Source organism: Natrix helvetica (assembly GCF_964273705.1).
Source record: "Natrix helvetica genome assembly, chromosome: 1".
Lineage (NCBI taxonomy): Eukaryota > Metazoa > Chordata > Lepidosauria > Squamata > Natricidae > Natrix > Natrix helvetica.
Window position 1 is genome coordinate 355,761,484 of NC_138548.1, and position 288,358 is coordinate 356,049,841.

The 288,358-nt window shown below is 44.3% G+C and overlaps 5 protein-coding genes and 2 long non-coding RNA genes across 43 annotated transcripts in view; 5 read left to right on the forward strand and 2 right to left on the reverse strand.

The window, feature by feature from the left end:
* Nucleotides 1–13,401, forward strand: part of LOC309384258 (uncharacterized protein) — an 18,144-nt gene extending 4,743 nt beyond the window's left edge. The window contains exons 2-3 of one of the 2 annotated variants that reach the window (XR_014173989.1): nt 6,747–10,198; nt 13,226–13,401. Coding sequence is in view for 1 of the 2 variants with exons in the window: in XM_081937529.1 (XP_081793655.1) it covers nt 7,904–9,676 (1,773 nt within the window). In the remaining variant the exon portion in view is untranslated. Of the gene's footprint in view, nt 1–6,746 lie in introns of both variants that reach the window. The other variant, XM_081937529.1, reaches the window with a different exon arrangement.
* A 39,255-nt stretch (nt 13,402–52,656) lies between these two features.
* LOC309384268 (uncharacterized protein) lies at nt 52,657–213,031 on the forward strand. 9 transcript variants are annotated; one of them, XM_081937556.1, is made up of 4 exons: nt 170,962–171,069; nt 176,922–177,050; nt 207,846–209,379; nt 210,962–213,031. In XM_081937556.1, the coding sequence occupies exons 3-4, from the start codon at nt 208,123–208,125 to the stop codon at nt 210,995–210,997; spliced, it is 1,293 nt and encodes a 430-aa protein (XP_081793682.1). In that variant the 5' UTR covers nt 170,962–171,069; nt 176,922–177,050; nt 207,846–208,122; the 3' UTR covers nt 210,998–213,031. The 9 variants fall into 9 exon arrangements, 8 of the variants coding, with proteins under 8 accessions (XP_081793683.1, XP_081793686.1, XP_081793684.1 ...); XM_081937555.1 differs by having other exon boundaries at nt 176,922–177,004; XM_081937553.1 differs by lacking the exons at nt 170,962–171,069; nt 176,922–177,050 and adding exons at nt 200,061–200,205; nt 204,183–205,539 and having other exon boundaries at nt 208,337–209,379.
* Nucleotides 74,032–223,539, forward strand: LOC309384248 (uncharacterized protein). 2 transcript variants are annotated; one of them, XR_014173984.1, is made up of 3 exons: nt 214,395–214,547; nt 218,505–220,121; nt 221,714–223,539. XR_014173984.1 is itself a non-coding variant. In XM_081937500.1 (2 exons), exon 2 carries the CDS (start codon nt 99,078–99,080, stop codon nt 100,116–100,118), a length of 1,041 nt encoding a protein of 346 aa, XP_081793626.1. In that variant the 5' UTR covers nt 74,032–74,202; nt 98,763–99,077; the 3' UTR covers nt 100,119–102,085. The 2 variants fall into 2 exon arrangements, 1 of the variants encoding a protein (XP_081793626.1); XM_081937500.1 differs by lacking the exons at nt 214,395–214,547; nt 218,505–220,121; nt 221,714–223,539 and adding exons at nt 74,032–74,202; nt 98,763–102,085.
* LOC309384298 lies at nt 152,888–156,663 on the reverse strand. Its single transcript, XR_014174030.1, has 2 exons — nt 156,546–156,663; nt 152,888–153,152 (listed from the first exon to the last, which is right to left on the reverse strand). It is a non-coding gene; the product is annotated as an uncharacterized lncRNA (long non-coding RNA).
* On the forward strand, nt 153,830–197,780 carry LOC309384282 (uncharacterized protein). Of its 3 annotated transcripts, none has more exons than XR_014174021.1 (2): nt 153,830–154,276; nt 156,566–156,655. XR_014174021.1 is itself a non-coding variant. In XM_081937594.1 (2 exons), the coding sequence occupies exon 2, from the start codon at nt 194,420–194,422 to the stop codon at nt 195,695–195,697; it is 1,278 nt and encodes a 425-aa protein (XP_081793720.1). In that variant the 5' UTR covers nt 153,830–154,276; nt 193,703–194,419; the 3' UTR covers nt 195,698–197,780. The 3 variants fall into 3 exon arrangements, 2 of the variants coding, with proteins under 2 accessions (XP_081793720.1, XP_081793721.1); XM_081937594.1 differs by lacking the exon at nt 156,566–156,655 and adding an exon at nt 193,703–197,780; XM_081937595.1 differs by lacking the exons at nt 153,830–154,276; nt 156,566–156,655 and adding exons at nt 189,687–189,725; nt 193,703–197,780.
* Nucleotides 223,540–225,839: 2,300 nt separating the features above from the next.
* LOC309384296 lies at nt 225,840–231,858 on the forward strand. The gene is made up of 2 exons (XR_014174028.1): nt 225,840–228,389; nt 230,355–231,858. It is a non-coding gene; the product is annotated as an uncharacterized lncRNA (long non-coding RNA).
* Nucleotides 231,859–244,801: 12,943 nt separating this feature from the next.
* LOC309384270 (uncharacterized protein) overlaps nt 244,802–288,358 on the reverse strand; it is a 122,040-nt gene continuing 78,483 nt past the window's right edge. For 4 of the 25 annotated variants that reach the window (XR_014174002.1, XR_014174003.1, XR_014174004.1 and 1 more), the window contains one exon: nt 274,994–276,193. Coding sequence is in view for 11 of the 25 variants with exons in the window: in XM_081937568.1 (XP_081793694.1) it covers nt 276,921–278,456 (1,536 nt within the window). In the remaining 14 variants the exon portion in view is untranslated. The other 21 variants (XR_014173998.1, XM_081937568.1, XM_081937569.1 and 18 more) reach the window with 21 other exon arrangements.

Consider the following 288,358-nt stretch of genomic DNA (forward strand, 5'->3'; position numbering starts at 1 on the left):
AAGCCAACCACCTGCCAGGTTTATTAGCGTTAGCAAAGGTGTTATGTTTAGCAAATTGTAAGTTAGTTGCTGTTTGTTCTGCTATAAGCATTTGAAATTGATCTTTCAACAGCTTTAGCGCCATCTGGAGCGCCTCGTCTTTCGGGTTTGCTATAAGCAGCTGTTCCTTGCTTTTTATTTCATCTTCCAATTCCATTCTCCTTTTCTGTCTAATTTGTTTATGTTTAAAATTCATATGTATCAGGACCCCACGCATATAAGCTTTACTTGCCTCCCAAACTGTTTCAATGGGAGTACCCTTATTCATGTTAAAACTGAAAAATTCCTTCATATGTTTTTTAAGTTCATCAACATTTTTTTCGTATCTAAATAAATTTTCATTTACTCTCCAGGACCTTCTTGGCCTCTTCCCTAACTCAATTTGTAACCACACCGGGCTATGGTCAGTAAGTGTCCTGGAGAATATCTTGGATTTCTTAGCTTTAGGAAGTAGATCCGGTGTTAACAAAAAGAAATCAATCCTTGAAAAGGATTTATGTCTATCTGAGTAGAAAGAAAAATCCATCTCATTTGGATGTTGTGTCCTCCAAACATCTTTTAATTTCAGGTCGTCTTGTAAGTCAAAAAAAGCCTTGGGTAATTTGATAGTGAATTTAGTCTTTGTACTCTTATCTATCCTTGGAGAAATCACTCCATTCCAATCTTCCATTATTAGAATACTCTTAAAATTACAATCTAAAATTTTTAAATGAAGCATCTTATAAAAGCTTTCTTGGCGTTGGTTAGGTGCATATATTCCTAGCACCAAAATAGGACCAAAGTCTGTATCAAGTTCAATTGCTATATATCTACCAGTGTCATCCGCCTCTGTAACTTTAGTTGAAAATCTTTTATTTATATATATCACCACACCATTTTTATTTACCAAATCAGAGGCAGCATAAGATGTTCCCAGTTTTGAATTCACTAAATACTTCTGGTCTTGCAACCTAATATGAGTCTCTTGAAGGCAAACAACGTCATTATTAAATTGCTTCAAATAATAAAATATTTTTTCCTTTTTTGTGGGGAGTTCAATCCATTCACGTTCCAAGATAATAGCTTAAGCATCTTTGGGTCTGATCTGGAGTGTTGAAAGCATTTGCTGAAGATCTCTCTCCACAAGACTAATCTTTGGCCCTGCTCCTCCCATGGCTCCGGTTTGCTTCTTAACTTCTTTCTTAGCACATTGTGTTTGGGGGTCCACCCACTTGTGAGATTCTAGCATTTGTCTAGTCGTGGATCTAGTAATACGTTGTTCGACAGGTTTAAGTATCGGCATTTCAATGAGAGTCTTAGACGGTCCTTCTTCCAAGAAGGAGCTCAACAGAGATCCGGAGGGGTCCACTCGAGATCCACCTACAGCACCCTGCACCTCCTTCTCTTTTTGTGTCTGCTTTCTTTGTTCTTCTGTCTCTTTCTCAAACATCCTCTGCTCTAAGACATCCAAATCTACTGGTGTTGGTGTGGATGTACGTGGGGGGGGGGGGGTGTCACATTTTTCTTGAGTATTCCATAATAAAAGTCTCTGGCTTTGTCTATTGTATTCAAACGGTACCTCACCCCTTCGTATCTGAGTATAACACCAATTGGAACATCCCATCTATACTGTATCTCTCAATTCCGCTACCAAAAATCCAAAATCCCTTCTGAGCTTTAACATCGCTGGTGGTAACTCTTTAAAAACTCCAATCATGTTTCCAACTATTTGAAGACAAGCATAATAAGACCTCTGCAAAATATCATTTCTAAAATTTCTCTCAGTAAAGTATATCACAACATCCCTTGGTAGTTGCCTTTGTGATGCTATATGTGAATTTACTCTGTAAATTTTATCAATCTTAGCAGAAATCTCACAAGAATCCTCCATTTTTAATAACGTGGCCAAAGCATCAGCACAAACTTTTCTTAAATCCTCTCTAGGGTTTTCTCTGATACCCCTCAGTCTAACAGCGTACTCCATAGATCTGAATTGCATCATGATAATCTCATTATCCATCCTTTGCATATTCCCCTCCATTTCAACAAATTTCAAATCCGTTTCCTTCATTTTGGTTTCCAAATCCAAAGCCAGTTGCTCAACTTTACTGTCCACCTTAAGAACAACTTCTGACAGACCTGCGGCTAGATTTTTATCGAGCTGGTCATGCTTTTTAATGGTATCCTGAACCATTTCTTTAACCTCTTTAATTTCTTTACCTAAAAAAGCATTTTCTTCCCTTATGAAGTCCTTCAAATCCTGGAAATTTATTGTAGCACCTGGGGAAGCCACCTTTTGTTCCGTTGCCATGTTTAACAAAAAACACAACTTTCTCACAAGATACTCCTCCAAATAGATCAAATTGTATAAACTAACTTTAAAGTTGTTAATAATTCTTTCAGCCGCCTCTAGCTGTCACCATTCAATTAACTTTCGTTTTCTTTGGGTATTCAGCTGTAAATTAACGCCATTTTGAAGCCTTGTTCTGAATCCTTTGTTCTAAACCCACACCTTTCAAGTTGAATAATAGCGTTCTTTAACAAAGTTTTTCAAACTTAAGACTTAAAATACTTGCAAATGTTTCCTTCTGAGTTGCTCGGAGTTAAAACATTGTTATTTACGGCGTCTTGCTCCGCCGCTTGGCAGAGGATTCCACCAGACCGGAGCTTGAAGCGTCTGCAAAGGGGGGCTCTACTCGCCCACACCCCAGAGGCTATATATCCTTCTGGGGAGCTACAAGAGGTCAACCCCGCAGCGCTAATCTCTCTCCTAGATTCCTAAGAATTTCGGAGTTTCCAAGGTGTTTATGATCTTTAAAAAATGCCTCTACGGTCTAGTGGGTCGACAAGCTCAGAAAAAGCCTGCCCTCGACGTCCGCGCCTGCGCTCTTCCAATACCCCATTAAGGAATACACTTTGAGTGCGGTTTGTCAGCCAGTTATGAATCCATCTGTGTGGAAGGATGTACCTATCCCACATTTTTCTAATTTACCAAGAAGTAGGTTATGGTCTACTTTGTCAACTGCCTTACTGAAATCCAATTATACAATGTATTAGATTAGATTAGATTTATTCAATTTATAAACCGCTCCCTCTCCCCGAAGGGACTCGGGGCGGTGTACAGTCAAAGTTAAAACACCATATACATATACATATACATAGAGGAGGCATCAAAACCCTTAAAAGCAAATTACACAAAAACTGTACAATAATAATGAAATTAAAACAACGTTAAAATCTACCCCAAAAATTTAAAATAACTGCCAGGAGGATTAAAGAATAAAACTATAATTGGGCCAAGCCGGCTAATTGGAACAGGTGGGTCTTGAGTTTCTTGCAGAAGGAGCGGAGATCAGTGGTGGTTCTAATATCGGGGGGGGGGGGGTTCCGCTAATTTTGTCACTTTGTATAAGAATGAAATAACATGTTGACTTCCCATGTCGACTTCTATTTATATATTTGCTTGCTTCTAGGTATTTGCAGATCTTTTGTTTCATTATTTTTTCCAAGATCTTCCCAGGTAGTGATGTCAGGCTAATTGGCCTGTAGTTTTATGGAACCATTTTTCTCCCCCTTTTTGAAGATGAAAACTACATCCGGTCTTTTCCAACCCACCGGTAGTTCTTTGGTGCGTGAAGATCTTTGAAAGATATAGTTGAATGGTTCTTAGATCACGTCTGCTGGCTCCTTTAGAACTCTGGGATGTAATCAATCTGGTCCCGATGATTAGAACTCATCTAGAATAGACAGGTGTTCTCTTACCATTTTCTTGCTTGTTTTAATTTGTATTTCTAGTCTGCCTTTTACAGTTCTGTTTTGGTAGGTTTGGCTATTTTTTATTTTTGCCTGAAGACAGATGCAAATAATGAATTAAGTAGCTCTGCTGTGTCTCTACTGCCCATCAGTCTCTTGCCATCATCTCCCATTAGTGCACTGACTGTTTCCCTGACTTATTTCTTGTTTTATACATGTTTTAAAATGATTTTTGATATTTTTGCAAGTTTTAGTTCATTCTCACCATGACCTTGATTTCGTCTTTGCAGATTCGGGCTATATGCTACTATTCTGCCTTAGTTATGTGTCCTCTTTCCATTTTTTATACTGATCCTTTTTTTCATTCAGTTTATCAGAGAAATCTTTATGCAACCATACTGGATTGTTCTTGGATATCTTGTTTTCCCTTTTCAGTAACATTGTGTTGGGCTGGGCTTATATGATCATACTAGTAAGTTGGATACCCGTGCTTGGCTACAGAAATGGACCAGCAATAGGTAGCATTCTTTACCATCATCCTCCATTATCCTATATCTGTAAAAGGCAGCAGCAGACACGGTCTTCTTGAGAGGAACTTTGTTGTTTGGTTCACACTGAGGTATATTGATGTAATAGCCATCTTCTCCATGGCAGAACATCAGAGGATACTGGAGAGCTTCAAAGGGACGATGCATCTCACTGATTTGTAACAACCAGTTTTCTCTGCTGTGGAGAACGATATTTCTTTTCTCAAAATCCTGGGCGACAATGAGAACAGCCACTTCTCTAGTCATGGGGGCATTGAAACGACATCGGTGCCCTCCAGAAGACTTCCTATCAGCATTAACCACCACTTGGAAGTCCTTGGAAGTATGGCTGAAGGGGAGAGAGGTGCACCACCACTGTAGCACATCCTGGGACCCTCAACCTGCTATTCCGAAACACAGCATGGCTGCCTGCTCAAGGCAGCAAATCAACATAGCTTGTGGCTTGGCTAGGACCGTTGTGAGCATGCGTGGGCAGTAGGTGGAGTCACGGGAAGGTTTAAATGGTGGAGGGGAGCGCTGGGCTTCAGCCTTGACTTCATCTCACTATATCTTATCACTGGGTGTTTCATGGACCATGCCGAAATGTGGAAGATAAAGCAATACTGAGAATTGTGTAGTTTATTGTTTATTTCTGAGTTTCAAATTTAAAACTAGAGAAATACGTATTAGTCCAAGGCATTGATCTCATTTGTGACTGATTAGCATAGGGGTTATTAGATGTATACTTTTTTACAGCCTTTCTACTGACTTGGGGATGAATTTGACGATACTTGTGTGCAGCTTCCCTTACTTGTTTTTTCCTAATCGCATCTGTAAATCTTTTTCTGCATTTTTGCCTCTTTTTCCTATAACTGGCATTACACTAGAAGGAACAGATTTATCTGAACTGGGGAGTAAAATAAGGGGGAGGGATCTGCCTCTGCCTACCAGCATCCATTAGTATTCATCTGTCTAGCGTCCTGTCAGTGTGTGAGAGAGTTGAGGGGTGTTTGGAAACTCAAACAGTCTTTGCTGTGTGAGCAAGCAGGAGACAGGAAGGAACCTGGATGTGGCTTTGCTCAACTGTTCTGTAGTAAAGCTGCTTGCTGCTGTGAAAGTGAAACTCCTTTTTTTATTAAAAAGTTTTAATAGGTTTTACAAATGTTTCCCCTTCCCTCCCTCCACCCCCAACCCTACCCCCCCCTCCAACCCTCCCTACCCCCAATCTCTCAGAGCAAAATACAGGGTATAAACATTTAACAATCATATGCTAACATAAGCTAACTAACTTTAGCATCCTACCTCCTCTTGTACTTTAACTTCCCTGTTATTAAACTAACTTTAGATAAATTGTAACATTCCTTGTGCCTTCACTCATAAGCTAATTGGAATTTCTTAGTCTGATATTTATTTTAAATATAGTCAATCCATCTTCTCCATTCCAACTTATATTTCTCATCTGAATGGTCCTTCAAATATGCTGAGATTTTGGCCATTTCTGCTAAGTTTACTACTTTTATGTCCATTCTTGAGTAGTAGGCAACTTGAACTGTCCTCGCAGTTGCTTCTCTTATCTTCTTGTCGTTTGGATTAGATATTAATGCCTGCTCCTTCTTTTTTATTTCTTCTTCTAATTCCCTTCGTTTTCCCCCTGTCTACGCCTATATAAGTTATTCAGATCTATTAAGACACCTCTCATGTAAGCTTTGCTTGCGTCCCAAACCATTTCCATCGATGTCCCCTTATGCATGTTAAAAACAAAATATTATTTCAATAGTTTTTTACATTCTATAACGTTTCTCTCATATCTAAATAAATTCTCATTTAACCTCCAAGATATCCTAGATCCCTCTATATTCCAATTCCATCCAAACCGGATTATGATCTGTTAGAGTTCTCGAGCATATCTTCGTCTTCTTCACCCTAGAAAGTAAATCATTTGTAATTAGTATAAAATCAATTCTGGAAAAGGATTGATGCCTATCGGAGAAAAATGTGAAGGCCCGTTCTTTAACATTCACATTGAACTGATTAATTTCTTCCACTCTATCCTCCAGTGATGTTACGTAACCAAGCAACCCCTTAAATGCATCCACTATATCTTCCCTTATTTGCTGATTGCAAGTTTGGATTAAGTCCTTAATTTCAGACATTTCGTTAGACACATCTTTAAGGGCATTGGTAATTTTACCTTCCAGAACAGAGGCTTGTTCGTTTAAGGCACTTTGGAGGCCACTTTGGAGGGCTTCGAGTGTTAATGCTTCCGCTGGGGGTAGTAAAGATTGCAATTTGTGTGTCTGGGCTGGAGAGCTTCCAGCGCTCTTAGAGGCAGTTAATTTAGTTTGCTTTGAAGCCATTTCCAAATATTCAAATCAAACTTTTCAGCGGCCAAATTGCTTATCCAACCGTTTTATAAACAAAGTTACATTTTTTCTTTGAATCTTACAGATGAACAGGATGGCAATAAGAGCACTCTGGACAACTGTAAATAACAATCAGTGTTGAAAAGGGAAGAAAATCAAGCCAGAAATCAAAATATTTTCCATTTCCTGCAGAAAACCATACAAATCTGCTCCTCCTCCATCAGCTGTTTGACAAAAGAGAGAAAATTAAGAAAGAATAAGCAGATTATGCAGAACTCAAGGATAAATTAAATGAGGGGAAGGAAGATTATTTATCATTCAGCAAAAGAGGGAAATATCTGGAAGTCTGTATGGGAGGAAAAGATCAAAAGTAAAGCCATGTAGAAGAGACAGTAATGCGGGCCTCTCCCTGTGAGGAAGAAGACGGCTTGAATGAAAGCACCCTTAAACAAGGCATTGTCCATATTTTTTACCTCCTCAAGAATATCAGTGGTGCAAAAGCTTCATAAATTTGCCTATTGTGGGAAAAGCACAGATTGCAAATCACAGCTGATTATGCACAAGAGGAGACGGAAAGCCATACAAATTACATGAATTTGGCAAAAACTATGGTCACAAAAGCTCCCTTGTTCATGGAACCACCTCCACAAAAGAGGGAAGCCACAAAAGTTCTCCCAATGCGGTAAATGCTTTATGACTATGCAGATTGTGTGAAGGTTTCATTAGAAATTCTCAGGTCATGAGACACAAAGGATGCACACAAAGGAATAAAAGCATTTGAACATCCTTTCAGTGAGAAAAGATTCCTTCCTGGTAAAGCATCTGAGGACTCCCACAAAAGAGAACCCTTTGAATGTCCTGATTGTGGAAAAATACAGTCACAATTTAGGTCTGGTGATACATCAGTAGATTGACTCCAGGGAGAAACTCTATGAGTATCTAGATTTGGGGGAAAACGCCATTAGAAATTTCCATCTCAAGAGACATCAGAAAACTCACACAGAAGAAAAACCCTTTCAATGTCCTGATTATGGGAAAGTCACAATTCTGGTGATACACCAGAAGACTCCCATAGGAGGGAAATGCTTTGAATGTCCTGATTGTTGGAAAACTTTAAGTTATGATTTCATCTTGGTGATACACCAGAGGAATCATAAAGGAGAAAAACCCATTCAATGTCTTGACTCTTGGAGAAGTTTCAGTCGCAATTCCCGCCTGGTAACACATCAGAGGATTCACTCCATGGAGAAACCTTGTAAGTGTAAAGATTGTGGGAAAAGTTTCATTAGAAATTCCCACCTCTTGAGACATAAGAGGTGTCTCTTTGAATGTCCCGAATGTGGGAAATGTTTTAGTCAGAATTCCCAGCTGGTGATACACCAGAGGACCCACACAGGAGAAAAACCCTTTGAATGTCCTATTTGTGGAAAAGCTTTTAGTAGTAATTCCAACCTGGTGAAACACCAGATGACTCACACAGGAGAGAAACCCTTTGATTGTCCTGATTGTGGGAGAGGTTTCAGTGAGAATTCCCAGCTAGTGAGACATCAGAGGACTCACACAGGGGAGAAACCCTTTGAATGTCCTGATTGTGGGAAACGTTTCAGTCAGAATTCCAGTCTGGTGGTACACCAGAGAACTCACACAGGAGAGAAACCCTTTGAATGTCCTATCTGTGGGAAAAGTTTCAGGGATAATTCCAGCCTGGTGATACACCAGAGGACTCACACAGGAGAGAAACCCTTTGAATGTCCTATCTGTGGGAAAACTTTCAGTGATAATTCCAGCCTGGTGAAACATAAGAGGACTCACACAGGAGAGAAACCCTTTGAATGTCCTGATTGTGGGAAAAGTTTCAGTGTTAATTGCAGCCTGGTGAAACATAAGAGGACTCACACAGGAGAGAAACCCTTTGAATGTCCTGATTGTGGGAGAGGTTTCAGTCGCAAGCCTCACTTGGTGGTACACCAGAGGACTCACACAGGAGAGAAACCCTTTGAATGTCCTGTTTGTGGGAAAGGTTTTAGTTATAATTCTAATCTGGTGAAACACCAGAGGACTCACACAGGAGAGAAACCCTTTGAATGTCCTGTTTGTGGGAAAGGTTTTAGTGATAATTCTTATCTGTTGATACACCAGAGGACTCACACAGGAGAGAAACCCTTTCAATGTTCTGATTGTGGGAAAAGTTTCAGTCACAATTCCCCGCTGTTGAGACACCAGAGGACTCACACAGGAGAGAAACCCTTTGAATGTCCTGATTGTGGGAAATGTTTTAGTCGGAATGCCAACCTGGTGAGACACCAGAGGACTCACACAGGAGAGAAACCCTTTGAATATCCTATCTGTGGAAAAAGCTTTAATAATAATTCCAATATAGTGGCACACCAGAGGACTCACACAGGGGAGAAACCCTTTGAATGTCCTGATTGTGGGAAACGTTTCAGTCAGAATTCCAGCCTGGTGGTACACCAGAGAACTCACACAGGAGAGAAACCCTTTGAATGTCCTATCTGTGGGAAATGTTTTAGTCAGAATGCCAACCTGGTGAAACATAAGAGGACTCACACAGGAGAGAAACCCTTTGAATGTCCTATCTGTGGGAAATGTTTTAGTCAGAATGCCAACCTGGTGATACACCAGAGGACTCACACAGGAGAGAAACCCTTTGAATGTCCTATCTGTGGGAAAAGTTTCAGGGATAATTCCAGCCTGGTGATACACCAGAGGACTCACACAGGAGAGAAACCCTTTGAATGTCCTATCTGTGGGAAAAGTTTCAGGGATAATTCCAGCCTGGTGAAACATAAGAGGACTCACACAGGAGAGAAACCCTTTGAATGTCCTGATTGTGGGAAAAGTTTCAGTGTTAATTCCAGCCTGGTGAAACATAAGAGGACTCACACAGGAGAGAAACCCTTTGAATGTCCTGATTGTGGGAGAGATTTCAGTCGCAAGCCTCACTTGTCTGTTGACTATGGAATTCCCACATGTGGAGTTTCACAGCCCACATAAAAGTAGTCCTCAAGTTATAACTATTATAGGCCTCTAATTACGGTTGCATGTTCCAATGGCTGTTAAGTGAATTTGCTTTCCTTAACTACCCGAATCCTCTTGCTCTCCCTGATGCAGCCATTAATCAAATGTACGAGTCGCTAGGCAGAACACTGTCTTCTCAGAGCTAGGGAAAAGTCTTGGAGGCCTAGCGCAGGGCCAGGTTTGCCTGCCATAGGCATCTGTACGCCTCCCCCACCCTCCAAGACACCCTTGTGCTCTGTATCCTAATCCTTGAGTCCCCTTGGCCATTCACACCCCCATTACATCTGACTCCCACCCCACCCGACTTCACACCCTTCTCCTTTTTACCTTTGAAGATCTCTGAACCTCATGTTGGGTGTGGGGTTAATTGATTAATCAGTAGTTGGCAAACCACGTTGATTAAATCCACATTCCTTCCTCTAATCCTTTTGCTTACAAGAAAGATACTAGACATCACGTTCCATGCAGCAAAATATTAACTAAGTAGAGAGTCATGAAGTGTCCATGAGGTGTCCATGAGGAAAGCATGCATCTGTAAACCAATCAATAGTTGCCAAGTGTATTTTCTGTCCAATGAGCTTTTGCTATTCTGAGAAGTTTGACAATAAAAGGGAGCCCCGAACAATGCTCTGTGTGGGTGACCTTCAGGGTGCCTTCCATCGGGTGGCCTTCCCATACAACCATACTCCTGTCTGCGTCTGCTTTTCTACGTTACCAATATCTGGTGACCCCAACGTGATACCCTCCTACTCATTCGGCCAATCGAGCCCAGGTGCACCTCAGCGAACTTTGCTCCCAATTTTTCATGAGTATGGGGAGGGGGAACTGTCAGGTCTGCAGAAGGTTCATGCACAAGAGCTGCAGAAATTACTTAAATGTAATGAAATAACAGGAGTTAGTCTACGTAATTTAGAAAATTTAGTAGGTGAAATAGGTTGTCAATGTCCCTGGTATCCTGAGGCAGGAACTTGGGAATTAGGGTACTGGATAAAAATTGGAAAACAATTGCGTACTGAGCCGTGTGCTCCTATTCAACAGTTATTGTTCTGGAAACAATGCAGGGATATAATAGAGAAGATGAGGAATCATAAATTCGAATTCAAGGCACCCTCCTCTTCGCTCTCTTCCCTCCCAGAGAAGGAATTTGCTCCCCCTCCTTATTTTCAACTAGCTTTACCGGCCGCAAATACATTGAGGCCATTAGAACATAGTTCCCTTATTGCTCCAATATTAATTGTCTCTACAAAGGAGCCAATTGGAGCAGTTCGAGCAGGATTTCTAGAAGAACAGAAAAAAGGAAATCTCACAGGACAAGAACTTGCAGAAGGGCTTCAAGCCTTCCTAGTGGTACAAACAGTTTCTAATGGTTATCAGTTGATCCCACAAGGAAACAATTCAGGTGGGCAGTTCATACCAGATCAAATATATGGAGTTGGAAATTTTTCTATACAAAACAGGCACTTTGGCAAGCCGAAAGGAAATTGTGCCTATAGAGGCAATGGGCCAGGAGAGGGGGGGCAAGGTGCTAAACCCAAAAACAGTTTGTCCTAAGTGCAAAAAAGGATATCACTGGGCAAACCAATGTAGAGGTAGAATCAGTGATCAGGGAAACTAGATTTTGGGCTCACGGCAAGCCCCAGCCAAATTGCCGCCTCTACAGTTAATAATTACAAAGGAGCCACAAGCGGCAGTGCGGGAATTGATTTAATTAATCAGGAAGACAACTATATCTCTTCCAGGAGTTGTTATCTTGATGCCATCTCAATTGAAAGGTCCCTTGCCTGCTAACACCGTAGGGCTTGTGCTCCCTCACTCCTCCGCTGGTAAAAAGGGAATTTTTGTAATCCCGGGAGTTGTAGATTATGAGCCTGCCCTCTACTTTAAAAACAGATAATGGTCCAGCATATTGTAGTAAACTCTTTGCTGAATTTTGTGAGAAATGGCAAGTTAAACACATTTTTGGCATTCCCTATACTGCCACAGGGCAGGCTATTTTAGAACGAGCTAATCATACCCTAAAATCAGCTTTGGAAAAACATAAACAAACAGGGGGAAATCCCGTAGGCCTTCTTGGGAAACAGGAATGGCTGAACAAAGTTCTATTCACACTAAATCATCTTAATATAAAAAAATTATCTACTCCAGTGGATAATCACTTTGGCCATAGAACAAGTCATCCTCAGCCACAAGTAATGTATAGATTGTTACCTAACCCTGAATGGCATGGTCCGGTTCTTCTGTTAACATGGGAACGAGGATATGTTGCTGTGCTTGCTCCAACAGGACCCGTGTGGATTCCAGTGCGGTGTTTAAAACCTTGGAAGAATTGAAAAATCCAATACCCAACTTCTCCCTCAGCCTGCAGAATCCTCAAACGGATCGAGACCGAGCATCTCGGAAGAAACATAAGCCAACTTGGGGACAAATTAAGGCTTTGTCTGCTCAAGCCAGTCAGCTCTTGCAAGATCAAAATTTGGAGCCAACACCAGAGAACTTTTTAGTGGCTGCTTTTTCTTGTTTAAATTCAAATTCTCTCACTATTGTGTTGTGCATACTTTTTACATGTCTTTTCCCTCCAACTTTGGCAACGATATCCCCACAGGAAGGTATTCCACAACAAGGACTTTGGGACCAAAATCGCTTTCTGTGGGATGTTCAAAATATTTCAAAAATGATTAACAGAACTGACTGTTGGATTTGTATGCATGTTCCTACACACACAAAAGTAGGATTCATGGTACATGCAGTGCCTTTTAACAAAACTGGCTGGATACAACATCCTTGGATAAGATGGAATACTGGAAAAAGAACATACTAGCTATACAACTTTAGCAATTGGAAGTAGAATTCAGGAGAAGGCAGCATATTGTTGGGAATATACTAATACCACTAGCAATAAGAATACTTTATATGTAGGAAAATATCCATATTGGGACAAAACATTTGTGCTGAACAACCCCATATCAAACCTTTGTTGAATATCTTACAAATTATACTGAATTTGGCTATGCAAATCAAATCACGGGAGGTTGTCCGATCGCACAGGAGTGTCCTACTATATTACAAAGCATCGAAACAGATGCTGTACAACTATGTCATTCAGTAAGAGCTATGTGGAAGAAGAGCGTATTAACGTATTCCTGCATGATGGTCTGGTCAATGTATTATAATAACAGATCGTCCACCAAAGGGAAGACTGAGAAATCGCAGAGAATCATGTTAATTTGTTGCTGTTGCTGCAATCAATGTGTACTTACATTAATAACGATGTTTCGGCCCAGAATTTGACCTCATAGACGCGACGTAATGTATGCGTGCAAATTGTTAAAACAAAATGAATTAAAATAAAAGAAAGGAGGAAATGTGGGGTTAATTGGTTAATCAGTAGTTGGCAAACCACGTTGATTAAATCAGTCAAAATCCACATTCCTTCCTCTAATCCTTTTGCTTACAAGAAAGACACTAGACATCAGATTCCATGCAGCAAAATATTAACTAAGTAGAGAGTCATGAAGTGCCCATGAGGTGTCCATGAGGAAAGCATGCATCTGTAAACCAATCAATAGTTACCAAGTGTATTTTCTGTCCAATGAGCTTTTGCTATTCTGAGAAGTTTGACAATAAAAAGGAGCCCCGAACAATGCTCTGTGTGGGTGCCCTTCAGGGTGCCTTCCATCGGATGGCCTTCCCATACAACCTTACTCCTGTCTGCGTCTGCTTTTCTACGTTACCAACATTGGGGATGAGGAAAGGACATATAGTAATGATGGCTAACATTTTTTGGATCGTGTGCCAAAAGCAGGGAGGAGAGCAGGTGGGGCGTGCTCAGGCATGCCCACAACCATAATGCTATGTCTGCGACCTCAGCGTGCATGTGTGTATGACCAGCAATCCCCCCACTTTTGGCATGCTTTTTTTGCCCTCCCCATGCTCCAGACGCTTTCTAGGAGCCTGGGGAGGTGGAAGACAGCCTACACCATCCACCTGGAGGCTTCAGGAGCTTCCCTGATGCCTCCCAAGAGCAAAAAACGGCCCTACAGGCAACCTGGAAGTTCGGGAATGGTGACTACACTCCATCCAACAAGGAATTGAGAGTATTTTTGATGTCCTTGAGAATGCAATAATGTCAGTGGTGGAAAATATCCACAAATCTGTCTATTGTGCAAAAGCAAAGATTGTAGAATTATGCTTGAGAGGATCCACACTAGAGAAAAGCCATACCAGTGTCCCAATGTTGCAAAAGCTATAGCAAGCAGGACAAGCTGATAATACACCAGACAACTCACACAAGAGAGAAACGATATGAATATCCAGATTGCAAGAAATATTTCAGTCGAAATTCCAGTTTAGCAATACACCCGATGGTTCACACAGGAGAGAAGCCTTTTGAATGTCCTGACTTTGAGAAAAGGAATGGTATTTGGGAGTGGTTGGCACAACAAGTCAATATTCCTTTTATGTGTGAAGGTTTTGCTCTAGGGTTGTTGTTTTTTTAATGGGGGCAGAATTTGGCAATGTCTGGGGAAGGAAAGGCATGCTTTTCCTGTACACCGCTTGGAGAGTCCAAGCAATGGGTTAATTCAGTCTGCTTGCCCTTAGGACTGAGGAACTATTTTTCCTTTAGCCACACCTCCTCCTGGTGTGCTCAATCCCCCAGAATTCTTCCTCAGTCAGCCCGTTTGGACGTAATTAGTTAGAGCTCTGAGCTAAATTAATCCTTTTTTTGGCTTGGACTCTCTATTTGCGTTTTATTTCTATTTCCTAACATTCCCCAACCTTGTGAGACGTTTTTCTCTTCATTGCTGCGCTTCTCTCCAGCAGAAATTGCATTTGAAGGCCAGGAGGTAAGCTGGAAGGTGGTGGGGGGTGCCCCTCAGCCGATCCTCATGGGACGGCTTCAGAGGCCTGCCGCTTGTCGTTTAAAACGGCGCGGCTGCAGCGGCGAGGCTCCTACGTCCCCAGGCCCCCCGTTTGTTGTTTTAAACGAAGTATTTTTCATCCCCGGCCTGCTAGAGGACCTCTGCCGCAGGGAGGAGTGGGCGATCGTCGCCATTCAAGGCGCGTTCACTCCTCGCTCTCCCTTAGCCCCACGCTGTTGCGGCGGCCATTTTAGGCGCGAAAATAAGCGCGCCCAGCCATGGCCGCCATTTTGCATCAGCTTCGTTATCAGGAGACCACTGGAGGTGGCAGGGCCTAGCAAGGGTTTCTCAGGCTAGGATCGCCACCTTCGCCTTTTGTCTATTTTTGCGAGCGGCGCTGGTTCCTGTGCCATTCCAACGGTCATCATACCGGCTCAGGGAGGAGGCCTAAGTAAGCGCAGGCCAAAGCTTTTTTATAGTCATTCTCCTCCCTGCTTCTCCTGCGGAGCCTTGCACCTCGGTGCAGGCCCCAATCCTACCCCTGGGCCTCCGACTGGTATTAAGCATGGGATAATTTCATACGTATTGATTCAATTACTGTGCATATGGCAATTTTAACGAATCCTTTCGTTTTGTTTCCCCTTGCAGCAACCAGTCTCTCTATCTCCTTCTGCCTTATCATAGCCTTGCTCCATCTTGTGTGGTCATTGACTATGGACCTGCCCAGTCCCCCCGATTCCCAAGATACTAGGCCGAGCCTCTCGCAGGCCCCTAGCAAGGGTTCCTCCTCATCGGGGAGTGGGGGTGCGGGCAAGAGTGGTGGGGGTAGCTCTGGGAAACAGCGTTCCAGAACCCCTTCTGTGGCTGAGGCCAAGGATGCTGAAAGGCGCCAGCGGGCCCTTGACAAGCAGTTTGAGAAGGCCAGACGCCAGGCAGACAGGGAGCAGTCCCTCTCAGGAATCCCTCCTTCCCGGGAGGATCTCCAGATGGTCCTCGCCGAGGAGGTGGAGTCCCAGGACCTATCCCCAAATAGGTCATTTGTAGAGCCGGCTTCCCCGGCACCCTCTTGGGCCTGTGAGCAGGCCCCTCTCCCTAGGGATGCTAGCATAGATGATATGCAGGGGGCTTCACCCCCCCTAGAGGAGGGCTTGGATCCTGATTCTGACTCTGAGGAGTTATCTCCCCGCATGCAGGAATTAATGGCCCATGCCATTGCCAAGGGCATCACGGAGGCCATGAAATTTAAGAGTCCCACTGCAGTGGCCCCTAGGGGTCCCAAACCCGATCAGGTAGTTCCCCCTCCAAGCAAGCGTGCTCGCCATCCTTCCCTGGAATCCTCGGTGGTCAGCGAGGCCTCTGCCATTTTTTTTTTTTCAAAAAGTTTTATTGGTTTTTTTAAAAACATTTATGCGGAAAAGGGTAAGTGGAATAATTACAAATTTTGGCAGTTGCAAGTGTGGCAGACGCACCCTCCCTCCAGACTCCTAGGTTACATCAAAATATCAAACCTTAATACATAATCATAAAGAATCAGCATATTAATTCTAGAAAAGATAATTTTCAATCAATTTATATAATTATAATATATAGTCTAGTTATAAATTCATTATTACTTTCGGTCTGTTTATAACATTGTGGTTTTCTTATTTATTTTTGTGATCTGAGCTTTCTTGGTGTTGACCCTTCACCCCCCGCTGGCAGAGCTCCGGCCCCTCCCGTGTCCTGTATGACCGTTGTAGTGTCTTCTGTTTTTTCTAGGTTCGCTTTATTTTTTTCCATAAAGGCCTGTGCCTCTATGGGTGTGTTAATTCTAATTCTTGTCTCCTCCCAGAATATCAACATACCTTCAGGCATCAACCATCTAAACCACACCCCCTTCTGGTATAATTTATTCGCCAATTGCGAATAGCTTTTCCTTTTTTCCCTAATTTTTTTGGGAATCTGCTTTAGAATGGTTATCTCCCTGTCGTGGTATGTCAGTGTTTGCCCCCTTTGTACACCCAGAATTTCATCTCTTGTGGTTTTCCTAAGGAATTTAATGTGAACCTCCCTGGGTACATTATGTGTTCTGGCATATGCTGAATTCACTCTATAGGCTAGGTCTATCTCCCATTCCATCTGGTGTTTATCTTTGTGTATGTATTCAGCTAAGATATTAGTCATAATGTCCCTTATGTTTTCCCCATCTGCTTCTATTACATTTTGAAATCTAAGATAAAAGGACATTCTCTCAAACTCTATTTTCATTTGTTGGATGTCGAGTTCTTTGTTCCCCTTCTGTAAAGCCTCTACCCCCCCCTCGCCTCCGCCACCCCACCCTCCACAAGGTCCAGTCTCTGTGAGTTCTTAAAGATTTGGGCTTGATTCTGTTTAATTTCATCTTTCATTTCCCTTAACTGTTTCTTAATTTCCTCCTGGCCCTGTAGAATTTGTTGAAGCATTTGTTGAAAGTCTATCTCTGTAGTCTTGGGTTGCATCAGTTCTGTTATCTTTGACTGTGTAGCTGGACTGGACGTTGCAGACGTTGGGGCAGAAGTAGCAAAACCAGGCTTTCCAGGAGGTGGTCTTTTTGGAGACATGGTTTATGAAGCAAGGAGATCAGTCAGAGTAGAAACTGGGCAGCTGGAGAAGTAGAGCAGGCAGGCGAATTCAGAAGGCAGAGGATCCAAACAGATGGGGGTTTCTTTAGTCACTCTAGCAATAGATGAAAGTTTTTTCTCCAGAGAGTTCAGAAAAGAACAATCCACAAGAGATTCCTCTGGGTGACTCGGAGACAAAGACCGGAAGCCTGAATTTTAAAGGTGGAGTCAGGTTTCACAGTTCATGAAGACAACGGAAGTGTGCCATCTTGCCCTGCCAGCTTTGGGCTCAGAGGCATAATAAAATTTTAAAAGTTCAGAAAGTCCTCAGTTCACCCATAAGTTCTGGAGCTAAGTCCAATGAAAGTCACTTTTATGAGGGTGAGGCATCATTAGTTGGCTCTCCCCCCTCCTCCTTCCCCTGGGGGCGAAAGCAAAATCTTCTCAAGCCGCTTGTCCAAGGGAGGGGGGGAAATCCCCCTCCCTCTAGCCGCACCTCTAGCAGAAATCCGAAAGTTTAACTTTTTTTAAAATGCTGAAAAGTCCATAAATTCAAGACAGAGGGAATGAAGAAGGGAAGCCTCTCACCATACTGCCGCTGCTTCGTTCAAGAGTGCGTTCTCCGATCGGCATGGGGCGAGGCGCGCGCACACGGGCGCCCTCCGATACTGCTCCCCGGTGCCTAGAACGAAGCGGAGAAGCCCCCGCCAGCCGCCGCCGACGCCAGGACCCTCCGCGAGCCGTTCCCTCGGCAGGACGCCTCTCCGGGGCGTCCTGTGCCCCCCCAGAAGCGGGGGAAGCCCACCGGGAGAGCGGGAGCAGGCAAAGGCTTGCCTGTCGCCGTAGCCGCCGGAACCGGAAGTCCGAGGCCTCTGCCATTGAGGACCCTGACCCGGAGGTGCTAGGTCTCTCGGACGACGAGGACCTTCCCCCTGAAGCGCCCGCCTTTGCGGGTCTGTTCAAGCCCAGCCTTTTCAAATCTGTCCTTCACAAGGTCAAGGCTGCCACCAGGGTGGGGATCAAGCCCAAACCAGCCGCGCCGGCGGCAGATGCCACTCCGGCTAATCCCAATGCGGTCATGTTTGATGTCCCAGCACCCCAACAAGAGCTGGTTCCGGTCCCGGGGCTGTTTCTCGACCTAATCCAGCGCCAGTGGGCTCAGCCAGCCACGCAGTCCTCTCCCAGTGGGGTAGATAGGAAGCTTTATACTATGGAGCCAGTGCTGGAGGACCTTCTGGCCCTTCCCACTGTCGACCCGCCCATCGCTGCGCTCACCTCCAACTTCTCCCTACCGGCCGACCTCCTGGAAGGCCTTAAGGCGGAGGACAAGAAGGCGGAAAGGGCGTGCCACAAAACCCACCTGGCGGCTGCCTGGGCCATCAGGGCCGCTTCATCTGCCTCCTTTTTCAATAGGGCCTCTGTGATCTGGCTGCGCGAGCTCCTAACCAAGCTCCCGGCGGGAGACGTCCGCCTCCACCAGGACGTGTCTAAAATAATCGCGGCCTCCCAGTATGCCGCTGATGCATCCCTTAATGCCACTAAATTTGCCTCCAGGGCACTCGGCTCTAATATAACTTCTCGCCGGCTGATCTGGCTCCGACATTGGCAAGCGGACCAGAAAAACAAGTGGAAACTGGCTTCCGCCCCCTTTAAGGGGTCCAAATTATTTGGCGAGTCCCTGGATCCTCTCCTCATCGAGTCCAAGGACAAGAGGAAGATCCTCCCTTCTCTAAACAAAAAGCAGGAACGTAAGACCGCTCCCTATTCTAGGAGGCAGTCCTTTCGTGCCTCCGAGCCTTCCACCTCTGCCTCTTCCTTCTCTCCCTCCAATAGGTCCTTCGGTCAGCAGGGCGACAGATCCCAGGAGAGGGCGCCCTTTCGGGACAGAGGCAGGCAGCAGTTCGGCTTCCGCAAGTATAACCGCGGTGGGGCCTCCAACAGGCCGTTCCGTAATTCAAAGTGACTGCCCGGGCTCGGCGCCCATCGGGGGTCGCCTCCAGCTGTTTGCCTCCCATTGGGCCCAGAACACCGAGGACGCTTGGGTTCTGCAGATAGTCAGGGAAGGCCTCTCTCTGGAGTTCCTGTCCCTCCCCCCCCGGACCTTCATCCGGTGCCCTGTCCCATCCTGCCCCCAAAAGAGGGAGCGTATGGACCAGGAAGTCAGTCATCTCCTAGACATCAGGGCCGTGGAACCAGTTCCCCAGGGCGAAGAGGGGAGGGGGTTTTACTCCATCCTCTTCCTGGTGCCAAAGAACTCGGGGGGGTGGAGAGCCATCTTGGACCTCAAAAACCTCAACAGGCATATCGCCTACCAGAGGTTCAAGATGCAGTCACTGCAGACCATTCTGGCGGGGATTCGACAGGGAGATCTACTCACATCTATAGATCTCAAAGAGGCATACCTCCACATCCCCATCCGTCCTCAGCACAGAAAGTTCCTGCGCTTCTATTATGCAGGTCGCCACTTCCAATACAAAGCTCTCCCATTCGGCCTCTCGTCCGCTCCTCGGACGTTTACCAAAGTGCTGGCGGTAGTGGCGGCCCAGCTAAGACGCAGGCCCATAAGGCTCCAGTGCTACCTGGACGACATCCTTATCCAGTCGTCGTCCAGGCAGCAGGCCCTGCGGGATCTCCAAACCACTATGAGATCCCTCAGAAATCACGGCTTCACTCTAAACATAGAGAAGAGCCATCTCACTCCAACAAACAGACTTGTACACCTGGGGTCGGTGATAGATACCAACTTGTGCAGGGTTTTCCTCTCCCGAGACAGGTTGGCCGGTCTAAGGTCCATGACCCACAAGGTGATGAGCTTGAGGCAGGCTCCAGTGGTCCTTCTGTCGCAGCTGCTGGGAAAAATGATCTCCTGCATTTCCATCGTGCCGTGGGCCCGCCTGCATTCCAGGGCTCTTCAGTGGCTGCTGCTGCCGCACCAGAGGGCATCCAGGAGCAACTCTACCAGGCCGATTCGAGTTACGCCGGACGTGAAGAGGTCTCTCCGCTGGTGGGTGTCTCCGGCCATCCTCGAGGGCCACCTATTCAAGGAGCCCGAGAGGTTGATCATCACCACAGACGCCAGCCTCTCCGGCTGGGGAGCCCACATGGAGTCCCTGGTTGTCCAGGGCAAGTGGTCCCAAGTGGAAACCAGCTACAGCATCAACCTGCTGGAACTGAGAGCTGCTCGCCTGGCCCTGCGCCATTTCAGCCGGTCCATCCATCGTCAACATGTGCTTCTGATGACGGACAATGTGGCCACCAAGGCCCACATCAACTGCCAGGGCGGCACCAGATCCAGAGCACTGATGAGAGAGGCGGAGTCCCTGGGCCGCTGGGCGGAGCGCCATCTGGAATCCCTCCGCTCCGACCATATCTCCGGAGTGGACAACACACAGGCAGACTGGTTGAGCAGGACAACCATAGATCCTGCGGAGTGGAAACTGGACCCTCGCCTGTTCCACCAGATGTCCGACAGATTCGGGACTCCGGCCGTAGACCTGTTTGCGTCCAGGGACAACAAGCAGCTCGACCGCTTCTACTCCCGGTTCTTCACCCTGGGGGCGGAGAGGACAGATGCACTGCGTTGCAAGTGGCCCCGCGAGCTACTGTATGCCTTCCCTCCCCTGCCTCTCCTTCCTCAATTCATCTCCAAAGTCATCGCAGAGGGAGCGGAGGTCCTCCTCGTGGCCCCGCATTGGCCCCGCAGGTCGTGGTTCGCCGACCTTGTCCACCTGTCGGTGTCTCCTCCGTGGCGCATTCCTCCGGACCAGATCTCCCTCAGCCAGGGGGCCGTGATTCATCCAGAGCCCCAGTGGCTCCAGTTGGCCGTCTGGCACTTGAGGGGGACCAACTAAAAGGCCAAGGCCTGTCGGAGGAGGTAGTGAACACCATTCAGGCGGCGAGACGCCCTTCAACCACCAGGATTTATGATGCGTCCTGGGCCGCCTTCGCCAAGTGGTGTGAGGAGCTGCTCATCGAGCCGACGACCACGCCTGTTTCCAGAGTACTTGACTTCCTTCAAGCGGGGCTCAACAAAGGCCTGGCCCTGAACACCCTTCGACGCCAAGTGGCGGCCTTGTCCACCGTCTGGTCGGGCGACCACCTTTTGCCTCTCAGCAAAATCCCGAAGGTGCGCCTTTTCCTCAAGGGCGCCTCTAACCTTCGCCCTCCCACCGTTCATCGCTACCCCACTTGGCAGCTGTCCGTGGTCCTGCAGGCCCTCTCTGGCCCTCCATTCGAGCCTCTACGCACTACTTCTCTTCGATTCCTGACGCTGAAGACGGCCTTCTTGATTGCCATCACGTCAGCTCGCCGGATTTCGGAGCTGGCGGCTCTTTCTGTTCGCCAGGATCTGTGCGTCATCCACCCTGACAGGGTCATTTTGAGGCTGGACCCGACCTTTACCCCCAAAGTAAACTCATGGTTCCATAGAGCGCAAGACATTGTGTTGCCAAATTTTTGTCCTCATCCGTCGCATCCCAGAGAGCGATCCTGGCACAATCTTGATGTCAGGAGGGCCCTGAAGGTCTACATCGCTCGTACTGCGGAATTCAGGAAGTCAGAGGCTCTTTTCCTCTCCTTCCAGCCTGGTTCCCTAGGGAAGAAGGTCTCTTCCTCCACGATTGGCAGGTGGCTTCGTGCCTGCATTGCGAATGCCTGTGAAAGTCAATCCAAGGCCGTTCCGCGCGGCATCACTGCACACTCCACACGAAGTGCTGCTACCTCCGCGGCCTGGGCCACCCAGGCCTCGATCCTGGACATCTGCAGGGCCGCTACGTGGTCCTCTCCTTCTCCATTTGTGCGACACTATAAATTGGACATTTTCGCCTCGGCTGAGGCGTCCTTCGGCAGGCGTGTGCTCCAGGCGGTTGTGTCAGAGACCGAATCCCGGGAGCCTTCTTCTGCCCGCCCAGATGGACAATAACTTGGGTATGTCCCATTGCTTGGACTCTCCAAGCGGTGTACAGGAAAATGACCATTGGCTTACCTGAGGGGTCCTTTTCTGTACACCGCGGGAGAGTCCAACCCACCCTGGCTCTCAAGGCCGGGATTCGGGTTCTTCGTGTCAACAGTACATCATCTTGGACGCTTCGCTCCGTCCGCACGAACTGACTCTTTCTAAGAATTCTGGGGGATTGAGCACACCAGGAGGAGGTGTGGCTAAAGGAAAAATAGTTCCTCAGTCCTAAGGGCAAGCAGACTGAATTAACCCATTGCTTGGACTCTCCCGCGGTGTACAGAAAAGGACCCCTCAGGTAAGCCAATGGTCATTTCCACAAAGCAAAGGCTGGTTATGGAAACAGGGCGGCCTAAAATCATTGGGCTGGAGATGTTAACCGTGCTCAAAACATTGGCTGGGCTTCTCATACTTATTGCAGCAGCCACAATGCGAGGAGCTGCTTTTTTGGTACACGCCCTGCAATTGTCAGCAGCTGCGCTGCTTTCTTCGGGGAAGCAACTACATCCTGAGCGCTTCCTTTCGCAGCCCCTTCACAGGTCACCCGCTTGTGTTGTCCCCTGCCAATCACCACCCCCCTGCCTCACCCACCTCCAGGGCTTGTGTCAGGGTGGCCAGGCCCATCATGCCAGTGGTGCCAAACATGCTGATTTTTTTTCCAGGCTCTGGTGGCTGAGTCTCCAGTCATGGGGCTTCCCTTCATGCTGTTGTCATTGCCTCCTTGCCGCTCCAGCCCAGGGCCAAAGCAAGCCCTTCTGCCTGGAGCTCTACCGAAAAGCAATCAAAGCTTGTCTCCTCCACTGGCACGCCTGCCTCCCCTCCCCCGGTTCTCAGAAAAGCTGCTTGTTGTGCCTGGGCACCCAAGAGAAGTGCTGGGTGGTCATTTTGAAAGCAGCGGGAGCAGTTTATGCGGTGGGCAAGCCACGAGCTACAGTCTGAGCTTCCTCCCTGGGAATTGCTGCACGGCCTGGGTGTTTGGGCAAACAAGACACTGTGGAAAGCAGAAGGGAAGAGGAGGAACGGACTTACCCAGAGACCATATGGCAGATAAAAGCTGCAAGGCTCTGCCATAGTCTTTTCAGGTGAGATGTCCCTGCCAAGCTCCCTGGCCCCTCCCCAAACTGGCCCGGAAGCAGTGTGTGATCCCCACGTGCTCCCCTCGCAGGCCATACCGGCTTCAGGAAACACCCCAGAAGGGCTCTGATGCCACATTCTCCCACCTGCTCCCTTACTACATGTCAGTAAGCCCACTGCCAGTATCACCCATCTGCCAGCTCACCCTCCCAAACCCACCCTCCGGCCCATGCTCTTCGTCGTTACCTTTATGAACAGCGATGAACAGAAGTACACAGCTGAGCTGCTAGATTCTGCAAGGTATATATAAGGCCAATGGCTGGAGGAGGGATTGTAAGGCTGGTGGGAAAAGCCAGCCATACAAGGAGTGGCTGTAAATTGAGGGGCAGGGCTTAATCCTACCACTATGCATGCTTGATACATCATGTTGGCAGGCCATATCCAGACCGCAAGCTGTAGTTTGAGGACTCCTGACCTAAAGCTTCCCCTGGTTGGTTTTTGTTCTCTGGCACTAAGGCTCAATAGTCTCCTAATTCCATGGAGAGGGGACACCCCCCTTAGTCAATTTCCTCACTGAAGAGATAGCAGAAAAGAGGTGTCCAAACCCCAACTTCTGATTGTGACTCACAAATGATGGTGCTCAGTTGCCCAATGAAGCAGAATATGTTGCACTGGTTTTCCACTGCATTAGTAGGAGTTCCAGGACTCCTTGTGCGCAACTTCAAAAATATGCATAGTCTAGCTTGTATACTGGTTAATCTAAATTTGGCCTCACAAATCCTGGATGCAATAAACTAAGGCAGGTTCAGGAAGCAATCATTGGAAATGGGCCGTCTTTGATTATCTACTAAGGTACATTCATGGATGCAAACAATTTTGGTAAATGTGCTTGCTTCAAACCTGACTGAAAGCTCATAGAAAATGACCCATCTAAAAGAATTGGCACAGAAAATTGCACGCTATACATTTCTATTTAACAGAACTTCTGTCCTGGCTGCTAGACCTTCATGGCTTGAAAACTCTCCTTTTTGGGGCCACTGCCATAATCATCATGAGTGTGCTGCCTCCACCAGTGTACTTCCCCTTGTCCCAATGGCCTGCAAAATTACCTCCCATTTTAATAGACCCCAAATAAGGATGCCAGGCAAATATCCCTTGTGGTGTGCCAGGCATACAGAAAGTACACAGACCATTCTAATATTGTGTAGGTTGACCAATATATGTAAATACATATATCCCAAAAGGGGGGAATTGTGGGGAAGCCCCCCCCCCCCCCGAGAATGAGATATTTTGGGGAATGTTAAAAAGGGTAGAAAAGGAGAAACATGTTCTTAGAGGCAGAAAGCAGCCCCCAATCTTCCCTAATAACCTACAGCAGATGCTCATAAAGAAATCCTGGGCCAGCCTATTCACAAAGAAAATACCTTTATCTCCAGATGATGGGATTTAGGACAGGACATGACTTTAACCCAGGGGCCCTGAAACTTTTTAAATTGGGCCAATTTATGGTCCCTCAGACTGTTGGGAGGGCTGGACTGGCTGGGTGGGCATGACTAGGTGGTCATGTGACTAGATGGGCATGGCCAATTCAAAGTCCTTTGAACAATGCACAGAAATTAAACTTTTAATTTGTTTTGTTCCTGGGGGTGTTTTATTTGCTTTTGTTTGCATGTTGCTCTTTCTGTTGCCTTTTCTTTTTACTAGATCATTTTTCAGTTGTTTAGGAGTCTAGTGGTCCATTTCAGGAAACTCAGTTTTGCAGCAATTCTTTTCCGCCCCAAGGAATTTACAACCAACAACTCTCTCTCTCTCTCTCTCTCTCTCTCTCTCTCTCTCTCTCTCCCTCTCCCTCTCCCTCTCTCCCTCTCTCCCTCTCTCCCTCTCTCCCTCTGTCTCTCTCTTTCTTCCTCTCTCTAATTCTCTCTCTCTCTTTCTAAGTTTTTTTCAATCAAAATATCAAATCAATCTGTGAAGTGTGGCACCTGTCATACATTCTAATATAAATAAAACTAATCAAGTTAAACATAACCCTAGCATTCAATGCACTTATATATCTCTAACAATAATGCATAATTATCTTAATTTATAGTCTCATCATTCAATTTGTCCACGTTTTCTCTTGTTATTTTGTTTTGTTATATAAAAGATCTACAATAATATTCTCTATTTTCTTGTTTCTATCACTCTTTTCTCCCTCTCTTTTTTAAAAGAAAGTTTTTATTTTTAGACAGACATAGACAAAACATAAAACATAAAGCCATCTTCAATTACATACAGTGTGTCGATTGGTTACAAGTGTTGGAAGAAATGTCCTTCTGTAAGGTGACCAACCGTCCTCCTTTAGGGAGGACAGTCCTTCTTTTGTAAGTTCTGTCCTCCCTTGAAAAGTGTCCTCCTACATGTCCTCCTTTTCGATATTTGAAGACTAATCTGTTGTGCATTATGTGACGTATTTGTATTTGACATGACAATTCGTCAAGACTCGGTATAGTGCGGTATAAGACGCGATTATGAGACGCATGCGCTCCGCACGGGAGACCTTGAGAGAGAGCGCCGCGTGCAAGTGGCTTTGTCGTCTAAAATAGACGACAATTGTCTCTTTGAAGAAATCAGAAGACTGAATGTATATTTAAATTCTGAAAAATTAATACAATGGGAAATCAACATGTTGAAATTGATAAAAGATGGGTGGATATTTTCAGCCATTTCAAAAATGAACATATTCCATGTGAACATTTATTTATACTTGTTCAATTTACGTTGTGCTGCCCTGGAACTAATGCAGCAGTTGAAAGAGTTTTTTTCAATTGCCAATGATTTTTCGACAAATGAGAAATCGAGATTGAATGTTGATACTCTAGCTGCAGCACTTGCCGTAAAATTCCATATGAAGGATATTTCTTGTTCAGATATTTCCAGTATATTGTTAGAAGATGATACATTGACAAAAAACATTAATTTAATGGAAAAGTACTCATTTAAATAATAATGAACAGGCATGTAAGCATAATTACAATATAAAATGTTGCAAATGTTTTTATTATGCATATATCATATTTTAGTGTATTGTTGCAATGAATAAAATATTTCTTTTATTTACGATATATTTTTTCCAATTTATTTGTCCTCCTTTTCATTATAAAAAAGTTGGTCACCTTAGCATTTTGGACAATAGAACGTGTTTTGTCCTCCTTTTCATTGTAAAAAAGTTGGTCACCTTACCTTCTGGGTTCGGCTCCAAGTGGGGAAAAAGACACTGGAGACATGGAGGCTGCTTGGAAAGATGGTTTTAATGGTGGACAGGATGACATGGCTTGAGTTCTGAACAGAAAAGGTGATCACATGCTTCAATGTTGGTGGAGAAGAAGAGAAGGGAAGAGAAGAGCAGAGGAGAGAGCAGGGGTGAAGAAGGGCTTGCAGGGATTTTTATAATCTGTTCTGCCCCACCTATCTGTTTCCTGTTCCTGTGTAAGAAATGTATTCTGATTGGTTGCCAGACTCCCATGGGCCCGTGCAAGGGCAACCCTCTAGGGTGAGTTTTGAATTCAGGTTTGATTGAGTTTAGATGCTATGTGGTCAGTTGAGTAAAAGGCAATATTATCCTGCCTTAATCCCATCACAGCTGAAGAGGAGAACTCTTTATTATGTAAAGTGGACTAGCTTGGCCTTCTTAATGGCCCATTGACAAAGTGGGGATGGGCTGGAAGCTGTAGGAATTTACTTTGTGTTTAAAATGTGTTTCTCCCTTTTTTCACATCCAGGAAAATATAATATTCTGCCTTTTCAATATTTCCTAGGATATTTCATTTTTCTGGGAGAGGGCTAGGTGATAACTTCCTACAATCCCTCCTTTTTTTTTTCAAAACATGTGAGTGGAATGCACATGTTCTTGACAAAAGACAAAAATTGGTCAGATCAGGGAAACTTAATTTTTCTGATGGAAAGGCATTGAGACAGCAGAAGGATCCCTTCATTGGTTCCCAGAGAGCTTTCAACCATGAAGGTCTAGCAACCAGGGCACAATTGCTGGAAAGAAATTTACAATATCCAATTTACTATGCCAATTAATATCAGATATCACTTTCTGTGAGCTTCCAGGTTACAAGCAAGCAGAAGTCCAAAAAAACCTTCACAGCCTTTTAAAGAAGTACAGGCTGCCCATTTCCAAGGGATTTCTTTAACCTGCCCTAGCTCCTGTTTTAGTGAGGCCAAATTGAGTTTAGCTAGTGTGCAATACAAGCTATTTAGTATTTTTTTTTTAAAGTTACACACAATGAGCCCAGGGACTCCTATCAGAGACCACCAGTTCAACATGTCCTGCATTACTGGGCAACTGGGCAGCATCACTTTTTTTTTGAGTCACAGGGTTTGAGTTTTGAAGATCCTTTCTGCTACTCTTCAAGTGGGGGAATTGCCTGAGGGGAACTGACCCTCCCCCATGGGATTAAAAGGGAGATATCACCGTTTAGGCTTTTGTGCAAAGACAAAAATCAACCTAGGAAATGCTTTGTGGAGTTAAGTCAAGGAGATAGTTTCAATCTAATTCTGAATGGAGCCTCCCTCTCTCTCTCTCTCTCTCTCTCTCTCTCTCTCTCTCTCTCTCTCTCTCTCTCTCTCTCTCTCTCTCTCTCTCTTTGTGTGTGTGTGTGTGTGTGTGTGTGTGTGTAGCTGCTTCTACAATACAGAAAATACAGACATTTTGGACAAAATTTCCCTCCCACCAGCCAGAAATCTAAGGTGTTCGGAACTTGCTGTGCTAGCCATTCTCAAATACAATTCTTACATGAATACATTAAACTGATTACAATATAAATGAGACAGGAAAGAAGACCTTACAATTTCTGTGAAGGAGGCAAAGAAACAAAACTTTACAATCAGTTTCCACCCTCCCCCATAGTCTTTACAGCTATCTTCTGGGGATAGAAGAGAGTCTTTTGGTCTTTACTTCTTCATCTCCTTCAGGGTTCCTTCATGTCTGCTAGGGTGGCATGCTTGAGTTGGTGGTAAGGCTGGTGGGTTAGGCTTCACTCTGATTGCTGCACATTCAGTGGAGGACTAGATCCAAACCCAAGTCCTGGCTCAAATGGATGGAGGGTCTCCTCTAGAGGCATCTGGATTCATGTGCTCTGCTCATTGTGCAGGGCTGAAAGACATGAGAACAAGGTCCCCTCCCCCACAGAAAAGGCATTGTTGGAGGATTAGAGGTAAAGTTGGGGGGGGCAGATAGCTTGCAGGCAGAGTTTGAAAAATAAAACCATCAGTTTCTCAGCAGATAAACAGATAAACATTATGGGGATATCACAGATGAGAAATGGGGTCTGGATTCACATGCTTCAGGAAAGAAATGAACAGGTAAAATCATTTAAGCACACAATAAATGCAAGGATGAAACTTTTCTTGCAAACATTTCCTGGGTTGTTACTTTAAGGTATAGGCAAGGAAGGAAGAAAAAAAATATCTTTACTCTGTTTCTGCTGGCCAAAACAGATGCAAAGTAAAGACCCCTCCCAGTTTCAGTTAGTTTTCTAGGCCCAACAAACTGAGCAAAGGCAATTTCTGCCAGTTTACTCCTTTCTTTCTTTGAACACTTTAAAATTCTTGTCTTTTGGATTGGAGACATCTTAGTTACAATTACCTTGAGGGTGCACAAAGACTTAGACATACACACACACAGACAAAGAGGGAAAAACAAAATCATTCCCACCATGAATTTCAGTTAAATTGGGGAAGGCACAAATCTTAAGAAACAAAAACCACATGGTTATATAGAAGACAGAGAAAGAGACAGACAAGAAAAAAAAAAAGAAACCCCACCATTTTCTTTTAAGTACCTTTTCAGCCAAATTAGTTTTTCCTGTATCATCTTTCAGCAAAGCCCATTTTCTACAATCTGTTTTGCTCTTCATTTTCTTCATTCCGGCCAGGACAGGCATCTGCCTTTTCGTCCCAGGCCCCCAACAGCTCCCCTAGGGGGGTTTCCGTGGCTACCCTCGAGCTACCGCTTCCCATGATCCCGTTTAGATGTGGGCTCACTTCGTCCTAGCCGGGTTTGCCACTTTGTATTTCCCCGCTTTACTTTCGCGTCCTTAGAGGACCTTTCGCGCCCTTTTGAAGGGACTTTTCTGTTTGCCCTTCGGAGGGTCTATGGGTGCCCTTCGGAGGGACTTTTCGGGGGGGTGCCCTTCGGAGGGACTTTTGTCGCGTTCCTCACTGCGGGAACCTTCTCTCGATTCACGCCCTTTCACGCAGGGACTTTTCTTACAGTTTCAAGTCTTGGGGATAGAGACCCGGAGGACCAGCCGCACAGTGACCCAGGAGGGGTGCTGTCGGAGCGAGTATGCGTACCTCCCTTTTTCTCTCTAACTTCCTTATGGGATTTAGCTTTTTTCTCTCACAGGACAAAAACAGCAGCAACAACAAAAAATAAAAAATCCATTCACTTTTCCATCCATTTTCACACACACTAGTCACACACAGGCAGGCATACACACATTTCCCATGCTTTAAAATTAAATTTTAGAGAATTAAAATTTAGAGGTACTCACCTTCTTTCCAGGCAGCCTTTGAGCTCAAACTCAAAACCCTTTTAAAGCCTAGATCCAAATGGCTAAGGCCAAGATAAAGTCCACCCACAGACTCAATGGGGTCTGTGCCGGCATGGGAGGGTTACCTGGGCCATATCCATTTGTTAGGCTAGCTTGGAGTCCCATCTGAGGTGCCAATTGTTGGAAGAAATGTCCTTCTGGGTTCGGCTCCAATCATTCTGTTCTTCTTGCATTTATAAGATTCTCTAACATCTTTCATTTCCATGTTTTTTTATCTAACCACTGATAAAATAGATCCCGTATCTCATAAAATTGTTTATCTTCCTGTTCTCTCATTTCAAATGTCAATTTACTCATTTCAGCACATTCTATTGTTTTGTGAATAACTTCCTCCTGCGTTGGTATTTATTCATTTTTCCAATTTTTAGCAAATGCAATTCTAGCTGCTGTTAACACATTTACAGTCAAATATTTCAATTATCTATTGTATGTTTCCGGTATGATTCCCAATAAAAAGATCTCTGGTTTAAAGTCTACATGTTTTTGTATCATTTTTTCCAACCAAGTGTGGATTTTAGCCCAATATCTTTTAGCTTCTATGCACATCCACCATATATGGTAATATGAACCCGGTGTCTGATGACATTTCCAACACTTTTCCGATTTATTCTTGAACATTCTTGCTATTCTCGTCGGGGATAGGTGCCACCTGTAAAACATCTTATACAAATTTTCATATATATGCTGTTGACATAGTCATTTTATAATTTTGAGACCACAATTTCTGCCAATTCTCTAAGTCAATCCCACGTCCAAATCCCCCCCCCAAGCAATAATAGATTCTTTAACTTGTTTTTCTAACTTAACCTCTAATAAGTATCTATACAGTTTTTTAATCACCTTTTCATCAGTACCTATCAAAAGTTTATCCAACTCAGTCATTTTATCATTGAAACCTTCCATTTTAAGATCTTTATCATATCTAGAATGTATTTGCACATATGAAAACCAGTTCATCTTTATGCCTTGCTGTTCCAGTTCTTGCATAGATTTAACTTCACCCTTTGCATTCAATATTTCACCATATCTAACTGTTTGTTCCTTTTTGTATGTTATTGGATATGAAAATGCTTCAATAGTTGATAACCCGACTGGAATTTTTAGATAATGCTGCCTTTTAATCTTCTCCCAATTTAATAGCAAAGCCTCATGTATGTAATGTCTTCTAAAATGCCCCTGCATTTTAGTTCCCTTGCACCATATGAAAGTGTGCCATGCCAACAGCAAATCATGTTCTTCTACAGTCAATAATCTAGAATTTCTTAATGTTATCCATTCCTTAATCCACATCAAACTTGTTGCCTGATTATATAACTCCCAGTTAGGTAGACCAAATCCTCCTCTTATACTAGCATCTTGTAACAATTTTAATTTCATTCTCGCTTTCTTTCCCTGTCAAATATATTTCAACACTATTTTGTTAAATTGTCAAAATAATATTTCCCTAATCTAATTGGAATTGTCTGGAACAAATATAAAATCCTGGGTAGTATATTCATCTTGATTGTTGATATTCTCTCTATTATTGATAGTTGTAAATTTTCCCATTTTGGCAAATCTGTCGCAATCTCTTGCTTGAGTTTATGGTAATTGTTCTCTTTAAGAGTACTACATCTTGCTGTCAAATATATCCCCAAATACTTGACCTTATTCGTGACTTGGATCTTCAAAACTTCCTCAAATTCTTCCTTTTGTCTTAATAACATGTTATTTGTCAAAATCTTCATTTTGTCTTTATTTTCAAACCTGCTATTTTTCCACATTACTCTATTTTTTTCTATCAATTTAGGTGCAGTTTCTAGTGGGTCCTCTAAGATGAAGACCAGGTCATCTGCAGATGCCTGCAATTTGTATTCTTCCTTTTTAATTTTCATTCCTTTTATGTCTTTTTCTTCTCTAATGTTTCTATTTAGGACTTCTAATGTTAAGTTTAAGTTTTAAGTTTAAGTTTTATTTGATTTATAGACCGCCCCCTCTCCCCGAAGGGACTCGGGGCGGTGTACAGACATCTCATTAAAAACCGTATACAAAAATAAATACCCTTAAATTCCCCTAAAATCGAATTAAACAATAGGCTGTACAAAGTGATAAAAATTAAAAACAACCTAAAACCCACCCCTAAAAATTTAAAATACAGACTTGAGGGACTAAGCTGGGATTAGGCCAAGCCGGCTAAATTAAACAGGTGGGTTTTAAACTTCTTACGGAAGGAGCAGAGATCGGTGGTTTTTCTGATATCGGGGGGGAGGTCATTCCAGAGGGTCGGGCCCATCACAGAGAAGGCCCAGCTCCTGGGCGTCGCCCGCTGGCACTGCCTAGTGGACGGCACCCGGAGGAGTCCCTCTCTGTGAGAGCGGATTTGCCGAAGGGATGTATGGGGCAGGAAGCGATCCCGCAAATACCTAGGTCCTGTGCCATGGAGCGCTTTAAAGATGATAGTCAGCACCTTGAAACGCACCCGAAAAGCCACAGGTAGCCAGTGATAGCCAGTTAAGGCGAACAACAGAGGCGATAGTGGACAACCTTGTCTCGTCCCTTTCTTTATTTCAATAGAGTCTGTCAGTTCTCCATTTATCATTATCTTTGCTGTTTGTTTGTGGTATGTAGTTTGTATGGCTTGGGTGAATTTCTTACCAAAGCCCATCTGTTTCCAGCTGTAACAACATAAATCGCCAGTTCACATTGTCAAAGGCTTTCTATGCATCTAAGAACATCAAAGCCATTTCTTTTTCAGGATGTGCCTCATAATATTCCAAAGTGTCCAGAATTATTCTCATGTTATCTTTGATTTATCTCTTTGGTAGAAACCCATTTTGATCAGGGTGAATAAAATTGTTTAAATATTTTTGAGTCGTTCTGCCAATATTGAAACCAATATTTTATAGTCTGAGTTTAGCAGAGAAATAGGTCTATAATTCTTAATTTGAAATGGGTCGGCCTCCTCTTTTAGCACAAGTGTAATATATGCTTCTGACCACGATTTGAGTATCCTCATCTTTGACATAACCTCATTCATAACTTCTAGTAATGGAAGATGCAACGATTCCTGCAACTTCTTATAAAATTCCACTGGCAGTCCATCGGGACCTGGAGCCTTTCCATTGTTTTGTTTTTTAAGTGCTTCAGTTAACTCCATCATCATTATATTGCCTTCTACCATCATTTTGATTTCTTTTGGTATCTGGGGTAGATTCACTTTCTGCAAATATTGTTTGGCTCCTCCCTCTTCTATATTCTCTTGTTCATACAATTTTCCATAGTAATCTTGTATAATTTTTGTCTTCTCTTCATTTCTGTAACAAATTTCCCCTTGATCATCTATTAATTGCATTATTTTTCCTGATTCTCTCTCTTTTTCAATTTATATGCTAACCATCTGCCTGGTTTATTTGCATTTTCAAAGTAATTCTGTTTAGCACCTCTAATTTTTTGTGCTAATTCCTCCTTTTCCAATTCACCCCATTTTGTTTGATTATGTCCATTTTTATTTTACTCTCCTTTTTTGTGGAGATTTCTGTAACTCTTTATTTTAAAGGCTTGTTTTTTCTTTATTTCTTTTCCTTGTATAGTCTATTCTATTATGAAACATTTTCCTTCTTTTAATAGCTGAATTAAGTCCATTTATATTAATTGTAATCATTTTTTTCTCTTCATATTTATACTTCATAAGAAGGATTTACTGTCCTAGTAGATCTCACTTCTCGTTGTTCTCTAAGGTCAATGCCGCCTACCACACTTTCTTCTTTCTCAGTCACAACTATGCACTCCTTTTGGAGTTCAATTAGTGATTCTTCTTTTCCTGTCTCCTCATCTTTCCCTCTCAGATGTTCTGCATAGAATAGTTCTGCTTTCTCAGTTGAATCTATTCTGTATCTTTGCACTTGCCATACAAACATGAGACCTTCTGGTATCAGCCATCTATAATTAACACCTTTTTAAAGTAAAATTTTAGTCCAAAATTGGTATTCTCGTCTCTCTCTCACTCTTCTTGGTACTTGTTTCAAAACTACAAACTCCTTTTCTTTATATTCCAGTCTTTTGTCTCTTGCCTTCTATAATATTTGTGTCTTAATTGCTTTCTTAGTAAATCTTATATGAACTTCTCTTGGGAGATTGTTTCTCGCTGCATATCTTGTATAGACTCAAAACACCTCATCTATAACATCCATCATCTTCTCTTTGGTTATCACCAAGACGTCTGCCAGAATTTCTATCATTATTTCTGCCAGATTTTCTCCCTTTTCTTCTTCTACGTTTTGAAATCTAAGATAAAATTCTGATCTATCGATCTCCTATCCCAGAATTCCACTGTTATCTTTTCCAACCACGCTCAATCTGCTATAAATAACTCCAATTTCCTTGTCACTGCTCATCTTTTTCTTCAATTTTTTGAAGTCTGTCCTCATATTTCATCATCATTTGGTGAATGTTCTCAATTTTTTCATCTGTTTTCCCTATTTTTTGTTCGATGTGCTCTGTTTTTTTCTATATTCGCTATTCTCTTTTCAATCTTCTCTGTTCTCTTTTCTATATTCTCTGTTCCTACTTGTATTTTTTGTATTCCTTGCATAATCATCTGCACTGTCACATCCTTGCCTTTTTCCTGTTGCAACATCGTGTGTATTGATCTTTGTCCTCCAGATGGTGAAGAAGAGGAAGTTGGTATTGCAGAGCCAACGGCTGTTATCTTTTTACTCATTTCAAAATAGTTGATATACTATATGGTAGTTGAGAAATACAAAATCTTCAGGTTCTTCGATACCTTAATCCACTTATCTGGAAGACAATGGCCCTAAAATAAGAAGAGAGAAAAAAAGGAATGGAAAAAAGGGAAAAATTGGAAAAGGAAAAAAGAAAAAAATCGGACCGGACGGATTACACCCCAAGGTTCTGAAGGAACTGGCAGATGAGATCTCAGAACCACTGAACTATATCTTTCAGCGATCCTGGAGCACCAGGGAACTACCAGAGGACTGGAAAAGAGCTGATGATGTTCCCATCTTCAAAAAAGGAGAAAAAAAAATAGGTCCAGGAAACTATAGACCTATCAGCCTGACCTCAATACCAGGAAAGATTCTGGAAAAGATAATCAAGCAACAAATTAGCAAACATCTAGAAGCAAACAAAGTAATAGCCAAAAACCAACATGGGTTTGTCAAAAATGGATCATGTCAGACTAATCCTATTGCATTCTTTGACAAAGTGACAAAATTAGTGGACCAGGGGAATGCCGTCAATATAGTTTACTTGGACTTCAGCAAGGCATTTGATAAGGTACACCATAACCTACTACTAGATAAAGTAGAAGAATGTGGGTTGGACAGCATCACTACCAGATGGATTCTTAACTAGCCGACCAACTGCACTCAACACCACCAGATGGATTCTTAACTAGCTGACCAACTGCACTCAACGTGTAGTCCTCAATGGAACTGCATCTACATGGAGGGAAGTATGCAGTAGAATACCCCAAGGCTCTGTTTTAGGCCCAGTACTCTTCAACATCTTCATCAATGATTTGGTTGAGGGAATAAATGGGGAACTCATCAAATTTGCAGATGATACCAAGCTGGCAGGAATAGCCAACACTCCAGAAGACAGGCTAAAGATACAGAAGGATGTTAACAAACTTGAACATTGGGCACTATCTAATAAAATGAAATTCAATGATGAAAAGAGTAAGGTTCTACATTTAGGCAAGAAAAACAAAATGCACAGGTACAGTATAGGTGCTACCTTGTTCAATAATAGTAACTGTGAGAGGGATCTTGGAGTCCTAGTGGACAACCATTTAAATATGAGCCAGCAGTGTGCAGCAGTTTCCAAAAGCCATCACAGTTCTAGGCTACATAAACAGAGGGATAGAATCAAGATCACGAGAAGTGTTAATACCATTTTAGAACTTAGAACTGAGGAGAAATTTCCTGACAGTTAGAACAATTAATCAGTGGAACAGCTTGCCTCCAGAAGTTGTGAATGCCCCAACACTGGAAGTCTTTAAGAAGATGTTGGATAGCTATTTGTCTGGAACGGTATAGGGTTTCCTGCCTAGGCAGGGGGTTGGACTAACAGACCTCCACAGTCCCTTCCAACTCTACTATTGTATTGTATAGATAGGTAGGGAGAGAAAAAGAGAGTAGGTAGGTAGGTAAATAAAGGGATATAGAGAGAGAGATATAGAGAGAGAAAGAGAGAAATACGGTAGGTAGGGAGAGAGTGTATAGGTAGGTAGGTAGGTAGGTAGGTAGGTAGGTAGGTAGGTAGGTAGGTAGGTAGAGGGAGAGAGAGAGAGAAATAGAGAGAGAGAGAAATACAGTAGATAGGTAGGTGTTTCTGCTGGCACAACACCTGTAATTCTCATCAATCAGTTAAAGAGCTTTCCAAAAGGAAAAAAGTTTTAGCATTCTGCCAACCTCCCCAAAACAGCCCTTTTTTCATGAAAACGGGCCTGTTTATTATTTTTTTAAAAGAGGCATGAACAGTCTTGGTGGGGCTTGCAGAGTGCTTTGGGGGGGTCAAAAACAAGCAAAAACCCGCCCATTTTTACTCATTTCTGTCCTCCCCAGCCCCCACGAGCTCTCTCAAAACCTCCATAAGGGTATGCACAGCCATTTTGGTGAAGGGGTGGGGCTTTAGGATGCAAGAAATGCTGTATTCAGCTGGGCTTAGTCACAGCCTGATTGGTCCAGAGACTGAGGGAATTTTCTTAAAATATCCTTCCTTCCCTATTGGCTCCCAGTTTTCCTCTCAGTCTCTTGGTCCAAGTGCTAGCTTTGGCTCCTTTGAGGTACTGATTCTTGTATTTAATTCGATATTTGGGCACTTTAAATTCTCGGACTGCTTGCCATAGAGTCTGCCTAGTCAATCTCATAAGGAGGCAGAGTTGTCCTGGTCCCTGCCTCTGGGCCTGGGGGGTTCAGCCCAATCCCTGGGTGTGCAGGGGTAATGGGCCCCCATTGCAGCTGACATTTATAGAGGCTTCAGGGCGTTAACACTAGTCTTGGCGCTGCTTGAAGCAAATTTATTATCGGCGATTGCGAATGCCTCACCACAGCTGAACTAGCCTTGCCGCTCTCAAAGTACCGCCGTGGTTTTTAACAACTTATTTGCCGCGCCGCCAAGAAGCCTCCCTGCGGTTTTAATACAACCGGGGCTTCAAAGCCTCACACGATGACATGAAGCTCCCTGAGGCTCAGTCCCCTGCTGAGCTGAACAGGGGTTCCCGTCGATACCACAGAGAGACCGGCGTGACTTTCATTTCCTGGTGTGGAAGATTAAATCTGTCTCTGGCCAGCGCCTTGGTTGCTCAAGTACTTGAGTCCCTTCAACATGGCCTAGACCAGGGACTTTCCCATAATACCTTACGGAGACAGGTGGCGGCTCTCTCCTCGGTCCTGGCGGGGAACAGATGCTTCTCCTTGCCCCAAGTCCCATTGGTCAAACAATTCCTTAAAGGGGCGGCAAACCTACATCCTCCAGTCCATCGGTTCCCAATGTGGGACCTGGCTCAGGTCCTTAGAGCGCTCACGGGGCCTCCTTTAAGCCTCTGAGGACCATTCACCTCAGATTTTTGACCCTAAAGGTGACCTTTCTCATCGCTGTTACCTCGGCTTGCCGTATCTTTGAGCTAGGGGTATTGTCTTCCAAGGATGACCTATGTCAGTTACACCAGGATAGGGTTGTCCTTAGACTAGATCTGACCTTTCTCCTGAAGGTCAATTCCCTCTTCCACAGGTCGCAGGAAGTCATTCTCCCTAACTTCTGTTTCTCTTCTTCACACGAAAGGGAACACCTGTGGCACCGTCTAGATGTCCGCCGTGCTCTGCGCATTTATCTCAGGTGAACTCTGCCCTTCCGCAGATCAGAGGCTCTCTTTCTGTCCTTTCAGCCCAGTACCCTGGGGGCTAGGGTCTCTTCTGCTACCATAGGCAGGTGGTTAAGACAGGCCATCACGGAAGCTTCTGTAGCTTCAGGTGAAGATCCTCCTCAGGGGATCATGCCCATTCCACTCAAAGTGCCACAATGACGGCCGTGTGGGCCACGAGGGCCCCTCTAGAAGACATCTGTAGGGTGGCCACCTGGACTTCCCCAACGCCCTTTATTAGACACTATCAATTGGATCTTTTCGCTTCGGTGGACGCATCCTTTGGATGTAGGGTTCTCCAACAGGTGGTGACCTCCCCTCCCCCGGGGCCCATTTCCTGCCCTGGGACTTAGCTTGGGTATGTCCCAGCAGTAGCCCCTCCCGCCATATCTACAGGAAAAAGAACGTTGGTCCTTACCTGAATGTTTCTTTTCTGTAGATGTGGCGGGAGGGGCTACATCTTGCCCTAGTCATCATAGTTAGGCGAGGTGAGGGGCAGTTGGGGTGTTGGTTTGTTGGTTGCCTGCATTATATTTTTGCAGCTTTTCCATTCGACCTGGAGGAAACTGGGTGCCAATAGGGAAGGAAGGATATTTTAAGAACATTCCCTCAGTCTCTGGATCAATCAGGCTATGACTAAACCCAGCTGTAGCCCCTCCTGCCTCATCTACAGAAAAGAAACATTCAGGAAAGGACCAACGTTCTTTTCAGCCTCTTTTTTGAGGAAAAAAGGTGCGTCTTATACTCCGAAAAATACAACATAAATGAGACAAGAAAGAAAACTTTATAATAATGAATAATTAAGACATGGAAGAAGAAATAAAAATAATCTCATTAAACATAAATGGACTAAATTGGAGCATAAAAAGAAAGAGGACATTTAATAAATTAATGAAATTGAAATTAGATATAATATGCCTGCAAGAAGTACATATTAAAGAACAACACAAGAAATATTTGGACTATCCAAAATTAGGGAAGTTGTATATGACACTTACCGATCAAAGCAAAAGAGGTGTGGCACAAAACTCCACAAAAAGATAATAGAATATGAATATGAAGAATGCCTAAAACATTATTTACAATGATGGAAGAATTAAGTCTACAAGATGTATGGAGAAGAAAAACAACATACATTTTACTCAAATAGACACATGTCATGGTCAAGAATGATTTGGACAACAATAGATCTAATGGCTAAAACACAAAAGATTGATATAGAAACATGTATATGGGCAGACTACAATCCAATAATAATGACATGGAAAGGTCAGAGGAAAAAAATGGATATTAAATCAAAATCTATTAAATGAAAAAGAATTTCAGCAATATATGGAAAAAGAATTGAACTCTTTTTTAAAGAAAATAAGAAGGAGGACACATCCTTACAGAATGTGTGGGATACCAGCAAGGCATATGCTAGAGGACTAGTAATGTCTTGTTTAGGTAAAAGAAATAAAAATTTGATGGACGTAGAAAAACATAAATTGAATTTAATGGAAAACGAAGAAGTGGCAAAAAAAGCAAAAGCCATAAGACGAAGAAGGCACTAGAAGAGAGAATAACAATGATGGAAGTAACAGAACCAATAAAAAGACAAAAAAAAGGGGGGGGGAGAACACCAGGTCCAGATGGATTACCAGCAGAATTCTACAAAACACTACAAGATGTGCTAAGCAACATCATGATAGAAGTATTCAATAAGCTGTTACTGAAAGCAAAAATACCAGATTATTGGTCGGAGGCTTATATAACTCTTCAGCAAATAAAAAACTATAGACCAATCTCTTTATTAAACGTGGTTTATATAAAATCTTTGCATTGATGATGGCGGAAAGACTTAAAATACTGTTAAGTGAATTTATACACTCAGGTCAAATTGGCTTTTTATCCAAGAGACAAATTAGAGATAATATGCGAATTATATTGAATACATTAGAATATTACGAGGGTGTATGAGTACACCCTGGGAACCAAATGGTATTGTTATTTTTGGATGCACAGAAAGCATTTGATAATGTAAATTGGCAATTTATGATAATGCAACTGCAAATGATGGATTTTGGGGAGGGATTCAAAAATATGGTTAAAACTATTTACAAAGAACAACAGGCTAAAGTGATGGTAAATGAAAATATGACAGCAAAAGTGCCGATTAGAAAAGGGACCAGGCAAGGGTGTTCTGACCCCCCTCCGTCCGATAATTAAACAGTGATACAAGCTTAGCTTTGCCACTCTTTATTAACAGTACTTCTAATCTTGTTGGCTGAAAGCCCCAAACATGACTCACAGGCAAGAACGTTGGCAGCAACCTAGACTCCCACAGACACAAGCACGGAGTTGTCCAGGCTATTGCAAACAGTTGTGTCCTGCAAAACCTTCTCCCAAAATCACGTCTTATATACACTCTCGGGGAGGTGCCGAGCCACAACCACCTGAGCTAATTATCTCTTCGGAGCTTCGCTTCGGCACAGTTGTTGCCTTCGTTTCTCCACCCTTCTTAATCTGGCATCAGGGACAAACTCCCTTAGCTCCTCCCCACTGCTCCATGCCTCAGGCGCCTCTCTGGTCCCTGCTCTGAGTCTGAAGTCTGCCCAGGGTCCTCCATCTCTTCCATAGCTGACTCATAAGGTTTGCCGCTATCTGAGTCCCTCAGCATCTCCAACGGATCCTGCTGGGCCATAACACAAGGGTGTCCACTATCTCCACTATTATTCATATTGACACTAGAAGTTTCGAACAGAAAGATAAGGCAAGATAAAGATATCAAAGGAATGAAAGTTAAAAAGGAAGAATATAAATTGCAAGCATTTGCAGATGACTTGATATTTATTATTGAAGATCTAATAGAAACCGGTCCAAAACTACTAGAACAAATAGAAGAGTATGGAGGAGTGGCAGGATTGAAAATTAATAAAGATAAAACAAAAATTTTAGTGATAAATATAGTAGAAAAACAGAAAAGAGAAATAATGGAGAAATTAGATATTCAAATAGTAAAAAAAGTGAAATATTTGGGAATACAGTTGACTTTGAGATGCGTAACTATTAAGGAAGATAATTATTATAAACAAAGAAATCAAATTGAAATGGATATAGAGAAATGGAAAAACTTACAGCTATCACTAACGGGAAGAATAGCAGCTATTAAGATGAATATATTACTGAGACTTCCGGAGGTGATGTCACATTGGAGCAGCTACAGGGGAACGAATCCATTCTCCCTGTCTGATTTTTCGTGTCTGGAGGCTGTTAACAGCAAAGTTGAGCCTTGGAGAGGACAGCTTTAAAGAGGGGAAAATCCAGCGGTGAAGGCGAAAAAGGCGATCTCCTATTCCGAAGGGTGAAATCCCTGAAATCCGACACAGAAGAGTCCAGCTGTCATGACTTGGTTACGGCCTGGTCCGGAGATGTGACAGCCTGATTAATGGTGGAAGGAGTAAAAAGTGAAAAACAGCAGAATCTACCGGCAGACAGTGTTAAAAAATTTGATACTCCGATTTCTGAGACTGGATTTATGGTGATATAAATTGAGAGTTTTGTGTGGGTTGTGAATGGATTGTGAAAGAAGGAAAGAACACCTCCCTTTGCAGTAGAAGAGATAAATGTGGAAGAAAGAAAGAGAAAGGGACTATGACTGTGCAATTTTGAGTACAGGAGTCATTTTGAAAGCACAGAGAACAGAGAAATTGCAAGGGAGTACAGAGATTGAGGAAAAAGAACTGTTGTGTTCCCAACGTAGGACTTTGGATTGGACTCATTTATAACCAGCTTTGTGTACTTCTGATATCTCTACATTATTTATGGTATTTAAATATTGTTATATTTACCACGGTGATCTTTAGATCAAAGAATGTAATATTTTATACGCTATACATTTTATATATTCTATATAGCTATACTCCACATATATTTAATGTAGATTTAAGTATATTTAAAACAGGATAGAATTTATAGTCATTTCCTTTATTACTGCATATTAGAAAATTTACCTAGCTTTGGGGAGAGAACTAAGGCTGACTTGCCACTTGAATTAACTATGTGATAAAGATCGAAATCACAGTTGCAAGAGGGGATTGCTGAGCTGTTTTCTTAAAGAATGGAAACTTTTGCTCTTCTCCCTGCGAAAGGAGGAGTCAAGATGGCTCCCCCCTTCTTCGTTTTTGTACTTATAAAATAACTCTGCCTTTTGAAACTACCTTTGGGAAAAAAATTAAATCTCTGGTATTGTCTTAAAACCCCTCCTGAAGGTGCTCTGGACCTCTCCTATTATGTGATCTTTCTGGATTTTAATTATTTGACTTTCCCCTTTTGGGGGTATTTCTGTGCCTTGGAACAGTGAAGGAGAACTAATTTCTCACTTTTGGATTTGCCTGTCACCTTGGATCGGCCCGGCTGCGTGCTCCGCTGACGCCATTTTCTTTGTAAAAGACTTATCATCTCTGAATTCAGACAAATGGAACCAAAAAAGCCACCAACGGGCAAGTCATTCTCGGCTCCTGCCTCGGCAACCTCCAGTCCAAGCATGCAGCAGACCAAAATCACTTCAATGTTACAAAAAGAAGGGGCTGGAGAGAGCTCAAAAGAATTATCTGTCAAACAAATGTTTCAGGAAATGACGGGTCAAAACGAGCTGAAGAAGGAGATGGCAGATCTTAAAGACGAACTCAGAGGGGTACAACATCATATTACAGAAAATAAACATAGAATTGTGGTGTTGGAGGAGGGGGCGGCTGGGCTGGAAAAGGAGGTTAAGGCAGTCCGGAAGGGAAATTTAGAATTAGATAACTTTATGGCAAAAATAGAACTTGAAAGAATGTCTTTTTTTCTTAGATTCCAGAACCTACCAGAAACAGAGAATGAAAATCTTAAAGATATCATGAGTACAATTTTAGCAGAATTTATCAAGACAAATAAAGAACAGTTGTGGTGGGATATGGATCTGGTCTATAGGATCAATTCAGCATATGCTAGAACCCATAACGTTCCAAGGGAGGTACATGTTAAATTTCTTAGGAGGACCACGAGGGATGAGGTGCTAGGGGCCCAAAGGGAGGGACCATTAAAATACCAAGATAAAGAAATTACCATTCTTAAGCAAATTCCGAAAAAAATTAGAGAAAGAAGGAGGAAGTATTCCTCCTTATCAAAGAAATTATACAATAAAGGAGTTTGGTTCAGATGTTTATTGCCAGAGGGAATGCTGATTTTCTGGGTGGGAAACAGAATTAGAATTAACACAGTGGAAGAGGCTGAAGCCTTCACTAAAAAACATTTTTCTCTCCTAGAGGATGAAAATAAGGGAGGTGGTGAAACATGCAGTAATGTACGGGATATGGGGGAGGAGGGGCGTGGCTGCATCTGGGGACAGGGAGAAGGGAGCAATATTGAAAAGGCTCAGATCACAAAAATAAATGTATTTGAAATATTATTGTAATTGTTGATATACTAGAAAGTGACAAAGAACGAGATGATTGAACACATGATTGATATAATGTAAGAACTCTGTTTATGCTTATCTTTTATACGTTGTTTTCAAATTGAAAAAATTGTGAGATTTGGGAGGATTTCTACCACTAGCATGGGAGCTGCCAAAATTTTCTATGTACCTTTGTACCCTTTCCCCATAAATGTTTTAAAAAACCAATAAAATCTTTAATACAAAAAGAAAAAGAAAATTTACCTAGCTTTAAAACAGGAATTGTTGATTAACAATAACATTTAATTAATTTAATTGATTGCATATACTGATTTATATATTTATGAACTTTTAGCAAATTTATTATATAGCGAAAAAATGTAATAGATTATTTAACAATCTTATAGATATTATAAATATTTATTTATTTCTATCCTTTGCTCCCTCTTCCCCTTTAATACAGTTAAGTTAGAACAATCCATAATAATTAACTACAAATATAATAACCTATAATTGTAATTCAATTTGTAGTTGTTTATATAATTGTCTATAGAAAATTGATATTAAGGGTTGGGTTTAATCAGTGAATTATATAACTTTACTATTGTTAACTATCAGATTTTAAAAAAAGAGAGTGAGATAGGAGAAGGGACACTACTTATGGAAAGTAAGTACTTGGGGAGGGCAGAAATGAGTAAAAAATGGGCGGTTTTTTGCCCCCTCAGCCCCCAGGAGCACTTTATAAGCCTCCATAAGGCTATGTATGCAATTTGTTCGACAAAAAACGGGCCCGTTTTCGTGAAAAACAGGCCGTTTTTTGCTCTTTTTGCCCCCACCCCCACCCCTCAGGAGCACTCTGCATGCCCCCCCAAGGCTATTCATGCTTTTTATTTGAAAAAGATGGGCCCGTTTTTGCAAAAAAATTGGCTGTTTTGGGGGGTTTGCAGAGTGCAAAAACTTTTCCCCCCTTTGGAAAGCACTTTAGTTAGAGTGATTGATGAGAATTACATTGATCAAGTGTTGTGCCAGCAGAAACAAGTCTTAGGTGCTGCAGGTTGTCAGCGATTTCCTTCTCTCTCCCTACCTACCTACTGTATGTATGTATGTATGTATGTATGTATGTATGTATGTATGTATGTATGTATGTATTTGTGTTACAACCCCTGGTATGACTTATTTATCAGTACAATTACAACACAAATATATATATAGGACACAAAATCAACTTTGAAGGAGCCAGGTTAATCTCCAAAACAGAACACCTCCACAAGAGAATAATCATGGAAGCCATCGAAATAGAGAAACACCCCCACAGCATGAACAAACGTGATGATACCTCCCGCCTACCAAACATCTGGAAACCAGCCCTAGCCAACAAACAAACACCACCCACCACCCAAGCCGTTAAAATACAAAACAACAATGCACACACAACCTGCACCAATCAGCACCAATCTACCAATCATGATACAACCACACAACCAATCATTCCACTTACTGAAACAAAGCCAGCACCCCATCCCCTCCCACCAAGACTTACAGAAAGACGGCAGCTCCGATCACATTTTAAGCCCACAGCTTGAAGATGGCAGGTGTGATCCTGCCGAAACGTTGCAAAGACAATCTCAACCTTGCACGGGAAAAGACCCGAATACAACAAAACCAGCATATATATATATATATATATATATATATATATATATATATATATATATATATATATATATATATATATATATATATATATATATATATATATATATATATATATATATATATATATATATATATACACATACACATACACATACACATACACATACACATACACATACACATACACATACACATACACATACACATACACATACACATACACATACATACATACATACATACATACATATATATATCCCCTCCCCCCTTTATCTACTTACCTACCTGTTGCAGAAAATCAGGAATCAGGAAAATCAGGAGAAATAGCTTTATTTGGCCAAATGGTTCAGATAGAGATAACAATTTTTTAACATCTGAGCAACGTTCTAATGCAAACACACATTTTAATATTGTATTCAAAGCATCAAAAAACACGGAAATGTGCTAAATTATTTCTATTGGCTAAATTCCTTATTTCTAGGCAGAAAAGCATGCAGGAAACACTGAATACATACTGGCTTTTGTGGTTAAGCTATATGCCTGACTCGTAGGTGAGACCTCTAACTGAGTTGGCCTCCTTAGAACAGATGTTGTGGTCTGACAGAGTTCCAGAGTTCAAGTTTCTGGTACAAGACTCAGTAAATGTATAACAAAATAGAAGGGATAGACGGGGCCCCCAGGAGGTCTGTTTCATGTTATGTCCAAATCTCGCTTTATGTCCTACCTTATACCTACCTACTCTCTCTCTCTCTCCCTACCTACCTACTGTATTTCTCTCTCTCTCTATCCCTCTCCCTCCTTCCCTCCCTCCCTCCCTACTCTCTCTCTCCCCCTACCTACCTACTGTATTTCTCTCTCTCCCCCTCTCTCTTCTTCTATCTACCTACCTAGCTGTTTTAAAAAATTGCCTCTTCAAAATCTTGTGCATCTTATATTCCAGTGCATCTTATACTCCGAAAAATACGGTATGTTCTGTGGGGTTTTTTTTTTTTTTTTCCCCTTGTGTCTTCTTCACTGTTTTTAAAGATTAAAACATTCAATAAAAATTATATTTAAAAAATAAGATGAATATCTTACCAAGAATATTATTTTCATTGTAAACAATATCGATAAAACTGGATAAAAGTACTTTGAAAAATTAAATAAAATAATAGGAAATATTTGGCAAGGAAAGAAGATGGTGTCCTGTTGCGTTTGAGGAGAGCTTCGAGGAGATGATTGTCCTTCTTGGGGCTTGCAGGGGGTACCCTTTCCTATCGTTGGTTCCAGGTCCAGCTATGAGAACTTCCTGGGACCTTGGGGATACCTTTGAGCTGCGATGTCCTGCCTTGTAGCCAGAACGTCGTGAGTGAAATGGGGCAGTTGGCGGTGAAAGGAGAATGGAGAGCGTTGGCGGCTGCCAGTGTGGGTGTGGTCAGCGGCTGCGGCGGGACGCCCGGCCTGGGGTCTCTGCAGCCGGCGTGGGTGTGGTCATCGGCATTGGTGGGACGACTGGCTTGGGGTCTCTGCAGCCAGTGTGGGAGTGGTCGGTGGCAGCGACGGCGGGACAACTGGCCTGGGGTCTCTGCAGCTGCCACTCCCCACGCCGTGGTGTTATCCTAGTTGCTCCCCCCCTCCACCTTGCTTATGGACATGATAGATTGGATCAGCGGGGAGTGACTGAGGCAGCTGGCATGGATATTGATGCCAGAGGAAGATGGCTTCAGTAGTTGGTGTGGGCGCCGACGGGTCTACCAGGATCTGCGCCGACTATAAGTTGACCATCAACCTTGGCTTCCAGTCCCTGTGGTGCAGCACCTGCTCCATTCCTTGGGGCGGAGCTGCATCTTTGCCAAACTGGATATGGCGCAAGCCTACCAGCAGCTCCCGGTGGATGACGATGCGGCAGCAGTTGGGGTTTTCGTTGTCTCTGCCTCCAATTCGGCGTCTGTGTTGCCCCGGGGATCTTCCAGAGCCTCATGGAGCGGCTGCTCCATGGGCTCCCTGGCATCGTCCTTTACTTCGATGATGTCCTGATCGCTGCAAACAGCCACTCAGGGGTCATCGAAGTATTACGGAAGGTCCTCGACCGTTTTAGGGGCGTGGGCTTAAAATTAAAGCGCAGCAAATGCTCATTTGCTGTGCCTAGGCTGGAATTCCTGGGTTTCTTAATAGATGCCCATGGCATCCACCCTACCCCCTCCAAAGTAGCGGCCATAAGGAACGCCCCCTGCACCTGCCTCTAAGGTGGAGCTACAGGCGTTCCTCGTCCTTTTAGGTTTCTACGCGCCATTCTTACTGCACAAGGCATCACTAGCCAAGCCACTGCATCGGTTGCTCGACCAATCTGCGGCCGGGCGCTGGGGCAGCCGCGAAGCGCATGCGTTCGCAGCTGTCAAAGCCATGCTTATGTCAGCGGCTGTCCTAGTCCAATATAGTGACAGGCTGCCGCTGACTCTGGCATGTGACGCCTCCCCCATTGGTCTGGAGGCTGTCCTGAGCCATGTCCTCCCCAATGGCTCGGAAGCCCCCATAGCTTTTTATTCCCGGACACTCTCTCCGGCGGAGAGGAACTACAGCCAGATCGACAAGGAGGCTCTGGCTGCCGTGTCCGGGATTAAAAAGTTCCATGATTAACAGGCATTTCACACTGTTCACCGATCACAATCCTCTCCTTGGACTTCTGGCTGGTGACCGTCCAACCCCTCCCATCCTCTCCCCCCGCATGACCCGCTGGACGGAGTTCCTAGCAGCGTACTCGTACACACTGAGGTACTGTCCAGGCAAACAGCTAGGGCATGCTGATGCCCTCAGCCGTTGCCCCCTTCCCTGCACTGACCCACACCCAGTGCCTTGCCTCTCAGTCCTGTCTATCGCTTCCTTGGACCTGCCCCTGACAACCACTGACATGGCGGCCCACACCAGAGCCGACCCTGTCCTGTCTCAGGTCATGGCTTGGGTCCTCCGGGGCTGGCCTACTGGTGGGGTTGTGGAGGGCTTCCTTCCTTTCAAGACCTGCCAGTTGGAGCTGTCTCTGCACTGGGGGGGGTCTGCTGGGGGGGACAGGATCATTATTCCCCTGGCCCTCCGCCATCAGGTGCTTACACGCCTCCATGGGGACCACCAGGGCGTAGCACGATCAAGGCCTTGCCAAGAGCTATGTCTGGTGGCCCCATCTGGACAACGAGATAGCTGCCTGGGTGGCCAGATGCTCCCCATGCCAGCTGTCCCACCCTGCCCTACTGTCTGCCACCCCCCGGGAGTGGGAGGTGCCCAGGGGACCCTGGTCGCGGCTGCACCTGGACTTTGCAGGACCATTCTACGGCCAGGTATTCCTGGTGGTCGTGGATGTGTACTCTCGCTGGGTGGAACTATTCCAAATGTCCACCACACCCAAGAGCATGGTGCGGGTCTTGCGGCGCCTATTCGCCACCCATGGCTTGCCGAACATTGTCATGTCCGACAACAGCCCGCAATTCGCATCCACAACATTCCCGGAGTTCCTGGCCGCACAGGGCATCCGCCATGCATCAGTCGCCCCTTACCATCTGGCCAGAAATGGCAGGGCGGAGTGAGCGGTCCGCTCGGCCAAAGAGGCTTTGGCCAGGATGGACCGGGGCGACTGGCCGGCAAGGGTGGCTGCTTACCTCTTGGGTCAGCATTCCACCCCTTGCACTCTCACATGCAAAAGCCCTGCAGAACTGCTGATGGGCCGGCGCCAGCGGACTACCCTAGATAGATTACACCCTCTCTATTCTGGGGAACAGCCTGGGAACCCGCCCCCCCCTCCCGGCACCTTCAGGGATGGGGACCTTGTATGGGCCAGGAATTATTCCGGGGATCCGAGGTGGGTGCCTGCCACCGTCACCACAATAACTGGTCCCTGTTCTTACAGGGTTCACCTTCCAGATGGTACCGAGTGGCAGCGCCATGTGGATCAATTAAGGTGCCGCCACCTACCCGAGACATCCGCTCAAACCGACCCGTCAAGCCTGGCCACCGTTGCCCAGCAGCCGGCCTCAATACCGTCGCGGCTGGCAAACACAACCCCTTGTGAGACCTTCCCCCAGTCAGGCCTCGCCTACCCAGACCGCCGTTCCATTTGATGACTCCTTCCGTTCTCGCCCCTCCTGGTTTACCCCACCCAGGGGCTCTTCCCCAGTCAGGCCTCGCCTACCCAGATGCCGCCTACTGGCAGTTGTTCTCAAACCCACCTCCAACAGACGCACCCCCTCGCCCCGTCTTACCTGTGCCTTCGGATACGCCCTCCGGCACAGGCCTGAATGATGTCACCTGGAGCTACACTCCCTTCGGGGAGGAGCTGCAACAGGGACATCTTATCTCTCCGATGCCACTTCCTGAACTGAGGCGCTCCGGGCGTGTCTGTTGCAGACCTGCCTACCTTAACAAGTATGCATGCGTACCATTTCCGCATGCGCCCTCGCTAGGGGGGGAAGAAGTGTTGAGTCCTCAACCTGCGACCGGTTCTAAAGTCCTTGACTTACGACCGGTCGCAGGTCCTCAACTTACGAGTGACAGCCAGCAACAGCCAAGCTGCGCCTGATTGGCTAAGATGCAGCTGGCTGAGCACGGGCTGTCAGAAGCAGTCCTATTGGGCGCCCTGCTTGACAGCTCCATATAAATAGCTGTCAAGCAGGGCGAGCTGTCAGATTGTAGCCTGCCTGCATATAGTTCTACTCTGTTCAAATAAAGCTGTTTCCAACTTACCTCAGAACGCCTCACGCCTCGTCCTTCCTTTGGACTTTTACAAATAGTAGGCAGTTTAAGGTTAAAGTTATGGGGATTTGAAGATGTAACAAATTTGGTTTGGTTTGGTTTGGTTTATTTGGATTTATATGCCGCCCTTCTCCAGAAGGACTCAGGGCGGCGTACAACATTAAAAAACACACATCCCAAAAGTTAAAGAAGATTAAATCCATATCCAAAAAAACAAACCGAATTTAAAAAAAAACAATACATTTAAAATAAGTTAAAATTAAAATTAACAGGCCAGGCCAGCTTGCTGGAAAAGCCAACTTTTAGGGCGCGTCAGAAGGACCGGAGGTCAGAGATTATGCAAAGCTCTGGGGGCAGCTCATTCCAGAGGGAAGGCGCTCCCACAGAGAAGGCTCTCCCCCTGGGGGTCACCAGCCGACACTGCCTGGCCGACAGCACCCTAAGGAGCCCAACTCTGTGGGATCGTACTGGACGGTGGGAGCTATTGGTGGCAGTAGGTGGTCTCGCAGGTACCCTGGGCCTAAGCCATGGAGTGCTTTAAAGGTCATAATTAATACCTTGAATCGCACCCAGAAAACAACCGGCAACCAGTGCATGCCGCCTAAAAGGGGTGTAATATGGGAGCACCTAGGTACCCCCATGACAACCCGCGTGGCCGCATTCTGGACCAGCTGAAGCCTCCGGGTGCTCTTCAAGGGCAGCCCCATGTAGAGAGCATTGCAGTAGTCCAGGCGAGAAAGGATGAGGGCATGAGTGACTGTGCACAGAGCATCCCGATCCAGGAAGGGGCACAACTGACGTACCAGGCGAACCTGGTAAAAGGCCCCCCTGGTCACGGCTGTCAGGTGTTCTTCTAAATTAAGCCACATATCCAGAGAACCAACCCCTGGGACACCCCACAAGTGACGCGCCTGGGGGTCGATCTCTGCCCTCCAGTCAACACAAACTGCGACCGATCCGACAGGTAGGAGGAGAACCACTGTAAAACGGTGCCCCCCACTCCCAACCCCCCGAGTCATCACAGTAGGATACCATGGTCGATGGTATCGAAAGCCGCCGAGAGGTCCAATAGGACCAGGACAGAGGAACAGCCCCTGCCCCGGGCCCGCCAGAGATCATCGACCAACGCGACCAATGCCGCCTCCGTGCTGTACCCAGGCCTGAAACCCGACTGAAACGGATCCAGGTAGACAGCTTCATCCAGGTACTGGGGAAGCTGACGTGCTACCACACTCTCGACAACCTTTGCTTTGGAGACCGGACGATAGTTGGCTAAAGAAACTGGGTCCAGGGAAGGCTTCTTGAGGAGGGGCCTCACCAGCGCCTCCTTCAAGGCGGTGGGAAAGAACCCCTCTCTCAATGAAGCGTTGGTAATAACCTGGAGCCAGCCTCGTGTCACCTCCCGGGAAGCCGAAACTAACCAAGAGGGACACGGGTCCAGCACACAAGTGGCAGCACTGAGTCTCCCCATAATCCTGTCCATGCCTTCGGGGGTCACAGGGTCAAACCCATCCCAGATTGTCTCCTCAAGATTCATCCCCGTCGGCTCGCCCAAATCTGTCCAGTCAGAGTCCAAGCCTGTCCGGATCTGAGCGATTTTATCTTGCAGATACTGAACAAATTCTTCAGCCCTACCCTGCAAGGGGTCTTTCCCAGTTCCTTGGTTAAGTAAGGAGCGGGTCACCCTAAACAGGGCGGCTGGGCGGTTATCTGCGGACGCGATAAGAGCGGAAAAATATTGCTGTTTTGCCGCTTCTATCGCCACTAAGTAGGATGTAATACGAATTCTTATTAGTGTTCGATCAGATTCGGACCGGCTGGCCCTCCAGCCATTCTCTAGGTGTCTTTTCCGGCGTTTCATCTCCCGGAGCTCCTCGGTAAACCAGGGAGCGATCCGGGATCGACACCTGGTCAGAGGCCGCAAAGGCACAACACGATCCAAAGCCCCAGCGGCAGCCCTATCCCAGGCTTCCACTAGGGCTTCGGTCGACTTGTGAGCAAGGGATTCAGGAAAAGTCCCAAGCTCCATCAGGAACCTTTCGGGGTCCATCAGGTGCCTGGGGCGGAACCATCTAGTCGGTTTGCAGCGTATAAGAGGCATCTTGGTGCTGCTACCACCAGGGTAACAAGCAGGCACCTCCAAGAAGACAAGATCACAGCAGGGGTTGTTCGTGAACCTAAGAACCCAGGACTCAAAACCACAATGCTTTTTCTTCTTGAGCTACAACCTCTGTGCATATTTTTTTTACCATGTATTTTTCAGCAACTTACTGGGGCCACTCAGAAACTCGGCTTATGACTCACAGATATTTTGTGCAAAGTAGATGCTGGCTAGGAAATTCTGGCCTCAAAATCTGGAAGACTTTCAGAATGCAGAAGGATAAAACTGAACATTGTGTTTCTCTAAGACACATTAAAATTAATATGAGGGAAATAGCAGAATATATAAAAAACAACCCTCTATACAATAAAAAGATAGACATTGGGGGAGGGGGAAATTTCTTCTACCATATATAGGCAATCATGCCATCTTTTTAGGCTCCTTTTTCTAGGCCCTGCTGCATGTTTCTCTGTGTGACCTAATGGGAGACTTCAGTGCAAGCAAATTTACAGAATTTACACCTGGCATTCAGCAGATATAAAATTTCCTCCTCCAAAAATGGAGCTTGGTGGTTGATGCTCTTGGATGCAGCCCTGGCCAGCAGGAGTGAAGCTCCTTCCCCTGGAGGGTCTGGCCTGATGCTGCTGCCATGCCCTAAAATCCTGGGAGCCACAGGAAATCAGTCATAAAGTTTTGGCATGTAGAGAGGTTTTGATCTCCACTGAGAATCACCCCTAAGAAAGCTGATTGTGTAATTCTGTAAAACCTTCATGAACTTTTAGGGCTTGGCACATAGCTAATCTTCACAAGGTTAAGTAACATCACATTTCACTATTTCACTAGGCTCAGCTGCAAAGTCAGTTGCTAGAAGTCAAAAACGAATTGATAGCATTTAATCAGTGGAAACATTTTGCAAACGCCTTAGGTAGAAACTGGAGAAGGATGTTTTTTTCCTGCCTCCTATCTGGAGATGGTCAAACAGGCAACACCTGTGCCTAGAAAGCGGATAATACTGTGGTTGAGCTTAAAGGAGTTAAAACCATCGAGTACTGTGTTGCTAGAAAGGCTGGAAAGCAACGGGAAGAGTAGAAGAAAGAAAATCCCGTTGCCTTTTGAAAAAAGCACCGTTGGGACAGCTGAACTTCCTGTTCCGGATCACTCATGGGAGGAGAGTGGTGTGCAGAGCGGCTTTTGTGCTCTTCCCATGGTCGAAGCAGCAGCTGGACGGTGAGTTGAGGGCAGGTGGGAGGAGAGTCCTGGAAGCAGAGAAGCAACTGGGCTGAAGCATCTCAGCTGCTGCTGCTGCAGGTTCCTTCCCTCCCCGAATTTAAGCCCACTGGTGCTGCAGGCTGTGAAACTGGTGGCTGCAATTTTCCTCCTGGTGGGAAGATTGGAAAAGTCTCTTCCAAGTGAAGGTGGATTCTTTGGGAATGGCTTCCCTCCAGAGGTTGTGGGTGCTCCCATCACTGGAGGGTTTGTGACAGAGCTGGGAGGGACCTTGCAGGTCTTCTATACAGACGCTCTGATCAAGCAGGAGACCCAATATCATTTCAGACAAATGGCTGCCCTGTCTCTGATTAAAAGCCACCAGGGATGGAGCTCCCACAACCTCTGAAGGGAAACCCTTCCACTGGTTCACTGTTCTCAGTGTCAGGAAATTTCTCCTTAGTTTGAAGTTGCTTCTCTCCTTGATTAGTTTCCATCCAGTTCCTTGTCCTGCCTTCAGGGGCTTTGGAGAATAGGTTGACACCCCTCCCTCTTTTGTGGCAACTCCTCAAGTATTGGAAGATGGCTATTATGTCTCCCCTAGTCCTTCCTTTCACTAGACTAGACATACCCAATTCCTGCAACCCTTCTTTTTATTTTAGCCTCCAGGCCCCTAATCCTCTTTGTTGCTCTTTTTCTGCATTCTTTCCAGAGTCTCAACACCTTTTTTATGATATGGTGACCAAACTGTCTGCAATTTTCTAAGTGTGGTCTTACTCTTTATAAAGTGGTACTAGTACTTCACATGATCTTGATTCTATCTCTCTGTTCATGCAGCCTAGTATTGTATTGGCTTTTTTTTTGGCCACTGCAATACACAGCTGGCCCATATCTAAATATTGTCCACTAGGACTTCAAGGTTCCTCTCATAGTTATTACTTGAGCCAAGTGCTACCTATTCTGTACCAGTACATTTGGTTTTTCTTGAATAAGTGTGAAACTTTTTTTCCCCTTTATTGAAGTTCATTTTGTTAGATAGGGCCAAATCTATCGAGATTCTCTATCTTGAGTTTATTTTCTGAGGTGTTAACTATTCCTGGCAACTTGGTGTCATTTACAAATTGTTGTGTTCCAGTTGGACTCCCTCATCGAAGGCATTTACGAAGATATTAAAAGAGTACTAAAGCAGAACCTTGGGGTACCCACTGCTTACTTCTCTCCATATAGATATAGTCCCATTCAGGAATACACTTTGAGTGTGGTTTGTCAGCCAGTTAAGAATCCATCTGTGTGGAAAGATGTACCTATCCCACACTTTCCTAATTTACCAAGAAGTAGGTTATGGTCTACTTTGTCAACTGCCCTACTGAAATCCAATTATACAATGTATTAGATTGGTCCGCTAATTTTGTCACTTTGTGTAAGAATGAAATAACATGTTGACTTCCTATGTTGACTTCTGGTTATATATTTGCTTGCTTCTAGGTGTTTGCAGATCTTTTGTTTCATTATCTTTTCCAAGATCTTCCCAGGTAATGATGTCAGGCTAATTGGCCTTCAGTTTTATGGATCCATTTTTCTCCCCTTTTTTGAAGATGGGAACTACATCCGGTCTTTTCCAATCCACCGGTAGTTCCTTGGTGCGTGAAGATCTTTGAAAGATATGGTTGAATGGTTCTTAGATCACGTCTGCCGGTTCCTTCAGAACTCTGGGATGTAATCAATCTGGTCCAGATGATTAGAACTCATCTAGAATAGACAGGTGTTCTCTTACCATTTTCTTGTCTGTTTTAATTTGTATTCCTAGTCTGCCTTTTACAGTTCTGTTTTGGTAGGTTTGGCTATTTTTTCTTTTTGCCTGAAGATAGATGCAAATAATGAATTAATTAGCTCTGCTGTGTCTCTACTGCCTATCACTTCCTTGCCATCATCTCTCATTAGTGCACTGACTGTTTCCCTGACTTTTTTCTTGTTTTATACATGTTTTAAAATGATTTTTGATATTTGTTGCAAGTTTTAGTTAATTCTCACCATGACCTTGATTTCATCTTTCCCGATTCAGGCTATATGCTACTATTCTGCCTTAGTTATGTGTCCTCTTTCCATTTTTTATACTGATCCTTTTTTTCATTCAGTTTATCAGAGAAATCTTTATGCAACCATGCTGGATTGTTCTTGGATATCTGGTTTTCCCTTTACAGTAATATTGTGTTGGGCTGGGCTTATATGATCATACTAGTAAGTTGGATACCAGTGCTGCGCTACATAAATGGAACAGCAATGGGCAGCATTCTTTACCATCACCCTCCATTATCCTGTAGCTGTAAAAGGCAGCAGAAGACACGGTCTTCTTGAGAGGAACTTTGGTGTTTGGTTCACACTGAGGTATATTGATGTAATAGCCATCTTCTCCATGGCAGAACATCAGAGGGTACTTCCTATCAGCAATAATCACCCCTTGGAAGTCCTTGGAAGTATGGCTGAAGGGGAGAGAGGTGCACCACCACTGTAGCACATCCCGGGACTCTCAACCTGCCATTCCAAAACACAGCACGGCTGCCTGCGCAAGGCAGCAAACCAACATAGCTTTTGGCTTGGCTAGGACCGTTGTGAGCATGCGTGGGCAGTGGGTGGAGTCGCGGGAAGGTTGAGTTTGATGATACTTGTGTTCAGCTTCCCTTACTTGTGTTTTCCTAATTACATCTGTAAATCTTTTTCTGCATTTTTGCCTCTTTTCCCTATAACTGGCGTTACACTAGAACAGTGATGGCGAACCTATGGCACGCGTGCCACAGGTGTCACACAGAGCCATTTGTCAGGGCACGCGAGTTCACCCTTTTTAAAGCCATTTTTCACCCTCCCCAGGCTCCAACGGCTTTATAGGAGCCTGGGGAGGGCGAAAAGAGCCTCCCCCACCTGCCCCAGAGGCCCTCCGGAGGCTTCATGAGCTTCCCTGAAGCCTCCGGAGCTCAAAAACCGGCCGTACGGGCAAATCAGAAGTTCGGGAACAGACTTCCGATTTGCTCGGAGGGTCGTTTTGACTGCTCTGGAGGCTTCAGGGAAGCTTCCTGAAGGTCCCTGAAGCCTTCGGAGCGCTCAAAATGACCCTCTGAGCAAACCAGAAGTGACTTCTGGTTTGCTCGGAGTGTCATTTTGATTGCTACGAAGGCTTCAGGGAAGCCTTCTGAAGGTCCCTGAAGCCTTTGGAGCACTTAAAACGATGCTCCGAGCAAACAGGAAGTGACTCTGGTTTGCTAGGAGGGTCGTTTTAACTGCTTCGGAGGCTTCAGGGAAGCCTTCTGAAGGTCCCTGAAGCCTCCGGAGCGCTCAAAACGGCCCTCCAAGCAAACCGGAAGTGACTCCAGTTTGCTCGGAGGGTCGTTTTGGCTTCAGGGAAGCCTTCTGAAGGTTCCTGAAGGAGGGAATTTAACCATCACTCCCCTGTCATGGTCAGATCACTCACTCCTCCGACTTGACTTCCCTGGTGCTACCCCTCGCTGCGGGGAGGCGGAACCGGAAAACACTAGATGGTTCCGCCCCAGGCGCCTGATGGAACCAGATAGGTTCCAGATGGAGCTTGGGCCACCTCCTGTAGCCCTGACCCGCCCCTGGGTAGAGGACCTGGTGGTTGCGTGGAATAATGCGACTACCGGGGCCTTGAACCAGGTGGCGCCTTTGCGGCCTCTCCGGCGGCAACGATCCACCCTGGCCCCTTGGTTTACCGAGGAGCTAAGGGTGATGAAGCGCCGCAAGAGATGCCTAGAGAGTCGTTGGAGATCCTCCCGTTCCGAATTTGACCAAACACAGGTACGAACCCATTTAAGGACGTACCTTGTGGCATTGAGAGCGGCCAAACGTCAATATTGTGCCGCTCTCATTGCATCCGCAGAGAACTGCCCTGCCGCCCTGTTTCGGGTGTCCCGCTCCCTCCTTTTTCAGAGGCCGCGGGAGGCCCCTTTACAGGGTAGGGCAGAGGAATTTGGGAAATATCTGCAGGATAAAATCGCTCAAATCCGGAAGGATTGGGTCCCTTTCAGTGGTCTAGTGGAGACGTCCGCGGCGAGTCTTGAGAGACCAGTCTGGGAGGAGTTTGACTTGGTTGCCATCGAGGATTTGGACAGAATGCGTGGACGACTGCGACCTACCACATGTTTACTGGACCCGTGCCCCTCCTGGCTTGTACTGGCATCCTGGGAGGTTACACGTGACTGGCTCCTGGGCCTAGTGAACGCTTCGTTGGGTGAGGGGTCTCTTCCGGCCGCCATGAAAGAGGCGGTGGTGAGACCCTTGCTCAAGAAGCCTTCCCTGGACCCTACGGAGCTGGCCAATTACCGTCCTGTCTCCAACCTTCCCTTTTTGGCGAAGGTTGTAGAGAGTGTGGTGGCTTATCAGTTTCCACGACATCTGGAGGAAAATGATTATCTAGACCCGCGCCAGTCCGGCTTTCGCCCCGGGCACAGCATGGAGACAGCCTTGGTCACGTTGGTGGATGATCTCTGGAGGGCCAGAGATAGGGGTTGTTCCTCTATCCTGGTCCTATTAGACCTCTCGGCGGCTTTTGATACCATCGACCATGGTATCCTGTTGCACCGACTGGAGGGGTTGGGGGTTCGGGGCACCGTTTTGCGGTGGTTCGGCTCCTACCTTTCCGGCCGGACGCAACGTGTGTTGGCAGGGGAGCAGAGGTCGACCCTAAGCCCCCTTACTTGTGGGGTGCCACAGGGGTCGGTCCTCTCGCCACTCCTGTTCAACACATATATGAAGCCGCTGGGTGAGATCATTCGTGGTTTCGGGATGGGATATCATCTGTACGCTGATGATACTCAGCTGTACATTTCCACCCCGAACCACCCCAACGAGGCCGTCGAAGTGATGTCCCGGTGTGTGGAAGCCGTAAGGGTCTGGATGGATGACAACCGACTCAAGCTCAACCCCTCCAAGACAGAGTGGCTGTGGGTTCCGGCCCCCCGGTTCAACCAGTTAATTCCATCTCTGGCCATCGGGGGCGTACAACTGGCCCCCGTGGAGCGGGCGCGCAATTTGGGCGTCCTCCTGGATGCCCGGCTGTCCATGGATGATCATGTGACAGCCGTGGCAAGGGGGGCGTTCCACCAGGTTCGCCTGGTGCGCCAATTGCGCCCCCTATTGGACCGGGATGCCTTACGCACAGTCACTCATGCGCTGGTGACGTCTCGCCTCGACTACTGCAACGCTCTCTACATGGGGCTTCCCTTGAAATGCACCCGGAGACTACAGTTGGTCCAGTATGCGGCCGCGCAGGTGATTATGGGGAGTACAAGGTACTCCCATGTGACACCTCTCCTGCGCGAGCTGCACTGGCTTCCTGTGGTCTATCGGGTGCGTTTCAAGGTTCTGATAACGATCTTCAAAGCGCTCCATGGCACAGGACCTAGCTACTTGCGGGATCGTATCCTGCCCCATACATCCCTGCGGCCAATCCGCTCGCACAGAGAGGGCCTTCTCCAGGTGCCGTCCACCAGACAGTGTCGGGGGGCGGCGCCTAGGAGCAGAGCCTTCTCTGTGGCGGGGCCAGCCTTGTGGAATGACCTCCCCCCGGATATCAGGACTACCTCCGACCTCCGCTCCTTCCGTGAAAAGCTCAAGACCCACCTTTTCCAAGTAGCTGGCCTGGCTCAACCATAGTTTGATCATATCGCTCCTGACGGGTTTTTAATCTTGTAATTTTATCTAGGGGATTTTAAATTCAATTTTGACTCTATCTCCACTTATCTGTCTACCTCCTCCACGTATACGTCTATACGTATGTGTATGTATTGTCTATTTTTGTATTTTATGTTTATTTATTTATTATTTATTTCTTAGCGCTTATAGACCGCCCCCTCTCCCGAAAGGGACTCGGGGCGGTATACAGTCCATAGAGAAATACATCATAAATAGCTATAAAATTAGAGAATTAAAATTATTAAGTAAATAGATAAATAAATACATAAGAGGAGGATAAAAAGATTTACAGAACTGTACTGCTAAGTAAATAATTTAAAGTTGAGAAATTTAAAACCCCAACAATTATCCTATAAAATTAAATTTAAAAGAACAATCCCCCTAAAAAACCAGTAAAAAATATGTTTGCCAGGAGGTAGACGTTATAATTATGCCAGGCCAGCCAGTCGGAACAGGTGTGTCTTCAATTTCTGTCGGAAGGAGCGGAAGTCGGTGGTGGTTCTAATGTCGGGGGGGAGGTCATTCCAGAGGGACCCTGTGTTTTTTATTGTACGCCGCTCCGAGTCCTTCGGGAGAGGGTGCGGCTAATCAAATAAATATTATTATTATTATTATTATTATTATTATTATTATTATTATTATTATTATTATTATTATTATTATTATTATTATTATTATTATTATTATTATTATTATTATTATTATTATTATTATTATCCGGAGGGCTTCCTGGGGGGTGGGGGAGGCTGTTTTTGCCCTCCCCGGGCTCCTGTAAAGGCTCTGGAGCCTGGGGAGGGCAAAAAAAAGCATGCAAAAAATGGGGGGAGCACCTGTAGTGCACGCATGTGCTCTAGGGAGCTCGCACATTGCATTATGGGTGCGGCACGCTCGCACACTCCCGCCCCTGCGCTCCCCCCACTTACGGCACGCAAGCCAAAAAAGGTGCGCCATCGCTGCACTAGAAGGAACAGATTGAACTGGGGAGTAAAATAAAACGGGGGGGGGGGGAATCTGCCTCTACCTACCAGCATCCATTAGTTTTCATCTGGCTAGCGTCCTGTCAGTGTGAGAGAGAGTTGAGGGGTGTTTGGAAACTCAAACAGTATTTGCTGTGTGAGCAAGAAGGAGACAGGAAGGATCCTGGACATGGCTTAGCTCAACTGTTCTGTAGTAAAGCTGCTTGCTGCTGTGAAAGTGAAACTCCTCTTTTGGGGTGGGGAGGGGGAGTAGAACTTCTTAGCATCAGAGCTTGGAACTGATTTCTTTTCAGGTGGGGAGGGAGAATAGAACTCTAGTATCAGAGCGCTAGTTTGAAAGTGAAACAGTATTTGCTGTGTGACTAAGGAGACAGGAAGGAGCCTGGCTATTGGTTAGCTTAACTGTTCTGTAGTAAAACTGCTTCCTGCTGTGAAAGTAAAACCGAAACTGAATCTCCTCTCCTCTCCTTGTGTTTTGAATTTGGAACAGATTTCTTTTCTGATTAGGGGAGAGAGTAGAACTAGTTAGCATGATACCCTGTTAATAATAATATACGAAATGCTAATGCTCTGATGGTCATTTCAAAAAATCTTTTCTTAGTGAGCACCTAGAAGCCGAGAGGAACATACCTGGAAAATTTGAGGTTTGTAGGATTTAAGGTTCTGGAGATTTTGTAATAATGCATGAGTGGTATTTTGCTTTTATATATAAATAGATTTTCCAGTATTTCCCACACTCCTTGCATTGTTTTCTCCTTTAGGATTTTTATCCATGAAATTTTGCTTAGACTCTGAATTTCTTAAAATCAGCTCTTCTAAAGTTTAAGACACTTGTTGGATTTTATTCTATTGCTTGTGTTTGCATTATATTGAATTCCAGTAAGACATGGTCACCCTTCCAAGGTTCCAGCAACTTCAACTCCTTCTATCGCTTTTCTGTTAGTAAGAATTAGGTTGAGTATAGTTTTTCCTCTTGTTCCCTCCTCTACTTTTTGGATAACAAAGTTATCAGCTAAATTGGTTAGGAATCTATTCAATCTTGTGCTTGCTGTAGACTTTGTCTCCCAGTTGATATCAGGGTAGTTAAAGTCTCTGATTATATCTTGAGGTTTCCCTCTTGATATAGTTTGAAATCCACACGTGTATTGAAAATGACAGAAGAATAAAATTTACAAGTTTTTTTACTTCCATGTCTTGCCAATAAGTTTTGTATTTCCTGTCCCATCCATGTATTAACCAGGTTCAGTTGTGCTTAATCCATCTTTGGTTGCACAGGGAGTCCTCACTTACCACTTCTTCCCTGAGCCTTCAGAGTTACTATGGCACAGTAGAAGCAGACGTCCACCTGGTCCACAAAATTTGTGTTAATCCCAACACTTGTTCCATGAATGCATGTCAGCAGTGACTGTGGTTTTGAAGGTGCAGTTAAAGGAGTTGCACCAATTCGGGTTCTGCCAATAGTTGCACATTTATGATGGTGGTGGCATCCCACACTCATGATCCCCATTTGTGACCTTCCCAGCTAGCTTCAGACAAGCAAAATCAGTGGATATACTGGCAGGAAATTGCAAGTCACGGTTATATGAAATTGCCTTTAACAACCCACAGTAATTAGCTTAAAAACTACAGAGGAACTGATGTAAGTTGGCACTGTCATGTGACATGATGCTTAATTATTGAGCTGCTTAGTGATGCAAATATCAATTCCAATTATGGTAGGTTAAGTGAGGACTACTTGAACAAGGATGTCACCAGAGAGGTTGTAGACAGTATTTTTTGCCCTTATTTGCAGCTGAGGACTTTCATGAGCAAAAGTGGTGTATACTTTTCTCCTTTTTTCACCACATCTCTAACCATTTTATAAACAATTAAAGTTAAATTTTTCTTTGCATCTTACAGATGAACAGGATGGCAATCAGAGCACTCTGAACAACTGTAAATAACAATCAGTGTTGAAAAGGGAAGAAAATCAAGCCAGAAATCAAAATATTTTCCATTTCCTGCAGAAAACCATACAAATCTGCTCCTCCTCCAGTAGCTGTTTGACAAAAGAGAGAAAATTAAGAAAGAATAAACAGATTATGCAGAACTCAAGGATAAATTAAATGAGAGGGGAAGGGAGACGGCTTGAATGAAAGCACCCTTAAACAAGGCATTGTCCATATTTTTACCTCCTCAAGAATATCAGTGGTGCAAAAGCTTATAAATTTGCCTATTGTGGAAAAAGCACAGATTGCAAATCACAGCTGATGATGCACAAGAGGAGACGGAAAGCCATACAAATTACCTGAATGTGGCAAAAATTATGGTCACAAAAGCTCCCTTGTTGTTCATGGAAGCACCTCCTCAAAAGAGGGAAGCCACAGAAGTACTCCCAATGCGGTAAATGCTTTAGTGAGCATGGCAACATGGTGTTACATGAGATAACTCACAGGAGGGAGAAAACATGACTGTGCAGATTGTGTGAAAGTCTCATTAGAAATTCCCAGGACTTGAGACACAAAGGATGCACACAAAGGAATAAAACCATTTGAACATCCTTTCTGTGGGAAATGTTTCAGTGAATTCCTTCCTAGTGAAGCACCTGAGGACTCCCACAAAAGAGAAACCCTTTGAATGTCCTGATTGTGGAAAAAAAATTAGTCACAATTTAGATCGGGTGATGCAACAGTAGATTGACTCCAGGGAGAAACTGTATGAGTATCTAGATTTTGGGGAAAACGCCATTAGAAATTTCCATCTCAAAAGACACCAGAAAACTCACACAGGAGAAAAACCCTTTGAATGTCCTGATTATGGGAAAATCACAATTCTGGTGATACACCAGAAGACTCCCATAGGAAGGAAATGCTTTGAATGTCCTGATTGTTGGAAAACTTTCAGTTATGATTTCATCTTGGTGATACACCAGAGGAATCATAAAGGAGAAAAACCCATTCAATGTCCTGACTCTTGGAGAAGTTTCAATTGTAATTCCCGCCTGGTAACACATCAGAGGATTCACTCCATGGAGAAACCTTATAAGTGTAGAGATTGTGGGAAATATTTCATTAGAAATTCCCATCTCTTGAGACATAAGACCACGCACACAGGAGAGAAACCTTTTGAATGTCCTATTTGTGGGAGAGGTTTCAGTCAGAATTCCCAGCTGGTGATACACCAGAGGACTCACACAGGAGAGAAACCCTTTGAATGTCCTGATTGTGGGAGAGATTTCAGTCAGAATTCCCAGCTGGTGACACACCAGAGGACTCACACAGGAGAGAAACCCTTTGAATGTCCTGATTGTGGGAGAGGTTTCAGTCAGAATTCCCAGCTGGTGATACACCAGAGAACTCACACAGGAGAGAAACCCTTTGAATGTCCTTATTGTGGGAAATGTTTTAGTCGGAGTTCCAGCCTGGTGACACACCAGACGACTCACACAGGAGAGAAACCCTTTGAATGTTCTGATTGTGGGAAAGGTTTTAGATGGAGTTCCACCCTGGTGACACACCAGAGTATTCACACAGGGGAGAAACGCTTTGAATGTCCTATCTGTGGGAAAGGTTTCAGTCATAATTCCAGGTTGGTTAACCACCAAAGAGTTCACACAGGAGAGAAAACCTTTGAATGTCCTATCTGTGGGAAAAGCTTTAGTTATAATTCTAATCTGTTGAGACACAAGAGGACTCACACAGGAGAGAAACCATTTGAATGTCCTGATTGTGGGAAAGGCTTTAGTCGGAGTTCCAGCCTGGTGACACACCAGAGGACTCACACAGGAGAGAAACCCTTTGAATGTCCTGATTGTGGGAAAGGTTTTAGAGGGAGTTCCACCCTTGTGACACACCAGAGGACTCACACAGGAGAGAAACCCTTTGAATGTCCTATATGTGGGAAAAGTTTCAGTCAGAATTCCAGGTTGGTTAACCACCAAAGGGTTCACACAGGAGAGAAACCCTTTGAATGTCCTGATTGTGGGAAATGTTTTAGTTATAATTCTAATCTGTTGAGACACAAGAGGACTCACACAGGAGAGAAACCCTTTGAATGTCCTGATTGAGGGAGAGGTTTCAGTCAGAATTCCCAGCTGATGATACACCAGAAGACTCACACAGGAGAGAAACCCTTTGCTCAGGGTGCCGTCGGCCAGACAGTGTCGGCTGGTGACCCCCAGGGGGAGAGCCTTCTCTGTGGGAGCGCCTTCCCTCTGGAATGAGCTGCCCCCGGAGCTTCGCATAATCCCTGACTTCCGGTCCTTCCGACGCGCCCTAAAAACTTGGCTTTTCCAGCAAGCTTGTTAATTTTAACTTATTTTAAATGTATTGTCTTTTAAATTCTGTTGTTTTTTTGGATATGTATATTTTTTTTAACTTTGGGATGTGTGTTTTTTTAATGTTGTACGCCGCCCTGAGTCCTTTTGGAGAAGGGCGGCATATAAATCCAAATAAACAGAAACAGAAACAGAGAACTCACACAGGAGAGAAACCCTTTGAATGTCCTGATTGAGGGAAATGTTTTAGTCAGAGTTCCAGCCTGGTGACACACCAGAGGACTCACACAGGAGAGAAACCCTTTGAATGTCCTGTCTGTGGGAAAAGCTTTAGTTATAATTCTAATCTGTTGAGACACAAGAGGACTCACACAGGAGAGAAGCCCTTTGAATGTCCTGATTGAGGGAGAGGTTTCAGTCAGAATTCCCAGCTGATGATACACCAGAGAACTCACACAGGAGAGAAACTGTTTGAATGTCCTGATTGTGGGAAATGTTTTAGTAGGAGTTCCAGCCTGGTGACACACCATAGTACTCACACAGGAGAGAAACGCTTTGAATGTCCTATCTGTGGGAAAGGTTTCAGAATTCCAGGTTGGTTAACCACCAAAGAGTTCACACAGGAGAGAAACCCTTTGAATGTACTGATTGAGGGAGAGGTTTTAGTCAGAATTCCCAGCTGGTGATACCCCAGAGGATTCACACAGGAGAGAAACCCTATGAATGTCTTGATTGTGGGAAAAGTTTTAGTCTGTGTTCCACCCTGGTGAAAAACCAGGGGACTCACACCATGGAAAAATATTTTAAATGTCCTGTCTGCGGACATTGCTTCAAGCATGAATCATCCCATATTGCACACAAGGTAATCCATATGATGACAGGTTGTTGAGTTTAGAGAATGCTTGAATTTCATTTGTGATCTCCCATTGAAAGTGTAGGTGAGAAATTGATTGTTTGAATTTTGGCCTGATTCATTTTGCTCAATAATTTCTCAGGATTAAATTTGTAAGTGGAGTGAAAAGTAAATTGGAAAATGGTTAACTACTAGTTGCTGGTTATCAGCAGAGCGTTCTGAATATTTCCTTTTCTGGAAGTAATGGAATTCCTCAAAAAGGAACTTTGGATTGAGCTTTTGTCTGTTGATTATGGAATTCCCACATGTGGAGTTTCAGTCTTCTACCTTGGTTTCACCCGATTTTCAGCCCCAGAATTCCACATCCCGCATAAAAGTAGTCCTCAAGATATAACTATTATGGGCCTTGAATTACGGTTGCATGTTCCAATGGCTGTTAAGTGAAATTGCTTTCCTTAACTACCTGAATCCTCCTCCTCTCCCTGATGCAGCCATTAATCAAATGTGCGAGTCGCTATGCAGAACACTGTCTACTCAGAGCTGGGAAAAAGGCTTGGAAGCCTAGCGCTGGACCAGGCTGGTCTATATGCCTTCCCCATCCTCCAAGACACCCTTGTGCTCTGTATCCTAATCCTTGAGTCCCCTTGGCCATTCACTCCCCCGTTACATCTGACTCCCACCCCATCCAACTTCACACCCTCCTCCTTCTTACCTTTGAAGATCTCTGAACCTCATGTTGGGGAGAGAGGGAAGGACATATATCAGTGGTGGCTAACATTTTTTGGATCGTGTGCCAAAAGCGGGGAGGAGAGCAGGTAGGGCGTGCTTGGGCGTGCCACACCCATAATACTATGCGCATGACCCCAGCGGGAGGTGTGTGCGACCAGCTTTCTAGGTACCCGGGGAGGGTGAGAACAGCCTACACCAATCGCCTGGAGGCTTCAGGAGCTTCTCTGAAGCCTCCGGAGAGCAAAAAATGGCCCTATGGGCAACCTGGAAGTTCGGGAATGGTGACTATGCTCCATCCAAAAGGAATTGAGAATATTTTTGATGTCCTTGAGAATGCAATAATGTCAGTGATGGAAAAGATCCACAAATCTTGTCTATTGTGGCAAAAGCAAAGATTGTAGAATTATGCTCGAGAGGATCCACACTGGAGAAAAGCCATACCAGTTTCCCAATGCAGCGAATGCTTTAGTCAGAATGGCTTCCCAGTTGTTCATGGAAAATCTCACACCAGAGAAAAGCCCTACCAGTTGCCCCAATGTGGCAAAAGCTATAGCAAGCAGGACCACCAGAGAACTCACACAAGAGAGAAATGATATGAATGTCCAGATTGCAAGAAATAATAGTGTGTAGGTTGACCAATATATGTAAATGGAAATAGCCTAAAAAGGAGGAATTATAAATAATAATAATAATAAATTTGAATTTATTAGCCGCTCCCTCTCCAGACAGGACTCGGGGCGGCATACAATAAAACATATAAAACATAAAACATGTACAAACACATAAACATCCAAATACACACATATACAAAGACATACATGCACGGAGGAGGTAACAAATTACATCACATTTAGACAGTTAAAAATCACCATTAAAATACCCCATTAGTAATAACACAATTTAAAAATTTAAAAGGACTGTCAGGAGGAATAAGAAAAAATTTACGGTTGAGCCAGGCCAGATAATTGAAAGAGGTGGGTCTTCAGCTGTACACGGAAGGAGCGGAGATCGGAAGTAATCCTGATGTCACGGGGGAGGTCATTCCACAGGGCTGGGCCCATCACAGAGAAGGCTCTGCTCCTGGGTGTCGCCCCCCGACACTGTTTAGCGGACGGCACCCGAAGAAGTCCCTCTCTGTGTGAGCGGATTGGTCGTAGGGATGTATGGGGCAGGATGCGATCCTGCATGTAACTAGGTCCTGTGCCATGAAGCGCTTTAAAGATCATAATCAAAACCTTGAAACGCACTCGGTAGACTACAGGAAGCCAGTGCAGCTCGCGCAGGAGAGGTGTTACAGGGGAGTATCTAGTCCTCTAATCACCCGCGCGGCCGCGTTCTGGACCAACTGCAGTCTCCGAGTGCATCTCAAGGGAAGCCCCATGTAGAGAGCATTGCAGTAGTCCAGGCGAGACGTCACTAGCGCATGGGTGACTGTGCGTAGGGCATCCCGGTCCAATAAGGGGCGCAACTGGCGCATCAGGCGAACCTGATGGAACGCACCCCTTGCCACGGCTGTTACATGGTCATCCATGGACAGCCGGGCATCCAGGAGGATGCCCAAATTGCGCACCCGTTCCATGGGGGCCAGTTGCTCGCCCCCAATGGCCAGAGATGGAAGCAACTGGTTGAACCGGGAGGCCGGAAGCCACAGCCACTCCGTCTTGGAAGGGTTGAGTTTTAGTCGGTTGCCATCCATCCAGACCCGTACGGCCTCCAAACACCGGGACATCATTTCAACGGCCTCGTTGGGGTGGTTCGGGGTGGAAATGTATAGCTGAGTATCATCAGCATACAGATGATATCCCACCCCAAAACCACGGATGATCTCGCCCAGCGGTTTCATGTATGTGTTGAACAGGAGAGGCGAGAGCACCGACCCCTGTGGCACCCCACATGTGAGGGGGCTCCGGGTCGATCTCTGCTCCCCTGCCAACACACGTTGCGTCCGGCCAGAGAGGTAGGAGCCAAACCACCGTAAAACGGTGCCCCTGACTCCCAGCCCCTCTAGCCGGTGCAACAGGATACCATGGTCGATGGTATCGAACGCCGCCGAGAGATCTAATAGGACCAGGATAGAGGAACAACCCCTATCTCTGGCCCTCCAGAGATCATCAACCAACGCGACCAAGGCCGTCTCCATGCTGTGCCCGGGTCGGAAGCCGGACTGGCGCGGGTCTAGATAATCATTCTCCTCCAGGTGACGTGGAAACTATTGTGCCACCACACTCTCTACAACCTTCGCTAAAAAAAGGAAGGTTGGAGACTGGACGATAATTGACTAGATCAGTTGGGTCCAGGGAAGGCTTCTTGAGCAGGGGCCTCACAACCGCCTCTTTCAAGGCGGCCGGCAGAAACCCCTCACCCAACGAAGCGTTCACTAGGCCCAGGAGCCAGTCGCGCGTAACCTCCCAGGATGCCAGTACAAGCCAGGAGGGACACGGGTCCAATAAACATGTGGTAGGTCGCAGACGTCCACGCAACCTGTCCAAATCCTCGATGGCAACCGAGTCAAACTCCTCCCAGAACGGTCCCTCAAGACTCGTCTCGGGCGTCTCAACTGGACCACTGAAAGGGGCCCATCCCATCCGGATTTGAGCGACTTTGTCCTGTAGATATTTCCCAAACTCCTCTGCTCTGCCCTGTAAAGGGGCTTCCCGCGGTCTCTCAAACAAGAGGGAGCGAGTCACCCGAAACAGGGCAGCAGGGCGGTTATCTGCGGACGCAATAAGAGCGGCACAATGTTGACGTTTGGCCGCTCTTATTGCCACAAGGTACGTCCTCAAATAGGCTCGTGCCTGTGCTCGGTCAAATTCGGAACGGGAGGATCTCCAACGACTCTCTAGGCGTCTCTTGTGGCGTTTCATCACCCCTAGCTCCTCGGTAAACCAAGGGGCCAGGGTGGTTCATCGCCGCAGGAGAGGCCGCAAAGGCGCCACCCGGTCTAGGGCCCCGGTAGTCGCACTATTCCATGCGTCCACCAGGTCCTCCACTCGGGGGCGGGTCAGGTCCACAGGAGGTGGCCCAAGCTCCGTCTGGAACCTATCTGGTTCCATCAGGCGCTTGGGGCGGAACCATCTAATACCTTCTGGTTCCGCCTCCCCGCAGCGGGGGGGTAGCACCGGGGAAGTCAAGCCGGAGAAGTGAGTGATCTGACCATGACAGGGGAATAATAGTTGAATCCCCTATTCCCAGATCACTCGTCCACTGACCAGAGACAAAGACAAGTTCCAGCGTTTGGCCTCCCTCGTGAGTAGGGCCCTGAATTAATTGGGTCAGGTCCATGGCTGTCATGGAAGCCATGAACTCCCGAACCCCCTCAGACGCTTCTCCCATCGACGGCAGGTTAAAATCCCCCATCACTAAAAGTTTGGGGGTCTCAACCGCCACCGATGAGATCAGCTCGAGAAGTTCAGGCAGGGCCGCTGATGTATAGCGAGGAGCCAGGTATACTATCAGCAGGCCCAACTGCCTCCCTGGGCCCCATCTCACGACAAGGGACTCACACCCGGATGTCTACGGCACAGTGAACTCTCTCGGCTCCAAGTCTTCCCAGATAATCACTGCTACCCCACCGCCCCTTCCCTGGGCCCGAGGCTGGTGAAATGCTCGATAACCTGGCGGGCACATTTCCACGAGGGGTAAGCCTCCCTCGTGGCCCAACCAGGTCTCAGTTATTGTGGGAAACACCCCCCCCCCCCGAGAATGAAATATGTTGGGGAATATTTAAAAAGGTAGAAAAGGAAAAACACATTCTTAGAGGCAGAAAGCAGCCCCCGATCTTCCCTAATAGCCTACAGCAGATGCTCATTAAGAAATCCTGGGCCAGCCTATTCACAAAGAAAATACCTTCACTTCCAGGTGATGGGATTAAGACAGAACATGACCTTAACCCAAGGGCCCTGAAACTTTTTAAATGGGGCCAATTTATGGTCCCTCAGATTGTTGGGAGAGCTGGACTGGCTGGGTGGGCGTGACTAGATGGTCATGTGACTAGATGGGCATGGCCAATTCAAAGTCCTTTGAACAATGCACAGAAATTAAACTTTTAATTTGTTTTGTTCCTGGGGGTGATTTATTTGCTTTTGTTTGCATGTTGCTCTTTCTGTTGCCTTTTCTTTTTACTAGATCATTTTTCAGTTGTTCAGGAGTCTAGTGGTCCACTTCAGGAAACTCAGTTTTGCAGCAATTCTTCTCCTCCCCAAGGAATTTACAACCAACAACTCTCTCTCTTTCTCTCTCTCTCTCTCCCTCTATATCTGTGTGTCTCTCTTTCCTCTCTTTTTCTCTCTCTCTTCTCTCTCGCCCTTTCTCTCTTTCTTCCTCTCTCTTATTAAGTTTTAATTTTTTTAAAAAAAATCAAATCAATGCGTGAACAGTGTGGCACCTGTCACATTCTAATACGAATAAAACTAATCAAGTTAAACATAACCCTAGCATTCAATGCGTTTATATATTTCTAACAATAATGCATAGTCATATTAATTTATAGTCTCATTATTCAATTTGCCCACATTTTCTCTTGTTATTACTTTTATTTTGTTATATAAAAGGTCTACAATAATATTCTCCATTTTCTTGTTTCTATCACTCTTATCTCCCTCTCTTTTTTTATACGAAAGTTTTTATTTTTAGACAGACATAGACAAACAAAACATAAAACATGAAGCCATCTTCAATTACATACAGTGTGTCTGTTGGTTACAAGGATTTTGTGCATCCTTTCCATAGTCATCACTTACAATTTATATGAAATCACATATTATCAAATCAAATATATTTGTATACATTATTATCATTGTGCCTCATTTATTTGACTATCACTATTATTCCTTCATTTTAAATGAGATATTCTAGGTATTGGATTCATTTATATTATAACAATTCATTACATCATTTTAAATCTATCCCATAATAATATATATTTATGTTATATTCTGTATCATTCTGTTATTCTTGCATTTATAACATTCTCTAACATCTTTCATTTCCATGTTTTTTTATCTAACTACTGATAAAATAGATCCTGTATCTCATAAAATTGTTTATCTTCCTGTTCTCTCATTTCAAATGTCAATTTACTCATTTCAGCACATTCCATTATTTTGTGAATAACTACCTCCTGTTTTGGTATTTTCTCGTTTTTCCAATTTTTAGCAAATACAATTCTAGCTGCTGTTAACACATTTACAATCAAATATTTCAATTCTCTATTGTATGTTTCCAGTATGATTCCTAATAAAAAGATCTCAGGTTTAAAGTCTATATGTTTTTGTATCATTTTCTCCAAGTGTGGATTTTAGTCCAATATCTTTTAGCTTCTATGCACGTCTACCACATATGGTAATATGAACCCGGTATCTGATGACATTTCCAACACTTTTCCGATTTATTCTTGAACATTCTTGCTATTCTCATCGGGGATAGGTGCCACTTGTAAAACATCTTATACAAATTTTCTTTATATGCTGTTGACATTGTCATTTTATAATTTTGAGACCACAATTTCTGCCAATTCTCTAAGTCAATCCCACATCAAAAATTTTCCCCCAAGCAATAATAGATTCTTTAACTTCTTCTTCTAACTTAACTTCTAATAAGTATCGATTCCACTTCCGGTTTCTATGGACGACGGACATGTTGTCCGCCGCTCGCCATCCTTGTGGGCTCCCCCTGACTCAGGGGGGGGCACAGGGTGCCTTGTAGGGGCGTCCTGCCGAAGGGGCGGCTTGCTGGAGCCCCCTGGAGTGGCGGCGGCCGCAGGGGGGCTGCCAGCTTTGCCCTAGGCACCGGGAGGCATTTGGGGGGTGCACATGCCACGCGCGCCTTTGTCCTGAGATCGGAAGAAAATGTTCTACGTGAAGGCAACAGCCGAAATGCGGTGAGAGGGGAGTTCCCCCGGGGTCTTTTTCTTGCTTTCTTGAACAACTAAGTAAATAAGGATTAGCAGTTTTTTTAAGACTCTTTGATCTTGGTAAAGTGTTAAGATTGGAGAGGGGGGTTCCTCTCCCCCCCCTCTCGGAAAAGCGGCTTTACACGATCTCACTCTCAGAGGAGAGAGAGAGAATTGGGAAAAAAACTCTTTTGATATTCACTTCTTTCAATTCTCTCTCTCTCCTCCGAGAGTGAGATTGTGTAAAGTCGATTTTCCGAGAGTCTTAGGAAAGTCATTACTGAATCAGGGGGAGCCCACCAGGATGGCGAACGGCGGACAGCAGAAACCGGAAGTAGAATCAGGAGATTTTATTTTTCTAGGAGATGGGTGGGGGCTAACTTCTTACAAGTTGAAATATTTAAAAAAGCAAGAGATGATGGATAGATATTGAATACTTAAGATAGCAATTGCTTCATTAAAGATTAGAAAACAGGTAGAAAGTAGAAATTTTGAATAGTATGTATATTGATACACAACAGAATACATTAACATGACTATATATACATAAATGTTAGAGGTGGAAAGGTATTATTATGTATACCTAAACAATATTATTACTAGTATTGTGTATAAAGTGCATTGACTCAGACAATATACTGTTCACCAAGCAGTTATAAAAAAATAACTGTAAATAAAATTATTTTTAAAAAGAATCTATCCCACTTGAGACAAATTATATTTATCAAGCATGGATTTGTGATTTTGGGAGGGAATAAAGTGGGACAGTAAGACAGGGAACAGAAGAACTTGGAAGAACTTATGGCTTTGCTGGCTACTGCAAGTATTCATTGCAAAGAATGTGACTTCTTTTTGTTTTCTCTTGGAGATGTCTGATGCATAGAACCAAAGCCCCAGAAGGCAAGAAAGAGCAATGGGTGTGGTTCAGAGTATAAAAATAATAATAGTTTATATCACGATGAAAGATTAAGTGCAGATTCGAAATAAATATTAATTGTATTTCAATATACAAAAAGGGGATATTAAAACAAACACGAGGGAAATAGCAGAACATCCAACCAAAAAACCCTCTTTCACAGCAGTGTGGACAATACCTGATTTTTCATTCACAAAAGCTACTTAATGCCTTTTTTTAGAAATGCAATGTTTTCCACCATATAATGTCTTTTTCACAGCTCCAACACCAAGGCAGTTTATTTTTTTATTTGTTTGATTGTTTGATTTGTCAATCATTTACAAGATAATAGGTATAAGAATAAACATGAGCATGATTGAAATGGTTACGAATAAATGGGGACAGTAGGACAGGGACGATGGGTTTAAGGTTAAAGTTATGGGGATTTGAAGATGTAACAAATTTGGAACAAATAAGAGGCATCTTGGTGCTGCTACCAACAGGGTAACAAGCAGCACCTCCAAGAAGACAAGATCACAGCAGGGGTTGTTCATGAACCTAAGAACCCAGGACTCAAAACCACAATGCTTTTTCTTCTTGAGCTACAACCTCTGTGCATATATTTTTTTACCATGTATTTTTTAGAAGCTTCAGAAACTTACTGGGGCCACTCAGAAACTCTGCTTATGGCTCACAGATATTTTGTGCAAAAGATATACTGCTGGGAAATTCTGGCTTCAAAATCTGGAAGACATTCAGGATGCAGAATGATGTAACTGAATGTTGCAGAGAGGAGTAACAAAGATGATGAGGGGACTGGAGACTAAAACATATGAATGACAGTTGCAGGAACTGGGTATGTTTAGCTTAAGAGAAAGAAGGACTAGGGGAGACATGATAGCAGTGTTCCAATATCTCAGGGGTTGCCACAAAGAAGAGGGAGTCAAACTATTTTCCAAGGTCCCTCATGGTAGAACAAGAAGCAATGGGTGGAAACTAATCAAGGAGAGAAGCAACTTAGAACTGAGGAGAAATTTCCTGACAATTAGAACAATTGATCAGTGGAACAGCTTGCCTCCAGAAGTTGTGAATGCCCCAACACTGGAAGTCTTTAAGATGATGTTGGATAGCCATTTGTCTGAAACAGTATAGGGTTTCCTGCCTAGGCAGGGGGTTGGACTAGAAGACCTCCAAGGTCCCTTCCAACTCTGCTATTGTATTGTATTGTTGTGTTTCTCTAAGACACATTAAAATTAACATGAGGGTAATAGCAGAATATATAAAAAACAACCCTCTATACAATAAAAAGATAAATAGACATTGGGGAAAGGGGGAAAATTTCTTCTACCATATATAGGCAATCATGCCATCTTTCTTGGGCTCCATTTTCTAGCCCCTGCTGCATATGTTTCTCTGTGTGACCTAATGGGAGACTTCAGTGCAAGCAAATTTACAGAATTTACACCTGGCATTCAGCAGATATAAAATTTCCTCCTCCAAGAATGAAGCTTGGTGGTTGATGCTCTTGGATGCAGCCCTGGCCAGCAGGAGTGAAGCTCCTTCCCCTGGAGTGTTTGGCCTGATGCTGCTGCCAGGCTCTAAAATCCTGGGAGCGTCAAGAGTCATAAAGTTTTGGCATGTAGAGCGGTTTTGATCTCCACTGAAAATCACCCCTAAGAAAGCTGATTGTGTAATTCTGTAAAACATTCATAAACTTTTAGGACTGGGCACATAGCTAATCTTCACAAGGTTAAGTAACATCACATTTTACTATTTCACTTGGCGAAGTTGCAAAGGTTGGTTGCTAGAAGTCAAAAACGGCTTGATAGCATTTAATCAGTGGAAACATTTTGCAAACGCCTTAGGTAGAAACTGGAGGAGGATGTTTTTTTAATGCCTCCTATCTGGAGATGGTGCTCAAACAGGCAACACCTGTGCCTAGAAAGCGGATAATACCTGTGGTTGAGCTTAAAGGAGTTAAAACCATCGAGTACTGTGTTGCTAGAAAGGCTGGAAAGCGACTGGAAGAGTAGAAGAAAGTCCAGTTGCCTTTTGAAAAAAGCACCTTTCGTACAGCTAAACTTCCTCTTCCGGATCACTCATGGGAGGAGAGTGGTGTGCAGAGCGGCTTTTCTGTTCTTCCCATGGTCGAAGCAGCAGCTGGAAGGTGAGTTGAGTGCGGGTGGGAGGAGAGTCCTGGAAGCAGAGAAGCAACTGGGCTGAAGCATCTCAGCTGCTGCTGCTGCAGGTTCCTTCCCTCCCCGAATTTAAGCCCACTGGTGCTGCAGGCTGTGAAACTGGTGGCTGCAATTCTCCTCCTGGTGGGAAGATTGGAAAAGTCTCTTCCAAGTGAAGGTGGGTTCTTTGGGAATGGCTTCCTTCCAGAGGTTGTGGGTGCTCCCATCACTGGAGGGTTTGTGACAGAGCTGGGAGGGACCTTGCAGGTCTTCTATACAGACGCCCTGATCAAGCAGGAGACCCAATATCATTTCAGACAAATGGCTGCTCTGTCTCTGATTAAAAGCCACCAGGGATGGAGCTCCCACAACCTCTGAGGGGAAACCCTTCCACTGGTTCACTGTTCTCAGTGTCAGGAAGTTTCTCCTTAGTTTGAAGTTGTTTCTCTCCTTGATTAGTTTCCATCCAGTTCCTTGTCCTGCCTTCAGGGGCTTTGGAGAATAGGTTGACACCCCTCCCTCTTTTGTGGCAACTCCTCAAGTATTGGAAGATGGCTATCATGTGTCCCCTAGTCCTTCCTTTCACTAGACTAGACATACCCAATTCCTGCAACCCTTCTTTTTATTTTAGCCTCCAGCCCCCTAATCCTCTTTGTTGCTCTTTCTGCATTCTTTCCAGAGTCTCAACATCTTTTTTAATGATAGGGTGACCAAACTGTCTGCAATTATCTAAGTGTGGTCTTACTCTTTATAAAGTGGTACTAGTACTTCACGTGATCTTGATTCTATCTCTCTGTTAATGCAGCTTAGTATTTATTGCCTTTTTTTTGGCCACTGCAATACACAGCTGGCCCATATCTAAATGATTGTCCACTAGGACTTCAAGGTTCCTCTCATAGTTATTACTTGAGGTTTGGCTATTTTTTATTTTTGCCTGAAGATAGATGCAAATAATGAATTAAGTAGCTCTGCTGTGTCTCTACTGCCCATCACTTCCTTGCCATCATCTCCCATTAGTGCACTGACTGTTTCCTTGACTTTTTTTCTTGTTTTATGCATGTTTTTAAAATTATTATTTTTTATTAAAAGAGTTTTATACAAACAAATTTTCCCCTTTTCACCCCCCCGCCATACAATGTAAATCTCATACAGATGCTATGCCCCCACCCCCCAAAATATTTTCTCATTCAAATATTATACTAAACACTTTACCCCCTCCCCTCCCCCATCTTAAAATAGATTACTCTTTCACATATTATACCCCCTCACCTCCCAACAAACATAATATAAGTTTCTCTTAAAGTAACAATAGCCCATTGATCCCATCTTCAAAGTTAGTTGAACATATATAAATCATAATATAAATTTCTCTTAAAATAACAATATTTCATTAATCCCATCTTCTAGTTTAATTATGCATATATATTAGCCCACCCTCCACCCTAACCCACCCCCACCTCCCACTCAAGCCCCCCCCCCCCCTGGCTTCCACTATACACCACTCTAACAATTCCAAGCAGCCCATGTATTATTTACTCGAATCATCTATCAGTCTAAACATTCTTACCTAAATGCTACATAATAACTCCTAGTCTGGTATTTATTCTGTATATAATCAATCCATTTTACCCATTCCTGTGTATAATCCTCCTGCTTCTGAGCTTTTAAGAAAGCTGAAATTTTTGCCATTTCGGCGAACCCCGCCACCTTCTGAATCCATTGATCAATTGTCAGTAAAAAATCTTTTTTCCAATGTTGCGCAATCAACAACCTAGCTGCTGTGACCATATGCAAGACCAATTTTGTTTCCCCTTTGGTAAAATCCTTAGCTATACCCAATAAAAACATTTGCGGAGTGAATTGTATTCTTTTCTTAAATACATTCTGCATAACCCACCATATTTTTATCCAAAAAGCTTTAACCTTGTTGCAAGTCCACCATACATGAAAAAGGTAGCATCTAGGCACCCGCATCTCCAACATTTTGGTTGAACATTTGGGTACATGCATGATAATTTTTTAGGATCTAAATACCATCTGTAAAACATTTTATAAAAGTTCTCCCTTAAATTCTGTGACTGTAAATTTAACATTCTGAACCCATATTTTTTCCCACGTTTCCAACATAACCACTTCACCAAAATTCTGAGCCCATTTAATCATACAATCCTTAACCAATTCACTTTCTGAGTCTCTTTCTAACAGTACATTATATATTCTTTTAACTTGTTTTGGGCCAGTCTCTTTTATCTGCTTGATCAGTTCCACTTCTTTATCCATAAAACCGACCCTACGATCTTCTTCCCATCTCTTCTGTAGCTGTATGTAATGTAACCAATTTAAAGTAATTCCTTCTTCCAACAGTTGTTCCAAAGTTTTTAACTTCCATTCGTCCCCATCAGCGATAAGCACATCTTTATATAAACAACCCCCGAGTGACTTAATATTCATAATCCCCATGGTGTCTGCAAGATCCAACCAAAGCGGTATTTTATAATCCCAATTGGACCGGTGCTTCTTCCATATTCTCATCAAGGCACTTCGGAGAACATGATTGTTAAACACTTTATCCACCCTATCTTCATAAAAAAGATATGCATGCCATCCCAGAACAAGATCATGGCCTTCTATATTCAGCAAATCCATTTTTGTTTTCCCAAACCAATCTGTTACATGCGATAGTACCGCAGCTTCATAGTACAATCGAAGGTTTGGGAGTCTAAGGCCGCCTCTTTCACGAGTATCTTGCATAATCTTCATCTTTACTCTCGGTTTTTTCTCCTTCCAAACAAATTTATTTAATGTTGCTTGCCAGTTTAACAAAGTTTTATCTGATTTAAGCACCGGTATCATCTGGAATAAAAAGATAAATCTAGGTAGAATGTTCATTTTAATTGCTGAGATCCTTCCAAGCAAAGACAATTGTAACTTTTTCCACACTTCAAGATCTTTCTGTATCTTTTGCCACAACACTTCATAATTATTTAAGAAAAGTTTTGTATTTGATTCTGTTATTTGTATTCCTAAATATTTGACTTTGGAGACTATTTCAAAACCTGCTAAACTTACAAGTCTCTTTCTTTGAGTCTCTGTCATGTTTTTAACCATCATTTTTGTTTTGTTTTGATTTAGTCTAAACCCAGACACCATGCCAAATTCTACTATGATATTTTTCATCTGGATTATTGATTTCAAAGGATGTGAAAGGGTAACAACCAGCTCATCGGCAAATGCTCTAGTTCTGTATTCCTTTTGCCTGATAGCTATGCCATCTAAGGATTTTGAGTCCCGAATTGCGTTCAACAAGACTTCCAAAGTTAAAATAAATAACAATGGGGATAATGGGCAACCTTGTCTTGTGCCTTTTTGTATCTCGAAAGTTGTTGACAAATTTCCATTAATAATAAGTTGTGCATTTTGTTGCTGATAAATTGCTCCAATCGCCTGCCGAAATCGTGGTCCCATATCCATCTTTTCCAAAGTCTTGGTTAGAAAATTCCAATTCACTCGATCGAAGGCCTTTAATTTAATTTAATTTAATTTAATTTAATGCTTCTAGACCGCCCCCTCTCCCGAAAGGGACTCGGGGCGGTGTACAGTTCATACAAAATATATCAGATACAATAAAATTAAGTATGTACAATTGACAGTTGACATGGAGGAGGTAAGAATGACATTAAAAGAACTGTACAAAGCAGATTAAAATAAGTTCAAACCCTTAAAAACAAATACAGTGAATTAAAAAACCCCTAAAATAACCAGATATAGTGCGTTTGCCAGGAGGGACAGTTGAATTATGCCAGGCCTGCTAATCGGAACAGGTGGGTCTTCAGTTTTTGCCGGAAGGAGCGGAGGTCAGAAGTGGTTCTAATGTCGGGGGGGAGGTCATTCCAGAGGGTTGGGCCCATCACAGAGAAGGCCCTACTCCTCGGTGTCGCCCGCCGGCATTGTCCAGTGGATGGCACCAGGAGAAGTCCCTCCCTGTGTGAGCGTATTGGCCGCAGGGATGTATGTGGGAGGATGCGATCCCGCAAGTAACTAGGTCCCGTGCCATGGAGCGCTTTAAAGATGGTAATCAGCACCTTGAAACGCACCCGGAAAACCACAGGTAGCCAATGCAGCTCGCGCAGGAGAGGTGTTACGTGGGAGTACCTCGTACTCCCCATCACAGCCCGCGCGGCTGCATTCTGAACTAACTGCAGTCTCCGGGCGCGTCCCAAGGGCAGCCCCATGTAGAGAGCGTTGCAGTAATCCAGGCGGGACGTCACCAGCGCATGAGTGACCGTGCGTAGGGCATCCCGGTCCAGTAGGGGGCGGAATTGGCGCACCAGGCGAACCTGGTGGAACGCCCCCCTTGCCACGGCCGCCACATGGTCATCCATTGACAGCCGGGCATCAAGGAGGACGCCCAAATTGCGCGCCCGTTCCACAGGGGGCAACTGCTCGCCCCCTATGGCCAGCGATGGAATCAGCTGGCTGAATCGAGGTGCCGGTAGCCACAGCCACTCAGTCTTGGAGGGGTTGAGTTTAAGTCTGTTGTCCTCCATCCAGACCCCGACGGCCTCCAAACACCGGGACATTACTTCGACAGCCTCGTTGGGGTGGTTTGGAGTTGAAATATACAGCTGAGTATCATCAGCGTAGAGGTGATACTCAACCCCAAAACCACGGATGATCTCACCCAGCGGCTTTACATATGTGTTGAACAGGAGAGGCGAGAGGACCGACCCCTGTGGCACCCCACAAGTGAGTGGCCTCGGGGTCGACCTCTGTCCCCCTGTCAACACACATTGCCTCCGGTCGGAGAGGTAGGAGCCGAACCACCGCAAAACGGTACCTCCGACTCCCATCCCCTCCAACCGGCGCAATAGGATACCATGGTCGATGGTATCAAAAGCCGCCGAGAGGTCTAATAGGACCAGGATAGAGGAGCAACCTCTATCTCTGGCCCTCCAGAGATCATCAACCAACGCGACCAAGGCTGTCTCTGTGCTGTGCCCAGGTCGGAAGCCGGACTGGCGTGAGTCTAGATACTCGGATTCGTCAAGGTGTCGTGGAAACTGCTGGGCCACCACATTCTCAACAACCTTCGCTAGAAACGGAAGGTTGGAGACTGGACGATAGTTAGCTAGCTCCATTGGGTCGAGTGAGGGCCTCTTAAGTAAGGCCTCACCACCGCCTCTTTCAAGGCGGTTGGTAAGGATCCCTCACCCAATGAGGCATTCACCAGGCCCAGAAGCCAGCCTCGTGTCACCTCCCAAGATGCCAGTACCAACCAGGAGGGACACGGGTCCATTAAACATGTGGTGGGTCGCAGCCGTCCACGCAACCTATCTAAATCCTCGGGGGCAACAGAATCAAACTCCTCCCAGGATGGTCTCACAAGACTCGCTGTTGGCGGCTCGTCTGGTCCACTGAGTGGGGCCCATCCGCTCCGGATCTGAGCGACTTTGTCCTGCAGATATTCCCCAAATTCCTCTGCTCTGCCCTGTAAAGGTGCCCCCTGCGTCCCCTGTGACAAGAGGGAGCGGGTCACCCTAAACAGGGCAGCAGGGCGGTTATCCGCGGACGCAATAAGGGTGGCACAATATCTACGTTTGGCCGCCCTTAATGCCACCAGGTAGGTCCGCAAGTAGGATCTTACCTGTGTTCGATCAGATTCGGAGCGTGAGGACCTCCACCTGCTCTCTAGACGTCTCCTGTGACGCTTCATCACCCCCAGCTCCTCGGTATACCAAGGAGCCCGGGTGAGTCGCTGCCGCAGGAGAGGTCGCAAAGGCGCAATCCGGTCCAAGGCCCCAGCCGCCGCCCTATTCCAGGCGGCCGCTAGGTCCTCCGACCGAGCGCGGGTCAGGGCTACAGGTAATGGCCCAAGCTCCGTCTGGAACCTATCCGGCTCCATCAGGCGCTTGGGGCGGTACCAGCGTGGACCGTCTGGTCCCGCCTCCTCGCGGTGGGGGGTAGCGCCAGGGAAGTTAAGCCGGAGACATGAGTGATCTGACCATGACAGGGGTGTAACAGTAAAATCCCCTCTACCCAGATCACTCGTCCACTGCTCAGATACAAAGACAAGGTCCAATGTGTGGCCTCCTTCGTGTGTGGGGCCCTGAATTAACTGGGTCAGGCCCATGGCTGTCATGGAAGCCATGAACTCCCGAGCTACCTCAGATGCTGCTCCCGTCGACGGCAGGTTGAAATCTCCCATGACCATAAGCCTGGGGATCTCAACCGCCGTCTCCGAGATCAGCTCGAGGAGCTCGGGCAGGGCTGCTGATGTATAGCGAGGAGCCAAGTATACAATCAGCAAACCCAACTGCCTCCGTGGGCCCCATTTCACACCAAGGGACTCACACCCGGATATCTGAGGAACAGTGAACTCCCTCGGCTCTAGACCTTCCCGTATAACTACCGCCACCCCACCACCCTTACCCAGGGCCCGAGGCTGATGGAATGCACGGAAACCTGGTGGGCACATTTCCACGAGGGGTAAACCACCCTCGTGGCCCAACCAGGTTTCCGTTATCCCTGCAAGGTCTAGCTCCCCCTCAGAGATCAACTCATTAATGAGGGGGGCCTTGTTGGTTACGGACCTTGCATTGCAAAGCATCAGCCGTAGGCCCGGGCTCTGTAGTTCCTGGCCACCTAGGTTGCGGGGGTTGGTACAGACGACCGGGCATAGCCAACAACCACGGTCTCCCAACCGACCTTGAGATCTTCTCTTGTCCTCGCATCCCCCCCTCCCCGCGACCGTTGTAATCAAACAACCCTCTATTGGAATCTCTTGTTCCCTCTCCCCCCCCGCTCCGCTCACTTCCTTCCCAGACTCACCTGTCCGTCCAGCACTGGCACTGGCGCCTCTCCCGGCCTGGTTATCACACCCCCCCTCCCTGGAACCCCTTAATAACAATAAAAAACTTTTGGATAAAAAGCCCCTCAGCCTCCGTTTCTTCCACCTCTCGGGGTTCACAAACCCGTCATCAAGGCAGGCCCTTGAGAGAGCCAAGGGCCATACCTGCGAGAGCGGGGCCTCCCGCAGGCGGAGCAGGTCTAGCCTTGAGTAAATTGATGAAGTATTAAAACCCAATTGGGTAAGGGTGCAGATGGTAAAAATTAATAGTTAATAGCCGGAGGCTGAGATGTTACTGGGGAGCTGGAGGGGAAAATGTTCCAAATATTTCCGGGACGTGAAGGTGAAGCAGGTGGAGATATCATAAAATGAGGTGACAGTCCAAGGTGGATTGAAAATAAATGTAGTACAGATGTGGGTTCCTTAGTAAATGAGGGGTGGCCTTCTAAGCCCAGCTGTTTTTGGTCTTAGTCTGGGCAGTCAGTTGGGCTCATCCATGGCCCTAACACGGGTCTTCAGTGACCTCTAAGGTTCCAGGTCATCCCCAACCATTATTTAGGTCTTCTTCTTTCTACTGGTTCCCCAACATCCTCACCTTGACCCCCCCATCCGGCGTCTCAGTTCTCAGTTCTCTTAACATTTGCAGCAATTTGGGAAAAGCTTCCAAAATTATCAGGATTCTCAAGACACCAGAGCAAGTTCCTAGGAGCATGGGGGCAGCCAGGATATGGCCAGCTGTTATGGGGGAGTCCCTGGGAGTCCCTGGCTGCGGTTCTTTCCACACACCCAATACCGCAGCCATCTCCCAGTGCCGCTCCCTGTTGCCTCCCCATTCTGCTCACCACTCGATGTCCTCTGGTGTTTTTTAGCGTTGTAGGGCGGCTCCAGAGGTTCCATTGTCTCCCCATCCTCTCTGGTGCCGCTGGCTTGCCTTTCCTGGTGCTGTCTTGCCTTTTCCCCTTTCCACTTTCAAATTTCGCGCCGCGCTTCCGCCGTCGCCGCCGCGCTGCCGCCGCCGCCGCCGCCATTGCCTCACAGCTTCCTTTCTCGGCTGCTCAGCTCCGCTCCGCTCCGCTCCGCTCTTGTTTGCCTCCAAGCTTCTCCGACCACCCCTGGTGGACTAAAATAAGCCCCAAACATGCCAGGGTGGTCGGGCTATCCAAGTCTCAGCTCCCCGTTGCCATGGGGGCTGGCGGCAACCTCCTACCCCTATCGGGCGCTCCACGGTGAACTAGGAGCTCAAACAGGCGACCGCCATCGCCGGAAGCTCCTCCTCCTCCGCCTTCTCTGCATCCAAGAAGACCAGCCCTGCAGAGATCTGCTTATTCTTATCAAGATAGTCAATTAAATCTATGAGTTGCCTTACATTCTCCTTCATGTGTCTGCCTTCAATAAATCCTGCTTGATCATGATGAATAATCTCTTGAATAACCGGCATCAATCTGTTGGCTAGTACCTTAGCAAATATTTTATAATCTGTGTTCAGAAGAGATATCGGCCTATAATCCTCTGGTTTCTTAGGGCCCTCTTTGTCTTTAGGTATCAATGAGATAAAAGCCGCTTTCCATGAGGAGGGTATTTTACCTCCTTGCTGTATATTACAAAATAGTTGTGTAAGATATTCAATCATTTCCAGTTGTAAAGTTTTATAGTACATTGCAGTGAAACCATCAGTCCCTGGAGCCTTAGCTAATTTAAGTTGATTTATAGCTAAAGTGATCTCATCAGCAGTTATCAGACGTTCCAAATTTGCCTTTTGAAGCACAGAAATTTTAGCAACCCTTTTTCCTTCCAAAAAATCATCTACTGACTTGTTCTGTATATTATCCTGTACATATAGCTTAGCATAATAGTCCACAAATGATTTCTTAATCAAATCTTGTTGATATACCGTTTTCCCTCCATACTCAATTCTATCAATAATTCTGTCATTTGTTGTTTTTAAAATTATTTTTGACATTTGTTGCAAGTTTTAGTTCATTCTCACCATGAGCTTGATTTCATCTTTGCCGATTTGGGCTATATATGCTCCTATTCCGCCTTAGATAATTGATTCCTGCATTCTTGGAGCCACGATGAATCTGAGGAATTCATAGTGGTGGCCTATCATTAACTTTACCAACTCGGTAATTTTTGTTGCTGCCCCCCCCCCAAAAAAAATCAGTGTTCCATCCACTTGCTCAAACCAAATGAGATGGTTTTGGGGTCTTTTGCGTATGCCTAGCTGCTCCACAATCAACATGCTGATTAAGCATCCGGCGCAGCCGGTGTCCACAATTCCCCCAACTTCTCCCTCCACTCCCATTTCTGGCACTTAGAGGTTGCATTTTACAGTAAAGGAGCGGATGGGTGCACTTCACCATTGGGTCATCTTCAGCATTTCTCTCCTCTGAGGTCTCCCCCCGGTCAGGCCTGCAGCCAGTTACTTTTAGGATCTTTGGCCTGCCACACTCACTCTTATTTTACTGTGCTGTTTCCTTAGTGGGGAATTGGGAGGGGGAATATTAAGGAGTAGAATGTGTTGTTGTCAAAATTAAAAAAATCCTTTCTAGAAGCCCAAGGTCATCTTTTGTCTCTGCACCTCTGAGCCTGACCGGAACTGGATGGGTGGAACTGCCAGTATGGCAGTCGAAGATTGGACCATGTGATGGACTTGTGGGTGTGGGGGCAAGATCATGAACTTTCAACTAGGTGGAAAACCCAGGAGCTTTCAGATTCGGGTTAATGTCAGCGTTCCAAATATCATCCAAAATTAAATCAGAGTCCAAGGCAGACCTTTCCTCAAACTTCCAATTTATTAAGAGAGACATGTTGGCACATCTGTGGAAAACCCGAATCTGAAAGCTTCCTGGGTTTTTCCACCCAGTTGAAAGTTCATGATCTTAGAATAGTGAGGAGTATATACAAATTAAAGGGTTACGAGTTAAAGCTCAGGAATTTAAAGTTCAGGCTTTCGCTGACGACCTTGTTTTTATTTTAGAGGATCCTATGGTTTCTGGGATACAGCTTTTACGAAAAATGGAGGAGTACGGTATGATAGCGGGGTTATGTATAAATAAAGAGAAGACAAAACTGTTAATCAAGAATATGACTTTTAACCAGAAAAGGGGAGTACAAAGCCTGTTAGGGATCAACATAGCCCATAAAGTACAATACTCAGGAATTTGGCTTACGGAGAGATGTTCCTCTATCAAAGTAGATAATTATATAAAACTATTATAACAGGTATCTAAAGATATGATAAATTAGAGTGGTAAACAACTGTCTTTGATGGGCAAGATTGCGACAGTTAAGACACATGTACTATCGAAATTTCTGTTTTTGTTTCAAACGGCACCAACTAAATTGAACAAAAAATTTTTTAGATCCTTGGAGATAACAGTGGCCCAATTTACATGGCAAGGCAAGAAAGCACGAATAAAAGCCCAAATGTTGCAAAAACGTAAAGAATTGGGAGGCTTCGGAATGCAGCAATTATGACATGGGTGAAGGATTGGGTGACGTTGAGTAGAAGGCGCCTATTGGCTATAGAGGGACATGACCTCCCACAGGGATGGCATGCCTCCCTCTGGCAAGAAAAAGATACCCCCCACAGGTATTTTATGGGACATTATATTTGGAAGATTTTGATGGGGGTGTGGGAAAAGGTGAGGAAAAAGTATTATCTTAAGGTTCCGTGCTGGTTGGCACCATTGTAGCTCTTAACGCATCCCAGTGTATTTAACTGGGCAAGAAATATAATATATACAGATATTATGACAGAAGATGGCAACATGAAAACAAAGGTGGAATTACAGCAGCAGGGTAGGAATCTGGAATGGTGGGAATATTTACAGATTAGAAATAGGCTTAAAAGCAATACGGAACGGTTTGGAATCTACACAAACCTCAGGAGCTAGATAAGATTTTGTTCGGCGGAGATAAGAAATTGTTGTCGAAGATCTATCAATTTTTGACCTGTCAAGGTGTTAAAGAAGAGATGGATAAAGGCCCTTTAATAGCATGGGAGAGAAATTTTGGCCATGAGATTGAAATGGGTAAATGGTGGGATCTATGGAGTAAGACTATTAAACTCACGATATCTACAGCGTTTATTTATTTATTTATTTATTTCTTAGCGCTTATAGACCGCCCCCTCTCCCGAAAGGGACTCGGGACGGTGTACAGTCCATATCAAAATACATCATAAATGACTATAAAATCTAAACAATTAAAATATTAAGTGGATAAATACATAAATAAGAGGAGGATAAAAAGATATACAGAACTGTACTGCTAAGTAAATAATTTAAAATGTACAGCATTTAAAACCCCAATATCCTATAAAATTAAGTTTAAAAGAGTAATCCCCCTAAAAAACCAGTAAGAAATATGTATGCCAGGAGGTAGACGTTAAAATTATGCCAGGCCAGCCAGTCGGAACAGGTGTGTCTTCAATTTCTGTCGGAAGGAGCGGAAGTCAGTGGTGGTTCTAATGTCGGGGGGGAGGTCATTCCAGAGGGTTGGGCCCATCACAGAGAAGGCCCTACTCCTTGGTGTGGCCCGTTGGCATTGCCTAGTGGACGGCACCAGGAGAAGCCCCTCCCTGTGAGAGCGAATTGGCCGCAGGGATATGTGTGGGAGGATGCGATCCCGCAGGTAGCTAGGCCCTATGCCATGGAGCGCTTTAAAGATGGTGGTCAGAACCTTGAAACGCACCCGAAAGACCACAGGTAGCCAGTGCAGCTCGCGCAGGAGTGGTGGTACGTGGGAGTACCTGGTACTCCCCATGACTGCCCGCGCGGCTGCGTTCTGGACTAGCTGCAGTCTTCGGGCGCGTCCCAGGGGAAGCCCCATGTAGAGAGCGTTACAGTAGTCCAGGCGAGACGTCACCAGTGCATGAGTGACCGTGCGTAGGGCATCCCGGTCCAGAAGGGGGCACAATTGGCGCACCAGGCGAACCTGGTGGAACGCCCCCCTTGCCACGGCTGCCACATGGTCGTCCATTGACCGCCGGGCATCTAGGAGGACGCCCAAATTGCGCGCCCATTCCACAGGGGGCAGTTGTTCGCCCCCTATGGCCAGCGTTGGAGTCAGCTGACTGAACCGAGGTGCCGGTAGCCACAGCCACTCAGTCTTGGAGGGATTGAGTTTGAGTCTGTTGTCCCCCATCCAGACCCCGACGGCTTCCAAACACCGGGACATCACTTCGACAGCCTCGCTGGGGTGGTTTAGGGTTGAAACGTACAGCTGAGTGTCATCAGCGTACAGATGGTATTCAACCCCAAAACCACGGATGATCTCCCCCAGTGGCTTCACATATGCGTTGAACAGGAGGGGCGACAGGACCGACCCCTGCGGGTATATATATAAGATGGCTTATAGATGGCACTTTCCCCCAACAAGGTTACCCAAAATGTTTCCCGGGTTATCCCCACTGTGCTGGAAATGTGGAAGAAGGGATGGCACATTCTATCACATTTGGTGGTCCTGTATTGAGGCCACAAAATACTGGAGAAAGATTCAAAATTGGCTAAGAGGTTACCGGGGCAAGTATGGAATGGAAACCCGAGACTTTTTTTACTAAGCATAAAACCAGAAAACATGAGTAAATCTATATGGCATTTGAGCCTACATATAATTGTGGCCGCAAGAATAACCTATGTGCAATTTTGGAAATCTACTACCTTACCATCGGAAGATGTTATAATTAAAAAGATTTATGAATGTGTAGAAATGGACAGAATGACGGGTTGGCTGAGGGACAAAGGAGAAACGGAACATTATCTTAGCTGGAACTTATGGTATATGTGGGCGACAAAGAGAACAACAGGGACTTAAAACTGGAAAAGTTAAATAGCAGCTGTTAACAATGGGTACTAAAAGTGAACGTGGCTATTGTAACAGATCCCTGAACTTTGTAACAAGAAGATGCTGGTTAGAAACTAAAAAAATGAGGAGGAAAAGAATGTGGGGCTGTGAATGACTGTCACCGGGGGGGGGGGGGGGTTTGCATGTTTAAAGTTGTATTTGTATGCCTTATTAAAAAGAAAATGTAAAACCAATAAAGATTACTATTTTAAAAAAAAGGAAAGTTCATGGTCTTGCCCCCACACCCACAAGTCCATCACATGGTCCAATCTTCCACTGTCACGCTGGCAGTTCCACCCATCCAGTTCCGGTCAGGCTCAGAGGTGCAGAGACAAAAGATGACCTTGGGCTTCTAGAAATGATTTTTTTTATTTTGACAACACATTCTACTCCTTACTATTCCCCCTCCCAATTCCCCACTAATGAAACAGCATAGCAAAATAAGAGTGTGGCAGGCCAAAGATCCTAAAAGGAACTGGCTGCGGGCCTGGCGCCGATTTTGATTGAATGGATATTTGAACATGGATCTTAGTAGAGTGTCATATGAATCATCAATAATGTAAGTGATTATTCTTGGATTGGAGCATGTTTCTTTTTTCATTGTAATATATACGTTCTTTTTTTTTCTTTTTTTCATATCATTAAACATTTTATAAACAATTAAAGTTACACTTTTCTTTGAATCTTACAGACAAACAGGATGGCAATAAGAGCACTCTGGACAACTATAAACAACGAGCAACGTTGAAAAGGGAAGAAAATCAAGCCAGAAATCAAAATATTTTCCATTTCCTGCAGAAAACCATACAATGATCCTCCTCCTCCTCCAGCAACTGTTAGATAAAAGAGAGAATATCAAGAAAGAATAAGCAGATTATGCAGAACTGAAGGATACATTGCATGAAAAGTCAAGGGACATTATTTTTCATTCAGCAAAAGAGGGAAACATCTGGAAGTTTGTTGGGAGGAAAAGGTCAATAGTAAAGACTCGTAGAACAGACAGGAATGCAGGCCACTCCTTGTGAGGAAGAAGACGGCTTGAATGAAAGCACCCTTAAACAAAGCATTGTCCATCTTTTTGACCTCAAGAATATCAGCTGTGGAAAAGCTCCATAGATTTGCCTATTGTGGAAAAAACACAGATTGCAAATCACAGCTGATTATACACAAGAGGAGCCAGAAAGGAGAAAAGCCATACAAATTACCTGAATGTGGCAAAAGCTTTGGTCACCACAGCTCCCTTATAGTTCATGGAAGCACCTCCACACAAGAGGGAAGCCACAAAAGTGCTCCCAATGTGGTAAATGCTTTAGTGAGCATGACAACATGGTGCTGTATCAGGTAATTCACAGGAGGGAGAAAACATGACTGTGCAGATTGTGTGAAAGCTTCAATAGAAATTCCCAGGTCATGAGACACTAAAGTATGCACACAAAGGAATAAAACCATTCGAACATCCTTTCTGTTGGAAAACTTTCAGTGAATTCCTTCCTGGTGAAGTACCCAAGGACTCACACAGAAGTGAACCCATTTGAATGTCCTGATTATGGGAAAGTCATAATTCCAGCCTGGTGATACACCAGAAGACTCGCATAGGAGAGAAATGCTTTGAATGTCCTGATTGTTGGAAATCTTTCGGTTATGATTCAAATGAGGATACACCAGAGGAATCAGAAAGGAGAAAAAACCATTAAATGTCTTGACTGGGAGAAGTTTAAGTAATGATTCCCATCTGGTAATACATCACAGGATTCACTCCATGGAGAAACGTTTTGAGTGTCGAGATTGTGGGAAACGTTTCATTAGAAATTCCCATCTCCTGAGACACAAGATCACACACACAGGAGATAATCCCTTTGAATATCGTGATGGTGGGAAAAGTTTTAGTCTGAGTTCCAGACCGGTGAAACACCAGAGGACTCACACAGGAGAGAAACCCTTTGAATGTCCTATCTGTGGGAAAAACTTTCGTGCTAATTCCAATCTGGTGACACACCAGAGAACTCATACAGGAGAGAAACCCTTTGAATGTCCTATCTGTGGGAAAGACTTTAGTGATCATTCCAATCTGGTGACACATCAGAGGACTCACACGGGAGATAAACCATTTGAATGTCCTGACTGTGGGAAACGGTACAGTCAGAATTCCCGCCTGGTGATACACCAGAGGACTCATACAGGAGAGAAACCCTTTGAATGTCCTATCTGTGGGAAAAGCTGTAGTGATAATTCCAATCTGGTGACACATCAGAGGACTCACACAGGAGATAAACCATTTGAATGTCCTGACTGTGGGAAACGGTACAGTCAGAATTCCCACCTGGTGATACACCAGAGAACTCACACAGGAGAAAAACCCTTTGAATGTCCTATGTGTGGGAAATGTTTTAGTAATAGTTCTAGCCTGGTGACACACCAGAGGACTCACACAGGAGAGAAACCCTTTGAATGTCCTGACTGTGGGAGATGTTTTAGTCGTAATTTCCACCTGGTGATACACCGGAGGACTCACACAGGAGAGAAACCCTTTGAATGTCCTATCTGTGGGAAAAGCTATCGGGATAAATCCAGCCTGGTGACACACCACAGGACTCACACAAGGGAGAAACCCTTTGAATGTCCTATCTGTGGGAAAAGCTTTAGTGATCATTCCAGGCTGGTGAAACACCAGAAGACACACACAGGAGATAAACCCTTTGAATGTTCTGATTGTGGGAAAAGTTTTAGTCTGAGTTCTAGCCTGGTGAAACACCAGAGGACTCACACAGGAGAGAAACCATTTGAATGTCCTATCTGTAGGAAAGGTTTTTGTGATAATTCCAGCCTGGTGAAACACCAGAGGACTCACATAGGAGAGAAACCCTTTGAATGTCCTATCTGTGGGAAAAACTTTAGCGCTAATTCCAATCTAGTGACACACCAGAGGACTCACACAGGGGAGAAACCATTTGAATGTCCTATCTGTGGGAAAAGCTTCAGTGATAATTCCAATCTGGTGACACACCACAGGACTCACACAGGAGAGAAACCCTTTGAATGTCCTGACTGTGGGAAACGTTACAGTCAGAATTCCCACCTGGTGATACACCAGAGGACTCACACAGGAGAGAAACCCTTTGAATGTCCTATCTGTGGGAAAAGCTGTAGTGATAATTCTAATCTGGTGACACACCAGAGGACTCACACAGGAGAGAAACCCTTTGAGTGTCCTGACTGTGGAAAACGGTACAGTCAGAATTCCCACCTGGTGATACACCAGAGGACTCACACAGGAGAGAAACCCTTTGAATGTCCTATTTGTTGGAAACGTTTTAGTAATAATTCTAGCCTGGTGACACACCAGAGGATTCACACGGGAGAGAAACCTTTTGAATGTCCTGACTGTGGGAGATGTTTCAGTCGTAATTCCCACCTGATGATACACCGGAGGACTCACACAGGAGAGAAACCCTTTGAATGTCCTATCTGTGGGAAAAGCTATAGTGATAATTCCAGCCTGGTGACACACCACAGGATTCACACAGGAGAGAAACCCTTTGAATGTTCTGACTGTGGGAAAAGTTACTTTAAGAATTCCAGCCTGGTGAGACACCAGAGGACTCACACAGGAGAGAAACCCTTTGAATGTCCTATCTGTGGGAAAAGCTTTAGTGATAATTCCAGCCTGGTGACACACCACAGGATTCACACAGGAGAGAAACCCTTTGAATGTCCTGACTGTGGGAAAAGTTTCATTAAGAATTCCAGCCTGGTGAGACACCAGAGGACTCACAGGAGAGAAACCCTTTGAATGCCCTATCTGTAGGAAAGTTTTTTGTGATAATTCCCACCTAGTGATACACCAGAGGACTCACACCATGGAGAAATCTTTGAAATGTCCAATTTGTGGACATTACTAAAAGCATAAATCATCCTTTATTGCATACCAGGTAATCCATATGAGGAAAAGTAGCTGAGTTAGAGAATGCTTCAATTTCAATTGTGTTCTCCCATTGAAAGTAGGTGAGAAATGGATTGTTTGAATTTTGGCCTGATTCATTTTGCTCAAACATTTTTCAGGATTAAATTTGTAGGTGCTGAGAGAAGAAAAATGGCTAATGGCTAACTAAGTAGTTTCTGGTTATCAGTAGAAGCTTCTGTATATTTCCTTTTGCAGAAGTAGTGAAATTCCTCAAAAAGGAATTTTAGGTGGTGCTTTATATGTCGATTATGGAATTCCTACATGTGGTGTTTCAGTGTTCTACCTTGGTTTTGAGCTCCAGAATTCCCAAGCCAACACAAAAGTAGCCCTCAAATTATTATGGGCCTTGAATTACAGTTGCGTGTTGCAATGGCTGTTAAGTGAAATTGCTTTTTTTCAGAGTGTAAGATGCACACACACCCTATAGAGGTTGAAAATTTGGGGGCATCTTATACAGGTGAAACTCGAAAAATTAAATTATCGTGCAAAAGTTCATTTATTTCAGTAATGCAACTTAAAAGGTGAAACTAATATATGAGACTCATTACATGCAAAGCAAAATAGTTCAAACCGTGATTTGTCATAATTGTGATGATTATGGCATACAGCTCATGAAAACCCCAAATCCACCATCTCAGAAAATTAGAATATTACATGCAATGAATAAAACAAGGATTGTACATAGAACAATATCAGACCTCTGAAAAGTATAAGCATGCATATGTACTCAGTACTCGGTTTGGGCCCCTTTTGCAGCAATTACTGCCTCAATGCGGCGTGGCATGGAAGCTATCAGCCTGTGGCACTGCTGAGGTGTTATGGAAGACCAGGATGCTTCAATAGCGGCATTCAGCTCTTCTGCATTGTTTGGTCTCATGTCTCTCATCTTTTTCTTGGCAATGCCCTATAGATTCTCTATGGGGTTCAGGTCAGGCGAGTTTGCTGGCCAATCAAGCACAGTAATCCAACAGTCATTGAACCAGGTTTTGGTGCTTTTGGCAGTGTGGGCAGCTGGAAAATGAAGTCAGCATCCCCATAAATCTCGTCTGCAGAAAGAAGCATGAAGTGCTCCAAAATCTCCTGGTAGACTGCTGCGTTGACCCTGGTCTTAATGAAGCATAGTGGTCCAAAGTCCTGTTGCTCAGTGGTCCAAAGTCCTCTTTTCTGATGAGAGCAACTTTTGCATCTCATTTGGAAACCAAGAACCCAGAGTATGGAGGAAAAATGGAGAGGCCAATCAAGCACAGTAATCCCATGTTCATTGAAACAGTTTTTGGTGCTTTTGGCAAACGTTGCTCTCTCCCGGAGGCTCCACATAAGCCAAGAGGCAGGCCCGAAAGGCCCAGGTGAAGATTTTTGCAGCTTTCTGCCTTGCAGAAGCAGAGATGGGCAGGAGGCTGAAGAGCACACAGCACCCCAGCGCAACGGTTCCCCGAGGGCCACCTGCCTGCCCTCCACTCCAACTTCGGGCCCTGCATATAGCCCACGACCAGGCAATGCTCTGCTTCTGGGCTAGTTCAGCTGGCTGTCTTCTGCACGATTCCCTTGCAGGCCAGAGTGGCTTCAGGAATCACCCAGGAAGGACTCCAAAGTCACAGTCTCCTGCATGCTTCCCTACCACCCCACAAACATCTGTCTACCCACCACCAGTATCACCCTTCCCCCAGCTCACCCTACTCCACCCACCCTCCGGCCCACGCCTTTCATCCTTACCTTTGCGAGCAGCGATGAGCAGAGGTACGCATATGTGAGGCTAGTTTCTGCAAAGTATATATAAGGCTGACGGCTGGAGGAGGGACGCAGAGGGTGGCAGGAAAACCCAGCCATGCAAGGAGTGGCTGGAAGATGAGGGGCGGGACTTAATCCCACCACTAAATGGGCTGGATGCAATGGGTTGGTGGGGCGTATCCATCCCGCAGGCCCTAGTTTGAGGATCCCTGACATAAAGTTTCCTCTGGCTGGTTCTTGCACTGTGGCACTAAGGCCCAAGTAGTCAGACCTCACTGTCAATTCCATGGGGAGGAGGCATGCTGCCTCAGTCAATTTCCTCACTGAATTTCCTCACTGAAGAGATAGCAGAAAAGAGATTTCCAAACACCAAATTCTGACTGTGACTCACAACGATGCGGCCCATTAAAGCGGAATATGTTGCACTGGTTATCCACTGCATCAATAGGAGTCCCAGGGCTCATTGTTCTCAACTTCAAAAATATTCATAGCCTGGCTTGTACACTGGCTAATCATAAATCCTGGATGCAATAAACTAAGGCAGGTTCAGGAAGCAATCATTGGAAATGGGCAGCCTTTATCTACTAAGGCACAATCATGGCTGCAAAGAATGTTGGTATATGTGCTTCCTTCAAACCTGACTGAAAGCTCACAGAAAGTGACATCAGATATCTAAGAAGAACTTGCACAGAAAACTGCATACTATAAATTTATTTTCTACTTAACATGACTTCTTCCCTGGCTGCTGGACCTTCCTGGGTGGAAAACTCTGCTTTTGGAGGGCAAGGTCATAATCATCATGAGAGTCCTCTGCTGCCTCCATCACTGTACTTTCCCTTGTCCCAGTGGCCTGCAAAATCACCTCCCATTTCAATAGACCCCAAGTAAGGATGCCAGGCAAGCATCCCTCGTGATGTTGCAGGTATACAGAAAGTACAGAGACCATTCTAATAGTGCGTAGGTTGGGCAATATATGTAAGTACATATAGCCCAAAAGGGGGGAATTGTGGGAATCCCCCCCCCCAGATAGAAATATTTTAGGGGATATTAAAAGAGGTAGAATATTATATTTCTTCAAATAAGAAATGGAGAAACATGTTCTTAGAGGCAGAAAGCAGAACTCAGTCTTTCCTAATAGCCTACAGAAGATGCTCATTAAGAAATCCTGGGCCAGGCTATCCACAAACAAAATATGTTCACCTCCAGGTGATGGGATTAAGGACAGGACATCACCTTCACCCCAGTCATTGAAAAAGGGGAAACAATGCAGTTCCATTAAGGAAGGAATGCTAAAGGCAATAGATAACAGGATAAAATCAATTATGTCTGACAGGATTGGAAGTGCTAATTAAGACGCACCATGAGCCTTTGCGAAGCAAGTAGAAATAATCAAATAATAAAAGCACACAAAGCAAGTCTCAAAAATACAAAATACTGTAAACTGTATAAAAATCCTTGCACTCATCAAGCTAATATGTCAGCTGTCCCAGAACTGCATGCTGTGGTTCTGCTCCTCAATAAACGGACCTTCTTTCCTAAGCAACTAGCCTCCATTTTATTTCCAGAGCTTCTCTCCAGGCTTGGAACTGAACCAGGTGGATTTTTCTTCCAACTTCTTGGTGTGATTTTTTCTTCTTGGAGGTGCCTGCTTGTTACCCCGGTGGTAGCAGCCCCAAGCTGCTGACAAATTTGTTGTAACAGCCTTGGTATTGGAGAGGTGAGGAAAGAAATTATTTGGTGGAAAATGTTTTATTTGTAAAAAAAAGCATTGTGCTGCTCTTTAAATAGATATGACTGTTTGAACCTTAATGCCACAGAGCAAAAATTAACCTAGGAGAGCTTTGTGTGGAGGTAGGTGAAGGGGATAACCTCAGTCTAATTCTGAATGGTGTGTCTCTGAATGTGTATATCACAGCAGGTAGGTAGGCTGTCTGGGGGACATTTACCCTGTAAAATACAGCATTCTACCCAGGAAGTGTTTTATATGCCATCTTGAGTTCCTGAATGAAAAGGAAATCAATAAAGGTTTGGGGTTATTTTATTCCAGATTCCTCCATACAACAGATGCCAGAACCAAAAGCCATTATCCTCACCATCCATACCTTATTAAATCTGCATTAAAAATACCATTGCAGTGTTGCAGGAAATTAAGTGACTCAGATATCGGAATCAAAAGAAGTTGCTTTATTGGTACCAATGGTTCAGAGCAAGTTAAGGCAAAACAGCCATTTGACATCTGAACAACAACTTAAGGAAAAGACAGCCTTTATATATTTTTCAAAAGCAGCAGAACACGTGAATATAACATGCTAGTGCTGATGTGTTTGTAGTTTCTGTTACTACATTTCTTGCTAAACTTATTCCAGTAAGTTCTTGTGGCTAGCTTGTCCTTCTTGAGCCATATGTGTGAAATGTAGCTGAACCTGCGGTTTTGGTTTTTAACATTTCCTGTTTTTTTAAACGTCTCAAAAGCAGATCTTTATTTCTTCTTTCTGCCATATCTTACTTTTATATTTTAATGTACTTTATATCCTGTCTTATCAGGGTGTCTTTCTAAAAAAAAGGTTAGCCTGGTGATCAGTTAGCCATGTTGTTTGATGAGTTATTCTATTTTTGCCATTCTTTTTTTTATTTGGGGGGGGGGCATTTATTCTGTCATATATAGGCAATCAGACTGTCTTTCTTAGGCTCAATTTTCTAGGCCCTGATAAAGCAGAATAAAATGTGAATTAAAATATAAGAATGAGACGTAGCAAAAGGGAGAGATAAAAAGCTTGCTTGTAACAAGACAGGAAAATGTCATCAGCTTTCAACCACAGAAGTCCAGCAAATGCCCTTATGTCAAAAGCCCAAAACCACAAGTTTCAGCTAAATTTCGCATAAAGACACATAGTCAGTACCTATGGCCCAAGACAAAAGGAGAAGTAAGACCCTATCTACCAATAAACTTCTCCTTGCATCCCAAGACGTCTAAGTGTCATTTTCTGCAACACTGCTGCATATATTTCTCTGTGTGACCTAAGGGGAGACTTCAGTGCAAACAAAATTACAGAATTTACACCTGGCATTCAGCAGATATAAAATTTCCTCCTCCAAGAATGAAGCTTGGTGGTTGATGCTCTTGGATGCAGCCCTGGCCAGCAGGAGTGAAGCTCCTTCCCCTGGAGGGTCTGGCCTGATGCTGCTGCCATGCCCTAAAATCCTGGGAGCCTCACAGTCATAAAGTTTTGGCATGTAGAGAGGTTTTGGTCTCCACTGAGAATCACCCCTAAGAAAGCTGATTGTGTAATTCTGTAAAACCTTCATGAACGTTTAGGGCTGGGCACATAGCTAATCTTCACAAGGTTAAGTAACATCACATTTCACTATTTCACTAGGCTCAGCTGCAAAGTCGGTTGTTAGAAGTCAAAAACGACTTGATAGCATTTAATCAGTTTGCAAACGCCTCAGTTAGAAACTGGACAAGGATGTTTTTTTAAATGCCTCCTATCTGGAGATGGTGGTCAAACAGACAACACCTGTGCCTAGAAAGAGGATAATACCTGTGGTTGAGCTTAAAGGAGTTAAGACCATCGAGTACTCTGTTGCTAGAAAGATTGGAAAGCGACGGGAAGAGTAGAAGAAAGAGTCCAGTTGCCTTTTGAAAAAAAGCACCTTTGGTGACAGCTAAACTTCCTCTTCCGGGTCGCTCATGGGAGGAAGGTGGTGTGCAGAGCGGCTTTTGTGCTCTTCCCATGGTCGAAGCAGCAGCTGGAAGGTGAGTTGAGGGCGGGTGGGAGGAGAGTCCTGGAAGCAGAGAAGCAACTGGGCTGAAGCATCTCAGCTGCTGCTGCTGCAGGTTCCTTCCCTCCCCGAATTTAAGCCCACTGGTGCTGCAGGCTGTGAAACTGGTGGCTGCAATTTTCCTTCTGGTGAATAGATTTAAAATGCTTCTTTTAAGCTAAGGTTGATTCTCCAGAGGTGGTAGGTGCTCCATCACTAGAGGAGTATAACAGAGGAATATAATTTGAAGGATCCTTGGAGGTCTTCTATTCCAACGCCCTGATCAAGCAGGAGACCCCATATCATTTCAGACAAATGGCTGTCCTGTCTCTATTTAAAAGCTTAAGCATCTTAGCTACTACATATTCTCTCCCCAGATTTTATTCCACTGGTGATGCATGCCTTTACATTTCCGTTGTTGGGAAACTTAAAAAGCCTCCTTCATGTTAGGCTTGACTCCTTGCAATTTTATGGACATGTTCTTTTCTTGGCAACAATTTGGAACTGACCTGCCACTGCTGCAGGACTTTTGTTTTTACTTCCATATCTAGCAAACAAATACAGGTTTTCCTGATGGTGTGCCATCCATAGATTAACCTGGCACAACTGTGCTTAAGCCAGAGATTTTTTTAAATGGTATTGGCCCCTTTTGGGATGTTTGGTTTTATAGGTAATCCTCACCAGTTGCCATTCAGTCTTCAAAGTTTCAGTGGTGCTGAATAAAAGACTTTAAAATGTTCCTCAAAGTTATGGCTATCCCTGTCATGTGGGGATGGCACTGGCTTGCATTCAAGATGGTTGTGGTGTCCCACGGTCATTTGGAACATACACAACTGACTCATAACAAACAAAATCAATTGGAAATTGAAAGGAAGTTGCAGTCACGTTACATTGCACAGAGGAGACCACAGTGAGTCACTTAATGGCCACAGCCAGGGTTTCGCAAGTAGGCATAGGTAAGTGATGTCATTCTTAATGACCATGCCATTTAGGAATGGACTTGCCCGTGCCAATGGCTTTCAGTAAGTGAGGACTACCTGAATTGGGATGTCATCAGCATGATTGTAGACAGTATTTCTCACCTCTTTCTTATTTGGAGTAGTGAACTTCCATGGGTCCTTTAAATCTCACCATAGATCTTGGGATCATTTCATCAATTAAACCCCCCACTCCCATCCTTCTAAGGTCAAAAATGTGTACCCACATATATGCGAATATGCATAATTTGTCCCCAGACTTCCAGGTATATTTGATGATAACTCTTTGCAATTCCCTAAATTAATGGATTGACCCAAGTCAACAAATAAATTTCAGAACTGAATGGATATTTGAAATACAATACAATACAATACAATACAATAATACAATACAATACAATACAATACAATACAATACAATACAATAGCAGAGTTGGAAGGGACCTTGGAGGTCTTCTAGTCCAACCCCTTGCCTAGGCAGGAAACCCTATACTGTTTCAGACAAATGGCTATCCAACATCTTCTTAAAGACTTCCAGTGTTGGGGCATTCACAACTTCTGGAGGCAAGCTGTTCCACTGATTAATTGTTCTAACTGTCAGGAAATTTCTCCTCAGTTCTAAGTTGCTTCTCTCCTTGATTAGTTTCCACCCATTGCTTCTTGTTCTACCCTCAGGTGCCTTGGAAAATAGTTTGACTCCCTCTTCTTTGTGCCAACCCCTGGGATATTGGAACACTGCTATCATGTCTCCCCTAGTCCTTCTTTCTATTAAACTAGACATACCTAGTTCCTGCAACCGTTCTTCATATGTTTTAGTCTCCAGTCCCCTAATCATCTTTGTTGTTCTTCTCTGCACTCTTTCCAAGAGTCTCCACATCTTTTCTACATCATGGCGACTAAAACTGAATGCAGTATTCCAAGTGTGGCCTTACCAAGGCATTATAAAGTGGTATTAACACTTCAAGTGATCTTGATTCTACCCCTCTGTTGATGCAGCCTAGAACTGTGTTGGCTTTTTTGGCAGCTGCTGCACACTGCTGGCTCCTATTTAAATGGTTGTCCACTAGGACTCCAAGATCCCTCTCACAGTTACTACTATTGAGCAAGGTAGCACCTATACTGTACCTGTGCACGTGTATATTGAAAATGTAAATAATTAATGTAAGTGGTTAAGTTAGCATGTTGGTAACTTTACTTTACTTTAAGAAGATGTTGGATAGCTATTTGTCTGAAACGGTATAGGGTTTCCTGCCTAGGCAGGGGGTTGGACTAGAAGACCTCCAAGGTCCCTTCCAACTCTACTATTGTATTGTATTGTATACTTTTTATTCTAATGTATGCCTTTGGATCTGTTTTTTTTTTTTAATGTTATGTGGCCATTTTATGAACCATAATTAAACTAACCCTTTTATGTGAATCTTACAGGGAAAAGAATGCCAAAGAGAGCACTGTGGAAAACTGAATCACAAGCAGCATTAAAATGCAAAGCAAACCAAGGCAACAAGCAAAATATTTTTATTTCCTCCGGAAAACCCCAAAACTCCTCTTCTTCCCCAGTAGATTAGAGACAAGGAAGACAAAACCAGGAAAAGAGTTTTGAGCTGGACAAAAATAGTGTATGTGGAAGAAACATATCAAAATATCAAGGGGGATAATTTCCTAGTTCAGAAATAGAGGGAAATATCTGGAAGTCAGTGGAAACGAAAAGGTCACTTGGACAGCCATATAAGACAGACAATAATGCAGGCCTCACTTTCGGGGGAAGGAAACAGTACCTTGAATCAACGCTCCATCCAAGAAGGCATTCAGAGTATTTTTGACGTCCTTGAGAATCCAAGAATGTCAGTGGTGGAAAAGAGCCACAGATCTGGCAAAAGCAAAGATTGTAGAATTATGCTCGAGAGGATCCACACTGGAGAAAAGCCATATCAGTGTTCCCAATGCAGCAAAAGCTTTAGTCAGAACAGTTGTTCTGGAAAGGCTCACACCAGAGAAAAGCCTTACCAGTTGTGTCAATGTGCCAAAAGCTATAATGCACAGGCCAAGCTGATAATACACCAGAGGTCTCACACAGAGAAACCGTATGAGTGTCCAGATTGTGGAATACGTTTTAGTCAGAATTCTGATTTGGTGAGACACCAGAGGACTCACACTGGAGAGAAACCATATGAATGTCCAGATTGTAAGAAAAATTTCAGTCAAAATTCCAGTTTGGCAATACACCGGAGGATTCACACAGGAGAGAAACCCTTCGAATGTCCTGACTGTGAGAAAAGATTCAGTCGTAATTTTGAACTGGTGATACACCAGAGGACTCACACAGGAGAGAAACCTTTTAAATGTTCTGTCTGTGGGAAAAGTTTCAGTCGTAATTCCAGCCTGGTGAAACACCAGAGGACTCACACAGGAGAGAAATCATATGAATGTCCAGATTGTAAGAAAATTTTCACTCAAAATTCCAGCTTGGCAATACATCGGAGGATTCACACAGGAGAAAGACCCTTTGAATGTCCTGACTGTGAGAAAAGATTCAGTCGTAATTTTGAACTGGTGACACACCAGAGGACTCACACAGGAGAGAAACCTTTTAAATGTCCTGATTGTGGGAAATGTTTCAGTTGTAATTCCAGCCTGGTGAGACACCAGAGGACACACACAGGAGAGAAACTGTACGAGTGTCTGGATTGTGGAATAAGTTTCATTCAGAATTCTGATTTGGTGGGACAGCAGGGGACTCGCACAGGGGAGAAATCTTTCAAATGTCCAGTCTGTAGTCCTTAGACATAAATCACCCCTTATTGCACACAAAGAAACACATATGAGGCAAGGGGAGATGGGTTTAGAGAAGGCTTTTCATTTGTAATATCCCATTGAAAGTGTAGGTGAGAAATTGACTATTTGAATTCTGGCCTAATTCTTTTTACTCAAACAGGTCTCAGGATTAGACATAGATGGAGAGAAAAGGGAAATGGAAAAAGGCTAACTTTTCTGGTGATGAGCAGAATGTCTTGTTTCTGGTTATCGGCAACAGTTTCTGGATATTTCCTTTTGTAGAAGTAGTGAAGTTCCTCATTATGGTTCCTGGACGATAGTTTTCTATATTGATTATGTAACTCCCATATGTGGAGTTTCAATTTTCTACCTCCAGATTTTTAGCCACAGAATTCCCCAGCCAGCCTATAACTAGTTCTCAAGATACAACCGTCACGGCCTTGAGATTATGGTGGCATGTTACAAGGGCTGTTAAGTGAGAGTGATTTCCTTAATTACCTGGATCCCCTTGCTCCCTCTAATGCAGCCATTAATTGAAGGTGTGAGTCACTAAGAGGACTACTGGCTACCTCGGGGCTGGGGAAAACTCTTGGAGGCCTAGAGCAGGGCCAGGCTTGCCTGCCACAGGCATCTCTAGACCTCTCCCACCCTCCAAGACACCCTGTGCTCTATTTCCCATCCCTGGCCTTCAACCCCCCAGGGTCCACACAGGTTTTTTCTCACACTCCCGTTGGGTCCCTGCAGTCCTTAGGTCTCACTCCCACCCCACCAGGCCTCACACCCTCCTCCTCCTTATCTTTTGAAGATCTCTGATCCTCGTGTTGGGGAAGGACAGGAGGCAGGGGTGAAATTCAGTGGGTTCTGACAGGTTCTGGAGAACCGGTAGCAGAAATTTTGAGTAGTTCAGAGAACTGGCTAATACCACCTCTGGCTGGCCCCAGAATGGGGTGGGAATGGAGATTTTGCAGTGTCCTTCCCCTGCCACGCCCACAAGCCACACCCATAGAAACGGTGGTTAAAAAAAATTGAATTGCACCACTGAGGAGAGGACAACATCCCTGGGCCTCATGACTGTCTCCTGGAAGCAGCCACCATTTTCAGTAGGTCCTGCATTCATCTCTGGGCCATGCAGTGCACTGATGGAAGAGGCTGCCATTTTGCCACACTGTCCGCCCCTGTCACACAGAGGAGGGACAAACCTCTCTGTTTTGCTACCTTAACATGAGGGGGAGGGATGTACAGTTGAAAACGTTTCATTTTAAAAAATGCATCATGTTAGAAGTATCCATAGCTTTTGACAAGGGAAAAAATGGGTATTGTCCCGTGTTGCTATGACCATTAGGGCAAGGCGCTCAGAGTTGCCTCAAACTGCAAGACGGACTGATTAAGTTTAATCATAAATGAAATTAATAATAAGGTAATGTAAAGCTCATTTCCCAATTCTTGCTCAGTGATGAGGACTCTACACATACAGTGGGGTTTTTTTAATGTAAAGAAGAAGAATAACTGTGAATGTATACCTACAACTGTATGTAAGAGAATAAAAAATAAAAACACTTTTCAAAAAAAGAAAAGAAAATAGTTAACAAAGCAGCTGCATAAACTTGCTTCTGGTAAGGGGCCTATTTAAAAAAAAACCTGGAAATTAAGATACAATACAAACTCCAAAAGTCATCTGGTCCTTAGCAATTCTTAAAAATAGGCCAATAACTGGAAGGAATAACAACACATGACATACGTATTATACCATGCCATCATTTTCCTTTTTTAAAAAGGTCAAAACGTTTTCCAAGTATTCCCTACAAGTAAAGAGAGGAACATTATTTGGAGCAATGAACAGATATTTAAGCTATGCAGATGAATGGTCCTGATTTTGCTGAGTTTAGAAGTAACCAAAGAATAGCAAGTTTGTTCATTTCACTCACACAATTCAGAGGACTGGTTCCAATTTTTTTTTCTAGTGGATCACATTGTTGGTAGGTAGTGCAGGCTGTCTTGTGTGTATATTGACCTTGTAAATTACAGCATGGTACACAGGACATGCTTAGTATGTCATTTTGAGTTCCTGAAGGAAAAGGAAATCAATAAACTATATCTTGCAGTTATTTTATTCCAGATTCTTCCATGCAACAGAGCTCAGATCCAATAGCTAAAAGACCACTGTCATCATCCAAACCTTACTGGGTCTGCATTGAAAGTGACAGTGCAGGCTGTCCCTCTAAAAGGGTTAGCCTGGTTATTAGTCAACCATATGCTTTGGTGGGATATTCTACTCTTCCCTTTTGTTTTCTTTTAAAACTGTATTTTAAAAATATTTCTTCTGCTATATATTGACAATCACCCCAGCTGTCTTAGCCCCCATTAGCCCTGCTGCATATTTTTCTCTCTGATCCAATGGAGATTTCCATGCAGGCAGATTTACAGAATTTGCATTTGGCATTTAGCAAATATAAAATTTCCTTCTCCAGGAATCAAGCATCAGATTGGGTGCTCTTGATGCAGCCCGGGCCACCAGGAGTGAAGTTGGCTCCCTTAGAGTGTCTGGCCTGAAGGTGCTTGGGAGCCACAGGAAATCCGTCATAAGTGTTGGGGTATTAGAGAGGTTTTGATCTCCACTGAGAGTCACACCTAAGAAAGCTGACTGTGTAATTCTGTAAAACCTTCATGAACTTTTAGGGCTAATAGCTACCGGTAATCTTTGTAATCCTAACCCTAACATCACATTTCACTATTTCACTTGGCTCAGTTTCAAAGGTCGGTTGCTAAATGTCAAAACCGACTTGATAGCAGTTAATCAACAAAACATTTTGCAAATGTAGTAGGGACAGGACAAGTGTGTTTTTCTGCCTCCTATCTGGAGATGGAGATCAAAAGGGCAACACCTGTGATTAGAAAGCTAAGAATACCGCAAGGGGCGTCTGTGGTTGAGCTTGAAGGAGTTAAAACCATCGAGTACTGCATAGGTAGGAAGGATGGGAGAGGAGAAGCGCAGAGGAACTTCCTCTTCCGGATCACTCATGGGAGGGGAGTGGTGTGCAGACCGGCTTTTGTGCTCTTCCCATGGTCGAAGCAGCAGCTGGAAGGTGAGTTGAGGGCAGGTGGGAGGAGAGTCCTGGAAGCAGAGAAGCAACTGGGCTGAAGCATCTCAGCTGCTGCTGCTGCAGGTTCCTTCCCTCCCCGAATTTAAGCCCACTGGTGCTGCAGGCTGTGAAACTGGTGGCTGCAATTTTCCTTCTGGTGGGAAGATTGGAAAAGTCTCTTCCAAGTGAAGGTGGATTCTTTGGGAATGGCTTCCCTCCAGAGGTTGTGGGTGCTCCCATCACTGGAGGGTTTGTGACAGAGCTGGGAGGGACCTTGCAGGTCTTCTATTCAGACGCCCTGATCAAGCAGGAGACCCAATATCATTTCAGACAAATGCCTGTCCTGTCTCTGAGTAAAAGCCACCAGTGATGGACCTCACACAACCTCTGAAGGGAAACCCTTCTGGCATTCTTGGCAATAAGATTAGACAGAATCTGCCACTGGTCTTTTTCTGGGATTTTTGTTTTTTTTCTTCCATATCTTGCCATGGTGTTTCCTATTGGTGTCACATCTGTGTATTAACCAGGTTGGACTGTACTTAAAGCAGCACTTTTTTTTAAATACCGTATTTTTCTGTGTATAAGATGCTACTTTAAAAAATATATATATTTACTTGAAAATTAGGGGCATCTTCTATACGGTGGGCCAAGAGGAGAAGGTGTGGCTCATCCCCATCTTCCAGCTCCTGGGCGCTGCACTGCAGTGGAGAAATGGGAAATGGAGCGGTCGGCAAGAGGGAAGAAGGAGCAGGGAGAAGTTAAAAGGAAAGCAGCCTCCTTCCCTCACATCGGCCGCTCCATTTCCTGTTTCTCCATTGCAGTGCAATGCAACACCATGGAGCTTGCCCCATCTATCATCACCCAGATGTTTTGTACTGGTTACATTTACTGGTATTTTCTTCTGTTGGTAATAGAAAAGCATTGCTAAAGGTTTTATATAGCCATTCGGAACACCTCACACAACAGCCAAAACGGGGCAGAGAAATTGCCAAGTGCAAGTTTCATAGATTCCGGTTGCATAGGAACTACTGCCCACCTCTCTGTCTTCTTTAGAAGTCGGGAGGAGGGAAGGGGCATTAATGTAAAAACATTGGCGGTCTGGAAAGCAACTTGATCACCTGGCTCTAAAGAGGTTGTTGAACTTGGCCTTTACTGTTTTCAGAGACAGCCAGATCAGTTGTTGCTAGCGACAACAGTACTGAAAACGCAGACCTAACCTATGGGAAGAGTTGACCTGCAGCAATCTCTCATACAAGTGGACCCTTCATACAGTTTTCTCATTCCTAGCCCTCACTGTAGCTCCTGGGTCCCCTAGCAAGCGCTGCCCATGGAGAGCTGCTTCTGCCTACGCCCATGGACGACCTGTGGCCCCTGCGCTTCAAATACCACAGGCTGGGCTGATCTCAGAAAGGATCATTTTGCAGGCAGCCAGATCTTGGCTCCCCATTAGCCATGCTGGCGAAGGAGCTGGGCAGCGAAGGGCGGCACTCACAAGGGGGCAACAAGGCACATCCTTCCAGCAGATACCCGCACACAAAGGAGCCGAATGGAGTGATGGCCAGCAGTGAAGGAGGGAAAAAAGGAAGGGGCAAGCACGCCTAGGCATGGAAGCCCCGATTGCGAGACGGAGCCGAGGGTGGGTGGTAACCCCAACTTCTCTCATGCTGTCCGCACCATTTCCCCATTGTGGTGCACTGCTGCACCCCAGAGCTTGCCCTACCCATCACCTGCCCAGATGCCACTCACTTCCCCCAAGCATTTCTTTGCTAACCTGATTTCCCGGTCCATCACGTTTCTCAGTCATGTTTCTCACCATCATGTGCAGGGAAACATGTTTGTGGGATTTTTTAAAAAAATGAATCAATCAATTCCAACTTTTTATATATATATATATAAAATACATACATACATACATACATACATACATACATACATACATATATATAATTTGCAAGAAGTTGGAATTGATTGATTGAACTTTTTTTTTAGACTACATGAATTGGGATGTCACTAGAGAGGTTGTGGGCAGTATTTTTTGCCCCATGGGCAAAATTGGTGCTTCAAATCTTGCAGAGGCTTTAAGCCTCATTTCATTACATAAAGCCCCCACATCTTTAAAATTATCTCAAAAGGTTTGACTGCAACCATTTGGGGACATTTTTTCAGGGTTGAAAGAAATCAATTTCCCACATACATAAAGCTATAGATATGTATATTTCTCTCTCTTTGCATATATCTGCAATTGTGTAATCTATCCCCAGCACTTCCAGGTATATTTATTTATTTATTTATTTATTATTTTATTTGATTTCTAGACCGCCCCCTCTCCCCGAAGGGACTCAGGGCGGTGTACAGGTACCAAATTAAAAACCTTACAAATAATCATAAATATAGTTAAAATCGAATTAAACTTTAAACCCCTGTACAAATTTATAAAAATTAAAAACTTAGCCTAAGACCAAAATTTAAAAATACAGACTGAGGTGGGAGAGCTGGAATTAGGCCAAGCCGGCTAGATTAAACAGGTGGGTTTTGAGCTTCTTACGGAAGGAGCGGAGGTCCGTGGTTGTTCTAATATCAGGGGGAAGGTCATTCCAGAGGGTCGGGCCCATCACAGAGAAGGCCCTTCCCCTGGGCGTCTCCCACTGGCACAGCCTACTGGACGGCACCCGGAGGAGTCCCTCTCTGTGTGAGCGAATCGGCCGAAGGGATGTGTGGGGCAGGATACAATCCCGCAAATAACTAGGCCCTGTGCCATGGAGCGCTTTGAAGATGATAATCAGCACCTTGAAACGCACCCGAAAAGCTACAGGTAGCCAGTGCAGCCCGCGCAGGAAAGGTGTTACGTGGGAGTATCTAGCGACTCCGAAGACTGCCCGCGCGGCCGCATTCTGAACCAACTGCAGTCTTCGGGTGCATCTCAAGGGGAGCCCCATGTAGAGAGCGTTACAGTAGTCTAGCCGGGACGTCACAAGCGCATGGGTGACTGTGCGAAGGGCGTTCCAGTCCAATAGGGGACGCAATTGGCGCACCAGGCGAACCTGGTGAAACGCCTCCCTTGCCACGGCTGTCACATGGTCATCCATTGACAGCCGGGCATCAAGGAGGACGCCCAAATTGCATACCCGATCCACGGAGGCCAGATGTTCGCCCCCAATGGCCAGTGATGGAATCAGCTGGTTGAACCGGGGTGCCGGTAGCCACAGCCACTCCATCTTGGACGGGTTGAGCTTGAGTCTGTTACTTCCCATCCAGATCCGTATGGCTTCCAGACACCGGAACATCACTTTGACGGCATCGTTGGGGTGGTTCGGGGTAGAGATTTACAGCTGGGTATCATCCGCGTACAAATGGTAATCTACCCCGAACCCACGAATGATCTCGCCCAGCAGCTTCATATATGCATTGAACAGGAGAGGCGAGAGGACCGACCCCTGTGGCACCCCACAAGTGAGCGGCCTCGAGGTCGACCTCTGCCCCCCTGCCAATACAAATTGCACTCAGCCAGAGAGGTAGGAGGAGAACCACCGCAGAACGGTGCCCCTCACCCCCAGCCCCTCCAGTCGATGCAATAGGATACCATGGTCGATGGTATCAAAAGCCGCCAAGAGGTCTAGTAGGACCAGGATGGAGGAGCAACCCCCATCTCTGGCCCTCCAGAGATCATCCACCAACGCGACCAATGTCGTCTCCGTGCTGTGGCCGGGCCGGAAACCGGACTGGCGTGGGTCCAGATAATCAGTTTCCTCCAGGTGGCGTGGAAACTGTTGTGCCACCACACTCTCTACAACCTTCGCCAGAAAGCAAAGGTTGGAGACGGGACTGTAGTTGGCTAACACAGCTGGGTCCAGGGAAGGCTTCTTGAGTAGGGGCCTCACCACCGCCTCTTTCAGGACGGCCGGCAAGAACCCCTCACTCAAAGAAGCGTTAACTAACTCCTGGAGCCAGCCTCGTGTGACCTCCCAGGATGCCAGTACAAGCCAGGAGGGACACGGGTCCAGTAAACATGTGGTGGCTCGCAGTCGCCTACGCAGCCTGTCCATATCGTCGAAAGTAACAGAGTCAAACTCCTCCCAGAGTGGAGCCTCAAGACCCACCTCCGACGTCCCCTCTAGACCACTAGTAGAGACCAACTCGCTTCGAATCTGAGCGATTTTGTTCTGCAGATACTCCCCAAATTCCTCTGCTCTACCCTGCAAAGGGGCTTCCCACGGCCTCTGTTGAAGGAGGGAGCGGGTTACCCCAAACAGGGCGGCAGGGCGGTTATCTGCGGACGCAATAAGGGTGGCACAGTACTGACGCTTGGCCACTCTTAACGCCAAAAGGTAAGTCCGTAAATGGGCTCTCACCTGTGATCGGTCAGATTCAGAGCGTGACAATCTCCATCTGCTCTCTAGGCGTCTCTTGCGGCACTTCATCACCCTCAGCTCCTCGGTAAACCAAGGGGCCTGGGTGGTTTGCTGCCGCAAGAGAGGCCGCAAAGGCGCAACCCAGTCCAAGGCCCCGGTGGCCGCACTGTTCCATGCAGCCACTAGGTCCTCCATCCGGGTGCGGGTCAGGGCTACAGGAAATGGCCCAAGCTCCATCTGGAACCTATCAGGTTCCATCAGGCATCTGGGGCGGAACCATCTTGGACATTCCGGATCCGCCTCCCCGCGATGGGGAGTAGCGGCTGGGAAGTCGAGCCGGAGAAGTGAGTGGTCTGACCATGACAGGGGTGTAATAACTAAATCCCCTACTCCCAGATCACTCCTCCACCGGCCAGAGATAAAGATAAGATCCAGTGTGTGACCTCCCTCGTGTGTGGGGCCCTGAATTACCTGGGTCAGGTCCATGGCTGTCATGGAAGCCATGAACCTCGGATGTCTCCCCTACTGATGGCAAGTTAAAGTCCCCCATGACCAACAGCCTGGGGGTCTCAACTGCCATCTCGGCGATCACCTCGAGGATCTCGGGCAGGGCTGCTGATGCATAGCAAGGAGCCAGGTATACAATCAGCAGGCCCAGCTGTCTCCCTGGGCCCCATTTCACGCATAGGGACTCACAACCGGTTAACTGTGGCACAGTGGTCTCTCTCGGCTCAAGACCTTCCCTCACAATGACCGCTACCCCACCACCCCTGCCTAGTGCCCATGACTGATGAAATGCGCGGTAACCTGGCGGGCACATTTCCACGAGAGGGAGACCTCCCTCGTGACCCAGCCAGGTCTCCGTGATTCCTGCCAGGTCCGGCTCCCCCTCCGACACCAAGTCGTTAATGAGGGGGGCTTTGTTGACAACGGACCTGGCATTGCATAGCATCAGTCTCGGGCCCTGGCTCTGTAGGGCCTGACCACCTAGATTGCGGGGGTTGGGACATATGACCGGCCGTACCCAACAACCACGGCCCCGGTCTCCCAACCGGCGATAAGATCTCTGGCTACCCTCGCACCTGCCCCTCCCCACGACCGTTGGAATAAAAAGACCCTCTTCTGGGATATCACTACTCCCCCCCCTTAATGGCTCCGTCACTTCCTTATTAACTCCACCCGCCGGCTTGGCATTGGTCCCTCCCTCAGTCTGACTAGCCCCTCCCCCCACCCTGGAACTCCCTAAAAAACGAATCAAACATTTAACTAAAAAACCCCTAAGATTGCGCCTCGCCCACCTCTCTGGATTAATGTATCCCTCATCAAGGTGGGCCCTCTTAAGGGCGGAGGGCCAAACCTGCGAGAGGGGGGACTCCCGCAGTAAAATCAGGTCTGCCCTAGAATATAGACAGTTCTCAGTCCCTGCAGCAGCCGGTCGTTCTCCAGCTCCATCGCGCGCACCTGCTCGATGTAGAGGGCCAGGGGGTCGCTGAGGTGCCGCAGCTCTCTCCTGTAGGCGCGAGATGATACTTATTTGATGATACCGTTTCCCCCCCAAAATAAGATTGGCTATAAGGCTTATTTTCAGAGGATGTCTCTATTTTTTCATCACAAGTCTTCCTGAAAGTGATGGGATAAAACAGTGGTGCACCCCAAGTGAGGAAGCATTGTGAGCATTGAGAGTGTGAGTGTCTGTATTTCCATGGGTCATGCGTGAAATTCATACCACGCCTTCCCATTGGCCTTCAAAGAGGCTAATTGTGGTAAATACAAATCATTTTTTGTAGAAATAAAAGGACGGGTTACAATATTGATGATGAATGTAAATGAAAAGGCAGTTTCCAAAGCTTTCCTCTCCCACCAAGTGAAACCTGAGTTGAGTCAGAGTGGGATGTCTCGGGATGCCCAGCTTTCTTTCCCACTCTTTCACAGAGAAAGAGAAAGCCAGTAAAGGCTGTGGGGCAGTGCAGGCTGCCTCCGGACACTGCTTCAGGCTGAGGGTGTGAGAGAGAGAAGCTGTTTGTTGAGGCCCTGGCCAGCGCTGCCTGCCCGCCAGATTCCTTGATTCAGGGCAGGGATAGAAAAGAGGCAGCCTCTGCTTTCCTCCGCCACCGGCTTTCTTGACATTTAGGCCACCTCACCACCATAGCAGCAGCAGCAGGCAAAGGTATGTGGGGGAGGCACGAGATCTGGCCTGCCAGACAGTCCACATAGCTGTCAACCCCATCACAGCTGTGGCCATGGCCCCAGGCAAACAAAAACAGATGCTGGGATGGAGTAGGTGGGCTCTTAACTAGAGCTTATTTTTGAAGCAGGGCTTATATTAGGCACATATCAAAGGTCATTCTAGCACTTATTTTCTGGGTGGGTCTTATTTTCTGGGAAACACGGTAGCCCTTTGCAGTGCTAAGAAATTGTGACTGACTGAAGTCAACAAGTGAATTTCATGTTTGAATGGACATTTTAACTTGAATCTTGGTAGTCTTCCATGTGTCAAATGAATAATAATGTAAGAGGATATTCTAATATTGTGGCATGTTTGCTTATCCATTGTAATGTATACTTTTTTCTCTTTTTCACATCTTCTGCAACCATTTTATACACAGTTAAAGTTACACTTTCCTTTGAATCTTATGGACAAAGAAGATGGCAATGAGAGGACTCTGGACAAATAAACAAGCACCATTGAAAAGGAAAGAAAATTGAGGCAGAAATCAAAATATTTTCCATTTCCTTCAGAAAACCACACTTTTTTTTTTCCTTCGCCAGCAGGAGAGAAACAAAGGAGAGAGAATAAAGAAGAGATTTCTAGCTGGAAGTATGTGGATCTAAAAGATATATGAAAAGTCAAGGGAGGTTATTTTTCCATTCAGCAAAAGAGGGAAATAACTGGAAGTCAGTGAAGAGGAAAAAGTCACTTGGATAGTCACGTCAGGCAGATAGTGATGCAGCCCTGGGAGGAAGAAAATGGCTTGAATCAAAGCACCACTAAACAAGGGATCACACATGTTTTTGACATCCTCAAGAATATCAGTGGAGTAAAAGCTCCATAGACGTGCCTGTTGGTGGAAGATACAACTTGCAAATGACAGCTGATTATGCATGAGAGGATACAAACTGGAGAAAAGCTTTGGTCACAACATCTTCCTTGTGGTTCATGGAAGGACCCAGACAGGAGAAAAGAAATACAAACGCTCCCAAATATGGTAAATATTTCACTGAGCATGGTGACGTGGTGATACATTAGAGGACTCATACAAGATAGAAAACATGAATGTTCAATTTGTGTGAAACCTTAATTGGAAATTCCCACTCATGAGACAACGGAGGACTCATATAGCAGATAAACCCTTTGTGCTTATCTGTGAAAATGTTTCAGTCAGACTTCCAAAGTGATGATACACCAGAAGACTCACACACAGGAGAGAAACCATATGAGTGTCCAGATTGTGGAATAAGTTTCATTCAGAATTCTGACTTGATGAGACATCAGATGATTCACACAGGAGAGAAACCCTTTAAATGCCCTATCTGTGGGAAAGATTTCCGTCAGAATTCCCACCTTGTGAGACACCAGAGGACTCACACAGGAGAAAAACCCTTTGAATGTCCTGATTGTGGGAAAGGTTTCAGTGATTATTCCAGCTTGCTTAGACACCAGAGGACTCACACAAGAGAGAAACCATTTGAATGTCCTGATTGTGGGAAAAGTTTTGGTCAAAATTCCCATCTCGTGACTCATCAGAGGACTCACACAGGAGAGAAACCATTTGAATGTCCTGATTGTGAGAAATGTTTCAGTGATAATTCCAACTTGGTTAGACACCAGAGGACTCACATAGGAGAGAAACCCTTTGAATGTCCTGATTGTGGGAAAGGTTTCAGTCGGAATTCAAGCCTGGTGACTCATCAGAGGACTCACATAAGAGAGAAACCATTTGAATGTGTCTATTGTGGGAAAAGTTTCAATCAAAAATTCAACTTGGTGAGACACCATAGGACTCACACAGGAGAGAAAGCATATGAGTGTCCAGACTGTGGAAAAGATTTCAGTACTAAAGTTAGCCTTCTAAATCATACACACAGAGGAGAAACCATTTAAGTGCCCCGAGAGTGCATGGTGCTTCAGGAAACCTTCCAACCTTATTGTACACAAGAAAATCCACATGGGGCCCAAAGTGATGAGTGTAGACAAAGCTTGAGTTTCATTTCTAATGTTCCATTATAAGTCCAGCTGAGATGTTGACTATTTAATTTGACTACAAAGAATTTGCCTGAGTTTTTAAGGCAAATGTGTCATTGTATTAGACAGAAAGGAGGAAAGAAAAAATTGGAACATATTAGTTTGATAAAGGCTAGCTGGCCATCAGCAGCAGAAGTTCCTTAATATTTATTTCTTGGGAAATTACGTAAAAATCTTTTTGGGAGTGTTCCTTGCATTTTTATCATGGTAGATAATAGAAATGCCACAGGCATAATCCCAGCCTTTTTCTCCCTGGGTGCCGCCAAGATTTTCAGCCCCAGAATTCCCCAGCCAGTATCTCTTTGGGATAGGAGCACTCAACTTCATCCTATGAATAGAATAATGAAACATTCAATCTCCTTGCTTCCAAACCACATCTAGATATGGGAGATCATTTCTAGCTGCATCCTTGCAGAAGCTAAATCTCACTAGAGGGAAGGATTGCTCTGAGCAGCCTTCCAATCTCCACAGGAGTTAGATTTATTATTCCCAAACAGTTTGAGCAAATGATTTGGAGGGCACTACTTTGCAGAAAGCTGATGTATAGGAAGTTCCTGCATTTCTTTGGGGTGAGCCAGTGAAGGTCAAAACCTCTCTACATCCCAAAACTTTATGACTGATTGCCTGTGGCTGCCAAGGATTTAGGACCTGGGAGAATCAGTGAGTCAGAGGCTCAAAGGGAGCCAACTTCATTTGTGCTGCCCGGAGATGCTTCCAAGCACACCCATGCTAAATGTCTTGTATGTCTGTAATTTTGCATACACAGAAGTCTCCATTAGGTCAAAGTGTGAAAGTCACATACCCAGCAGGGCTAGAAAAAGGGGGACTTGGGAAGAGGAGATAACTTTCTACATGGGGTAAGAGAAATGTTTCCAAAAGGCATTTCAAAGGTTTGGGGGGAAAGGTTGGTAATACAGTTGTGCATGCAACAATGTGCCACACGTTGTTTGATACACATTTCTTTCTTTAATTCAAATTTTTCATCTAATAAAATATACAAAATCCTTGCCAAGGAAATTGCAAGGCTAGTCATCAAGACTGTCTCTTTATTTGATACACATTCCTTTTTTTTTATTAGAAAATTTTAATCTAATAAAATATTTAAATCAAACAAAAACAAAGAATGGATACAGAAGCAGGAAAGGAATTGAAAAAAGAAAAGTATAATTGCACCTTCCACCCTTTTCTCTGTTGAGAAATTGTCATCCCCAGAAAACAGACTGATCAAAGTGCTGTATAGATTTTTGTTGGAATATAAACTAGAGGAAAAACATGTCAAAGAAACCATGGTCGCCTGGGTGAAAAATTTCGGTTACAATGTGGAATTGGCTAAGTGGGAAAAACTTTGGATACTTAAATCAGAAATTAACATTGGCTACGGCGTATAAAGAAAATCTTTACAAGATGTTCTACAGATGGCATCTCCCACCAGCACGGCTTTCTAAAATGTTCACAAATTTGGCCCCAAATTGTTGGAAGTGTAAAAAAACACCAGGCACTTTCTACCATATGTGGTGGACGTGCAATGAGGCAATAAAATATTGGAAAATGATCCAATCGTGGTTAGAACAAATGGTGGGAGAACAAATTATGTTTAAACCAGAAACTTTTCTCCTAGGCATAATACCGGAGGGGTTTAAGAAAGATACACTCTATCTAATTATACATATACTGACTGCAGCGCGCATAACCTATGCACAGCATTGGAAAAAAGAAAATACACCATCAGAGCTAGATATAATCAGAAAAGTGTTGGCCTGTGCAGAAGCAGATAGGCTCACTTTGGAACTTAAAAATAAAGGGGAATCAGAATATTTTGAGGTATGGAATAGATTTTATGACTAGTATAAGTTAAGATGACAAGACTGGAACAAATGTATATATGGCGATCGAACAGAAGGACAGACAATGTATTAAGTAGAATAACTGTTAATGGTTGAAACCAGCTGTACATAATGTGAATATATGATCACCCCGACTCCGCGGCATTGCATTGTTTTATATGTAAAAACAATAAAAATATATTGCAAACGAGAAATTGTCATCCCATAAGCCACATTCTTATATGGAAATTACCTCTGCTCAGTTGACCAGAACAAAAACGTCCTTGGAAACTGATCCTGCCCTGAAATCCATTCCTCAGAGAAATGCAGTCCCAACATTTCCCTTCCATGTTGCTCATAGAAAAAGGCATATTTAGTCTATGCACAGGTAGTGAGCAGTAACCAGACCCTCATGGTTGGGTCCCACTTAAGGACTCCTTGGGCCAAGTGGGATCCCAGGGAATTAGACAGGACCAACAGGCCATGCTTGCACATACACTGTAGTTTTGTAGGGACCCTCCAAGCTTCTTGGATGGGAGTCAAAAGTTGCCTCTCTCTTTCTGCTGCTGTATGTTCCTTGGAGAAGGTCTGTGACTTCTCTGAGGAAACACTGTTGATTGTGGGAACCTCCCAGAACAACAAGCAAGTTAGAAGGACATCAAGTATGCTTCAGAAAAAGTTCAGTAGAACTGGTAGTAAAAATTGGGGCTGGCTCTCTGAACCGGTAGTACTGGTAGGCTGGCCACGCCCCCAAACCGATCCCCTGGTTGCTGCTTGCATCCATCGGATGGCAAGCTGACCGGAGCTGGAAAGCAGCTGGCTGGCAAAGAAGCCTCTCAGCCACCTCTTTGAAAGCCGGAAGAGCAGAGGCTTCTTTTCCCCCCAGCTGTTGGCCACAGGGCACGAAAAGGTCCTCCAGCCGGTGAGAAGAAAGCTGTGCATGCGCAAAGATAGGGCAGAGGTCATTTTGGCGCCCTGCACCAGCGGCTGGGTGGAAAAGAAGCATCTTGCTTCCAGGTTCAGCAGCAGGCATGGTCCCTTCATAGGGTCACTTTTTTCTGCACCCAAGAAAGATCAAAAGGCGCGGAGCAGCAGCCTTTAAGAGCAAAGCCGGTGTAGCCGCCTAGAGGTAAGAAAACAAACGAAACACTGAGGGAAGAGGCCCCCTCGAAGCTGCCGGCATTGTAGCTGCCTCCCCCACAGCTTGGAGCTTCAAGCGGAAGAGGTTCTTGACTGTTGCGAAGAAGAGGCAGCTCTGGGTGTACCACGCCCGCTTGGTTCTCTTTGAGAGCCGCTTTGCAAATAAGGTAGAAAACTGACTAACACAGAATTGTGTTGGTGAAATGAACAAACCTGCAATTCTTTGGTGTCTTCCAAACTCAGCAAAATCAGAATCATTCATTTGCAGAGCTCCAATTCCAGTTCTCTGCTCCAATTATTGTTCCACTCTTGTATGGATTATTTGTAAATTTTTAAAAAGAAGCCCTGAGAGAGGAATGAAAGAAATGGAAGCATCTCCCGTGTGTTGGGAAGACAACTTTACGTTATCTTACCCCCACATTCACAGCAATGCTGCCAATATCCATTTCTTTCATTCTCAAAAGCTATTTAAAGAGCAGCACAATGCTTTTTTAGAAATGGAACATTTTCCACCAAATAATTTCTTTCTCACAGCTCTAACACCAAGGCTGTTGCAACAAATTTGTCAGTATATTAGCACTGTTACCACCGGGGTAACAAGCAGGCACCTCCAAGAAGAAAAGATCACAGTAGGATGTTGGAAGAAAAATCCATCTAGTTCAGCTCCAAGCCAGGAGAGGAGCTCTGGAAATAAAATGGAGGCTACCTGCTTAGGAAAGAAGGTCCGTTTATTGAGGAGCAGAACCACAACATGCAGTTCTGGGACAGCTGACGAATTAGCTTGATGAGTGCAAGGATTTTTATACAGTTTACAGTATTTTGTAATTTTGAGACTTGCTTTGTGTGCTTTTATTATTTGATTATTTTTACTTGCTTCACAAAGGCTCATGATGGGTCTTAATTACCACTTCCTTGGTCCTAATCCTGTCAGACATGTGTAATTGATTGTATCCTGTTAGTTGTTTCATCTAGCCTTCCTTAATGGACTGGTATTGTTTCTACTTTTTTCAGTGCCTGGGGTGAAGGTCATGTCCTGTCCTTAATCCCATCACCTGGAGGTGAAGGCATTTTCTTTGTGAATAGGCTGGCCCAGGATTTCTTAATGAGCATCTGCTGTAGGCTATTAAGAAAGACAGGAGGCTGCTTTCTGCCTCTAAGAATGTGTTTCTCCATTTCTCCTCTGCAGAAATATAATATTCCATCTCTTAACATTTCCTCAAATATTTCATTTTCAGGGGGGCTTCCCACAATTCCCCCCTCTTGGGCTATATATTTATATATATTGCCCAACTTATGCACTATTAGAATGGTCTCTGTACTTTCTATATACCTGGCACATCATGAGGGATATTTGCCTGGCATCCTTACTTGGGGTCTATTGAAATATGGGAGGTGATTTTGCAGGGACAATGGAAAAGGCACCGGTGGAGGCAGTGGAGGACCCTCATGATGACAGTGGCCCCAAAAAGGAGAATTTTCCACCCAGGAAGAAGTTCTGTTAAGTAGAAAAGAAATGTATATTATGTGATTTTCTGTGCCAATTGTTTTTAGATGTCTGATGTCACTTTCTATGAGTTTTCAGTCAGATATGAAGCAAGTACATTTCCCACAATTCTTTGCAGTCCTGATTGTGCCTTAGTAGATAATCAAAGGCTGCCCATTTCCAAGGATTGGTTCCTGAACCTGCCTTAGTTTATTGCATTCACGATGCAAATTAAGATTAGCCAGTGTACAAGACAGGATATGAATATTTTTGAAGTTGCGCACAATGAGCGCTGGGACTCCTACTAATGCAGTAGTCTCCTTGCTCCCGTCCCTGTGGCCCTGCCATGATTCCCTGCTTTCCACGTGGCCTTCCCAGCATCCCCGTAGCCAGCTTATGAAGGCAGGCAAGTGAAAGGCTGCGTGGAAGGCAGGAAAGCATGCTGGAGCCGCAGGGAAGAGAGCAAGGAGACTACTCCCTTCTCCGCAGCCTTGCCATGATTCCCTGCCTTCCATGCGGCCTTCCCAGCGTCTCTGTGGCCAGCTTACGAAGACAGGCGAGCGGAAGGTTGCGTGGAAGGCAGAGAAGCATGTCAGGGCCACAGGGAAGAGGGCAGGGGCAGCTAACTAAGACACGACTCGTAGGCTTACCTGGAAGACAATTCAGGGGTGCAGCAAGCTTGCGAAGGCAGGCAAGTTGCAGAGCAGAGATTGGGCGGGGCCAGTGAGCTGTGACTGGGGGACCGGTTTGGGGACATGGCCAGCCAGCGGTCACTACCGGTTCTGCAAAGGCAGAGCCTCCCGTTGCAGGGAGATCCAAAGAGGGGAGGGGGATGCTGTAGAAAAGACTGCCTTCAGGCTCGCTGATCTGCAAAGAGAACAGGGAGATGGCTGGGTGGGAAGTCAGTGGGCTGCTTTGGAGACCGAAGCCCCGCGGAGCCAGCACGAGAGGCATGCAGGCCCAGGTGGAAGCAGCCTTTTCTACAGCAATCCCCCTCCCCTCTTTGGAGTGCCCTACAGAAAGGAAGTTCTGCCATTGCAGAAACGGGGCAGGCGCATGGGCAGCAGCCCCAGGATGTCTGCTTGTCCTCCCAGAGCGCTTTCTTCTTCTTCTGCCACTGAAAGAAAAAAAATCCCACTGTCCTCCTGGTCCTGCACAGCGCAGTTCCGGGATGGCGGTGAGCCCAGGCATGCTCTGCCCCCATCACCACCGCAGTTGCCAGCCGTGTCGGCACAGGATAACTCCTTAGGAAGGTCTCCTTCTATGTGTGCAGTGTGTGTGGGTGTGTGTGGGTGTGAGAGAGAGACAGAGCGACAAAGTGACAGACAGACAGGGACAGAGACAGGGAGAAAGGAAAGAGAGGGAGAAGGAAGGAAGGAAGGAAGGAAGGAAGGAAAGAAAGAAAGAAAGAAAGAAAGAAAGAAAGAAAGAAAGAAAGAAAGAAAGAAAGAAAGAAAGAAAGAAAGAAAGAAAGAAAACAAACTTATGACCACAATTGAGCCCAACATTTTGGTTGATAAGCAAGAGCATTGTTAAGTGAGTTTCACCACCTTTTACAAGTTGGCATGCCCACCTGGTCACATGACTGCCAAGCCATGGCCACAAAAATGCCACGCCCACAGATTTAGTAGTAAAAAAAATTGAAACCCACCCCTGGCCAGCATCATTTGTGAGTCACAATCAGGAGTTGGGGTTTGGAAATATCTTCTCTGCTACCTCTTCAGTGAGGAAATTGACTGAGGGCGCATGGCCCCTCCCCATGGAATTGGGAGTGAGGCATGACTACTTGGGTCTTAGTGCCACTTTGGAAGAACCAGCCAGGGGAAGCTTCATGTGGCGGTAGGTGAAGGGGATAGCCTCCGTGTGCCTTTGAATAGTGTGGGTGTGCAGCTACTCTTACAAGACAGGTAGTACAAACATTCTTACAATACAATACAATAGCAGAGTTGGAAGGGACCTTGGAGGTCTTCTAGTCCAACCCCCTGCCTAGGCAGGAAACCCTATACCGTTTCAGACAAATAGCTATCCAACATCTTCTTAAAGACTTCCAGTGTTGGGGTATTCACAACTTCTGGAGGCAAGCTGTTCCATTGATTAATTGTTCTCACTGTCAGGAAATTTCTCCTCAGTTCTAAGTTGCTTCTCTCCTTGATTAGTTTCCACCCATTGCTTCTTGTTCTACCCTCAGGTGCCTTGGAGAATAGCTTGACTCCCTCTTCTTTGTGGCAACCCCTGAGATATTGGAACACTGCTATCATGTCTCCCCTAGTCCTTCTTTCTCTTAAGCTAAACATACCCAGTTCCTGCAACCGTTCTTCATATGTTTTAGTCTCCAGTCCCCTAATCATCTTTGTTGCTCTTCTCTGCACTCTTTCTAGGGTCTCCACATCTTTTCTACATCATGGCGACTAAAACTGAATGCAGTATTCCAAGTGTGGCCTTACCAAGGCATTATAAAGTGGTATTAACACTTCACGTGATCTTGATTCTATCCCTCTGTTGATGCAGCCTAGAACTGTGTTGGCTTTTTTGGCAGCTGCTGCACACTGCTGGCTCATATTTAAATGGTTGTCCATTAGAACTCCAAGATCCCTCTCACAGTTACTACTATTGAGCTATACTGTACCTGTGCATTCCATTTTTGTTGCCTAAATGTAGAACCTTACTCTTTTCACCATTGAATTTCATTTTATTATAGTGCCCAATGTTCAAGTTTGTCAAGATCCTTCTGTATCTTAAGCCTATCTTCTGGAGTGTTGGCTATTCCTGCCAGCTTGGTATCATCTGCAAATCTGATGAGTTCCCCATTTATTCCCTCATCCAAATCCTTGATGAAAGTGTTGAAGAGTACTAGGCCTAAAACAGAGCCTTGGGGTACTCCACTTCATAATTCCCTCCGTGTAGATGCAGTTCCATTGAGAACTACATGTGGAGTGCGGTTGGTCAGCCAGTTACGAATCCATCTGACCAACCGCACTCAACTTTTTCTTGATAATAATAATCTTGATTATTATCCGTTCCTCCAGAAAGAATTCCAAAGACTTACTGTGCCAACCATGCCCAAATACCATTCCTTTTCCCACAGTCAGGATATTCAAAGGGTCTTTCTCTTGTATGAATCCTCTGGTGTATTGCCAAACTGGAATTTCGACTGAAATGTTTCTTACAATCTGGACATTCATTTGGTTTCTTTCTTGTGTGAGTTCTCTGGTGTATTATAGCTTTTGGCACATTGGGACAACTGGAAGGGCTTTTCTCTGGTGTGAGCTTTTCCATGAACAACGGGGAAGCCGTTCTGACTAAAGCTTTTGCTGCATTGGGAACACTGATATGGCTTTTCTCCAGTGTGGATCCTCTCGAGCATAATTCTACAATCTTTGCTGTTCCCCCACTAGACAGATCTATGGATCTTTTCCACCACTGACGTTATTGGATTCTCAACAACAAAAATACTCTCAATCCCTTGTTGGATGGAGCATTGATTCAAGTTTCTTCCTCACAAGACTGTTTCCTTCCTCACAAGACGAGGTCTGCATTATGGTCTGCCTTATCTGGCTGTCCAAGTGACCCTTTCATTTCCACTGAGATATTCAAGATATTTCCCTATTTTTCTAAACTGGGGAATTATTCCCCTTGATATTTTGATATTTTTCTTCCAAATACTCTATATTTTGTCCAGCTCAAAACTCTTTTCCTGGTTTTGTCTCCCTTATCTGTAAGTTGCTGGGAAAAAAGAGTTTTGGGGTTTATTGGAGGAACTAAGATTTTGATTGCTGCCTTGGTTTCCTTTGCATTTTAATGCTGCTTGTGATTCAGTTCTCCACAATGTTCCTGTTGGCATTCTTTTCCCTGTAAGATTCACATAAAAGGATTAGTTTCATTATGATTTATAAAATGGCTGCACAATATTTTAAACAAACAGATCCAAAGGCATCCAATACAATAAAAGGCAAAGATGCCAAAATGCTAACTTAACCTCTTACATTCATGATTTACATTTTCAATATACATGTCAAATACCCATTCAGTTATGAAATGTATTTGTTGACTTGGGTCAATCATGAGTTCATAGAACTCCAAAGAGTTATCATCAAATATACCTGGAAATGCTGGGGACAGATTATACATATATACATACCCGTGTTTCACCGAAAATAAGACCCAGTTTTATTTTCTTTTGGGCCCCAAAATAAGCACCACATCTTAGTTTCAGGGCATGTCTTACCTGCTTACCTTAAGACCATTGCAGGCAGCCCCCACCCCACACCTCGACACCTGTTGCACTGCCGCCAGATTTCTTCTGCGGCCGTTTGTGGCCAGACACTGCATAGCTTGTCATTGTTTCTAAGCTGATTAAAACACTTTTAACTTCTGGAGGATTTTGTTTTGAGGAAATAATGTTTTAAAACCTCCCATCAGTTATCCTTTTGCTTTTGGTTAAACTCCTCTAAGTGTACCCCAACCATTTCCACTTTCATTTTCTTTATCTCTTGCTTCCCTTCTGAGAAGGCAGAGAAGAATGTGAGCCAAGTATGCGTATGTTATGCTGCCGTTTGCGCCAGGACGTCATGTGACATGTTGTGCCATTACCACAGTTCAAACCAGGGATGAATCCAGGGCCCACTGAAAATGATGGCTGCTTCCAGGACAAAGTCATCAGGACCAAGGATGCATGTCCTTCCCTCCCTCTCCAACATGAGGTTCAGAGATCTTCAAACAGTAAGAAGGAGGAGGGTGTGAGGCCAGGTGGGGTGGGAGTCAGGTGTAAGGGGACTCTGGAAGGGGCCAAGGGGACACAAGGGTTAGGATACCAAGCACAAGGATATCTTGTGTTGTGGTTCGCCGATGGCCTGAAGAGCTGCGAGCAGAGTCGGACAGTGAGGAGGTTGGGAAGGAACATGGACCAGTCCTGGAGTCTGGGGAAGGCTCGGACAAGAGCTCTGCGTTGGAAACAGAGAGGGCTATCTGGGAGTTATGTGCTGCCTCTGTAGCCTCCAGAGTCGGACATCAGCGAGGCAGAGAAGCTGGAGGAACCTGTTCCCAGTGTGCACATGTGCAGAGCTGCCAGAAGGCAAGAGCAGTTAAAACAAAAGGGATGATTCGGGAGTAAGGCTTGGAGGCGATTGTCCCTCCCATAGGACATAAAGGAGGAGCAAACGCACGTGAGCCTTTCCAGGAAGCAACTTTGTTCGTGCTGGTTTAATTCTGAAGCTCCGTGTTGACTCTTTGCTCCATGTGGCCTTGCAAGCTAATTGCCAATTAGCACATTGGCAGGATTTCAAGGAAGATAAAGGTGGGTGCTTATCAGCCTTATCCTGAAAGTCTTTGGCAGACTTCTGTTGGCTTATTTATGAACTATTTGTGACTCATTACAGGCTATGAATGAATATAATTCACAGCCTTTGAAATAAAGAGAAGGTTTTTGGGACTAAGCATGTGTTTTTACTGTATCAGGAAGCCTAGGTCAGAACATCTTGGAGGTTGGGGGAGGCCTAAAGATGCCTACGGCAGGCAAGCCTCGCCGTGCTAGGCCTCCAAGAGTTTTTCCCAGCTCTGAATAGACAGTATTCTGCTTAGCGACTCGCACATTTGGTTAATGGCTGCCTCAGGGAGAGAAGGGGTATTCGTGTAGTTAAGGAAAGCAATTTCACTTAGCAGCCATTTGTTAGGGTGTAACCAACAAGTTGGGTAGACAATATATTGCACAAGGCATGTTATGTATCTTTAAGAGAGGAGCTCTGCTAATTAGTAGATTACAGCCTTTAAATTGCAGCTGATGTTGTTGCTCTCTCTCTCTCTCTCTCTTGATTGCTGTATGATAACTGCTGCCTAACTGTTACTACTGTTGCTACTACTTACTGTGTGTAAGTTATTTGCTACTTGTATCCAAGTTATCTTGGTAGTATTGGACTGCTTTTTCTGTGTATGACTTTTTGGCTGTGTTTATGGATTTTGCTATATTCTTCAAAAAGTAAAGATTTATTTTGTTATTTTACTATCCATTATTCAGTGTGGTTGCTTTATCTATCGCACGCTGCGTATACTTTACAGGGTTGCTCTGTTATAACCTCGACCTGGGGTGCATTGCTAGTGCTTAATCGCACCAGTTCCTAACATTGGTTATGGGCCCAGACGCCCTGCCTTAACCATAATTTTTTTTTTTAAGCACCACTTTTTGGATAGTTTATTTTTGTGAATATGGCACAAGAACAGTCTGCTGCAATCTCCATGATTACCCGGTTTGATGGAACCAACTATGTTTCCTTGAAGTGTTCCCTACTTCTGCGTAGAGAAGGACTGTGGTCTGTGGTTCAGAACCCACCAGATGTTACAGATTGGGACCCTGCTGATAATGAGGATGCGAAGAAGATTGCGCAGTTTAACAGGGACAATGAGAGAGCTCTCTGCATTATTGGACTAACACTGAATGACCAGCAACTGGTCCATATTCGTGGCGAAGAGTCTGCTGCTAGGTGTTGGAACACATTGCGGAGAATTTATGTTCGGGACAGTGTGGGTGCTCATATTCATCTCACACGGAAACTGTTTAGAGCCCGTTTGCAAAAAGGTGGTGATATGTTGGCTCATTTAGACTTCATGAAGAAAACTTTGCAGGATTTGCAAGAAAAAGAGTTAATTTTTTCTGAGCTTCACCAGGTGTATATTATTCTATCGTCGCTTGATGAAAGCTACGACTCTTTTGTTTCCTCATTGGAAGTTCGTTCACGAGAGGAACTGACATTATCTGAGGTTACCGGGAGATTGCTTGAAGAGTCCAGACGAAGAGAGGATAGAGTTCAGTTCAGAGACAATCAATCACAAGAAGAAACACAGTTTTCAACTGTAAATTTTGTTAAGAAATGTTATTCTTGTGGTGGTAAGGGGCATATTGCTAAGAACTGTAAAAATAGCAAGAAAAGGAGTGTTGCTAATAGTAAAAGAAAAAGCAACAATGTTACTGTAACTGTAGCTAAGGTAGATAAGCCTGTAAACCATAGTTTCTGGGTGGTTGACAGTGGCGCATCCCATTCTATAACCAAGGTTAAAGAAAGGTTTGTTACTATGAAGGCTAGCAAACAGCACATTTCCTTAGCAAATGGTTGGAAAATTAAGGCTTCAGGTGAAGGTACAGCTTATTGTCCATGTATTAATGAAAAATTGGAAATGTTATATGTACCTAAAATGAAATTTAACCTATTATCTGTAAAAGACCTAGTGAAATGTGGGTTTACAGTAACATTTAAGAATGATAGATGCATTATCGAAAAGGAAGATAATAGTGTTATTGCCAATTCGGAGAATAATTTATTTATTCTACATGAGAACTCTTTAAATATTGCGAGTTCTGAACCTGGTTATAAGAATAAACAGCCCCATGATAACTGTATACATCTACTTCATAGACGTTTAGGCCATGTAAATTTTAAAATGGTACGTCAAACTGTTATTCTATCTAAGGGAATCAATTTGAAACCTTGTTCAAAATATCTTAACTGTAATGCCTGTAACCAGGCTAAAAGTAAGGTTACCCCTGCAAACCGGTTTAAAGGATTCAAGACATCTAAACCACTGGAAGTAGTGTTTGCAGACCTAATTGGCCCTAAGAAACCTAGCTTAGGAGGTGCCTGCATTATGGACCATTATTCTAGGTATGGTTTCTGTTATGTAATGAAATCAAAGGCAGAAACTTTCCAACATTTTACTAAATGGTTAAAGTTTGTTGAACGTAAGATGGATAAAAAAGTACTTTGCCTAGTCACTGATAATGGGTCTGAATTCACTAATCATAGGTTTACATCAATGTTGGAGAATGCTGGTATAGAACATAGGCGTTCTGCCCCCTACAGGCCAGAACATAATTCATTTATTGAAAGACGTGGTCAATCATTGCAGGCAATGACCAGAACTATGCTGGTTGATTCTGGTTTGTCAGAAAGGCTTTGGGGTGAGGCTATAATGTGTGCAAACCATATTCTGAACATAGTAGTTAACTCAACTACTGGTAAGATTCCTTATACTCTTTGGCATGGTAGGAAGCCTGATTTGAGTTATTTACACACATTTGGTGTCCCTGCTTGGGTGCATATTCCCTCACAGACTAGACAGAAGGATCAAAGCAGAGCTAGGAAGATGGTTTTTGTTGGGTACAATTCCAATCATAGATCGTTTAGGTTCTGGGAACCTGGAACTCGGAGAATTATGCACAGTTCTAGTGCTAAATTTTCAGAACATGTTGGTTGGGAGAAGCTAGAACAAGAGTTTAACAAGATTTGTGATGATGTAGATGTTGATCGTTTGGTTAATCAGGTTACACCAAATGAGCAGTTAGAGAATCAGGATGGTCCATCTATTACTCTGAAAGGGGAGGAAGATGTAGATGTAGAATCTACTCGTGAGGTGGAACAGGATGATCCTGCAAGTCCTGTATTGCCTAGGAGGTCTACTAGGGACAGGCATCCACCCGAAAGATACCAAGCCAGTGCAGTATTGCAAGTTAGCATAGAACCTTCTAGTTTTGCAGAGTTAAGGCTGTATCCTGAAAAGGAAAAGAAATTGTGGAAGGCAGCTATGGAGAAGGAGTTGAAATCCTTACAGGAATTGAAGGTTTATGAAGAAGCTAGGCTCCCTTCAGGGGAGAGTGCAATTGGATGTAGATGGGTGTTTAAAATTAAAAACGATGCTGCTGGCAATGCTATTTATAAGGCTCGTTTAGTTGCTCAAGGGTTTTCCCAAACTGAGAAGGAATACGATGAGGTTTTTGCTCCGAGCTTGAAAGCCTCTACGTTGAGGGCAGCATTGGTGTGGGCTGCTAAGTATCGGTGTAATGTTACCCATATTGATGTTGAAACAGCGTATCTGCATGCTCCATTGCAGCATACCATTTATTTATTATTATTATTATTTTATTGAACTTATTAGTCGCCCCCTCTCCCCACAGGGACTCGGGGCGACGTACAGAGCAATAATCAAGATAGCACCATATATCGTACAGAGGAGGTAAAAATAAGTCCATAAATAAACATACTTACAAAATTTAAAACCCCAAAAATATTAAACTCTAAAAACTTTAAAAAACAAAATTTCCCGTTATAAAATGACCTGGGGTGGCAAGATTGTAACGTTATGCCAGGCCGGCTTGACAAAACAGGTAGGTCTTCAGCTTCATACGGAAGGAGCGAAGGTCGGTTGTTGTCCGGATGTCTGGGGGGAGGTCATTCCAAAGGGTAGGGCCCACCACAGAGAAGGCCCTACTCCTGGGCATCGCCCTCTGGCACTCTCTAGAGGACGGCACCCGGAGTAGCCCCTCTCTGTGTGAGCGAATGGGTCGCAGGGATGTATGGGGCAGGACGCGATCCCGCAGGTAACTGGGCCCTGTGCCATGGAGCGCTTTGAAGATGGTAACCAGTACCTTGAAGCGCACCCGGTAGGCCACAGGAAGCCAGTGCAGCTCGCGCAGGATAGGTGTTATATGGGAGAATCTCGATCTCCCCATAATAACCCGCACGGCTGCATTCTGGACCAACTGCAGTCTCCGGGCGCACCTCAAGGGGAGCCCCATGTAGAGAGCGTTACAGTAGTCCAGGCGGGACGTCACCAGCGCGTGAGTGACTGTGCGCAAGGCCTCCCGGTCCAAAAGGGGCCGCAACTGGCGCACCAGGCGAACCTGGTGGAACGCCCCCCTTGCCACGGCCGCCACGTGATCTTCTAAGGTCAGCCGATCATCAAGGAGGACGCCCAAGTTGCGCGCCCCTTCCACCGGGGCTAATTGCTCATCCCCGATGGTCAGCGATGGAGTATGCTGATTGAATCGGGAAGCCGGGAACCACAGCCACTCTGTCTTGGAGGGGTTGAGCCTGAGCCTGTTGTCATCCATCCAGACCCGTACGGCTTCCAGACACCGGGCCATCACTTCGACAGCCTCGTTGGGGTGGTTTGGGGTGGAAATGTACAACTGAGTATCATCAGCGTACAGATGGTAACTCACCCCAAAACCACGGATGATCTCGCCCAGCGGCCTCATATATATGTTGAACAGGAGAGGCGAGAGGATCGACCCCTGAGGGACCCCACAAATGAGGGGCCTTGCGGTCGACCTCTGCTCCCCCGTCAACACACATTGCGTCCGGCCAGAGAGGTAGGAGCGGAACCACCGTAGCACGGTGCCTCCAACCCCCAGCCCCTCCAGCCGGCGCAATAGGATACCATGGTCGATGGTATCGAAGGCCGCCGAGAGATCTAATAGGACAAGGATGGAGGAACAACCCCCATCCTTTGCCCTCCAGAGATCATCCACCAACGCGACCAAGGCCGTCTCCGTGCTGTGACCGGGTCGGAAGCCGGACTGGTGCGGGTCTAGATAATCAGCTTCCTCCAGGTGGCGCGGAAACTGCTGAGCCACCACACTCTCAACAACCTTCGCTAAAAAAGGAAGGTTGGAGACAGGACGATAATTTGCTAGCTCCTTTGGGTCCAGAGAAGGCTTCTTGAGCAGGGGCCTGACCACCGCCTCTTTCAAGGCGGCCGGCATCAGGCCCTCCCCCAACGAAGCGTTCACCAGTCCCAGTAGCCAGCCTCGTGAGCCCTCCCAGGAGGCCAGCACCAACCAGGAGGGACACGGGTCCAGTAAACATGTGGTGGCCCACAGTCGCCCGCGCAACCTGTCCAAATCTTCGATGACAACAGGGTCAAACTCCTCCCAGCATGGTCTCTCAAGACTAGTCTCGGACGTCCCCACTGGAGCACTGGAGTGGGTCCAACCTCTCCGGATATGATCGATTTTATCCTGCAGGAACTCTCCAAATTCCTCTGCCCTGCCCTGCAATGGGGGGTCCCGCTGCTCCTGTGACAGAAGGGAGCGGGTCACCCGAAACAGGGCGGCAGGGCGGTTCTCTGCGGATGCTATAAGAGTGGCACAATACTGACGTTTGGCCACTCTTATTGCCACAAGGTAGGTCCTTATGTAGGCTCTTACCTGTGTTCGGTCAGCTTCGGAGCGGGAGGATCTCCACTTACTCTCCAGGCGTCTCCTAAGGCGTTTCATCGCCCTTAGCTCCCCGTTAAACCAGGGGGCCCGGGTCGATCGTGGCCGTCGGAGAGGCCGCAGAGGCGCCACCCGGTCCAAGGCACCGGCAGCCGCACTATTCCATGCGGCTACCAGGTCCTCAGCCCGGGGGCGGGACAGGTCAGCAGGAAGTGGCCCAAGCTCCGCCTGGAACCTATCCGGTTCCATCAGGCGCCTGGGGCGGAACCATCTGGGATAATCTGGTTCCGCCTCCCCGCGGTGGGGAGTAGCGCCAGGGAAGTCCAGCTGGAGAAGTGAGTGATCTGACCATGACAGGGGCATGATGACTAAATGCCCTCTTCCCAGATCACTCGTCCACTGGTCGGAGACAAACACAAGATCCAGAATGTGGCCTCGCTCGTGAGTGGGGTCCTGAATTACTTGAGTCAGACCCATGGCTGTCATTGAAGCCATGAATTCCCGGGCCACCTCGGATGCCTTTCCCGTCGACGGCAGGTTGAAATCCCCCATCACTAGTAGTTTGGGGGTCTCAACCGCCATCTCCGCGATCCGCTCGAGGAGCTCGGGCAGGGCCGTTGATGTATGGCGGGGAGCCAGGTATACTATCAACAGGCCCAACTGACTCCCTGGGCCCCACTTTACGCCCAGAGACTCACAACCAGATGTCTGCGACACAGTGAATTCTCTCGGTGCCAGGTCGTCCCGGATGATAATTGCTACTCCCCCACCCCTACCTTGGGCCCGTGGCTGGTGGAATGCACGGTAACCTGGAGGGCACATTTCCCTGAGGGTCAACCCCCCCTCCGGGCCCAACCAGGTTTCCGTTATTCCTGCGAGGTCCGGCTCCCCCTCTGTGATCAAGTCACTGATGAGGGGGGCCTTGTTAACCACGGACCTCGCGTTACATAACATCAGCCTAAGGCCCAGGCTCTGCTGATCCTGTCCACCTAGTCTGCGGGGGTTGGTACAAGCGACCGGGCGTATCCAGTGGCCCCGGTCTCCCAACCGACTATACGTTCTTCTAGTGTCCTCGCGCCTGCCCCTCCCTACGACCGTCGTGATTGGAATTCCCCTTATAGGAATGTTATTTCCTCCCACCCGCTCCGCTTCGCTTCCTTCCGTCTTGACCCTCCCTTCCGTCTTGACCCTACCTGTTGGCCTGGTTGTATCCATGCCCCAGGGCCAAACCAACCCTCCCCGCTCCCTGGAACCCCTTAAAAGCTTTACAAAACATTTTCCTAAAAAACCCCTAATCCCCCGCTTCCTCCACCTCTCTGGGTTAATAAACCCCTCATTGAGGTGGGCCCTCGTCAGGGCAGGGGGGCATGCCTGCGAGAGGGGGGACCCTCGCAGTCGAAGGATGTCAGACCTTGAATAAGTTGGGATGATGACCAATCCATGATTATGGCTATGGCAGGGTCTCTCTTTGTAGCAGGTCTAGAATGTAAGATTAACATGGAATGAAGTAGAGAGATATTTACAAGGCAAATAATAAGATGGGAGGGGACAGACCTCACAGTCCACAATAGTCTACGTTCCACCAGTGAGGCCCAGGGCAGTTCTTTAGGCCGTTCTATTAGGCCCAGAGGCCCGGAGGCAGTTCTTGGAGTGTGAAGGAAACGCACCTCAGCGGGGGGGGGGGGTAGACGAGGTGCCAAGGCCAGCTGCTCGGCCTATTGCTCTTCCAGGGTCGCCCCGAGCCTCCGGCGACCCCCCCCCCAGCTTCCCTCTTCGGTCCCTGCAGCTTCTCTCCCGACCCCCAGCCCCCACTGGCCTCTCCACCTGGCAACGCACCGCGGTCCGAGAGATAGCTGGAAAGAAATATGGCGCCCGATATTCCAGCGCCGTCTCTGCCGCTCCGTCGCCATCGCCGGTAAGATGAGCTCTCCCTACACGTTGTTCTCTCTCTCTGGCTCGCTCCTCCGCTGTCGCGCTGTTCCGCCGCCTGGCAGCCGCCCAAAACGCCTCTTTTCTGCTCTTTCTGTTCTTTTACTCCTTTTGCTACCGCAGCTGCCGCGGCTCGGCCTCTGTGTTCCTGTCCCTTAGCTGTCCTCCGTCTCCCGTCCTCCTGGTTAGCGGGTCCATCCGGATCTCAGCGGGTCCATCCGGATCTCCGCTGTTCACCATACAAGCCAGGGTTGCCACTTCATAATTCTAGGCCCCCAGGATGACCAACGGGGGCCAATAACGCCTGCTATCCCTGCCAGAGCGCCCCATCGTTTACGGAGCTCTGGGAAGGTCCGCCATTCCCCCGGAAGCTCCTCCTTCATTTATATGAAGATGCCACCAGGTGTGGATTCTAATGACCAGACTGGTTGTTGGAGACTTAAAAAGAGCCTTTATGGTTTAAAACAGTCCGGTTTTGAGTGGAACAGATGCATAGTAAATGAACTAAAAGCTATGGGATTTATTCCAGGTTTGGCTGATCCTTGTTTATTTAGACGGGTGAAAAATGGTTTGATCTCGTTGTTGCTTTTGTTCACGGACGATATAGCTATTATTACTAGGTCTGAGCAGGAAGCTATTGACATTGTTTCACAATTAGAGAGTAAATTTAGAATCCGGAATTTGGGTGAAATTAAGCATTATCTGGGCTTAGATGTGGTTAGAACCAGTAAAGGTTTTAAGCTGTCGCAGGCTGGTAAAATTAATCATTTGCTTAAGAAATATAGCATGGAGCTATGTAAGACTGCAAAGACACCAATGGCGTTGGAGTTTAAACCTGAGGTTACTGAGGGTACTGGTTTTGATAAGGGAATCTATCAATCTTTGATAGGTAGCCTAATGTACCTAAGTAATTGGTCTAGACCAGATATATCATTTAGTGTGAACCAACTGGCTAGATTCAATGATAATCCTTCAGAGAGGCATTGGCAAGCAGCGAAGCGTGTGCTGCGTTATTTAAAGAAAACTATCTACTATGCGTTGTATTTAGAGCCGAATAGGGATTTAGTTTTGATTGTTTATGCTGATGCGAATTTTGCAGCTGCTATAGATAATAGGAAGTCAACTTCCGGCATAGCCTTTATGCTAGGTGGTGTACTGATTGGATGGAAGTCGATACGACAGAAACACATAAGCTTATCCACAATGGAAGCTGAGTTTTCATGTTTGTCGTTGACATGTACTGAGCTGATATATTGTAAGCAGTTGCTTATAGATATGGGATTAAGTATCAATGAACCTTTTACTGTTTATGAAGATAATCAGGCAGCAATAAAAATGGCGACTAGTTTAGCTATTAAGACGAGATCGAAGTATACTGATTTGAGGTATCTTAATGTTCGACAAAGTATTAAGGATGGCCTGATAAAGTTGGAATATTGTTCAACTGAAGACAATTTAGCAGACAACTTCACTAAGGCACAAAGTTCAGTGAAACATACCTCATCATGTGAAGGTTATCATCTTAGATTGTGAGTGGATATATTGATCTACCCAAAGGGGAGAATGTTAGGGTGTAACCAACAAGTTGGGTAGATAATATATTGCACAAGGCATGTTATGTATCTTTAAGAGAGGAGCTCTGCTAATTAGTAGATTACAGCCTTTAAATTGCAGCTGATGTTGTTGCTCTCTCTCTCTCTCTCTTGATTGCTGTATGATAACTGCTGCCTAACTGTTACTACTGTTGCTACTACTTACTGTGTGTAAGTTATTTGCTACTTGTATCCAAGTTATCTTGGTAGTATTGGACTGCTTTTTCTGTGTATGACTTTTTGGCTGTGTTTATGGATTTTGCTATATTCTTCAAAAAGTAAAGATTTATTTTGTTATTTTACTATCCATTATTCAGTGTGGTTGCTTTATCTATCGCACGCTGCGTATACTTTACAGGGTTGCTCTGTTATAACCTCGACCTGGGGTGCATTGCTAGTGCTTAATCGCACCAGTTCCTAACACCATTGCAACATGCAACCATAATTCAAGGCCCATTATAGTTATACCTTGAGGACTACTTTTTTGCTGGCTGCGGAATTCTGGGGCTCAAAATCTGGGTGAAACCAAGGTAGAAAACTGAAATTCCACATGTGAGAATTCCATAATCAACAGACAAAAGCTCCACCCAAAATTCCATTTTGAGGAATTCCACTACTTCTGTAAAAGGAAATTTCCAGAAGCTTCTGCTGATAATCAGAGTCTGGTAGTTAACTATTTTCTACTTTCTTTTTCTCTCCACCTACAAATTTAGTCCTGAGAGAAGTTTGAATGAAATGAATCAGGCCAAAATTCTAACGATCAATTTCTTACCTACACTTTCAATGGGAGAACACAAATAAAATTCAAGCATTCTCTAAATCCCTCTACTTTTCCTCATTACCTTGTATGCATAAGGGATGATTTATGTTTGAAGTAAAGTTTGTGTGCAATAAGGGATGATTTATGTTTGAAGTAATGTCCACAGACTGGACATTTCAAAGACTTCTCCACGGTGTGAGTTTTCTGGTGTATCACTAAGTGGGAATTCTGACTGAAACTTTTCCCACAATGAGGACATTCAAAGGGTTTATCTCCTGTGTGAGTCCTCTGGTGTATCGCCAGGCTGGAATTATCACTAAAACCTTTCCCACAGATAGGACATTCAAAGGGTTTCTCTCCTGTGTGAGTCCTTTGGTGTTTCACCAGGCTGGAATTATCACTAAAACCTTTCCCACAGATAGGACATTCAAAGGGTTTCTCTCCTGTGTGCATGGTCTTGTGTCTCAGGAAGTAGGAATTTTTAACGAAACCTTTTCCACAATCTTGATGCTCATAAGGTTTCTCCATGGAATGAATCCTCTGATGTATTACCAGGTGGGAATTATGAATGAAACTTCTCCCACAGTCAGTACATTGAACGGGTTTTTCTTCTTTATGATTCCTCTGGTGTATCACGGTTGGAATTATAACAGATGGTTTCCCAACAATCAGAACATTCAAAGTATTTCTCTCCTAGGTGAATCTTATCACCAAGCTGGAATTGTGACTTTCCCATAATCAGGACATTCAAATGGGTTCACTTTTGTGTGAGTTCTTGGTTGCTTCACAAAGTATTCTCACTGAAACATTTCCCACAGAAAGAATGTTCTAATGGTTTTATTCCTTTGTGTGTGTCCTTCAGTCTCAAGACCTGGGAATTTCTAATGAAACTTTCACACAATCTGCAGTCATGTTTTCTCCCTCCTGTGAGTTATCTATCTGATGTAGCACCATGTTGCCATGCTCACTAAAACATTTACCACACTGGGAGCACTTGTGGCTTCCCTCTTGTGTGTGGGTGATTCTATGAACCACAAGGCAGCTGTTGTGACTAAAGCTTTTCCGATATTCAGGTAATTTGTATGGCTTTTCTCCTTTTTGGCTCCTCTTGTGTATAATCAGTTGAGATTTGCAATCTGTGCTTTGGCAAATCTATGGAGCTTTTCCACAGCTGATATTCTTGAGGTGGTGAAAAATATGGACAATGCCTTGTTTAAGTGCTTTCTTTCAAGCTTTCTTCTTCCTCACAGGGAGAGGCCTGTATTACTGTGTATTCTCCATGGCTTTACTTTACAATTTCCTCCCCACTGATTTCCAGATATTTCCCTCTTTTCTGAATTAAAAAATAATCTCACTTGACATTTCATGTAATGTATCCTTGAGTTCTGCATGATCTGCTTATTCTTTCTTGATTTTCTCTCTTTTGTCTAACAGCTGCTGGAGGAGGACCAGAATTGTGTGGTTTTCTGAAGGAAATGGAAAATATTTTGATTTCTGGCTTGATTTTCTTCCCTTTTCAACATTGCTTGTCATTTACAGTTGTCCCAAGTGCTCTTATTGTTTGTCTGTAAGAATCAAAGAAAAGTGAAAAGTTGTTTATAAAATGTTTAGAGATTATGTGAAAAAATAAAAAAAGTATATATTACAATGCCCCGATGCTAGAATACTCTCTTATCTTATTTATTATTCATTCCACACACGTTCAAATATCCATTCAATCAAATTCAGTTATTGATTGGGGTCAATCACAAATTCTTAGCAATGCAAAGTATTACCATCAAATAATATAGCTTGAAATGCTGGGTATATAATTGCAAATATATGCATAGAGAGAAATAAAGATACACCCACCTACAGATGTATATATGGAGAAAATCTATGTCTTCCATGCCTGACAAAATGTCCCCGAATGGTTACAGTCAAACCACCTGAGATAAATTTAGAGATGTGGGGGCTTTAACTGATGAAATGATGCCGAAAGCCTCTGCAACCTTTGAAGCACCACTTTTGCTCATGGAAGTCCTCAGCTGCAAATAAGGGAAGAAAATACTGTCTACAACCCCTCTGATGACATTCTTGTTCGAGTAGTTCTCACTTAACCTACCGCAATTAGAAATGATATTTGTATCACTAAGCAGCCCAATCATTTAGCAAGATGTCACATGACAGTGCCAACTTATATTCCTTCCTCTGTAGTTGCTAAGGAAATTACTGTGGGTTGTTAAAGGCAATTTCAAATGACGGTGACTTGCAATTTCCTGCCAGTCTAGCCACTGATTTTGCTTGTCAGAAGCTAGCTGGGAAGGTCACAAAAAAGGGGAAAAAACAGACCCAAGAAACTACAGACTAATCAGCCTAACATCAATACCTGGGAAGGTAATGGAAAAAAAGTAAAGAAAAAACAGGTCTCCAAAGAAGAAGTCAGGAAAGCTCATGCTAGAATAAACTAAGACATGCAAGTTATGTCCAAAATAATTAAAAAGGTAAAATACAAGAAAAAAGTGATAGAAACAATTGTCCCACTAATGGGAGATGATGGCAAGGAAGTGACAGCCGATAGAGACAAAGCAGAGCTGCTTAATTCATTATTTGCATCTGTCTTCAGGCAAAAAGAAAAAGTAGCCCAACTTACATAAGACAGAACTGTAAAAGATAGACTAGTTCCGTGATGGAGAACCTATGGCACGCATGCCACAGGTAGCACATGGAGCCATTTGTTAGGGCACACAAGGCGTTGCCCTGTCAGCTCCAGCGTGCATGCGTGCGCTGACCAGCTGACTTCAGCCTTCTTTTGAGGCCGTTTTTTGCCCTCCAGAGGCTTCCTTGAAGCCTCTGGAGCGCGAAAAACCAGCCCTATGGGCAAACCGGAAGTCCATTCCCAAATTTCTGGTTTTTTGCACTCCGGAGGCTTCAGGTAAGAATTCACAAATTCTTAGCAATGCAAAGTGTTATCATCAAATGTATGTTGAAGTGCTGGGGACAGGTTATGTAACTGCAGATATATGCATAGTGAGAAATACAGATACACCCACCTACACAGGTATATATGGAGAAAATCTATGTCTTCCATACCTGACAAAATGGTCCAAAATGGTTATAGTTCAAATCTTCTCCGCTAAATTCGGAGATGTGGGGGCTTTAACTGATGAAGTGATGCTGAAAGCCTCTGCAAGATTTGAAGTACCACTTTTGCTAATGGAAGTCCTTAGCTGCAAATATTGTCTACAACTCCTCTGGTGACATCCTTGTTCAAGTGGTCCTCACTTAACCTACCACAACTGGAACTGATTTCTACGTCACCAAGCAGCTCAATCATTAAGCATGATGCCAAATGACAGCGCCAACTTAAATCTGTTCCTCTGTAGTTTTTAAGCAAATTACTGTGGGCTGTTAAAGGCAATTTCATATGACCGTGACTTGCAATTTCCTGCTAGTATACCCACTGATTTTGCTTGTCAGAAGCTAGCTGGGAAGATCACAAATGGGGATCATGAGTGTGGGATGCTGTGGCCATCATAAATGTGTAACTATTGGATGGAACTAATCAAGGAGAGAAGCAACCTAGATTCTAGCACTTCCTGTTAGGAGAAACTTCCAAACAGCAAGAACAATTAACCAGTGGAACAGTTTTATCTTCAGGAGTTGTAGGTGCTCCATCACTGGTGGCTTTTAGAAAGAGACTGCACAACCATTTGTCTGAAATGAGCAGGGGATTGGGACAGAGGTTTCAGCTCATTCCAATGACGGGAGCACCCACAACCTCTGGAGGGAAGCCATTCCCAAAGAATCCACCTTAATTAGAAAGAGACTTTTCCAATTTTCCCACCAGAAGGAAAATTGCAGCCACCAGTTTCATAGCATGCAGCAGCACCAGTGGGCTTAAATTCGGGGAGGGAAGGAACTTGCAGCAGCAGCAGCTGAGATGCTTCAGCCCAGTTGCTTCTCCGTTTCCACATTATGGAGGAAACCAAACAGCGCAACTTGCTCCCGACTCTCCTACCACCTGCCCTCAACTCACCTTCCAGCTGTTGCTTCCAGCTGTGGAAGAGGACAAAAGCCTCCCTGCACACCACCTTCCTCCTATGTGCGATCCAAAAGAGGAAGTGCTCTTCTCCCATCCTTTCTAGCAATTAAGTACTTGATGGTTTTAACTCTTTAAACTCAACCACAGAGCCTGCCTACTGTATTGTCAGCTTTCTAGGCACAGATATTGTCCCCTTGATCTCCATCTCTGGATAGGAAACGCTTGTTACGTCTCTACGTAACGCGTGTGGAAGATGTTTTTACTGATTAAATGCTATCAAGTCGTTTTTGACTTCTAGCAATTGATCTTTGCAACTGAGCTTAGTGAAATGCAATACTACTTAGCTTACAAAGATTAGCTATGTGCTGAGCTCAAAAGTTAATGACCTTTTTTACAGAATTACAGAATCAGCTTTCTTGGGGGTGTCTCTCAGTGGAGATCAAAGCCTCTCTAGATCCCAAAAATTCATGACTGATTTCTTGTGACTCCCAGGGATGTAGGACATGGAAACACCATCAGGTGAGAAGCTCCAGGTGAGCCAGCTTCACTCCTACTGACCAGGGCTGCACCGAAGAGCACCCAGCATGCCATGTTCATTCCTGAAGGAGGAAATTGTATATCTGCAAAATGCTAAATGCCACGTGCTTCTGTAAATTGGCCTGCATGGAAGTCTCCATTAGATCACACAGAGAGAAAAAATATGCAGCTTAGAAATTGGGGGTCTAAGAGAGAGGGAGTGATAATCTATACTTGGTAGAAGAAATGTTTCCAGAAAGAAGTTGTAAAAAAACAAAAGGCAAAATAGAATAGCCCATCAAACCACATGGCTAATTGGTCACCATGCTAATCTTTTTAGAAGGATTCCCTACAATGCCATTTTAATGCTAATTTAATAAGGAATGGGTGGTGATGATGACAGCAGTATCCCAGTAATTGAATGGCTGTCCAAATGACTATTTCCTTCCCACTGACTTCCAACTATTTCCCTCTTATACTGAACTAGGAAATGATCCCCCTTGTTATTTTGATATGTTTCTTCCACATACTCTATTTTATCCAGCTCAGAACGCTTTTCTTGGTTTTTTTCTTCCTTGTCTGTTACCTGCTGGGGAAGAAGAAGAGTTTTTGGGTTTTCCAGAGGAACTAATAAGATTTTGATTGCTGCCTTGGTTTCGTTTGCATTTTAATGCTGCTTGTGATTCAGTTCTCCACAGTGCTCTCTTCGGCATTATTTTGCCTATAAGAGTCACATAAAAGGGTTACTTTAATTATGGTTTATAAAATGGCTAAAACATTTGGGGGAAAAAACAAGAGCAAAAAGCATGTATCTTACAATAAAACATGACAAAGATGCCAAAACCTCTTACATTAATTATGATTCTTTTTCAGTATACATCTCTAATAGGTGACATGTTTCAGCCTCATTGCTTCTCTGCTTTTACACCTGGGGAAACAACTTCTTGCCACCTTCTCAACTCAGAGTTCTCACAACCATTTCACACCTGTGGATTGGCTCCCCTTACTGGGTAGAGGGGAGGGGTTTCTACAACTTTTTAACCTAACAATTCAGAGTGGGAACTTTAGATCCTATCTTGCTCTACTTGCTATCACTGTCTCTCAATTGTAGTGTAGGAAGTTATCACCTAGCCCTCTCCCAGAAAAATGAAATATCCTAGGAAATATTGATAAGGCAGAATATTATATTTTCCTGGATGTGAAAAAGGGAGAAACACATTTTAAACACTAAATTCCTACAGCTTCCTGCCCATCCCCACTTTGTCAATGGGCCATTAAGAAGGCCAAGCTAGTCCACTTTACATAATAAAGAGTTCTCCTCTTCAGCTGTGATGGGATTAAGGCAGGATAATAAGCCTTTACTCAACTGACCATATGGCATCTGAACTCAATCAAACCTGAATTCAAAACAGCCTAGAGGGTTGCCCCTGCATGGGCCCATGTGAGTCTGGCAACCAATCAGAATACATTTCTTACACAGGAACAGGAAACAGATAGGTGGGGCAGAACAGATTATAAAAATCCCTGCAAGCCCTTCTCTTCCCTTCTCTTCTTCTCCACCAACATTGAAGCATGTGATCACCTTTGCTGTTCAGGACTCAAGCCATGCGGTCCTGTCCACCATTAAAACCATCTTTCCAAGCAGCCTCCATGTCTCCAGTGTCTTTTTTTTCCCCACTTGGAGCCGAACCCAGAAGGACATTTCTTCCAATAATTGGCACCCCAGATGGGACTCCAAGCGAGCCTAACAAATGGATATGGCCCAGGTAAGCCTCCCATGCCGGCACAGACCCCATTGAGTCTGTGGGTGGACTTTATCTTGGCCTTAGCCATTTGGATCTAGGCTTTAAAGGGGTTTTGAGTTTGAGCTCAAAGGCTGCCTGGAAAGAAGGTGAGTACCTCTAAATTTTAATTCTCTAAAATTTAATTTTAAAGCATGGGAAATGTGTGTATGCCTGCCTGTGTGTGACTAGTGTGTGTGAAAATGGATGGAAAAGTGAATGGATTTTTTATTTTTTGTTGTTGCTGCTGTTTTTGTCCTGTGAGAGAAAAAAGCTAAAGCCCATAAGAAAGTTAGTGAGAAAAAGGGAGGTACGCATACCCGCTCCAACAGCACCCCTCCTGGGTCACTGTGCGGCTGGTCCTCCGGGTCACTTTCCCCAAGACTTGAAACTGTAAGAAAAGTCCCTGCGTGAAAGGGCGCGAATCGAGAGAAGGTTCCCGCGGTGAGGAACGCGTCAAAAGTCCCTCCGAAGGGCACCCCCAGAAAAGTCCCTCCGAAGGGCACCAATAAGACCCTCCGAAGGGCAAACAGAGAAAGTCCCTTCAAAAGGGCGCGAAAGGTCCTCTAAGGACGCGAAAGTAAAGTGGGGAAATACGAAGTGGCAAACCCGGCTAGGACGAAGTGAACCCACATCTAAACGGGATCATGGGAAGCGGTAGCTCGAGGGTAGCCATGGAAACCCCCCTAGGGGAGTTGTTGGGGGCCTGGGACGAAAAGCAAATGCCCGTCCTGGCCGGAACGAAGAAAAAAAGAGCAGATTGTAGAAAATGGGCTTTGCTGAAAGATGATACAGGAAAAACTAATTTGGCTGAAAAGGTACTTAAAAGGAAATGGTGGGATTTCTTTTTTTCCCCCTCTTGTCTGTCTCTTTTTCTGTCTTCTATATAACCACGTGGTTTTTGTTTCTTAAGATTTGTGCCTTCCCCAATTTAACTGAAATTCATGGTGGGAATGATTTTGTTTTTCCCTCTTTGTCTCTGTGTGTGTATGTCTAAGTCTTTGTGCACCCTCAAGGTAATTGTAACTAAGATGTCTCCAATCCAAAAGACAAGAATTTTAAAGTGTTCAAAGAAAGAAAGGAGTAAACTGGCAGAAATTGCCTTCGCTCAGTTTGTTGGGCCTAGAAAACTAACTGAAACTGGGAAGGGTCTTCACTTTGTGTCTGTTCTGGCCAGCAGAAACAGAGTAAAGATTTTTTTTTTCCTTCCTTCCTTCCCTATACCTTAAAGTAACAACCCAGGAAATGTTTTAAGCTCATTTGCAAGGAAAGTTTCATCCTTGCATTGCATTTATTGTGTGTCTAAATGATTTTACCTGTTCATTTCTTTCCTGGAGCATGTGAATCTAGACCCCATTTCTCATCTGTGATATCCCCATAATGTTTATCTGCTGAGTAACTGATGGTTTTATTTTTCAAACTCTGCCTGCAAGCTATCTACCCCCCCACGCCCCTCCCTTACCTCTAATCCTCCAACAATGCCTTTTCTGTGGGGGAGGGAACCTTGTTCTCATGTCTTTCAGCCCTAGAAGATTGTACTCTTCAGGTGAGTATAGATTTTTTTTTCCCTTTTGGGGGGAGGAGGAGAGTGTTGCCTTGTGTGTGCATGTATGAAATGAAGGAAATTCCTATTAAAGGTGTGCCTTCAACCTGAGTAAAAACCCTCTGCACATTTTTCCGACCAACCTACTCTATTAGTCCTAAAGTAAAAACCTGGCCTCCAGAAGGCAGTTTTGATTTAGATTTTGTCAACAAATTTGCTGATTTTCTGGCCACCATCAGATGAATCAAGGGCCCCACCCAGATGCAAATGATGTGTTAATGAAAGTCTCCATACATCTTGGATCTTTAAAAATATGCCAGCATGTGCTGGGAGCGCCAACCTAGAACCCTGGCTGAATGCAAACAATGTGTGGACAAACATCTCTGTACATTGTTTCTATACATCTTGATATTTAAAAATGCCAGCGCGTGCTGGGATATCAAGATAGAATTTGGATCTTTAAAAATTAGCCAGCGTCCGCTGGCAGGTCCAAATTAGAAACGAACACCCCAGGGCAGAGACAGGCATTAACAATCTAGTGCGTGATCATTTCCAGACCTGGAGGGAAGTTGAGATCCTTTAATAATAGAAAATGGAGCTCATTGGCTTATGTACAGCTCCCTGAAATAATTGTAATAACTGCCTTGCATGAAGAAAGAATGAAATGGGATTTTTGTATGTGAAATTAATGATTGCAGTGCAAATGTGAGTATGTTGATGGTAAAGTTGGTATGAATGTAGTTTGATTCCCTTTCATATAAAGAAGCAGTCAGTTACAAGGTTGTTTAATGGTATGTGTGTGTATGCATGAGTGTTATCATTTCCAAACCTGAAGGGAGGGTGAGATCCTCTAATAAAAGAAAATGAAGCTTGGTGGCTTGTAAAAAAAAAAAAAGCTTCTTGAAATACCTATGATTGTTTGGCATGAGCAAGCATGAAGGTCTGATTGCAGTATGAATGTGAGTATGTGTCCCCCATGCCCCAGGGAGTGATAAGTGAATGGATCCAGAGATCCACGTGATTGCCTGTGTGAATTCCCCCCCCCCCTTCCTTCTGGGTCATTCTTTGGAGGGAAGCAGGAAAAGCGGGGAGAATGAGTGTCTGCTCATTTTTACCATGAGTGTGTGTATGAAACGCCCCAGTGATACCTGTGAATGCCTCTGGGCATTCCCCCCCTCCTTCTTTCCCTCCTTCCTTTTGGGTCATTAAAGGCTGAAATTTTTTCTCCTCACTTTAACCACTTTTTTCCCCCTCTCTTCTGAGAAATTTGGAGTAAATGGGTGATCTGCTCCGCTTACCTTTCACTATTGTGATCTTTCATCTGCATATAAAAATTATGCAGTTACATTTCTTTGCTCTGAATACAATTTTGATTTTTTTTCTTCTTCTGGAAATTTTTGAGGTTTAAAATGCTTAATTAAACCTATAAAAAGGAATGATTTTGAGATATTTTGCTTACATTTGTAAATGTTTTAACATACTTGATGAGAATTTGCTTCCATCTGAATGGAATTTGATATTTTGGAGTGTTGACTCAAAGTACCTTTTTTTTTTTAAATTGCAATTTTTAAAAGCTGTTCTTCTTCCCTCCCTCTTTTACACCTGTGCATTTTTAAATGTTTATGAGTCAAGGTGCTCTACCCTATGATATTTTATTTGTTTGTTTGTTTGCAACACAAGTTGTTGTCCCTCTTGGAAATTTACTCATCTTACTGCAAAAGTGTTTCAATCATACAGGCAGTGGGAATGCCATGTTCCATGAAATTTACCTCGTCTGCCTCCTGAAATAATGTTTGGATTTCCACACTTGGACAGAATGGGTGAGATTCCACAACATGAGACTAAAGATATGTCTGTAAAGAACTGTATTCTTGGCCTCTCCTCTTTTTTTTTTTAACCTCAGAAACAAAGGACTGCTAGCTCAAACCATAACTCTCCAATTTGCTGCTGGTGATTGCCTCCTGATAAAACCTGACATGAAAAAAAAACTTAGCCAAGCCTGGGACAGACTGCCAAGACTGACTGACCACTCTTACCAGCCTTACCACCAAACCAAGCATGCCACCCTAGCAGACATGAAAGAACCCTGAAGGAGATGAAGAAGTAAAGACCAAAAGACTCTCTTCTATCCCCAGAAGACAGCTGTAAAGACTATGGGGGAGGGTGGAAACTGATTGTAAAGTTTTGTTTCTTTGCCTCCTTCACAGATATTGTAAGGTCTTCTTTCCTGTCTCATTTATATTGTAATCAGTTTAATGTATTCATGTAAGAGTTGTATTTGAGAATGGCTAGCACGCAAGTTCTGAACACCTTAGATTTCTGGCTGGTGGGAGGGAAATTTTGTCCAAAATATCTGTATTTTCTGTATTGTAGAAGCAGCTACACACACACACACACACATACACACACAAAGAGAGAGAGGGAGAGAGAGAGGCTCCATTCAGAATTAGATTGAAACTATCTCCTTGACTTAACTCCACAAAGCATTTCCTAGGTTGATTTTTGTCTTTGCACAAAAGCCTAAACAGTGATATCTCCCTTTTAATCCCATGGGGGAGGGTCAGTTCCCCTCAGGCAATTCCCCCACTTGAAGAGTAGCAGAAAGGATCTTCAAAACTCAAACCCTGTGACTCAAAAATAAGTGATGCTGCCCAGTTGCCCAGTAAAGCAGGACATGTTGCACTGGTGGTCTCTGATAGGAGTCCCTGGGCTCATTGTGTGTAACTTTAAAAAAAAAATACTAAATAGCTTGTATTGCACACTAGCTAAACTCAATTTGGCCTCACTAAAATAGGAGCCAGGGCAAGTTAAAGAAATCCCTTGGAAATGGGCAGCCTGTACTTCTTTAAAAGGCAGAACCATGGCTGTGAAGGTTTTTTTGGGGACTTCTGCTTGCTTGTAATCTGGAAGCTCACAGAAAGTGATATCTGATATTAATTGGCATGGTAAATTGGATATTGTAAATTTCTTTCCAGAAATTGTGCCCTGGTTGCTAAGACCTTCATGGTTGAAAGCTCTCTGGGAGCCACTGAAGGGATCCTTCTGCTGTCTCTTTCAATGCTTTTCCATCAAAAAAATTAAGTTTCCCTGATCTGACCAATTTTATCTTTTGTCAAAAACATGTGCGTTCCACTCACATTTTTTTGAAAAAAAAAAGGAGGGATTGTAGGAAGTTATCACCTAGCCCTCTCCCAGAAAAATGAAATATCCTAGGAAATATTGATAAGACAGAATATTATATTTTCCTGGATGTGAAAAAGGGAGAAACACATTTTAAACACTAAATTCCTACAGCTTCCTGCCCATCCCCACTTTGTCAATGGGCCATTAAGAAGGCCAAGCTAGTCCACTTTACATAATAAAGAGTTCTCCTCTTCAGCTGTGATGGGATTAAGGCAGGATAATAAGCCTTTACTCAACTGACCACATGGCATCTGAACTCAATCAAACCTGAATTCAAAACAGCCTAGAGGGTTGCCCCTGCATGGGCCCATGTGAGTCTGGCAACCAATCAGAATACATTTCTTACACAGGAACAGGAAACAGATAGGTGGGGCAGAACAGATTATAAAAATCCCTGCAAGCCCTTCTCTTCCCTTCTCTTCTTCTCCACCAACATTGAAGCATGTGATCACCTTTGCTGTTCAGGACTCAAGCCATGCGGTCCTGTCCACCATTAAAACCATCTTTCCAAGCAGCCTCCATGTCTCCAGTGTCTTTTTCCCCACTTGGAGCCGAACCCAGAAGGACATTTCTTCCAACAGTAGGAAGAAATGTCCTTCTGGGTTCGGCTCCAAGTGGGGAAAAAGACACTGGAGACATGGAGGCTGCTTGGAAAGATGGTTTAATGGTGGACAGGATCACGTGGCTTGAGCCCTGAACAGAAAAGGTGATCACATGCTTCAATGTTGGTGGAGAAGAAGAGAAGGGAAGAGAAGGACTGAAGAAGGGCTTGCAGGGATTTTTATAATCTGTTCGGTCCCACCTTTCTGTTTCCTGTTCCTGTGTAAGAAATGTATTCTGATTGGCTGTCAGACTCACATGGGCCCATGCAAGGGCAACCCTCTAGGCTGCTGAGTTTTGAATCCAGGTTTGATTGAGTTCAGCTGCCATGTGGTCAGTTGAGTAAAGGCTTATATTATCATGCCTTCATTGTCACTGCCAGAACTCTACACCCATCCCCCTGGGGCTGAACTCTTTATTATGTAAAGTGGACTAGCTTGGCCTTCTTAATGGCCCATTGACAAAGTGGGGATGAGCTGGAAGCCGCAGGAATTTACTTTGTGTTTAAAATGTGTTTCTCCCTTTTTTCACATCTAGGAAAATATAATATTCTGCCTTTTCAATATTTCCTAGGATATTTCATTTTTCTGGGAGAGGGCTGGGTGATAACTTCCTACACACAATAAAAGTTTCTTTTTGAAATCCCTCCCATTTCAAGAGTTCTGCTTTCTTGAAGAGAGAGGAGAGGCAAGTCCTTACATTGTGTTTTTGAGCACAGGATCTACAGATTTATTCACAACTCCTGTTGTGATGTCCTTCACTGGGAGTGCCTGCCTCCTTGTTATTCTTTGATGGTTGGAGTGTGAGACCAACACCTAGGGTCTGTACTTTTGTGGTTTCTCCCTTGCTGGGGAAATGTGAGAATAAAATTGTACAGTAAATAATGTTTCATTTCTAAAACAGCATTGAGTAAGAATCAGGAAGAGTAGATTTTGAGAAAGAAAGAAAAAGAAAGAAAGAAAGAAAGAAAGAAAGAAAGAAAGAAAGAAAGAAAGAAAGGGAAAGAGTTAGCATTTATGAAACATTGAGACAAGGTAATCAAACACTCTTCCCAATACATGGGAGACCTTTCCTGATTTTAATTTCTCTCCCAGAGCTCCTTAATTTTTTTCAAACATTTATCCTTCAAACAGTGGTGGGTTCCTCCCGGATCGCACCGGATCGCGCGCGCTCCCTTTCAGCGCTCCACCTGGCTTGCGCGCTCCCTTTCAGCGCTCCACCTGGCTTGCGCGCTCCCTTTCAGCGCTCCACCTGGCTTGCGCGCTCCCTTTCAGTGCTCCACCTGGCTTGCGCGCTCCCTTCCAGCGCTGAAACCGGAAGTACAGTTTTGCCCGGCCCTGGCGAAGCAACGACGCCTGCCTGCGCTCCACCAGCTCGGCTGGGAACGGAGATGTTTCCTCAGCGGAGCGGAGCGCCTGAAAAGTCTTTAAAAATAATTATTTATGTCATGATTAAGAGTTAAGTGCAGAGCAGAAATAAAGAAATATGAATTGAATTTCATTATACAAAGAAGAAACATTAAAACTAGTGATGAAAGAAATGTCCTTCTGGGTTCGGATCAAAGTGGGGAAAAAGACACCGGAGACATGGAGGCTGCTTGGAAAGATGGTTTTAATGGTGGACAGGATCACGTGGCTTGAGTCCTGAACAGAAAAGGTGATCACATTCTTCAATGTTGGTGGAGAAGAAGAGAAGGGCCGATGGAGGGGCTTGCTAGGCTTTTTATAACCTGTTCAGTCCCACCTCTCTGTTTCCTGTTCCTGTGTAAGAAATGTATTCTGATTGGTTGTCAGACTCACATGGGCCCATGCAGGGGCAACTCTCTAGGCTGAGTCCAGGTTTGGTTGAATTCTCAGAGTTCTCAGATGCCATGTGGTCAGTTGAGTAAAGGCTTATATTATCATGCCTTCATTCCCATCCCCCTGGAGCTGAAGGGGAGAACTCTTTATTATGTAAAGGGACTGGCTTGGCCTTCTTAATGGCCCATTGACAAAGTGGGTGGAGGCAGCAAGCTACAGGGAGCTATTCTCAATTTAAAACATGTTTCTTCCTTTTCACATCCAGGGAAATATAATATTCTGCCTTTTCAATATTTCCTAGGATATTTCATTTTTCTGGGAGAGTGCTGGTTGATAACTTCCTACACTAGCACAAAGGAAATAGCAGAATACCGAACAAAATATCTCCTAAGAGATAAATTAGACCCCCAAAACTTACTAACACCACATATCTAACAAAATGGAGCAAACTAAAAGAATGCAAGAGGAGCTTGTCCATGGGACCAGGCCAGAAGTCCCCAATCAGGAACACTCCATTTCCTCAAAATAAAAGTCTGAAATTCAGATAGAAAGATGAAAAAGATCAGTTATCTGGAAATTAAGGACCAGCCGTTTGCAAAGATCTTGGATTGGATCTTGAAAGTTTGAGGTTTGAATTTGCTATTGGAGCAGCAGGAACAGCTCAACGGGTAGATTTTGTGGAGAGAGAGAAGTTCTAGTTTCATGTAGTGGTGAAGGCACCAGATTAGAGACAAGGAAATGCTCAGCCCCAGTCCAAATTTAAGTGCAAATCCATATGTCCAACTCCGGCCTAACCCTAACTCTCAGGCTTAAGAAACTGGAAAGGGTAGAACCACTTCCAAAACCCCTTCCAAGGAAACTGCAAGGCCAGACATCCAGTCTAACCTAAATGCACCAAAAACAATTATCCATGATAAATCTCAAGGGCGCTGGATGGAAAGCTATGAGTTCTAATTCAGTGTTAGGTTAAGAGTCAAGGCACCTTCCATGAGCTATGGAATATTAAGAGGCAAAAAGTGTATCTCGTAGAAAAGCAGGCTGTCTGGTGTGGACATTTACCCTATAAATTACTACATGCTACCCAGGAAGTGCTTTGTATGCCGTCTTCAGTTCCTGAATAAAAGGGGAATCAATAAAATACAGGTAGTCCTCAACTCAGAACAGTTCATTTAGTGATTGTTCAAAGTCACAACGGCACTAAAAAAAGTGACATGACTTTTATGACAGTTGCAGTGTCCCAGAGTCACATGGTCCCCTTTTCTGGCCTTCTGACAAGCAAAGTCAATGGGGAATCTGGATTCACTTACCAACCATGCTACTAATTTAATAACTGCAGGGATTCACTTAACAAATGTGGCAAGAAAAGCAAAACTTACTTAGCCAATTTCTCACTTGGCAACAAAAATTTTGAGGTCAGTTGTGGTTGTAAGCTGAGGACTACCTGTATATGTTGAGGTTAAATTTCAGCTTCCTCCATACCATAGAGCAGTGATGGCGAACATTTCTGTAAAGGCGTGCCAAAATTGTGCATGCGTGCCTGCCCATAGCCAAAATGCAATGTGCCCCACACCACCTGCGCATACACGCACGACCCCCTATGCAAGCCTGCACAACCCCCCCTCCCCCGTGGGGGGGGGAGAGGAGTTATTGCCCTCCTCGGGCTCCGGAGGCTTTCCTGAAGCCAGGGGAGGGCGAAAATAGCGTCCCCCGGCCCTCTGGAAGGCCAAAAATCAGCTGTCCACATGCGCCCTGGAGCTGATAGCTCGCTTGGCGGCAGATATGGCTCCGCATGCCACTTATGGCATATTTGCTATAGGGTTGCCGTCACAGCCATAGAGCTTAGATCTGATAGCTTAAAGGCCACTATCACCATCTTACTAGATCTGCAGTAAAAATGGCAGTGTAAGGTATCCCTGTAATAAAGTTAGCCTGATGATCAGTCAGCCATGTGCTGTGGTGGAATATTCTATTTTTCTCTTTTATTTTTTTAAATGTATTTTTGAAATACATTTAAAATACGTTTAGAAATAGTAGTAACTGTGAGAGGGATCTTGGAGTCCTAATAGACTACCGGTGTCAAACTTGATCGTGTCACGTGACGTATTGTGACCTATCACAACTTTTTTCGCCTTTGTGGACTCAGGGTGAGAGTGGCCTGCGTGTGAGACATCCGGCTTGCCGGACACCAGTTTAACAAGACTGTATTAGACAACCATTTAAATGTAAGCCAGCAGTGTGCAGCAGCTTCCAAAAAAGCCAACACAGTTCTAGGCTGTATAAACAGAAGGATAGAATCCAGACTATGTGAAGGTGTTAATACCACTTTATAACGCCTTGGTAAGACCACACTTGGAATACTGCATCCAGTTTTGTTCGCCACGATGTAAAAAAGATGTTGAGATTCTAGAAAGAGTGCAGAGAAGAGCGACAAAAATGATTAGGAGCCTGGAGGCTAAAATACATAAAGAAAAGTCGCTGGAATTGGATTTTTATAGTTTAATGAAAAAAAAGGACTAGGGGAGACATGATAGCAGTGTTCCAATATCTCAGGGGTTGCCACAAAGAAGAGGGAGTCAAACTATTCTCCAAAGCACCTGAAAATAGGACAAGAAGCAATGGGTGAAAACTAATCAAGGAGAGAACCAACTTAGAACTAAGGAGATATTTCCTGACAGTTAAAACAATTAATCAATGAAACATCTTGCCTCCAGAAGTTGTGAATGCCTCAACACTGGAAGTTTTAAAGAAGAGATTGGACAACCATTTGTCTGAAATGCTACAGGGTTTCCTGCCTAAGCAGGGGTTTGGACTAGAAGACCCCCAAGATCCCTTCCAACTCATTCTGTTCTTTCTTCTACTATATATTGACAATTGTCCCCTCTTTCTTAGCCCCCATTTTCTAGGCCCAGCTGCATTTTTCCCCTCTGTCTCTGATCTAATGGAGACTTCCCTGCAAACAAATTTACAGAATTTACACATGGGATTTAACATTTAGCAGATATCCAATTTCCTCCTTTAGGAATAAAGCTTAATGCTGGATGCTCTTGGATGCAGCCCTGGTCAGTAGAAGTGAACTGGCTCCCCTGGAGCATCTCACCGGATGGTGCTGCCATGTCCTAAATCCTTAGGAGCCACATTAAATAAGTCATAAAGATTTGGGGTGTAGAGAGGCTTTGATCTCCATTGAGAGACACCCCCAAGAAAGCTTAGTCTGTAATTGGGTAAAAAAAAACGCCATGAACTTTTAGGGCTCAGCACATAGTTAAATCTTCATAAGGTTAAGTAGCCTCACATTTCACTATTTCACTTGACTCAGTTGCAAAGGTCGGTTGCTAGAAGTCAAAACCAACTTAATAGCAATTAAACAGTGAAAACATCTTGCAAACGCCTTAGGTAGTAGAGACGGGACAAGCGAGTTTTTCTGCCTCCTACTTGGAGATGGCGATCAGGTAAGCAAAATCTATGCCTTTAAAATATATAGTACATAATAAAGGAGTTAAACCATCGAGTACCGCATTGCTAGAAAGGATGGGAGTGGATAAGAAACGCAGAGGAACTTCCTGTTCCGTATGACTCGTGGGAGGAAGGTGGTATACAGAGCGGCTTTTGTGCTCTTCCCATGGTCGAAGCAGCAACTGGAAGGTGAGCTGAGGGCAGGTGGGAGGAGAGTCCGGGAGCAAGTTGGGCTGTTTGGTTTCCTCCATAATGTAGAAACGGAGAAGCAACTGGGCTGAAGCATCTCAGCTGCTGCTGTTGCAGGTTCCTTCCCTCCCCAAATTTAAGCCCACGTGCTTCATGCTGTGAAACTGGTGGCTGCAATTTTCCTTCTGGTGAATAGATTTAAAATGCTTCTTTTAAGCTAAGGTTGATTCTCCAGAGGTGGTAGGTGCTCCATCACTAGAGGAGTATAACAGAGGAACATAGTTTGAAGGATCCTTGGAGGTCTTTTATTCCGACGACCTGATCAAGCAGGAGACCCCATATCATTTCAGACAAATGGCTGTCCAGTCTCTATTTAAAAGCCTCCAGTGATGGAGCTCCGAATTTGTTAAAATCAGCTCTTCTAAAGTTTAACACACTGGTTGGATTATACTCTATTACTTGTGTTTACATTGTATTGAATTTCAGTACAACGTAGTCACTCTTGCCCAAGGTTACGACAACTTCAATTCCTTCTATCGCTTCTCTATTAGTAAGAATTAGGTCGAGTATAGTTTTTCCTCTAGTTCCCTCCTCTATCTTTTGGATGATAAAGTTGTCAGTTAAGTTGGTTATGAAGCTATTCAATCTCCTACTTGCTGTTGACTTTGTCTCCCAGTTGATATCAGGGTAGTTAAAGTCTCCCATTATATCTTGATGTTGCCCTCTTGATATAGTTTGTAATCCACACGTGTATTGAAAATGACAGATGAATACAATTTACAAGTTTTTATACTTCCATGTCTTGCCAATAAGTATGGTATTTCCTATCCCATCCATGTATTAACCAGGTTCAATTGTGCTTAATCCACCACTTCCTAAGAAATAGCTATTGAGGATCTTTTGGCATCTTTGGTTGCACATGTAGTCCTCATTTATCACTTCTTCCCTGAGCCTTCAAAGTTACTATGGCACAGTAGAAGCAGACGTTCACCTGGTCCACACAATTTGTGTTAATCCCAGCACTTGTTCCGTGACCGCACTTCCAACAGTGACTGTGGTTTTGAAGATGCAGGAAAAGGAGTTGCACCAATTCGGGTTCTGCCAATAGTTGCACATTTATGATGGCGGCAGCATCCCACACTCATGATCCCAATTTGTGACCTTCCCAGCTAGCTTCTGACAAGCAAGTTGAGTGGATATACTGGCAGGAAATTGCAAGTCACGGTCATATAAAATTGCCTTTAATAACCCACAGTAATTTCCATAACAACTACAGAGGAACAAATGTAAGTTGGCACTGCCATGTGACATCATGCTTAATGATTGAGCTGCTTAGTGATGCAAATATCAGTTCCAATTGCGGTAGGTTAAGTGAGGACAACTTGAACAAGAGTGTCACCAGAGGGGATGCAGACAGTATTTTCAACTGTTATTTGCAGCGGAGGAGTTCCATGAGCAAAAGTGGTGCTTCAATGCTTGCAGAGGCCTTCGGCATCATTTCATTAGTTAAAGCCCCCACACCTCTAAATTTAGGGCAGAAGGTTTGACTGTAACCATTCGGGGACATTTTGTTAGGCTTGAAAGACATAGATTTTCTCCATATATACATGCGTAAGTGGGTATATCTGTATTTCTCACTATATATCTGCAATTACATATCCTATCCCCAGCACTTCAAGATATATTTGATGATAACACTTTGCATTGCTAGGAATTTGTAAATTTGAACATAGTTCTCAATAGTACTCCATGTGTCATATGAATCATAAATAATGTAAGTAATTATTCTAGCATTGGGGCATGTTTTTTTTCATTGTAATATATACTTTTTTTCTTTTTTCACATCATTTCTAACCATTTTATAAACAACTAGCTGATAACCCATGTCATGTATTTATCCCAATCCTGTATTAGAGAGAGCCCCCTTGTGGAGTATGGGAACTCCACTGTGCTGTACAGTAGAAGCCATATTAAGGCACAACAGGCTGTATCTTAACAGAACTTGAATCCAAAATGCACACTATCATTGTCAAAAGTACTGTAACTTAACACTTAAGGTACAATTCAGTCCTTTTCATTTTAGCTCCCAGAGGTTCCAGATTATGCTGGAACACACAGACACAGACGGGGGGGGGGGCACGTGCACGCACACACGCAGGCACACACAACAACCCAAAGGGTGTTGGGGTGTCTTATCCCCACAGAGTTTGTTTCCAGGCAGTAAGTAAGCTATGTACCAAGTTTGGTTGAAATTTCTTGAGGTGTTCCAGAGATGCTGGAAGATACACACATGCAGCCATTTATATATATATGAGAGAGGGAGGGGGAGAGAGACAGAGAGAGAGATTAAATTTACTCTTCTTTGAATCTTACAGACAAACTGAATGGCAATAAGAGCACTCAGGACAACTGTAAATAACAAGCAACGTTGAAAAGAGGAGAAAATCAAGCCAGAAATCAAAATATTTTCCACTTACTGCAGAAAACCATACAATTCTGATCCTCCACCAGTGGCTGTTAGAAAAAAAGAGAAAATCAAGAAAGAATGAGCAGATTATGCAAAACTAAAGGATACATTACATGAAAAAGTGAAGGGAGATTATTTTTCATTCAGCAAACTGGAAGTCTGTTGGGAGGAAAAGATCAATAGTAAAGCCACATAGAACAGACAGGAATGCAGGCCTCTATCTGTGAGGAAGAAGACGGCTTCTATGAAAGCACCACTAACCAAGGTATTGTCCATATTTTTGACCTCCTCAAGGATATCAACTGTGGAAAAACTCCATAGATTTGCCTATTGTGGAAAAAACACAGATGGCAAATAACAGCTGATTATACACACGAGGAGCCAGAAAGGAGAAAAACCATACAAATTACGCCAATGTTGCAAAACTGGAGGTCACAACAGCTCCCTTGTGGTTCATGGAAGCACTTCCACGCAAGAGGAAAGCCACAAAAGCTCCCAATTCAGTAAATGCTTTAGTGAGCATGGCAACATGGTGCTACATCAGATAACTCAGGAGGGAGAAACCATATGACTGTGCAGATTGTGCGAAAACTTCAGTAGAAATTTCCATCTCATGAGACACCAGAAAACTCACACAGAAGAAATATCCTTTGAATGTACTGATTATGAGAAAGTCACAATTCCAGCCTGGTAATACACCAGAGGAATCATAACGGAGAAAAACCAATTCAGTGTCCTCACTGGGAGAAGTTTCAGTCATAATTCCTGCCTAGTAATACATCAGAGGATTCATTCCATGGAGAAACCTTATAAGTGTCAAAATTGTGGGGAAGGTTTCATTAGCCATTCCCACCTCCTGAGACACAACATCACACACAGAGGAGAGAAACGCTTTGAATGTTCTCTCTGTGGGAAAAGTTTTAGTCGTAATTACAACCTGGTGAAACATCAGAGGACTCACACAGGAGAGAAACCCTTTGAATGTCCTATCTGTGGAAAAAGCTTTACTGATAATTACAGCGTGGTGACACACCAGAGGATTCACACAGGAGAAAGGCCCTTTGAATGTCCTATCTGTGGGAAAGGTTTCAGTCAGAATACCAATCTGGTGACTCATCAGAGGACTCACACAGAAGAGAAACCCTTTGAATGTCTTGGTTGTGGGAAAGGTTTCAGTCAGAATTCCAGGTTGCTTAGACACCAGATGATTCACACAGGAGAAAGGCCCTTTGAATGTCCTGATTGTGGGAAAGGTTTCAGTTATATTTACAGCTTGGTTAGACACCAGAGGACTCATGCAAGGGAGAAACCATTCAAATGTCCTGATTGTGGGAAAAGTTTCAGTCAAAATTCCCATCTGCTGATTCATCAGAGGACTCACACAGGAGAGAAACCATTTGAATGTCCTGATTGTGGCAAATGTTTCAGTGATAATTCCAACTTGGTTAGACACCAGAGGACTCACACAGGAGAGAAACCCTTTGAATGTCTCTATTGTGGGAAAAGTTTCAGTCAGAGTTCCTACCTAGTGCTACACCAGAGGACTCACACAGGAGAGAAACCCTTTCAATGTCTCTATTGTGGGAAAAGTTTCAGTCAGAGTTCCTACCTAGTGCTACACCAGAAGACTCACACAGGAGAGAAACCCATTGAATGTCCTGATTGTGGGAAAGGTTTCAATAAGAAATCCAGATTGGTTAGACACCAGATGATTCACACAGGAGAAAGGCCCTTTAAATGTCCTGATTGTGGGAAAGGTTTCATTGAAAATTCAAGCTTGGTGACTCATCAGAGGACTCACACAGGAGAGAAACCCTTTGAATGTCCTATCTGTGGGAAAAGCTTTAGTAATAATTCTAGCCTGGTGACACACCAGAGGACTCACACAGGAGAGAAGCCTTTTGAATGTCCTATCTGTGGGAAAAGTTTTAGTGATAATTCCAGCCAGGCGAGACACCAGAGGACTCACACAGGAGAGAAGCCATTTTAATGTCCTATCTGTGGGAAAAGCTTTAATGATAATTCCAATGTGGTGATACACCAGAGGACTCACACCGGAGAGAAATCTTTGAAATGGCTAGTCTGTGGACATTACTTCAAGCATAAATCTTATTGCACACAAGGTAATCCATATTAGGAAAAGAAGCTGATTTTAGAGAATGCTTGAATTTCATTTGTGATCTACTGAAATTTATAGGTGAATAATCCCCTTTTGGGTTATTTTATTCTCTAATCTCCATACAACAGCTTCCAGAACCAAAATCCACTATCCTCCCCATCCATGCCTTATAAAATCTGCATTAAAAATGGCATTGCAGGGTGCCTTTCTAAAAAGATTAGCCTGGTGATCAGTTAGCCATGTGGTTTGATGGGCTATTCTATTTTTGCCTCTCTTTTTTTAACCTTTTTTTTTGGGGGGGGGGTATTTCTTCTGTCATATGTAGGCAATCAGACCATCTTTCTTAGGCTCCATTTTCTAGGCCCTGCTGTATGTTTCTTTGTGTGACCTAATGGATACTTCAGTGCAAGCAAATTTACAGAATTTACACCTGGCATTTAGCAAATATAAAATTTCCTTCTCCAAGAATGAAGCTTGGTGGTTGATGCTCTTGGATGCAGTCCTGGCCAGCAGGAGTAAAGCTTGTTCCCCTGGATTGTCTGGCCTGATGCTGCTGCCATGTCCTAAAATATTGGGAGCCACACAAAATCAGTCATAAAGTTGTGGGATGTAGAGAGATTTTGATCTCTATTCAGAATCACCCCTAAGAAAGCTGATTGTGTAATTCTATAAAACCTTCATGAACTTTTAGGGCTTGGCACATAGCTAATCTTCGTAAACTAAGCAGCATCCCATTTTAAGGCTAAGTTACGAAGATCGGTTGCTGGAAGTCAAAAACGATTTGATAGCATTTAATCAGTTTCAATCGCCTTAGGTGGAAACTGGAGAAAGATGGTTTTCTGCCTCATATCTGGAGATGATGGTCAAACAGGCAACACCTGTGCCTACAAAGCGGATAATACTTGTGGTTGAGCTTAAAGGAGTTAAAACCATCGAGTACTGTGTTGCTAGAAAGGTTGGATGGTGACGGGAAGAGTAGAAGAAAGTCCAGTTGCTTTTGAAAAAAGCACCTTTGGGAACAGCTAAACTTCCTGTTCCGGATCACTCATGGGAGGAAGGAGGTGTGCAGAGCGTCTTTTGTGCTCTTCCCACGGTGGAAGCAGCAGCTGGAAGGTGAGTTGAGGGCAGGTGGGAGGAGAGCCCTGGAAGCAGACAAGCAACTGGGCTGAAGCATCTCAGCTGCTGCTGCTGCAGGTTCCTTCCCTCCCTGAATTTAAGCCCAGGGCACCCCATTCCCTGCCCCACCTGCCACTCCCAAATTGTTCCCCACCGTGAAATGTACATCTTAATAGAGCCACGACGCGCGTTTCCTTTGCTGCCTGTGCACTCTGGGTGGCCAGCCGCCAAGCCAGCATTCGGCCGGCTGTCTCTAACCTGCCTGCCCTGTGTCCACGCCCGGCTCCTGTGCCTTCGCCTGACTATGCTGCCCTCTCGCTTTTCTCCCTGCCTCACCCAGCTGACGGTGCTGGCCAGGAGAAAACAGGCGGTGAGTCTGTAGAGGAGGAGGGTGCGTTGCTCTGCGATGTGCACCGGGGAACTGGGAAAGAAAGCATTTTCAGGTACTGGAACTGCCTGCCACCTGAAACACAATGTACTTGTTTGTCCTCTGCACGCACCCTTTTGGAATCGGGGAGGGGATCCTGCAGCCCAAAAATGCTTTCATTGAAAAGGCTTTCATTGCAGTTCCCCAGGCAGCTTCAGGAATCAGGCGCCATATGATCCCCGCTGCATGGAACCCCCCGAAAATGCGATGCGCAGAGCAGGTGGGTGGAACTACATTCAGAGTATAAGACGCACCCAGATTTTCACCCTCTTTTTGGAGTTAAAAAGTTGCGTCTTATACTCCGAAAAATACAGTAGATGATTTTAGAGAATGCTTGAATTTCATTTGGGATCTTCCATTGAAAGTGTAGATAAGAACTTGATTGTTTGAATTTTGGTCAGATTCATTTTGCTCAAACATTTCTCAGGATTAAATTTGTAGGTGGAGAGACAACTAGCTAGTTTCTAGTTGTCAGCAGAAGCTTCTGGATATTTCCTTTTGCAGAAGTAGTGGAATTCCTCAAAAAGGAATTTTCATTGGAGCTTTTGTATGTTGATTATGGAATTCCCACATGTGGCGTTTCATTCTTCTACTTCACACAGTTTCACACAGATTTTGAGCCCCAGCATAAATTTAATCCTCAAAATGGGCCTTGAATTATGGTTGCAATGGCTATTAAGTGAAATTGCTTTCCTTTACTATCTGAATCCTCCTTCTCTCCCTGAGGCAGTCATTAATCAAATGTGTGAGTCGCTAAGCAGAGCAGTGTCTGCTCAGAGCTGGGGGAAACTCTTGGTGGCTTAGCGCAGGGCTAGGATTCCTTGCCATAGGCATCTCTAGGCCTCCCGCACCCCCAAGACTCCCTGTGCTCTGTTTCCTAATCCTTGTGCCCCCTTCACTCCCTCCCCCAAGGTCCCCTTACACCTGACTACCTCCCCACCCAACCTCACACCCTCTTCCTTCTCATCTTTTGAAGATCTGTGAACCTCATATTGGGGAGGGAGGGAAGGACATATGTGAGAAAAGAAATCATTGGGCCTCATGACTTTGTCCTGGAAGCAGCCACCATTTTCAGTGGGCCCTGGATTCATCTCTGGTGCAACGGCCGCACGGCATCCTGCTCCAAGCGGCAGCATAACAGACGCATACTTCACTCACATTCTTCTCTGCCTTCTCAGACGGGAACCAAGAGTGAAAGAAAATGCAGTCAATGGAAATGGTTGGAGTGCACTTAGAGGAGTTTAGCCAAAAGGAAAAGGGTAGCTGATGGGAGCTTTTTAAAACATTTATTTCCTCAACCCCCCAAAAAATCCCCCAGAAGTTAAAACTGTTTTAATCAGCTGATTAATAGTTTGGGCATACCTTGCATGGGCTGCGTGACAAGCTATACGATGTCTAGCCGTGAGTGGCCGCAGAAGAAGTCACGCGGCAGTGCAACAGGTGTCAGGGCATGGGCGGCCTCCCTGTGATGGTCCTAAGGGAAGCGGGTAAGACATGCCCCGAAACTAAGACCTACTGCTTATTTTGGGGCCCAAAGGAAAATAAAACTGGGTCTTATTTTTGGGGAAAAAAGGCTCTGTATAAATGTATAATCTGTCTCCAGCACTTCCAGGTATATTCTATGATAACTCTTTGCAATTCTATGAACTCATGAATGACCCAAGTCAACAAATAAATTTTGTAACTGAATGGGTATTTGACATGTATATTGAAAATATAAATCATGAATGTAAGAGGTTAAGTTAGCATTTTGGCATCTTTGGCTTTTATTTTAATGTATACTTTGGCTTTTAAAAAAAAAATTGTGCAGTCATTTTAGAAACCATCATTAAACTAAACCTTTTATGTGAATCTTGCAGGTAAAAGAATGCCAAAGAGAGCACTGTAGAGAACAGAATCACAAGCAGCATTAAAATGGAAAGAAAACCAAGGCAGCAATCAGAATCTTAGTTCTTCTGGAATATCCAAAACATTTCTTTCCCAGCAGCTTACAGATAAGAAAGACAAAACTAGGAAAAGAGTTTTGAGCTGGACAAAAAATAAAGTGTCTGGAAGAATATATATCAAAATATCAAAGGAAATAATTTCCTACTTCAAAAATAGGGGGAAACATCTGGAAGTCAGTGGAAACAAAAAGGTCACTTGGACAGCCAGATAAGGCAGACTGTAATGTTGGCCTCGCCCTGTGAAGAAGGAAACAGTTACTTGAATCAATGCTCCGTCCAACAAGTGATGGAGAGTATTTTTGATGTCCTTGAGAATCCAAGAATGTCAGTGGTGAAAAATATCCACAGATCTGCCTGTTGTGGGAAAAGCAAAGATTATAGATCACAGCCGATTATGCCTAATAGGATCCACACTGGAGAAAAGCCATATCAGTGTTCCCCATGCAGCAAAAGCTTTAGTTAGAAGAGCTTCCCTGTTGCTCATGGAAAGACTCACACCAGAGAAAAGCCCTATCAATTCTTCCAATGTGGCAAAAGCTATAGCAAACAGGGTTCACACTGGAGAAAGACCCTTTGAATGTTCTGACTGAGAAAAGTTTCAGTCGTAATTTTGAACTGGTGATACACCAGAGGATTCACACAAGAGCGAAGCCTTTTGAATGTTCTGACTGTGGAAAAAGGAATGCTATTTGGGAGTGATTAGCACAAGAAGACGTCTGTCTGGAGCAAGTGAGAATTATCAAGAATGTTTGTACTATCTGTCTTATAGGAGTATCTGCACACCCTCACTATTCAAAGACACTTTACTTTTACTTTACTTTTATTTAGATTTTTATACCGCCCCCTCTCCCCAAAGGGACTCGGGGCGGTGTACAGTCAAATAAAAACACATCAATAAATAGAAAATACAAACACAAAGAGGAGACAATAAGAAACTGTACATATCTGAAGTAAAGTAGTTAAAAGCAATATTTAAATACCCTAAAAATACCCAATTAAAATATCTGCCAGGAGGTAGAATAAAACTATAAATGGGCCAGGCCGGCTAAACGGAACAGGTGAGTCTTCAGTTTTTGTCGAAAGGAGCGGAAGTCGGTGGTGGTTCTGATATCGGGGGGGAGATCATTCCAGAGGGTTGGGCCCATCACAGAGAAGGCTCTACTCCTAGGCGCCGCCCGTTGGCATTGCTTAGTGGACGGCACCCGGAGGAGTCCTTCCCTGTGAGAGCGAATCGGTCGCAGGGAAGTGTGTGGTAGGATGCGATCCCGCAAGTACCTAGGTCCTGAGCCATGGAGCGCTTTAAAGATGGTAATTAACACCTTGAAACGCACTCGAAAGACCACAGGCAGCCAGTGCAGCTCGCGCAGGAGCGGTGTTACATGGGAGTACCTAGTACTCCCCATAATAGCCCGCGCGGCTGCGTTCTGGACTAGCTGCAGTCTTCGAGCACGTCCCAAGGGAAGCCCCATGTAGAGGGCATTGCAGTAGTCCAGCCGAGACGTCACCAGTGCATGAGTGACCGTGCGTAGGGCATCCCGGTCCAGTAGGGGGCGCAATTGGCGCACCAGGCGAACCTGGTGGAACGCCCCCCTTGCCACGGCTGCCACATGGTCATCCATTTACAGCCGGGCATCTAGGAGGACGCCCAAATTGCGCGCCCGCTCCACAGGGGGCAATTGCTCGCCCCCTATGGTCAGTGATGGAATCAACTGACTGAACCGGGGTGCCGGTAGCCACAGCCACTCAGTCTTGGAGGGGTTGAGCTTGAGTCTGTTGTCCCCCATCCAGACCCCGACGCATGGAAGCTATCCCATTTATCTACCTCCACATAAAGCAGGGGTCCTCAAACTTTTTCACGGGGCCAATTCACGGTCCCTCAAACTGTTGGGGGGAATGGATCAGCTGGCTGGGGTGTGGCTAGGTCATCATGTGACTGAGACACAGAGAGTCTTCCAGCAGCCGGCCCACAATAGAGAGCACTCCTAGAGCGGACGATGCTGGAAGACTCGGGAGCCGACTTTTGGAGTTTGGAAGTTATGCTCGGAGCGTGGTAGCGGTGGCGCCCTGGGAGAGCTGCGCAAGGGCTTGGTGAGACTAGGAGGTATGCTTGCTGGGGGCGGAACAGGCGCTCACGCAATCCCCCTCTCCAACCGGGCAGAGCTCCATGCACTGACCTAGGAGGTATTCCGAATGTGCGGGAGCTGGGGAGCGGTCAGAGCGCCACGTGGCTTGGTGCCTTAGTGATACCTCTTATGTCAGTGAATGGCGCTCTGCCCAGCTGGAGGGGATTTGTCACGCGGCTGCTTGTGAGTGTGGTCACCTCATGGCTGCTTCGCCCCTAAGGCTGTGCCCTGGTCTTCGGGAGCCCGCTTGCAAGGGAGCAGCCGCCCGGCAACTCCCCCCTCCGGGCAGGCAGAACGCCACTCCCCAACCTAGCGGTATCCCGAAGGTGGCAAGCAACGTGAGCGTCTTTCCACCCCCCTCCCGACTCCCGTGGTGTGACGCCTTTGGGATACTGCTAGGTCGGTGAGCGGTGCTCTGCCTGGCCGAAGGGGGGGTTGTCCAAGGGGTTTATTTTCAGGGGTGGTCTTATATTTTTGCCCACGTGAAAAATGTGGCAAAGCGTTAGTTTTGGGATAGGTCGTATTTCCGGGGAAACACGGTATAAGGCTGACAGCTGGAGGAGGGACGATGAGGGTGGTGGGAAAAACCAGCCACGTAAGGAGTGGATGGAAGATGAGGGGTGGGCCTTAATCCCACCACTGTGTGTTCTGGATACATTGTGTTGACCGGCCGTATCCGGCTAGCAGGCCTCAAGTTTCCCCTGGCTGGTTCTTGCTTTTTGGCACTAAAGCCCAAGTAGTCATACCATGCTGCCAATTCCATGGGGAGGGGGCATGTCCCTTCAGTCAATTTCCTCACTAAAGAGCTAGCAGAAAAGAAATTTCCAAACCCCAAGTCCTGATTGGGACTCACAAATGATGCTGCCCAGTTGCCCAGTAAAGCAGAATATGTTGCACTGGTTATCCACTGCATTAGTAGGAGTTCCCAGGCTCATTGTGCGCAACTTCAAAAATATTCATAGTCTGGCTTGCACACTGGCTAATCTTAATTTGGCCTCAGAAATCCTAGATGCAATAAACTAAGTTAGGTTCAGGAAGCAATCCTTGGAAATGGGCAGCTTTTGATTATTTACTAAAGCACAATCATGTCTGCAAAGAATTTTGGGACAGCATGTGACATCAGACATCTAAAAACAATTGGCACAGAAAATCACATTTCTTTTCTACTTAACAGAACTTCTGCCCCTGCCTGCTAGGCCTTCCTGTGTGGAAAACACTCCTTTTGGGGCCCACTGCCATTATCATGAGAATCCTCTGCTCTCCCCACCGTTGTCCCAGTAGCCTGCAAAATCACCTCCCATTTCAATAGACCCCCAAGGAAAGATGCCAGGCAAATATCCCTCATGGTCTGCCAGGTATATAGAAAGTACAGAGACCATTTTAATGGTTCGTAGGTTGGGCAATATATGTACATATATATAGCCCAAAAGGGAGAAATTGTGGGAATTCCCTCTCTAGAGAATGAACTGTTTGGGGGAATATTAAAAGAGGTAAATATTCTATTTCTCCAAAGGAGAAATGAAGAAACACATTCTTAGAGGCAGAAAGCAGCCCCCAGTCTTTCCTAATAGCTTATAGCAGATGCTCATTAAAAAATCCTGGTCCAGCCTATTCACAAAGAAAATGCCTTCACCTCCAGGTGATGGGATTAAGGACAGGACATGATCTTCACCCCATGCATTGAAAAAAGTGGAAAAAAATACAGGTTCATTAAGGAAGGAAGTCAGAGAACTGGAATTTTAGCTCTGCAAATGAATCATCCTGATTTTGCTGACAATGCCTATGCAAACGGACACCCACAACCAAGACCAGGTCAGGGGTGTGGAGAAACCAAGAACCTCTTTTGGCCTTAGCCTCCAGCTCCAGGTAGCTTCAAATTTAAATATGTTGAAATTTTCTAAATTTTAAAACATTAAAATTATATTTAATATTTATAGAAATATGTTTATATTTGGTGTCTTTTTTTGTTGTTGTAATGCTGTCGTGTCTCATTATAGTTAGGATCTAAAAACGCTTAAAATGAAGCTTCAGCAGCTTATTGGGACCACTCATAAACTCTACTGATGACTCATAGATATTTTGTGCAAAGGATAGGCTGACTAGGAAATTCTGCCCTCACAATCTGGAAGAAATTCAGGATGCAGAAGGATGAAACTGAACGTTGCGTTTCTCTAAGACACATTAAAACTAACAGGAGGGATATAGCAGAATACACACACACACACACAAAACCTCTGTACAATAAAAAGGTAGATTAGACCCACCACCCCAAACTTACTAACACTATCTAACAAAATTGAGCAAATTAAAAGGCAGCCCCAAACACCAGAGGAGCTAGACACAGGGCCAAGGTGAAGCTACTACCCAATCAGGAACACCCCATTTCCTCAGACAAAAAGTATGAAACACAGATTGAAAGATGAAAAAGCTCTGTTATCTGGAGAGTGAGGGTGAACCGATTGCAAAATGAACTGAATTTTGAAAGCTGCTGCGTTGAATTTGCTGTTGAAGCAGCAGGAAGAGATCAATGGGTACATTTGTGGGGAAGAAGACGATCCAGGTTGGTGTAATGGTTAAAGCTACAGGTTAGAGCAGTGATGGCGAACCTATGGCACGCGTGCCACAGGTGGCACACGGAGCCATTTGTCAGGGCACACGAGGCGCTGCCCTGTCAGCTGGCCAGTGCGCATGTGCGCACTGGCCAGCTGAGTTCACCTTTTTAAAAGCCATTTTTCGCCCTCCCCAGGCTCCAGAGGCTTTATAGGAGCCTGGGGAGGGCGAAAAGAGCCTGCCCTGCCCCGCCGGAGGCCCTCCGGAGTGACTTCCGGTTTGCTCGGAGGGTCATTTTAAGCGTTCCGAAGGCTTCAGGGACCATCCGGAGACTTCCCTGATGCCTTCGGAGCACTTAAAGCCACCCTCCAAGCAAACTGGAAGGGTGGTTTTAAGTGTTCCAAAGGCTTCAGGGAACGTCCAGAGGCTTCCCTGATGCCTTCGGAGCACTTAAAACGACCCTCCGAACAAACCAGAAGTCATTTCCTGTTTGCTCGGAGGGTGGTTTTAAGCGTTTCGAAGGCTTCAGGGAATCCTCCAGACGGTCCCTGAAGCCTCCGGAGGGCCTCCTGGGGGGCAGGGGAGGCTCTTTTCGCCCTCCCCAGGCTCCTATAAAGCCTCTGGAGCCTGGGGAGGGCAAAAAAAGCATGTAAAAATGGGGGGGTCGCGTGTTGTGCTCGCATGCGCACTGGGGGGGTCATGCCCGCACAAGACCCCCCTGCGCTCCCCCCCTTGTGGCACGCGAGCCAAAAAAGGTTCGCCATTGCTGGGTTAGAGACTGAGAAATACTCAGTTGCAGTCCACCTAAAGTGTGAAGCCATCTCTGCAGCTTTGGCCAGTCCTGTCAGGCCTAGGCCTAAGCAAGAAATGGGGAAACCACTTGACCGTCTTGAGGTCACCAAACCCAAACATCGAGTGTAAGGATGTCAAGGATGCTGGATGGAAAGCCACAAACTATAATTCAGTGTTCTCTTAAGCATAAAGCAAAAAGAAGGTCATGGTAGGTAGATGGACTGTCTGGGGGGCATTTACCTTGTGTTGGAAGAAATATCCTTCTGGGTTCAGTTCCAAGTGGGGGAAAAGATACTGGAAACATGGTGGCTGTTTGTAAAGATGGTTTAATAGTGGACAGGATCACATGCCTTGAAGATGTTGGGTGAGAAAAACAAGGAGAGAGATGCTGAGAATACGTGAGTTTTATACCCTCTCTGGGCTGTAGAAAGTTATCACCCAGCCCTCTCCCAGAAAAATGAAATATCCTAGGAAATATTGAAAAGGCAGAATATTATATTTCCCTGGATGTGAAAAGGAAGAAACATGTTTTAAAGACAGAGTAGCTCCCTGCAGCTTTCTGCCCACCCCCCTCTTAGTCAATGGGCCATTAAGATGCCCAAGCCAGTCCCTTTACATAATAAAGAGTTCTCCCTGTTAGATATTAACATATATCGGGATACGTCTTCCCTCTGGTCCGCTCCTACAGCGGGAAACAGGTATCCCTCTGATTGGTCGAGGGGCGTGCCCACTCCCTATAAAAGGGGAACCCTCCGACTACCGAACAAGCTGGATCACTACTATTACTAATAAAGAGCTGTTAAGTCACTTCGTGTCTCGCAGTCTGTCTCGCGTTGCCCAGATCTAACATTGGCGACGAGGGTGGGATTGAGAGACAGATAGGACAAAGAACGCTACCCCAGAATCTCCGGATTTGATCCAGCCCAGGAATTCGGCAGCAATTCCGACAGCCATCTCAGATCACCGCAGCGCGGCAAATTCAAACTGAGAAGATGGCGATGCATGCTCCCCCCGCTCCTTTCGACCCAGAAAACGACGAATGGGAAGCTTTCATGATTCGTTTCGAGTGTTTCCTCGAAGCAAACGAATACACGGGGATCACCGATGCGAGGAAGAAAAACATCTTCCTCGGCTACTGCGGAAAGGAAGTCTTCAATACGGCCAGAGACCTCACTGCGCCTACTCCAATACAGGCAGTATCGTGGACGACGTTGCAACAAACTCTGCAAACTCATTATGCGCCAAAACCTTCCCGCCATGTCTGCCGCAAGGAATTCAACATGAGGACCCAGAAGGCGGGAGAATCCATCAATCAATATGTTGCAGCCCTACGAAAAGCAGCAGCTCACTGCGAATACAGAGATTTGGAAGAGCACATTTTAGAGCGGCTCATCTGTGGGGTGAGAGACATTTCGTTGCAAAAGAAGCTGTTGGCAAACCCGAATTTAACCCTACAGACAGCGTTAAACGAAGCAAGAGCGTCAGAATCAGCGGAGAAATCATCGGTGACCATACAACGAGGGGCCAGCGCAAACCAGCCAGCACCGAGACAAACCAGAGTTCACTACGAGGACACAAGCCCCGACTACAAGAATCCCGAGTTCGAGGACAGTCACCTAATGCAGAGCAGTCACTTGAGGCCTGGGGGGAGACCCGGATCCCGTTTGCCGCCCTGCGCAAGCTGCGGAGGGAATCACCCCAGGTCTACTTGCAGGTTCAGGAACGTTGTTTGTTCGCACTGCAACAAACTTGGGCACATCGCACGAGTGTGCCGGAGCGGAGTCCCTGCCTCACGGCAGCCACCCATGTACCGCCAACAGAAGCCCAACCCAGGGGCTTGGCGAAACCAAAAAGGGCGCCCAGAGAGAAATCCACAAGTGTTTACCCAGAGAGAAAATTTCCAAAGAGCTGAACGAGCGTATTCCCAGAGAGATTACTCACAAGAAAGTGAGCGAGCGTATCCCCAGAGAGAATACACACAAAGAGCTGAAAGAGCGTTCTATCAAGACGCTCAACGAGAGTATTTTCAGGATGTTGACGATGAGATAGAGTTGACCCAGAGAGAGGAGTTGCGAACGTATCTCACCACAATACATCAGGTCCGCCCTAAGCGGCCAAAAAGGCTGAGAGTCACAGTCCTCTTGGAGGGCTCACCCTGCGAGCTAGAAGTTGACACAGGATCGACCCTGACGATCATTTCATGGGCATCCATGAAACAGGCTATCCCTAGCCTCAGAAAGAGCCAACTACACGCTCCAGACGTCCTTCTACGAGACTACCAGGGGAACCAAGTCCCCATCGTGGGCCAAGGCACATTCCACATCCGTTTCAAGGACATCGAAGCCCAGCTGCCCGTGACCATTGCCAGCGCGCCATTGCAGAACCTTCTGGGGCTTGATTGGTTTGAAGCCCTGGGGTTAGAAGTCACCGGGATCAACGCCGTGAGAAACAGCAGCGCTGAACAGATGTTTAAGGAGTTCGAGGATGTGTTCAGCCCCGGTCTTGGTAAGTATGTGGGTAAACCAATATCATTCAATTTAGACCCCAAAGTGGCGCCAATCCGACTTAAACCGAGACGAGTGCCTTTTGCACTCCGCCCAAAAATAGATAAAGAAATAGATAAGTTAGTGGAGCAAGGAATCCTTGAGCCGGTAGATCACGCGCGCTGGGAAACGCCCATCGTGACCCCAGTCAAACCAGACGGATCAGTCCGCATCTGCGCGGACTATAAATGCACAATTAATGTCGCGCTACAACAGAGCGCATATCCTGTGCCTGTAGTACAGCACTTATTGCACTCATTGGGGCCAGGAAAGGTATTTGCAAAGTTAGACATGGCACAAGCTTACCAGCAACTGCCAGTTGATAGCGCCACAGCGGAGGCCCAAACTATAGTGACGCATAGAGGAGCATTCAAATGCAACCGGCTACAATTTGGCGTAAGCATTGCCCCAGGATTGTTCCAGAGCGTCATGGAACGGCTTTTGCAAGGGATACCAGGAGTCGTCCCCTATTTTGACGACATCTTGGTGTCCGCTGCAAATGAGGAGCAATTAAACAAAAGAGTCAGATCTGTTTTGGCCAGAATCAGAGAAAAGGGTCTCCGCCTTAAAAAAGAAAAATGCCAAATTAACGTGCCTAGCGTAGAATTCCTGGGTTATAGAATCGATGGTCAGGGAATACACCCCACTTCAAAGAAAATTAAGGCGATCCAGGACGCCCCCACACCACGAAATCAGACCGAGTTGCAGGCTTTCCTCGGATTACTTAACTTCTACAGCGTTTTTCTGAGGCAGAAAGCGACCGTTGCTGAGCCACTACACCGTCTACTCCAGAGGAACGCACCATGGAAATGGGGACGATCCGAAGCTGCAGCTTTCGCCGGGGTAAAGCGCCTGCTCACCACTGACTCACTGCTTGTTCAATACAGCCAGACCCTACCGCTGGTATTGACCTGCGACGCATCACCTTTCGGAGTTGGAGCAGTCCTCAGCCACAGGATGCCCGACGGAAAAGAAGCACCCATCGCGTTCTACTCCAGGACTCTTTCATCGGCCGAAAGGAATTACAGCCAAATGGACAGGGAAGCGCTGGCTGCCGTCGCGGGAGTAAAGCGTTTCCACGAATACCTCTATGGCCGCGATTTTGAACTGATCACAGATCACAAACCGCTGTTGGGACTTTTGGCGGGAAACCGCCCCACTCCGGTCTCCCTTTCTCCTCGCATGACCAGGTGGACTGTTTTCCTGGCTGCGTATTCATACAAATTGATACATCGACCGGGCTCCACTCTTGGACACGCAGACGCACTCAGCCGTTGCCCATTACCTGACATTCTGCCAGACCCCACTCCAGAAGTACCGGTATTGCTCATTGACTGTTTGGATTCAGGACCGGTTTCTTCCTACGATGTTGCAAGGTTCTCCTCTAAAGACAATTTAATAAAGCAAGTTCAAACTTGGGTTTGGAGGGGGTGGCCAAAGGGAAATGTGGGCCCGGAATTCAAAATGTTTTGGTCAAAACGGGACGAGCTCTCAGTATTACAAGGATGTTTGTTGTGGGGGGATCGAGTTGTTATTCCATATGCTTTACGTAAAAATGTACTAGATGCTTTACATATGGGTCATCCGGGGATTGTTAGAATGAAGGCGTTAGCAAGAAGTTACGTGTGGTGGCCAAACATGGACAAAGAAATAGAGGAGTGGGTGGCCACTTGTGACCCATGCCAGGAATCGAGACCAGCACCCCCGGAAGCGCCCGCCACAGAATGGGAGAAACCCAAAGCACCCTGGTCGCGAATACACATCGATTTCGCAGGGCCATTCCAAGGTCAGACTTTCCTTATAGTTGTGGATGCATACTCAAAATGGCTAGATGTAGTCCTAATGACTTCAACCACGGCAGAGGCAGTCATAAAGGTTCTACGGCGACTCTTCGCCACCCATGGCCTGCCAGATCTCCTCGTATCCGATAACGGGCCCCAATTCACGGCCATGCACTTTGAAACATTTTTAGCAGGGTTGGGAATCCGGCATGCCCTCATCGCGCCATTCCATCCAGCATCAAACGGACAGGCGGAGAGAATGGTGCGATTCGCAAAAGAGGCCCTCGCCAGGATGGGTCCAGGTGATTGGCAAACACGCATTGACCATTACCTCCTCATTCAACACATTACCCCGAGCGCAACGACGGGTAGGAGCCCCGCTGAACTACTCATGGGCCGTCGCCTACGGTCTCACCTAGACCGGCTCCACCCGAATTACTCCGCCACGGCTCCCCCAGACTCTACAAGTAAGATCCGGTCTTTCAGAGTAGGGGATGCAGTATACGCTCACAACTACACGGGGGGGACATTGTGGATGCCGGCAAAGGTCATTGGCATCACGGGTCCACGATCGTATTTGCTAGAGCTAGAAGATGGGCGAAATTGGAAAAGGCACATCGATCAACTGCGGGGTCGCCTAGCACACTCCAACCTTCGAAATGAAGACGAAAGTTTCCTGTCTACGGAAAGTCAGCCACAAGAAACCCCCATCATAGGAAACAGCGACGCCGGCGAGCCAAGCATAGAACAAGACTACACGCACGTAGCAGAGCAACCCCCAGACAACGCAGCCGAACAAACTCCTGAACGCCCGAGCAACGAAGGCACAAGACCTCCAGAACGGGAAATAGAAAAAGCACCCGATCCTGCAACTACTTCGAACCAACCCGCAACCAGTCCTGCAACCACTTCAAGCCAACCCGAACTACGACGTTCCTCCCGAGCAAGACAAACACCCACCTACCTAAAAGATTATGTTACCTACCGCAACGTCCCATCTAGGAGGGGAGGGGTGTTAGATATTAACATATATCGGGATACGTCTTCCCTCTGGTCCGCTCCTACAGCGGGAAACAGGTATCCCTCTGATTGGTCGAGGGGCGTGCCCACTCCCTATAAAAGGGGAACCCTCCGACTACCGAACAAGCTGGATCACTACTATTACTAATAAAGAGCTGTTAAGTCACTTCGTGTCTCGCAGTCTGTCTCGCGTTGCCCAGATCTAACACTCCCCTTCAGCTCAGCTCCCCTTCAGGCATGATAAGCCTTCACCCACTCACCACATGGCATCTGAAAACTCAACCAAACATGGATTCAAAACACAGCCTAGGGCAGTGGTTCCCAAACTTTTTCAGTCCACCGCCCCCTTGGTGCTACAAACTGATCCTCAGTGCCCCCCATCCAGTGGTGGAATTCAATTTTTTTTGTTCTGTGGGTGTGGCTTGGTGGGCGTGGCTGAGGGTCATGTGACTGGGCGGTTTGCACGACGGAAGGAAGATAATAACAGTAAAATTCAAAACTGTAACAATTAATTGCACATTTATTCAAAATCCAATTTAAAAACCTTTTTAGTTAATGTTAATTCAACAAAATTGTTGAACATGATCCAGTGATACCAGGTTTTCAAAGTCTGATAGTCATTTATCAAGAACCTTAGTAACTAGTAACTTAGTAAACTCAGTAAAATTTAGTAACTACTTCACTGTTCAGTAAATTCTTTATGTGATGGATGGGCTTGATGAAGTGATACCAGTTTCCCAATGTCTGGTTTTAAGTCACTTAACAGGAGTTGCCACAAAGAAGAGGTAGTCAAACTATTCTCCAAGGCACCTGAGGGTAGAACAAGAAGCAATGGGTGGAAACTAATCAAGGAGAGAAGCAACTTAGAACTGAGGAGAAACTTCCTGACAGTTAGAACAATTAATCAGTGGAACAGCTTGCCTCCAGAAGTTGTGAATGCCCCAATACTGGAAGTCTTTAAGAAGATGTTGGATAGCCATCTGTCTGAAACGGTATAGGGTTTCCTGCCTAGGCAGGGGGTTGGACTAGAAGACCTCCAAGGTCCCTTCCAACTCTACTATTGTATTGTATTGTATTGTAAAAAAGGTTTTACACTTAAGCAAGAAAAACCAAATGTACTGGTACAGAATAGGTATTGTATTGTATTGAGTCTTAATTCTCAGCCATTTCATCTATGCGTCTTTGCACTGAATTGTTCCTGAGAGGAATTGTCTTAATTATATCATGTAGTGACTTATGCAAAACAGTACTCAGAACCTCACTAATGGCTAGTAGGATGAGTTCTTCAGCAATAGTATATGGCTTATCAGACTTAGCAATCAGCAATGAAATGTTGTATGATGCACGCAAATCATCAGTGTTTGTTGGGAAGCATTGTAAAACATGCGTGACAGTGTTGGGCGCTTTTGCAAGTTGTCACGAAGTGATTGAAAAAAAGTTAGGTTCTTGTCTGCTTTGTCAGGATGTGCCTTATTTAAATGTTCATTCAGTCTGGAAGGCTTCATTGCCTCATTAGAAAATACTTTTTCACATAATAGGCACTGTGGCAGCTGCTGGTTTGATGGTGCTGGTATAAATCCATACTTCAGATATTCCACACTATATTGTCTACATTTCTTCTTTGATTTTTCTGCTTCTGCCATTTCTGTTCTGAAAATCAGAATACTTACAATGTGTTCACATCTGGCTTAAGGCTTTGCTAAGTGAATAAATAAACCCTACCAACTCCCTGCCTGCCTGCAAGGGGGCCACCTCCAGCACTCCTCTGCCACCTTCCTTGCATCTTAGCGCCCCCTTGCTGCCCCCCACATGCCTCTTAGCCCCCCCCAAGTCATCCCATCGCCTCCCAAGAGGCGGTATCACCCACTTTGGGAACCACTGGCCTAGAGAGTTGCCCTTGCATGGCTCCATGGGAGTCTGACAACCAATCAGAATACAGGCTCAAGATCAAAGGCCAGAGAGGGCATAAAGCCAGGGTCTTTCAGCATCTCAGCCCTTCCTTCCCTTCTTCTCCACCAGCATTGAAGCATGTGATCACCTTTTCTTTTCAGAACTCAAGCCATGTGGTCCTGTCTACCTTTAAACCATCTTTCCAAGCAGCCTCCATGTCTCCAGTGTCTTTTTCCCCACTTGGAGCCGAACCCAGAAGGACATTTCTTTCAACAGGGTTTTCAATTTGAGCTTGAATTCTGATGGGTTGTCAGACTCCCATGGGGCGATGCAGGGGCAAATCTGTAGGCTGTCCTGAGTTACAAACCTGGTCGACTTTCTGGGTGATGTAATCTTTCCAGGTGCCATGTGGTGAGATGGATAGAGGGCTAATCCTATCATGTCCTGAGGGCCATGTCTTAATCCCATCACTCTGGAGCTGAAGCGGGGGCAGGGAGCTGCTTTGTCATTAAAAACATGTTTCTCCTTTACTCGTCCAGGGAAATATAATATTCTGCCTTTTTAATATTTCCCAGAAAATTTCATTCTTCTAGAAAGGGGATGGGTTCTAACTTCCTATAACTGTAAATTGCAGCATTCTACCCAGGAAGCGCTTTATATGCCATTTTGAGTTCCTGAATGAAAAACAAATCAATAAAAGTTTGGGGTTATTTTCTTCATGATCCCTCCATACAACAGATCCCAGAACCAAAAGGCACTATCCTCCCCATCCATACCTTATTAAATCTGCATTAAAAAGGGCATGGCAGGGTGTCTTTCTAAAAAGGTTAGTCTGGTGATCAGTTAATCATGGCGTTTGATGAACCATTCTATTTTTGCCTTTCTTTTTTTAAAATAATTTTTTGGGTGGGGAAACATTTCTTCTACCATATATAGGCAATCATGCCATCTTTCTTAGGCTCCATTTTCTAGGCCCAGCTGCATATGTTTCTCTGTGTGACCTAATGGGAGACTTTAGTGCAAACAAATTTACAGAATTTACACCTGGCATTCAGCAGATGTAAAATTTCCTCCTCCAAGAATGAAGCTTGGTGGTTGATGCTCTTGGATACAGCCCTGGCCAGCAGGAGTGAAGCTCCTTCCCCTGGAGTGTCTGGCCTGATGGTACTAAAATCCTGGGAGTCACAGGAAATCAGTCATAAAGTGTTGGGGTATTATAGAGGTTTTGATCTCCACTGAGAATCACTCCTAAGAAAGCTGATTGTGTAATCCTATAAAACCTTCATGAATTTTTGGGGCCTGGTACATAGGTAATCTTCTCAAAGTTAAGTAACATCAGATTTCACTATTTCACTTGGCTAAATTGCAAAGGTTGGTTGCTAGAAGTCATTTAATCAGTGGAAACATGTTGCAAACGACTTAGGTAGAAACTGGAGAAAGATTTTTTTTCTGCCTCCTATCTGGAGATGGTGGTCAAACAGACGACACCTGTGCCTAGAAAGAGGATACTACCTCTGGTTGAGTTAAAACCATCGAGTACTGAATTGCTAGAAAGGTTGGAAGGCGACGGGAAGAGTAGAAGAAACAAAATCCAGTTGCCTTTTGAAAAAAGCACCTTTGTGAACAGCTGAACTTCCTCTTCCGGATCACTCGTGGGAGGAGAGTGGTGTGCAGAGCAGCTTTTGTGCTCTTCCCGTGGTCGAAGCAGCAGCTGGAAGGTGAGTTGAGGGCAGGTGGGAGGAGAGTCCTGGAAGCAGAGAAGCAACTGGGCTGAAGCATCTCAGCTGCTGCTGCTGCAGGTTCCTTCCCTCCCCGAATTTAAGCCCACTGGTGCTGCAGGCTGTGAAACTGGTGGCTGCAATTTTCCTTCTGGTGGGAAGATTGGAAAAGTCTCTTCCAAGTGAAGGTGGGTTCTTTGGGAATGGCTTCCCTCCAGAGGTTGTGGGTGCTCCCATCACTGGAGGGTTTGTGACAGAGCTGGGAGGGACCTTGCAGGTCTTCTATACAGACGCCCTGATCAAGCAGGAGACCCAATATCATTTCAGACAAATGGCTGTCCTGTCTCTGAGTAAAAGCCACCAGGGATGGAGCTCCCACAACCTCTGAAGGGAAACCCTTCCACTGGTTCACTGTTCTCAGTGTCAGGAAATTTCTCCTTAGTTTGAAGTTGCTTCTCTCCTTGATTAGTTTCCATCCAGTTCCTTGTCCTGCCTTCAGGGGCTTTGGAGAATAGGTTGACACCCCTCCCACTTTTGTGGCAACTCCTCATGTATTGGAAGATGGCTATCATGTCACCCCTAGTCCTTCCCTTCACTAGACTAGACATACCCAATTCCTGCAACCCTTCTTTTTATTTAACCCTCCAGCCCCCTAATCCTCTTTGTTGCTCTTTTTCTGCATTCTTCCAGAGTCTCAACATCTTTTTTATTATATGGTGACCAAACTGTCTGCAATTATCTAAGTGTGGTCTTACTCTTTATAAAGTGGTACTAGTACTTCACATGATCTTGATTCTATCTCTCTGTTAATGCAGCCTAGTATTTTATTGGCTTTTGTTTGGCCACTGCAATACACAGCTGGCCCATATCTAAATGATTGTCCACTAGGACTTCAAGGTTCCTCTCATAGTTATTACTTGAGCCAAGTGCTACCTATTCTGTACCAGTACATTTGGTTTTCTTTGCATAAGTGTAAAACCCCTTTCCCCCCCTCCATTGAATTTCATTTTGTTAGATAGGGCCAAATCTATCGAGATTCTCTATCTTGAGCTTATCTTCTGAGGTGTTGACTATTCCTGGCAACTTGGTGTCATTTGCAAATTTGATGCGTTCAGTTCGACTCCCTCATGGAAGGCATTTACGAAGATATTAAAGAGTACTAAAGCAGAACCTTGGAGTACCCACTGCTTACTTCTCTCCATATAGATATAGTCCCATTAAGGAATACACTTTGAGTGTGGTTTGTCAGCCAGTTATGAATCCATCTGTGTGGAAGGATGTACCTATCCCACATTTTTCTAATTTACCAAGAAGTAGGTTATGGTCTACTTTGTCAACTGCCTTACTGAAATCCAATTATACAATGTATTAGATTGGTCCTCTAATTTTGTCACTTTGTGTAAGAATGAAATAACATGTTGACTTCTGGTTATATATTTGCTTGCTTCTAGGTGTTTGCAGATTTTTGTTTTATTATCCTTTCCAGGATCTTCCCAGGTAGTTTAGTTTACTTTAGTTTATTTAATTTATAGACCGCCCCCTCTCCCCGTAGGGACTCGGGGCGGTGTACAGACCATTCGTAATCAAAACAATAAAATAACATAAGACATAAGACATGCAACATAAACAACTCACACACACGGTCTGTTATAAAATCCCAAAACCAATTAAATATTAAGAACAATTTTAAAACCCATTAAAACCCCAATATAAAATTTAAAAATTTAAAAAGCCATCCAGGAAGGTTTGAAAAGATGTTAAATACAGTTACGATTATAGTTGTAATTAAGCCAGACCTGCTACTCGAAACAGGTGGGTCTTGAGTTTCTTGCGGAAGGAGCGGAGATCAGAGGTGGTTCTAATATCGGGGGGGAGGTCGTTCCAGAGGGTTGGGCCCATCACAGAGTTGCCCAATCACAGGTTGGGCCCATCACAGTGATGTCAAGCTAATTGGCCTGTAGTTTTCTGGATCCATTTTTCTCTGCTTTTTAAAAAAATGAGAATCATCAGCTCTTTTCCAGTCCACCAGTAGTTCCTTGGTGCATGAAGATCTTTGAAAGATATGGTTCAATGATTCTTAGACCACATCTGCCGACTCCTTCACAACTCTGGGATGTAATCAATCTGGTCCTTGTGGTTAGAACTCTTCTAGAATGGACAGGTGTTCTCTTTCCATTTTCTTGCCCATTTTAATTTGTATTCCTAGTCTGCCTTTTACAGTTCTGCTTTTGGTAGGTTTGGCCATTTTTTCTTTTTACCTGAAGATAGATGCAAATAATGAATTAAGTAGCTCTGTTGTGTCTCTACTGCCCATACCTTCTTTGCCATCATCTCCCATTAGTGGACTGACGGTTTCCTTGACTTTTTTTCTTGTTTTATACATGTTATAAAATTATTTTTGACATTTGTTGCAAATCTTAGTTCATTCTCACCATGATCTTGATTTCATCTTTGCCGATTCGGCCTATATATGCTCCTATTCTGCCTTGTGTCCCTCTTTCCATTTTTTATACTGATCCTTTTTCTCTTTCAGTTTATCAGAGAGATCTTTATGAAACCATGCTGGTTTCTTCTTGGATATCTTGTCTAATGATGTGTATGTTTTATGCTATATTTCAAGTTCAATTTTTTATGCTTAGCTCTTTAAGAAGGTTAGGAAACAGTTAACTTTTTCAATGACGCCATCTGGGGCAGAAGGTAGTTTTAAGATGGCTGCCGCTGAATAAAGTCAAGCCTCTAGTCCAAGCTCCTTGCTGTCTGCCTTTGTTTTATGCCAAATCATCACATCGTACCAGGAGTGGGGTGAGAAGAGTCATGGCAGCAAACAGCAACACAAGGAACATCCCTTCCCTGGATTTGGAGTCAGGGAACATATCTGAAAACTGGTCAAGGTGGAGGGAGCTGATAGAGCTTGTGTTTGCAGGACCTGATGCAGACAAATGGACTAATCAGCAGAAAGCAGCACACTTTGTAATATGTGTGGGACAGAAAGGACGCGATGTGTGCAGAGCCTGGCAAGCAGGTGTGGAGATCACTGCAGAGGACAAAAAGAAAACAGTGGTACTGTTTGCAAAGTTTGAAGCATACTGCAACCCGAGAAAAAACTCGCACAGTGCAGAGAAAACTGTTTTATGAGAGAAACCAGTGTGGAGGTGAATCTGTGGATTCATGGGTGACCCAGCTGCGCTTGCTTGCCAAAGACTGTGCTTTTTATGATGCTGGAGATATGATTAAAGACCGTATTCTGATGGGCAGTAAGTTTAAGGAAGTTCCGGAAAAACTGCTGCAGGAAGTTTTAAATCTTGAGAAAGCAGTAAGAATTGCCAGAGCATATGAAATATCAAGAGAAGACATGCAGATACTGGAAGGAACACAGCACCAGATTAATGCTATAGAAACTCAAAGTAGCAGATATGGTCAAGAAAGGGCACACAAAGGAACAAAAGACACCTATGGCACTGGAACAAGTAACAGAGAAGCAGCTTGAGAATATTGTGGAAATATGCACCTCAAAAACAGTGTCTGTCCTGCAAGGGGGCAAATATGCAACAAATGAAAGAAAAGAGGACACTTTGCCAGGGTGTGTAAATTGTCTTCGCAAACCGGAAGGCCACAGACACGGGCTATACATGCCTTAGAGGACAATGATGACAATGCAGGGTCAAACTCGGACTCCTCCTCGATATATCTTGTCTGCAGATGAAGCCAATGTAACATTACAGATAGGGGCCAACAAAATTCCAGTCACATTCAAAATAGATACTGGAGCACAAGTAAATTGTGTGCCAAGCCACATATATCTGAACACCTCAGGAATGAATCCCCATTAGAGACTCTGGACCTACCGAAATTAATGGGATATGGTGGTGAAAAGCTGAAAGTAAAGGGTTGCTGTCATGTAAAATGTGCCTACAAAGGATTGGAAAGGCTTTTATAATTGTTTGTGATAGAAACGCAAGCCCCAGCTGTGCTAGGTCTCAAAACAAGTAAAGAGATTGGACTTGTGAAGATCATAATGACTGTGCATGGTGGGCATAGAGGTCTGATGGAAGCTGACGTTAAACTTGAGTACTGTGATCCATTCAAGGGCCTGGGGTGTCTCCCAGGCATAAGCCACATACGTATAAAAGAGGGTGCACAGCCTGTCATCCATGCCCCAAGGAAAATACCTCTAACTCTTGTGGATAAAGTTAGACCGGAACTCACTAGGATGGAGAAGTTGGGAGTAGTAAAGAAAGTCACTGAACCATCGGAATGGGTCAGTTCTATGGTTGTGGTGGAGAAGAAGAACACAGGTGCAATTCGCATATGCATTGACCCACGTGATTTGAACAAAGTAATAATGAGAGAACACTACAAACTCCCCACCATGGAGGACATAGCACACAAGCTAGTAGGAGCAACAGTGTTCAGTGTATTAGATGCCCAGTCTGGTTACTGGCAATTGCGTCTTGATGAAGCCAGCAATTACCTCACTACTTTCAACTCCCCTGTGGGTCGATGGCGCTTCACAAGGTTACCTTTCAGCATAGCATCGGCACAGGAGATATTTCAAAAGAAATCACACAAACTGATTGCTGGTCTACAGAGTGTTAAAGTAATAGTTGATGATTTGTTGGTCTATGGAAAGAATCAAGTAGAGCACAACAGAAACCTTACTGCTTTGCTCAATCGATGTCGTGAGAGAAATCTTAAACTCAATCCAAGAAAAATGCAAATTGGGGTAGGAGAAGTGACATATTTTGGACACTTACTAACCAAAGAGGGCTTGAAGCCTGATCCAAAGAACATCACAGCAGTTCTTAACATGAAGGCCCCAGCCTTCAGAAAGGAACTGGAGACACCATTGGGCATTTTCAACTATCTATCTAAATTCTCTTAAGGGCCTCGCTCAACAGACAGCACCGTTATGTGCATTGCTGCAGAAGTATGCCATTTGGTGTTGGCATGCAAACATGGAAAGGACTTTTGACAAAGTGAAGAAACTGATCACTAAACATCCAGGGCCAATACTGAAATACTTTAATGCAAATGCTGGCACCCTGCTTCAAGTGAATGCATCCCAGGTTGGGCTGGCGGTCTAGAAATCTAATTAAATAAATAAATAATAATAACAAGGACATCCTGTGGCATATGCTTCACGTGCACTGACCACGACACAAGCTAATTATGCTCAAATTGAGGAAGAGATGCTGGCCATTGTGAATGGATGTGAGAAATTTCACCAGTACATATATGGTCGCCCAGTAGTTGTAGAAACTGACCACAAGCCGTTGGAGTACATACTAGAAAAAAACGCTAGCTTCTACATCTCCATGCTTGCAGCGAATGGTTATGAAATTACAGCAGTATGATCTCACAGTGAAGTATAAGCCTGGGAAGGAAATTCCAATGGCAGATTGCCTGTCAAGAGTGTTTCCAGAAGGACATGAAGCCAGGGATGAACCTGAGTCGGAAGAGCAGGTACATACAGTACTAGTGAGCATGCCAATATTAGATGTACGCAGAGCACGGGAGGTGGTCTACTGGCCTCATCTGGACTCTGATATTGAAACACTTGTAAAAAAAGTGTGACACCTGCCAGACATTTCAAAAAAACAATGCAAAAGAACCTCTTTCACAATGGAATGCTCCTTCATGGGCGTGGCAGAGATTGGCTACAGACATTTTTCATTGTGGAGACATCCACTACCTGATAGTAGACTACTACAGCAAATACTTTGAACTAATGCAGCTGGGAAGTCTAAAAGTGTCAACAGTCATATGGGCTTTCAAGAAAGCCTCTAGTTCAAGCTTGTTGCTGTCTGCCTTTATTTTATGCCAAATCATCATATCTTGTTTTCCCTTTTTAGTGATATTGTGTTGGACTGGGCTTCTATGATCATACTTGTCTGCTGGATACCCGTGCTTAACTACGGAACTGGAAGAGCAATAGGTAGCATTCTTCACCATCACGCTCCATTATCCTGTAGCTGTAAAAGGTAGCAGCAGACAGGGTCTTCTTGAGAGGAACTTTGGTGTTTGGTTCCACAGTGGAGGAAGGGGTTCCTGTTCCATCTACCTCCAGACAGGGGATTCCTCCCTCCCTTCCAGGGGAAAGAGAGGAATTCGATTTTTCCCCTAATCCATCCAGGGCCTCCATGGGTTCCCCAGGCCATTCCCTGGCAGCAGATTCCCTTGATGAGGCAGACTCCCTGGCAGAGGAGGGGTCCTTCATCTATTCAATAACTGGGCCAGATACCCTTCAGGCCCACGACCTCCCCTTGCCCAAAAGCATGCAGGAGGTGGTGGCAGAGGCCATCTCTCGGGGTATCACTGATGGGATGATGCAGCTGGCATCTAAGCTTCCCTTTGCATCTGTAAATCCCAGTAAGGGGAAACCAGCTAGGGCACAAGGTCCCCCAGCTAGGGAGGCCTCACCTGATCCCTCGGGCATCAGCGAAGTTTCTGACTCAGAGGAGGTGGAGCGTGATGCTCCAGACCTCTCTGAGGATGAAAATTCCACTCCAGAGCCTCCCCCCTCTCTGGGACTTTTTAACTCTTCCATGTTTAGGGCTATTCTGACTAAGGCCCGGGCTGCAGGACCCCAGATGGGCCTTCCAGCCCCCAAGCCCAAACCTACCTCGGATCAGGCTTCCATGGAGACCATCGGTCCCCAGGACCCAGGGGCAGGGCTTTTCAACGAAGTTTCCCCCCCCCCCCCCTTAGACTTGGTTCCAGCCCCTCAGTTGTTCCTAGACATTATCCAATGCCAATGGACCCAGCCTGGTTCCTTGGCAAATCCCAGCGGGAACGACAAGAGGCTATTTACCATGGAAGAACCTCTGGAGGAGCTTCTAAAGCTCCCCCAGGTCGATGACCCCATCATGTCCCTTACCTCCAATTCGGCTCTACCTGCTGAACTACTGGAGGGGCTCAAGGCAGAGGACAAAAGGGCTGAATCGTCTTCTATCAAGACGCATATGGCCACTGCCTGGGCCATGAGAGCATCTTCTGCCTCTTCCTACTTCGGGAGGGCAGCTCTCTTCTGGCTTCGCAAACTATTGGCCGGCCTACCGGCTGGGGACACTAAAATGAGGCAGAACGTAAATAAAATCATAGCAGCCATAGAATACTCTGCTGATGCTTCACTTAGCGCCACTAAGTTTTCCTCCAGGGCATTAGCCGCCAATGTGACCTCACGTCGCTTACTGTGGCTCCGCCACTGGCAGGCAGATGTCAAGGCAAAGTGGAAGCTGGCTTCCGCTCCCTTTAAGGGTGGGAAACTTTTTGGGGAGGCCTTGGATTCCTTTCTGATTGAATCCAAGGATAAACGCAAGATACTCCCAGCCATGACCAAGAAACCTGAACGCAAGGGCCAGTCCTTTCGGAAGGGTTCCTTTCGGGGCTCCGAGCCTTCCACCTCCTCAGGTGGTCCAGGCCGTCCCTTTCCCCAGTCACAGGAACGTCCCCAGGACAGGTCTTTCTACAGGGATAGAAATAGACAATAGGGCTTCCGTAAACCTTCCCGAGGGGGGTTCTCCAACCGCCCCTTCAGGAAATCCAAGTGACAGTCACAGGGACCCTCCCATAGGCGGCCGTCTCCAACTCTATGCCGCCCAGTGGGAGGAGACCACGACGGACGTGTGGATCCTCAACACGATCTGTCACGGCCTGACCCTGGACTTCCTTTCCCTCCCCCCAAGATCCCGGGTTCGCTGCCCCACTCCCAGGTCACCTCACAAGCTCCAACTAATGAGGGCGGAGATAGACCACCTTTTAGAGATAGCGGCCATAGAAAGGGTACCCGAGGGTCAGGAGATCACAGGCTTCTATTCCATCCTGTTCCTAGTCCCCAAGCCATCGGGAGGGGTGCGGGCAATCTTGGACCTCAAGCGACTCAACAGGCATCTAGAATACAAGCGTTTCAAGATGCAGTCCCTGCAGACCATCCTGGGTTGCATCAGGCAGAGAGACCTCTTGACTTCGATAGACCTGAAGGAGGCGTACCTGCACGTTCCGATTCACCCGGCGCATCGCAGGTTCCTGAGGTTCCAGTTTGCCAACCAGCATTTCCAGTACAGAGCCCTTCCCTTCGGACTCTCGTCAGCCCCACGCACCTTCACCAAGCTGCTGGCCGCCATCGCAGCTCACCTACGCCCAATTCCAGTGAGGCTGGAGTGCTACCTGGACGACATCTTGATCCACTCGTCATCCAGGGATCAGGCGCAACAAGACCTCAACACCACCATTCAGGTCTTGCAACAGCACGGCTTCTCGGTCAACCTGGCCAAGAGCCATCTCAACCCGACCCACAGGATCCAGCATCTCGGCACCATCATCGACTCGGAGTCCTGCAAGGTCTTCCTCACACAAGAGAGAGTGGACAGCATCAGGTCCCTCATGCGGAGGATCCGGTCCACCAGGTCAGCAACGGTAGTTTCCCTCTTGCAACTGCTAGGGAAGCTGGTGTCCTGCATTTCGGTGGTCCCGTGGGCACGCCTCCACGCGAGGGATCTCCAGTGGTTCCTGCTGCCCCTCCAGAGACGCATGGCCAGCAACTCCAAGAGGGTGATACATCTCCCTCCCAAGGTAATCCGTTCCCTCCGATGGTGGCAGTCGGACGCTCTCCAAAAGGGTTCCTACTTCAAGGAGCTGGAGCGCCTGGTCATCACGACAGATGCCAGCCTCTTCGGGTGGGGGGCACACCTTCAGAACCAGGTGATCCAGGGCAGATGGTCTCTAGCGGAGCTCGCCGACAACATAAACTGGCTAGAGCTCCGGGCTGCCAGACTGGCCCTGAAGCATTTCCTCCAGCTGATCAGGGACAAGGATGTGCTGATCCTGACCGACAACATCGCCACGAAAGCGTACATCAATCATCAGGGCGGCACACGATCCCTTGCTCTGATGACGGAGGCGGAATCCCTGGGTCGGTGGGCGGAACGACACCTCAGGTCTCTGCGGGCAGACCACATCTCGGGAGAGGACAATGCGACGGCAGACTGGCTCAGCAGATCCACCATCCAGAACGCGGAGTGGCGCCTTCACCCAGATCTGTTTCATCAGTTGTCTCTGCGTTTCGGTCTTCCAGTTGTCGACCTCTTCGCGTCTCCAGCCAACGCCCAGCTACCCAGGTACTTCACGAGGTTCCGGTGCCCAGGGGCGGAAGGCACGGACGCTCTTCGTTCTCCCTGGCCTCCGGGTCTGCTGTACGCCTTCCCGCTCCTGCCGCTAATCCCACAGGTCATCGGGAAGATCCTGACAGAGGGAGCGGGGGTACTGCTGGTAGCTCCTCACTGGCCGAGGAGATCCTGGTTCGCCGACCTGGTCAGTCTCTCAGTGTCTCGTCCCTGGCGCATTCCTCAGGACCGCATCTCCCTCAGCCAAGGGGCCATCCATCACCCGGAACCCCAGTGGCTGAAACTTGCCATGTGGCACTTGAAGGGGAGATCCTGAGGCTCAGCGCATACTCGGAGAAGGTGATCCGCACCATCCAGGCATCCAAACGTCCATCAATGATTAGAATCTATGAAGCTACCTGGTCGGCCTTCTCTCGCTGGTGCCTTCTCTCGCTGGTGCCAATTCTGCCACCGTTCCCCAAGTGCTGGACTTTTTGCAGGACGGCCTTGACAGGGGTCTGGCACCAAACACTCTCAAACGCCAGACTGCCGCCTTGGCCTCCATCCTGTCTACTGAGTCGCACCTGTCCCTCAGCAAACACCCGCAGGTGCGCAATTTCCTCAAAGGAGCCACCAATCTGGCTCCTCCTACCATCCACAGGTATCCCACCTGGGACTTGTCCGTGGTGCTACGTTCTCTGTCCGGGCCACCATTTGAACCCCTTCGGACAGTTGGACTACGCCACCTGACCCTCAAGACGACGTTCCTCATTGCCATCACTTCGGCACGCCGGATCTCTGAACTGGCGGCCTTGTCAGTCAGAGAGGACCTTTGCGTCATCCACTCCGACAGAGTGATATTACGTCTGGACCCGGCATTCGTACCAAAGATCAACAGCGTTTTCCACCGCTCGCAGGAAGTGATCCTCCCGGACTTCTGTCCGCATCCCAAGCACTCCAAGGAACGTGAGTGGCATAAGCTGGACGTCCGCCGTGCCCTGCGGATCTACATGAAAAGAACAGCTCCTTTCCGCAAGTCGGAGGCCCTCTTTGTGTCATTTCAACCTGCCACCATGGGCAAGAAGGTCACCTCCGCTACAGTAGGGCGCTGGATAAGGGCGTGCATCCAGCTGGCCTACGAACATCAGGGCAGGCCGGCGCCTCCTCATATCACCGCACACTCAACAAGAAGTGCTGCCACATCGGCTGCATGGGCCACCCAAGCATCCATCGAGGACATCTGCCGGGCTGCTACGTGGTCAGGCCCGTCACCGTTTGTCAAGCACTATAGTCTGGACACTTTTGCCTCGGCTGAGGCAGCCTTCGGGAGAAGAATTCTGCAGAGGGTTGTGGCTAGCCCCGTGCCCGTGAACAGTTCTTCCCTCCCTGGGGGATCATAGTTTTGGCATGTCCCGTGCTTGGACACTCCAAGCAGCACCTAGGAGAATGACCGTTGTCTTACCTGAATGGTCTTTCTCTAGGCGCTGCGGGAGTGTCCAACCCCACCCTATCAGGGGTCGCGGGGTAGTTTCTTCATTGGACTGGACTATTGCATTGACAGTTCCTTTGGACACTCCTTCGTTTTTAAAACTGAGCCTCTGAGGGGAGCAAGAGGCGGAGCTACAAGAATTCGAACTCAGTCCTTGGGCAGCAAGCTGATGTTAACCCGTGCTTGGACACTCCAAGCAGCGCCTAGGAGAATGACCGTTGTCTTACCTGAATGGTCTTTCTCTAGGTGCTGCGGGAGTGTCCAACCCCACCCTATCAGGGGTCGCGGGGTAGTTTCTTCATTGGATTGGACTATTGCATTGACAGTTCCTTTGGACACTCCTTCATTTTTAAAACTGAGCCTCTGAGGGGAGCAAGAGGCGGAGCTACAAGAATTCGAACTCAGTCCTTGGGCAGCAAGCTGATGTTAACGGGTTAGGACTGGGAAGTACGCTCTATGGTTGTACAATCTGCAGCCCACAACCATAGAGCGTACTTCCAGAGCGGCATCCATCCTCCGTGCTTTGAAAAAAAAAAAACCAAACGGCGGACGACGCCAGCAGCGCAGATGCCCTTCGCGCGAGCGGGGAGAGGAAAAGCCGCTGCGTAACTCCCCTCCAGCCATGCAGAGCCCCATTCACTCACCTAGGGGCATTCCGAAGGCACCGAGCCGCGGGAGGCGGAGGGCGGCGAACAGGCGCTCGCGTTGCTTGGTGCCTTCCGGGTAATGCTAGGTCGGTCAGCGGCACTATACACGGCTGGAAAGGGGGGTTGCCGGGCGGCTGCTCATAAGCTTGGTCACCTCATGGCTGCTGCGTTGTTGCTGCGACAGCGCAACACAGCCATTCGACCCTGAGGCTGTGCCCGGCTCTTCGGGAACCCAGTCACAAGGGAGCAGCCGCCCGGCAACCCAAAAATAATAAGCCCTCCCCTTTAATAAGCCCAAGGCCATATTTTGTGGGTCAAAAAAATATAAGCCCCTGGCGTATTTTCGGGGAAACACGGTATTGGCATGTTTTTTTCATTGTAATATATACTTTTTTTCTTTTTTCACATCATTTCTAACCATTTTTATAAACAACTAGTTGATAACCCGGCATAGCCCATGTTATGTATTTATCCCAATCCTGTATTAGAGAGAGCCCCCGTGTGGAATACGGCAACTAAACTGTGCTGTACAGTAGAAGCCATATTAAGGCACAACAGGCTGTATCTTAACAGAACTTGAATCCAAAATGCACACATTGTCAAAAGTACTGTGACATAACACTATAGGTATAAATCAGTCCTTTTCACTTTAGCTCCCAGAGGTTCTCACACAGACACAAATGGGGGACGGGGGGACGGGGATGCATGCACGTGCACACACACACACAGGCACACACACACACACGAAGGGTGTTAGAGGTGTCTTAGCCTCACATACACAGCCATTTATATACATATATGAGAGAGATTAAATTTACTCTTTTCTTTGAATCTTACAGACAAAATGGCAATAAGAGCACTCAGGACAACTGTAAATAACAAGCAACGTTGAAAAGAGGAGAAAATCAAGCCAGAAATCAAAATATTTTCCATTTCCTGCAGAAAACCATACAATTCTGATACTCCATCAGCGGCTGTTATACAAAAAGAGAAAATCAAGAAAGAATGAGCAGATTATGCAAATCTAAAGGATACTTTATATGAAAAAGTGAAATGAGATTATTTTTCATTCAGCAAAAGAGGGAAATAACTGGAAGTCTGTTGGGAGGAAAATGTCAATATAAGCCACATAGAACAGACAGGAATGCAGGCCTCTATCTGTGAGGAAGAAGACGGCTTCAATGAAAGCACCACTAACCAAGGCATTGTCCATATTTTTGACCACCTCAAGAATATCAGCTGTGGAAAAACTCCATAGATTTGCCTATTGTGGAAAAAATGCAGATGGCAAATCACAGCTGATTATGCACAAGAGGAGCCAGAAAGGAGAAAAACCATACAAATCCGCGAATGTTGCAAAACTTGGTCACAACAGCTCCCTTGTGGTTCATGGAAGCACTTCCACAAAAGAGGGAAACCACAAAAGCTCCCAATTCAGTAAATGCTTTAGTGAGCATGGCAACATGGTGCTACATCAGATAACTCACAGGAGGGGGAAAATGTATGACTGTGCAGATTGTGTGAAAACTTCAATAGAAATTTCCATCTCATGAGACACCAGAAAACTCACACAGAAGAAATATCCTTTGAATGTACTGATTATGCAAAAGTCACAATTCCAGCCTGGTAATACACCAGAGGAATCATAACGGAGAAAAACCAATTCAGTGTCCTCACTGGGAGAAGTTCCAGTCATAATTCCTGCCTAGTAATACATCAGAGGATTCACTCCATGGAGAAACCTTATATGTGTAGAGATTGTGGGGAACGTTTCATTAGACATTCCCACCTCCTGAGACACAACATCACACACAGAGGAGAGAAACACTTTGAATGTCCTGATTGTGGGAAAAGCTTTACTGATAATTACAGCCTGGTGACACACCAGAGGATTCACACAGGAGAAAGGCCCTTTGAATGTCCTATCTGTGGGAAAGGTTTCAGTCAGAATACCAATCTGGTGACTCATCAGAGGACTCACACAGAAGAGAAACCCTTTGAATGTACTGGTTGTGGGAAAGGTTTCAGTCACAATTCCAGGTTGGTTAGACACCAGAGGATTCACACAGGAGAAAGGCCCTTTGAATGTCCTATCTGTGGGAAAAGTTTCAGTCAAAATTCCCATCTGCTGATTCATCAGAGGACTCACACAGGAGAGAAACCATTTGAATGTCCTTATTGTGGTAAATGTTTCAGTGATAATTCCAACTTGGTTAGACACCAGAGGACTCACACAGGAGAGAAACCCTTTGAATGTCTCTATTGTGGGGAAAGTTTTAGTCAAAATTCCTGCCTACTGATGCACCAGAAGACTCACACAGGAGAGAAACCTATTGAATGTCCTTATTGTGGGAAAGGTTTCAGTAAGAAATCCAGATTGGTTAGACACCAGATGATTCACACAGGAGAAAGGCCCTTTAAATGTCCTGATTGTGGGAAAGGTTTCATTGAGAATTCAAGCCTGGTGATTCATCAGAGGACTCACACAGGAGAGAAACCCTTTGAATGTCCTATCTGTGGGAAAAGCTTTCGTAATAATTCCAGCCAGATGACACACCAGAGGACTCACACAGGAGAGAAACCCTTTGAATGTCCTATCTGTGGGAAAAGCTACTGTAATAATTCTAGCCTGGTGACACACCAGAGGACTCACACAGGAGAGAAGCCTTTTGAATGTCCTATCTGTGGGAAAAGCTTCTGTAATAATTCTAGCCTGGTGACACACCAGAGGACTCACACAGGAGAGAAGCCTTTTGAATGTCCTATCTGTGGGAAAAGCTTTAGTAATAATTCTAGCCTGGTGACACACCAGAGGACTCACACAGGAGAGAAGCCTTTTGAATGTTCTATCTGTGGGAAAAGCTTCTGTAATAATTCTAGCCTGGTGACACACCAGAGGACTCACACATGAGACAAGCCATTTTAATGTCCTATCTGTGGGAAAAGCTTAGGTGATAATTCCAATGTGGTGATACACCAGAGGACTCACACCAGAGGACTCTTTCTCTTATCTCCATACAACAGCTTCCAGAACCAAAATCCACTATCCTCCCCATCCATGCCTTATTAAATCTGCATTAAAAATGGCATTGCAGGGTTTCTTTCTAAAAAGATTAGCCTGGTGATCAGTTAGCCATGTGGTTTGATCTGCTAATCTATTTTTGCCTCTTTTTTAAACATTTTTTTTGGAGGGGGGAATATTTCTTCTACTATATGTAGGCAGTCATGCCATCTTTCTTAGGCTCCATTTTCTAGGCCCTGCTGCATATGTTTCTCTGTGTGACCTAATGGATACTTCAGTGCAAGCAAATTTACAGAATTTACACCTGGCATTTAGCAAATATAAAATTTCCTCCTCCAAGAATGAAGCTTGGTGGTTGATGCTCTTGGATGCAGCCGCATGGAACCCCCCGAAAATGCGATGTGCGGAGCGGGTGGGTAGAACTACATTTGGAGTATAAGACGCATCCAGATTTTCACCCTCTTTTTGGAGTTAAAAAGTTGCGTCTTATACTCCAAAATATACGGTAGATGATTTTAGAGAATGCTTGAATTTCATTTGGGATCTTCCATTGAAAGTGTAGATAAGAAATTGATTGTTTGAATTTTGGTCTGATTCATTTTGCAGAAGCTTCTGGCTATTTCCTTTTGCAGAAGTAGTGGAATTCCTCAAAAAGGAATTTTCAGTGGAGCTTTTATATGTTTATTATGGAATTCCCACATGTGGAGTTTCATTCTTCTACCTTGGTTTCGCCCAGATTTTGAGCCGCAGAATTCTTTTGAGCCCCAGCATAAATTTAATCCTTAAATTTAATTAAATGAATATTGAGGAATATGATTTGGTATATGGTTGGCACACTTATTTAATATATGATAAGGTGGATAAAAATTTTAAAAGCCATATATTAAGGAATGCCCTATTGTGTGTCTGGAAAAAAATACCAATATAGGTTAAATGATAAGATACCTATGTGGGTAGTACCCAGACACGCGATAGAGAATATAAGTATAGAGAGAGGTGTACTACAGTTAAAGCCTTTGAACGTATTAAGAGAGGAAAGGGTAATTCAAACCTGGTTCCAGTATGGACAGTTACAAGCTAGATGGAAAAAAGATCAGACAATTGGTATCACGCAAAATGAGGATAGTTTGGTAAAACAAATTAGGGACCAGAGTCAAATGCACATAAAAAGGTTGTATAATATACTGATAGAAATAGATTCTGAAACAGAGTTAGTTGAAGACTGTATGATAAAATGGGCACAAAATTTGGAAGAGCCAATAATGATGGAAACATGGGAAAAGATTTGGGTAAGAAATGTAAAATTTACGCAAGCTCAGAATTTGAGAGATAATTTTTATAAGATGTATAGATGGCATTTAGATCCCCAAAAATTATCTTGTATGTATCCGAATTTACAACCTAAATGTTGGAGATGCGATTGTGCTGATGCTACGTATTACCATATATGGTGGACTTGCAAAAAAGTCAAAGCATTTTGGATAAAAATATGGTGGGTTATTCAAAATATACTTTTAAAAAAAGGATAAAGTTCACCCCCCAGTTGTTTTTGTTAGGTATAATTACAGACTGTACAGTTATAGAGACTAATTTGATTTTGAATTTAATGACAGCAGCAAGATTGTTGGTGGCGCAGTACTGGAAGAGGGAAGAATTGCCTACTATTCAAGAATGGACGCTAAAAGTAGTAAATCTAGCAGAGATAGCCAAAATTACAGCATATTTGAAGGACCATTCGGATGAGAAATATAAGTTTGAATGGAGAAGATGGATTGACTATATTCAAAATAAATATCAGACTAAAAAATTTCAATTAGCTTATGAGTGAAGGCACAAAGAATGTTACAATTTACCTAAAGTTAGCTTAACAAAAGGGGAATTAAAGCACAAGAGGAGGTAGGATGTTAAAATCAGTTAGCTTATGTTAGCGTATGATTGTTAAATGTTTATACCCTTTATTTTGCTCTGGGAGGTTGGGGGGACGGAGGGTCGGAGGGTGGGAAGGGGAAGGGGTAATATTTGTAAAATTTGTTAAAACCTTTAATTAAAAAAAAAGAACAGTCTAAAAAATAAATAAATAAATTTAATCCTCAAAATGGGCCTTGAATTACCGTTGCAATGGCTATTAAGTGAAATAGCTTTCCTTTACTACCCGAATCCTAATTCTCTCCCTGAGGCAGTCAAAGACACTATACTGCTAGATCGGTGAGCGTTGCTCTGCCTGGCCAGAGGGGGGGTTGTCCAAGGGGTTTATTTTCAGGGGTGGTCTTATATTTTTGCCCACGTGAAAAATGTGGCAAGGCGTTAGTTTCGGCCTCAGCCTCCAGCACACGTGGTCCCATTCCCCGCCTTCCTGATGACGTCACCAGCCTCACCAGCCATAAACCTCACCGCACATCACTGGTTTTCAGATATATTCCCTGATTCCAAATCCGGGGAAGGAGTGTTCTTTGTGTTGCTGTTTGCTGCCATGACTCTTCTCACCCCCCTCCTGGTACCATGTGATGACCTTGGCATAAAGTAAAGGCAGACAGCAAGGAGCTTGAACTAGGGCTCGTCTTTATTCAGCGGCAGCCATCTGTAAACTTGCTTCTGCCCTAGATGACATCATTAAAAAAGGTTAACTGTTTCCTAGCCTTCTTAAAGAGCTAAGCACAGCAATTGCACTAAAAATATAACATAAAGCATACACATCATTACACATGGGAGTCTGACAACCAATCAGAATACAGGCTCAAGATCAAAGGCCAGAGAGGGCATAAAGCCAGGGTCTTTCAGCATCTCAGCCCTTCCTTCCCTTCTTCTCCACCAACATTGAAGCATGTGATCACCTTTTCTGTTCAGGACTCAAGCCATGCGGTCCTGTCCACCATTAAAACCATCTTTCCAAGCAGCCTCCATGTCTCCAGTGTCTTTTTCCCCACTTGGAGCCGAACCCAAAAAGACATTTCTTTCAACAGGGGTTTTCAATTTGAGCTTGAATTCTGATGGGTTGTTAGACTCTCATGGAGCGATGCAGGGGCAAATCTGTAGGCTGTCCTGAGTTACAAACCTGGTCGACTTTCTGGGTGATGTAATCTTTCCAGGTGCCATGTGGTGAGATGGGTAGAGGGCTAATCCTATCATGTCCTGAGGGCCATGTCTTAATCCCATCACTCTGGAGCTGAAGGGGGGGCAGGGAGCTGTTTGTCATTAAAAACATGTTTCTCCTTTACTCGTCCAGGGAAATATAATATTCGGCCTTTTTAATATTTCCCAGAAAATTTCATTCTTCTAGAAAGGGGGTGGGTTCTAACTTCCTATAACTGTAAATTGCAGCATTCTACCCAGGAAGCGCTTTATATGCCATTTTGAGTTCCTGAATGAAAAACAAATCAATAAAAGTTTGGGGTTATTTTCTTCATGATCCCTCCATACAACAGATCCCAGAACCAAAAGGCACTATCCTCCCCATCCATACCTTATTAAATCTGCATTAAAAAGGGCATGGCAGGGTGTCTTTCTAAAAAGGTTAGTCTGGTGATCAGTTAATCATGGCGTTTGATGAACCATTCTATTTTTACCTTTCTTTTTTTAAAATAATTTTTTGGGTGGGGAAACATTTCTTCTACCATATATAGGCAATCATGCCATCTTTTTAAGGCTCCATTTTCTAGCCCTGCTGCATATGTTTCTATGTGTGACCTAATGGGAGACTTCAGTGCAAACAAATTTACAGAATTTACACCTGGCATTTAGCAGATGTAAAATTTCCTCCTCCAAGAATGAAGCTTGGTGGTTGATGCTCTTGGATGCAGCCCTGGCCAGCAGGAGTGAAGCTCCCCTGGAGTGTCTGGCCTGATGGTACTGAAATCCTGGGAGTCACAGGAAATCAGTCATAAAGTGTTGGGGTATTATAGAGGTTTTGATCTCCACTGAGAATCACTCCTAAGAAAGCTGATTGTGTAATCCTATAAAACCTTCATGAATTTTTGGGGCCTGGTACATAGGTAATCTTCTCAAAGTTAAGTAACATCAGATTTCACTATTTCACTTGGCTAAATTGCAAAGGTTGGTTGCTAGAAGTCATTTAATCAGTGGAAACATGTTGCAAACGACTTAGGTAGAAACTGGAGAAAGATTTTTTTTCTGCCTCCTATCTGGAGATGGTGGTCAAACAGGCGACACCTGTGCCTAGAAAGAGGATACTACCTCTGGTTGAGTTAAAACCATCGAGTACTGAATTGCTAGAAAGGTTGGAAGGCGACGGGAAGAGTAGAAGAAACAAAATCCAGTTGCCTTTTGAAAAAAGCACCTTTGTGAACAGCTGAACTTCCTCTTCCGGATCACTCGTGGGAGGAGAGTGGTGTGCAGAGCAGCTTTTGTGCTCTTCCCGTGGTCGAAGCAGCAGCTGGAAGGTGAGTTGAGGGCAGGTGGGAGGAGAGTCCTGGAAGCAGAGAAGCAACTGGGCTGAAGCATCTCAGCTGCTGCTGCTGCAGGTTCCTTCCCTCCCCGAATTTAAGCCCACTGGTGCTGCAGGCTGTGAAACTGGTGGCTGCAATTTTCCTTCTGGTGGGAAGATTGGAAAAGTCTCTTCCAAGTGAAGGTGGGTTCTTTGGGAATGGCTTCCCTCCAGAGGTTGTGGGTGCTCCCATCACTGGAGGGTTTGTGACAGAGCTGGGAGGGACCTTGCAGGTCTTCTATACAGACGCCCTGATCAAGCAGGAGACCCAATATCATTTCAGACAAATGGCTGTCCTGTCTCTGAGTAAAAGCCACCAGGGATGGAGCTCCCACAACCTCTGAAGGGAAACCCTTCCACTGGTTCACTGTTCTCAGTGTCAGGAAATTTCTCCTTAGTTTGAAGTTGCTTCTCTCCTTGATTAGTTTCCATCCAGTTCCTTGTCCTGCCTTCAGGGGCTTTGGAGAATAGGTTGACACCCCTCCCTCTTTTGTGGCAACTCCTCAAGTATTGGAAGATGGCTATCATGTCTTCCCTAGTCCTTCCTTCCACTGGACTAGATATACCCAATTCCTGGAACCCTTCTTTATATTTTAGCCTCCAGCCCCCTAATCCTCTTTGTTGCTCTTTTTCTGCATTATTTCCAAAGCCTCAACATCTTTTTTTATGATATGGTGACCAAACTGCCTGCAATTATCTAAATGTGGTCTTACTCTTTATAAAGTGGTACTAGTACTTCACATGATCTTGATTCTCTCTCTCTCTGTTAATGCAGCCTAATATTGTATTGGCTTTTGTTTGGCCACTGCAATACACAGCTGGCCCATATCTAAATGATTGTCCACTAGGACTTCAAGGTTCCTCTCATAGTTATTACTTGAGCCAAGTGCTACCTATTCTGTACCAGTACATTTGGTTTTATTTGCATAAGTGTAAAACCCCGTTCATTATCTTTTCCAGGATCTTCAAAGGTAGTGATGTCAGGCTAATTGGCCTGTAGTTTTGTGGATCCATTTTTCTCTGCTTTTTAAAAAAATGAGAATCATCAGCTCTTTTCCAGTCCACTGGTAGTACCTTGGTGCATGAAGATCTTTGAAAGATATGGTTCAATGATTCTTAGATCACATCTGCCGACTCCTTCACAACTCTGGGATGTAATCAATCTGGTCCCGATGATTACAACTTGTCTAGAATGGACAGGTGTTCTCTTATATTTTCTTGCCCATTTTAATTTGTATTCCTAGTCTGCCTTTTACAGTTCTGTTTTTGGTGGGTTTGGCCATTTTTTCTTTTTGCCTGAAGATAGATGCAAATAATGAATTAAGTAGCTCTATTGTGTCTCTACTGCCCATACCTTCTTTGCCATCATCTCCCATTAGTGGACTGACGGTTTCCTTGACTTTTATTCTTGTTTTATACATGGTATAAAATTATTTTTGACATTTGTTGCAAGTCTTAATTCATTCTCTCCATGAGCTTGATTTCATCTTTGCCGATTCGGCCTATATATGCTCCTATTCTGCCTTGTGTCCCTCTTTCCATTTTTTATACTGATCCTTTTTCTCTTTCAGTTTATCAGAGAGATCTTTATGAAACCATGCTGGTTTCTTCTTGGATATCTTGTCTAATGATGTGTATGTTTTATGCTATATTTCAAGTTCAATTTTTATGCTTAGCTCTTTAAGAAGGTTAGGAAACAGATAACTTTTTCAATGACGCCATCTGGGGCAGAAGGTAGTTTTAAGATGGCTGCCGCTGAATAAAGACAAGCCTCTAGTTCAAGCTCCTTGCTGTCTGCCTTTATTTTATGCCAAATCATCACATGGTACCAGGAGTGGGGTGAGAAGAGTCATGGCAGCAAACAGCAACACAAAGAACACTCCTTCCCTGGATTTGGAGTCAGGGAACATATCTGAAAACTGGTCAAGGTGGAGGGAGCTGATAGAGCTTGTGTTTGCAGGACCTGTTGCAGACAAATGGACTAATCAGCGGAAAGCAGCACACTTTCTAATATGTGTGGGAGAGAAAGGACGCGATGTGTGCAGAGCCTGGCAAGTAGGTGTGGAGATGTAAGTTTAAGGAAGTTCAAGAAAAACTGCTGCAGGAAGAAGACTTAAATCTTGAGAAAGCCATAAGGATTGCCAGATCATATGAAATATCAAGAAAAGACATGCAGATACTGGAAGGAACACAGCACCAGATCAATGCTATAGAAACACAAAGTAGCAGATATGGTCAAGAAAGGGCACACAAAGGAACAAAAGGCACCTATGGCACTGGAACAAGTAACAGAGAAGCAGCTTGTGAATATTGTGGAAATATGCACCACAAAAATAGTGTCTGTCCTGCAAGGGGGCAAATATGCAACAAACGCAAGAAAAGAGTACACTTTGCCAGGTGTGTAAACTGTCTTCGCAAACCGGAAGGCCACAAACATGGGCTGTACATGCCATAGAGGACAATGATGACAATGCAGGGTCAAACTCGGACTGCTCCCCAATATATTTCAAAAAAACAATGCAAAAGAACCTCTTTCACAATGGAATGCTCCTTCATGGGCGTGGCAGAGATTGCCTACAGACATTTTTCATTTTGGAGACATCCACTACCTGATGATAGTAGACTACTACAGCAAATGCTTTGAACTAGTGCAGCTGGGAAGTCTAAAAGTGTCTTAATGAATTCCAGTAAGACATGGTCACTCGCCCAACATTCCGACAACTTCAACTCCTTCTATCACTTCTCTATTAGTAAGAATTAGGTTGAGTATAGTTTTTCCTCTAGTTCCCTCCTCTACCTTTTGGATGATAAAGTTGTCAGCTAAGTTGGTTGGGAATCTGTTCAATTTCCCACTTGCTGCAGACTTTGTCTCCCAGTTGATATCAGGGTTACTTAAAGTCTCCCATTATATCTTGATGTTGCCCTCTTGATATAGTTTGTAATCCACACGTGTATTGAAAATAACAGTCAAATAAAATTGACTAGTTTTTACTTCCACTTCTTGCCAGTAAGTATGGTATTTCTTTTCCCATCCATGTATTAACCAGGTTCAATTGTGCTTACTCCACCACTTCCTAAGAAATAGCTATTGAGGATCTTTTGGCATCTTTGTTACACAGGTAGTCCTCACTTACCGCTTCTTCCCTGAGCCTTCACAGTTACTATGGCACAGTGGAAGCAAATGTGCACCTGGTCCACACAATTTGTGTTAATCCCAGCACTTGTTCCGTGACCGCACTTCCAACAGTGACTGTGGTTTTGAAGATGCAGGAAAAGGAGTTGCACCAATTCGGGTTCTGCCAATAGTTGCACATTTATGATGGCGGCAGCATCCCACACTCATGGTCCCAATTTGTGACCTTCCCAGCTAGTTTCTGACAAGCAAGTTGAGTTGGATATACTGGCAGGAAATTGCAAGTCACGGTCATATAAAATTGCCTTTAATAACTCACAGTAATTTCCATAACAACTACAGAGGAACAAATGTAAGTTGGCACTGTTATGTGACATCATGCTTAGTGATTGAGGTGCTTAGTGACGCAAATATCAGTTCTAATTGCGGTAGGTTAAGTGAGGACAACTTGAACAAGAGTGTCACCAGAGGGGATGCCGACAGTATTTTCAGTCCTTATTTGCAGCGGAGGAGTTCCATGAGCAAAAGTGGTGCTTCAATGCATGCAGAGGCTTTCGGCATCATTTCATCAGTTAAAGCCCCCACATCTCTAAATTTAGGGCAGAAGGTTTGACTGTAACCATTCTGGGACATTTTGTCAGGCTTGAAAGACATAGATTTTCTCCATATATATACATGTATAAGTGGGTATATCTGTATTTCTCACTATCTATATATCTGCAATTACATATCCTATCACACAGCCATTTATATACATATATGAGAGAGATTAAATTTACTTTTTTCTTTGAATCTTACAGACAAACAGAATGGCAATAAGAGCACTCAGGACAACTGTAAATAACAGGCAACGTTGAAAAGAGGAGAAAATCAAGCCAGAAATCAAAATATTTTCCATTTCCTGCAGAAAACCATACAATTCTGATCCTCCACCAGTGGCTGTTATACAAAAAGAGAAAATCAAGAAAGAATGAGCAGATTATGCAAACCTAAAGGATACATTACATGAAAAAGTGAAATGAGATTATTTTTCATTCAGCAAAAGAGGGAAAGAACTGGAAGTCTGTTGGGAGGAAAAGATCAATAGTAAAGTCACGTAGAAGAGACAGGAATGCAGGCCTCTCCTTGTGAGGAAAGAAGACGGCTTCAATGAAAGCACCACTAACCAAGGCATTGTCCATATTTTTGACCTCCTCAAGAATATCAGTTGCGCAAAAGCTCCATAGATTTGCCTATTGTGGGAAAAGCACAGATTGCAAATCACAGCTGATTATGTACTAGAGGAGCCGGAAAGGAGAAAAACCATACAAATTACGCGAATGTTGCAAAATTTGAGGTCACAACAGCTCCCTTGTGGTTCATGGAAGCACTTCCACAAAAGAGGGAAACTACAGCTCCCAATTCAGTAAATGCTTTAGTGAGCATGGCAACATGGTGCTACATCAGATAACTCACAGGAGGGGGAAAATGTATGACTGTGCAGATTGTGTGAAAACTTCAATAGAAATTTCCATCTCATGAGACACCAGAAAACTCACACAGAAGAAATATCCTTTGAATGTACTGATTATGCAAAAGTCACAATTCCAGCCTGGCAATACACCAGAGGAATCATAACGGAGAAAAACCAATTCAGTGTCCTCACTGAGAGAAGTTTCAGTCATAATTCCTGCCTAGTAATACATCAGAGGATTCACTCCATGGAGAAACCTTATAAGTGTCGAAATTGTGGGGAAGATTTCATTAGACATTCCCACCTCCTGAGACACAACATCACACACAGAGGAGAGAAACGCTTTGAATGTCCTAATTGTGGGAAAAGCTTTACTGATAATTACAGCCTGGTGACACACCAGAGGATTCACACAGGAGAAAGGCCCTTTGAATGTCCTATCTGTGGGAAAGGTTTCAGTCAGAATACCAATCTGGTGACTCATCAGAGGACTCACACAAAAGAGAAACCCTTTGAATGTACTGGTTGTGGGAAAGGTTTCAGTAACCATTCCAGGTTGGTTAGACACCAGAGGATTCACACAGGAGAAAGGCCCTTTGAATGTCCTGATTGTGGGAAAGGTTTCAGTCAAAATTCCCATCTGGTGATTCATCAGAGGACTCACACAGGAGAGAAACCATTTGAATGTCCAGATTGTGGCAAATGTTTCAGTGATAATTCCAACTTGGTTAGACACCAGAGGACTCACACAGGAGAGAAACCCTTTGAATGTATCTATTGTGGGAAAAGTTTCAGTCAGAGTTCCTACTTAGTGCTACACCAGAGGACTCACACAGGAGAAAAACCCTTTGAATGTCTCTATTGTGGGAAAAGTTTCAGTCAGAATTCCTACCTTGTGATACACCAGAAGACTCACACAGAAGAGAAACCCATTAAATGTCCTGATTGTGGGAAAGGTTTCAGTAAGAAATCAAGGCTGGTGATTCATCAGAGGACTCACACAGGAGAGAAACCCTTTGAATGTCCTATCTGTGGGAAAAGCTTTAGTAATAATTCTAGCCTGGTGACACACCAGAGGACTCACACAGGAGAGAAGCCTTTTGAATGTCCTATCTGTGGGAAAAGCTTCTGTAATAATTCTAGCCTGGTGACACACCAGAGGACTCACACAGGAGAGAAGCCTTTTGAATGTCCTATCTGTGGGAAAAGCTTTAGTAATAATTCTAGCCTGGTGACACACCAGAGGACTCACACAGGAGAGAAGCCTTTTGAATGTTCTATCTGTGGGAAAAGCTTCTGTAATAATTCTAGCCTGGTGACACACCAGAGGACTCACACATGAGACAAGCCATTTTAATGTCCTATCTGTGGGAAAAGCTTAGGTGATAATTCCAATGTGGTGATACACCAGAGGACTCACACCAGAGGACTCATTCTCTTATCTCCATACAACAGCTTCCAGAACCAAAATCCACTATCCTCCCCATCCATGCCTTATTAAATCTGCATTAAAAATGGCATTGCAGGGTTTCTTTCTAAAAAGATTAGCCTGGTGATCAGTTAGCCATGTGGTTTGATCTGCTAATCTATTTTTGCCTCTTTTTTAAACATTTTTTTTGGAGGGGGGAATATTTCTTCTACTATATGTAGGCAGTCATGCCATCTTTCTTAGGCTCCATTTTCTAGGCCCTGCTGCATATGTTTCTCTGTGTGACCTAATGGATACTTCAGTGCAAGCAAATTTACAGAATTTACACCTGGCATTTAGCAAATATAAAATTTCCTCCTCCAAGAATGAAGCTTGGTGGTTGATGCTCTTGGATGCAGCCGCATGGAACCCCCCGAAAATGCGATGTGCGGAGCGGGTGGGTAGAACTACATTTGGAGTATAAGACGCATCCAGATTTTCACCCTCTTTTTGGAGTTAAAAAGTTGCGTCTTATACTCCAAAATATACGGTAGATGATTTTAGAGAATGCTTGAATTTCATTTGGGATCTTCCATTGAAAGTGTAGATAAGAAATTGATTGTTTGAATTTTGGTCTGATTCATTTTGCAGAAGCTTCTGGCTATTTCCTTTTGCAGAAGTAGTGGAATTCCTCAAAAAGGAATTTTCAGTGGAGCTTTTATATGTTTATTATGGAATTCCCACATGTGGAGTTTCATTCTTCTACCTTGGTTTCGCCCAGATTTTGAGCCGCAGAATTCTTTTGAGCCCCAGCATAAATTTAATCCTTAAATTTAATTAAATGAATATTGAGGAATATGATTTGGTATATGGTTGGCACACTTATTTAATATATGATAAGGTGGATAAAAATTTTAAAAGCCATATATTAAGGAATGCCCTATTGTGTGTCTGGAAAAAAATACCAATATAGGTTAAATGATAAGATACCTATGTGGGTAGTACCCAGACACGCGATAGAGAATATAAGTATAGAGAGAGGTGTACTACAGTTAAAGCCTTTGAACGTATTAAGAGAGGAAAGGGTAATTCAAACCTGGTTCCAGTATGGACAGTTACAAGCTAGATGGAAAAAAGATCAGACAATTGGTATCACGCAAAATGAGGATAGTTTGGTAAAACAAATTAGGGACCAGAGTCAAATGCACATAAAAAGGTTGTATAATATACTGATAGAAATAGATTCTGAAACAGAGTTAGTTGAAGACTGTATGATAAAATGGGCACAAAATTTGGAAGAGCCAATAATGATGGAAACATGGGAAAAGATTTGGGTAAGAAATGTAAAATTTACGCAAGCTCAGAATTTGAGAGATAATTTTTATAAGATGTATAGATGGCATTTAGATCCCCAAAAATTATCTTGTATGTATCCGAATTTACAACCTAAATGTTGGAGATGCGATTGTGCTGATGCTACGTATTACCATATATGGTGGACTTGCAAAAAAGTCAAAGCATTTTGGATAAAAATATGGTGGGTTATTCAAAATATACTTTTAAAAAAAGGATAAAGTTCACCCCCCAGTTGTTTTTGTTAGGTATAATTACAGACTGTACAGTTATAGAGACTAATTTGATTTTGAATTTAATGACAGCAGCAAGATTGTTGGTGGCGCAGTACTGGAAGAGGGAAGAATTGCCTACTATTCAAGAATGGACGCTAAAAGTAGTAAATCTAGCAGAGATAGCCAAAATTACAGCATATTTGAAGGACCATTCGGATGAGAAATATAAGTTTGAATGGAGAAGATGGATTGACTATATTCAAAATAAATATCAGACTAAAAAATTTCAATTAGCTTATGAGTGAAGGCACAAAGAATGTTACAATTTACCTAAAGTTAGCTTAACAAAAGGGGAATTAAAGCACAAGAGGAGGTAGGATGTTAAAATCAGTTAGCTTATGTTAGCGTATGATTGTTAAATGTTTATACCCTTTATTTTGCTCTGGGAGGTTGGGGGGACGGAGGGTCGGAGGGTGGGAAGGGGAAGGGGTAATATTTGTAAAATTTGTTAAAACCTTTAATTAAAAAAAAAGAACAGTCTAAAAAATAAATAAATAAATTTAATCCTCAAAATGGGCCTTGAATTACCGTTGCAATGGCTATTAAGTGAAATAGCTTTCCTTTACTACCCGAATCCTAATTCTCTCCCTGAGGCAGTCAAAGACACTATACTGCTAGATCGGTGAGCGTTGCTCTGCCTGGCCAGAGGGGGGGTTGTCCAAGGGGTTTATTTTCAGGGGTGGTCTTATATTTTTGCCCACGTGAAAAATGTGGCAAGGCGTTAGTTTCGGCCTCAGCCTCCAGCACACGTGGTCCCATTCCCCGCCTTCCTGATGACGTCACCAGCCTCACCAGCCATAAACCTCACCGCACATCACTGGTTTTCAGATATATTCCCTGATTCCAAATCCGGGGAAGGAGTGTTCTTTGTGTTGCTGTTTGCTGCCATGACTCTTCTCACCCCCCTCCTGGTACCATGTGATGACCTTGGCATAAAGTAAAGGCAGACAGCAAGGAGCTTGAACTAGGGCTCGTCTTTATTCAGCGGCAGCCATCTGTAAACTTGCTTCTGCCCTAGATGACATCATTAAAAAAGGTTAACTGTTTCCTAGCCTTCTTAAAGAGCTAAGCACAGCAATTGCACTAAAAATATAACATAAAGCATACACATCATTACACATGGGAGTCTGACAACCAATCAGAATACAGGCTCAAGATCAAAGGCCAGAGAGGGCATAAAGCCAGGGTCTTTCAGCATCTCAGCCCTTCCTTCCCTTCTTCTCCACCAACATTGAAGCATGTGATCACCTTTTCTGTTCAGGACTCAAGCCATGCGGTCCTGTCCACCATTAAAACCATCTTTCCAAGCAGCCTCCATGTCTCCAGTGTCTTTTTCCCCACTTGGAGCCGAACCCAAAAAGACATTTCTTTCAACAGGGGTTTTCAATTTGAGCTTGAATTCTGATGGGTTGTTAGACTCTCATGGAGCGATGCAGGGGCAAATCTGTAGGCTGTCCTGAGTTACAAACCTGGTCGACTTTCTGGGTGATGTAATCTTTCCAGGTGCCATGTGGTGAGATGGGTAGAGGGCTAATCCTATCATGTCCTGAGGGCCATGTCTTAATCCCATCACTCTGGAGCTGAAGGGGGGGCAGGGAGCTGTTTGTCATTAAAAACATGTTTCTCCTTTACTCGTCCAGGGAAATATAATATTCGGCCTTTTTAATATTTCCCAGAAAATTTCATTCTTCTAGAAAGGGGGTGGGTTCTAACTTCCTATAACTGTAAATTGCAGCATTCTACCCAGGAAGCGCTTTATATGCCATTTTGAGTTCCTGAATGAAAAACAAATCAATAAAAGTTTGGGGTTATTTTCTTCATGATCCCTCCATACAACAGATCCCAGAACCAAAAGGCACTATCCTCCCCATCCATACCTTATTAAATCTGCATTAAAAAGGGCATGGCAGGGTGTCTTTCTAAAAAGGTTAGTCTGGTGATCAGTTAATCATGGCGTTTGATGAACCATTCTATTTTTGCCTTTCTTTTTTTAAAATAATTTTTTGGGTGGGGAAACATTTCTTCTACCATATATAGGCAATCATGCCATCTTTTTAAGGCTCCATTTTCTAGCCCTGCTGCATATGTTTCTATGTGTGACCTAATGGGAGACTTCAGTGCAAACAAATTTACAGAATTTACACCTGGCATTTAGCAGATGTAAAATTTCCTCCTCCAAGAATGAAGCTTGGTGGTTGATGCTCTTGGATGCAGCCCTGGCCAGCAGGAGTGAAGCTCCCCTGGAGTGTCTGGCCTGATGGTACTAAAATCCTGGGAGTCACAGGAAATCAGTCATAAAGTGTTGGGGTATTATATAGGTTTTGATCTCCACTGAGAATCACTCCTAAGAAAGCTGATTGTGTAATCCTATAAAACCTTCATGAATTTTTGGGGCCTGGTACGTAGGTAATCTTCTCAAAGTTAAGTAACATCAGATTTCACTATTTCACTTGGCTAAATTGCAAAGGTTGGTTGCTAGAAGTCATTTAATCAGTGGAAACATGTTGCAAACGACTTAGGTAGAAACTGGAGAAAGATTTTTTTTCTGCCTCCTATCTGGAGATGGTGGTCAAACAGGCGACACCTGTGCCTAGAAAGAGGATACTACCTCTGGTTGAGTTAAAACCATCGAGTACTGAATTGCTAGAAAGGTTGGAAGGCGACGGGAAGAGTAGAAGAAACAAAATCCAGTTGCCTTTTGAAAAAAGCACCTTTGTGAACAGCTGAACTTCCTCTTCCGGATCACTCGTGGGAGGAGAGTGGTGTGCAGAGCAGCTTTTGTGCTCTTCCCGTGGTCGAAGCAGCAGCTGGAAGGTGAGTTGAGGGCAGGTGGGAGGAGAGTCCTGGAAGCAGAGAAGCAACTGGGCTGAAGCATCTCAGCTGCTGCTGCTGCAGGTTCCTTCCCTCCCCGAATTTAAGCCCACTGGTGCTGCAGGCTGTGAAACTGGTGGCTGCAATTTTCCTTCTGGTGGGAAGATTGGAAAAGTCTCTTCCAAGTGAAGGTGGGTTCTTTGGGAATGGCTTCCCTCCAGAGGTTGTGGGTGCTCCCATCACTGGAGGGTTTGTGACAGAGCTGGGAGGGACCTTGCAGGTCTTCTATACAGACGCCCTGATCAAGCAGGAGACCCAATATCATTTCAGACAAATGGCTGTCCTGTCTCTGAGTAAAAGCCACCAGGGATGGAGCTCCCACAACCTCTGAAGGGAAACCCTTCCGCTGGTTCACTGTTCTCAGTGTCAGGAAATTTCTCCTTAGTTTGAAGTTGCTTCTCTCCTTGATTAGTTTCCATCCAGTTCCTTGTCCTGCCTTCAGGGGCTTTGGAGAATAGGTTGACACCCCTCCCTCTTTTGTGGCAACTCCTCAAGTATTGGAAGATGGCTATCATGTCTTCCCTAGTCCTTCCTTCCACTGGACTAGATATACCCAATTCCTGGAACCCTTCTTTATATTTTAGCCTCCAGCCCCCTAATCCTCTTTGTTGCTCTTTTTCTGCATTATTTCCAAAGCCTCAACATCTTTTTTTATGATATGGTGGCCAAACTGCCTGCAATTATCTAAATGTGGTCTTACTCTTTATAAAGTGGTACTAGTACTTCACATGATCTTGATTCTCTCTCTCTCTGTTAATGCAGCCTAATATTGTATTGGCTTTTGTTTGGCCACTGCAATACACAGCTGGCCCATATCTAAATGATTGTCCACTAGGACTTCAAGGTTCCTCTCATAGTTATTACTTGAGCCAAGTGCTACCTATTCTGTACCAGTACATTTGGTTTTCCTTGCATAAGTGTAAAACCCCGTTCATTATCTTTTCCAGGATCTTCAAAGGTAGTGATGTCAGGCTAATTGGCCTGTAGTTTTGTGGATCCATTTTTCTCTGCTTTTTAAAAAAATGAGAATCATCAGCTCTTTTCCAGTCCACTGGTAGTTCCTTGGTGCATGAAGATCTTTGAAAGATATGGTTCAATGATTCTTAGATCACATCTGCCGACTCCTTCACAACTCTGGGATGTAATCAATCTGGTCCCGATGATTACAACTTGTCTAGAATGGACAGGTGTTCTCTTATATTTTCTTGCCCATTTTAATTTGTATTCCTAGTCTGCCTTTTACAGTTCTGTTTTTGGTGGGTTTGGCCATTTTTTCTTTTTGCCTGAAGATAGATGCAAATAATGAATTAAGTAGCTCTGTTGTGTCTCTACTGCCCATACCTTCTTTGCCATCATCTCCCATTAGTGGACTGACGGTTTCCTTGACTTTTATTCTTGTTTTATACATGTTATAAAATTATTTTTGACATTTGTTGCAAGTCTTAATTCATTCTCTCCATGAGCTTGATATCATCTTTGCCGATTCGGCCTATATATGCTCCTATTCTGCCTTGTGTCCCTCTTTCCATTTTTTATACTGATCCTTTTTCTCTTTCAGTTTATCAGAGAGATCTTTATGAAACCATGCTGGTTTCTTCTTGGATATCTTGTCTAATGATGTGTATGTTTTATGCTATATTTCAAGTTCACTTTTTATGCTTAGCTCTTTAAGAAGGTTAGGAAACAGATAACTTTTTCAATGACGCCATCTGGGGCAGAAGGTAGTTTTAAGATGGCTGCCGCTGAATAAAGACAAGCCTCTAGTTCAAGCTCCTTGCTGTCTGCCTTTATTTTATGCCAAATCATCACATGGTACCAGGAGTGGGGTGAGAAGAGTCATGGCAGCAAACAGCAACACAAAGAACACTCCTTCCCTGGATTTGGAGTCAGGGAACATATCTGAAAACTGGTCAAGGTGGAGGGAGCTGATAGAGCTTGTGTTTGCAGGACCTGATGCAGACAAATGGACTAATCAGCGGAAAGCAGCACACTTTCTAATATGTGTGGGAGAGAAAGGACGCGATGTGTGCAGAGCCTGGCAAGCAGGTGTGGAGATGTAAGTTTAAGGAAGTTCAAGAAAAACTGCTGCAGGAAGAAGACTTAAATCTTGAGAAAGCCATAAGGATTGCCAGATCATATGAAATATCAAGAAAAGACATGCAGATACTGGAAGGAACACAGCACCAGATCAATGCTATAGAAACACAAAGTAGCAGATATGGTCAAGAAAGGGCACACAAAGGAACAAAAGGCACCTATGGCACTGGAACAAGTAACAGAGAAGCAGCTTGTGAATATTGTGGAAATATGCACCACAAAAATAGTGTCTGTCCTGCAAGGGGGCAAATATGCAACAAACGCAAGAAAAGAGTACACTTTGCCAGGTGTGTAAACTGTCTTCGCAAACCGGAAGGCCACAAACATGGGCTGTACATGCCATAGAGGACAATGATGACAATGCAGGGTCAAACTCGGACTGCTCCCCAATATATTTCAAAAAAACAATGCAAAAGAACCTCTTTCACAATGGAATGCTCCTTCATGGGCGTGGCAGAGATTGCCTACAGACATTTTTCATTTTGGAGACATCCACTACCTGATGATAGTAGACTACTACAGCAAATACTTTGAACTAGTGCAGCTGGGAAGTCTAAAAGTGTCTTAATGAATTCCAGTAAGACATGGTCACTCGCCCAACATTCCGACAACTTCAACTCCTTCTATCACTTCTCTATTAGTAAGAATTAGGTTGAGTATAGTTTTTCCTCTAGTTCCCTCCTCTACCTTTTGGATGATAAAGTTGTCAGCTAAGTTGGTTGGGAATCTGTTCAATTTCCCACTTGCTGCAGACTTTGTCTCCCAGTTGATATCAGGGTTACTTAAAGTCTCCCATTATATCTTGATGTTGCCCTCTTGATATAGTTTGTAATCCACACGTGTATTGAAAATAACAGTCAAATAAAATTGACTAGTTTTTACTTCCACTTCTTGCCAGTAAGTATGGTATTTCTTTTCCCATCCATGTATTAACCAGGTTCAATTGTGCTTACTCCACCACTTCCTAAGAAATAGCTATTGAGGATCTTTTGGCATCTTTGTTACACAGGTAGTCCTCACTTACCGCTTCTTCCCTGAGCCTTCACAGTTACTATGGCACAGTGGAAGCAAATGTGCACCTGGTCCACACAATTTGTGTTAATCCCAGCACTTGTTCCGTGACCGCACTTCCAACAGTGACTGTGGTTTTGAAGATGCAGGAAAAGGAGTTGCACCAATTCGGGTTCTGCCAATAGTTGCACATTTATGATGGCGGCAGCATCCCACACTCATGGTCCCAATTTGTGACCTTCCCAGCTAGTTTCTGACAAGCAAGTTGAGTTGGATATACTGGCAGGAAATTGCAAGTCACGGTCATATAAAATTGCCTTTAATAACTCACAGTAATTTCCATAACAACTACAGAGGAACAAATGTAAGTTGGCACTGTTATGTGACATCATGCTTAGTGATTGAGGTGCTTAGTGACGCAAATATCAGTTCTAATTGCGGTAGGTTAAGTGAGGACAACTTGAACAAGAGTGTCACCAGAGGGGATGCCGACAGTATTTTCAGTCCTTATTTGCAGCGGAGGAGTTCCATGAGCAAAAGTGGTGCTTCAATGCTTGCAGAGGCTTTCGGCATCATTTCATCAGTTAAAGCCCCCACATCTCTAAATTTAGGGCAGAAGGTTTGACTGTAACCATTCTGGGACATTTTGTCAGGCTTGAAAGACATAGATTTTCTCCATATATATACATGTATAAGTGGGTATATCTGTATTTCTCACTATCTATATATCTGCAATTACATATCCTATCACACAGCCATTTATATACATATATGAGAGAGATTAAATTTACTTTTTTCTTTGAATCTTACAGACAAACAGAATGGCAATAAGAGCACTCAGGACAACTGTAAATAACAGGCAACGTTGAAAAGAGGAGAAAATCAAGCCAGAAATCAAAATATTTTCCATTTCCTGCAGAAAACCATACAATTCTGATCCTCCACCAGTGGCTGTTATACAAAAAGAGAAAATCAAGAAAGAATGAGCAGATTATGCAAACCTAAAGGATACATTACATGAAAAAGTGAAATGAGATTATTTTTCATTCAGCAAAAGAGGGAAAGAACTGGAAGTCTGTTGGGAGGAAAAGATCAATAGTAAAGTCACGTAGAAGAGACAGGAATGCAGGCCTCTCCTTGTGAGGAAAGAAGACGGCTTCAATGAAAGCACCACTAACCAAGGCATTGTCCATATTTTTGACCTCCTCAAGAATATCAGTTGCGCAAAAGCTCCATAGATTTGCCTATTGTGGGAAAAGCACAGATTGCAAATCACAGCTGATTATGTACTAGAGGAGCCGGAAAGGAGAAAAACCATACAAATTACGCGAATGTTGCAAAATTTGAGGTCACAACAGCTCCCTTGTGGTTCATGGAAGCACTTCCACAAAAGAGGGAAACTACAGCTCCCAATTCAGTAAATGCTTTAGTGAGCATGGCAACATGGTGCTACATCAGATAACTCACAGGAGGGGGAAAATGTATGACTGTGCAGATTGTGTGAAAACTTCAATAGAAATTTCCATCTCATGAGACACCAGAAAACTCACACAGAAGAAATATCCTTTGAATGTACTGATTATGCAAAAGTCACAATTCCAGCCTGGTAATACACCAGAGGAATCATAACGGAGAAAAACCAATTCAGTGTCCTCACTGAGAGAAGTTTCAGTCATAATTCCTGCCTAGTAATACATCAGAGGATTCACTCCATGGAGAAACCTTATAAGTGTCGAAATTGTGGGGAAGATTTCATTAGACATTCCCACCTCCTGAGACACAACATCACACACAGAGGAGAGAAACGCTTTGAATGTCCTAATTGTGGGAAAAGCTTTACTGATAATTACGGCCTGGTGACACACCAGAGGATTCACACAGGAGAAAGGCCCTTTGAATGTCCTATCTGTGGGAAAGGTTTCAGTCAGAATACCAATCTGGTGACTCATCAGAGGACTCACACAAAAGAGAAACCCTTTGAATGTACTGGTTGTGGGAAAGGTTTCAGTAACCATTCCAGGTTGGTTAGACACCAGAGGATTCACACAGGAGAAAGGCCCTTTGAATGTCCTGATTGTGGGAAAGGTTTCAGTCAAAATTCCCATCTGGTGATTCATCAGAGGACTCACACAGGAGAGAAACCATTTGAATGTCCAGATTGTGGCAAATGTTTCAGTGATAATTCCAACTTGGTTAGACACCAGAGGACTCACACGGGAGAGAAACCCTTTGAATGTATCTATTGTGGGAAAAGTTTCAGTCAGAGTTCCTACTTAGTGCTACACCAGAGGACTCACACAGGAGAAAAACCCTTTGAATGTCTCTATTGTGGGAAAAGTTTCAGTCAGAATTCCTACCTTGTGATACACCAGAAGACTCACACAGGAGAGAAACCCATTAAATGTCCTGATTGTGGGAAAGGTTTCAGTAAGAAATCAAGGCTGGTGATTCATCAGAGGACTCACACAGGAGAGAAACCCTTTGAATGTCCTATCTGTGGGAAAAGCTTTAGTAATAATTCTAGCCTGGTGACACACCAGAGGACTCACACAGGAGAGAAACCCTTTGAATGTCCTATCTGTGGGAAAAGTTTTAGTGATAATTCCAGCCAGGTGAGACACCAGAGGACTCACACCGGAGAGAAATCTTTGAATTGGCTAGTCTGTGGAAATTACTTCAAGCATATACCTTATTGCACACAAGGTAATCCATATTAGGAAAAGAAGCTGAGTTTAGAGAATGCTTGAATTTCATTTGTGATCTATTGAAAGTATAGGTGAATAATCCCCTTTTGGGTTATTTCATTCTCTTATCTCCATACAACAGCTTCCAGAACCAAAATCCACTATCCTCCCCATCCATGCCTTATTAAATCTGCATTAAAAATGGCATTGCAGGGTGCCTTTCTAAAAAGATTAGCCTGTTGATCAGTTAGCCATGTGGTTTAATGGGCTATTCTATTTTTTAACCTTTTTTTGGGGGGGGGGGGGATATTTCTTCTGTCATATATAGGCAATCAGACCGTCTTCTTTTTATTTTAGCCTCCAACCCCCTAATCCTCTTTGTTGCTCTTTTCTGCATTCTTTCCAGAGTCTCAACATCTTTTTTTATGATATGGTGACCAAACTGTCTGCAATTGCCTAAGTATGGTCTTACTCTTTATAAAGTGGTACTACTACTTAACATGATCTTGATTCTATCTCTAGGTGTTCATTTCATTTGCGTTTTTTGGGGCTTTACGGTTCTGGAGATTTTGTGATGATGCATAAGTGGCATTTCGCTTTTATATATATAGATTTTCCAGTATTTCCCACATTCCTTGCATTGTTTTGTACTTTAGGATTTTTATCCATTAAATTTTGCTTAGGCTCTGAATTTCTTAAAATCAGCTCTTCTAAAGTTTAAGACACTTGTTGGATTATATTCTATTGCTTGTGTGTGCATTATATTGAATTCCAGTAAGATGTGGTCACTCACCCAAGGTTCCAGCAACTTCAGCTCCTTGTATCACTTCTCTATTAATCAGAATTAGGTCAAGTATAGTTTTTCCTCTAGTTCCCACCTCTACCTTTTAAATGACAAAGTTGTCAGCTAATTTGGCTACGAATCTATTCAATCTTCTACTTGCTGTAGAGTTTGTCTTCCAGTTGATATCAGGGTAGTTAAAGTCTCCCATTATATCTTAAAGTTGCCCTCTTGATATACTTTGTAATCCACATGTGTATTGAAAATTTACAAAGAATGAAATTTGCAATTTTTTTTAATTTCCATGTCTTGCCAGTAAGTATGGTATTTCCTGTCCCATCCGTGTATTAACCAGGTTCAATTGTGCTTAATCCAGCACTTCCTAAGAAATAGCTATTGGCATCTTTGTTGCACAAGTAGTCCTCACTTACCACTTCTTCCCTGAACCTGCAAAGTTACTACGGCACAGTAGAAGCAGACATGCACCTGGTCCACAAAATTTGTGTTAATCCCAGCACTTGTTCCGTGACTGCACTTCCAACAGTAACTGTGGTTTTGAAGGTAATGGAAAAGGAGTTGCAACAATTCGGCTTCTGCCAATAGTTGCACATTTATGATGATGGCAACATCCCACACTCATGATCCCCATTTGTGACCTTCCCAGCTAGCTCCTGACAAGCAAAATCAGTGGCTATACTGGCAGGAAATTGCAAGTCACGGTAATTAGCTTAAGAAGTACAGAGAAACAGATATAAATTGGCACTGTCATGTGAGATGATGCTTAATGATTGAGCTGCTTAGTGACAGAAATATCAGTTCCAATTGCAGTAGGTTAAGTAAGGACTACTTGAGTTGGGTGTCACCAGAGGGGTTGTAGATAGTAGTTTCTTCTCTTATTTGCAGCTGAGGACTTCTATAAGCAAAAGTGGTGTATACTATTTTTCTTTTTTTGCATCATCTCTAACAATTTTATAAACAATTAAAGTTACATTTTTATTTGAATCTTACAGACAAAGAGGATGGCAATGAACGCTCTGGACAACTGAAAATAACAAGCAAGGTTGACAAGGGAAGAAAATCAAGCCAGAAATCAGAATATTTTCCATTCCTTCAGAAAACCATACAATTCAGATCCTCCTCCAGCAGCTGATAGCCAAAAGAAGGAATAAGCAGATTATGCAGAACTCAGGGATACAGAACATGAAAAAGTGAAGGGAGAAAGCTTATGAATATTGAGATTGTGGGAAAGGATTCATTAACAATTCCCATCTCCTGAGACACAAGACCATGCACACAGGAGAGAAAAACTTTGAATGTCTTGATTGTGGGAAAAGTTTTAGTCTGAGTTCCAGGCTGGTGACTCATCAGAGGACTCACACAGGAGAGAAACACTTTAAATGTCCTATCTGTGGGAAACGCTTTAGCAATAATTTCAATCTGTTGACACACCAGAGGACTCACACAGGAGAGAAACCCTTTGAATGTCCTATCTGTGGGAAAGGTTTCAGTAAGAATTCCCATCTGGTGATTCATCAAAGGATTCACACAGGAGAGAAACCCTTTGAATGTCCTATCTGTGGGAAAAGCTTTAGAGATAATTGCAGCCTGGTGAAACACCAGTGGACTCACACAGGAGAGAAACCTTTTGAATGTCCTTTCTGTGGGAAAGGTTTCAGTCAGAATTCCAATCTGGTGGTACACCAGAGGATACACACAGGAGAGAAACCCTTTGAATGTCCTATCTGTGGGAAATGTTTCGGTCACAATATCAGTCTGGTGACTCATCAGAGGATTCACACAGGAGAGAAACCCTTTGAATGTCCTATCTGTGGGAAATGTTTCGTTCACAATACCAATCTGGTGACTCATCAGAGGACTCACACAGAAGAGAAACCCTTTGAATGTACTGGTTGTGGGAAAGGTTTCAGTCACAATTCCAGGTTGGTTAGACACCAGAGGATTCACACAGGAGAAAGGCCCTTTGAATGTCCTATCTGTGGGAAAAGTTTCAGTCAAAATTCCCATCTGCTGATTCATCAGAGGACTCACACAGGAGAGAAACCCTTTGAATGTCCTATTTGTGGGAAAAGCTTTAACAATAATTCCAATCTGGTGATACATCAGAGGGTTCACACAGGAGAAAGGCCCTATGAATGTCCTGATTGTGGAAAAGGTTTCATTAAGAATTCCAATCTGGTGAGACACCAGAGGACTCACACAGGAGAGAAACCCTTTGAATGTCCTACGTGTGGGAAACGTTTTGGTTATAATTCCAGCCTGGTGACTCATCAGAAGACTCACACAGTAGAAAAACCCTTTGAATGTCCTGACTGTGGGAAAAGTTTCATTAAGAATTCCAGCCTGGTGAGACACCAAAGGATTCATATAGGAGAGAAACATTTTGAATGCCCTATCTGTAGGAAAAGTGTCAGTCAGAATTTCCACCTAGTGACACGCAAGAAGACTCACACTGTGGAGAAATCTTTTAAATGTCCGGTCTGTGGACATTGCTTCAAGCATAAATCATCCCTTATTGCACACAAGGTAATCCGTATAAAGAAAAGTAGATGAGATTAGAGAATGCTTGAATTTCATTTGTGATCTCCCATTGAAAGTGTAGGTGAGAAATTGATTGTTTGAATTTTGGCCTGATGCATTTTGCACAAACATTTCTCAGGATTAGATTTGTAGGTAGAGAGAAAAGGAAAAGAAAATGGCTAACTACTAGTTTTTGGTTATCAGCAGAAGCTTCTGAATATTTCCTTTTGCAGAAGTAGTGAAATTCCTCAAAAAGGAATTTTGGATGGAGCTTTTGTATGTTGATAACGGAATTTCCACATGTGGAATTTCAGTCTTCTATCTTGGTTTCACCCAGATTTTGAGCCCCAGAATTCTGTAGACAGCATAAAAGTAGTCCTCAAGATATAACTATGATGGCCCTTGAATTACGACTGCATATTGCAACGGCTGTTAAATGAAATTGCTTTCCTTTACTACCCAAATCCCCCTTCTCTCCTTGAGGCAGCCATTAATCAAATGTGTGAGTCGCTGAGCAGAACACTGTCTATTCAGAGCTGGGGAAAACTCTCGGAGGCCTTGCACAGAGCCAGGCTTGCCTGCCATAGGCATCTCCAGGCCTCCAAGACACCCTTGTGCTCCGTATCCTAACCCTTGTGTCCCCTTGGCCCTTCACTCCCTCACTCAGGTTCCCCTTGCACCAGGCTCCCACCCCACCAGACCTCACACCTTGTTCCTCCTTACCTTTTGAACTCCTCTGAACCTCATGTTGGGGAGGGAGGGAAGGACGTATATCATTTGGTCTCATGACTTTGTCCTGGAAGCAGCCCCAATTTTCATTGGGCCCTGGATTCCTCTGTGGTAATGGTGCAATGGCCACACAGCATCCTGCTCCAAGCGGCAGCATAACAGACGCATACTCACATTCTTCTCTGCCTTCTCAGAAGGGAAGCGAGAGTGAAAGAAAGTGAAGTCAAGAGGAAATGGTTGGAGTGCACTTAGAGGAGTTAAACCAAAGGGAAAAGGATAGCTTTTTAAAACATTATTTCCTCCAAAAAAAAATCCTCCAGAATTTAACAATTTTTTAATCAGCTGAGAAATAGTTTGGAGATAGCTTGCATGGGCTGCGAGATAAGCTATGCGGTGTCTAGCGGCGAGCAGCCCTAGAAGAAGTCATGTGGCAGTGCAACAGGTGTCAGGGCGTTGGCAGTCTAGCTGCAGTGATCCTAAGGTAAGCAAGTAAGACATGCCCTGAAACTAAGACCTGGTGCTTATTTTGGGGCCCAAAAGAAAATAAAATTGGGTCTTATTTTCGGTGAAACACGGATATGTATATATGTATAATCTGTTCCCTGCACTTCCAGGTATATTCAATGATAACTCTTTGGAATTCCATGAACTCATGATTGACCCAAGTCAACAAATAAATTTCATAACTGAATGGGCATTTGTCATGTATATTGAAAATGTAAATCAAAAATGTAAGTTAGCATTTTGGCATCTTTGCCTCTTATTGTATTGGATGCCTTTGGATCTGTTTTTTTTAAAAATATTGGGTATCCATTTTATAAACCATCATTAAACTAACCCTTTTATGTGAATCTTACAGACAAAGAATGCCAAAGAGAACACTGTGGAGAACTGAATCACAAGCAGCATTAAAATGCAAAGGAAACCAAGGCAGCAATCAAAATCTTGTTAGTTCTTCTGGAAATCCCCAAAACTCTTCTTCCCCGGCAGCTTACAGATAAGGAAGACAAAACAAGGAAAAGAGTTTTGAGCCTGACAAAATATAGACTGTCTGGAAGAAACATATCCACCCTGGAGAAAAGCCATATCAGTGTCCAAATGCAGCAAAAGCTTTAGTCAGAACAGCTTCCCTGTTGCTCATGGAAAGGCTCACACCAGAGAAAAGCCCTTCCAGTTGTCCCAATGTGGCAGAAGCCGCAAACAGTCCAAACTGATAATAAATACACCAGAGGACTCACACAAAAGAGAGACCGTATGAATGTCCAGATTGTAAGAAAAATATCAGTCGAAATTCCAGTTTGGTAATACACCAGAGGATTCACACAGGAGAAAGACCCTTTGAATGTCCTGACTGTGGGAAAAGTTTCAGTCGTAATTTTGAATACACCAGAGGATTCACAGAGGAGTGAATCTTTTTCAATGTCCTGACTGTGAGAAAAGGAATGGTATTTGGGAGTGGTTGGCACAGTAAGTCTTCGGACTTCTGTCTGGAGGAAAGGAGAATTATCAAGAATGTACTGTCTTGTAGGAATATCTGCACACCCACACTCTTCAAAGAGACACGGAGGCTATCCCCTTCACCTACTTCCACATAAAGCAGGGATCCTCAAACTTTTTAAATGGAGCCAATTCACGGTCCCTCAAACCTCTGGGAGGATGGACCAGCTGGGTGGGGTGTGGCTAAGTCATCATGTGACTGGGTGGGTATGGCTAGGTCATGTGACTGGTGGGCGTGGCCAATTTAGCAGTCCATTAAACAATACGCAGAAGCCTCCTTTTCTATTCTTTTTAAGCATGAAGTTTTTGCTGTAGAGTTTTACCAGGCGCCCGAGAGAAGCGCCTGGTGGCCATTTCGAAAGGGGCGGGAGCAATTTATGTGGTGGGCAAGCCGCGGGATACAGTCTGAGCCTCCTCGGTTGGGGCGACTCCCTAAGAACTGCTGCCCGGACTGGGTGTTTCGAAAAACAGGACAGTGCAGAAAGGGGAATGGGAGAGGGGGAGGGGCCAGAGGCCAGCTGGCAGATGAAAGTTGCAAGGCTCTGCCATAGTTCTTTTGGGTATGACTTTCCCGCACAGCTCTCCGGTCCATGCCCAAACTGGCCCGGAAATGGCATGTCATCTCGTATCTGTCCTTAGCCTCCTCCTGCCCGGCTGCCAGCTTTTTGACATGGGGAAAGGCTGCTGGTTGGAGCAAGCGGAACCGTTGTGCTCAACTCAATGGCTGCTTATGCCAATGCATAGCTAGAATTGGAAGAAAAGTGTGCCTTTTTGGCGGAAAGAGTCAGAGCAACATCTTAGAGCTTGGATGAGAAGGTGCGAGTGAGGCGGCAGCTGCTTCCCCCCTTAACTGAACCCATTACGCCAATTGGTGTGAGGAGAAAATTGGTGCAGTGGGTTCAGTTACTGCTGAGAGCAGCTGCCGCCTTGCTTGCACCTTTTCATCCACGCTGTGTGGTGTTGCTCTGGTTTTTTCTGCCACAGCCACACAGTTGCCCAGTAAAGCAGAATATATTGCACTGGTTATCCACTACATTAGTAGGAATCTTGGGGCTTAGTGTGCAACGTCAAAAATGTTCATAGCCTGGCTTGCACACTAGCTAATCTTAATTTGGCCTCACAAATCCTGGATGCAATAAACTAAGGCAGGATCAGGAAACAATCCTTGGGAATGGGCAGCCTTTGATTATGTACTAAGGCACAGTCGTGGCTGCAAAGAATGTTGGGACATGTGCTTGCTTCAAACCTGACTGAAAGGTCACAGAAAGTGACATCAGACATCTTAAAAGAATTGGCACAGAAAATCACATTTCTACTTAACAGAACTTCTGCCCTTCCTGTGTGGAAAACACTCCTTTTTGGGGCCACTGCCATAATCATGAGAATCCACTGCTCCCTCCACCGTTATCCCAGTAGCCTGCAAAATCACCTCCCATTTAGGTTGGGCAATATATGTAAATATATACATTCTCTAGAGAGGGAATTCCTACAACTTATATCAATATATATATATAGCCCAAAGGGGGAAAGTTGTAGGAATTCCCTCTCTAGAGAATGAAATATTTTGGGGAATATTAAAAGAGGGAGAATATTATATTTCTTCAAAGGAGAAATGGAGAAACACGTTCTTAGAGGCAGAAAGCCCACCCCCCTCTTTTTTAATAGCCTACAGCAGATGCTCATTAAGAAATCCAGGGACAGCCTATTCACAAAGAAAATACCTTCACCTCCAGGCGATGGGATTAAGGACAGGACATGACCTTCACTCCAGGCATTGAAAAAAGTGGAAACAATACAGTTCCATTAAGGAAGGAAGGCTAGAGGCAATAGATAGCAGGATAAAATCAATTACACATGTCTGACAGGATTGGAAGTGCTAAGTAAGATCCATCATGAGCCTTTGGAAAACAAGTAAAAGTAACCAAATAATAAAAGGAAACCTCAACATTACGAAATACTGTAAACTGTATAAAAATCCTTGCACTCATCAAGCTAATTTGTCAGCTGTCCCAGAACTGCATCCTGTGGTTCTGCTCATTAATAAACAGACCTTCTTTCCTAAGCAGCTAACCTCCATTTTATTTCCAGAGCTTCTCTCCAGGCTTGGAACTGAACCAGATGGATTTTTCTTCCAACACCCTGCTGTGATATTTTCTTCTTGGAAGAGCCTGCTTCTTACCCCAGTGGTAGCAGCACCAACATGCTGACAAATTTGTTGCAACAGCCTTGGTTTTGGAGCTGTGAGACAAATTATATGGTGGAAAATGTTTCATTTCTAAAAAAAAGCATTGTGCTGCTCTTTTAAATAGCTTTTGAGAATGAAAGAAATGGGTATTGTAAGCATTGCAGTGAACGTGGGCGTAAGATAATGTAATCCTATCTTCCCAACACATAGGAGATGTTTCCATTTCATTCATTCCTCTCTCAGAGCATTTTTAAAATTTATACATAGACACATAGACACACACAAACACACATATATTTCTAATGGGTCACTTTGCATATGATCCCCCTGCCAAAGGACGCCCACGACCAGAGGCTAAGCTAAGCAGCATCCCATTTCATTAGGCTAAGTTGCAAAGATCACTTGCTAAACGAATTGATAGCATTTAATCAGTGGAAACTTGTTGCAAACGCCTTAGGGTAGAAACTGGAGAAAGATTTTTTTTCTGCCTCCTATCTGGAGATGGTGGTCAAACAGGCAACACCTGTGCCTAGAAAGAGGATAATACCTGTGGTGGAGCTTAAAGGGGTTAATACCATCGAGTAGAGTGTTGCTAGAAAGGCTGGAAAGCGACGGGAAGAGTAGAAGAAAGAAAATCCAGTTGCCTTTTGAAAAAAGCACCGTTGGGAACAGCTGAACTTCCTCTTCCGGATCGCCCATGGGAGGAGAGTGGTGTGCAGAGCGGCTTTTGTGCTCTTTCCATGCTCGAAGCAGCAGCTGGAAGGTGAGTTGAGGGCAGGTGGGAGGAGAGTCCTGGAAGCAGAGAAGCAACTGGGCTGAAGCATCTCAGCTGCTGCTGCTGCAGGTTCCTTCCCTCCCCGAATTTAAGCCCACTGGTGCTGCAGGCTGTGAAACTGGTGGCTGCAATTTTCCTCCTGGTGGGAAGATTGGAAAAGTCTCTTCCAAGTGAAGGTGGATTCTTTGGGAATGGCTTCCCTCCAGAGGTTGTGGGTGCTCCCATCACTGGAAGGTTTGTGACAGAGCTGGGAGGGACCCTGCAGGTCTTCTATACAGACGCCCTGATCAAGCAGGAGACCCAATATCATTTCAGACAAATGACTGTCCTGCCTCTGTTTCAAAGCCACCAGGGATGGAGCTCCCACAACCTCTGAAGGGAAACCCTTCCACTGGTTCACTGTTCTCAGTGTCAGGAAATTTCTCCTTAGTTCGAGGCTGCTTCTCTCCTTGATTCGTTTCCATCCAGTTCCTTGTCCTGCCTTCAGGGGCTTTGGAGAATAGGCTGACACCCCTCCCTCTTTTGTGGCAACTCCTCAAGTATTGGAAGATGGCTTTCATGTCTCCCCTAGTCCTTCCCTTCACTAGACTAGACATACCCAATTCCTGGAACCCTTCTTTATATTTTAGCCTCCAGGCCCCTAATCCTCTTTGGTGCTCTTTTCTACATTCTTTCAAGAGTCTCAACAACTTTTTTATGATATGGTGACCAAACTGCAATTATCTAAGTGTGATCTTACTCTTTATAAAGTGGTACTAGTACTTCACGTGATCTTGATTCTATCTCTCTGTTAATGCAGCCTAGTATTGTATTGGCTTTTTTTGGCCAATGCAATACACAGCTGGCCCATATCTAAATGATTGTCCACTAGGACTTCAAGGTTCCTCTCATAGTTATGACTTGAGCCCAGTGCTACCTATTCTGTACCAGTACATTTGGTTTTCCTTGAATAAGTGTACAAGCTTTTTTTCTCCCTCCATCGAATTTAATTTTGTTAGGTAGGGCCCAGTGTTCAAATCTATCGAGATTCTGTACCTTGAGCCTAGCTTCTGAGGTTGTTGGCAATTCCTGCCAACTTGTTGTCATTTGCAAATTTGATGTGTTCCCACTCAATTCCTTTATGGATTATATTCTATTGCTTGTGTTTGCATTATATTGAATTCCAGTAAGACGTGGTCACTTGCCCAAGGTTCCGACAACTTCAACTCCTATCCGTTCTCTTTTAGTAAGAATTAGGTCGAGTATAGTTTTTCCTAATTCCCTCTTCTACCTTTTGGATGACAAAGTTGTCAGCTAAGTTGGTTAGGAATCTGTTCTGACCCCCCTTCTTCCCTCGCCAACGCAGAATACACTCCAGACCAAAACTACTTCAACAGGATTTATTGCACCGACAGACAGACAGATCCTTGGCAGCAATCCACCACGACAAGACTCTCAGAACCCTCCGGCACAGAGACACGATAGCAGCTGTCCAGCATGCTAAGCTTCCAAGACAGAACTTTCCGAATAGTTCCTTTGTTGACTTCTGCAAAGGGCGTATGGTCAATCAATCCTTTTATAGACCGAAGGGGAGTCTACTTATCAGCAGCTGAGAGCAATTACCGCCGGTAACTGCGCCCTTGCTCCTTGCGCCTGTGGGCGCGGCGATAACGGGCATCTAAGAACTTCCTGCTTATGTCTTGAGTCACTGTCCCGTGACTCCTCCCCACTGCTCCAAGGCATGGCATCAGGAGCCCCACTCCTTTGGCTCTCACCGCTGCTCCATGCCTCAGGCGCCTCCTGGTGGCCGACCAGACTCTCCGATCCCTGCTCAGAGTCAGAACCCTGCCCCGGGTCCTCCAGAGCCGACTCATAGGGACCCTCACTCTCGGAGTCTGGTGACAGCTCCAACGGCTCCTGCTGGGCCACAACAGGAATGTATTCAATCTCCTACTTGCTGTAGGTTTTGTCTCCCAGTTGATATCAGGGTAGTTAAAGTCTCACATTATATCTTGAGGTTGCCCTCTTGATATAGTTTGTAATCTACACATGTATTGATGATGACAAATGAATAAAATTTACAGGTTTTTTTTACTTCCATGTCTTGCCAATAAGTATCGTATTTCTTTTCCCATCTTTGTATTAACCAGATTCAATTGTGCTTAATCCACCTTTGGTTGCAAAGGTAGTCCTCATTTACCACTTTTTCCCTGAGCCTTCAAAGTTACTATGGCACCGTAGAAGCAGACGTGCACCTGGTCCACAAAATTTGTAGTAATCCTAGGACTTGTTCCTTGACCGCATGTCAGCAGTGACTGTGGTTTTGCAAGTGCGGGAAAAGGAGTTGCAACAATTTGGGTTCTGCCAAAAGCTGCACATTTATGATGGTGGCGGTGGCATCCCACACTCATGATCCCCATGTCAGGCCTGCAGTTGTAATCCTTTTAGGATCTTTGGCCTGCCCCACACTCTTTTATTTCACTGTGCTGTTTCATTAGTGTAGTAGTTGGGAGGGGGAATGGAAAGGAGTAGAATTGTGGAATGTGTTGTTGTCATTCCTTTCTAGAAGCCCAAGGTCATCTTTTGTCTCCGCACCTCTGCATCTGACCGGAACTAGATGGGTGGAAATGCCAGCGTGGCTGAAGAAGATTGGACCATGTGATGGATTTATGGGTGTGGGGATAAGATCATGAACTTTCAACTGGGTGAAATCCCAGGAAGTTTTAGATTTGGGATTTTCCACAGATGTGCCAACATGTCTCTCTTATTAAATTGGAATTTTAAGGTTAGCTGTGTCTTTATTTATTTATTTTTTATTTTTATTTATTTACTAAGCGCTTATAGACCGCCCCCTCTCCCGAAAGGGACTCGGGGCGGTGTACAGTCCATATCAGAAATACATCATGAATAGCTATAAAATTAAACAATTAAAATTATTAAGTAGATAAATAGATAAGAGGAGGATAAAAAGGTTTAAAGAACTATACTGCTAGTAAATAATTTAAAACCCCAACAAATATCCTATAAAATTAAATTTAAAAAACAATTCCCCTAAAAAACCAGTAAGAAATATGTTTGCCAGGAGGTAGACGTTATAATTATGCCAGGCCAGGCAATCGGAACAGGTGTGTCTTCAATTTCTGTCGGAAGGAGCGGAAGTCAGTGGTGGTTCTAATGTCGGGGGGGAGGTCATTCCAGAGGGTTGGGCCCATCACAGAGAAGGCCCTACTCCTTGGTGTCGCCCGTTGGCATTGCCTAGTGGACGGCACCAGGAGAAGCCCCTCCCTGTGAGAGCGAATTGGCCGCAGGGATGTGTGTGGGAGGATGCGATCCCGCAGGTAGCTAGGTCCTGTGCCATGGAGCGCTTTAAAGATGGTGGTCAAAACCTTGAAACGCACCCGAAAAACCACAGGCAGCCAGTGCAGCTCGCGCAGGAGCGGTGTTACATGGGAGTACCTAGTACTCCCCATGACTGCCCGCACGGCTGCGTTCTGGACTAGCTGCAGTCTTCGGGCGCGTCCCAAGGGAAGCCCCATGTAGAGAGCACAGAGAGTCTTGAACTCTGATTTAATTCTGCATGATATTTGGAAAGCTGACATCCCATTTGTGACCTTCCCAGCTAGCTCCTGACAAGCAAAATCAGTGGCTATACTGGCAGGAAATTGCAAGTCACGGTAATTAGCTTAAGAAGTACAGAGAAACAGATATAAATTGGCACTGTCATGTGAGATGATGCTTAATGATTGAGCTGCTTAGTGACAGAAATATCAGTTCCAATTGCAGTAGGTTAAGTAAGGACTACTTGAGTTGGGTGTCACCAGAGGGGTTGTAGATAGTAGTTTCTTCTCTTATTTGCAGCTGAGGACTTCTATAAGCAAAAGTGGTGTATAGTATTTTTCTTTTTTTTGCATCATCTCTAACAATTTTATAAACAATTAAAGTTACATTTTTATTTGAATCTTACAGACAAAGAGGATGGCAATGAACGCTCTGGACAACTGAAAATAACAAGCAAGGTTGACAAGGGAAGAAAATCAAGCCAGAAATCAGAATATTTTCCATTCCTTCAGAAAACCATACAATTCAGATCCTCCTCCAGCAGCTGATAGCCAAAAGAAGGAATAAGCAGATTATGCAGAACTCAGGGATACAGAACATGAAAAAGTGAAGGGAGAAAGCTTAAGAATATTGAGATTGTGGGAAAGGATTCATTAACAATTCCCATCTCCTGAGACACAAGACCATGCACACAGGAGAGAAAAACTTTGAATGTCCTGATTGTGGGAAAAGTTTTAGTCTGAGTTCCAGGCTGGTGACTCATCAGAGGACTCACACAGGAGAGAAACCCTTTGAATGTCCTATCTGTGGGAAAGGTTTCAGTCAAAATTCCAGGTTGTTTAGACACCAGAGGATTCACATAGGAGAAAGGCCCTTTGAATGCGGTATCTGTAGGAAAGGTTTCAGTCAAAATTCCCATCTGGTGATTCATCAAAGGATTCACACAGGAGAGAAACCCTTTGAATGTCCTATCTGTGGGAAAAGTTTCAGTCAAAATTCCCATCTGGTGATTCATCAAAGGATTCACACAGGAGAGAAACCCTTTGAATGTCCTATCTGTGGGAAAAGCTTTAGCGATAATTCCAGCCTGGTGAAACACCAGTGGACTCACACAGGAGAGAAACCTTTTGAATGTCCTATCTGTGGGAAATGTTTCAGTGAAAATTCCAACTTGGTGATACACCAGAGGATACACACAGGAGAAAGGCCCTTTGAATGCCATATCTGTGGGAAATGTTTCTGTCAGAATAACAATCTGGTGACTCATCAGAGGACTCACACAGGAGAGAAACCCTTTGAATGTCCTATCTGTGGGAAAGGTTTCAGTCAGAATTCCAGGTTGCTTAGACACCAGAGGATTCACACGGGAGAAAGACCCTTTGAATGTCCTGATTGTGGGAAAGGTTTCAGTCAAAATTCCCATCTGGTGATTCATCAAAGGACTCACACAGGAGAGAAACCATTTGAATGTCCTGATTGTGGGAAATATTTCAGTGATAATTCCAACTTAGTTAAACACCAGAGGACTCACACAGGAGAGAAACCCTTTGAGTGTCCTATCTGTGGGAAAAGCTTTAGTCATAATTCTAGCCTGGTGACACACCAGAGGACTCACACAGGAGAGAAACCCTTTGAATGTCCTGATTGTGGAAAAGGTTTCATTAAGAATTCCAATTTGGTGAGACACCAGAGGACTCACACAGGAGAGAAACCCTTTGAATGTCCTACGTGTGGGAAACTTTTTCGTGATAATTCCAGCCTGATGACTCATCAGAAGACTCACACAGTAGAAAAACCCTTTGACGTCCTGACTGTGGGAAAAGTTTCATTAAGAATTCCAGCCTGGTGAGACACCAAAGGATTCATATAGGAGAGAAACATTTTGAATGCCCTATCTGTAGGAAAAGTGTCAGTCAGAATTTCCACCTAGTGACACGCAAGAAGACTCACACCGTGGAGAAATCTTTTAAATGTCCGGTCTGTGGACATTGCTTCAAGCATAAATCATCCCTTATTGCATACAAGGTAATCCGTATAAAGAAAAGTAGATGAGATTAGAGAATGCTTGAATTTCATTTGTGATCTCCCATTGAAAGTGTAGGTGAGAAATTGATTGTTTGAATTTTGGCCTGATGCATTTTGCACAAACATTTCTCAGGATTAAATTTGTAGGTAGAGAGAAAAGGAAAAGAAAATGGCTAACTACTAGTTTTTGGTTATCAGCAGAAGCTTCTGAATATTTCCTTTTGCAGAAGTAGTGAAATTCCTCAAAAAGGAATTTTGAATGGAGCTTTTGTATGTTGATAATGGAATTTCCACATGTGGAATTTCAGTCTTCTATCTTGGTTTCACCCAGATTTTGAGCCCCAGAATTCTGTAGACAGCATAAAAGTAGTCCTCAAGATATAACTATGATGGCCCTTGAATTACGGCTGCATATTGCAACGGCTGTTAAATGAAATTGCTTTCCTTTACTACCCAAATCCCCCTTCTCTCCTTGAGGCAGCCATTAATCAAATGTGTGAGTCGCTGAGCAGAACACTGTCTATTCAGAGCTGGGGAAAACTCTCGGAGGCCTTGCGCAGAGCCAGGCTTGCCTGCCATAGGCATCTCCAGGCCTCCAAGACACCCTTGTGCTCCGTATCCTAACCCTTGTGTCCCCTTGGCCCTTCACTCCCTCACTCAGGTTCCCCTTGCACCAGGCTCCCACCCCACCAGACCTCACACCTTGTTCCTCCTTACCTTTTGAACTCCTCTGAACCTCATGTTGGGGAGGGAGGGAAGGACGTATATCATTTGGTCTCATGACTTTGTCCTGGAAGCAGCCCCAATTTTCATTGGGCCCTGGATTCCTCTGTGGTAATGGTGCAATGGCCACACAGCATCCTGCTCCAAGCGGCAGCATAACAGACGCATACTCACATTCTTCTCTGCCTTCTCAGAAGGGAAGCGAGAGTGAAAGAAAGTGAAGTCAAGAGGAAATGGTTGGAGTGCACTTAGAGGAGTTAAACCAAAGGGAAAAGGATAGCTTTTTAAAACATTATTTCCTCCAAAAAAAAATCCTCCAGAATTTAACAATTTTTTAATCAGCTGAGAAATAGTTTGGAGATAGCTTGCATGGGCTGCGAGATAAGCTATGCGGTGTCTAGCGGCGAGCAGCCCTAGAAGAAGTCATGTGGCAGTGCAACAGGTGTCAGGGCGTTGGCAGTCTAGCTGCAGTGATCCTAAGGTAAGCAAGTAAGACATGCCCTGAAACTAAGACCTGGTGCTTATTTTGGGGCCCAAAAGAAAATAAAATTGGGTCTTATTTTCGGTGAAACACGGATATTTATATATGTATAATCTGTTCCCTGCACTTCCAGGTATATTCAATGATAACTCTTTGGAATTCCATGAACTCATGATTGACCCAAGTCAACAAATAAATTTCATAACTGAATGGGCATTTGTCATGTATATTGAAAATGTAAATCATGAATGTAAGAGGTTAAGTTAGCATTTTGGCATCTTTGCCTTTTATTGTATTGGATGCCTTTGGATCTGTTTTTTTTAAAAAAATATTGTGCATCCATTTTATAAACCATCATTAAACTAACCCTTTTATGTGAATCTTACAGACAAAGAATGCCAAAGAGAACACTGTGGAGAATTGAATCACAAGCAGCATTAAAATGCAAAGGAAACCAAGGCAGCAATCAAAATCTTGTTAGTTCTTCTGGAAATCCCCAAAACTCTTCTTCCCCGGCAGCTTACAGATAAGGAAGACAAAACAAGGAAAAGAGTTTTGAGCCTGACAAAATATAGACTGTCTGGAAGAAACATATCCACCCTGGAGAAAAGCCATATCAGTGTCCAAATGCAGCAAAAGCTTTAGTCAGAACAGCTTCCCTGTTGCTCATGGAAAGGCTCACACCAGAGAAAAGCCCTTCCAGTTGTCCCAATGTGGCAGAAGCCGCAAACACTCCAAACTGATAATAAATACACCAGAGGACTCACACAAAAGAGAGACCGTATGAATGTCCAGATTGTAAGAAAAATATCAGTCGAAATTCCAGTTTGGTAATACACCAGAGGATTCACACAGGAGAAAGACCCTTTGAATGTCCTGACTGTGGGAAAAGTTTCAGTCGTAATTTTGAATACACCAGAGGATTCACAGAGGAGTGAATCTTTTTCAATGTCCTGACTGTGAAAAAAGGAATGGTATTTGGGAGTGGTTGGCACAGTAAGTCTTCGGACTTCTGTCTGGAGGAAAGGAGAATTATCAAGAATGTACTGTCTTGTAGGAATATCTGCACACCCACACTCTTCAAAGACACACGGAGGCTATTCCCTTCACCTACTTCCACATAAAGCAGGGATCCTCAAACTTTTTAAATGGAGCCAATTCACGGTCCCTCAAACCTCTGGGAGGATGGACCAGCTGAGTGGGGTGTGGCTAAGTAATCATGTGACTGGGTGGGCATGGCTAGGTCATGCGACTTGTGGGCGTGGCCAATTTAGCAGTCCATTAAACAATACGCAGAAGCCTCCTTTTCTATTCTTTTTAAGCATGAAGTTTTTGCTGTAGAGTTTTACCAGGCGCCCGAGAGAAGCGCCTGGTGGCCATTTCGAAAGGGGCGGGAGCAATTTATGTGGTGGGCAAGCCGCGGGATACAGTCTGAGCCTCCTCGGTTGGGGCGACTCCCTAAGAACTGCTGCCCGGACTGGGTGTTTTGAAAAACAGGACAGTGCAGAAAGGGGAATGGGAGAGGAGGAGGGGCCATACCCAGAGGGCAGCTGGCAGATGAAAGTTGCAAGGCTCTACCATAGTTCTTTTGGGTATGACTTTCCCGCACAGCTCTCCGGTCCATGCCCAAACTGGCCCGGAAATGGCATGTCATCTCGCATCTGTCCTTAGCCTCCTTCTGCCCGGCTGCCAGCTTTTTGACATGGGGAAAGGCTGCTGGTTGGAACATCCAAACCGTGAGTGGCCAATGCACCACTTCCAGACTAGTCTGGCTGGCGATCTTCCACATACTTCCCTTGGAAGCCAGGCCGGCTTCGGAAAACACCACGGAAGGGCTCCGATGCTGTGATCTCCCACGCCCTTCCCTCACAGACCAAACTGGCTTCAGGAAACATCCAGGAAAGCGTCCGATGGTGCAATCTGCCACACACTTCTTTCGCAGGTCAGGCTGGCTTTGGGAAACAACCAGTAAAGGTTCAAATGTCACGGTCTCCCATGTAGGTCAGGCCAGTTTCAGGAAACAGGACTCTGAAGCCACGATCTCCTGCACGCTCCCCTACCACCCTGCACACGTCTGTCCACCCACCACATCGCCCCTATGCCATCATGCCCTTCTCCACCCACTGGTCCATGCCCTTTGGCCTTACATTTGTGAGCAGTAATGAGCAGAAGTATGCAGATGTGTGGCCAGATTCTGCAAGGTATATATATAAGGCCGACGCCTGGAGGAGAGACGTGGGCGTAAGATAATGTAATCATTTTTTCCCAACACATGGGAGATGTTTCCATTTCTTTCATTCCTCTCAGGGCTTTTTTAAAATTTAAAATTTATACATAGACACATAGACACACACAAACACACATATATTTATAATGGGTCACTTTGCATATGATCCCCCTGCCAAAGGACGCCCACGACCAGAGGCTAAGCTAAGCAGCATCCCATTTCATTAGGCTAAGTTGCAAAGATCACTTGCTAAACGAATTGATAGCATTTAATCAGTGGAAACTTGTTGCAAACGCCTTAGGTAGAAACTGGAGAAAGATTTTTTTTTCTGCCTCCTATCTGGAGATGGTGGTCAAACAGGCAACACCTGTGCCTAGAAAGCGGATAATACTGTGGTTGAGCTTAAAGGAGTTAAAACCATCGAGTAGTGTGTTGCTAGAATGGTTAGAAAGCGACGGGAAGAGTAGAAGAGAGAAAGTTCAGTTGTCTTTTGAAAAAAAGCACCTTTGGGAACAGCTGAACTTCCTCTTCCGGATCGCTCATGGGAGGAGAGTGGTGTGCAGAGCGGCTTTTGTGCTCTTCCCATGGTCGAAGCAGCAGCTGAAAGGTGAGTGGAGGGCGGGTGGGAGGAGAGTCCTGGAAGCAGAGAAGCAACTGGGCTGAAGCATCTCAGCTGCTGCTGCTGCAGGTTCCTTCCCTCCCCGAATTTAAGCCCACTGGTGCTGCAGGCTGTGAAACTGGTGGCTGCAATTCTCCTCCTGGTGGGAAGATTGGAAAAGTCTCTTCCAAGTGAAGGTGGGTTCTTTGGGAATGGCTTCCCTCCAGAGGTTGTGGGTGCTCCCATCACTGGAGGGTTTGTGACAGAGCTGGGAGGGACCTTGCAGGTCTTCTATACAGACGCCCTGATCAAGCAGGAGACCCAATATCATTTCAGACAAATGGCTGTCCTGTCTTTGATTAAAAGCCACCCGGGATGGAGCTCCCACAACCTCTGAAGGGAAACCCTTCCATTGGGGTGTCAAACTCCCTTTCAAAGTTACTACCTGAGCCAGTATATTTGGTTTTCCTTGCATAAAACCTTATTTTCCCTCCTCCACTGAATTTCATTTTGTTAGGTAGGGCCCAGGGTTCAAATCTATCGAGATTCTCTGAGGTGTTGACTATTCCTGCCAACTTTGTGTCGTTTGCAAATTTGATGTGTTCCCATTTGATTCCTTCATGGATTATATTTTATTGCTTGTTTTTGTATTTTATTGAATTCCAGTAAGACATGGTCACTTGCCCAAGCTTCCGACAATTTCAACTCCTTCTGTTGCTTCTCTATTAGTAAGGATTAGGTCGAGTATAGTTTTTCCTCTAGTTACCTCCTCCTACCTTTTGGATGACAAAGTTGTCAGCTAAGTTTGTTAGGAATCTATTCAATCTCGTACTTCCTATATAGTTTGTCTCCCAGTTTATATCAGGACAATTAAAATCTCCCATTACAACTTGACGTTGCCCCCTTCATATAGTTTGTAATCCACATGGAACTGAAAATTACAAATGAATAAAAATTTCAAGTTTTTTTTACTTCCATGTCTTGCCAATAAGAATGGTATTTCCTGTCCCATCCTTGTATTAACCAGATTCAATTGTGCTTAATCCATCTTTGGTTGCAAAGGTAGTCCTCATTTACCACTTTTTCCCTGAGCCTTCAAAGTTACTATGGCACAGTAGAAGCAGATGTGCACTTGGTCCACAAAATTTGTGGTAATTGTAAGACTTGTTCCGTGACCACATGTCAGCAGTAACTGTGGTTTTGAAGGTGCGGGAAAAGGAGTTGCACCAATTCGGGTTCTGCCAAAAGTTGCACATTTATGATGGCGGTAGCATCCCAACTCATGAGCCCCATTTGTGACCTTCCAAGCTAGCTTCTGACAAGCAAGATCAGTGGGTATACTGGCAAGAAACTGCAAGTCACAGTCATATAAAATTGCCTTTAACAACCCACAGTAATTTCCTTAACAGCTACAGTTGTAGATGTAAATTGGCACTTTCATGTGACCTGATACTTAGTGATAGAGCTGCTTAGTTACAGAAATATCAGTTCCAATTGTGGTAGGTTAAGTGAGGACTACTTGAACACCAATGTCACCAGAGGGATGGTAGACAGTATTTTCTGCCTTTATTTGCAGCTGAGGACTTACATGAGCAAAAGTGGTATATACTTTTCTCCTTTTTTCACATCATCCCTAACCAGTTAAATTTTATAAACAATTAAAGGTACACTTTTCTTTGAATCTTACAGACAAACAGGATGGCAATAAGAGCACTTGGAACAACTGTAAATAACAAGCAATGTTGAAAAGGGAAGAAAATCAAGCCAGAAATCAAATTATTTTCCATTTCCTGCAGAAAAACATACAATTCTTCTCCTCCAGCAGCTGATAGCCAAAAGAGAGAAACTCAAGAAAGAAAAAGTAGATTATGCAGAACTCAAGAATACATTACATGAAAAGTGAAGGGAGGTTATGTATCATTCAGCAAAAGAGGGAAATATGGAGTGGGAAAGGTCAATATAAGCCATGTAGAACAGACAGGAATGCAGGCCTCTCCCTGTGAGGAAGAAGACAGCTTGAATGAAAGCACCACCAAACAAGGCATTGTCCATATTTTTGACCTCCTCAAGAATATCAGCTGTGCAAAAGCTCCATAGATTTGCCTATTGTGGGAAAAGCACAGATTGCAAATCACAGCTGATTATGCACTAGAGGAGCCGGAAAGGAGAAAAGCCATACAAATTACCTGAATGTGGCAAAAACTATGATCACAAAAGCTCCCTTGTTCATGGAAGCACCTCTACAAAAGACGGAAGCCACAAAAGTGCTCCCAATGTGGTAAATGCTTTAGTGAACATGGCAACATGGTGCTACATCAGATAACTCACAGGAGGGAGAAAACATATGACTGTGCAGATTGTGTGAAAGTTTCATTAGAAATTCCCAGGTTATGAGACACTAAAAGACACACATAAAGGAATAAAATCATTTGAACATCCTTTCTGTGGGAAATGTTTCAGTGAGGATTCCTTCCTGGTGAAGCACCTGAGGACTCCCACAAAAGTGAAACCCTTTGAATGTCCTGATTGTGGAAAAAAAAATAGTCACAATTTCAGTGGTGATGCATCAGTAGATTGACTCCAGGGAGAAACTGTATGAGTGTCTAGATTGTGAATGAGAAAAGCTTCATTAGAAATTTCCATCTCATGAGACACCAGAAAACGCACACAGAAGAAAAACCCCTTCAATGTCCTGATTATGCCAATTCCAGCCTGGTGATACACCAGAAGACTCACCTAGGAGAGAAAAGCTTTGAATGTCCTGATTGTTGGAAAACTTTCAGTTATAATTCCAACTTGATGACACACCAGAGCAATCATAAATGAGAAAAACCCACTCAATGCCCTGACTCTGGGAGAAGTTTCAGTTGTAATTCTCACCTGGTAATACATCAGAGGATTCACTCCATGGAGAAACCTTATAAGTGTGTAGATTGTGGGAAAGGCTTCATTAGAAATTCCTACCTCCTGAGACACAACATCACACACAGAGGAGAGAAACCCTTTGAATGTCCTGACTGTAGGAAACGTTTCTTTAGAAATTCCCACCTCCTGAGACACAAGATCACGCACACAGGAGAAAAACCCTTTGAATGTCCTATCTGTGGAAAAAGCTTTAGTGATAATTCCAGCCTGGTGATACACCAGAGAATTCACACAGGAGAAAGGCCCTTTGAATGCCATATCTGTGGGAAAGCTTTCAGTCAGAATATCAATTTGGTGACACATCAGAGGACTCACACAGGAGAGAAACCCTTTGAATGTCCTGATTGTGGAAAATGTTTCAGTGATATTTCCAGCTTGGTTAGACACCAGAGGACTCACGCACAAGAGAAACCATTTGAATGTCCTGATTGTGGGAAAAGTTTCAGTCAAAATTGCCATCTGGTGACTCATCAGAGGACTCACACAGGAGAGAAACCCTTCAAATGTCCTATCTGTGGGAAAGGTTTTAGTGATAATTCCAATTTGGTTAGACACCAGAGGACTCACACAGGAGAGAAACCCTTTGAATGTGTCTATTGTGGGAAAAGTTTCAGTTGGAGTTCCTGCCTAGTGATACACCAGAGGACTCACACAGGAGAGAAACCCTTCGAATGTCCTGATTGTGGGAAAGGTTTCAGTCAGAATTCCAGGTTGGTTAGTCACCAAAGGATTCACACAGGAGAGAAACCCTTTGAATGTACTGATTGTGGGAAAGGTTTCGGTCAGAATTCAAGCCTGGTGACTCATCAGAGGATTCACACAGGAGAGAAACCCTTTGAATGTCCTATCTGTGGGAAAGGTTTTAGTGATAATTCCAGCCTGGTGACACACCAGAGGACTCACACAGGAGAGAAACCTTTTGAATGTCCTATCTGTGGGAAATGTTTTAGTGATAATCCCAGCCTGGTGAGACATCAGAGGATTCACACAGGAGAGAAACCCTATGAATGCCCTGATTGTGGGAAAGGTTTCCATCAGAATTCAAGCCTGGTGACTCATCATAGGACTCACACCGTGAAGAAATCTTTGAAATGTCCTGACTGTGGGAAAATTTTCATTAAGAATTTTAACTTGGTTAGACACCAGAGGATTCACACAAGAGAGAAACCCTATAAATGTCTTGATTGCAGAAAAAGTTTTAGTCTGAGTTCCAGCCTGATGAAACACCAGAGGACTCACACTGTGAAGAAATCTTTGAAATGTCCAGTCTGTGGACATTACTTCAAGCATAAATCATCCCTTATTGCACACAAGGTAATCCATATGAAGAAAAGTAGATGACTTTAGAGAATGCTTGAATTTCGTTCGTGATCTCCCATTGAAAGTGTAAGTGAGGAATGGATTGATTTAATTTTGGACTGATTCATTTTGCTCAAACATTCTCAGAATTAAATTTGTTGGTGGAGAGAAAAGGAAAATGGCTAACTACTAATTTCTGGTTATCAGCAGAAGCTTCTGGGTATTTCCTTTTCCAGAAGTAGTGAAATTCCTCAAAAAGGAATTTTGGGTGGAGCTTTTGTCTGTTGAGTGTGGAATTCCCGTATGTGGAGTTTCAGCCTTTTATCTTCATTTCAGCCAGATAGTGAGCGCCAGAATTCCGCAGCCAGCATAAAAGTAGTCCTCAAAATATAACTATGATGGGCCTTGAATTACCGTTGCATGTTGCAACGGCTGTTAAGTGAAACTGCTTTCCTTTACTACCTGAATCCTCCTTCTCTCCCTGAGGCAGCCAGTAATCAAATTTGCAGGTCACTAAGCAGAACACCGTATACTCAAGTGCTGGGGAAAACTCTTGAAGGCTTAGTGCAGGGCCAGGCTTGCTTGCCGTAGGCATCTCTGGGCCTCCCCCACCCTCCCAAGACATCATTTTGCTTTGCTTCCTAACCCTTGCATCCCATTGCCCCTTCACTCCCTCCCCCAGGGTTCCCTTACACCTGGCTCCGACCCCACCCGACCTCACACCCTTCTTCCTTTTACCTTTTGAAGCTCTCTGAACCTTGGGGAGGGAGGGAAGGACATATATCATTTGGCCTCATGACTTTGTCCTGGAAGCAGCCACCGTTTTCAGTGGGCCCTGGATTGATCCCTGGTGTGAAGTGTGATTACGGCACAACATGCCACATGGCGTCCTGGTGCAAGCATCAGCATAACAGACGCATACTTGACTCGCATACTTCTCTGCCATCTCAGAAGGGAACCAAGAGTGAAAGAAAATGCAGTCAAGTGGAAATGGTTGGAGTGCACTTAGAGGAGTTTAGCCAAAAGGAAAAGGATAGCTTTTTAAAACATCATTTCCCCCCCCCCCCAAAAAAAAAAATCCTCCAGAAGTTAAAAGTGTTTTAATCAGCTGAGAAACAGTTTGGACACAGCTTGCATGGGCTACGCAATAAGCTATGCGGTGTCTGGCCGCAAGTGGCTGCAGAAGTTAGACTGCGGTGCAAAAGGTGTCAGGGCATGGCGTGCCTACGTGCGATGGTCCTAAGTCCTTGATGGTGAAAGAGTTGGACTAGATGACCTACAAGGTCCCTTCCAACTCTGTTAATCTGATACTGGAGATTCATATCTGCCCAAATGCCGTCCAGCTGATTTTCGGCCTTCCAGAGGTTTGGGAAAGGCAATTTTCGCCCTTCCCAGGCTTCAGGAAAGCCTCTGGAGCCTGGAGAGTTAACTCCAGAAGTTAACAATTTTTTAATCAGCTGAGAAATAGTTTGGAGATAGCTTGCATGGGCTGCGAGATAAGCTATGCGGTGTCTAGCGGTGATCAGCCCTAGAAGAAGTCATGTGGCAGTGCAACAGGTGTCAGGGTGTGGACAGTCTAGCTGCAGTGATCCTAAGGTAAGCAAGTAAGACATGCCCTGAAACTAAGACCTGGTGCTTATTTTGGGGCCCAAAATAAAATAAAATTGGGTCTTATTTTCGGTGAAACACGGATATGTATATATGTATAATCTGTTCCCAGCACCTCCAGATATATTTGATGATAACTCTTTGGAATTCTATAAACTCATGATTGACCCAAGTCAACAAATTTCATAACTGAATGGACATTTGACATGTCATATTGAAAATGTAAATCATGAATTGAAGAGGTTAAGTTAGCATTTTGGCATCCTTGCCTTTTATTGTAATGGATGCCTTTGGATCTGTTTTTTTAAAAAAATATCGTGCAGCCATTTTATAAACCATCATTAAACTAACCCTTTTATGTGAATCTTGCAGGTAAAAGAATGCCAAAGAGAGCACCGTGGAGAACTGAATCACAAGCAGCATTAAAATGCAAAGGAAACCAAGGCAGCGATCAAAATCTTCTTAGTTCTTCTGGACTATCCAAAACTTTTCTTCCTCAGAAGCTTACAGATAAGAAAGACAAAGCTAGAAAAAGAGTTTTGAGCTGGACAAAATATGGAGTATCTGGAAGAAAAATATCAAAATATCAAGGGGAATAATTTCCTAGTTCAGAAAAAGAGGGAAATATCTGGAATTCAGTGGAAACGAAAAGGTCTCTTGGACAGCCAGATAAGGCAGATCGTAATACAGGCCTCACTCTGTGAGGAAGGAAACAGTTACTTGAATCAATGCTCCATCCAACAAGGGATTTTTGATGTCCTTGAGAATCCAAGAATGTCATTGGTGGAAAAGATCCACAGATCTCCCTATTGTGGGAAAAGCAAAGATTATCGATCACAGGCGATCATGCCTGAGAGGATCCACACTGGAGAAAAGCCATATCAGTGTTCCCAATGCAGCAAAAGCTTAAGACAGAACAGCTTCTCCGTTGTTCATGGAAAGGCTCACACCAAAGAAAAGTCCTACCAGTTCTCCCAATGTGACAAAAGGTAAAGCAAGGAGGGCAAGCTGATAATACACCAGAGGAGACTCGCAAGAGAGAACCCATATTCAGAGTCCAGATTGTAAGAAAAAAAATCAGTCGAACTTCCAGTTTGGCAATACACCTGAGGGTTTACACAGGAGAAAGACCCTTTGAATGTGCTGACTGTCGTAATTTTGAATTGGTGATACTATCTCTTGATTCTGTCTCTCTGTTACTGCAGCCTAGTATTGTATTGGCTTTTTTTTGCCACTGCAATACATTCTGGCTCATATCTAAATGATTGTCCACTAGGGCTCCAGGGTTCCTCTTATAGTTATTACTTGAGCCAGGTTCTACCTATTCTGTACCAGTCCATTTCGTTTTTCTTGCATAAGTGTAAAACCTTAATTTTCCTCTCCTACGAATTTCATTTTGTTAGGTAGGGCCCAGTGTTCTAATCTATCGAGATTCTATTCTCTTGAGTCTATCTTCTGAGGTGTTGGCTATTCCTGCCAACTTGGTGTCATTTGCAAATTTGATGCGTTCCTGTTTGATTCCTTCATGGATTATATTCTACTGCTTCTTTTTGTATTTTATTGAATTCCAGTAAAACATGGTTACTTGCCCAAGGTTCTGACAACTTCTACTTCTGTCGCTTCTCTATTAGTAAGAATTAGGTTGAGTATAGTTTTTCCTCTAGTTCCCTCCTCTACCTTTTGGATGACAAAGTTGTCAGCTAAGTTGGTTAGGAATCTGTTCAATCTCCTACTTGCTATATAGTTTGTCTCCCAGTTGATATCAGGACAATTAAAATCTCCCATTACAACTTGATGTTGCCCTCTTGATATAGTTTGTAATCCACATGGGTATGGAAAATTACAAATGAATAAAATTTACAGGTTTTTTTACTTCCATGTCTTGCCAATAAGTATCGTACTTCTTATTGCCGCCTGATAACTCATCAGAGGATTCACTCCATGGAGAAATCTTATGAGTGTCAAGGCTGTGGGAAAGGTTTCGTTTCAAATTCCCAACTCCTGAGACACAAGATCACACATAGAGGAGAGAAACCCTTTGAATGTCCTATCTGTGGGAAAGGCTTTAGTGATAATTCCAGCCTGGTGACACACCAGAGGATTCACACAGGAGAAAGGCCCTTTGAATGCCGTATCTGTGGGAAAGGATTCAGTCAGAATACCAATCTGGTGAATCATCAGAGGACTCACACAGAAGAGAAACCCTTTGAATGTCCTGATTGTGGGAAAGGTTTCAGTAAGAATTCCAGGTTGGTTAGACACCAGAGGATTCACACAGGAGAAAGGCCCTTTAAATGTGCTGATTGTGGGAAATGTTTCATTGACAATTCAAGCCTGATCATCAGAGGACTCACACAGAAAAGAAAACCTTTGAATGTCCGGATTGTGGGAAAAGCTTTAGTGATAATTCCAGCCTAGTGAAACACCAGAGGACTCACACAGGAGAGAAGCCATTTTAATGTCCTATCTGTGGGAAAAGCTTTAGTGATAAGTCTAATGTGCTGACACACCAGAGCACTCACACAGGAGAGAAGCCCTTTGAATGTCGCATCTGTAGAAAATGTTTCAGTCAGAATTCCCACCTAGTGACACACCAGAGGACTCACACTGTAGATAAATATTTGAAATATTGCATATTTTATTCTAGATTCTTTCACACAACAAATCCCAGAACCAAAATCCACTATCCTCCCCATCCATGCCTTATTAAATCTACATTAAAAATGGCATTGCAGGGTGTCTTTCTAAAAAGGTTAGCCTGGTGATCAGTTAGCCATGTGGTTTGATCTGCTAATCTATTTTTGCCTCTTTTTAAAAACATTTTTTTTTGGGGGGGTATTTCTTCTACTATATGTAGGCAATCAGACCGTCTTTCTTAGGCTCCATTTTCTAGGCCCTGCTGTATATGTTTCTCTGTGTGACCTAATGGATACTTCAGTGCAAGCTAATTTACAGAATTTACACCTGGCATTTAGCAGATATAAAATTTCCTCCTCCAAGAATGAAGCTTGGTGGTTGATGCTCTTGGATGCAGTCCTGGCCAGCAGGAGTGAAGCTCCTTCCCCTGGATTGTCTCGCCTACTGGTGCTGCCATGTCCTAAAATATTGGGAAATCAGTCATAAAGTTGTGGGATGTAGAGCGGTTTTGATCTCCACTGAGAGACACCCCTAAGAAAGCTGATTGTGTAATTCTGTAAAACTTTCATGAACATTGAGTGCTTGCCACATAGCTAATCTTCAAGGTAAGCAGCATCCCATTTCTCTAGGCTAAGTTACAAAGGTTGGTTGCTAGAAGTCAAAAACGAATTGATAGCATTTAATCAGTGGAAACTTGTTGCAAACACCTTAGAAACTGGAGAAGGATATTTTTGCTGCCTCCTATCTGGAGATGGTGATCAAACAGGCAACACCTGTGTATAGAAAGCGCATAATACCTGTGGTTGAGCTAAAAGGAGTTAAAATCATCGAGTACTGTGTTGCTAGAAAGGTTGGAAAGCGAGAGAAGAGTAGAAGAAAGAAAGTCAGTTGCCTTTTGAAAAAAAGCACCTTTCATACAGCTAAACCTCCTCTTCCGGATCACTCATGGGAGGAGAGTGGTGTGCAGAGCGGCTTTTCTGTTCTTCCCATGGTCGAAGCAGCAGCTGGAAGGTGAGTGGAGGGCAGGTGGGAGGAGAGTCCTGGAAGCAGAGAAGCAACTGGGCTGAAGCATCTCAGCTGCTGCTGCTGCAGGTTCCTTCCCTCCCCGAATTTAAGCCCACTGGTGCTGCAGGCTGTGAAACTGGTGGCTGCAATTCTCCTCCTGGTGGGAAGATTGGAAAAGTCTCTTCCAAGTGAAGGTGGGTTCTTTGGGAATGGCTTCCCTCCAGAGGTTGTGGGTGCTCCCATCACTGGAGGGTTTGTGACAGAGCTGGGAGGGACCTTGCAGGTCTTCTATACAGACGCCCTGATCAAGCAGGAGACCCAATATCATTTCAGACAAATGGCTGCCCTGTCTCTGTTTAAAAGCTACCAGGGATGGAGCTCCCACAACCTCTGAAGGGAAACCCTTCCGCTGGTTCACTGTTCTTAGTGTACCTGAAATGTTTAGTATGGCCAGAGCACTGTCAGCTCCAATGCCTGTAAACACCGTTCCATGGGATGTCCTAATGAATAATTTAAAACACCATTACTCCCCCTCTCCATCTAAAATAGCATGAAGACATGCTTTCAGACAGTGTCTACAGTGGGAGGATGAGTTGATCTGCCAATGTATGGCCAAACTGCGACATGAGGCGATCCCTTGTAATTTTAAAGAACTGGATGATGCTCTTTTGGAGCAATTTGTAAAACAACACATTCTACCCATTGCTATCCCCCCCCCCTTTAATGAATATGCATTCTAAAGATGAAGCTAGAAGAGAGAGTGTGGCAGGCCAAAGATTGTTAAAGGAACCGCTGCAGACCTGACACTTACATTTCTAAAACAGCATTGCATAAGAATGAATTTTCTTTCTTTAGAGAAAGAAAGAAAAATGTCAGCATTTCTATAACTATTGGGACAAGGTGATGCAAAACACACTTCCCAACACATGGGAGACATTTATTGTTCTTTCATTTCTCTCCCAGGACTCCTTAATTTGTTTCAAAAATTCTTTTCAATAAAGAGAAGAACATTATTTGTAGCAGCAAAACTGACATTTTAGCTATGCAGACGAACGATCCTGATTTTGCTGAGATCGGAAGACACCAAAGAATTCCAAGATTGTTCATTTCACTAAGACGATTCAAAAACACAGGTTACAATTTTTTTAGTTAGTCACATTGCATGTGATCCCTTTGCAGAAGGACACTCAATGACCAGGAACAGACCACGGCTGGCCTGTGGAGGAACCAAGAGGCTCTTTTGGCCTGACTCTCAAGCTACTGCCTTTGAATTTAAACATATGCAAAATTTCTAAACTTTAAAATAGTAAAATTATATTTAATCAATTTCCCTTTGTCTCTTTCCTTGATCTCATGTTTTAGTGCAGGGGTCACCAATCTTTCGAGCCTCAGGGACCACTAAATTCATAATTTTAAATCCTGCAAACCACTAATATGATCTGCCTGATGACCGGTTGGGTGGGTGTGGCAAGGTGGTCATGTGACTGAGTGGGTGTGGCCAACTCGATGTCACTCACATCAAGGAGTGCCTCGCTGGCCTCTGCTCGCCCCTCCCTTCCCAGACACTCCTCGCCTGGCCGCTCAGGCTCCTTAGGGCCCCAACAGGAAGCAGTTGCTGGAGTTAAGTAGCCACCGTGAGAAAGAGTTGGCAAAACAGCTGGCTCAGTTCAAATTGGATCCAACCGAGAAGGAGGCTCAGAAGAAACACCTTACTGAGGACTACAAACATAGGCTTTCCAAGCAGAGAAAAGATCTGCAAGAATGCAAGGCCAGATACTGGCCCCTGGAGGCTCAGCGGGCTGAAATGGTCAGCCAGTTCCAGGTCATGATGCTGTCCTACTGGAACAAGGCCCTCTGGCTCTTCGCCACCAGCTGTTCTTCCTTCCAGCCTTTGGCCAAAGCATGGCAGCAGGAGGTTGAAGCAGACCCCAAGTCAGGTTTTCTGCCCCGCACAAAAAGACCCAGAAGGGGGGAGACTATCTGCAGCAACACAAATGTTCATTGCCTGTATCTTGCCCAGGGCCATAGTTTGAGGACCCCTGGTTTAGTGCAATATAAAAAATACAAATAATTTTTCTGCGGACCACCAACATTTTCTCACGGACCACACTGTTTTAGTGCATATTGTTTTATTGTATCTCATCTTTCTATAGTTAGGAGTTGGAAGCCCTTCCAAAGCCCTGGGATCTCTTGCAAGGCTACGTATATAAAAATATCAAGCAAAATTTAATAAAGCCAATCTCAGAGTATACAGGGTAAGTTCAAAAACCATGAGAAACCATTAGGTTGAAACATGTCAGTTGCTACGTATCATAAGGCAAATAACTGACCTGAACAGTCTTTGCTGATCCATAAGGGAAGTGCACATTTTCTTCTGCTTGCATATAGTCCCGTCCCCCCCCCCCCAATCCTCCTTTCCCTTGGTGTAGTTCTCGCTTCTTGCTCTGTTTCTGTGGTGATGAGTGAATCTTTGGGAGGCCTGAATGAACAAGTTAGGGATAATCATCATGGATAAAGTCAATTGAAGTGATCACTGGAGTCAAAAAGCGGGCCCATAATCAATAAAACTAAGGGACGTGGTGGCTCAGTGGCTAAGATGCTGAGCTTGTCGATCAGACAGGTTGGCAGCTCGACGGTTTGAATCCCTAGCGCTGCGTAACAGAGTGAGCTCCCGTTACTTGTCCCAGCTTCTGCCAACCTAGCAATTCAAAAGCATACAAAAATGCAAGTAGAAAAATAGGAACTACCTTTGGTGGGAAGGTAACAGCGTTCCCTGCGCCTTTGACATTTAGTCATGCCGGCCACATGACCACGGAGACGTCTTCGGACAGCGCTGGCTCTTTGGCTTTGAAACGGAGATGAGCACTGCACCCTAGAGATGGGGACGACTAACATAGTGCATGGGGAACCTTTACCTTTAATCAATAAAAACAATCTTGCAACTGCCTTAGGCAGAGATTTTCAGCTTTACGTCACTAAATGGTGTGCTATAGACAAACTATCAGTTGTCTAGCCCGTGCTAGACAACTATCACTGCAAGTAGAGCATTGGTAATTAAGGCCAAAGGAGTTAGAACATTTGAATAGCAAATTCCTAGAGAGGATTTGGAGGAGAGAAGGAGAAGAACAGCAGGAGAGTTTCCTCTTCCTCTTCGGGGTCTCCGCTGAGAGGGTGGAGGCGAGGTGAATAGCCCTCCTGGTCTTCCCAGGGTTTGGGAAGCTCAAAGGTGAGCTAAGCAGCTCAAAAGTGAGCTAAGGTCAGGTGGAAGAGAGGTGGGAAGCAAACTCTTTGGGTTTCCCCAGGGTGTCAAAACAATTTGGAACTGACCTGCCACTGCTGCAGGAGTTTTGTTTTTACTTCCATATCTAGCAAACAAACACAGGATTGTCTGGTGGTGTGCCATCCATGGATTAACCTGGCACCACTGTGCTTAACCCAGAGTTGTTGTTTTTTTAAAAAAATATTGGGCCCATTTGGGATGTTTGATTTTATAGGTAATCCTCATCAGTTACCATTCAGTCTTCAAAGTTTCAGTGGTGCTGAATAAAAGACTTTAAAATGTTCCTCAAAGTTGTGGCTATCCCTGTCATGTGGGGATGGCACTGGCTTGCATTCAAGATGGTTGTGGTGTCCCACAGTCATTTGGAACATACACAACTGGCTCATAACAAACAAAATCAATTGGAAATTGACAGGAAGTTGCAGTCACGTTACATTGCACAGAGGAGACCACAGTGAGTCACTTAATGGCCACAGCCAGGATTTTGCAAGTAGGCAAAGGTAAGTGATGTCATTCTTAATGACCATGCCATTTAGGAATGGACTTGCCCGTGCCAATGGCTTTCAGTAAGTGAGGACTACCTGAATTGGGATGTCATCAGCATGATTGTAGACAGTATTTCTCACCTTTTTCTTATTTGGAGTAGTGAACTTCCATGGGTCCTTTAAATCTCACCACAGATCTTGGGATCATTTCATCAATTAATGAAATGATCCCCCCCCCCCATCATTCTAAAATTAGGGCAAAAAATGTGAATATACTCACATATGATCAACTCATGTTGGTTATAACTTGTTTGCTTCTAGGTATTCACAGATTTGTTGCTTGGTTCCCCCCCCCAAGATATTACCAGATAGTGTCAGGCTGATTTGTCTGTAAATTCCTGCATGATTTTTACCTTTTTGAAGATGGGAACCTATTCTAAACCCGCCCCCCCACGCCTGTGAATAATCCAGAACACAGGCTTGGCTGTTTGCCACTGTTTAATTACTGAGGTAACAAATTCTTTGGCTGAGGGCCCAGACAACTCAAGTTCAATAGAGTAGCTCTGCAGCAACCCAGATAATTCACATGAAGCAACGCAGAGAGTCCAAACGAGCAGACACGGCTAGAATACACAGATAGATTTTCTTAACTGCTAATTCGAACTGTTGTTTCCTGCAAATGTCCCTCCCAACGCCTCACCTATAATCTCTCTTGGGAGGGGCCAATCCACAACTACCTGTGCTTAATTATCTTCTGTGAGTCTGCCTACGGAGTTGCTGCTTCCGTTTCTCAGCCCTTCTCAATCTAGCATCAGGGACAAACTGCCTTTGATCCTCCCCACTGCTCCATGCCTCAGGCGCCTCCTGGTGGCCAACCAGCCTCTCTGGTCCCTGCTCTGAGTCTGAACCCTGCACAAGGTCCTCCACATCGTCCAGGGCTGACTCATATAGTTCCTCGCTATCCGAGTCCATCAGCAGCTCAACTGGATCCTGCTGGGCCACAACAGGAACTCTATCAGCTCTTTTCCAGTCCTCAGTTACAGATAGTCCTGAGCTTACAACCACAATTGAGTCCAAAATTTATGTTAAGTGAAAAACTTGTTGAAATTTTCCCCCTTTTACAACTTTTCTTGCCACATTTGTTAATGAATCATTGCACTTGTTAAATTAGTAACACTGTTGTTAAGTAAATCTGCTTTTCCCATTGACTTTGCTTGTTAGCACGTCACAACCCCGGGACACTGCAACGGTCATAAATGTCAGTTGTCAAGCATCTGAATGTAAATCACTTGACCAGGGGGATGCTACAACGGTCATAAGTGTGAAAAAATGGTCATAAATCATTTTTTAATGTCATTGTAACTTCGGTCACTAAATTAACTATTGTAATTTGAGGACTACCTCTAGTTCCCCCTTACTCCAAGGACTTTGAAACATATGTTACATTGTTTCTGAAATCACATTTACTAGTTCCTTCAGAACTCTGGATGCAGTCCGTCCCGACCTGGTGATTTGAATTTATCTACAGCTGACAGGTGCTCTCTTACCTTATTTTTCCATATTTTAATTTGCATTCCTAATCTGGCACTTACGATTCTGTTTTTGATAAGTTTTGTCATGTTTTCTTTTTCAGTGAAAACACATGTAAAGTATCTTCTTTGTACCTTCTTTCCCCCTCCTTATACTCCTGTGAATTAGGTGTCTGGGTGAGTCTCTTCTGAATAGGATCAATGTGCTGCGGACTTGGGACATGTTTTCCCCTTATCTCTTTAGTAATGGAGTTTGCATACCTTCCCAAGAGCATTTTCTTCAGTCTGAGCATAGGAAGGGAATAGGATAGGGTGGATATTGTGCTTGGCTAGTGGCAGGGAGATACAGTTTGTGTTCTCCACTCAGTCATGGAAAGTTGTCAGAGAATACATGACTGGCAGAGACATGGTAACAAGGTCAGCCAATGAATAGGCATAGAAACTAAATCAGCCAATGAGGGCTGTTTAGAAACTTAAACAGTATTTGCTGGAGAAAGCTAGGCGCCTGGGCGTGGCTTAGTCCAACTGTTCTGTAAAAAAGCTGAAAGTCTGTGCTGAGAAACGAAACTAGTCTAGTCTACTGAATTAAAACTGAAACTCTTCTCTGCTGTACTCTGCCTGTGTTTGTACTTACTTACAATCTCTCCTCTTGACCACATTGGAAGAACCACCTGTTGGTATTGTATATTTACTTATGTGTTATATTGTATATAAAGAGAAGTTAATGGATCCTGCTGAATCAGTTACCTGTGTGTGCTTTCTGGATTTGATTTTTGCAACCAACTCTGATAGGTTATGGGCCCAGAGCACACAGAAAGACTGAATTGTAATTAAGCTAAGAGTGCCTGTATTAAAAGAGAAACAAGGCAGAGAAAGATTGCAAGATGGCTGCTGTTGAATTTTGGGAGAGCTCTATTCCTTGATTGGGACAGAAGAACCATATAATTTGTTTTGCAAAGATGGAGTGTTTCCTGAAGGCTAAGGAGCTCTGGGATATTGTTGTTAATCCACCCTAGGCACCTTTAGCAGCTGCAGATCAGAGGCAGCATGATAAAGCAAGGGCCTATATCATCTTAAGTTTATAAGATAAATACTTTATCAATGTAGCAGATTTAAAGACTGCACACGAAGTCTGGCTGAAGTTAAGGAGTGTGCATGTGAGTGTATCTGCAAGCAATATTGTGCAATTATCAAGAAAATTATTCAGAGCTTGTTTGCAACCAGGTGAATCTGCAGAGCAGCATTTTGTACAAATGCAAACTTTATTTGTGGAGTTAGAACAGTGTAAAACAGCGATGGCGAACCTTTTTTGGCTCGCGTGCCACAAGGGGGGGAGCGCAGGGGGGTTGTGTGCGGGCGTGCCGCACCCATAATGCAACGCGCCCCCCAGTGTGCATGCATGCACAACGCGCCCCCCAGTGCGCATGCGCACACAACGTGCCCCCCAGTGCGCATGTGCACACAACGCGCCCCAGTGCGCATGTATGCACAATGCACAACCCCCAGTGCGCATGCGCGCACAACGCGCAACCCCTCCATTTTTACATGCTTTTTTCGCCCTCCGCAGGCTTCAGAGGCTTTATAGGAGCCTGGGGAGGGCGAAAAGAGCCTCCCCCGCCCCCCCGGAGGCCCTCCGGAGGCTTCAGGGACCGTCCAGAGGCTTCCCTGAAGCCTTCGGAATGCTTAAAACGACCCTCCGAGCAAACCGGAAGTGACTTCCGGTTTGCTCAGAGGGTCATTTTAAGCACTCCGAAGCCATCAGGTAGGGTCGTTTTAAGCTCTCCAAAGCTCTCCGAAGGTGTCAGGGAAGCCTCTGAACGGTCTCTGAAGCCTTTGGAACGCTTAAAACCACCCTCCGAGCAAACTGGAGACTTGCTCGGAGGGTCGTTTTAAGCGCTCCGAAGGCATCAGGGAAGCCTCCGGACTGTCCCTGAAGCCTTCGGAACGCTTAAAACCACCCTCCGAGCAAACAGGAAGTCACTATAGGTTCGCCATCACTGGCTTAGTCCAACTGTTCTATACAAAAGCTGAGTCTGTGCTGAGAAACGAAACTAATCTAGTCTAGTCTACTGAATTAAAACTGAAACTCTTCTCTGCTGTACTCTGCCTGTGTTTGTACTTACTTACAATCTCTCCTCTCAACCACGTTGGAAGAACCACCTGTTGGTATTGTATATTTACTTATGTGTTATATTCAGTGGTGGGTTTCAAAATTTTTTAGAACCTCTTCTGTAGGTGTGGCCTGTTTTGTGGGAGTGGCTTGGTGGTCATGTGACCAGGTGGGAGTGGCTTGGCAGTCATGTGACCAGGTGGGAGTGGCTTGGCAGTCATGTGACATGGGCATGGCCAACTTGGAAAATGTGGTGAAACTCACTTAACAATGCTCTTGCTTAGCAACCATTTGGGTTCAATTGTGGTCATAAGTTCTCTTTCTTTTTCTTTCTCTTTCTTTCTTCCTTTCTTTCTCTTTCCTTCTTTCTCTTTCTTTCTCTTTCTATCTTTGTCTCTTTTTTTCTGCCACTCTCTCTCCATTCCTTCCTTCCTTTCTTGTGTGTATCTCTCCCACTTTCTTTCTTTCTTTCTTCCCTCCCTCCCTCCTTCCTTTCTTTCTCTCTTTCTTTATAAATCACTCTAAGGCAGTGTTTCTCAACCTTGGTGACTTTAAGTCCTATGGACTTCAACTCCCAGAATTCCCCAAGGTTTGATGAAAGCAGTCACAAGTTTAGGGTGAAATAAGTCTTTCTCCAAAACGTGAACCAGGATTTCAACAAAAACCTCTAGGTCAGCATCAAACTCAAGTTTTGAGGCAAACTCAGGATTTGAGCTTTTGAACTCAGGTTTTGAGGCAAACTCAGGCTTTTCCAGAGCCCACCAGCTTCAAAAGTTCGGGACAGAGCAGGTCTCTCCAGCTTAGATTTCCCAAATAGCCCTGGCAATCAGGAAACCATGGGTGCGTGCCACCTCTGAACCCTCAGCTACCCTTGATACTACAAGAAGACTTATTGATGCTCAACTATCATAGGCTTTGGGAGAGTGGCCACCACAAGGGATGGAAGGCAAGCAAGGCTAGGAGGCATCAGAAAGCTAGGATGAGGGATGTCTATGGGGATTCTTGGTCATCCAGGATGTCCCAAAGATGCTTTTTTTTCCCCAAGAGGCAGCTGGACTTTCTGCTTTTTCTTTGAAGACCTTTCACTTCTCCTCCAAGAATCTTCTTCAGCTCCCACAGAAGCTTCCTCAGAGCTGAAGAAACTTCCTGGAGGAGAAGCAAAACATCTTCAAAAAACCCCAGAAAGTCCAGTGGCCTCTTGGAGGAAAAAAAAGCACCTTTGGGAGAAACAGATGAGGGCACCTGGTCCTAGCCTGTGGCCCTCGTGTATGGGCATCCATCCCAAGGAAGGACTCAACCCGGCTTCAAAAAGGGCCCATGCTCCACAGCCAGCCAATCTGCAAAAGCGTAGAGGTGGGCGGGGGGAGACGTGCGTTCAAGTCCCGCTGGGTTCGGGGACTTCTGACCCCCATGCTGCGCTTTGCTGCCACTGGAGCAAGAGGTCCGTGCAGGTCTCCGGTGGCTGCAAAGCATGGCACGAGGGGCAGAGGTCCCCGAACCCAGCGGGGCAATGCAGCTCCAGCAGTAGCAGTAATTTTCCCCTTCCTCCACCCAGCTCTCCACCTCCTCCTTTTCTTACGCTCCCCGCTGGCTCTGAGGCTGCAGGCGCCCAGGGAATTGAGGGGGGGAAATGCTGGTCATCTGCCCCCCCTCCCAAGTTTTCAAGATCCTCAGAGGCTTTTTTTTTAAAGAAACCCCCGAAAAAGCCGCAAGATCTGGAGAGACGAGCGGGCGGTCTTTTTGGGGGAGGGAATCCCCAGAACCAGGTTGCCCAGCACCCTGAAGAGGTCCATGTAGGCCTCCGGCGGCTGCAGAGTTTGGTACAAGGGGCAGAAGTCCCCGAACCCAGGGGGCAATGCAGTTCCAGCAGTTTCCCCCTTCCTTCACCCAGCTCACTCGTTTTTCACCCGGAGGCTCTGCTAGCGGGGCACATGCCATTTCACCTCCCGAGAGAAGCTTGGGAGAGACGTGCAAACGGCCATGACTCGAGGCTCCTGAGGAGGACACTGGACACCGAGGGTGGCGGTGTCGCCCCCTGCTGCTCCTTCTGCTGCTTCTGGTAATGCAGGCTTCTTGGAGAGCATTAAGTTGCAGGCACAGTGGTGTACCGATTCCAGCAGCTGCGTTTTCCCTTGAAATTTGCTGTCCCGGCAACCCAAAGGGGACATTCTCCCAGCGGCGTCTCACTCTTAGCCAGGAGGTGCCAAACTGCGCCCAGCCATCCTCATTCCCCCCCCCCCCCAATCTAAGGGTGGGAGCGCCTGAGATGCCGCTGGGAGAATGTCCCCTTCGGGTTGCTGAGACAGCAAATTTCAAGGAAAAATGCAGCTGCTGGAATCGGTGCACCACCGAAAGTTCTCTGGTCTGGCTGCACCTGAGCTTATCTGAGCACAGGGAGGCGGACGGCACAAACTACCGTCCTTCTCTCCATGCAAGTCTTTGCTAGCAGGCAGGTTCTAGGACGTCTGACGCCACCAAAGGACCTTCCCGGAGTTGCTTTTCTGAGCATGGGGAGACTGACGGCGCAAACTACCATCTGTCTCCCCGTGCTCAGAAAAGGAAGCCCGGGTAAGTCCTTCGCTAGCAGGCAGGTTCTAGGACGTCTGCCGCCACCAAAGGACCTCCCCGGAGTTGCTTTTCTGAGCATGGGGAGACAGACGGTAGTTTGCGCAGTGCATCCGGCACCTAGGAGGTCCTAGGAGACCGGCCGCACCGCGTAACCTCCCACCACCATCCCCACCCCCACCCCGTGCTTTCTGGCGGTCAGGCAGGCAAGTCCGGGGAACTTGCAAAGGCCTTGCAAGGTCCCCAAACTTGTCAAAGATGCCAGCCGCACCGCCTCTGACTCACTGATTCTCCTGGGTCCTAAATCCTTGGCAGCCACAGGAAATCAGTCATAAAAGTTTTGGGATGTAGAGAGATTATGATCTCCACTGAGTCACCCCTAAGAAAGTGCAGGAACCTCCTATACATCAGCTTTCTGCAAAGTAGTGCCCTCCAAGTCTTTTGCTGAAACTGTTTCCGAATAATAAATCTAACTCCTGTGGAGATTGGAAGGCTGCTCAGAGCAATTCTTCCCTCTATTGAGATTTAGGCTCTGCAAGGATGCAGCTAGAAAGAATCTCCCATATCTAAATGTAGAGAATGGATGTTTCCAGTTAATTCTTCCATGTTTCATTAGTCTATTCACAGGATAAAGCTGGGTATCATTTAGCAACTGTATACGCAAGCAAGATCTTCATAAACATTTATGGCATAGCACTTCCCTAATCTTGAGAAGCAAAGTAAGTCAAGCTTCACTCTTCAAACTTCGCTCAGTAGGTGATTAGAATGCAGTACTGCAGGCTACTTCTGCTGGCTGCCATCTGCCTGCAGTTTGACAGCTCAATTCCCACCGGCTCAAGGTTGACTTGGCTTTCTATCCTTTCAAGGTCAGTAAAATGAGGACTCAAATTGTTGGGGGCAATATGCTATGTAAACTGCTTAGAGAGGGTTATAAAGCACTGTGAAGCGGTATATAAGTCGAAGTGCTATTGCTATTATATGAGGAGCCACAATCTCTAACTATAGTCTGAGTGCTCCTATCCCAAAGAGATGCTGGCTGGGAATTCTGGGGCTGACAATCTCAGCAGCACCCAGAGAGAAAAAGGCTGGGATTATGCCTGTGGCATTTCTATCGTCTACCATGATAAAAATGCACAGAACACTCCCAAAAATATTTTTACGTACTTGCACAATTTCTGCAAAAATAAACACTCAACAACTTCTGCTGCTGATGGCCAGATAGTCTTTATCAAACTAATATGTACCAATTTTTTCTTTCCTCCTTTCTGTCTAATACCATGACATATTTGCCTACAAAAAATATCAGGCAAATTCTTTGTAGTTAAATTAAATAGTCAATTTTTCAGCTGGACTTACAATGGGACATTAGAAATGAAATTTAAGCTTTGTCTACACTCATCACTTTGGCTCCCATGTGGATTTTCTTGTGTCCGATAAAGTTGGAAGGTTTCCTGAAGCACCATGCACTCTCGGGGCACTTAAATGGTTTCTCCCCTGTGTGTATGATTTAGAAGGCTATCTTTAGTACTGAAATCTTTTCCACAGTCTGGACACTCATATGCTTTCTCTCCTGTGTGACTTCTCTGATGCCTCACCAGATGGAAATTTTGACTGAAACTTTTCCCACAATCAGGACATTCAAATGGTTTCTCTCCTGTGTGAGTCCTCTGGTGTCTAACCAAGTTGGAATTATCACTGAAAAATTTCCCACAAGCAGGACATTCAAATAGTTTCTCTCCTGTGTGAGTCCTCTGGTGTCTAACCAAGCTGGAATTATCACTGAAACATTTCCCACAATCAGGACATTCAAAGGGTTTCTCTCCTGTGTGAGTCCTCTGGTGTCTAAACAAGCTGGAATTATCACTGAAACATTTCCCACAATCAGGACATTCAAAGGGTTTCTCTCCTGTGTGAGTCCTCTGGTGTTTCACCAGGCTTGAATTCTGACTGAAACCTTTCCCACAATCAGGACATTCAAAGGGCCTTTCTCCTGTGTGAATCCTCTGGTGTCTAACCAAGCTGGAATTATCCTGGAAACATTTCCCACAATCAGGACATTCAAAGGGCCTTTCTCCTGTATGAATCCTCTGGTGTCTAACTAAGCTGGAATTATCCTGGAAACATTTCCCACAATCAGGACATTCAAAGAGTTTCTCTCCTGTATGAGTCTTCTGGTGTATCACCCGGTAGGAATTCCGACTGAAACTTTTCCCACAATAGAGACATTCAAATGGTTTCTCTCTTATGTGAGTCCTCTGGTGTCTAACCAAGCTGGAATTATCACTGAAACATTTCCCACAGTCAGGACATTCAAAGGGTTTCTCTCCTGTGTGAGTCCTCTTGTGTCTCACAACGTGGGAATTGTGAGTGAAATAATTCCCACAATCAGGACATTGAAATGGTTTCTCTGTGTGAATCCTCTGGTGTCTCACTAGATAGAAATTTCGACTGAAACTTTTCCCACAAGCAGGACATTCAAATGGTTTCTCTCCTGTGTGAGTCCTCTGGTGTCTAACCAAGCTGGAATTCTGACTGAAACATTTCCCACAAGCAGGACATTCAAATGGTTTCTCTCCTGTGTGAGTCCTCTGGTGTCTAAGCAAGCTGGAATAATCACTGAAACCTTTCCCACAATCAGGACATTCAAAGGGTTTCTCTCCTGTGTGAGTCCTCTGATGAGCCACCAGATGGCAATTCTGACTGAAACCTTTCCCACAGATAGGGCATTCAAAGGGTTTCTCTCCTGTGTGAATCCTCTGGTGTCTCATCAAGTCAGAATTCTGAATGAAACTTATTCCACAATCTGGACACTCATATGGTTTCTCTCCTGTGTGAGTCTTCTGGTGTATTACCATTTTGGAATTCTGACTGAAACATTTCCCACAGATAGCACATTCAAAAGGTTTATCTCCTGTATGAGTCCTCCGTTGTCTCATGAGTGGGAATTTCCAATTAAACTTTCACACAAATTGAACATTCATATGTTTTCTATCTTGTATGAGTCCTCTAATGTATCAGCACGTCACCATGCTCGCTGAAATATTTACCATATTGGGAGCATTTGTATTTCTTTTCTACTGTCCGGATCCTTCCATGAACCACAAGGAAGATATTGTGACCAAAGCTTTTCTCCAGTTTGTATCCTCTCATGCATAATCAGCTGTCATTTGCAAGTTGTATCTTCCACCAACAGGCACGTCTATGGAGCTTTTACTCCACTGATATTCTTGAGGATGTCAAAAACATGTGTGATCCCTTGTTTAGTGGTCCTTTGATTCAAGCCATTTTCTTCCTCCCAGGGCTGCATCACTATCTGCCTGACGTGACTATCCAAGTGACTTTTTCCTCTTCACTGACTTCCAGTTATTTCCCTCTTTTGCTGAATGGAAAAATAACCTCCCTTGACTTTTCATATATCTTTTAGATCCACATACTTCCAGCTAGAAATCTCTTCTTTATTCTCTCTCCTTTGTTTCTCTCCTGCTGGCGAAGGAAAAAAAAAAGTGTGGTTTTCTGAAGGAAATGGAAAATATTTTGATTTCTGCCTCAATTTTCTTTCCTTTTCAATGGTGCTTGTTTTTCTTATTTGTCCAGAGTACTCTCATTGCCATCTTCTTTGTCCATAAGATTCAAAGGAAAGTGTAACTTTAACTGTGTATAAAATGGTTGCAGAAGATGTGAAAAAGAGAAAAAAGTATACATTACAATGGATAAGCAAACATGCCACAATATTGCCCTCCTTCCCGAAAATAAGACCTCCCCGGATAATAAGCCCAATCGCATGCGCTCAAATAAGCCCCCCCCCCGAAAATATTGCAACACAGCAGCAGCCATGAAATGATCATGCTCGCTGCCTCCTGCACCTCAAAAATAATAAGATCTCCCCGTAAATAAAGCCAAATGCTTATTTTAAGGGTCAAAAGAAACTAAGACCCTGTCTTATTTTCGGGGAAACACAGTAGAATATCTTCTTATATTAATATTCATTTCACACATGGAAGACTACCGAGATCCAAGTTAAAATGTCCATTGAAACATGAAATTCACTTGTTGACTTCAGTCAATCACAATTTCTTAGCACTGCAAAAGGGCTACCGTGTTTCCCAGAAAATAAGACCCACCCAGAAAATAAGCGCTAGAATGATTTTTAGCATGTGCCTAATATAAGACCTACCCCAAAAATAAGCTCTAGTTAAGAGCCCACCTACTCCATCCCAGCATCTGTTTTTGTTTGCCCTGGGCCACGGCCACAGCTGTGATGGGGTTGACAGCTATGTGGACTGTCTGGCAGGCCAGATCTCGTGCCTCCCCCACATAACTTTGCCTGCTGCTGCTGCTGCTGCTGCTGCTATGGTGGTGAGGTGGCCTAAATGTCAAGAAAGCCGGTGGCGGAGAAAAGCAGAGGCTGCCTCTTTTCTATCCCTGCCCTGAATCAAGGAATCTGGTGGGCAGGCAGCGCTGGCCAGGGCCTCAATAAACAGCTTCTCTCTCTCTCACCCTCAGACTGAAGCAGTGTCCAGAGGCAGCCTGCACTGCCCCACAGGCTTTACTGGCTTTCTCTTCCTCTGTGAAAGAGTGGGAAAGAAAGCTGGGCATCCCGAGACATCCCACTCTGAGTCAACTCAGGTTTCATTTGGTGGGGGAGGAAAGCTTTGGAAACTGCCTTTTCATTTACATTCATCATCAATATTGTAACCCGTCCTTTTATTTCTACAAAAAATGATTTGTATTCACCACGATTAGCCTCTTTGAACGCAATGGGAAGGCGTGGTATGAATTTCACGCATGACCCATGGAAATACAGACACTCACACTCTCAATGCTCACAATGCTTCCGCACTTGGGGTGCACCACTGTTTTATCCCATCACTTTCAGGAAGACTTGTGATGAAAAAATAGAGACATCCTCTGAAAATAAGCCTTATGGGTCTTTTGGACTAAAGACCCAATCTTATTTTGGGGGGAAACAGTATCATCAAATATACCTGGAAGTGCTGGGGATAGATTACACAATTGCAGATACATGCAAAGAGAGAGAAATATAAATATACATATCTATAGCTTTATGTATGTGGGAAATTGATTTCTTTCAAGCCTGAAAAAATGTCTCAAAATGGTTGCAGTCAAACCTTTTGAGATAATTTTAAAGATGTGGGGGCTTTATGTAATGAAATGAGGCTTAAAGCCTCTGCAAGATTTGAAGCAGCAATTTTGCCCATGGAAGTCCTGAGCGCCAAGTAAGGGCAAAAAATACTGCCCACAACCCCTCTGGTGACATCCCAATTCATGTAGTAAAAAAAAAAAAAAGTTCAATCAATCAATTCCAACTTCTTGCGGGAAAAAAAAAGATATTGCAAAGCTGGAATTGAATGAGTGATTTTTTTTTTGTAGTCCCACAAACACGTTTCCCTGCACACAATGGCAAGAAATATGATGAACCTGGAAATCATGTTAGCAAAGAAATGCTTGGGGGAAGCGAGTGGCATCTGGGAGGTGATGGGTAGGGCAAGCTCTGGGGTGCAGCACTGCACCACAATGGGGAAATGGTGCGGACAGCATGAGAGAAGTTGGGATTACCACCCACCCTCGGCTCCATCTCGCAGTCGGGGCTTCCATGCCTAGGCGTGCTTGCCCCTTCCTTTTTTCTTTCCTTCACTGCTGGCCATCATTCAGCTCCTTTGTGTGCAGGTGTCTGCTGCAAGGATTTGCCTTGTTGCCCCCTTGTGAATGCTGCCGGCCGCTGCCCAGCTTCTTCACCAGCATGGCTGATGGGGAGCCGAGATCTGGCTGTATATACCAGTAACTGTAACCATTACAGGGCATCTGGGCAATGGTGGATGGGGCAAGCTCCATGATGTTGCATTGCACTGCAATGGAGAAACAGGAAATGGAGCGGCTGATGTGAGGGAAGGAAACTGCTTTCCGTCTGTCTTCTCCCTGCTCCTTCTTTCCTCATGCTGGCCGCTCCATTTCCCATTTCTCCATTGCAGTGTAGCACCCATAGAGGCCATAGGTTCACCATCACGGACCTAGTTTGTAGAGTAGGGGAATTCGTAGACATCGTATACTGGAATTTCAGTAAGGCATTTGATAAAGTAGACCTCACTCTACTTCTTGGTAAGCTAAAAAATATGGGATAGATAGTATCACCATCGGATGGATTTGTAACTGGATGACAAATAGCACTCAATATGTTGCCCTTAATACAGCTACATATATATGGAGGGAAGTAAGCAGTGGGGTACCCAGGGTTCTGTTTTAGACCCAGTATTCTTCAATATTATAATAAACAATTTAGATAAGGGAATAGAAGGGAAACTCAACACATTTGGAGATGATACTAAATTGGCAGGAATAGCCAACACCCCAGAAGACAAGCTCAAGATACAGAAGAATCTCAATAGATTTGAACATTGGGCCCTATTTAACAAAATGAAATATAATGAAGAAAAAAAAAAGGTTTTACACTTAGCCAAGAAAAACCAAATGTCAAGGTACAGCATAGGTACAACCTGGCTCAATAACAGTAACTGCGAGGTGGATCTTGAAGTCTAGTGGACAATCACTTAAATGTAAGCCAAAAGTGTATTGCAGTGGCCAAAAAAGACAACACAATTCTAAACTGTCTAAATAGAGGGATAGAATCAAGATCACGTGAAGAGTTAGTACCAATTTATAATCCTTTAGTAAGACCACACTTGGAATACTGCATCCAGTTTTGGTCACCACAGACTTAAAAAGATATCAAGACTCTATAAGGAGTGCAGAGAAGAACAGCAAGGATGATTAGGGCGCTGGAGGCTAAAATATATAAAGAAGGGTGGCAGGAATTGGGTATGTCTAGTCTAGTGAAGGGAAGGACTAGGGGAGACATGATAGCCATCTTCCAATACTTGAGGAGTTGCCACAAAAGAGGGAGGGGTTTCAACCTATTCTCCAAAGCCCCTGAAGGCAGGACAAGGAACTGGATGGAAACTAATCAAGGAGAGAAGCAACTTAGAACTAAGGAGAAATTTCCTGACACTGAGAACAGTGAACCAGCGGAAGGGTTTCCCTTCAGAGGTTGTGGGAGCTCCATCCCTGGTGGCTTTTAATCAGAGACAGGGCAGCCATTTGTCTGAAATGATATTGGGTCTCCTGCTTGATCAGGGCGTCTGTATAGAGGACCTGCAAGGTCCCTCCCAGCTCTGTCACAAACCCTCCAGTGATGGGAGCACCCACAACCTCTGGAGGGAAGCCATTCCCAAAGAATCCACCTTCACTTGGAAGAGACTTTTCCAATCTTCCCACCAGGAGGAAAATTGCAGCCACCAGTTTCACAGCCTGCAGCACCAGTGGGCTTAAATTCGGGGAGGGAAGGAACCTGCAGCAGCAGCAGCTGAGATGCTTCAGCCCAGTTGCTTCCCTGCTTCCAGGACTCTCCTCCCACCTGCCCTCCGCTCACCTTCCAGCTGCTGCTTCGACCATGGGACGAGCGCAAAAGCCGCTCTGCACACCACTCCCCTCCCATGAGCGATCCGGAAGAGGAAGTTCCTCTGCGCTTCTCCTCTCCCATCCTTTCTAGCAATGAAGTACTCCATCGTTTTAACTCATTTAAGCTCAACCACGGACGTTCCCTGCTGTACTCTCAGCTTTCTAGGTATCCATCTCCAGATAGGAGGCACAAAAACACACTTGTCCTGTCTCTACTACGTTTGCAAATGGTTTCAGATTAAATGCTGTCAAGTCGTTTTTGACTTCTAGCAACCGACCTTTGCAACTGAGCCAAGTGAAATAGTAAAATGTATCGTTACTTAACCTTGCGGAGATTAGCTATTAGCCCTAAAAGTTCATGAAAGTTTTACAGAATTACACAGTCAGCTTTCTTAGTTGTGATTCTCAGTGGAGATCAAAACCTCTCTAATACCCCAACACTTTATGACTGATTTCCTGTGGCTCCCAAGCACCTTCAGGCCAGACACTCTAAGAGAGCCAACTTCACTCCTGGTGGCCAGGGCTGCATCAAGAGCACCCAACCTGAAGCTTGATTCCTGGAGAAGGAAATTTTATATCTGCTAAATGCCAAATGTAAATTCGGTAAATCTGCCTGCATGGAAATCTCCATTCGGTCACAGAGAGAAAAATATGCAGCAGGGCTAATGGGGGCTAAAACAGCTGGGGTGATTGTCAATATATAGTAGAAGAAATATTTTTAAAATACATTTTTAAAAGAAAACAAAAGGGAAGAGTAGAATATCCCACCAAAGCATATGGTTGACTAATAACCAGGCTAACCTTTTTAGAGGGACAGCCTGTACTGTCATTTTCAATGCAGATCCAGTAAGGTTTGGATGATGATAGTGGTCTTTTAGCTATCGGATCTGAGCTCTGTTGCATGGAAGAATCTGGAATAAAATAACTGCAAGATATATTTTATTGATTTCCTTTTCCTTCAGGAACTCAAAATGGCATACAAAGCATGTCCTGTGTACCGTGCTGTAATTTACAGGGTCAATATACACACAAGACAGCCTGCACTACCTACCAACAATGTGAACCGCTAGGGGGAAAAAATTGGAACCAGTCCTCTGAATTGTGTGAGTGAAATGAACAAACTTGCTATTCTTTGGTTACTTCTAAACTCAGCAACATCAGGACCATTCATCTGCATAGCTTAAATATCTGTCCATTGCTCCAAATAATGTTCCTCTCTTTACTTGTAGGGAATACTTGGAAAACTTTAAAGAAATTTTGACCTTTTTTAAAAAGGAAAATGATGGCATGGTATAATACGTATGTCATGTGTTGTTATTTCTTTGAGGCTTATTGGCCTATTTTTAAGGGACCTTGGAGGTCTTCTAGTCCAACTCATTGCCTAGGCAGGAAACCCCATATTGTTTCAGACAAATGGCTATCCAACATCTTCTTAAAGACTTCCAGTGTTGGGGCATTCACAACTTCAGGAGGCAAGCTGTTCCACTGATTAATTGTTCTCACTGCCAGGAAATTTCTCCTCAGTTCTAAGTTGCTTCTCTCCTTGATTAGTTTCCACCCATTGCTTCTTGTTCTACCCTCAGGTGCCTTGGAGAATAGTTTGACTCCCTCTTCTTTGTGGCAACCCCTGAGATATTGGAACACTGCTATCATGTCTCCCCTAGTCCTTCTTTCTATTAAATAGACATACCCAAAATGCTAACTTAATCCCTTACGTTAATTATTTACATTTTCAATATGACATGTCAAATGCCCATTCAGTTATGAAATTTATTTGTTGACTTGGGTCACTCATGAGTTCATGAGTGACCCAATTGCAAAGAGTTATCATAGAATATACCTGGAAGTGCTGGGGACAGATTATACATTTATACAGAGCCTTGTTTTCCCAAAAATAAGACCCAGTTTTATTTTCCTTTGGGCCCCAAAATAAGCAGCAGGTCTTAGTTTCGGGGGATATCTTATTCGCTTATCTTAGGACCTTTGGAGGCAGGCCCCCCATGCCCTGACACCTGTTGCACTGCTGCCTGACTTCTTCTGTGTCCGCTTGTGGCCTGACACCGTATAGCTTGTCATGCAGCCCATGCAAGGTATGCCCAAACTATTTATCAGCTGATTAAAACATTTTTAACTTCTGGAGGATTTTTTTTTTTTGAGGAAATAATGTTTTAAAAAGCTACCATCAGGTATCCTTTTCCTTTTGGCTAAACTCCTTTGGTGCACTCCAACCATTTCCACTTGACTGCATTTTATTTAACTCTTGCTTCACTTCTGAGAAGGCAGAGAAGTATGTGAGTCAAGTATGTGTATGTTATGCTGTCGCCTGTGGCAGGACGCCATGCGGCGTATTGTGCCATTACCACAGTTCCCACCAGGGATGCATCCAGGGCCCACTGAAAATGGTGGCTGCTTCCAGGACAAAGTCATGAGGCCCAATGATATATGTCCTTCCTCTCCCCCCAACATGAGGTTCAGAGATCTTCAAAAGGTAAAAACGAGGAGGGTGTGAGGTTGGGTGGGTTAAGAGGATCCTGCGGGAGGGAGTTAAGGGCCAAGGGAACACAAGGGTTAGGAAACAGAGCACAAGGTTTCTTGGAGGGTGGGGGAGCCCTAGAGATGCCTACGGAAGGAAAGCCAGACCCTGCACTAAACCTCCAAGTTTCCCCCAGCTATGAGTAGACAGTGTTGTTCCTAGTGACCTGCACAATTGATTAATGGCTGCCTCAGGGAGAGCAGGGGGATTCAGGTAGTTAAGTAAAGCAATTTCACTTAAAAGTCGTTGCAACATGCAGCCATAATTCAAGGCCCATAATAGTTAAATCTTGAGGATTACTTTTATGCTGGCTGGGGAATTCTGGGGCTCAAAATCTGGGCAAACCAAGGTAGAAAACTGAAACTCCACATGTGGGAATTCCATAATCAACAGACAAAAGCTCCACCCAAAATTCCTTTTTGGATAATTCCACTATTTCTGGAAAAAGAAATGTCCAGAAGCTTCTACTGATAACCAGAAACTAGTAGTTAGCCATTTTCCACTTTTCTTTTCTCTCCACCTACAAGTTTAATCCTGAGAAAAGTTTGAGTAAAATGAATCAGGCCAAAATTCAAACAATCAATTTCTCGCCTACACTTTCAATGGGAGATCACAAATGAAATTCAAGCATTCACTAAACTCATCTACTTTTCCTCATATGGATTACACAGACTGGACATTTCAAAGATTTCTCCACAGTGTGAGTCTTTTTGTGTATTACTAGGTGTATTACTAGGTGAGTAACTTTTCCCTCAGATAGGACATTCAAGTGTTTTTTTCTTGTGTGACTCCTCTGATGATTCACCTTTCCCACAATCAGGACATTCAAAGGGCCTTTCCCTTGTGTGAGTTCTCTGGTGTCTCACCAGGCTGGAATTATCACAAAAACCTTTCCCACAAATACGGCATTCAAAGGGATTTTCTCCTGTGTGAGTCCTCTGGTGTATCACCAGGTAGGAATTCTGACTGAAACTTTCCCCACAGATGTGGCATTCAAAGGGTATCTCTCCTGTGTGAATCTTCTGGTGTATCACCAGGTTGGAATTATCACTATAGCTTTTCCCACAGTCAGGACATTCAAAGGGTTTCTCTCCACTGTGAATCCTCTGGTGTTTAACCAGGTTGGAATTATCACTAAAGCTTTTCCCACAGTTGTGACATTTAAAGGATTTCTCTCCTGTTTGTGTGAGTTGGGAATTTCTAATGAAACCTTTCCCACAATCTTGACACTCATAAGGTTTCTCCATGGAGTGAATCCTCTGGTGTATAGTGGGAATTATGACTGGAACTTCTCCCCCGTCAGGACAATGAATGGGGTTTTCTCCTTTATGATTCCTCTGGTATATCACCAACTTGGAATTATAACTGAAAGTTTTCCAACGATCAGGATATTCAAAGCGTTTCTCTCCTATGTGAGTCTTCTGGTGTATCACCAGGCTGAAATTGTGTCTTTACCATAATCAGGCTGGCATCTCATGAGATAGAAGCTTCTAATGAAGCTTTTCACACAATCTAAACACTCATACAGTTTCTCCCTGGAGTCAATCTACTGATGCATCACCAGACTGAAATTGTGACTAAATTTTTTCCCCACAATCAGGACATTCAAACAGTTTCGCTGTTGTGAGAGTCCTCAGGTGCTTCACCAGGATGGAAATCTCACTCAAACTTTTCCCACAGAAAGGATGTTCAAATGGTTTTATTCCTGTGTGTGTGTGTCCTTTAATGTCTCATGACCTGGGAATTTCTAATGAAACTTTCACAGAATCTGCAGTCACACGTTTTCTCCTCCTCCTGTGAGTTATCTGATGTAGCACCATGTTGCCATGCTCACTAAAGCATTTACTGATTTGGAAGCACTTTTGTGGCTTCCTTCTTGTGGGGACCACATGAACCACAAAGGAGCTGTTGTGACCAAACTTTTGCGACATTTAGGTAATTTGTATGGCTTTTCTCCTTTCTGGCTCTTCTTGTGCATAATCAACTGCGATTTGCAATCTCTGCTTTTCCCACAATAGGCAAATCTATGGAGCTTTTCCACAACTGATATTTTTGAAGTGGTCAAAAAGAAGGACAATGCCTTGTTTAGTGGTGCTTTCATTGAAGCCATTTTATTCCTCACAGGAAGAGGCCTGCATTCCTGTCTGTTCTACGTGGCTTATATTGACCTTTTCCTCCCCACAGACTTCCCTCTTTTATTGAATGTTATATAATCTCCCTTCACTTTTCATGTAATGTATCCTTGAGTTCTGCATAATCTGCTCATTCTTTCTTGATTTCCTCTCTTTTGTCTAACAGCTGCTGGAGGAGGAGAGTTGTGTGGTTTTCTGTAGGAAATGGAAAAGATTTTGATTTCCGGCTCGATTTTCTTCCCTTTTCAACGTTGTTTGTTATTTACAGTTGTCCCAAGTGCTCTTGTTGCCATCCTGTTTGTCTGTAAGATGCAAAGAAAAGTGTAACTTTAACTGTTTATAAAATGGTTAGAGATGAGGTGAAAAAAGAAAAGTATACACCACTTTTGCTCATGGAAGTCCTCAGCTGCAAATAAGGGCAGAAAATACAGCCTACAACATCCCCACTCAAGTAGTCCTCACTTAACCTACTGCAATTGGATCTGATATTTGCATCACTAAGCAGCTCAATCATTAAGCATGATGTCACATGACAGTGCTAACTTACACCTGTAGTTGTTAAGCAAATTACTGTGGGTTGTTAAAGGCAATTTCATATGACCATGACTTACAATTTCGTGCCAATATACACATTGGTTTTGCTTGTCAGAAGCTAGGTCAGAAATGGGGATCATGAGGGTAGGATGCTGCCGCCATTATAAATGTGCAACTATTGGCAGATCCTGAATTGGTGCAACTCCTTTTCCTGCACCTTCAAAACCACTGCTGACATGCGGTCACAGAACAAGTTCCCAGGATTACCACAAATTTTGTGCACCAGGTGCACATCTGCTTCTACTGTGCCATAGTAACTTTGAAGGCTCAGGGAAGAAGTGGTGTGTGTGGACTATCTGTGCAACCAAAGATGCCAAAAGGTCCTCAATAGCTATTTCTTAGCATTAGTATTTCCTATATTATTATTAGCACACTCTGATGCTAAGGAGTTCTATTCCCCTTCCCAACCTGAAAAGAAATTGCGCGTGGGGATGACACATCGCTTCCGGGCCAGTTTGGGCATGGACTACTTTATAAAATGGCTGCACAATATTAAAAAAATCCGAAGGCGTACATTACAATAAAAGGCAAATATGCCAAAATGCTAACTTAACATTATTTACATTTTCAATATACATGTCAAATGCCCATTCAGTTATGAAATTTATTTGTTGACTTAGGTCAATCATGAGTTCATAGAATTGCAGAGTTATCATAGAATATACCTGGAAGTGCTGGGGACAGATTATACATATATACATACCCTTGTTTCCCTCTTTTGGACTCCAAAATAAGCATCAAGTCTTAGTTTCGGTGGATGTATTACCTGCTTACTTTAGGACCATTGCCGTCCACGCCCTGACACCCTGAGGAAATAATGTTTTAAAAAGGTCCCATCAGCTACCCTTTTCCTTTTAGCTAAACTCCTCTAAGTGCACTCCAACCATTTCCACTTGACTGCATTTTCTTTAATTCTTGGTTCCCTTCTGAGAAGGCAGAGAAGTATGTGAGTCAAGTATGCATCTGTTATGCTGATGCTTGCACCAGGACGCCATGTGGCATGTCCTAGAAAGCCTCTGGAGCCTGGGGAGGGCAAAAAAAGTGCACCAAACGCACGGGGTGTGCTGGTCGTGCACGCAGGCACGCTGGGGTAGCGCACATAGCATGGGTGTGGGCATACCCACGCATAATCCCCCTGCACTCCCCCCACTTTTGGCATGTGATCAAAAAAAAATTAGCCATCACTAATATATGTTCTTCCTACCCTGGGGGAGGGGGTGAAGGACCAAGGAGACTCAAGGGTTACGAAACAAAGGAAAAAGGTGTCTTGGAGGGTGGGGGAGGCCTAGAGATGTCTACGGCAGGCAGCCCTAGCCCTGCGCTAGGCCTCCGAGGAATTTTTTCTAGCTCTGAGTAGAAAGTGTTCTGTTTAGTGACTCGCACATTTGATTAAATGGCTGCATCAGGGAGAGTAGGTGAATTTGGGTAATTAAGTAAAGCAAACTTTACAGCCGTTGAAACATGCAACCTTAATTCGAGGCCCATAATAGTTATATCTTAAGGACTACATTTATGCAGGCTGTGGAATTCTGGGGCTGAAAATCGGGCAAAACCAAGGTAGAAGACTGAAACTCCACATGTGGGAATTCCATAATCAACAGACAAAAGCTCCACCCAAAATTCCTTATTGAGGAATTCCTCTAATTCTGGAAAAGGAAATATCCAGAAGCTTTCCTGATAACCAGAAATTAGTAGTTAGCCATATTCAATTTTCCTTTTCACTCCACTTACAAATTTAATCCTGGAATGAATCAGGCCAAAATTCAAACAATCAATTTCTCACCTACACCTTCAATGGGAGATCACAAATGAAATTCAAGCATTCTCTAAACTCATTTACCTTTCCTCATATGGATTACCTTGTGTGCAATAAGGGATGATTTATTCTTGAAGTAATGATCACAGACTGGACAATTCAAAGATTTCTCCATGGTGCCAGTCCTCTGGTGTATCATTAGGTAGGAATTCTGATACCCCCCACCCCCAATCAGGAAATTCAAAGGGTTTCTCTCCCGTGTGAGTCCTTTGGTGTGTCACCAGTTTGATATTATTACTAAAGCTTTTCCCACATTCAGGACATTCAAATGGTTTCGCTCTTGTGCGAGCCCTCTGATGAGTCACCAAATTGATATTCTGACTGAAAGCTTTCCCACAGATATGGCATTCAAAGGGCCTTTCTCTTGTGTGAGTCATCTGATGAGTCACCAGGTTTGAATTCTGATTGAAACCTCTCCCCCAATCAGGACATTGAAAGAATTTCTCTCCTGTGTGAGTCCTCTGGTGTTTCACCAGGCTGGAACTCAGACTAAAACCTTTCCCACAATCAGGACATTCAAAGGGTTTTTCTCCCGTGTGAGTCCTCTGGTGTGTCATCAGGCTGGAATTATCACTAAAACTTTTCTCACAAATATGACATTCAAAAGGTTTCTTTCATGTGTGTTTTCTGGTGTTTCAGCAGTCTGGAATTATCACTAAAGCCTTTTCCACAAATAGGACATTCAAAGGGTTTCTCTCCTGTGTGAGTCCCCTGGTGTGTCACTAGATTGGAAGTATTACTAAAACTTTTCCCACAAATAGGACATTCAAAGGGCTTCTCTCCGGTGTGTGTCCTCTGGTGTATCACGAGGTGGGAATTCTGACTGAAATGTTTCCCACAATCAGGACATTGAAAGGGTTTCTCTCCTGTGTGAGTCCTCTGGTGTGTCACCAGATGGGAATTCCGACTGAAACTTTTCCCACAGTCAGGACATTCAAAGGGTTTCTCTCCTGTGTGAGTCCTCCTGTGTATCACCAGGTGGGAATTCCGACTGAAACTTTTCCCACAGTCAGGACATTCAAAGGGTTTCTCTCCTGTGTGAGTCCTCCTATGTATCACCAGGTGGGAATTCCGACTGAAACTTTTCCCACAGTCAGGACATTCAAAGGGTTTCTCTCCTGTATGAGTCCTCTGGTGTATCATCAGGTCGGAATTCCGACTGAAACTTTTCCCACAGTCAGGACATTCAAAGGGTTTCTCTCCTGTGTGAGTACTCTGGTGTATCACCAGGTGGGAATTCAGACTGTAACTTTTCCCACAGTCAGGACATTCAAAGGGTTTTTCTCCTGTGTGAGTTCTCTGGTGTATCACCAGGTGGGAATTCCAACTGAAACTTTTCCCACAGTCAGAACATTCAAAGGGTTTCTCTCCCGTGTGAGTCCTCTGGTGTATCACCAGGTGGGAATTCTGACTGAAACTTTCCCCACAGTCAGGACATTCAAAGGGTTTTTCCCCTGTGTGAGTCCTTTGGTGTATCACCAGGTCGGAATTCCGAATGAAATGTTTCCCACAGTCACAACATTCAAAGGGTATCTCTCCTGTGTGAGTCCTCTGGTGTGTCACCAGGCTAGAATTATTACTAAAACTTTTCCAACAAATAGGACATTCAAAGGGTTTCTCTCCTGTGTGAGTCCTCTGGTGTATCACCAGGTGGGAATTCTGACTGAAACTTTTCCCACAATCCGGACATTCAAAGGGTTTCTCTCCTGTGTGAATCCTCTGGTGTGTCACCAGATTGGAATTCTGACTAAAGCTTTTTCCACAGATAGGACATTCAAAGGGTTTCTCTCCTGTGTGCGTCCTCTGGTGTCTTACTAGGCGGGAATTATCCCTAAAGCTTTTCCCACAGTCAGGACATTCAAAGGGTTTCTCTCCTGTGTGCGTGGTCTTGTGTCTCAGGAGTTGTGAGTTTATAATGAAACATTTCCCACAATCTGGACACTCATAAGGTTTCTCCATGGAGTGAATCCTCTGATATGTTAACAGGTGGGAATTACGACTGAAACTTCTCCCACAATCAGGAGATTGAATGGGTTTTTTCTCATGTATGATCCCTCTAGTGCATCACCAAGATGGAATTATAATTGAAAGTTTTCCAACAATCAGGACATTCAAAGCATTTCTCTCCAATGTGAGTCTTCTGGTGTATCACCAGCCTGGAATTGTGACTTTCCCATAATCAGGACATTCAAAGGGTTTTTCTTCTGTGTGAGTTCTCTGGTGTCTCATGAGATGGAAATTTCTACTGAAGCTTTTCTCACAATCTAGATACTCATGCAGTTTCTCCCTGGAGTCAATCTACTGATGCATCACCAGATTGAAATTATGACGAATTTTTTTTCTACAATCAGGACATTCAGAGGGTTTCACTTTTGTGGAAGTCCTTGGGTGCTTCACTAGGGTGGAATTCTCACTGAAACCTTTCCCACAGGAAGGATATTCAAATGGTTTTATTCCTGTGTGTGTGTGTCCTTTAATGTCTCATGACCTGGGAATTTCTAATGAAACTTTCACACAATCTGCACAGTCATATGTTTTCTCCCTCCTGTGAGTTATCTCGTGCAGCACCATGTTGCCATGCTCACTAAAGCATTTACCACATTGGGAGCACTTTTGTGGATTCCCTCTTTTGGAGAGGTGCTTCCATGAATCACAAGGGAGCTATTGTGACCATAGTTTTTGCCACAACCAGGTAATTAGTATGGATTTTCTCTTTTCTGGCTCCTCTTGTGAATAATCAGGTGTGATTTTCAATCTGTGCTTTTCCCACAATAGGCAAACCTATGGAGCTTTTGCGCAGCTGATATTCTTGAGGAGGTCAAAAATATGGACAATACCTTGTTTAAGGTTGCTTTCATTCAAGCCGTCTTCTTCCTCACAGGGAGAGGCCTGCATTACTGTCTGTTCTACATGACTTTACTATTGATCTTTTCGTCGCAGCAGACTTCCAGATATTTCCCTCTTTTGCTGAATTATAAATAATCTCCCTTCACCTCTCATGTAATGTATTCTTGAGCTCTGCATAATCTGCTTATTCTTTCTTAATGTTCTCTCTTTCGTCAAACAGCTGCTGGAGGAGGAACAGATTTGTATAGCTTTCTGCAGAAAATGGAAAGTATTTTGATTTCTGGCTTGATTTTCTTCCCTTTTCAACACTGATTGTTATTTACGGTTGTCCAGAGTGCTCTTATTGCCATCCTGTTCATCTGTAAGATGCAAAGAAAAAATGTAACTTTAATTTTTTGTAAAATGGTTAGATGAGGTGAAAAAAAAAAGGTTTACACCACTTTTGCTCATGGAAGTCCTCAGCTGCAAATAAGGGCAGAAAATACTGTCTACAACCCCTCTGGTGACATCCTTGTTCAAATGCTGTTCAAATAACCTACAACAATTTTAAGGACTACTTTTATGCGGGCTGTGGAATTCTGGGACTGAAAATCGGGCAAAATCAAGGTAGAAGACTGAAACTCCACATGTGGGAATTCCATAATCATCAGACAAAAGCTCTACCCAAAATTCCTTGAGGAATTCCTCTACTTCTGGAAAAAGAAATATCCAGAAACCTCTGCTGATAACCAGAAATTAGTAGTTAGCCATTTTCCATTTTCATTTTCACTCCAGTTACAAATTTAATCCTGAGAAATGATTGAGCAAAATGAATCAGGCCAAAATTCAAACAATCAATTTCTCACCTACACTTTCAATGGGAGATCACAAATAAAATTCAAGTGTTATCAAAACTCATCTACCTTTCCTCATATGGATTACCTTGTATACAATAAGTGATGATTTATGCTTGAAGTAATGTCCACATATCAGACATTCAAAGGGTTTCTCTCCTGTGTGAGTCCTCTGGTGTATCACCAGACTGTAACACCGACTAAAACATTTTCCACAATCAGGACATTCAAAGGGTTTCTCTCCTGTGTGAGTCCTCTGGTGTCTCACCAGGCTGGAACTCAGACTAAAACCTTTCCCACAATCGGGACATTCAAAGGGTTTCTCTCCTGTGTGAGTCCTCTGGTGTATCACCAGACTGGAATAATCCCTAAAGCTTTTCTCGCATAGAGGACATTCAAAGGGTTTCTCTCCCGTGTGAGTCCTATGGTGTCTCAGGAGGTAGGAATTTCTAATGAAGCCTTTCCCACAATCTACACACTCATAAGGTTTCTCTATGGAGTGAATCCTCTGATGTATTACCAGGTGGGAATTACGACTGAAACTTCTCCCACAGTCAGGACATTGAATGGGTTTTTGTCCTTTCTGATTCCTCTGGTGTATCACCAAGTTGGAATCATAACTGAAAGTTTTCCAACAATCAGGACATTCAAAGGGTTTCTCTCCTGTGTGTGTGGTCTTGTGTCTCAGGAGGTCGGAATTTCTAATGATGTTTTCCCCACAATCTAGATATTCATACAGTTTCTCTCTGGAGTCAATCTATTAATTAATTATTAATACATCACCAGACTGAAATTGGGTCAAATTTTCCCCCACAATCAGGACATTCAAAGGGTTTCACTTTTGTGGAAGTCCTTCACCAGGGTGGAAATCTCACTGAAACTTTTCCCACAGAAAGGATGTTCAAATGATTTTATTCTTGTGTGTGCGTCCTTTAGTGTCTCAAGACCTGGGAATTTCTAATGAAACTTTAACACAATCTGCACATTCATATGTTTTCTCCCTCCTGTGAGTTATCTCATGTAGCACCATGATGCCATGCTCGCTGGAAGCACTTTTGTGGCTTCTCTCTTGTGTGTGGGTGATTCTATGAATCACAAGGGAGCTGTTGTGACCATAGTTTTTGCCACATTCAGGTAATTTGTATGGCTTTTCTCCTTTCTGGCTCCTCTTGTAATAATCAGCTGTGATTTGCAATCTGTGCTTTTCCCACAATAGGCAAATTTATGAAGCTTTTGCACCACTGATATTCTTGAGGTGGTCAAAAAGATGGACAATGCCTTGTTTAAGGGTGCTTTCATTCAAGCCGTCTTCTTCCTCACAGGGAGAGGCCTGCCTTACTGTCTCTTCTACGTTGCTTTACTATTGACCTTTTCCTCCCAATAGACTTCCAGATGTTTCCCTCTTTTACTGAATTATAAATAATCTCCCTTCTCATGTAATGTATCCTTGAGATTTGCATAATCTGCTTATTCTTTCTTAATTTTCTCTCTCAAACAGCTGTTGGAGGAGGAGCAGATTTGCATGGTTTGCTGCAGGGAATGGAAAATATTTTGATTTCTGGCTTGATTTTCTTCCCTTTTCAACATTGAATGTTATTTATAGTTGTCCAGAGTTCTCTTATTGCCATCCTGTTCATCTGTAAGATGCAAAGAAAAGTGTAACTTTAATTTTTTGTAAAATGATTAGCAATGAGTTGAAAAAAGAAGAAAAGTATACACCACTTTTGCTCATGGAAGTCCTCAGCTGCAAATAAGGGCTGAAAATACTGTTTACAAACCCTCTGGTAACATCCTTGTTCAAATAGTCCTCACATAACGTACCACAATTGGAACTGGTATTTGCATCACTAAGCAGCTCAATCATTCTTACTAATAGAGAAGCAATTCATTCTTACTAATAGAGAAATGATACTAATAGTGAAGTTGCTGGAACCTTGGGAGAGTGACCATGTCTTACTGGAATTCAATATAATGCAAACACAAGCAATAGAATATAATCCAACAAGTGCCTTAAACTTTAGAAGAGCTGATTTTAAGAAATTCAGAGCCAAAGCAAAATTTCATGGATAAAAATCCTAAGGGAGAAAACAATGCAAGGTGTGTGGGAAATCCTGGAAAATCTATATATATAAAAGCGAAAAACCACTTACGCATTATCACAAAATCTCCAGAACCTTAAAGCCTACAAACCTCAAATTTTCCATGTATGTTCCTCTCGGCTTCTAGATGCTATTTAAGAATCGATTTTTCAAAATGACCATCAGAGCCTTAGTATTGCCTATATTATTATTAACATGCTATCATGCTAACTAGTTCTACTCCCCCTCCTAATCAGAAATGAAATCTGTTCCAAATGCAAAACACAAGCACAGGAGAGGAGATTCAGTTTCAGTTTTACTTTCACAGCAGGAAGCAGCTTTACTCCCGAACAGTTGAGCTAACCAATAGCCAGGCTCCTTCCTGTCTCCTTGCTCACACAGCAAATACTGTTTCACTTTCAAACTAGCCCTCTGATGCTAAGGAGTTCTATTCCCCCTCCCCACCCCAAAAGAGGAGTTTCACTTTCACAGCAGCAAGCAGCTTTACTACAGAACCACATCCAGGCTCCTTCCTGTCTCCTTCTTGCTCACACAGCAAATACTGTTTGAGTTTCCAAACACCCTTCAACTCTCTCACACACTGACAGGACGCTAGACAGATGAATACTAATGGATGCTGGTAGGCAGAGGCAGATTTTCCTCCCCTTATTTTACTCCTCAGTTCAGATAAATTTGTTCCATCTAGTGTAACACCAGTTAAAGGGAAAAGAGCCAAAAAATGGAGAAAAAGATTTACAGATGCGATAAGGAAAACACAAGTAAGGAAAGCTGCACACAAGTATCATCAAACTCATCCCCAAGTCAGTGGAAAGGCTGTAAAAAGTATACATCTAATAACCCCTATGTTAATCAGTCACAAATGATTAACCTTGTACTAATAAGTATTTCTTTGGTTTTAAAGATGAACCTCAGTTTGATTACTCCAGGGACAAAGTTGTTGATCTCGTACACCGGTTACCCTGTGCCTGGTGCCATGCTCTATGTCAGGTTCCTGTTCAGTGAAGCAGAAATAAACAATAAGCTACAAAATTCTCAATGTGTATTGTTTTATCTTCCACGCTCCGGCACGATCCGTCAAACACCCAGTGATAAAATAAAGTGAGATGAAGTCAAGACTGAAGCCCAGTGCTCCCCTCCACCTTTGAAACCTTCCCGTGACTCCACCCACCACCCACAGATGCTCACAACGGTCCTAGCCAAGCCACAAGCTATGTTGGTTTGCCACCTTGTGCAGGCAGCCGTGCTGTGTTTCGGAATGGCAGGTTGAGGGTCCTGGGATGTGCTACAGTGGTGGTGCACCTCTCTCCCCTTCAGCCATACCCTGAACCCTTACACAGCCTTCTCACCCACCAGCATCCAATGGTAAAGCGCTTTCTGCTGTCTGGAAGTACAACAGATGCTTCCAAATGACGTCTTTTGGAGCCAGAGAGGTGAAGGAGGGAAATTTTATGCCAACATTCAAAGTGCAGGGACAGGTCTACCACAGGACAGGGAGTATCATGGTGGGGCCTCAGCAGCAGCCTTCATTTCCCTAAATGTACTTTGTTGGTGATGACAACAATGAGAGAGACATCCATTGTGGAATCTACCCAGACATTAAAAAACAACTGGTTAGCCAACTGCAGAAGTTGCTGCGAGAACACAAGAAGTAAATTCTTGAACTTAAAGGTGCTATTGATTCTGCTCCTAAGCGCCACAAGAACTTCCAAGTGGTGATTAATGCCGATAGAAAGTCTTCTGCAGAGCACAGAGGTCGTGTCAATGCCCCCAAGACTACAGAAGTGGCTGTTCTCATTGTCAGCCAGGACTTTGAGAAGAGAGATATCGTTCTCCACAGCACAGAGAACAGGTTGTTACGAATCAGTGAGATGCACTGTGCCTATGAAGCTCTCCGGTACCCTCTGATGTTCTGCCATGGAGAAGATGGCTACTACATCAATATACCCCAGTGTGAACCAAAGACGAAAGTTCCCCTGAAGAAGACCGTGTCTGCTGCTGCCTTTTACAGCTACAGGATAATGGAGGGTGATGGTAAAGAATGCTACCTATTGCTGTTCCATTTCTGTAGCAAAGCACAGGTATCATACTAGTCGGTTGGACTAATATGATCATACAAGCGCAGTCAACACAATATCACTAAAAAGGGAAAACAAGATATCCAAGAAGAAACTAGCATGGTTGCATAAAGATTTCTCTGATAAACTGAATGAAAAAAGGATCAGTATAAAAAATGGAAAGAGGACACATAACTAAGGCAGAATAGCAGCATATAGCCCGAATCTGCAAAGATGAAATCAAGGTCATGGTGAGAATGAACTAAAACTTGCAAAAATATCAAAAATCATTTTAAAACATGTATAAAACAAGGAAAAACTCAAGGAAACAGTCAGTCCGCTAATGGGAGATGATGGCAAGGAAGTGATGGGCAGTAGAGACACAGCAGAGCTACTTAATTCATTATTTGCATCTATCTTCAGGCAAAAAGAAAAAATAGCCAAACCTACCAAAACAGAACTGTAAAAGGCAGACTAGGAATAGAAATTAAAAAAGGCAAGAAAATGGTAAGAGAACACCTGTCCATTCTAGAAGAGTTCTAATCATTGGGACCAGATTGATTACATCCCAGAGTTCTAAAGGAGCCAGCAGACGTGATCTAAGAACCATTCAACCATATCTTTCAAAGATCTTCACGCACCAAGGAACTACCGGTGGATTGGAAAAGACAGGATGTAGTTCCCATCTTCAAAAAAGGGGAGAAAAATGGATCCATAAAACTACAGGCCAATTAGCCTGACATCACTACCTGGAAAGATCCTGGAAAAGATAATGAAACAAAAGATCTGCAAACACCTAGAAGCAAGCAAACATATAACCAGAAGTCAACATAGGAAGTTAACATGTTATTTCATTCTTACACAAAGTGACAAAATTAGCGGACCAATCTAATACATTGTATAATTGGATTTCAGTAAGGCAGTTGACAAAGTAGACCATAACCTACTTCTTAGTAAATTAGAAAAATGTGGGATAGGTACATCCAACCACACAGATGGATTCATAACTGGCTGACAAACCGCACTCAAAGTGTATTCCTTAAGGGGACTATATCTATATGGAGAGAATTAAGCAGTGGGTACCCCAAGGTTCTGCTTTGGTGCTCTTTAATATCTTTGTAAATGCCTTCGATGAGGGAGTCCAACGGGAACACATCAAATTTGCAAACGACACCAAGTTGGCAGGAATAGCCAACACCTCAGAAGATAAGCTCAAGATAGAGAATCTCGATAGATTGGGACACTGGGCCCTACCTAACAAAATGAAATTCAATTGAGTGGGGGAAAGGGGTTTTACACTTATGCAAGGAAAACCAAATGTACTGTTACAGAATAGGTAGAATCTGGCTCAAGTAATAACTATGAGAGGAACCTTGAAGTCCTAATTGACAATTATTTAGATATGGCCAGCTGTGTATTGCAGTGGCCAAAAAGCCAATACAATACTAAGCACCATTAACAGAGAGATAGAATCAAGATCGTGTGAAGTACTAGTACCACTTTATAAAGAGTAAGACCACACTTAGATAATTGCAGACAGTTTGGTCACCCTATCATAAAAAAGATGTTGAGACTCTGGAAAGAAGGCAGAAAAGAGCAACAAAGAGGATTAGGGGCCTGGAGGCTAAAATATAAAGAAGGGTTGCAGGAATTGGGTATGTCTAGTCCAGTGAAGGGAAGGACTAGGGGAGACATGAAAGCCATCTTCCAATATTTGAGGAGTTGCCACAAAAGAGGGAGGGGTGTCAACCTATTCTCCAAAGCCCCTGAAGGCAGGACAAGGAACTGGAGGGAAACTAATCAAGGAGAGAAACAACTTCGAACTAAGGAGAAATTTCCTGACACTGAGAACAGTGAACCAGTGGAAGGGTTTCCCTTCAGAGGTTGTGGGAGCTCCATCCCTGGTGGCTTTTAATCAGAGACAGGACAGCCATTTGTCTGAAATGATATTGGGTCTCCTGCTTGATCAGGGCGTCTGTATAGAAGACCTGCAAGGTCCCTCCCAGCTCTGTCACAAACCCTCCAGTGATGGGAGCACCCACAACCTCTGGAGGGAAGCCATTCCCAAAGAATCCACCTTCACTTGGAAGAGACTTTTCCAATCTTCCCACCAGGAGGAAAATTGCAGCCACCAGTTTCACAGCCTGCAGCACCAGTGGGCTTAAATTCGGGGAGGGAAGGAACCTGCAGCAGCAGCAGCTGAGATGCTTCAGCCCAGTTGCTTCTCTGCTTCCAGGACTCTCCTCCCACCTGCCCTCCACTCACCTTCCAGCTGCTGCTTCGACCATGGGAAGAGCGCAAAAGCCGCTCTGCACACCACTCTCCTCCCATGCGTGATCCGGAAGAGGAAGTTCCTCTGCCTTTCTCCTCTCCCATTCTTTCTAGGAATAAAGTACTCCATCGTTTTAACTCCTTTAAGCTCAACCACAAGTGTTAGCCTCTTTCTAGGCACAGGTGTTGCCTGTTTGACTACCATCTCCAGACAGGAGGCATTTAAAAAAAACATCATTCTCCAGTTTCTACCTAAGGCGTTTGCAACAAGTTTCCACTGATTGAGTGCTATCAAGTGGTTTTTGATTTCGAGCAACCGACTTTGCAGCTGAGCCTAGTGAAATAGTGAAATGTGATGTTACTTAACCTTGTGAAGATTAGCTATGTGCCCAGCCATAAACGTTCATGAAGGTTTTACAGAATTACACAATCAGCTTTCTTAGGGGTGATTCTCAGTGGAGACCAAAACCTCTCTACATGCCAAAACTTTATGACTCTTGAGGCTCCCAGGATTTTAGGGCCTGGCAGCAGCATCAGGCCAGACCCTCCAGGGGAAGGAGCTTCACTCCTGCTGGCCAGGGCTGCATCCAAGAGCATCAACCACCAAGCTTCATTCTTGGAGGAGGAAATTTTATATCTGCTGAATGCCAGGTGTAAATTCTGTAAATTTGCTTGCACTGAAGTCTCCCATTAGGTCACACAGAGAAACATATGCAGCAGGGCCTAGAAAATGGAGCCTAAGAAAGAGGGCCTGATTGCCTATATATGGTAGAAGAAATTCCCCCCCCCCCTTCCACAATGTCTATTTATCTTTTTATTGTACAGAGGGTTGTTTTTTATATATTCTCCTATTTCCCTCATGTTAATTTTAATGTGTCTTAGAGAAACACAATGTTCAGTTTCCTCCTTCTGCATCCTGAATGTCTTTCAGATTTTGAGGCCAGAATTTCCTAGCCAGCATCTCCTTTTCACAAAATATCTATGAGTCATAAGCAGAGTTTCTGAGTGGCCCCAGTAAGTTGCTGAAGCTTCTAAAAAAATATATGGTAAAAAATATTATTTCTATACCCGGAACCACACCCATTGCTCTCTCTTGCCTTCTGGGGCTTTGGTTCTATGCATCAGACATCTCCAAGAGAAAAAAGAAGTCACATTCTTTGCAATGAACTCTTGCAGTATCCAGCAAAACCATAAATTTTTTCTCTTCCCTGTCTTACTGTCCCACTTTACTCCCTCCCAATATCACAAATCCATGACTGATAAATATAATTTGTCCCCACTGGGGTAGATTTAAAAAAATAATAAATTTTTTTTTAACACACCCGTAACTGCTTGGTGAACAGTGCATTGTCTGGGTCAATACTTTATACACAATACTAGTAATAATATTGTTTAGGTATACATAATAATACCTTTCAACCTCTAACAATTATGTATAGATAGTAATGTTAATGTATTATATATGCTCATTTTTCCCAGGACCTCAAACCATGTGGTCCTGTCCGCCATTAAACCATCTTTCCAAGCAGGGTCCATGTTTCCAGTGTTTTTCCCATTTGGAACTGAACCCAGATGGACATTTCTTCCAACAATTTGGCAACCCAGATGGGTCTCCAAACTAACCTGACTGATGGACCTGGCCTGGGTAAGCCTCCCTTGCTGGCATAGACCCATTGAGTCTGTGGGTGGATTTTCCCCAGACCTTGGCCATTTGGAATAAAGGTTTTAAAGGGGTTTTGAATGTTGAGTTCAAAGGCTGCTTGGAAAGGTGAGTACCTCTAAATTTTAACTTTAAAAGCCCAGAAGGTGAAAGGGAGCATGTGTCTGTGTGTTTGAATGTGCTTGAGAAAAAATCCCTTCTCTGGATCTTGCTCCCTCTGTGCATTTCCTAACCGCAGAAAGACCAACAGAGTCTGGAGAGCAGGGGGGATTTGCCAGACACCGGACCTTCTGTAGGTAAAAGGGAGAGAGTGCGTGGGAAGGGGTTAAAAGGCAAATGAGAGGTTCACTCTTGGGTGACTGGCTGAGCATCACTGAGCAGATCCCTATTCCGGAAAGGAGGTACCCATACTCTGAGTAATTTCGGTGGACAGAATCCTCCCAGGCCATTGGCCTGAAAAACTGAGGGCTGACCACAGGTTAGAAGATACATTCACCTGTTGGGGGTGGTGTATTCCGCAGTTGCAAGGGACCCAAGTAAAAGGAAAGAGTGGAGCCTTGGTGTCTTATCGTGGACAGTGGGAAGAGCAGACCAGGAAATGGGAAGCTCAGAGTCTAGGATCCCACTGAAATCTCCTCAAGGGAGACTGATGGAGGCCTGGGTTTGAGACAAATTACCTGTCCAGACAGGAATGAAGAATACGCACGTGCGCCAAGGTATGTGAGAAATGGACTCTGCTCAGGGATGAAGCAAGAAAAAACAATCTGGCTAAATAAAGATACTTAAAAGAGAAATATCGTGTTTCCCCCAAAATACAACATGTCATGAAACTAAAGTCTTGCCACATTTTTCAGGTGGGCAAAAATATAAGCCCCCCCTCAAAAATAAGCCCCCTGGACAACCCAACCCCCTCGGGCCAGGCAGAACACCGCTCACCAACCTAGCGCTATCCCGAAGGTGCCAAGCCGCGGGAACCAGGGGGGAGACAAAGGTGATCGCGTTGCTTGGCGCCTTGGGGATACCCAGCTGAAGAGAGTGGTTGCCGGGCGGCTGCTCTCTTCCGAGCGGGCTCCCAAAGAACCGGGCAAAGCCTCATGGGCAAATGGCTATGTTGCGCTGTTGCAGCAGCGCACCACAGCAGCCATGAAGCGACCACGCTCACAAGCAGTCACCCGGCAAACCCTCTTTCCAGCCGAGCACAGCGCCATTCACTGACCTAGGGGTTTTGGTGCCTTCGAAATGCCAGTGAATGGCGCTCTGCATGGCTGAAGAAGGGGGTTACACGAGCAGCTGTTCCACTCTCGCTCACGTGCCACCCAGCCTCACGATGCCCTGGCCTAACTCTCCCTGCAGAGCCAGGGCACTTCTGCTGCTGCCGCCGCCGCATGGCTTTTTCTGCGGCTTCCAAACCGAGTCTTCCGGCAGTGGCCGCTCTGGGTGTATGCTCTATGGCTGTACGCTCTGCCGGCAGCTAGTCCACAAGCATAGAGCGTACGCCCAGAGCGGCCACTGCCAGAAGACTTGGTTTGTTGGGATGGCATGCTTTTTATGGTATAAGGGAACAAAAACACAGGGCTATTTTAGAAGACACTATATTCGGGAGGCTTTGTTACTAAATTGGGAGATCAAAAGGCAATATTACCTAAAAATTCCAGTCTGGCTATCAACTATTGAAGCTTTTTCATATCCAATAATATATAAAAAGGAACAAACAGTTAGATATGGTGAAATATAGAATGCAGAGGGTGAACTTAAATCTATGCAAGAGTTGAAACAGGAAGGAATAGGAATGAATTGGTTTTCATATGTGCAAATACAATCTAGATATGAAGATCGTAAAACAGAAGGTTTCTATGATAAAATTACTGAATTAGATAAAATTTTGACAGGTACTGATGAAAAAATAATTTAAAAATTATATGGACACCTATTAGAGGTTAACAAGTCAAAGAAACTATGATAGCTTGGAGGAAAAATTTTGGACATGGGATTGAATTAGAGAAATGGCAGAATTTGTGGTCTCAAAATTATAAAATGACAATGTCAACAGCATATAGAGAAAATTTGTATAAGATGTTTTACAGGTGGCAGCTACCCCCAACGAGAATAGCAAGAATGTTCAAGAACAAGTCGGAAAAGTGTTGGAAATATCATCAGACACCAGGTTCATATTACCATATGTGGTGGACTTGCATTGAAGCTAAAAGATATTGGACTAAAATCCACATATGGTTGGAGAAAATGATACAAAAAGACATAGACCTTAGACCAGATATTTTTTAATTGGGAATTATACCCAGTGGCGTAGCGTGGGTTGTCAGCACCCGGGCAAGGCAAGTAATTTGCGCCCCCTAACCCGAGGGCGGCCCGACTGCAGCTGCCCCTGGGTTGGCATCAGTCAAGTGAGGCTCTCCATGCTGGCCTCCTGCCTTCCTCCCGAGGAGGAGCTCGAAGGGCAGCGGGAAAAGGCTCGACTGAAGGGAAGCAGGTGCCGCGGGGGTGGGAGGCGCACCGGGGGCTTCGGGAAGGCGCCGGCGCACCGGGGCGCTCCAGGCGGAGCGGGAGGATGCGGTGGCGTTGCAGCGGCGGGCAGATGGAGCACAGTGTCGCTCTCCGGCTCCCGCGGGGGCGGCGCGGCGGGTCTTGGCGGCTCCGCTGGGAGGTAGGCGGTGCGCAGGAGGGGCCTGGGCCGGGGAGCTTAGTTCACGGGCCGAGCCGGGCACGGAAAGAGGCGGCCACAGTCCGGCAAAGGGCGGCACAGGGCGAGTCAGGGCGCCCGCCTAGATGTTGCGCCCGGTGCGGCCGGCCCCCCCTGCACCCCCCACGCTACGCCACTGATTATACCAGATACATATAATAAAGATTTGAAATATTTGATTGTGAATGTTTTAACAGCAGCTAGAATTGTATTTGCAAAAAATTGGAAAAACGAGAAAACACCAACGCAGGAGGAAGTTATTCAAAAAATAATGGAACGTGCTGAAATGAGTAAATTGACATTTGAAATCAGAGAACAAGAAGATGAACAATTTTATAAGGTATGGGACTTGTTTTAACAGTGGCTAGATAAAAAAACACGGAAATGAAAAATGTTGAAGAAGCTTTTCACATTGTAAGAATAATAGAATGAGATAGGTGATACTATAAATAAATTTTATTATTAAATAGACTAATGATGTAATGGAATATTGGTAAAAAGAATATTTAGAACATTTTGTTTAAAACGAAGGAATAACAATTGTAGTTGAACATATGATGTTACAATAACAATAATGTACTTATGTATACTTGATGGACAATCTGTGATTTTATATACAATTGGAAAAAGTGATGCACAAATTTAAAATGTTGGAGAATTCTTTCATATTGCAAAAATAATAGAATGTTAGGTGATTCTATAAAGACATATGATTATTAAAAAGGCAAATAAGGATGTGATGGAATATTGGTATATATATGAAACTAATTTCTAGAACATTTGTTTAAAATGAAGGAACACCAATTGCAACTGAACATACAATGTACAATGATAATGATGTATTTATGTACAGTATGTTTAATGGATAATCTGTGATCTTATACACAATTGAAAGCGGTGAGGCACAAATGCTTGTAACCAAACAACATGGCATATATAATTCTAATTGATGAGGGTTTTATGTTTCATGTTTTGTTTGTTTTTGTTTGTTTGAAAATTAAAAAAACTTTTGAAAAAAAACAACTAAAAGCATCCATCAAGTCTCTCTGATATGGTCAATGTTTAATCTTTTGCCAATAACATGTTTTTCACCCACACACTTTGGCAAAAGGGAGGGATTGTAAGAAGTTAGCACCCACCCTTTCCCAGAATAAAGAAATCTTCTAGAAAATATTAAAAAGGCAGAATATTATACCTCCCTGGATGAGAAAAGGAGAAATATGCTCTTGGAAAGCAGCCCCCACCTTTGTTAACAGCGCCAGAAAGACTGGGCCACCTTATCTACAACACAAAAGATCTTCTCCCTCAGAACATAATAGGATTAGCCCTCTACCCATCAAGCAACAGAACTCACCACATGAAACGTGGGGAGATTGTATTGCCCAACAAGCCTCAACCAGGCCTAAGACTCAAGACAACCAATCAGAATACATTTCTTACACAGGAATAGGAAGCTCTAAGGCGGCCCAAGAGTGGGTATACATCTGTCTCTCACACACACCCATGTGCTCATTTTGCCCAGGGCCTCAAACCATGTGGTCCTGCCCACCATTAAACCATCTTTCCAAACAGCCTTAAAAGAAGCCCTGAGAGAGGAATGAAAGAAATAGAAACATCTCCCATGTGTTGGGAAGACAGCTTTACATTATCTTACCCCCACATTCACAGCAATGCTGCCAATACCCATTTCTTTCATTCTCAAAAGCTATTTAAAGAGAAGCACAATGCTTTTTTTTTTTTTTTTTACAAATGAAGCATTTTCCACCAAATGATTTCTTTCCTCACCTCTCCAATACCAAGGCTGTTGCAATAAATTTGTCAGCAGCTTGGCGCTGCTACCACCGGAGTAACAAGCAGGCACCTCCAAGAAGAAAAAATCACACCAAGAAGTTGGAAGAACAATCCATCTGGTTCAGTTCCAAGCCTGGAGAGAAGCTCTGGAAATGAAATGGAGGCCAGCAGCTTAGGAAAGAAGGTCCGTTTATTAATGAGCAGAACCGTAGCATGCAGTTCTGGGACAGCTGACAAACTAGCTTGATGTGTGCAAGGGTTTTATAGAGTTTACAGTATTTTGTAATTTTGAGATTTCCTTTATGTGCTTTTATTATTTGATTATTTTTATTTGTTTCGCAAAGGCTCATGGTGGGTCTTAATTAGCACTTCCTTAGCCCTAATCCTGTCAGACATATGTAATTGATTTTATCCAGTTATCTATTCCCTCTAGCCTTCCTTCCTTAATGGACCGATATTGTTTCCACTTTTTTCAATGCAGGGGGTTAAGGCATGGGTCCTCAAAACTATGACCTGCAGGCTGCATGTGGCCCACTGAAGCCATTAATCAAGCCCACGAGGTTGGCCCGCCCACATCGCCCCACCCACTTGAGTGACTTGGGTCACTCATGATTTCATAGAATTGCAAAGAGTTATCATAGAATATACCTGGAAGTGCTGGGGACAAATTATACATATAAACATAGCCTTGTTTCCACAAAAATAAGACCCAGTTTTATTTTCTTTTGGGGCCAAAAATAAGCAACAGGTCTTAGTTTTGGGGGATGTTTTACCCGCTTATCTTAGGAGCATTGCAGGCAGCCCACCCCCCCACCGACACATGTTGCACCTCCATCTGACTTCTTCTACAGCCGCTCACGGCTAGATACAACATAGCTTGTCGCGCAGCCCATGCAAGCTGTGTCCAAACTGTTCTCAGCTGATTAAAACACTTTTTAAACTTTTGAGTAAATGCTTCAAAAAGCTCCCATCAGCCACCCTTTTCCTGTTGGCTAAACTCCTCCAAGTGCACTCCAACCATTTACACTTGACTTCATTTTCTTTCACTCTTGGTTCCCTTCTGAGAAGGCAGAGAAGTATGTGAGTCAAGTATGCGTCTGTTATGCTGACGTTTGCCCCAGGATATCATGTGGCGTGTTGTGCTGTTACCACAGTTCACATCAGGGATCAATCCAGGGCCCACTGAAAATGGTAGCTGCTTCCAGGACAAAGTCATGAGGCCCAATGATATATGTCCATGATGGCGAACCTATGGGACACATGACACAGGTGGCACAATGAGCCATTTCTTAGGGCACGCGAGGAGTTCCCAAGTCACCTCCAGCGCACATGCATGGGCTGGCTAGCTAACTTTGGCCTTCACTGGCCAGCCTTTTAAGGCCGTTTCGTTGAAGCCTCCGGAGTGAGAAAAACCAGCCCTACAGGAAAACCAGAAGTACAGGAACGGACTTCTAGTTTGCTCATAGGGACGTTTTTCACCCTCCAGAGCCTTCAGGAAGCTTCCCTGAAGGCTCCGGAGGGCGAAAAAAGGCCCTATGACCAAACTGGAAGTCATAGTTCTTGAACATCTGGGTTGCCCGTAGGGCCGGTTTTCACACACCGGAGGCTTCAGGGAAGCTCCTGAAGCCTCTGGAGGGCCGCTGGGGTGGGAGAGCCTGTTTTCGTCCTCACCAGGCTCTTAGAAAGCCTCTGGAGCCTGGGGAGGGCAAAAAAAGGGCACCAAAAGCGGGGGGGGGGAATGCTGGTTGTATGGGGTCGCGCACACAGCATTATGGATGTGGGCATGCCCGCACATGACCCTCCTGCACTCCCCCCACTTTTGGCACACGATCCAAAAAACATTAGACATCACTGATATATGCCCTTCCCTCCCCACCCCCAACATGAGGTTCAGAGATCTTTAAAAGGTAAGGAGGAGGGTATGAGGTTGGGTGGGGTGGGAGCTAGATGTAAGGGAACCCTGGGGAAGTGAAGGGCCAAGGGGATTCAAGGGTTAAGGAACAAAAGGATGTCTTGGAGGGTGGGGGAGGCCTCCAAGGAATTTTTTCTAGCTCTGAGTAGACAGTGTTCTGCTTAGCGACTCGCACATTTGATTAATGGCTGCATCAGAGAGAGCAGGGGATTCAGATAGTTAAGGAAAGCAATTTAACTTAACATCCATTGCAACCTGAAACCTTAATTCAAGGCCCGTAATAGTTATATCTTGAAGAATTCTGGGGCTGAAAATCGGGCGAAACCAAGGTATAAAACTGAAACTCCACATGTGGGAATTCCATAATCAACAGACAAAAGCTCCACCCAAAATTCCTTACTGAGGAATTCCTCTACTTCTGGAAAAGGAAATATCCAGAAGCTCTGCTGTTAACCAGAAATAGTAAACATTTTCCATTTTCCTTTTCACTCCACTTACAACTTTAATCATGAGAAATGTTTGAGCAAAATGAATCAGCCCAAAATTCGAACAATCAATTTCTCACCTATACTTTCAATGGGAGATCACAAATTAAATTCAAGCAGTCTACAAACTCATCTACCTTTCCTCATATGGATTATCTTGTGTGCAATAAGGGATGATTTATGCTTGAAGTAATGTCCACAGACTGGACATTTCAAAGATTTCTCCACGGTGTGAGTCCTCAGGTGTATCACTAGGTGGGAATTCTGACTGAAAGCTTTCCCACAATCAGGACATTCAAAGGGTCTTTCTCCTGTGTGAATCCTCTGGTGTGTCACCAGAGAGGAATTATTACTAAAGCTTTTCCTACAGATAAGACATTCAAAGGGTTTATCTCCTGTGTGAGTCCTCTGGTGGGTCACCAGAGAGGAATTCTGACTAAAGCTTTTCCCACAGATAGGACATTCAAAGGGTTTCTCTCCTGTATGTGTCCTCTGGTGTATCACCAGGTGGGAATTGTGACTGAAGATTTTCCCACAATCAGGACATTCAAAGGGTTTCTCTCCTGTGTGTGTCCTCTGGTGTCTCACCAGGCTGAAACTCAGACTAAAACTTTTCCCACAATCAGGACATTCAAAGGGTTTCTTTTTTGTGTGTGTTTTCTGGTGTGTCACGAGAGAGGAATTCTGACTAAAGCTTTTCTCACAGATAGGACATTCAAAGGGTTTCTCTCCTGTGTGAATCCTCTGGTGTGTCACCAGAGCGTAATTCTGACTAAAGCCTTTCCCACAGATAGGACATTCAAAGGGGTTCTCTCCTGTGTGAGTCCTCTGGTGTATCACCAGGTGGGAATTCTGACTGTAATGTTTCCCACAATCAGGACATTCAAAGGGTTTCTCTCCTGTGTGTATCCTCTGGTGTCTCACCAGGCTGAAACTCAGACTAAAACTTTTCCCACAATCAGGACATTCAAAGGGTTTCTCTCCTGTGTGAATCTTCTGGTGTGTCACCAGGGTGCTATTATTACTAAAGCTTTTCCCACAGATAGGACATTCAAAGGGTTTCTCTCCTGTGTGAGTCCTCTGGTGTATCAGTAGGTGGGCATTCTGACTGAAAGCTTTCCCACAGATAGGACATTCAAAGGGTTTCTCTCCTGTGTGAGTCCTCTGGTGTATCACCAGGTGGGAATTCTGACTAAAACTTTTCCCACAATCAGGACATTCAAAGGGTTTCTCTCCTGTGTGAGTCCTCTGGTGTATTACCAAAAAGGCATTCTGACTAAAACCTTTCCCACAATCAGGACATTCAAAGGGTTTCTCTCCTGTGTGAATCTTCTGGTGTCTCACCAGGGTGCTATTATTACTAAAGCTTTTCCCACAGATAGGACATTCAAAGGGTTTCTCTCCTGTGTGAGTCCTCTGGTGTGTCACTAGGTGGGCATTCTGACTGAAAGCTTTCCCACAGATAGGACATTCAAAGGGTTTTTCTCCTGTGTGAGTCCTCTGGTGTGTCACCAGGTGGGAATTCTGATTAAAACTTTTCCCACAATCAGGACATTCAAGGGGTTTCTCTCTTGTGTGCATCCTCTGGTGTTTCACCAGTATTGAATTATTACTAAAGCTTTTTCCACAATCAGGACATTCAAAGCATTTCTCTCCTGTGTGCATCCTCTGGTGTATCACCAGGTGGGAATTCCGACTGAAACTTTTCCCAAAGTCAGGACATTCAAAGGGGTTCTCTCCTGTGAGTCCTCTGGTGTATCACCAGGTGGGAATTCTGACTGAAACTTTTCCCAAAGTCAGGATATTCAAATGGTTTTTCTCTTGTGTGCATGGTCTTGTGTTTCAGGAGTAGGGAATTTCTAATGAAACCTTTCCCACAATCTTGACACTTATAAGAATCCTCTGATGTATTACCAGGTGGAAATTATGACTGAAATGTCTCCCACAGTCAGGACATTGAATGGGTTTTTCTCATTTATGATTCCTCTAGGGTATCACCAAAATGGAATTATAACTGAAAGTTTTCCAACGATCAGGACATTCAAAGCATTTTTCTCCTATGTGAGTCTTCTGGTGTATCACCAAGCTGGAATTGTGACTTTCCCATAATCAGGACATTCAAAGGGTATTTCTTCTGTGTCAGTTCTCTGGTGTCTCTTGAGATGGAAATTTCTACTGAAGCTTTTCCCACAATCTAAACACTCATACAGTTTCTCCCTGAAGTCAATCTACTGATGCATCACCAGACTGAAATTGTGACTAATTTTTTTTCTACAATCAGGACATTCAAAGGGTTTCACTTTTGTGAGAGTCCTCGGGTGCTTCACCAGGGTGAAATTCTCACTGAAACTTTTCCCACAGAAAGGATGTTCAAATGGTTTTATTCCTGTGTGTGCGTCGTTCAGTGTCTCAAGACCTGAGAATTTCTAATGACACTTTCACACAATCTGCACAGTCATATGTTTTCTCTCTCCTGTGAGTTATCGGATGCAGCACGATGTTGCCACGCTCACTCCAGCATTTACCACATTGGGAGCACTTTCGTGGCTTCCCACTTGTGTGGAGATGCTTCCATGAACAACAAGGGAGCAGTTGTGACCATAGTTTTTGCCACATTCAGTAAACAATGCCTTGCTTAATGGTACTTTTATTCAAGCAGTCTTCTTCCTCACATTACTGTCACCTACATTACTGTCTCTTCTACATGACTTTACTATTGATCTTTTCCTCCCAACAGACTTCCAGATTTTTATTTCCCCTTTTGCTGAATTATAAATAATCTTTCTTCACCTCTCATGTCAGTTCTGCATAATCTGCTCATTTTTTCTTGATTTTCTCTCTCAAACAGCTGCTGGAGGAGGATCAGATTTGTATGGTTTTCTGCAGGGAATGAAAAATATTTTGATTTCTGGCCGGATTTTCTTCCTTTTCAACATTGATTGTTATTTACAGTTGTTCAGACTGTGCTCTTATTGGCATCCTGTTCATCTGTAAGATCCAAAGAAAAGTATAACTTAATTTTTTGTAAAATGAGTAGAGATGAGTTGACAAAAGAATGAAAGTATATTTTTGCTCATGGAAGTCCTCAGCTGCAAATAAGGACTGAAAATTCTGTCTACAACCCATCTGGTGACATCCTTGTTCAAATAGTCCTCACTTACCCTACCGCAATTGGAACTGGTATTTGCATCACTAAGCAGCTCAATCATTAAGCATCATCTCACATGACAGTGCCAATTTACATCTGTTCCTCTGTAGTTTTTAAGCTAATTACCGTGGGTTGTTAAAGGCAATTTCATATGACCGTGACTTGCAATTTCCTGCCAGTATACCCACTGATGTTTATTGTCAGAAGCTAGCTGGGAAGGTCACAGATGGGGATCATAAGTGTGGGATGCTGCGGCCATCATATATGTGCTATTGGCAGAACCCAAATTGGTGCAACTCCTTTTCCTGCACCTTCAAAACCACAGTCACTGCTACGACCAATCCGCTCTCACAGAGAGGGACTCCTCCGGGTACCTTCCGCTAAGCAGTGCGGGCGGGCGGTGCCTAGGAGTAGGGCCTTCTCTGTGATGGGCCCAACCCTCTGGAACGACCTCCCCCCCAATATTAGAACTACCTTGGACCTCCGCTCCTTCCGTAAGAAACTCAAGACCCACCTGTTTCGACTAGCCGGCCTGGCCCAATTGTAATTACAAGTAACACTCACTACTGACCTTCCTGGATGGCTTTTTAAATTTTAAATTTTGTGGTTTTAAATTGGTTTTAGAATTGTTTTAATTATTTAATTAGTTTGGGTTAAATATACAGACTGTATGTTTGCGTTGTTCTGCCTGGTGTTTTATGTCATGTTTTGTTGTTTTTATATATGAACGGTCTGTACACCGCCCCGAGTCCCTGCGGGGAGAGGGGGCGGTCTATAAATTTAATAAAACCTAAAACCTAAACCCTAAACATGCGGTCACGGAACAAGTCCTTGGATTACCACAAATTTTGTGGACCAGGTGCACGTCTGCTTCTACTGTGCCATAGTAACTCTGAAGGCTCAGGGAAGAAGTGGTAAGTGAGGACTAGCTGTACAACCAAATATGGATTAAGCACAATTGAACCTGGTTAATACGTGAATGGGAGAAGAAATACGATACTTATTGGCAAGACATGGAAGTAAAAAAACTTGTAAATTTTATTCTTCTGTCATTTTCAATACACACGTGGATTACAAACTATACCAAGAGGACTGTCAGCATTCCAAATATCATGCAGAATTAAATCAGAGTCCAAGGCAGAGCTATCCTTAAAGTACCAATTTAATAAGACAGACATGTTGGCATCGTACTGTGGAATCCCAAATCTGAAAACTTCCTGGGATTCCACCCAGTTCAAAGTTCATGATCTTATCCCCACACCCATAAGTCCATCACATGGTCCAATCTTCTTCAGCCACGCTGGCATCTCCACCCAGCTGGTTACGGTCAGGTGTCAAGGTGCGGAGACAAAAGATGACCTTGGCTTCTAGAAAAGAATGACAACAACACATTCCACCATTCTACTCCTTTCTATTCCCCCCTCCCAGCTACTACACTAATGAAACAGCACAGTGAAATAATAGAAAGTGTGGCAGGTCAAAGATCCTAAAAGGAACATAAGTACAGGCCTGACAGGGGCAACATCAAGATCTAATGGGAGAGAGTCGACCGGACGTTCTCCAGCTGGACTGTCATGGGGTGGGGGGGGTGGGCTCTCAAGGGCCTCACATGAACCCTGTCTCACAAACTATCTCCAACATCTTTTTTAGATCAACCCCCCCTGGAGGTGGGACGAAGAAGGGGCAGCGTCTCATCAGACCCAGGGGGAAGCAACAGGTCCCTCGCAGGTCGGAGATTTGCCCTCTGAATCAGAGTAGGGGCGGCAGCATGGCAACATGGCTGCACAAGTAGCAGACTTCCAGCCAAAGCAACTGAAGAGGAGTGTGAGGAAGAGATGAAAGACCGGTAAGAAAATTCATCTAATCCACAGTCATAAATCAAACTTGGAAAAGGCAAAGAATCTTGAGAGCATAAATAATATTGATCATCAGATCGGGATTTTTTCCAAAAGAAAGAAAGGGAAAAATGGAGGGGTGAAACACTAGCCTCCCCCTCCCCCTAAAAGCCATTCAGACAGAAAGGGTGAAAGCAGACAAAAATGACAAACCCACTCAAATAACAACTCTAATTTTGGTTTTCGACTTGAAAATATTGTGTTTTTAAAGAACCCTAGGAGCATGAAGATTTACTGCGTTCAAGTGTCTTTTAACTAACATATTGTAAGCAACCCCAATTAAGGAGAGATGGAATGCAACAAGGGGGAAAGATCAAGAAAAAAGCACTATCTCCTCACTGACAACTGATAACCTAATCTTGCCTGTGTAGAAAATTTTAATTAACCAACTGCCATAAATCAGAATTTGGAAAAGCAGGAGGAAGAAACATACTCAAGTTTTGGCTGTATGCAAGCTTGTTCCAATTAATATATTTTGAGCAACTATAACGAGAGGTGAAAAGTAGGAAGGAAAAAAATAATAATAAAAAAAATCAAGAACTGGGAAATACAAAGTTTTCTTTCCGTTTTTATTCTGCAAAAGATCAAGATGGCTCCAGCTTCTCTTCTGTTTTCACAGTAGTTGAATTAACTAAATTTAAGGTGGACCAGAACCTCGAAGTAAAATTTGTATAACTAACTGCAATTTTAGAACTGGACATTAAGGAAGAACAAAAGACCAAGATGGCTCCCGTCGCTCTTCCCCACAGCAGCTGAAGTAGATAAATTTAAGGTGGACCAGAACTCTGAAATAAGAACTGTATAACTAACTGTAACTTTGGAACTGGACATCATGGAAAGCTGGGAATTTGAAGAACTGTGTGAAATTATTAAAAATATGCATAAATCATTAAAATCAAGCCTAAATAGAATTCTGAACCCAGAGAAGAAGCAAAGAAGAAGGGGGCAAAGATAATGAAGGGGTAGAAACGGTGGGAAATAAAAAGCAGACAAAAAATTAAATAGGGCTTGGCAGTGATATTGTTAGGGTTCTAAATACCATGCAGAAATAAATCATTGTCCAAGGCAAAACATCCTTTAAGGTCCAATTTATTCCGCAGGCATGTTAGTACGGCTATGGAAATTTCAACTCTGAATTACATCCTGTAAGTTCACCCAGTTGAGAGTTCATGATCTCTCCCCACACCCACAAATCCATCACATGTTCCAATCATCATCTTCCACGCTGGCATGTACACCCATCTTCTTCCGGCCAGGTGTCGAGATGCGAAGACAAAAGATGACCTTGGCTTCTACAAAAGAATGTCAACAATCCATTCTACAATCCTACTCCTTTCTATTCCCCCCTCCCAACTACTACACTAATGAAACAGCATAGAGAATTATTAAAAAGTGTGGCAGGCCAAAGATCCTAAAAAGAATATAATTACAGGCCTGACAGATATAGGGAAAATTGTAAAAGGGGAATGTGCCCCAACAAAAGGGAATAAAAAGCAGACAAAAGAGGTTTTGGAGGTTGTCAATGGCATAAAGAAAATTGAAGAAGGAGGTTATGTCCCAACAAAGAGAAATATAAAAGATCCCTTTGATGGTCGCTTGGGGAAATTTGAAGAGGGTAGACGTGTCAAAGAAAAAAGAAAAGGGAGAAGGCTGGAACAGAGAAGTGAGACAAAAGACTTACTAGGAAAAAATTAGACAACTAGAAATTGTTATATGGAAAAATATAAAGCTAAGGGGTTTATTCCTAAATATAACAATAAAATGGAGTTGCTAACTGGTTGAATATGATAATGGAAAGATAGTTAAAAAAAGGTTAAAATATATGGAGGATGTAAGGATGTATAATTATATAAATATAATGATGAGAATAGCTGGGAATTGTAACCAGGTCTACATCTCAACCAAAATTAGGCTGAGGTGATGTGGGGGGTTTAAAAGTACAATGATCAAGGGAGATTACTTCCGGTCACAGAAGGTGACGGACGTTGTAGTCCGCTGTTAGTCTCTCTGGTGGGCTCCTTTGAGGAGCACAGGGGGTCTCGGAGGGGCCACCTGCCGCAGGGCAGCTTGCTGGAACCCCCCAGATTCGGCGGCAGCCAGCGGGGGTGTTTCCAGCCTCACCCCTGGAGCCGGGGAATGGAGGGGGGGCATGGAACAGCATTTGGCTGTCTGCCTTTTCGCCGGGAGGAAGGAGTTAATTAAGGAGGAGTGGCTGGAATATGGGTGGCGAGAGATCCATCCTAATCTCCTTAATTATCGCTAATGAATAAGCAGCAGACTATTGTAAATTCGTGTTCAATCTATTTGAAGCTGAAGATTAGAGGGCGGTTTCTCTTTCCCTTTATCTCCCTCGGATAAAGCGGCATTTGAATTATCTCTCTCTATATCGGAATGGAGAGAGAATAAAGGCTGACTTGTCACCTAAGGGAAGAAGAGTGGGATAGGAGAGAGGGTGGGGGGGAAGAGGAGAGAAAGGAGGAGTGGAAAGGGGAGAGAGGAGAACGAGAGAGGAAGGGGAAGTAGAGAAGGGAAGGGAAGAGAGGAAATAGGGAAGGGGAGGAGAGAGGGACCGAGGGAAGAGAGGAGGTAGGGAGAGAGATGAGAGAGGGAGAAGAAAGTGATGGATAACGTACTAATATGGTGTACAGAGAGCAGAAGAGCCAATAATTGTTTTAGGGAGTTGATGGTAAGATGAATTGACGTAAACATTTAATAATACAATACGATGTTGGCTATGTAATACTATACATGTGATTTATATGTTATGAAAATGAAAAAATAAAACTTTATATAAAAATAAATGTAATGGGAGACTTCAACTACCCTGATATCAGCTGGGAGAAAAAGCCTACAGCAAGTAGGAAATTGAATAGATTCCTAACCAATTTAGCTGACAACTTTGTCATTTAAATGGTAGAGGAGGGACCTAGAGGAAAAACTATACTCGACCTAATTCTTACTAATAGAGAAGCGATAAAAGGAGTTGAAGTTGTTGGGACCTTGGGTAAGTGACCATGTCTTACTGGAATTCAATATAATGCAAACACAAGCAATAGAATAAAATCCAACAAGTGTCTTAAACTTTAGAAGAGCTGATTTTAAGAAATCCAGAGCCTAAGAAAAATTTCATGGATAAAAATCCTAAAGGAGAAAACAATGCAAGGAGTGTGGGAAATAATGGAAAATCTATATAGATAAAAGTGAAATACCACTCACGCATTATCACAAAATCTCCAGAACCGTAAAGCCTACAAACCTCAAATTTGCCATGTACAGGTGAAACTCGAAAAATTAGAATATCGTGCAAAAATTCATTTATTTCACTAAATGCAACTTAAACGGTGAAACTAATATATGAAATAAGACTCATTACATGCAAAGCAAGATAGTTTACGCCATGATTTGTCATAATTGTGATGATTATGGCTTACAGCTCATGAAAACCTCAAATCCACCATCTCAGAAAATTAGAATATTACATGCAATCAATAAAACAAGGATTGTACAGTAATCCAACAGTCATTGAACCTGGTTTTGTGCTTTTGGCAAAAGTTGCTCTCATTAGAAAAGAGGACTTTGGACCACGGAGCAACAGGACTTTGGACCACTGTGCTTCATTAAGACCAGGGTCAACGCAGCCGTCTACCAGGAGATTTTGGAGCACTTCATGCTTCCTTCCGCAGACGAGCTTTATGGGGATGCTGATTTCATTTTCCAGCTGCCCACACTGCCAAAAGCACCAAAACCTGGTTCAATGACTGTTGGATTATTGTGCTTGATTGGCCAGCAAACTCATCTGACCTGAACCACATAGAGAATCTATGGGGCATTGCCAAGACAAAGATGAGAGACATGAGACCGAACAATGCAGAAGAACTAAAGGCTGCTATTGGAACATCCTGCTTCCATAACACCTCAGCAGTGCCACAGGCTGATAGAGTCCATGCCATGCCGCATTGAGGCAGCAATTGCTGCAAAAGGGGCCGAAACCAAGTACTGAGTACATATACATGCTTATCCTTTTCAGAGGTAAGATATTGTTCTATGTGCAATCCTTGTTTTATTGATTGCATGTAATATTCTAATTTTCTGAGATGGTAGATAAAAAAAGAAAAAAGTCAGGGAAACAATCAGTCCACTAATGGCAGATGATGGCAAGGAAGTGACGAGAAGTAGAGACATGGAAGAGCTACTTAATTCATTATTTGCATCTATCTTTAGGCAAAAAGAAAAAATAGCCAAACCTACCAAAAACAGAACTGTAAAAGGCAGACTAGGAATACAAATTAAAACAGGCAAGAAAATGGTAAGAGAACACCTGTCCATTCTAGATAAGTTGTAATCATCGGGACCAGATTGATTACAGAGTTTTGAAGGAGACAGCAGACATGATCTAAGAACCCTTCAACCATATCTTTCAAAGATCTTCATGCAGCAAGGAACTACCGGTGGATTGGAAAAGATCTGATGTAGTTCCCATCTTCAAAAGAGGGGAGAAAAATAGATCCATAAAACTACAGGCCAAATAGCCTGACATCACTACCTGGGAAGATCCTGGAAAAGATTTGCAAACACCTAGAAGCAAGCAAATATATAACCAGAAGTCAATATGGGTTTGTCAAAAACAGGTCATTCCAAAGAAATGTTATTTCATTCTTACACAAAGAGACTAAATTAACAGACCAATCAAATACATAGTATCATTGAAATTCAGTAAGGCAATTGACAAAGTAGACCATAAGCTACTTCTTGGTAAATTAGAAAAATGTGGGATAGGTACATCCTTCCACACAGATACATTGATAACTGGCTGACAAACCACATTCAAAGTGTAGTCCTTAATGGGACTATATCTATACAGAGGGAAGTAAGCAGTGGGTATCCCAAGGTTCTGTTTTAGTATCTTCTTTTATGAAGATATTAAATATCTTCGTAAATGCCTTAGATGAGGGGATTGAATGGGAATGGAAAAAGAAGATTTTACACTTATGCAAGAAAAACAAAAGGTACTGGTACGCAATAGGTAGAACCAGGTTCAAGCAGTAACTATGAGAGGACACTTGAAGTCCTAGTGGACAATCATTTAGATATGAGTCAGCAGTGTATTGCAGTGGCCAAAAAAGCCAATACAGTACTAAGCACAATTAACATAGAATCAATCATCATGTGAAGTACTAGTACCACTTTATAAAGAGTAAGACCACACTTAGATAATTGCAGACAGTTTGGTCACCATATCATAAAAAAGATGTTGAGACTCTGGAAAGAATGCAGAAAAAGAGCAAAAAAGACGATTAGCGGATGGAAGAGAAAAATATAAAGAAGGGGTTGCAGGAATTGGGTATGTCTAGTCCAGTGGAAGGAAGGACTAGGGAAGACATGATAGCCATCTTCCAATACTTGAGGAGTTGCCACAAAAGAGGGAGGGGTGTCAACCTATTCTCCAAAGTCCCTGAAGGCAGGACAAGGAACTGGATGGAATCTAATCAAGGAGAGAAGCAGCCTCGAACTAAGGAGAAATTTCCTGACACTGAGAACAGTGAACCAGTGGAAGGGTTTCCCTTCAGAGGTTGTGGGAGCTCCATCCCTGGTGGCTTTTACTCAGAGACAGGACAGCCATTTGTCTGAAATGATGTTGGGTCTCCTGCTTGATCAGGGCGTCTGTATAGAAGACCTGCAAGGTCCCTCCCAGCTCTGTCACAAACCCTCCAGTGATGGGAGCACCCACAACCTCTGGAGGGAAGCCATTCCCAAAGAATCCACCTTCACTTGGAAGAGACTTTTCCAATCTTCTCACCAGAAGGAAAATTGCAGCCACCAGTTTCACAGCCTGCAGCACCAGTGGGCTTAAATTCGGGGAGGGAAGGAACCTGCAGCAGCAGCAGCTGAGATGCTTCAGCCCAGTTGCTTCTCTGCTTCCAGGACTCTCCTCCCACCTGCCCTCCACTCACCTTCCAGCTGCTGCTTCGACCACGGGAAGAGCACAAAAGCCGCTCTGCACACCACTCTCCTCCCATGAGTGACCCGGAAGAGGAAGTTCAGTGTTTTTCAGCTGCTTTTTTCAAAAGGCAACTGGATTTTCTTTCTTCTACTCTTCCTGTCGCTTTCCAACCTTTCTAGCAACACAGTACTCGATTGTTTTAACCCTTTTAAGCACAACCACAAGTATTATTCTCTTTCTAGGCACAGATTTTGCCTGTTTAAGCACCATCTCCAGATAGGAGGCATTAAAAAAAACATCCTTCTCCAGTTTCTACTTAAGGCGTTTGCAACAAATTTCCCCTGATTAAATGCTATCGTGTGGTTTTTGACTTCTAGCAACCGACTTTGCAGCTGAGCCTAATGAAATAGTGAAATGTGTTGTTACTTAACCTTGTGAAGATTAGCTAAGTGCCCAACCCTAAACGTTCATGAAGGTTTTACAGAATTACACAATCAGCTTTCTTAGGGGTGATTCTCAGTGGAGATCAAAACCTCTCTACATGCCAAAACTTTATGACTCTTGAGGCTCCCAGGATTTTAAG

Excerpts from the sequence above, each read along its gene's own strand:
- LOC309384248 (XM_081937500.1), top strand. The coding sequence starts at position 99,078 with ATGCAGGCCTCACTTTCGGGGGAAGGAAACAGTACCTTGAATCAACGC.
- LOC309384282 (XM_081937594.1), top strand. The coding sequence starts at position 194,420 with ATGAGACACCAGAAAACTCACACAGAAGAAATATCCTTTGAATGTACT.
- LOC309384268 (XM_081937553.1), top strand. The coding sequence starts at position 205,083 with ATGGAGAAACCTTATAAGTGTCGAAATTGTGGGGAAGATTTCATTAGA. Across the intron at positions 205,540-208,336 it reads ATGTCCAGATTGTGGCAAAT|GTTTCAGTAAGAATTCCCAT; the intron begins GTTTCAGTGATA and ends TCTGTGGGAAAG. Across the intron at positions 209,380-210,961 it reads CATCCCTTATTGCACACAAG|ACAAAGAATGCCAAAGAGAA; the intron begins GTAATCCGTATA and ends TGAATCTTACAG.